The sequence below is a fragment of the Dendrobates tinctorius genome, unplaced genomic scaffold (genome assembly GCF_039654945.1).
Source record: "Dendrobates tinctorius isolate UK_male_01 unplaced genomic scaffold, ASM3965494v1 ptg000046l, whole genome shotgun sequence".
Classification (NCBI taxonomy): domain Eukaryota; kingdom Metazoa; phylum Chordata; class Amphibia; order Anura; family Dendrobatidae; genus Dendrobates; species Dendrobates tinctorius.
Window position 1 is genome coordinate 7,045,078 of NW_027361714.1, and position 288,358 is coordinate 7,333,435.

Below are 288,358 nucleotides of genomic sequence, written 5' to 3' on the forward strand. Positions count from 1 at the left end.
ATACACAGCTCAGAAACAGGATGTGCCAAAGAAGAGGACATTTTCATTCCAAGAATTCCACTCATTCCATCTGATTTGTTTTTTGATTTTTAACGCCTCCAGTTTCCAGTTCAACTGCTATTTGCAATGTACATTAACAATGCTCAGGGACAGTCCTTGAAAGTAGTAGGGATCGATTTGCAATCTCCATGCTTTTCTCATGGTCAACTTTACGTGGTCTGTTCAAGAGTTGGAACTGCCAATAATCTGTTCATCTTTGCACCGAAAGGAAAAACCAAAAATCTTGAATGAGTTGAAAATAAAATACGATCAGTACTTGGGTAATCGCTTAGTTAATTTGTGTTGCAAATCTGTAGTGTTGAATATATGATGTGAAATGTTTTTATGTGCAATATAATCATTATAATTTGTTATAACTAACCACAGTTGGTTACTATGCCCATGCAACGCCGGGCTCTTCAGCTAGTATATATATATATAATCATTATAATTTGTTATAACTAACCGTAGTTAGTTACTATGCCCGGGCAGCGCCGGACTCTTCAGCTAGTGCCTTATAAAAGGTGAAAAGTAACCTTCAAGTGTAATGTGTCACTTATGGAGGCAGCACGTGTCCTCTGCTTCCAAATGCTGCCGTCTATTGTATGCAGGGAAATCCACATGTGTTCACTGAGCCGTGCAGATTCACTGCGTCCAATACATTTTATTGATTTAATTTCTCTTGAGGAGGCAAACGTCTCTGCCAGAGAAATTAACATGCTGTGGTCATAAATACACAGTTCCTTATCGTGGGCATGCAACCTTAATGTTTTTACAACCTTCAAGAATTTATGCCGCCGATATATATATATATATATATATATATATACACAGTGGGGAAAAAAAGTATTTAGTCAGTCAGCAATAGTGCAAGTTCCACCACTTAAAAAGATGAGAGGCGTCTGTAATTTACATCATAGGTAAACCTCAACTATGGGAGACAAACTGAGAAAAAAAAATCCAGAAAATCACATTGTCTGTTTTTTCTTCATTTTATTTGCATATTATGGTGGAAAATAAGTATTTGGTCAGAAACAAGCAATCAAGATTTCTGGCTCTCACAGACCTGTAACTTCTTCTTTAAGAGTCTCCTCTTTCCTCCACTCATTACCTGTAGTAATGGCACCTGTTTAAACTTGTTATCAGTATAAAAAGACACCTGTGCACACCCTCAAACAGTCTGACTCCAAACTCCACTATAGTGAAGACCAAAGAGCTGTCAAAGGACACCAGAAACAAAATTGTAGCCCTGCACCAGGCTGGGAAGACTGAATCTGCAATAGCCAACCAGCTTGGAGTGAAGAAATCAACTGTGGGAGCAATAATTAGAAAATGGAAGACATACAAGACCACTGATAATCTACCTCGATCTGGTGCTCCACGCAAAATCCCACCCCGTGGGGTCAGAATGATCACAAGAACGGTGAGCAAAAATCCCAGAACCACGCGGGGGGACCTAGTGAATGAACTGCAGAGAGCTGGGACCAATGTAACAAGGCCTACCATAAGTAACACACTACGCCACCATGGACTCAGATCCTGCAGTTCCAGACGTGTCCCACTGCTTAAGCCTGTACATGTCCGGGCCCGTCTGAAGTTTGCTAGAGAGCATTTGGATGATCCAGAGGAGTTTTGGGAGAATGTCCTATGGTCTGATGAAACCAAACTGGAACTGTTTGGTAGAAACACAACTTGTCGTGTTTGGAGGAAAAAGAATACTGAGTTGCATCCATCAAACACCATACCTACTGTAAAGCATGGTGGTGGAAACATCATGCTTTGGGGCTGTTTCTCTGCAAAGGGGCCAAGACGACTGATCCGGGTACATGAAAGAATGAATGGGGCCATGTATCGTGAGATTTTGAGTGCAAACCTCCTTCCATCAGCAAGGGCATTGAAGATGAAACATGGCTGGGTCTTTCAACATGACAATGATCCAAAGCACACCGCCAGGGCAACGAAGAAGTGGCTTCGTAAGAAGCATTTCAAGGTCCTGGAGTGGCCTAGCCAGTCTCCAGATCTCAACCCTATAGAAAACCTTTGGAGGGAGTTGAAAGTCCGTGTTGCCAAGCGAAAAGCCAAAAACATCACTGCTCTAGAGGAAATCTGCATGGAGGAATGGGCCAACATACCAACAACAGTGTGTGGCAACCTTGTGAAGACTTACAGAAAACGTTTGACCTCTGTCATTGCCAACAAAGGATATATCACAAAGTATTGAGATGAAATTTTGTTTCTGACCAAATACTTATTTTCCACCATAATATGCACATAAAATGAAAAAAAAACAGACAATGTGATTTTCTGGATTTTTTTTTCTCAGTTTGTCTCCCATAGTTGAGGTCTACCTATGATGTAAATTACAGACGCCTCTCATCTTTTTAAGTGGTGGAACTTGCACTATTGCTGACTGACTAAATACTTTTTTTCCCCACTGTATATATATATAATGCTGGGAGCGTCACTCTGTCCGAAGCCTTTATAGACTGCGCAAGCGCAACGCGCCTGCACAGTCTGGCTCCACACTCCTCCCCCGGCCTCCGGCAGAAAAGGACAGAGCTGGAGCACAGGGAGGAAAGGTGAGTATAAATGTTTTTTATTTTATGTGTGCAGTGTAATAGGGGTGAGGGGGACCACACATATCAGGATAGGGGGTGAGGGGTAGCATGCATACCAAGATTGGGGGTGAGAGGACCATGCATACCAGGAAAGGGGGGTGAGAGGACAATGCATACCAGGATAGGGGGGGGGGGTGAGAGGACCATGCATATCAGGATTGGGGTTGAGATGACCATGCATACCAGGATAGGGGGTGAGAGGACCATGCATATCAAGAAAGGGGGGTGAGAGGACCATGCATATCAGGATTGGAGGTGAAAGGACCATGCATAACAGGATTGGGGGGAGAGGGGACCATGCATACCAGGTTTGGGGAGTGAGGGGACCATGCATACCAGGCTAGGGGGTGAGGGGGACCATACATATCAGGTTAGGGGGTGAGGGGTAGCATGCATACCAGGATTGAGGGTGAGAGGACCATGCATACCAGGAAAGGGGGGTGAGAGGACCATGCATATCAGGATAGGGGGGGTGAGGAGACCATGCATATCAGGATAGGGGGGGTGAGGAGACCATGCATACCAGGAAAGGGGGGTGAGAGGACCATGCATATCAGGATGGGGGGGGGTGAGGGGACCATGCATATCAGGACTGGAGGTGAAAGGACCATGCATACCAGGATAGGGGGGTGAGGGGAACATGCATACTAGGATAGGTGGGTGAGGGGACCATGCATACCAGGATTGGGGGGTGAGGGGACCATGCATACCAGGATTGGGGGGTGAGGGGACCATGTATACCAGGATTGGGGGTGAGGGGACCATGTATACCAGGATTGGGGGGTGAGGGGACCATGCATGCCAAGATTGGGGAGTGAGAGGACCATGCATATCAGGATAGGGGGGGTGAGGAGACCATGCATATCAGGATAGGGGGGTGTGACGGACTCAGCTCCGGCTGAGCCCATTTTTTGAGTGGACCCTCTGGGTCGTGGCACCCACCCACCGAGGGCGAGCTGACCTTGTGAGAATCCACCCCCTATACAGGGAGTGTCAGGGGCAAGACCAAGGGGGTGAGCCACCACGACTGCTGGGACCAGACGGCCGGCTCAGGGGACACTAGACGAGTGTCTGACGACAAGGACGAGCAGGAAGCAAGACGAGACTAGACGTAGGTGCAAGGTATCTTCATTAGAATAACACAAGATCACATACAGAGAAAACAAGCAAAACGTGCAAGGTGCGCGCGTGGGCACGCCAAGGTCCATAACATGGTACGTGCCAGATAGCACGCCTAGGCACAGGTAATGGCATAATGGCATCGGACTCCGGACTGCTGGCAAACCGACAGGGTCCAGGGATCAGGCTGCGGACATCAGGCCGTAGTCATCTGGTTCCGGACCTCTGGCAACGGTCGGCAGGTTCCGGGCATCCGGCAGGCAAACCAGGGTTCAGGCAAGGAGGCACGACAGATATCCAAGCAGGGTGCGTGTGTAGGGGACACGCCAAGGTTCGCAAACGAGACAGAGTGCGTGTAGAGACACGCCAAGACACAAGACAGAGTGCGTGTAGAGACACGCCAAGGCACAAGACAGAGTGCGTGTAGAGACACGCCAAGGCACAAGACAGAGTGCGTGTAGAGACACGCCAAGGCACAAGACAGAGTGCGTGTAGAGACACGCCAAGGCACAAGACAGAGTGCGTGTAGAGACACGCCAAGGCACAAGACAGAGTGCGTGTAGAGACACGCCAAGGCACAAGACAGAGTGCGTGTAGAGACACGCCAAGGCACAAGACAGAGTGCGTGTAGAGACACGCCAAGGCACAAGACAGAGTGCGTGTAGAGACACGCCAAGGCACAAGACAGAGTGCGTGTAGAGACACGCCAAGGCACAAGACAGAGTGCGTGTAGAGACACGCCAAGGCACAAGACAGAGTGCGTGTAGAGACACGCCAAGGCACAAGACAGAGTGCGTGTAGAGACACGCCAAGGCACAAGACAGAGTGCGTGTAGAGACACGCCAAGGCACAAGACAGAGTGCGTGTAGAGACACGCCAAGGCACAAGACAGAGTGCGTGTAGAGACACGCCAAGGCACAAGACAGAGTGCGTGTAGAGACACGCCAAGGCACAAGACAGAGTGCGTGTAGAGACACGCCAAGGCACAAGACAGAGTGCGTGTAGAGACACGCCAGGGTTCAGAGCAGGGCTGCGTGCTAGGAGCTACGCAGGGACGCACACCTCACTGGCCAATGCACACGGCTGTAATGCCAGCACGAGGCACGACTAAGGCACAGGAGGGGGCAAAGGAACCTTCGTGCTAGGAGCCACGCCAGGTTCAGGGCAGGGTGCGTGCTAGGAGCCACGCCAGGGTTCAAGGCAGGGTGCGTGCTGGGAGCCACGCCAGGGTTCAAGGCAGGGTGCGTGCTGGGAGCCACGCCAGGGTTCAAGGCAAGGACAAGGCAGGGAACAAGGCAAGGAATACAGGCAGAAACAGAGCCAGGTCAGAGAGAGGACAGAGTCTAGCAGCGGAGCGTAGGCAGAAGCCCAGAGCCGGGCCAAGGGAAGACCTTGGGACTAGACAAAGAAACGAGCACTAAGGAGAGGAGAAATGGTGCGTGTGCCAGGGAGCACTACAGAGCACCATAGGAGAGAGCGAGGCAGAGCAAGCAAAGACTGAGACCATAGGGAGGAACACAAAGCAAGGAATAGCAAGGCAGAGAACACAGGAAGGACTACAAGTCAAAGCATAGCTAAGGCGAGACATAGCAAAACAGACTAAGACAAAGAACAGCAGAAGGACTACAAGGCAAAGCAAGGCAAAGACAAACATGGCACGAGAGACAACACAAGACAAGAGGCGGAATACGAGCACGGAGCGTGTGCAGAGACGCACTACAGAGCAAAGTGCAAGGGCACAGAATAGAGGGAGCAACCCCACAGACCCAGAGCCTTGCAGGGAAGCAACACAATAATCAGGCCCTGAGCATAGGAAGAGGCGGCCTGATATAGGGCATAGCACCTCTTCCTCCAGGTCAGGACCAGGGGAGAACTTCCGGGATTCTAGACATGACGAGATGATAGCAGAACCAGACAGTGCAGGATCTTAGGAAACGTCACATGATCAGGGTTTCAGACATGACGAGATGATCACCGAACCAACCAGTGCAGGATCCTAGGAAGAACACATGATCCGGGATTCTAGACATGACGAGATGATTGCAGAACCAGACAGTGCAGGATCTTAAGAAACATCACATGATCAAGGACTCCAGACATGACGAGAAGATCACAGAAGGCAGAGCAGAAACGCAGGGATCCTGCAGCTCAGACATGAGGTGAGTCTGCACACAGCTCTAGCGAACATGCAGGACAGCAGACAAAACATGCGCATCGCTCCAGGAGTTCTTGAGACAAACAGACATGGCAGACGTGACAGTACCCCCCTCTTTAAGCCCCCTCTCACCGGGGCTGGAAAGAAGAAAAAAAAAAAAAAATTTTCTTCGGCAGAAACCAGAGTTTAGTACAAACCACTCCAACAATGTTGATCCGACATCTGAAACGGACACCTGCACCGGTCAAGACACAGGAGCCGCTAACGAGACATGAAGATCCAGTGGGGAGGACTGCGGTTAGACAAGCAAGTCTTCTTACTCTGGCTGCCATCATTTCCAAATGAGTCCAGAGGTCAAGGGCCAGGTCTGATTTACATCAGAAGAGTGGTCGGGGTACCGCCATATTCAGGAGAGTCCAGGAGACAGAGCAGATCAGAATCTATAACAGACGGGTCATCAGACGGGTAGCCGAGGTACCAGCGGAGTCCATGGCCTGATTAACTGTGACGGACTCAGCTCCTGCTGAGCCCATTTTTTGAGTGGACCCTCTGGGTCGTGGCACCCACCCACCGAGGGCGAGCTGACCTTGTGAGAATCCACCCCCTATACAGGGAGTGTCAGGGGCAAGACCAAGGGGGTGAGCCACCACGACTGCTGGGACCAGACGGCCGGCTCAGGGGACACTAGACGAGTGTCTGACGACAAGGACGAGCAGGAAGCAAGACGAGACTAGACGTAGGTGCAAGGTATCTTCATTAGAATAACACAAGATCACATACAGAGAAAACAAGCAAAACGTGCAAGGTGCGCGCGTGGGCACGCCAAGGTCCATAACATGGTACGTGCCAGATGGCACGCCTAGGCACAGGTAATGGCATAATGGCATCGGACTCTGGACTGCTGGCAAACCGACAGGGTCCAGGGATCAGGCTGCGGACGTCAGCTCCGGACATCAGGCCGTAGTCATCTGGTTCCGGACCTCTGGCAACGGTCGGCAGGTTCCGGGCATCCGGCAGGCAAACCAGGGTTCAGGCAAGGAGGCACGACAGATATCCAAGCAGGGTGCGTGTTTAGGGGACACGCCAAGGTTCGCAAACGAGACAGGGTGCGTGCGTGTAGAGACACGCCAAGGCACAAGACAGAGTGCGTGTAGAGACACGCCAAGGCACAAGACAGAGTGCGTGTAGAGACACGCCAAGGCACAAGACAGAGTGCGTGTAGAGACACGCCAAGGCACAAGACAGAGTGCGTGTAGAGACACGCCAAGGCACAAGACAGAGTGCGTGTAGAGACACGCCAAGGCACAAGACAGAGTGCGTGTAGAGACACGCCAAGGCACAAGACAGAGTGCGTGTAGAGACACGCCAAGGCACAAGACAGAGTGCGTGTAGAGACACGCCAAGGCACAAGACAGAGTGCGTGTAGAGACACGCCAAGGCACAAGACAGAGTGCGTGTAGAGACACGCCAAGGTTCAGAGCAGGGCTGCGTGCTAGGAGCTACGCAGGGACGCACACCTCACTGGCCAATGCACACGGCTGTAATGCCAGCACGAGGCACGACTAAGGCACAGGAGGGGGCAAAGGAACCTTCGTGCTAGGAGCCACGCCAGGTTCAGGGCAGGGTGCGTGCTAGGAGCCACGCCAGGGTTCAAGGCAAGGACAAGGCAGGGAACAAGGCAAGGAATACAGGCAGAAACAGAGCCAGGTCAGAGAGAGGACAGAGTCTAGCAGCGGAGCGTAGGCAGAAGCCCAGAGCCGGGCCAAGGGAAGACCTTGGGACTAGACAAAGAAACGAGCACTAAGGAGAGGAGAAATGGTGCGTGTGCCAGGGAGCACTACAGAGCACCATAGGAGAGAGCGAGGCAGAGCAAGCAAAGACTGAGACCATAGGGAGGAACACAAAGCAAGGAATAGCAAGGCAGAGAACACAGGGAGGACTACAAGTCAAAGCATAGCAAAAGCAAGACATAGCAAAACAGGCGAGGCAGAGAACACAGGAAGGACTACAAGTCAAAGCATAGCTAAGGCGAGACATAGCAAAACAGACTAAGACAAAGAACAGCAGAAGGACTACAAGGCAAAGCAAGGCAAAGACAAACATGGCACGAGAGACAACACAAGACAAGAGGCGGAATACGAGCACGGAGCGTGTGCAGAGACGCACTACAGAGCAAAGTGCAAGGGCACAGAATAGAGGGAGCAACCCCACAGACCCAGAGCCTTGCAGGGAAGCAACACAATAATCAGGCCCTGAGCATAGGAAGAGGCGGCCTGATATAGGGCATAGCACCTCCTCCTCCAGGTCAGGACCAGGGGAGAACTTCCGGGATTCTAGACATGACGAGATGATAGCAGAACCAGACAGTGCAGGATCCCAGGAAACGTCACACGATCAGGGTTTCAGACATGACGAGATGATCACCGAACCAACCAGTGCAGGATCCTAGGAAGAACACATGATCCGGGATTCTAGACATGACGAGATGATTGCAGAACCAGACAGTGCAGGATCTTAAGAAACATCACATGATCAAGGACTCCAGACATGACGAGAAGATCACAGAAGGCAGAGCAGAAACGCAGGGATCCTGCAGCTCAGACATGAGGTGAGTCTGCACACAGCTCTAGCGAACATGCAGGACAGCAGACAAAACATGCGCATGCACATCGCTCCAGGAGTTCTTGAGACAAACAGACATGGCAGACATGGCGGACGTGACAGGGGGTGAGGAGACCATGCATACCAGGAAAGGGGGGTGAGAGGACCATGCATATCAGGATTGGGGGGGTGAGGGGACCATGCATATCAGGATGGGGGGGTGAGGGGACCATGCATATCAGGACTGGAGGTGAAAGGACCATGCATAGTAGGATAGGTGGGTGAGGGGAACATGCATACCAGGATTGGGGGGTGAGGGGACCATGTATACCAGGATTGGGGGGTGAGGGGACCATGTATACCAGGATTGGGGGGTGAGGGGACCATGCATGCCAAGATTGGGGAGTGAGGGGACCATGCATACCAGGATAGGGGGGTGAGGGGGTACTGTACATCCTACGATAGGGATGAGGGGGGACCATGCATACCACGATTGGGGGGTGAGGGGACCATGCATACCAGGATTGGGGGGTGAGGGGACCATGCATACCAGGATTGGGGGTGAGGGGCAACTTGCATACCAGGATAGGGGGTGAGAGGATCATGCGTACCAGGATAGGGGGTTGAGAGGGCCATACATACCAGGATAGGGGGGGTGAGAGGACCATGCATATCAGGATTGGGGGTGAGGGGACCATGCATACCAGGATAGGGGGTGAGGGGAACATGCATATCAGGATGGGGGATGAGGGGACCATGCATATCAGAATTGGGAGGTAAGTGGTGCCATGTATACCAGGATTGGGGGTTGAGGGGGTACCATTCATCCTATGATAGGGATGAGGGGGGACCATGCCTACCAGGATTGGGGGGTGAGAGGATCAAGAATACCAGGATTGGGGGGTGAAGGGACCATGCATACCAGGATTGTGGGGTGAGGGGACCATGCATTTCAGGATAGGGATGAGGAGGTACCATGCATACCAGGATGAGGAGTGGGGTGCCATGAATACCAGGATTGGGGGGTGAGGGGACCATGCATATCAAGATGAGGAATGGGGTGCCATGCATACCAGGATTGGGGGGGTGAGGGGACCATACATACCAGAATAGGAATGAGGGGGCCATGCATAGCAGAATAGGGATGAAGGGGTACCATGCATACCAGGATATGGATGAGAGGGCCATGCATAGCAGGATAGGGTTGAAGGTGTACTATGCATACCAGGATAGGAGGCAGGCAGCACATGCCAGAATGGGAGACCATATGCCAAGAAAACGGGCGTAGAACGGGTTCATAGCTAGTACACACACACACATATATATATATACATATATATTGTAAGGTAGCGCTGTCATTTACTTAGGGGATTCTCGCTTGCAGCGAACAAAAACCAGTTCCGGCACGGATTTTCCATCAAATCATACAGTCCTTGTGGTTTATTCACGCCTCATAAACCACAGCAGCAACAGAAAGTTCACTTAATAGCATTACCAGCATAGCGTCCATTATAATGCTTCACTCTTATTATCAATGTCCAGTACACAGGCTCACTTAGCCTCACAATTATCTCACCCACGTCAGGGCTCCTCATGCGGCTGCAGCATTCCGCACACGTTCGTTCCCTCCAGGGAACTCTCAGGCACACATCGCCATTGCTCCCATCCACTTCACACGTGCTGTCTGGCAGGAAGTTCCATCTCTGCAGGACCTTCCACACTGGACCAACCAGGTCCCAGCATTCACCACATGTGACCTACCCTGGCCACATTATATGGTCTATAGGCCCACCCACCGTGTCACGTGACTATGACCTCATCACAGGTCCTTCACACCCTCACAGTCTTTTACTACAGGCGTTTTCAGACACACCCCTGGGTGGGTTTGTAGGTAAATGGCCCGCCCAACTCCCAAGTTACCTAGAGACTTCTCCCTTATACCTTGAAATAACACCTCAACAATACCATTGCTGATCAATACGCATAACTAAGTCTCCATCTCAAAGCCACCCCCTTTGAGATACACAACCATCCTTCAGGATTCTGCCACTCATCCTCTCCCTTGGAACCTCCACACAGCGCCCCCTAGCGAACATAGTGGTTACCACAATATATATATTTATAGATATATATATGGATATCTATATATATATAAAACTGAATGTATGTATGTGTGTATCACCAACGAATCATGAAGCATCTTTCATTTCACCAGAGCTGTTCAAAAGAAGCTGAGCTGTGATTGGTTGCTATGAGCAACAGTTTTCCTTGCACACAATCACTAAGCATCTCTCATTTCACCAGAACTGGTGAAAAGAAGCTGAGCTGTGATTGGTTGCTATGAGCAAGTTTTCCCACTAGACAACACCTCAGCAGACACTGACATGGTGGAAGAAATATAGCATCCCTGGGAACATAAGCTCCCAGCCATTGTCTGCCTCCCAGAAAAGAGTAGCGAGCACATGACAGAAATGAATCCACCCTCCCGTGCCTATATACCCATCACACATCCTCCATACCAAACCATCAAAGTGTGAAAAAATGGATCCGTTCCAGATTTGCAAAAAACTAATTGGACGGATCCGTCGCAGCAGCCAGTGTATGAAATTTAAAGGAACAGAACTCTGGAAAAGGGGAGAGAGAGAGACCCCAGTGTCTCTTAAAGGGATCAATGGTATGGAAGTTAGGGCAAATCCACACTGCGCTTTGGTACTGACCCCAGGCCTCTCTTAAAGGGATCCCTGGTATGGAAGTCAGGGCAATTGCCTTCAAATGCTCTGGTACTGACCCCAGGATCTCTTAAAGGGATCTCCTGTATGGAAGATAGGGCAAATCCCTCAACGCTCTGATTCTGACCCCAGAGTTCTATTAAAGGGATCATTGGTATGCAAGTAATGGCAAATCCACTCAGCGCTCTGGTTCTGATCCCAGTCCCCTCTTAAAGGAATCCCCGGTATGCAAGTAAGGGCAAATCCACTCTGCGCTTTGGTACTGACCCCAGGCCTCTCTTAAAGGGATCCCCGGTATGGAAGTTAGGACCGTTCCACTCAGTGCTCTGGTTCTGACCCCAGAATGACGGGATGATGTGGGATATTAGGGGTAGTAGTCCGGTGGCTATGGCAGATGGGATGATGTGGGATATTACAGGGAGTAGTCTGGTGGCTCTGGCTGACGGGATGATGTGGGATATTAGGGGTAGTAGTCCGGTGGCTATGGCTGATGGGATGATGTGGGATATTAGGGGGAATAGTCTGGTGGCTCTGGCTGACGGGATGATGTGGGATATTAGGGGGAGTAGTCTGGTGGCTATGGCTGACGGGATGATGTGGGATATTAGTGGCAGTTGTCCGGTGGCTCTGGCTGATGGGATGATGCGGGTTATTAGGGGTAGTAGTCCAGCGGCTGTGACGGGATGATGTGGGATATTAGTGGCAGTTGTCCGGTGGCTCTGGCTGACAGGATGATGTGGGATATTAGGGGTAGTAGTCCGGTGGCATTGACGGGATGATGTGGGATATTAGGGGTAGTAGTCCGGTAGCTCTGGCTGACAAGATGACGTGGGATATTATAGTGAATGTGGCTATGCGGAATGGGTGGGGCTCTACACTCAGCGTTAAATTCAAATTCAAAGAAGCTTTATTGGCAGGACTAAATACACATTAGTTTTGCCAAAGCAAGTGTACGAAAGAGAATGGGGATAGGGACTTTAGGGATGTTGGGTAGGGGTTGTAGGAAAGGTGGATGGGGCAGATCCAGGATGGGGCTATAGAAGTCCATGGCATAGGGAAGGTGGATGGGGGGATGGGGGCAGATCCAGGATGGGGCTATAGAAGTCCATGGCATAAGGGGGATGGGGGCAGATCCAGGGTGGGGCTATAGAAGTCCATGGCATAGGGAAGGTGGATGGGGCAGATCCAGGGTGGGGGCCATAGAAGTCCATGGCATATCATAGTTCTCTTTCTCGCAGTCTATGACATTTGCTCACATATTGCGCTGCTATCTCCACTGCTCCCTCTTCTTCCCCAGCAAGATATATGTTTTCTCTTCCTCCTTTATATATATATATATATATATATATATATATATATATATATATATAATCATTATAATTTGTTATAACTAACCGTAGTTAGTTACTATGCCTGGGCAGTGCCGGACTCTTCAGCTAGTATATATATATATAAAAGCAAAGCAAAATTCTTTGTTCAACTGTTGTCTATGCACAAGGGAAGCACACCACCCTGTACATATAACATTGTATCTCCTGATGGGGAAACGTCATACAGAGTACAGAAAAATATTAATTTTCTGCATAACTGGAATATTTTTTTTCCATAACTATCATAATTGTTTTACTAAATCTGTTGCTGATATAAATCTGTACCAGTTGTAGCTGATGTTTCTCTTACTATTTTCGTAGCAAAATATTTGTTCAACATCTTTGCAAAATCTTCATTTAAAGGGTCTTGTCTGATTATAAATTATTTTTATTAGGCATGAATTCATTAAACATAAGAAACGGGGATATACACACCTTCCAGCTTCCTTGCGAATCAAGCGCAGGCTGCTCTGGAGGTCTATACAATTAGGAAGTCATAAGTAGTGTTGAGCATACCATCCGATATCGTGAAGTATTGGATCGGATTGGTTCGGACCGATACCCAAAAAGTATCAGGTATCGCCTATTCCGATACCGGAAACCCATGCAAGTCAATGGGGCACAAATATCGGAATTAAAAAAAACCCTTTCTTTACTTGCACATCCAGTTCGGGAGGGGGGAAGAGTGTGGTCGGTGCGTGGGCGGACACTGTGCGTGTCTGTGTGTGCGGGCAGGGTCTGTACGGGCCTCTTGGGGTTCTGTGCGGGCCTGCCGGGGGTCTGTGCAGGCCTGCTGGGGGTCTGTACGGGCTGCCAGGGGTCTGTGCGGGCCTGCCGGGGGTTGTGTGTATGTGTGTGCAGGCATCGTCCGATGGGACTACAAGTCCCATCGGGCTATGCCTGCTACAATGACAGTGATTGACACATTAGCCAATGATGGGACAGTAGTAGTCCCATCATGCGGCTAATGTGTTGAATGTAAAAAAAAAAAGAAACATACATACTACATACATACTACTACATTCATACAACGTACATACATACTACATACTACATTCATACAACATACATACATACTACATACTACATATATACTACATTCATACAACATATATACATACTACATTCATACAACATACATACATACTACATACATACTACATATATACTACATACATACATGCTACATACATACTACATATATACTACATTCATACAACATACATACTACATACATACTACATATATACTGCATTCATACAACATACATACATCAAACATACTACATACAATACATTCATACATTCATACAATACATACATATAGACATACAGTACATACAACATAGAGTACATACTCACCATCACTTGTCACTTTGATCCCCGAAGCCAGTGTCATCTGTAAAAAGTATTAAAATAACAAACAAGCAATATACTCCCTGATCTGTAGAAATCCACGAGTGTCCCACGACGATCCCCCGTGGAGAACAGCAGCAACAGCTGATGCGACCACTCTCTAGGGGCCCCAGGAATACAATGACGGGAAGTAGGTATCCTTCCGCACTGTATTCCTCCGCCACTGTAAAAAAAATAGTCCCTAGTCTCACTTTTGGCATTGCTGTGTGAGAAAGTTCCAACGCAGCTTTTGCCATAAAGTGAGACCAGTGAACTATAGTAACCTCTCAGTGATGCACTGCAGGAGATCGTCGTGGGACACTCGTGGATTTCTGCAGATCAGGGAGTACATCGGTTGTTTGTTATTTTAATATTTTTTTACAGTGAGATGACACTGGCTTCGGGGATCAAAGTGACAAGTGATGGGTGAGTATGTACTCTATGTTATATGTACTGTATGTCTATATGTATGTATTGTATGAATGTATGAATGTATTGTATGTAGTATGTATGTAGTATGTATGCTGTATGAATGTAGTATATATGTAGCATGTATGTTGTATGAATATAGTATATATGAAGTATGTATGTAGTATGTATGTATGTTGTATGAATGTAGAATATATGTAGTATGTATGTATGTATGCTGTATGAATGTAGTATACATATAGTATGTATGTAGTATGTAGTATGTATGTATGTTGTATGAATGTAGTATATATGTAGTATGTATGTAGTATGTATGTTGTATGAATGTAGTATACAGTATATGTAGTATGTATGTAGTATGTATGTATTCTGTATGAATGTAGTAAATATGTAGTATGTATGTAGTATGTAGTATGTATGTATGTTGTATGAATGTAGTATGTATGTATGCTGTATGAATGTAGTATATATGTAGTATGTATGTAGTATGTATGTAAGTAGTATGTATGTTTTTTTTTTTTTAACATTCAACACATTAGCCGGATGATGGGACTACTACTGTCCTATCATTGGCTAATGTGTCAATCACTGTCATTGTAGCATGCATAGCCCGATGGGACTTGTAGTCCCATCGGACGATGCCTGCACACACACACAACCCTCGGCAGGCCCGCACAGACCCCCGGCAGCCCGCACAGACCCCCGGAAGGCCCGCACAGACCCCCGGCAGCCCGCACAGATCCCCGGCAGGCCCGCACAGATCCCCGGCAGGCCTGCACAGACCCCCGGCAGGCCCGCAGAGACCGCGCATCATGATGCACACAGACCGCGCATCATGATGACATAATTTCAGCAGCCAATCACAACCACAACACTGGCTCATTGCATTATGGGAACTTCCGATTCCGGTATTTGATGTTGTAAAAATATCGGTACTCGGTATCGGAATTCCGATACAGCGAATATCGGCCGATACCCGATATTTGCAGTATCGGTATGCTCAACACTAGTCATAAGATCTACAGGAAAAAAAGGTCTACAATTTGGAAGTCATAGTACGAATTACAGGCTGCAACAGTTAGGGCCCCGTCACACATAGCAATCTCGCTAGCAAGATCGCTGCTGAGTCACTAGTTTTGTGATGCAACAGCGATCTCACCAGCGAGATCGCTATGTGTGACAGCGATTAGCGACCGGCCCCCCTGCCGGTATCGGTGATCGTTAATGGAAAGCCCTGCATATTTTTGGGGTCGCTGGTCTCCCGCTGGTCAGCACGCCCCTTAGAAACCCGATGTGTACCTTAGTTACCAGCTCCCTGCATCAGCGCACTGGTAACTAAAGTACACAGCGACGTCGCGCGCTCGGTGTCGCTGTGCTGATCGCTGGTGAAGCTGTCTTTTTGACAGCTCACCAGCGATCATGTAGTGACTCACCAGTGATCCTGACACGTTGATATCGTTGTCGGGATCGCTGGTGAGTCGCTATGTGTGACGGGGCCCTTAGTTGAATAGAAAAGCGAGTCATCGGATGTTTCTCTGATGCCAGTTCCGCAACTGGTGAAGACCTCTGTGCTCGATCTGCGGTAGTGCTGAAAGATAAGTATGCCTCCATTTATTATTGTTATTCAATCCACATTTTTTAAAAATATATTTTACTGTGAGACAACCCCTTAAGAAGTGGGATACATATTTTAATGACTGAATTTCATCTTTTCACTCAGCTTCATTGCCACCAGTATCTACCCATACAATCCTTTTCAAATATTTCTGAAAGATTGAGTCTTTTCAAAAAGTTCACTGAAGTTGAGCATTGTACTAATAAGACCCTTATGTTGCAACAAGTTAGTTTGTGAACTGTCTTATCTCCTGAATAATCCATGATCAATTATGAGAGGTATTATTGAAAAGTGGAAACATTTAGGAACCTCAACAACTCAGACACAAACTGGCAGACCACGAAATTACAGAGCAAGTTTGCCATGTGCTGATGTGAGTAGTGCATAAGCGTCACACAAGCAAAGAAACCTCTAATCGAAGGAGATATTAGTGCCATATTTCCTATCATGATTTTATCTTTCTACAGATAGGAAACATGTCATGCACAGTGGGGAAGACTAAGTGCAACACAAAGGGATGAGGGGAAAGATCCTAGACACTAGGGAAAGGGTGAGTGGAGACCCCTAGGCAGCTCTGATGACACCCTACCTGCCCTACCATCCCTAAATTAGTTCCTCACCAATCACCGAGCAGGATCCCTAGAGCTGGGCACTGGATAGGGGGGGATGAGCACTGGTCAATCCCCACTGTAAACCATAGACAAAAAGGTAGACAGACAAAGGGAATGAACTTGAACAGACTCAGAGAGGTAACACCAAATGTTCTCAAACAGCTCCAGAGAGGAAGTTAACTGACTGCTATAACTCCAAGCCTTCACAAGTAAAAAAATGTGAATATCACTGGCAACAATCTGGAGCAGACTTGGGATTTATAAACCGCCAGGTACAGGTGTGTCAACTAGAGCTGGAGGGAGGTTGCTGCTGGGTCCAAGAGTGAGAATGATTAAGGAGGTGTCTGTAATGCCAAATGCAGAGACCTTCTTCAGCCAGATGCAGAGCGACAGCCTGTTGCATCTAACACACTCGTGACAAAACATGGCATCCCTCTGACCAATATTAATTTAGAGGTGCTGCAGCAATCGCCTGGTGATTTAAGACAATGCTTTACGTTTGCAATTTTGTCATGACGTTGAAAACATGTCTCTCGTATCTGTCATATCTATGCCATTCTTAAAAACCCAATATTCAAAATTTGCAAAGGAGGACAAAATAGATCAAAGTAATCTGCTTCTCTGTCTGGTCACGCTGAGACTAAAAGTGAGCTATCTCCATAGGCCATACATTTTCAGCCTTCCACAATTTTTTACCTAAGTACTAGTGATGACGAGCAAGTATACTCGTTACTCGAAATTTCCCGAGTATGCTCAGGTGATCTCCAAGTATTTGGATGTGCTTGGAGATTTCGTTTCTGTTGCCATAGCTGCATTATTTGCGGCTGCTAGACAGCCTGAATACATGTGGGGATTGCCTGTTTGTTAGGAAATCCCCACATGTTTTCAGGCTGCCTAGCAGCCGCAAATCATGCAGCTATGGCGACAGAAATTAAATCTCCGAGCACATCCAAATACTCGGAGATCACCCGAGCATTCTCGGGAAATCTCGAGTAACGAGTATACTCGCTCATCACTACTAATTACCTGTTCACAACAGGGAGGGGTCATCTAGAGTGTCTTAGCCTTGCTTGAATATTCACTATGAAATTATGAAATGGCTTATACATTTTATAATTACATCTATGACAAATTATAACTGACACATCAGTGTTAAGTGTCCTCTCAGTGCTCATCTTTTAATTCTCCTGAAGCCAATGTTGCAATAAAGCGGAGCTGTAAGAGCTGCAGCTGCTAACGTATTTGTTATTAGGAAAAGTTCATTTCTCTTGTTTTGTGTTAGTCTCATGTCTCACACTGGTAACTCCCCCTTTTATTTAAGGTAAGCTCAGGAGGCAGATTCTCACGTAGATCAGTGTCCGGCCCATAGTCCTGAACATCTCATTTACACATAATAAAAACATGGATTTCTCTGGAATAAGACATTGTATCGCAGATATTAAGGTATCATTTTATCCAGTTTCCTATGACTTACATGCTCATATGACCATGCTACCTTAGAAGGTTTGATCCCACTGACAGATTCCCTTTAAAGCGATGTTGTCAGCACTAGAGTTGAGCGACTTTTGGTTTTTTAGGGTCGCGTTTCGTTTCGTGAAACCCGACTTTTCCAAAAGTCGGGTCGAGCAAGATCGTCCGATTATAGGGAAAAGTCAGGGTCGTCCCGAAACACGAAACCCAATGTAAGTCAATGGGGAATAAAAGTCGGCAGTGAGAGGAGGACAGGAAACACACCTACAGTGCCCATTTGAATGCCAAAAGCATCAATTCTTCTTTCTTAAGCTTGTCAACCTTAATTAACTTCATAATACAAGTTACGCACTGAAAAATGGGGGTTATTTGGCTACAAACTGTGAGGGGGGAGGGCTGGCTCCAGGTTTTCATGTGCCCTGGGCGAAAGAGCGCCCCTTTAACACATACCACAACTCATCATGCTCCGATACGGCAGAGAAATAGCGGTATAGTACAATGAAAAATACCTCACTTTTTACATCTCATGACGAGGCCCATCTATTTCTCCATACAGAATCATTGGTCCCATATAATGTTTGAAACAGTATATGATGAGCTCCACATAATGCTACAGTATATGTTGGTCCCCATGGATGAAGCTCCACTGTCTTATGGGCCCAAATAATGCTCCAAACATAATGGGCCCCATTTCTAATGCTCTAGTGTATAATGGGCCCTGTAAATGCTGCTCCAGTGTCTGATGTCCACCTTTGGAATGTTCCATGGTATGGTGGGCCCCATCTATCATTCTCCAGAGTATAGTGCTCCCCAAAAATTGCTGTCCCAACATTGAAAACAATCAAATAAGTCTCCTCGCTAGGGAATCCCTGTACTTGTCTGGACAGGTGCTGTAGCTTGCTTAACAGCTCGCCAGCCGTTCTCACGCCCAGTATGGATTACACGTGATTGCACAAAGGTGAGAAAGGGTACCGTATCCCCAGATAACATGTATGGATAGCGTACACATTCAAAATATATGTCTCAGGAGGAAGGCTCAGACGGTGTTAGGCCCAGTATGGATTGCACGTGATTGCACAAAGGTTAGAAAGGGTACCGTATCCCCGGATAACATGTATGGATAGCGTACACATTCAAAATATATGTCTATACAGCATGAGGCAGGCTCAGACGGTGTTAGGCCCAGTATGGATTGCATGTGATTGCACAAAGGTTAGAAAGGGTACCGTATCCCTGGATAACATGTATGGATAGCGTACACATTCAAAATATATGTCTATACAGCATGAGGCAGGCTCAGACGGTGTTAGGCCCAGTATGGATTGCACGTGATTGCACAAAGGTTAGAAAGGGTACCGTATCCCTGGATAACATGTATGGATAGCGTACACATTCAAAATATATGTCTCAGGAGGCAGGCTCAGACGGTGTTAGGCCCAGTATGGATTGCACGTGATTGCACAAAGGTTAGAAAGGGTACCGTATCCCCGGATAACATGTATGGATAGCGTACACATTCAAAATATATGTCTATACAGCATGAGGCAGGCTCAGACGGTGTTAGGCCCAGTATGGATTGCACGTGATTGCACAAAGGTTAGAAAGGGTACCGTATCCCTGGATAACATGTATGGATAGTGTACACATTCAAAATATATGTCTATACAGCATGAGGCAGGCTCAGACGGTGTTAGGCCCAATATGGATTGCACGTGATTGCACAAAGGTTAGAAAGGGTACCGTATCCCTGGATAACATGTATGGATAGCGTACACATTCAAAATATATGTCTATACAGCATGAGGCAGGCTCAGACGGTGTTAGGCCCAGTATGGATTGCATGTGATTGCACAAAGGTTAGAAAGGGTACCGTATCCCTGGATAACATGTATGGATAGCGTACACATTCAAAATAAATGTCTCAGGAGGCAGGCTCAGACGGTGTTAGGCCCAGTATGGATTGCACGTGATTGCACAAAGGTTAGAAAGGGTACCGTATCCCCGGATAACATGTATGGATAGCGTACACATTCAAAATATATGTCTATACAGCATGAGGCAGGCTCAGACGGTGTTAGGCTCAGTATGGATTGCACGTGATTGCACAAAGGTTAGAAAGGGTACCGTATCCCTGGATAACATGTATGGATAGCGTACACATTCAAAATATATGTCTCAGGAGTCAGGCTCAGACGGTGTTAGGCCCAGTATGGATTGCACGTGATTGCACAAAGGTTAGAAAGGGTACCATATCCCCGGATAACATGTATGGATAGCGTACACATTCAAAATATATGTCTCAGGAGGCAGGCTCAGACGGTGTTAGGCCCAGTATGGATTGCACGTGATTGCACAAAGGTTAGAAAGGGTACCGTATCCCCGGATAACATGTATGGATAGCGTACACATTCAAAATATATGTCTATACAGCATGAGGCAGGCTCAGACGGTGTTAGGCTCAGTATGGATTGCACGTGATTGCACAAAGGTTAGAAAGGGTACCGTATCCCTGGATAACATGTATGGATAGCGTACACATTCAAAATATATGTCTATATAGCATGAGGCAGGCTCAGACGGTGTTAGGCCCAGTATGGATTGCACGTGATTGCACAAAGGTTAGAAAGGGTACCGTATCCCTGGATAACATGTATGGATAGCGTACACATTCAAAATATATGTCTCAGGAGGCAGGCTCAGACGGTGTTAGGCCCAGTATGGATTGCACGTGATTGCACAAAGGTTAGAAAGGGTACCGTATCCCCGGATAACATGTATGGATAGCGTACACATTCAAAATATATGTCTATACAGCATGAGGCAGGCTCAGACGGTGTTAGGCCCAGTATGGATTGCACGTGATTGCACAAAGGTTAGAAAGGGTACCGTATCCCTGGATAACATGTATGGATAGCGTACACATTCAAAATATATGTCTCAGGAGGCAGGCTCAGACGGTGTTAGGCCCAGTATGGATTGCACGTGATTGCACAAAGGTTAGAAAGGGTACCATATCCCCGGATAACATGTATGGATAGCGTACACATTCAAAATATATGTCTCAGGAGGCAGGCTCAGACGGTGTTAGGCCCAGTATGGATTGCACGTGATTGCACAAAGGTTAGAAAGGGTACCGTATCCCTGGATAACATGTATGGATAGCGTACACATTCAAAATATATGTCTCAGGAGGCAGGCTCAGATGGTGTTAGGCCCAGTATGGATTGCACGTGATTGCACAAAGGTTAGAAAGGGTACCGTATCCCTGGATAACATGTATGGATAGCGTACACATTCAAAATATATGTCTATACAGCATGAGGCAGGCTCAGACGGTGTTAGGCCCAGTATGGATTGCACGTGATTGCACAAAGGTTAGAAAGGGTACCGTATCCCTGGATAACATGTATGGATAGCGTACACATTCAAAATATATGTCTCAGGAGGCAGGCTCAGACGGTGTTAGGCCCAGTATGGATTGCACGTGATTGCACAAAGGTTAGAAAGGGTACCGTATCCCCGGATAACATGTATGGATAGCGTACACATTCAAAATATATGTCTATACAGCATGAGGCAGGCTCAGACGGTGTTAGGCCCAGTATGGATTGCATGTGATTGCACAAAGGTTAGAAAGGGTACCGCATCCCTGGATAACATGTATAGATAGCGAACACATTCAAAATATATGTCTCAGGAGGCAGGCTCAGACGGTGTTAGGCCCAGTATGGATTGCACGTGATTGCACAAAGGTTAGAAAGGGTACCGTATCCCCAGATAACATGTATGGATAGCGTACACATTCAAAATATATGTCTATACAGCATGAGGCAGGCTCAGACGGTGTTAGGCCCAGTATGGATTGCACGTGATTGCACAAAGGTTAGAAAGGGTACCGTATCCCTGGATAACATGTATGGATAGCGTACACATTCAAAATATATGTCTCAGGAGGCAGGCTCAGACGGTGTTAGGCCCAGTATGGATTGCACGTGATTGCACAAAGGTTAGAAAGGGTACCGTATCCCCGGATAACATGTATGGATAGCGTACACATTCAAAATATATGTCTATACAGCATGAGGCAGGCTCAGACGGTGTTAGGCCCAGTATGGATTGCACGTGATTGCACAAAGGTTAGAAAGGGTACCGTATCCCTGGATAACATGTATGGATAGCGTACACATTCAAAATATATGTCTATACAGCATGAGGCAGGCTCAGACGGTGTTAGGCCCAGTATGGATTGCATGTGATTGCACAAAGGTTAGAAAGGGTACCGTATCCCTGGATAACATGTATGGATATCCTAACACATTCAAAATATATGTCTCAGGAGGCAGGCTCAGACGGTGTTAGGCCCAGTATGGATTGCACGTGATTGCACAAAGGTTAGAAAGGGTACCGTATCCCCGGATAACATGTATGGATAGCGTACACATTCAAAATATATGTCTATACAGCATGAGGCAGGCTCAGACGGTGTTAGGCCCAGTATGGATTGCACGTGATTGCACAAAGGTTAGAAAGGGTACCGTATCCCTGGATAACATGTATGGATAGCGTACACATTCAAAATATATGTCTCAGGAGGCAGGCTCAGACAGTGTTAGGCCCAGTATGGATTGCACGTGATTGCACAAAGGTTAGAAAGGGTACCATATCCCCGGATAACATGTATGGATAGCGTACACATTCAAAATATATGTCTCAGGAGGCAGGCTCAGACGGTGTTAGGCCCAGTATGGATTGCACGTGATTGCACAAAGGTTAGAAAGGGTACCGTATCCCCGGATAACATGTACGGATAGCGTACACATTCAAAATATATGTCTATACAGCATGAGGCAGGCTCAGACGGTGTTAGGCTCAGTATGGATTGCACGTGATTGCACAAAGGTTAGAAAGGGTACCGTATACCTGGATAACATGTATGGATAGCGTACACATTCAAAATATATGTCTATACAGCATGAGGCAGGCTCAGACGGTGTTAGGCCCAGTATGGATTGCACGTGATTGCACAAAGGTTAGAAAGGGTACCGTATCCCTGGATAACATGTATGGATAGCGTACACATTCAAAATATATGTCTCAGGAGGCAGGCTCAGACGGTGTTAGGCCCAGTATGGATTGCACGTGATTGCACAAAGGTTAGAAAGGGTACCGTATCCCTGGATAACATGTATGGATAGCGTACACATTCAAAATATATGTCTATACAGCATGAGGCAGGCTCAGACGGTGTTAGGCCCAGTATGGATTGCACGTGATTGCACAAAGGTTAGAAAGGGTACCGTATCCCTGGATAACATGTATGGATAGCGTACACATTCAAAATATATGTCTCAGGAGGCAGGCTCAGACGGTGTTAGGCCCAGTATGGATTGCACGTGATTGCACAAAGGTTAGAAAGGGTACCATATCCCCGGATAACATGTATGGATAGCGTACACATTCAAAATATATGTCTCAGGAGGCATGCTCAGACGGTGTTAGGCCCAGTATGGATTGCACGTGATTGCACAAAGGTTAGAAAGGGTACCGTATCCCTGGATAACATGTATGGATAGCGTACACATTCAAAATATATGTCTCAGGAGGCAGGCTCAGACGGTGTTAGGCCCAGTATGGATTGCACGTGATTGCACAAAGGTTAGAAAGGGTACCGTATCCCTGGATAACATGTATGGATAGCGTACACATTCAAAATATATGTCTATACAGCATGAGGCAGGCTCAGACGGTGTTAGGCCCAGTATGGATTGCACGTGATTGCACAAAGGTTAGAAAGGGTACCGTATCCCTGGATAACATGTATGGATAGCGTACACATTCAAAATATATGTCTCAGGAGGCAGGCTCAGACGGTGTTAGGCCCAGTATGGATTGCACGTGATTGCACAAAGGTTAGAAAGGGTACCGTATCCCCGGATAACATGTATGGATAGCGTACACATTCAAAATATATGTCTATACAGCATGAGGCAGGCTCAGACCGGTGTTAGGCCCAGTATGGATTGCACGTGATTGCACAAAGGTTAGAAAGGGTACCATATCCCTGGATAACATGTATGGATAGCGTACACATTCAAAATATATGTCTCAGGAGGCAGGCTCAGACGGTGTTAGGCCCAGTATGGATTGCACATGATTGCACAAAGGTTAGAAAGGGTACCATATCCCCGGATAACATGTATGGATAGCGTACACATTCAAAATATATGTCTCAGGAGGCAGGCTCAGACGGTGTTAGGCCCAGTATGGATTGCATGTGATTGCACAAAGGTTAGAAAGGGTACCGTATCCCCGGATAACATGTATGGATAGCGTACACATTCAAAATATATGTGTATACAGCATGAGGCAGGCTCAGACGGTGTTAGGCTCAGTATGGATTGCACGTGATTGCACAAAGGTTAGAAAGGGTACCGTATCCCTGGATAACATGTATGGATAGCGTACACATTCAAAATATTTGTCTATACATCATGAGGCAGGCTCAGACGGTGTTAGGCCTAGTATGGATTGCACGTGATTGCACAAAGGTTAGAAAGGGTACCGTATCCCTGGATAACATGTATGGATAGCGTACACATTCAAAATATATGTCTCAGGAGGCAGGCTCAGATGGTGTTAGGCCCAGTATGGATTGCACGTGATTGCACAAAGGTTAGAAAGGGTACCGTATCCCCGGATAACATGTATGGATAGCGTACACATTCAAAATATATGTCTATACAGCATGAGGCAGGCTCAGACGGTGTTAGGCCCAGTATGGATTGCACGTGATTGCACAAAGGTTAGAAAGGGTACCGTATCCCTGGATAACATGTATGGATAGCGTACACATTCAAAATATATGTCTATACAGCATGAGGCAGGCTCAGACGGTGTTAGGCCCAGTATGGATTGCACATGATTGCACAAAGGTTAGAAAGGGTACCGTATCCCTGGATAACATGTATGGATAGCCTACACAGTCAAAATATATGTCTCAGGAGGCAGGCTCAGACGGTGTTAGGCCCAGTATGGATTGCACGTGATTGCACAAAGGTTAGAAAGGGTACCGTATCCCCAGATAACATGTATGGATAGCGTACACATTCAAAATATATGTCTATACAGCATGAGGCAGGCTCAGACGGTGTTAGGCCCAGTATGGATTGCACGTGATTGCACAAAGGTTAGAAAGGGTACCGTATCCCTGGATAACATGTATGGATAGCGTACACATTCAAAATATATGTCTATACAGCATGAGGCAGGCTTAGAAGGTGTTAGGCCCAGTATGGATTGCACGTGATTGCACAAAGGTTAGAAAGGGTACCGTATCCCTGGATAACATGTATTGATAGCGTACACATTCAAAATATATGTCTCAGGAGGCAGGCTCAGACGGTGTCAGGCACAGTATGGATTGCACGTGATTGCACAAAGGTTAGAAAGGGTACCGTATCCCTGGATAACATGTATGGATAGCGTACACATTCAAAATATATGTCTATACAGCATGAGGCAGGCTTAGAAGGTGTTAGGCCCAGTATGGATTGCACGTGATTGCACAAAGGTTAGAAAGGGTACCGTATCCCTGGATAAAATGTATTGATAGCGTACACATTCAAAATATATGTCTCAGGAGGCAGGCTCAGACGGTGTCAGGCACAGTATGGATTTGACGGCCCAGATTACACAGCGGAGGAGCAGGGAGAGGTAAAGATTGCAAATGCTGGGGCCCTGCCCAAGCAAGGGGGGACCACTCGTGGGCGTCGGTACTGCCACTGGGCCCCTCATAGTACAGCGGTGTGTCTGACGGCGGGTGTGCACCACCACCGTCAGAGACACTTGATTGCACTATGAGGGACCCTGTGCCAGTGCCCGCGCCCAAGAGTCGGCCTACCCACCTGTCCAGGGCAACGGCACTCGCACGGTGTCGTGCGGTAGGTGGTGACCCCGGCCATGGGGGGAGGCAGCACAGTTAGGGAGTTTTAGAAAGTGGCATATGTTGATGTTGGACATTCAGCTGATGCAAAAGGCGAAATAGGTGAAGTACCAGGAAGAGGTGGACCAAAGCAAGCCATTTTTCTGTCACCCTATGTGTCATCAGGGGAAGGTGGGACAAAATCCTTGGAAACCCATGCGTGGTTCATTTTAATGAAGGTTAGATCATCCACATTTTGGGTTGACAGACGGGTCCTTTTTTCTGTCAGGATTGATCCAGCTGCACTGAAGACTCTTTCCGATAGCACACTTGCAGCTGGGCAAGCGAGCTCCTGTAAGGCATATTGGGCCAATTCAGGCCAGGTGTCCAGTTTAGCGGCCCAATAGTCAAAGGGGAATGACCTGTGTGGGAGAACATCGATATGGGAGGAAAAGTAGTTTGTTACCATAGTTGACAACTGCTGTCTCCTGTCACTTTCCATCGATGCAGTATTACCAGTTGTGTGAGCGGTATTTGAAAAATCAGTCCACAACATTGTCATGAAACCCCTGTCTCCAACGCCACTTCTGCTGTGTGCACCACGAACACCTCTGCCAAGCTGCCCCTGGCCCGTACGGCTCGTGTGAGAACCATCACCGCTGCTGTGTGCTGGGAATGCCTCAAGCAACCGATTTACCAGAGTTGCTTGTTTATTAGCCAATATTAGGTCAAGGTTCTCCTGTGGCATGATGTTTTGTAATTTGCCTGGATCCAGGATGCTGGCCAACCAGTAGTCGTCATCGTTCATCATTTTGGCAATGCGGGGGTCCCTTTTTAGGATCCGCAAGGCATAATCTGACATGTGGGCCAATGTTCCCGGTGTCAATGATGCACTGCGAGCGCTGGGTGGAGGAGCACTTTCTGGCAAATCCACATCCCTCCAGTCACGCACAAACCCTGTACCAGACCTTGCCACGCCAACATTTTCACTTGCCCCACGAGATGCATCCTCCTCCCCTAAGTAATCATCCCCATCATCCTCCTCCTCCTCCTCTTCTTCCTCCACCTCGTCCAGGAGAGGTCCCTGAGCAGACAATGGCTGAATGTCATCAAGGATTCCCTCCTCCTCTTCCTCCTCATCAACATTGGCTGCAGACGCCTGCTCCTTAAGGTGCGTCAAAGTTTGCATGAGCAGACGCATAAGTGGGATGCTCATGCTTAGGATGGCGTCGTCTGCGCTTACCAGCCATGTGCATTCCTCAAAACACTGAAGGACTTTACAAAGGTCTTTCAGCTTCGACCACTGCACACCTGTCAACTCCATGTCTGCTCTCAAAGTGCCTGGCCGTGTATCCTCCCACAAATGCATTATGGCCTGCCTCTGCTCGCACAGCCGCTCCACCATGTGCAGGGTGGAGTTCCACCTTGTTGCAATGTCGATAATGAGGCGGTGGTTGGGAAGGTGGAGCAATCGCTGCAGCTTCTGAATACGAACGGAGTGTACAGGCGACCGGCGGATGTGCGCGCACAGTCTTCGCACCTTCTGGAGCAGGGCTGTTAACTCCGGATAATTTTTGAGGAAGCACTGCACCACCAGGTTCAAGGTGTGAGCCAAGCAAGGTATGTGGCTGAGTTTTGAAAGGGCTATGGCTGCCACAAAATTACAGCCGTTATCACTAACTACCTTGCCTGCCTCAAGATGTACACTGCCCAGCCATGACAGTTTGTCGCTTCAAGTACTCGGCCAGCACCTCGGCGGTGTGTCTGTCTGTCTGTCGGTGTGTCTGTCGCCCAAACACATCATCTGCAACACAGCCTGCTGACGCTTTCCACTAGCTGCTCGATAGGGGGACACATCGTGTACAACAGTGGCAGCTGCAGATGGAGTGCTCGTACGACTGCGCTCTGTGGACGAGCTTTCGCTTCTGGAGGAGGTGGAGGAGGAGGAGGGTCGAACGCCTACAGTCAACTGTTTCCTATACCGTGGGCTTGGCAGCACTGTCCCACCACCGCTGTCCCCTGTGGACCCTGCATCCACCACATTAACCCAGTGCGCAGTGATGGACACGTAACGGCCCTGGCCATGCCGACTGGACCATGCATCAGTTGTGAGGTGCACCTTTCCGCTCACTGACTGCTTGAGTGCATGGACAATGCGGTCTTTCACATGATGGTGGAGGGCTGGGATGGCTTTGCGAGAGAAGAAGTGGCGACTGGGTAGGTCATAGCGTGGTACTGCATAGGCCATGAGTTCGCGGAAAGCTGTGCTTTCCACCAACCGAAAGGGCATCATCTCAAACGAGATTAGTTTGGCAATGTGGGCGTTCAAACCCAGTGTACGCGGATGAGAGACTGAGTACTTTCTTGACCTACTCATAGTGTCTGGGAGGGTGAGCTGGACTTGAGAGCTGCATATGGTGGAAGTAGCGGTGGACAGGGCGGACTGAGAGAGGGTTGATGATGGTGATGGAGTTGGTGTTCTTTCTGTTGGCCTAGAATCAGTATTTCGTTGATATAACAGTGGGATTCCCTGACTGCTGTGGTCTTGCAACGACACCTCAACATTTGCTGCTGTGCTAACCGGTGGGCTTACAGTGGGGGAAACAATGTAGCGTTGCTGACTACCTTCGTTGTGATCAGTTGCACATGTGGCACTTGAGGTTTGGTGTTGTGTCCACGCTTGCAAGTGCATGCTGGTTAAATGTCTAAGCATGCAACTGGTATTCAAATTTTTCAGATTTTTCCCTCGGCTAAAGGTCTTTGCGCACTTCTTACAGATAACCTTGGCCTGATCATGAGGATTTTGTTCAAAAAAGTGCCACACTGCACTCTTCCTACTTTGGCAGACATTTTGCGGCCTAGCACGCTGTGATCTTTTGACCCTCTGGACAAGCTGTCCAGCAACTCTTTTGATGTTTGGAACCTGTCTTTGGAGTGCTCCGGGCCTGCCAGATAACAGCTGTTGCGATGTCGATGTCTGCTGTGGATGCTCCTCATCTGAGCTATTGGAAGCAGCACCCTCTTCCCCCAATGGATGCCAATCTGGGTCAACAACTGGGTCATCCATCACCTCCTCTTCTATGTCATGTGCACCTTCCTCTGTGTCACCGTGTATGGTGGTATAGTGTGCGGGAAGGGGCACCTGAGTCTCATCAGGGTCAGAATCTGGCTCTGTACACTGCGAGGACAATGTAGTGCTCTGAGTGAATGTACCAGCAGAATCATCCATCAGCGGCTGTGCATCAGTGCACTCCATGTCAGATTCATCTTGGCCTGGGTAATTCACCATTTGACTTGATAATCCAGGCATGGTATGTGAAAACAGCTCCATGGAGTAATCAGTAGTATGGCCTGCGTCATCCTTCAATCTTGGTTGGGGTGAAGGACACAAGGAAAGGTGTGGTTCATGAACATGAGCCTCCAATGACGACTCAGTGCTTTTACTTTTTACAACTGAAGAAGAGGAGGCGATAGAGCTGGAGGCTGAGTCAGCAATGTAAGACAAAACTTTTTCCTGATGCTCTGGCTTTAAAAGCGGTTTGCCAACTCCTAGAAAACTAAGCGTTCGAGGCCTTATGTAGCCAGACGATGACGCAGGGTCAGCACCTCCTGCATTCGGTCCTATTTTGCTCTTGCCACTACCATCAGATCCACCACCAACACCATCATTACCAGCTGCCAACCCCCGCCCAATTCCACGGCCTCTTCCACCAGCCTTCCTCATTTTTGGTAGAAATGTAGACAAAATCCAACAAACTATATAGTAATGTAAAACAAGGTACAAGGTGTCTATAGGGCAGGGGAGATTTTGAATTTCTGCACACACTTGTGGACAGTGGACACTTTTGGATTGTGTGAGACCCACTGATATCTGAGCGCTATGTGACAGGCTCGATGGCACTGCTGTGACAAAAGTGACTAGAGGATAAGGGAGATTTTGAATATCTGCACACACTTTTGGACACTGGACACTTTTGGATTGTGTGAGGCCCACTGATATCTGAGCGCTATGTGACAGGCTCGATGGCACAGCTGTGACAAAAGTGACTAGAGGATAAGGGAGATTTTGAATTTCTGCACACACTTGTGGACAGTGGACACTTTTGGATTGTGTGAGGCCCACTGATATCTGAGCGCTATGTGACAGGCTCGATGGCACTGCTGTGACAAAAGTGACTAGAGGATAAGGGAGATTTTGAATATCTGCACACACTTTTGGACACTGGACACTTTTGGATTGTGTGAGGCCCACTGATATCTGAGCGCTATGTGACAGGCTCGATGGCACAGCTGTGACAAAAGTGACTAGAGGATAAGGGAGATTTTGAATTTCTGCACACACTTGTGGACAGTGGACACTTTTGGATTGTGTGAGGCCCACTGATATCTGAGCGCTATGTGACAGGCTCGATGGCACTGCTGTGACAAAAGTGACTAGAGGATAAGGGAGATTTTGAATATCTGCACACACTTTTGGACACTGGACACTTTTGGATTGTGTGAGGCCCACTGATATCTGAGCGCTATGTGACAGGCTCGATGGCACAGCTGTGACAAAAGTGACTAGAGGATAAGGGAGATTTTGAATTTCTGCACACACTTGTGGACAGTGGACACTTTTGGATTGTGTGAGGCCCACTGATATCTGAGCGCTATGTGACAGGCTCGATGGCACTGCTGTGACAAAAGTGACTAGAGGATAAGGGAGATTTTGAATATCTGCACACACTTTTGGACACTGGACACTTTTGGATTGTGTGAGGCCCACTGATATCTGAGCGCTATGTGACAGGCTCGATGGCACTGCTGTGACAAAAGTGAATAGAGGATAAGGGAGATTTTGAATATCTGCACACACTTTTGGACACTGGACACTTTTGGATTGTGTGAGGCCCACTGATATCTGAGCGCTATGTGACAGGCTCGATGGCACAGCTGTGACCTAAGTGACTAGAAGATAAGGGAGATTTTGAATTTCTGCACACACTTGTGGACAGTGGACACTTTTGGATTGTGTGAGGCCCACTGATATCTGAGCGCTATGTGACAGGCTCGATGGCACTGCTGTGACAAAAGTGACTAGAGGATAAGGGAGATTTTGAATATCTGCACACACTTTTGGACACTGGACACTTTTGGATTGTGTGAGGCCCACTGATATCTGAGCACTATGTGACAGGCTCGATGGCACTGCTGTGACAAAAGTGACTAGAGGATAAGGGAGATTTTGAATTTCTGCACACACTTGTGGACAGTGGACACTTTTGGATTGTGTGAGGCCCACTGATATCTGAGCGCTATGTGACAGGCTCGATGGCACTGCTGTGACAAAAGTGACTAGAGGATAAGGGAGATTTTGAATATCTGCACACACTTTTGTACACTGAACACTTTTGGATTGTGTGAGGCCCACTGATATCTGAGCGCTATGTGACAGGCTCGTTGGCACAGCTGTGACAAAAGTGACTAGAGGATAAGGGAGATTTTGAATTTCTGCACACACTTGTGGACAGTGGACACTTTTGGATTGTGTGAGGCCCACTGATATCTGAGCGCTATGTGACAGGCTCGATGGCACTGCTGTGACAAAAGTGACTAGAGGATAAGGGAGATTTTGAATATCTGCACACACTTTTGGACACTGGACACTTTTGGATTGTGTGAGGCCCACTGATATCTGAGCGCTATGTGACAGGCTCGATGGCACTGCTGTGACAAAAGTGACTAGAGGATAAGGGAGATTTTGAATATCTGCACACACTTTTGGACACTGGACACTTTTGGATTGTGTGAGGCCCACTGATATCTGAGCGCTATGTGACAGGCTCGATGGCACTGCTGTGACAAAAGTGACTAGAGGATAAGGGAGATTTTGAATATCTGCACACACTTTTGGACACTGGACACTTGACACTTTTGGATTGTGTGAGGCCCACTGATATCTGAGCGCTATGTGACAGGCTCGATGGCACAGCTGTGACAAAAGTGACTAGAGGATAAGGGAGATTTTGAATTTCTGCACACACTTGTGGACAGTGGACACTTTTGGATTGTGTGAGGCCCACTGATATCTGAGCGCTATGTGACAGGCTCGATGGCACTGCTGTGACAAAAGTGACTAGAGGATAAGGGAGATTTTGAATATCTGCACACACTTTTGGACACTGGACACTTTTGGATTGTGTGAGGCCCACTGATATCTGAGCGCTATGTGACAGGCTCGATGGCACTGCTGTGACAAAAGTGACTAGAGGATAAGGGAGATTTTGAATAACTGCACACACTTTTGGACACTGGACACTTTTGGATTGTGTGAGGCCCACTGATATCTGAGCGCTATGTGACAGGCTCGATGGCACTGCTGTGACAAAAGTGACTAGAGGATAAGGGAGATTTTGAATATCTGCACACACTTTTGGACACTGGACACTTTTGGATTGTGTGAGGCCCACTAATATCTGAGCGCTATGTGACAGGCTCGATGGCACAGCTGTGACCTAAGTGACTAGAGGATAAGGGAGATTTTGAATTTCTGCACACACTTTTGGACAGTGGACACTTTTGGATTGTGTGAGGCCCACTGATATCTGAGCGCTATGTGACAGGCTCGATGGCACTGCTGTGACAAAAGAGACTAGAGGATAAGGGAGATTTTGAATATCTGCACACACTTTTGGACACTGGACACTTTTGGATTGTGTGAGGCCCACTGATATCTGAGCGCTATGTGACAGGCTCGATGGCACTGCTGTGACAAAAGTGACTAGAGGATAAGGGAGATTTTGAATCTCTGCACACACTTTTGGACACTTTTGGATTGTGTGAGGCCCAATGAATATCTGAGCGCTATGTGACAGGCTCGATGGCACAGCTGTGACAAAAGTGACTAGAGGATAAGGGAGATTTCATTGCTTTTAAAAAAGCAGTTTGCGGAGCAGTGGGTAAACAGCAGTGCCAGCCTGTCAGGAAGCCTTAGAAGGCAGCCCAACAACCAACACCACTGATACACCACTATATAGCCTCCCCTTGCACTGCACACACAGTGACTGGTGTGTTGTGCAGGCCAAATTGCTAGCAGCAGAAGCAGTTTTTTTTTCTTCTCAGCAGGACAAAAAAAAAAAATTGGGATTGCTTTTAAAAAAGCAGTTTGCGGAGCAGTGGGTAAACAGCAATGCCAGCCTGTCAGGAAGCCTTAAAAGGCAGCCCAACAACCAACACCACTGATACACCACTATATAGCCTCCCCTTGCACTGCACACACAGTGACTGGTGTGTTGTGCAGGCCAAATCGCTAGCAGCAGAAGCAGTTTTTTTGTCTTCTTCCCTGCCTAACGCTCTCCCTACAGAATCAGCAGCAACCTCTCCCTATACTAAGATCGGCAGAAGTAAGATGGCGGTCGGCGTGCACGCCCTTTTATACCCCCTGTGACGCCCACCAAAGCAAGCCAATCACTTGCATGCCCTTCTGAAAGATGGTGGTGACCCGTGCCTATGTCATCACGTTGCCCACAGTGTCCGTGGATCCTGATTGGCTGAAAAAGAGCGCAAAACAAACTTTTGAAACGCGACTTTGGCGCGTAAGTCGCCGACCTCGTGGCCGACCTCATCCTAGGGTCGGGTTTCGTTTCATGAAACCCGACTTTGCCAAAAGTCGGTGACTTTTGAATTTTCTCGACCCGTTTCGCTCAACTCTAGTCAGCATGATTTTATAATGTAAAGAAAGGGCTGTAATGGCGATGTAATACTGATTACATTGGTACATTTCGTGAAGAAATCCACTTTGTTGTTCTACTGGCCCTTCTGTCTGTCTCCAGTCTTTAAATTACAGTTCACTGTGGAGATTTCAAACAAAGGAGGAAGGTCACTGCAAGGCTGGAAGAAGGCAGTTGGAGGGGCAGAAAATTACAGACAGGGTATAGAATATTACGTGTACTGTGCACCATAATCTAATTAGCAGAAAACTTCAACTGTTGAATAAAGAAAACCGCAAAGTGGATTTCTTCACCAATGGTATCTATTTAATGTGTGACAGCACCATTACAGCCATGTATTTACTTTACATTGCAAAATCATGCTGAACGGTTCTCTGTAATACCAGCAAAAAAAAAAAAACCTATGCTCTTGGAGCATCATAATATGAATTTCCATGACTCTGCAGTCGATGGCGAGTGTTACGTCACCAAGCATAATGTCAAGTGTTGGAAAGTACTGTGTAAAACACATCACTGGACTCTGAGTACGTGTTCTGTAGAGTAAAAAAAATCACATTTCTCTAAATGGCACTTTGATGGACAAGTGTTTGTTTGGCAAATGTCAGGAGAAAGTAACCTGCCTGCTCTCATTGTGCCAACTGGAAAGTTTGGTGCAAGAGGGATTATTCTATGGGGTTGTTTTAAAGCATTGTCAGAGGCCTTGTGAAGAGAAGTTTTAATGCTTCAGCATACCATGAAAAACTGGAATGGCCCACACAGAGCCCCATGACCTTTAACACATCGGACATCTTTGGAATTAACTAGAGTGGAGATTGAAAACTTGTCAAACATCAGAGTCTGACCTCACAAATACTCTTGTGGATGAAAGAGCAAAAAATAAATTCAAAGACACACCTCAAAAACATGTAGAATGTCTTTCCTGAAGTATGGAAGATGTTATAGCTGCAAAGGGGCGACCAACTCCATAGTGTTACACACATGTTTGTGGAACCACTGTGCCACAGTCCAGAGAGAGCCTGGAGGGGCATAACTAAGCGACCACCTAGTTCTTCACTGAGCCACTGATGGTGTTGACACTAAGTAACACTGCAGGACAGACCTCGGAGCCGAAGCAGCTGACCCCCTAAGGGGTTTAGAGAAGCAATCATGAACTCAGAGAATCAGGACAGCCAGAAACTGGATAGCAGGAGGTTGGATACTGCATGGCTGGTAGACAGGATCGGAACTGGAACACAAGAACAGATGAGGCGGGTTACTGGAACACAGACTGGACAGGTGCAGGCTCACAGGAACTGGCTCAGACTGGATGGATCAAAGAGGTGGTAATGGTTACAGGCCAGGCAGGTCAGGATCAGGATTAGATATAGACAGGATGCGATCAGGAGTATGTTTACACAGGACAGACAGCATCAGGAACAGGGAGCATGAGTATAAGGACTTTACAACTTAGACGGATGTGTAAGACACAAAGGAGTAGAGCTGCTAAGGAACCTCTCTATAGGGGAAGATGCCTTAAAAAACTGAACTCACCCAGCTGGGGACATTTACAGAAGTGCACTGCCCTTTTAAGAAGCAGGAAGCATGTGCCCCCTAATCACACTCCCTGCAGGTCTGGGTGCCATGCGTAGGTTCTGGGAGGAAGCAAATGCTGCGGGGACCAGAGGAGCATGGGAGGGTAAGTGATCACGCCAGCATCCATGCAGAGAGAAGGAAGGGGACTTGTGCAGGGGCGCCGGCCTTGTCCTAACACTTAGTTATGCCTATGGATTTAGCATGGGGTGTTCAAAAGCTCTTATGTGTAATATGCACAGTAGCTGTTCCAATAACCTTTTCAATATTGTGTGCACTGAAGAGTAGCTATGTGTTCAGCACAGAGTGGACAAACACATTTGAATTTGTCTCTAACTTAGACAACTATTTTTACCACTAAGGAGATGCACACTAATTCTAGTAGGTATAGAGGGCACACAGCAGATGACAATGCTGTTATTAAATAAAATTCAATATACAAAGGCCAAGACCAATAATACCATCATGCAGTGAACACATAGTGGTGGACACGAGTTCAGAAAACTTTATTACAGTACAGTTATGTAATGACTTAGAGTTGATATCCTTTCTGATGGGAAATTTTCTCTTTTCCCATCTTTTCCATCAGCCCCAGACTGCCAAGAAGAATTCTTTCAGTTCCAGCTCATCTGAGTTTTCAAGGTAGATTTCACTACTCATACTTTTGGTTCCATACCCATGCCCCTTAAGTACCCAATTACTATTGTCCTGAGTGTCCCTAAAAAGAGGTAGTGCTCTTGAGTGTAACCTGAACAATTATGCTCCAATCGCCCACAAATAAGAATAATGATGAGTACCCTCCACAAAAAAAGTACTGCTCCATATCTTGACTAGTCCATCTTCTACCAGAGTTCAAGTGCAGGTGGAACAATACGTGACATCTTTGTGCCACCATTGTCGGGATTTGAGACTCACATAATGGAGAGTGGTAGAACAACAAGATCAATTGATCTACTGCAGGATTCAACGGTATTAATGCCCTTTCACTCCGATACAGTGGAGAGTGGCACTTGCTTTGGGTGGTCTTTACCATGCCACAGACACCCTTGAACATCTATGATACTAAGTATACATTATTGTTATTTTGTATTTTGAGTTTTGCCTAATGATATGCAATTGGAAATGTAGAACATCTGAAGAGATCAGCAAGGATGTGAATCTTAAGAGGTCACTAGTGTTTCAGTTAACGTCACCGGCAGGAAGCTTATAAATAGTAACAGAAAGTTGAGACTGATCTCATGACTTGGAGTTCCCCTTCACTATACATGCTACAATATTAAAATGTTTGTAGTGATGGAAGAAAATTACCCAAACTTTGACTGTGAAATTGTTTTTCTGCTATGTATAGCTTGTAGCAAATTCACTGTTTTTTTTTTTTTTGGTGCTGAAAAAAATTTGGTTGTAAATGTTATTGTCCACCCATAGGAGTCTAAAACATACTTAAACAACAAATCACATACTATTAACTTCCCTGTGGACACAAAAAAGTCATAATTAGGTCAGATGAGGATGTCAAGAATCCTTCTAAGGACCCCTACACATGTCTATGTTTGCAATACATGTGGAATCTGATATTTTCCTGGATGCCACATCCCATTATAACATGTGCTGCTGTGCATATGTTCATGTATGTCATCCCCTGAGGAAGAAGTAGTTCATGCTTTGAAACGCGTTGGGAATAAAAACATTGATCTTTTAATACATCGGTAATTGTACAATATGTTAAGCAGTGCACAAAGTCCAAAAAAGCTCCATAGGATCTAACATGTGCTGCTGTGCATATGTTCATGATTTTATATGGACATGTCAGTTTTTACCGGCAGAACAGATGAGAAAGACCAATGCTACTGTAGTCTGTGGGTCCATGTAAAACATGCACAACATCCATGTGCCATACATGTTTACAAATGCAAAGTATAGGAGAAACTTTGTAATTTTCTTTTCTTTTGCCATACTGGAAAAACACTGATTGCACTCTGATCGCACACTGCTCCAAAACACTGATCCAAAACACTGGTGATGACTCAGGTGCTGTTTTTTTTCCAGTACTGGTTTTATACGAACGTGTGAAGGGGGCCTAACATGCAGTCAAGCAAGTTGCAAGCAAATATAACTCTGGTAGTTCAACGAAGCCCAATTTCTGTGTCACAGTCAATTATGAACCACGATGCATAGAATGGCCACATGTCACCTGACCAAAACTTGAATGCCTCATATAGTATATAGCATGCTTATAAGGCTGATGAGTAGCTATAGTCAGGCCATGAACCATACAGTAGACCGTGTCACACAAATGTGTGAATGGAGCATTTCGTCTAAATTCACAACTCAGTGCTACTTAGCATGGATGGGCTATTACAGCAGATGACTTACTCTAGTGCCATAGGGAAACAGAAAAGCAACACTCCACGGGATCACAGATTTGTAGAAGAAAATATTACCCCAAAACTCTGTGGTAGCATACTGATGGAAAGGTAACAATTTGATGCACACAGCAGGAATCGTAGATCCCAACCATGTCGGTAGTCAATAATTGAATCTGGGAAGTTGAAGTAATAATGTGGAGAATGTTTTCTTGACACATCCTGGGCCTACTGATATTAGCGGAAGGAGGTTTTTGACAGTAGGGATTACCTAAGCATTGTGTGTGACCATGATCATCCCTTCATGGCAGCTGTTTACCTTATGGCAGAAGAACACTCTTAGCAGGACAGTGCACAAGGGACATATTGTCATAGATTGGTTCCAGAAACATAACAGTTTTCTCTGCTCTCCTGGCACAACTAGATGGGTGTCACTTATGAAGTGGTCATTTAGTGTATTTTTGATTTATATGTGCTTTAAAAATAAAATAAATTAACTGGATAGTATAGCATGAGATGTCACTTTAGCCACATTCCTGTAATGCATTGCTACAAATACAATGTTTATTATAAAAATTCTGTAGAACCGAAAATGTATCATACGAGTTAAAGGGCTGTTTTTGCATTTAAACAAGCTAAATTTTTGAAGGATAAACATTTTATGTAGTTTGTTGTTTTTCCATTTTAGGCACAAAAGGAAGTCAAAATATCTTAGACTTAAAGAGGGTGTCCACTATTTTTTCATTGATGACCTATCCTTAGGAGACAGATGTGCAGTACCCTGCAGCAGCCACTACAAGTAGACGGAGCAGCTCGGTAAGTGAGTATATCTGGTCGGTGGCCGCCGCCACCGATATCAGCTGATTGGCGGGGTGCCATGTGTCGGACCCCAGCCGATCAGACATTGAAGACTTATCTTAAGGATAGGCAATCAATGAAAAAGGAATGGACAACCTCTTTAAATTTGAGATGTTGCTTTTTATACAAGTTTTTGAGACTAAAGGATGAGTAGAGTATTGGTCTTTCCTTTTAACATCATTCTTTTAGAATCCACTTCTGGCTTCATCTTAAACACTGTATAGAAATGACCTATGAATTGGATGTACCATGTTTCCACTTCTGCCCTTTTCACTTTGACAGTCAAAAAGCTCCACGTGAGAAGCAATGCATAGACTACTCACATACACCTGACTGCTCTTGCTGCAGGAGATAGCTAGTTCACAAACTTAAGAATTGTGCTGCCGAGACTGCACAAGAAAGGCAGAAATACATGCTTCTTTGCTGCTTTCTAGAGATAACTGCAGATCCCCGAAGTGGAACCTGAATCTGTCAGATATTTACAGCATACCCCATTAAAGTCAAATGGTGAAAAATATATTCCCCTTTCATTTAATTTCAAAAGTGCTGGTGGCTTGTATCTTCTACATTTCAGTATTGAAAGTGTGGAGATAGCAGAGCATAGATAGATTTTCATCTATCAAAACTCACTTAAAAAGAATACTTTGTTGCACTGCCGAAAAGGGAGCCCCTCTTTGAAGCGTGTCTCTCTTCTTTGGCTAAATGAGTGGGGTGCAGGGTGGTTTTTTCTATAGACATCGCAACAGAACTTAAAAAAATCAAAGAAAAAAGTGATGAAGCCTTTACTTTGCTATAAATTTGGGACAATTGCCAAAATAGCAATCAGTCAATAAATTTCCCTGCATCATGTTGGTCCTATATGGAGCAATATCTGTCATCTGCGGTGAATGCCTTCACATGAATATGAATGTTTGGAGAAACAAAATTTAGAAGGACTTACAGTTTGGTAGGCACAGCACCGTATAGGGAACGTGCATCTGATTGCAGAGCCCCCATATATATATTAAGCTAGAAGGGAACTTTGGGCAGTGCTTCACCCCTCCCACTACTTCTCAGGTGATGCCATTTTCTAGGACGCCCACTGACCAACGGGGAGAAAGGGGAAGGGGCGTCCGGCCACACCCTCAGGGGTTAAATTCTTGTGCTAGGGCCTGAGTCTTCCTCTTCCTCCTCCGGCTGACCATTCAAAGTTTTGTCCTACCGTCCCACCCTTATAAATTCGCTAATATGCCGTGCGGCTATTGTATATAAAGTTTATTTAAAGAAAAAAATTTGTTGATGTTTTCATTACTTGCATGTTTTTTGTTGTATTCAATGTCACAGCGATAGTATGGAGGAGCAAAGGTTCGTAACCTCTCATCTGCTTGCTTGCCCACCGTGAGTCCATTGTGAACTTGTATTTGCCTCTCTCTGCTTAGAATTTAATAAACTGTGACCGACCTGTTCAACCCATCCAGGCCTGTTGCTGTTTTGTAATTATGGGATTGGTGGGAGGCGGGGAGGCACCGTTTACGTCATACGGGTCCCTGCAGTCTCAGGCTCCTTCATACGAATGGCGTCCTTCATCCTGTGATGGCATTCGCTATACTGTAGATGACAGATATTGTTCCATATAGGAGCAACATGATGCAGGAAAATTGGCCATCTATACAGTATGTTTGGGTTTTCTACTGTTTCATTGCAGTGGCACTTTACATGTATGTGGATCCCATATTAAATAATCATGTATTATCATCTACTATATACCACACAGAATTTGATAATAAAACCATCTTAGCACTAGCACTTTGCACTACTCATTTAATTTGTCACTCATTCTGCTGGTTAAGACCTGTTATGATCAACATATAGATAAAGTTACTATCTTAACATACCAATCTTCATGGACTTTATACTACTTATATTGTATTGTATCTGACTCACAGTCCCTCCTTCGGACATCCGATTACACCTTTCTGAGTGTGCGCCCCTTGTTTGTATCATACTGTTTTAACTTTTTACATTGTTCTGTTATCCTTTTGTTTAATAAAGTAGTAATTTTGATTCACTATTTCTGATGTACTGGAAGTTTTTTGGTCAAACTCGTTCTCTCTTTTCTCTTGGGGTTATTTACCAACTGTTCTGTTGTTTGACACATATAGTCCTGTCTCTTGGATTGTGTGGATAATATACTATTGATGCTAACAATATTATAAGTTTATCACACAACGGGACCTACCTTGTTTCACTTTCTCATAAAATCATATAAGCATGCCTCTGTGGGTATGTGTGAAATGATTTGCAAGAGCAACATCACCTTCTCCCCTTTGCAACTATTACAAATGCACATTGCTCTCTATACCTGAGAATCCGTAATGAAGCCGCGTGTACACATGCCCATGCTTTATCGTCGCTCTGTACATGCCTACGGAGAAAGCAGTGATGCCGAACTCTGATAGTCATTGGGGAATTCCACATTTACTGGTCGAAAATGTAAGGATGGTGTTACAGCCCAAATATGTCATCAATGAAACACACAAGCCATCAACGATAACTATATTTACATCAACGCTTTTGCTCCTGGGCATGCTTAGTGCACCAATGAATCTTGGGAGCGTACACCCATCTTAATTGCACAATCACAGAGAGGACGAACATCGTGTATGTGCGATATTTGCAAAGAACTGGCAGTGATGTTCCTTTTGCAAGACATATTGCTCAGGGGTACTTACATAATTAGAAGTAGGATTAGTCTGGGGTAACTCACATCCCCGACTCTTCAACAACTAATTTGCACAGAGCGAGAGCAGCTTCAAAGTTATTTTTATATTTATTCTGCAATCACTAAGTCAAAGGGGCTTGTTGGAATGTTTACGGGAGCTAGGACAGGCCAGAGAGGCCTGGCGCCTGCACACTGCATACTTTGCTCTGTCCTCTACAGGGCAGATAAGTACGCCTGTGCAGGAGTGCGATGCCGGGGAGCGATGAAGCAAAAGGAGGGCAGCATCACAAGAAGATGGGAGGCACCGGACCAAGACCTGCAACACCAATCGGACTGGACCGCATCGGACCGCCACCCGGGGTGAGTATAATAAAACTTATTTTTCTTATCTTTCAGGTCGGACCGGAGGCTTATCTACAGCATTATAGAATGCTGTAGATAAGCCCTGAAGGGAAGTGGCCGTATCTTATATCGGCCAAAACTGCTGACAGATTTGCTTTAAGCATGATAGTATACTACTCAATATTAATAATAAGCGGGATACCTTATATCAAGTATCGCATATATTGTTGAATTTTGAGCAAATTGCAAATTTTTGTCGCATTAAAAATAAAGGTTGCAAGAAATAAGTATCCGTCTCACACTTTTTTTTATAGACAGGAATGATCTATTTAGAATATGCAATTTTTTTGTGTGACTTTTATATAAAAATGTATTCATAAATATGTCATACTTCACTTTTTCTGCTCATTTTTAAGTTCTGGAGTAGGTAGTAAAAATAGATGACTTAAAAGATTGATAAATTTGGCTCACGCATTTAAGACAAGCAATTGTCGCAAACTACGCAAGATTTTGAGCTCCTACACAATAATAAATGTTCCCTAATGTATTTAGCAAAAGGGTGATTTTTTTTTGAGAGAGGAAGAATGGGTTCTTGTGTTTTCACTTTCCTAGAATCAGAATGCTGTTGAAGGTAAAAATCACCCAATGCTGCAATCAGTCACATGGCCTTAACCACCAGCCACATACACATGACATTAGAGATAAAATCTGTAGCAATGCATCATGCTGTCCTGTTTTTTATTTATTATTTTATTATTATTTTTTATTTCAGAACTCCTGTCACACAGTATGTTTGCCCTCACCGACCTTTCTCTTGCCTCCTGACCCAGCACATGTTGACCCTTTTTGGAGCCTCCTCATGCATGATAGCCCCACAAACCCCACATAGTAAGATGGTCTCCACAGCCCCCACCTGTATGATGTTCCCTTCATACAGTATGATGGTCTCCACAGCCCCCACCAGTATGATGGTTCCTTCACACATTATGATGGTTGAAACAGCCTCCTACACATTATAATGGTCCCTTCACATTGCCTCATACGGTATGATGCAGACCCCCATACAGTTTGATGGTCTTCCCACCCACAGCATGATGATACTCCCCTACAGCCCACCCACAGTTTTACAGTTACCACAGCCCACAAAAAAACAAAGCAAAAAAACTTCTACTTACCATATCCAAGACCCACCCCACCCCAGTCACTGCCACCTCTTCTGTCATGTCTTGAACCGTAAGTAGCCTGTATCCTGCTGGAGTACGTGACGAAGCACTGGGGAGACCGATACTGTTAACAGTGTCACAACTGATGTGGCTCAATGGCAGGACCAGACCACCAGGCATTTCCCCAATGGTCAGTCCACCACTGCTTCTTGAAGGTTTGGCGAACTGGCTGTGATTTTAACAACCGGTATAACCGAACCTGTAATAACCAATTGAATCCCAACCTTCGACTCACCTATGCAAGTCTGTGGGTGCAAGAATATATCAAATCCCATATGGATCATTCGCATTGAATCTGATTATCACAGATACATTGCCATTATTAACGTATTTGGTCTTGTATATTTTAAAAATGAAATGTCTAATTATTTTTCATAAATTAATAGTACATGTTAAAGTAAGAAACTTTGTAAGGCTGTGTGCCCACGATGCGATTTTTAAGCATTTTTGCCGCGATTTTCGGCGCGAAAACGTTTAAAAATCGTGTACAGAACGCACCCCATGCATTCCTATGGCATTCCGCACATGCTGTGCTAATGCTGCGCTTTTTTCCGCGGCGGAAACGCATAGCGGAAAAAATCGCAGCATGGTCATTCTTTTGTGCGGAATCGCAAAGAATTGCCACGATTCCGCACCCATAGGAATGCATGAGAATCGCTTACTTCCCGCATGTGGCTATGCCCACCATGCGGGAAGTTAAGCGTCTCATGTGCGGTTGGTACCCACGGTGTGGAGGAGAGGAGACTGTCCTCCAGGCCCTGGGTACCATACCCCTGTAAAAAAAAGAATAAAAAATAAAAAATCAGTGTATATTTACCTCCCGACGTCCCGCGCTGCATTCCCGGCCTAAGTGTTCCCAGTAATGCCTTGCGGCAAGATCCTGTGATGACGTAGTCTCGCGTGACTCTAGCGGTCTCACGAGATCGCTATAGCAATGCGAGACCAACGTTATCACAGGTCTCGCAAGGCATTACTGGGAACGCTGAGGCCCGGGAATAAAGCGCGGGACACCGGAAGGTAAATATACCCGATTTTTTAGTTTTTTATTATTTTTTACATTCTATCTTTTACTATAGATGGGCGGCCTCAATAGTAAAAAGCTGGTCACACTTGTCAAACACTATGTTTGACGAGTGTGACCAACCTGTCAATCACTTTCCAAGCGATGCTTCAAATTGCTTTGAAAGTGCTTGAGAAAATCGCGGCAAAATCGCGAACAGAATCGCGGTAAAATCGCTGTGAAAGAGCGCGGAAAAAAAACGCGCGATTTCTGGGAAGGAGTCCGGTTTTTAGTGTATGTTTTAATACGCAACGTGGGCACATAGCCTAATTCTGTTTCTTTTGCCTCCTGGACTGATCATTCATTTTCAAAATTCTCAATTCAAGGGTAAAATTTGTCCTTCAGTGTACAAGGATTTTCCATTACTGAGATGGAAGTTAGTGCTCATAAAGTTCTATGGAGAACTTCCTCACCATCTTTTAGACTGTAAGTCCGCAAGTCCCTCTGTATCAGTCTGTCATTGTAAGTTTGTTTACTGTAAGTGATATCTGTAATTTGTATGTAACCCCTTCTCATGTACAGCACCATGGAATCAATGGTGCTATATAAATAAATAAATAATAGCTGTAAGGGTACGTGCACACGCTGCGGATTGGGGTGCGGATTTGGCCGCGCAGATTTTGTATAATCCGCAGGTAAATCTGCAGGTCAAAAGACCTGCGGTTTTATCTGCGGATTAGCCTGCGGTTTTGCCCTGCGGTTATTCATTTCCACAATGGAGGAGATGGCAAACTGCAGCGGAATCCGCAGAAAGAATTGACATGTCAATTCTTTCTGCGGTTTACAAACCACAGGAAAACCGCGCGGAAAAATCCGCACCGTCTGCACTGCGGTTTTTAATATCCATAGGATATTATGGTACTGTACACTGCAGCAAAAACTGCTGATCCGCAGCGGCCAAATCCGCTGCGGAATCGCAGCAGAATCCGCAGCGTGTGCACACACCCTAACTGCCATTTCAGGAAAACTTGCAAGAGAATGTCTATGTCTGCCTCCAACTCCTCCTTTCCACAATGCATCGAATTTTTAAAGCACCACCTGTCATCTCCTTTCTCACAGGTGGGTAAATCTGTCTCAACTGAACACAGATTTTTTTTCCTGAAGAAGGAGCTTCACTTACCACCATCAGCAGCAAAGGACCTGCCCATCTAGTCATGTCATCTTAGGTCCATCCACAATATACCAGCCTGTAATAGCTTAAACACTTGACATACAGCAAATTATTAACCATCATTCGCATCACCCTTGCAAGGGCCTCATAGTTCTTGTAAAGAAGCAGCGCTTACTTCTCAGCAATATCTAAATAAAGACTACCGTAGAAGAAAAATGTTATTACATTTCTATTTTATTTGTTATGGCTTCTATCATTCTAGGGAGAACAGTGGCTGTTCCATATCAATTGAACAATCCCCCTTTGTTCTGGGACTATCTACTGAAGACTCTGAGCTGATTTTGCATGAATGTGTTCAGGTGACACAAGATTTCAAGACAAAAGAAAGATACCTTTTCCTCTTCAGTGATATGATCATAATTGCCAAACTGAAGTAAGATTTAAATCCTTAATTGCACTTATTTTTTATGGTGAAATTACTCATCTCAAGCCTTATCAAAATTTTAGAAAGCCTGAATACTATGGCCCTGATTTATCATTAGCGTCTTCTTGTCAAATTTTTTTTGTCTTCTTGTATTCATTGCTGTTTTTCTGTGTCAAATTCTTCAAAATGCTGCATATGGATCATGACTTTTGTCAAAAATGTTTTTTTTATTTTTGTTATGAACCTTTTTTTGCAACATTCTAGAGCAAAAAGATGCTTGTTTCGAAAAATAATGCAAAAATTGTACAAAAATTTTCTGGCATACAAACAAAAACAGTCACAAAACTAGACAAGAAACGTCGCAAAATCAATGGTGACTTGGCCTCTATATGTTATACTTGCGTAATACTGTATCTAGTAACTAGTGATGAGCGAGTATACTCGTTGCTCGGGTTTTTCCGAGCATGCTCGGGTATCCACCGAGTATTTTGGTGTGCTCGGAGATTTACATTTCGTCCTCTCAGCTGCATGATTTGCGACTGCTAGACATCTTGAATACATGTGTGGAATGCCTGTTTGTTAGGGAATTCCGACACGTATTCAGCCTGTCTACAAGTCGCAAATCATGCAGATGAGACGTCGAAAACTAAATCTCCGAGCACGCGAAAATGCTCGGAGGACACCCAAGCATGCTCGGAAAAACCCGAGCAACTAGTATACTCGCTCATCACTACTAGTAACTTTTTATAGTGGCTTAAGAGTTAAAATGTAACTTTCCTTCATATTACCCATAATGTATACTTTGAGAACTCTGCTTTCACTTTTTAACCCCTTAGTGAATGAGCCAATCTTGACTTTAATGACCAAGACAATTTTTTGAGCACTGTCACTTTATGAGGTAATAACTCTTAAACACTTCAATGGATTCAGTGGACCTCAATGATACTAAGACTGCTTTTTCATGACATATTGTACTTCATGATAATGGTAACATTTCTTCCATATGACTTGTGCTTATTTATGAAAAAACAGAGTTATGTCACACAAAATAGTTCATAAATAACATTTCCCACATGTCTACTTTACATCCGCACAATTTTGGAAACATAATTTTTTTTTGCTATGATGTTTTAAGGGTTAAAAGTTGACCAGCAATTTCTCATTTTTGCAACAAAATTTATAAAACCATTTTTTTAGGAACCACATCACATTTGAAGTGACCTTGAAGGGTCTATATGACAGAAAGTACCCCAAAATTACACCATTCTAAAAATGCACTCCCCAAGGTGCTCAAATCCACATTCAAGAAGTTTATTAACCCTTCAGGTATTTCATGAGAAATGAAGTAATGTGGAAAGAAAAAATTAACACTTAACTTTTTTCCCAAAACATTTAATTTAGACCCAAACTTTTTTATTTTTACAAGGTTAAGTTAAAATGGGCCCCCAAAATTTAATGTGCAATTTCTCCTAAGTACACAGATACCCCACATGTGGGGGAATACTACTATTTGGGCGCACAGCAGGGCTCAGATGGAAGGAGCACTGTTTGATGTTTTGAACACAAAAATGGCTGGAATCGATGGTGTTTGTTGACCCCCTGATGTACCTAAACAGTGGAAACTCCACACAAATTACCCCATTTTGGAAACCACATCCTTCAAGGATTTTATCCAGGGGTATAGTGAGCATTTTGAACCCACAGGTATGACTTAGAATTTGATAACATTAGGTCATCATATTGAATATGTCGTTATTAGTGTTGAGCGCAAGTGCTCGCTACTCCATTTTGCATCAGGCGCTCGGGTATAGAGATGAGCGACTTTGACTTTTTTAGGGTCGAGTTGGGTTTAATTAAACCCGACTTTCGCAAAAGTCGGGTCGAACGGAATCGGCCGACTATAGCGAAAAGTCGGAGGCCGACTGAGACACGAAACCCAATGCAAGTCAATGGGGAAGCTAAGTTGGCAGGGAGTGGAGGACAGTAAACACACCTACAGTGCCCATTTCAATGCCAAAAACATAAATTCTTATTACTGAAGCTTGTCAATCTTAATTTCCTTCATAATAATAGTTACGCATTGAAAACTGGGAGTTATTTGGCTAAAGTTGAGGGGGGGTTAGGGCTGGCTCCAGGTGTTCGTGTGCCCTGGGCCAAAGAGTGTCAGTGCACCCCTTTAACACATACCACAACTCATGATACTCCGATACAGCACAGAAATATAGGTATAGTACAATGACAAATACTTCACTGCTTACATGACTGATCTATTTTAAATTGTACAATAGCTCAAAAAAAGGACAGTATATTACTCCATACAGTATTATGGCCACCACATTGTGCGCCATACAGAATAATGAGCCACATATATTTCTCCATACAGAATTGGTCAAATATATTGTTCCATACAGTATATGATGAGCTCCACATAATGCTACAGTATATGATGGTCCCTATGGATGATGCTCCAGTGTGTTATGGGCCCAAAAAATGCTCCATATATAATGGGCCCCATTTCTAATGCTCCAGTGTATAATGTGCCCCATAGATGCTGCTCCAGTGTCTGATCTGCCCCATTTAAAATGCTCCAGTATATGATGGGCCCCATGGACGATGCTCCAGTGTCTTATGGGCTCAAATAATGCTCCACATATAATGGGCTCCATTTCTAATGCTCAAGTGTATAATTGGCCCTGTAAATGCTGCTCCAGTGTCTGATGTCCCCCATTTGGAATGCTCCAGTATATGATGGGCCTCATGGATGATGCTCCAGTGTATGATGGGCCCTAATAGTGCTCCATATATAATGGGCTCCATTTCTAATGCACCAGTGCATAATGGGCCCTGTAAATGCTGCTCCAGTGTCTGATGTCCCCCATTTGGAATGCTCCAGTATATGATGGGCCTTATGGATGATGCTCCAGTGTATGATGGGCCCTAATAATGCTCCATATATAATGGACTCCATTTCTAAAGCTCCAGTGTATAATGTGCCCCGTAAATGCTTCTCCAGTGTCTGATGTCCCCATTTGGAATGCTTCAGTATATGATTGGCCCCATTTTTAATGAACCCAGGCATGGTAATTGAAAAGAGCTCCATGGAGTAGTCTGAAGTGTGTTCTGCTGCATCCTTCACTTTTGGTGTGGGTGAAGGACACAAGGAAAGGGGTTGTTCCTGACCAGAAGCCTGCACTGACAACTCAGTGCTTGCATTTATTGAAACTTCAGAAGAGGTGGCGATAGAGCTGGAGGCTGTTTCAGCAATGTAAGCCAAAAACAGTTCCTGATTCTCCGGCTTTAAAAGCAGTCTACCTACTCCCAGAAAATGAAGCCTTACAGGACTTCCAGAGCTACACCATGACGCAGGCTCAACACCTCCTGCCTTAGCTGCTATTGTGTTTTTGGCACTACCAGCAGATGCACCACCACCACCATCAGTACCAGGTGGCCCCCCATGCCCATGTCCGCGTCCTCTTCCACCATACTTCCTCTATACAGCTCTATACAGTCAAGGGATAACAGTAAATCTCCGTATATATTTCATGAGTCATACACAGACGCTCACAGGCTCAGTATGTATTACCCAATAAAATAAAAAGTTGAAAAAGGGTACAGTATCACCAGATACAAGGTGTATATATGGTATAGTGTAAACATTCTGAATCTGCGTATACATTTCAGGAGGCAGACACAAGCGCTCTCAGGCCCAGTATGGATTACACAAGAATATGAAAAGCTGTAAATGGGTAATGTAACACAAGCGTACAGCTGTATACAGTGTTGGGGTAATCTTAAAGCTCCAAATATATTGCCGGAGTAACAGACAGACGTTCACTGGCTCATTATGGATTACATCAGAATCTAAAAAGCTAAAAGGTTACTGTATCAGAAGCGTACAGCTGTATACAGTGTTGGCCAAATTTGAAATCTCGGTATATATTTCCGGAGTCACCCTCAGACGCTCATTCAGTCTAGATTTGACCATAATAAAAAATGTTGTAAAAAAGTTACTGGATAACAAGATAGCAAGTATATATATTATAGGGTACAATTGAAATCTCCGTATACATAGTCCCGCAGTCACTCTCAGACGCTTAGTCAGTATGTATTTGACCGTAATACTAAATGTCGAACAAAGGTACTGTATAACAAGATACAAGCTGTATCGAGTATAGGGTAAAAATTGGTATCTCCGATTCACCGTATATATAGAAGCGTAAACCACACACGCTCACTCACTATGGATGATACCGTAATACAAAATTTTGAGCAAAGGTACTGTATCAGCACATAGCACGTGTATCAAGTCTAGGGGTAATTGTAAATTTCCGTCTATACTTCCGGAGTCAGACACAGACACTCACAGGCTCACTATGTATTAGAAACACATGTGACATGCACACATATGAAGCAGCTTCAATAGGGGTTACCTTGACGCGGTGGAGCAGCTTGGTATACATTTTTTTGCAAAAAAACATATCGACTAAATACCCTGTATTTGTTATCATCTTTTTATAAGCACTATAAGCACTTGCTGACTACTGGTATATGTTTTACTGCAGGATATTTCTACACAATTGTCATTCTGTTTGTGTTTCACTATGTATTACACCAGAATTTAAAAAGTAGAAAAAGGGAAAGGTAGTCGAAGCGTACAACAGTATACAGTGTTGTGGTACTTTTAAATCTTCGTATATATTTCAATCTCAGTAAGCCAGTCCAGACTCTCCGCTACTGGAAACTACATGGATACAAGTACAGACAGAAAGTCGAGTGTTAGCAGAAATTTGGGAATTACTCGTCGCGAGAAAACCTCCCGGTAGATGTTGCAGAGGCGATGCAGACCCTCAACTACTGTGTCTGTTGAGAACGCGAAAACGGTTCTTTGTGAAGAAAGGATTGCTTTATCGCGGTAGCGTGGATCACATCACCGTTACTCGTCTCCATCAAATTGTGATCACAGGGAGAGATGTAGACATGGTCCTCACTGCCTATCATGATGTGTCTGGTCATTTTGGAGTGCAAAAGACAGAAGCCACAGGCCGTAGGCAATTCTATTGGATTGGCATGAGAGGAGACATTGAAAAATGCTGGCAGGAATGTCACATGTCTGTGACTATCACAACTGTGAAAGGTGATCATAAAGCATCACTGCATCTGCTTGTAAGTTGACGTCCATTACAAATGGTAGCCATTGATCATCTGAAGGTAGAGGCCAGAAGGACAGGCCATAGCTACATCTTAACCATCATCGATCAATACAACAAATTTCTAGTGGCCGTCCCTGTGAAGGATTTAACTGCCCAGACTACACAGTAGTGGAGCAGGGAGAGGTAAGTATTGCAACTTGCAAGTGCTGTGGCCATGACCAAGCGGGGGGGCAGACTCGTGGTCGACGGTACTGGCACAGGCCCCCTAATAGCATGCTGGTGTGTCTGACGGCGAGTGGGCCCCCCCACCATCAAAGATACTGTATTGTACTATGAGGGGCCCTGTGCCAGTGCCGTCGGCCATCAGTGGGCCCATCCACCTGTTCAGATTAACAGCACTTGCCCGGGTGTGCCAGGTGTTGACCCCAGCCCTTGGGGGGGTGTGGGCAGCCCAGTTAGGGAGGTTTAAAAAATGGCATATGTTGATGTGTTGGCTGGACATTCAGCTGCTGCAAAGGGTCGAATTGGGCAAATCCAAGGAAGAGGAGGACAAAAACAAGGCAGTTTTCTGGCAACCTATGTGTTATCAGGGGAAGGTGGGACAAAATCCTTTGAAATGCATGCATGGTTCATTTTAATGAAGGTTAGATCATCAACATTTTGGGTCGACAGATGGGTCCTTTTTTCTGTCAGGATTGATCCAGCAGCACTGAAGACTCTTTCAGATAACACACTAGCAGCAGGGCAAGCGAGCTCCTGTAAGGCATATTGTGCCAATTCAGGCCAGGTGTCTAGTTTAGAGGCCCAATATTCAAAGGGGAATGACCTGTGAGGGAGAACATCGATGCAGTATTAGCAGTCGTGTGAGCGGTACTTGAGAAATCATTCCACAACATGGTCATTAAACCCCTGTCTCCAATGCCACTTCAGCTGTGTGCACCACGAACACCTCTTCCATTGTTCCCACTACGGCTTGTGGGAGAACCAGCACTGCTGCTGTGTGCTGGGAAAGCCTCAAGCAAATGGTTTACCAGAGTTGCTTGTTTGTTAGCCAATATTATCTCTAGGTTCTCCTGTGGCATGATGTTGTGTAATTTGCCTTTGTAGCGTGGATCAAGGATGCTGGCCAGCCAGTAGTTGTCATCCCTCATCATTTTTGCAATGCGGGGGTCCCTTTTTAAGTTCCACAAGGCAGAATCGCACATGTGGGCTAATGTTCCAGGTGTCAATGATGCACTGCCACTGCTGGGTGGAGGAGCACTTTCTGGCAAATCCACATCCCTACAGTCACGCACTAACACTGTACCTGACCTAGGAATGCCAACATTTTCTCTTGCCCCCTGAGAAGCATCCTCCTGCCCAAAATAATCATCCCCCTCATCCTCCTCCTCTTACTCTTCTTCCGCCACCTCGTCCAGGACAGTTCCCTGACCAGACAATGGCTGACTGTCATCAAGGCTTCCCTCCTCCTCCTCTACTGCAGATGCCTGATCCTTAATGTAAGTCAAACTTTGCATGAGCAGACGCATAAGTGGGATGCTCATGCTTATGATGGTGTCACCTGCGCTTACCGTGCTTGCCGTGTGCATTACTCAAAACACTGAAGGACTTTACAGAGGTCTTTCAGCTTTGACCACTGCACACCCGACAATTCCATGTCTTCCCTCAAACTGCCTGCCCGTGTATACTCCCACAAATGCATTACAGCCTCCCTCTGTTCGCACAGCCTCTCTACCATGTGCAGGGTGGCGTTCCACCTTGTTGCAATGTTTATGATTAGACGGTGCTTGGGGAGGTGGAGCAATTGCTGCAACTTCTGCATACGAATGGAGTGGACGTTTGAGTGATGGATGTGCGAGCACAGTCTTCGCACCTTATGGAGCAGGGATGTTAACTCTGGATAATTATTAAGGAAGCACTGCACCACCAGGTTCAAAGTGTGAGCCAGGCAAGGTATGTGTGTGAGTTTTGCACGGGCTATGGCTGCCACAAAATTACGACCGTTATCATTGACTACCTTGCCTGTCTCAAGATGTAGACTGTCCAGCCATGACTCAGTTTGTCGCTGCAAGTAGTCGGCCAGTACCTCAGCGGTGTGTCTGTTGTCGCCTAAAGACATCATCTTTAACACAGCCTGCTGACGCTTACCACTAGCTGTTCGATAGTGGGACACTTCGTGTGCAACACTGCCAGCTGCGGATGGAGTGCTCGTGCGACTGCACTCTGTGGATGAGCTTTCGCTGATGGAGGAGGAGGAGGGTCGAAAGCCTACAGCCAACTGTTTCCTATATCGTGGGCTAGGCAGCACTGTTCCACCGCCGCTGTCCCCTGTGGAGCCTGCATCCACCACATTAACCCAGTGCACAGTGATGGACGCGTAACGGCCCTGACCATGCCTACTGGTCCATGCATTTGCTGTGAGTTGCACCTTTCTACTCACTGACTGTTTTAGTGCATGGACAATGCGGTCTTTCACATGCCGGTGTAGGGCAGGGATGGCTTTTCGAGAAAATAAGTGCCGACTGGGTAGGTCACAGCGTGGGACAGCGTAGGCCATGAGCTCGTGGAAAGCTTCGCTTTCAACCAAACGGTAGGGCATCATCTCTAATGAGATTAGTTTGGCAATGTAGGTGTTCAAACACAGTGTACGCAGATGAGAGGATGAGTACTTTCTTGTCCTACTCAGAGTGTCTGATAGGGTGAGCTGGACTGGAGAGCTGCATAAGGGGGAACTAGTGGTGGAACGGATGGCGTTAAAGGGGGTTGGTGATGGTATTGGTGGTGATGGCCTAGATTCAGTGTTGTGTTGCAAAAACATTGTGATTCCCTGAGTGCTTCGGCCTTGCGACGACACCTCCACATTTAGTGTTGGTGGTGTGCTTATCAATGGCAGTGGTCTTACAGTGGGGAAGCGATGGAGCATTGCTGGCTACCTTCAGTCGGAGCAGGTGCACATGTGCTACCTGAGGTTTTGTAGTCCGTCCACACTTGCAAGTGCATATTGGTTAAATGTCTAAGCATGCAACTGGTATTCAAATTTCGAAGTTGTTTACCTCGGCTAAAGGTCCTTCCGCACTTCTTACAGGTAACCTTTGACTTATCAGTAGGATTTTGGACAAAGAAGTGCCACACTGCACTCTTCCTACTATGGTATACATTTTCTGGCCTTGCACGCTGTGCTAAGTTGACCGTCTGGCCAAGCTGTCCTGCAACTCTTTTAGTTTTTGTTCCACGTTTTTGGACAGCTACGGGCCTGCCAGATAACTGCTTCTGTGATGTCAATTCCTGCTGCGAATCCTTCTCCTTATCTGAACTATTGCCAGCGCCACCCTTCTCCCCCAATGGATCCCAACCCGGGTCAAGACCTGGGTCATCCATCACCTCCTCTTCAAAGTCATCTGCACCTTCCTCTTTACCTTCCTCTGTGTCACCGTGTAAGGTGGTATAGTATGCGGGAAGGGGCACCTGAGTTTCATCAGGGTCAGATTCTGGCTCAGTAGACTGCGAGGGCAATGTAGTGCTCTGGGTGAATGTACCAGCAGAATCATCTAGCAGTGGCTGTGCATCAGTGCTCTCCATGTCAGATTCATCTTGGACTGGGGAATTCAGGATTTGACTGGATAACCCAGGCATGGTATGTGAAAAGAGCTCCATAGAGTAATCTGAAGTGTTGGCTGCCGCATCCCTAACTTTTGGTGGGGGTGAAAGACACAAGGAAAGGTGTTTTTCCTGACCAGAACCCTGCACTGACGACTCCGTGCTTGCAGGTTTCGAACGTTCAGAAGAGGAGGCAATAGAGCTGGTGGCTGTTTCGGCAATGTACGCCAAAACCTGTTCCTGATGCTCCGGCTTTAAAAGCGGTTTTCCTACTCCAAGAAAAGGGAACCTTACAGGCCTTCTTGTGCCAGATGATGACGCAGGCTCAACACCTCCTGCCTTAGCTGCTATTGTGCTTTTGCCAGAACCAGCTGATGCACCACCACCATCAGTTACGGCTGCGCCCCCTGCCCACGTCCGCGGCCTCTTCCACCATACTTCCTCATGTTTGGGAAAATGTACCAAAAATACCAGCAGAGAGTTGGTACTGTATGAGTAGCGTCCAGCTGTGTAAGGTGTATTTACGGAGTGTCACACACACGCTGACTCTGTATAGATGTGACTGTAATGTGAACGGCAGATATACAATACTGTTTGAGAATCAGACAGCTCTATACGGTGTCTGTATGGAAAATTGTCAATCTCCATCTATTTTTATAGGGACTTACACATGCTGTATCTGTTTATTTTTGACCGTAATCATACAGCAGATATACGAAACTGTTTGAATAGCGGACAGCTCTCTAAGATGGAGGTCTGGAAAAATGGAAAATCTCCTCGGCTTGTTTTTCCAGAGTCACACCCAGATAGCTTCTATTTTTCTGTGATACCAGCCGATACACGGTAGTGTGTGAGGAGCGTACACCACTATACGGTGTCTGTTTGGAAAATTGTCAATCTCCGTTTATTTGTATACGGACTGACACATGCTGTCTCTGTCTAGTTTTGACCGTAATCAAACAGCAGATATACAACACTGTTTGAAAAGCGGACAGCTCTACAAGGTGTAGGTCTTGAAAAATGGAAAATCTCGGTTTGTTTTTCCAGAGTCACACACAGATAGCTTCTATTTGTCCGTGATACCAGCCGGTACACGGTAGTGTGTGAGGAGCGTACACAGCTATACGGTGTGTGAAAAAATGAACGCTCGGTAACTCACCAGAACAAAATAATAAAATTTGAAAAAAGCAGTTTGAACAGCATTGTGCACACAGCAACGCAGCTATCAGGTAGCCTTAAAAGGCAGCCTAATCACCACCAGCGCTGCTGCACAAAACAAAAATCCTCCCCTTTCACTGCACACTAACTGTACAGTGAAAAGCGCTATTAGCAGAAGCAATTTTTTTTTCTTCTTCCCTGCCTAACGCTCTCCCTATTCAGAATCAGCAGCAGCACCTCTCCCTATTCTAAGATCGGCAGAAGTAAGATGGCGGTCGGCGGTCACGGCCTTTTATACCCACTGTGACGCCACACAAAGCCAGCCAATCACTTCAATGCCCTTCTCTAAGATGGTGGTGGCCGCTGCCCATGTCATCGCGTTGCCCACAGTGTGCGTCCACCTTCATTGGCTGAAAAAAGGCACTGGAAGCATTATTTGAAATGCGACTTTGGCGCTCGGCGACCTCATGGCCGACCTCACGCTATGGTCGGGTTTCGATCGGCGAAACCCGACTTTAGCTAAAGACGGCGTTTTTTGAATTTGACTTACCTATTTCGCTCAACTCTACTCAGGTATGCACTAAATATTTCTGGTGCTCAAGTGACATGCTCAAGTTCCTGCCCCATATGTTTTGTGGCTGTTAGACACCAAAAAAAAAACATGCGGACATCTGCGATACTTCGTGTATACCAGATCACCCACTGCAAACTCGAGTAGCGAGCACTTGAACTTAACACTAGCCGTCATATCGTCATCATTTAAATTTTTTACTTTTGAAAAAAGAACAATTCTAACTCCAACCCTAACAAACAAAACACACCCCTAACCATAACACAACCCTTACCCCAACCCTAACCCTAACACAATCTTAGCATAGCCTTAACTCCAACCCTAAGCACTAACACACCCCTAACCCCAACCCTAACCCTAACACAACGCTAACCCCAACCGTAACTCTAACACAAACCTAACCCCAATCCTAACTGCAAAGAATAGAAAAAATTGCAATTGTAAATCAGACTTTTTTTGTGATTGCTGTTATTCAGTGAATGACGGCAATAACGTGACAGGGTGTTATAAAAACCGGCCCTGATCATGTTCTCCAGAGTCTCAGCTACTCCTCAGTAGCTGAGACCCCAGAGATTTTCAGACACTGGGGGGCGCTATACCGTTATGTGGAATTACAGCATTGTATCTTTATTAACCCGACAATTATTTTTAGCAAACCAAGAAGAATAGACTGTTATCTGTATGTTGGTTTTCTAATTTAAGCATTTCTTTCTGGCTGGTCATGAAAACAGGCTTTTGTTTGTGTAATAGCAATAGAAGTCCCAAATACATATTAGTAGACTAGAGCCATGGCATGGGATATCGTCCATCCCCAGACTAACTATACCCGCTCCAAAAATGCATGCAAGAAAAGGAGGGCAAGGAGCAATGATGAAATTTGATAAAATAAAAAACAATTTTATTAAACAATATATAAAGATTAAAAATTCCATATTATATCACATAGTAACAAGACAATGCCAATCCAATGCAGAGAAAGAAGTCCCTCCTTGTCACCCCAGAAAAAAACCCATATTACAGTCTATATCAAAATGACTAATAGAGAGGTAAGGATAAATGCCAGGTAAGCTCATGCAAAAATATAAAGTGATAACATGGCTGCAAGCTCCTCAAAGGATATTTATGTCAGTAAACTCCATTACAAGCGCCATAACAAACCATATAAATCAACAAAGCTTACCGGTGGGTGAGTGAGAAGGAGAGGAGCCGGATAGTGTACCTCAACGAGGGTTTTGCAGCAGCAAAGTGCCGCTTTATCAAGGGAAGGGAACCGGAGTACAAATAGGACCTTAAAATACCCCAGCGAACCCTGTTACAAGGTTGCGAAAGGACAGTTACAGTAGCGCTTTCGGCGCATGCGCATTGGGGCCGTCAGGTCCTGAAATGCAGAACAAAGCATCATGCACAGCGCTCACACACAGGGAGCCAAATCCCAAAGCGCACGCACTTGGCATAGAGTTCATGTCAGGTCAGCCGGGGACTCCGTGCAGACTCACTGACTACCACTGACGTCACTGAGGCTGCGCAGAGTCCCTGACTGACCGGAGGTGAACTTACAGCGTGGGAAAAAGTTCAGAAACTTTCCCACGCTTATAAGTTCATCCCCGATCAGCCGGGGCACCTGCGCAAACATGATTTCAATCATTCTGCAGTGGCTTACAGCGCTGCTGATAGCATTAGCACCAGTCCCTGTTGTAAACTAGTTTACCCCTTGTGATGGATTGCAGTGGGGGACCTGACTGAATGACGGAGAGGTATGGATATTGTTTCTTTTTTGTTTTTTTACAGGACAACAAGGGATTCTGTTGGATTAGCAGAATAATAAATTTGGTCAAAAACTTTGTGTGATTATTTAATTAAAACAATTTTTAATTAATGTGTGTGTCTTTTTTTTAACTGTTTACTACTACAGGATTAATAATGGATAGGTGTCTTATTGACACCTCTATTTTATTAACCTGGCTTAATGTCACCTTTCAATAGCAAGGTGACATTAACCCATTATTATTATTAACCCATGAGCCACCGCTAAAGGCAATGGGAATAGAGAGGCTATGTGCCAGAAAAGGCGTATCTTATAGATGCGCCTTTTCTGGGGGCAGATTTTTTTTAGCCAGGGGGGCAAAAACAGTGGTCTCTCTCTAGGCTATTAATATTTGCCTTCACTCACTGGCTTTCCCTCTCTGGCGGAGAAATTACCGCGGGAGCCCACACAATTTTTTCAACAAATTTACCCGTTAATTTAACACCTATATGTTCAAAATTTTACACACATACCCTAATCTAAATATTAGTCAAAAACATATAAGAGATGAAATGAAATGAAATGGTTTACTGTATATAAACCATGTGTCATTTCATGTTGGGTTTTGTAATGATTTTACAGAAGCCGGCAATTGATTTAGCGGCTATTATGTTATGTAGAACTCTATGAAATATAAATATATATATATGTGTCTCAATGTATGTATTCTATATGTCTATCTCTATTCTTTCGTTTGTGTTTTAACCTGTCATTGGGATCCATTATATGTCCATTTTGCAAGCCGGCGAGAAAATCTTGGCATTCGCATGCAATACGGATGTTGTACGGATGCTTACATGAGCAAAAATTGCATCCTAGCCTTGCCAACGGATGACATACGGATCACTGTTCAGGGAACATTTCTACATATTTTGACCGTAAAATACAGACCGTATTTTTATACATCATGTCTGACTCCAGTCTTAAAGGGATACTACAGGAAAGGGGCGAAGCTAAGGGATTCATTCTGGTCTCTCGGTGTCATGGTGTCCAGCAAAATGATCCACCTTGTTTCAATTTGTGCGAGAAGTTTTTTTATTGTCACCTCCTCTGATGCCCATGTGAAGGGCATCAATCCCCCTAACCTGAAGTTATTTTGCATCACAATTGTGGTGCAACTTAAAGTGACGGGGAATAGTTTTTAAATCAGTGATATAGGACACCATCTTGGCCGCACCAATGTCCCAAACAAGGTTCCGTACGCGTACTCTGAGTTCTCTAGTGGTGAGGCCAACTTATATCCTGGGGCACGAACATATAACATAGTAAATCACGTTAGTGGTGCTGCAGAATATGCTCTGTCTTATTTTGAATTCCTTAGATTCATCTGCGAAGATGAAACTGGAGCAGCACTGGACATTGGTGCAGCCAAAAAAGTGTTAGCATGGAAAAGAGCCCCAAAGAGGACCACTAGTACCGAAAGGATTGCTGGAGTATAGTGGCCCTAACCAATAGGTCATTAAGGTTTTTACATCTCTTGGGAGTCATTAGGGGAGAGTTACCCAAGGCGGCCATCAGGAAGGGCTCCATCCCAAGAACAGACCAATGTTTACTCAGAATGGCACACATGTTGTTCCATTCGTGATTATAGGTGAACTGAATTTGTCCATCACCACCCACATTATTACACTTTTTAACTGGATGTGAAATGTTGTCTGAGGTAGCGCTGTCATCTAAGTAGGTGTTACTCGCTCAGCAGCCACAAAACCAGATCTGGCACAGGTTTTCATAAAGCATAACACAGTCCATGCGGTTTATTCCTCCTTCATAAACCCATAGAAGCAACATAAACAGCATTACAGCATAGCGTCCATTATAGCTTCACTCTGGTTAAGCCTGTGGTCACACACAGGTTACTCAATGTCCATACTCAGGCTCTTCAGCCTCATCATTATCTCACCGACGTCAGGGTTTCCTCATGGCTGTTGCTCCACGCTGCAGACATCCACTCTCTCCTCTGGGACTCTCAGACGCTGGCAGCCATTACACACAACCACTCCACAGGCTGTTAGCCAGGAGATACTTCTCCTAGCGGGACCTTCCACACTGGACCAACCAGGTCCCAGCATTCACCCCTTGTGACTCAACCTGGCCACATTACATCATTCATAGCCACGCCCACTGGGTCACATGACTCTGACCTCATCACAGGTCCTTCAGGCATTTTCACTCTCTTTACAACAGTGCTTTAAACACACCCCCTGGGTGGGTTTGTAGGAAACCAGGCCTACCCATCTCTCTAGTTACCTGGAGACTTCTCCCTTACATGTAGAAACGACACCTCAGCAGTATCACTGCTGGTCAATACATGCATCAGTCTCCATCTCAAGGCCACCCACCTTGAGATACATAACGATCCTTCATGGTTCTGCCATTCATCCATTCTCCTAGGACATCCGCACAGCGCCCCCTAGCGGACACAGTGGTCATTACACCACAGTTGTTACGTGGGGTTTTTCTAGTAGGTCATACCCAGACTTGACATATCTGCGGCTATAACTGCGAGCCAAGAGTCAGTATTTCAAGTCCAGTGCCTGGGTTTCAAATTTGGCATCACAGGAGCAAATTTTTGCATCCTAAGGGCCCTGTCATGCATAGTGACTCACCAGCAATCCCGACAACGATATGAACTTGTCAGGATCGCTGGTGTGTCACCACATGATCGCTGGTAAGCTGCCAAACAGGCAGCTTCACCAGCGATCAGGACAGCGACACGCAGGTAACAAGCGATGCACGTCGCTTAGTTACCCGCAGTGTATGTTAAGATACCAGAGCGCTGTTGCAGGGAGCTGGTAACCAAGGTAAACATCGGGTTTCTAAGCGCCGCGCGGCGCTTAGAAACCCGATGTTTACCTTGGTTACCAGCTCCCTGCACCAGCGCGCTGGTATCTAATGTACACATCGGGTTTCTAAGTGCCGCACGGCGCTTAGAAACCCAATGTTTACCTTGGTTACCAACTCGCTGATCACTGGTCTCCCGCCTGCCACACGCAGCGATGTGTGCTGGCCAGCGGGAGACCAGCGATCAAAAAAATGTCCAGGTCATTCCAGCATGATCAGCGATACCGGGCAGGGGGGCCGGTCGCTGATAAGTGTCACACACAGTGATCTCGCTGGTGAAATTGCTGTTGCGTCACAAAACTTGTGACTCAGCAGCGATCTCACTAGCGAGATCACTGTGTGTGACGGGGGCTTAAGGAACTGTCCAACCGGGACAGCCCTAATAGAGGCTGGATCATGAGCTGAAGAGGCATGCAATAAAGAATTGACAGATGTAGGCTTCCTGAAGACGTCCGTCTGGATGCGTGGGCCAGTGTCAAACCTCCAGGCAGATGTCAAGGAAATTAACTGTCCTATCATTAAAGGTATATGTAAGGCTGATTTCACATTTGCGTATCTGTGCGCAGCATTTGATCCACAGAGATCTGCATGCGTCTTGTTTACCTATCTTTAACATGGTGTACGCAGAGACATGCGTTTTCGTCAGTTTGCATGCGTCTGCGTATGTATGCGTCGTTTTTTGGTGTGCGGTGGGGTTTGGCGAACGCAACATGTTGAATTTTTGAAGCGGCAAAAATCAGTAAAATATACGCAGTCATGTGCATGCGGATGAGTGCGTGAAAAAAACGCATGACTGTGTAAGGGAACGCATGCGTACGCAAGGACATGCTTACGCATATGCGTTCGGAACGCAAGCGTACTTCTAATGAGTTGGTCCTGGAAGTGATATCACCACCTGCTAATTGCCAGCTGTATAACAGGAAGTGTGGACACGGCAAGGACATAACTCTTTGGACTCTGGACGATAGCACAAGACTGGCTATGCAGGTATACAACCTTTGAAAATTTCTGTCTCTCACTGCAGTTTGTACTTTGTTCTAATTTTTTTTTCTGCTACATTTAGACATGTTGACTCTCCTGGTGCTGCAGTTGTCTCCTAGTGCAGCGGTTGTCTCCTGGTGCAGTGGTTGTCTCCTGGTGCAGTAGCTGTCTCCTGGTGCTGCGGTTGTCTCATGGTGCTGCTTTCTGTCCTGGTGAGGACAACGCTGTCTATGTAAGCATAGAAGCTTTGAAAATGTCTGTCTCTCTAAATGCTTTTTCTGTTACTTGTAGACTGGTCGACTCTCCTGGTGCTGCGGTTGTCTCCTGGTGCAGTGGCTGTCTCCTGGTGCTGCTGGGTCGCCCTCCCAGGGCTGTGGGGTACTCGGTACCGGGCCCATCTCTCAGATGGAAATGTCACAGCAGTGGTGACCCGGTCCGTGGCCCTGGGCGCCCATGTAAAAGGGGTTGAGTTGGGAATAAAGTTTATAAGTGAATGATTTGTGACGCCACCTGTGGTGTTCGGCAAGGGAGGTGTTAAGCCGATGCTGCATGCAGATCCTCTGGGACTGATGGTGTAGTGCAGCTATGATGTTGTAGCCCTCCACAGGCAGGGCTGTAGTCCCAGGGCAGTGTAGATAAAGGGATAGGAAGAAGGTGCAGTGTTTGGCACAGAGATGTAGCAGTGCTGAGGATGTTGCAGGAAGGAGGCAAGGACACAATAGGGTGCAGTTTCTTTACCTTTACTTGGCAAACGCAGTCCAGGGTCCTGATTACAGATGGTACAGGAGCAGGCTAGCCTGGAAGCAACTCAGGGATCTCTCTATCAGATGGGTTGTGTAGTCTCCTTCCTAGCGCTGGCTTGAGGTACATCCAGTACAGTGTTACACTGAAGTTCCTCCTTCTTATCTTCTCTTAGAACACCTCGTATGGCAGACAGCTGTAGCCCTCTGTCTCTCTTGGCTCACCAGTCGCTGTTGTGCCTCCGAGTCTTAGGTGGGAATAGAGCATTTACAGCTTCCTATTCCTCTGGTTTCTGTTGCAGGACCTTCAGTATCCATACAACCGTGAAGACCAGGCTCCAGATCATGCGCTATCACTAGGAGGTAGCTCTCCATCTTCAGCTCAACCTCCAGCTTCTCTCCACACGTCTACACTCGTTGCCCTCCTCACACTAACTGCTCACTCCCCTTCCTGGCCCTCAGAGAGCACTCCTCCCCCAATTCTGGTTCAGAGCTCCCTCTGCTGGCCTGGAGTGAGAACTGTGTTGCATGACATGGTTAACTGCTAGAGAGACCCTTCTTTGCTTCCAAGCCTGGCATCACCCTCCCTGGAGGAAGGCAATGCCACTGTGGCGGCCATACCCCTGGGGGCGACACACTTCGGTTGTCTCCTGGTGCTGCTTTCTGTCCTGGTGAGGACAACACTGTCTATGTAAGTACAGAAGCTTTGAAAATGTCTGTCTCTCTCAATGCTTTTTCTGTTCCTTGTAGACTGGTCGACTCTCCTGGTGCTGCGGTTGTCTCCTGGTGCTGCGGTTGTCTCCTGGTGCTGCCGTCTGTCCCTGGCCTGTGCTTACTGCTGTGGTCTTGTACTACTGCCTGTAATGTAAGTATTGGTGTCCTCAAGTGAAGAAATGACTGCTTCCCAGGGTGGACATGACAACAATTATGTAATCACATTTGCTATACTGATTGGTATGTAGTGACTGGCAATACTACAGAGGTGCTAAATCATGTAATTTCTTTACAGGTACCTTCCAGTGATGAAGAGCAGGAGCAGTCAAGTGGAAATGAAGCTTCCCGGGATTGTTGGGCCCATGTATTTCAGGAGGAAAGACAGGGTGTAAGTAGTCTTTTCATCAGAGTTGTAATACAATTTTTCAGTTTTACTTAAAATTCTTTTTTCTATTTGATCTATAGGTTCCACAACGGGAAGAAGCCAAACTGGATATTGACAATGACCAACTAATCAACCTTGTGCAAGAGCAAGTACAGTTATGGGACACCTGTGACCGTCAGCACTCCGACAATGTGGTGATTCGACAACTCTGGGAAGAACTGGCAACATCGCTGCTGGCTGATTGGGACTGTGCCACGCCACGTGCCAGAAATGATTTTGGTAAGTATTGCAATGAGGTCTGATGCAGCAGTGAACCTGTTAATATATGTGCATTGTTTTCCAATTAATTTTTTCATTTTTTTCCCCCTTCACAGTGAAGAGAATCAAAATCCATTGGCGTTCGATGAAGGATCACTTTAACAAGGACATGAGAGAGGAGATTCAGGTTCGAAGTGGTGCTGCTCAAAGGTTAAGGAAATACTAATACCACTGCAACCTTGCTTTTCTGAGGCCTGCGCTTGCTCAGCGAACATAAGTATATATATACTGTGTATATATATATATATATATATATATATATATATAAATCCAACAATGTAGACCAGCTCACTCCTGTGAACCACCTGGAACCTCAGCTGACCTGGTTAACTCCGTTGTGCCCGGATCTGGATGTAGGAGTCCATCCATACAAATGTGAACAACGACAAAGCAAAGTCCAGCAATAACGTGAGCAATCCAGGATGCTGTTAAAAAATGTTTTCTTTTTATTCATAAATCCATTAAAATGCAACGGTAAAAGCAGTTCAAAACAGCAATAACGCAGGAAAGTAGTGCAGATAGGACTACGCGTTTCAGCGGTAAAACCCGCCTTCTTCACGGTCCACGATACTGCAGTGAAAGTTCAAGCAGACAGGACCTGCGACACTGAAAGTAGTAAGGAGTACAAGGACCTACGATCATGTGACTGCAGGGGGCGGGGCTTAGCATCCTACTGCTGCAGATGATGTAATATACTTACTGCAGAGATACTGTAGTAGAGGAGAGGGAAACGCTGGTCAGACAAGCAGAGGTCATACACGAAGAGGGCGGTGCGGTACCAGAGGGACGAGCTGAGAATAGTCAAGTCACAGGCAGAGAGAGTCATACACAGAGAGGGTAGCGCAGTGCAAGAGGGACAGGCAGAACTCGTAACAGGGACGGAACCGGATCAAAACCAAACAAGCAACAAGTTAACAGGCACAAGGCACACGTACGCAAGAGGTCAACTAACTCAGCCGAGGGCAGGAGTATAACTGACACTGGACCTAGATTGAGTGGCCACTAAATAGCTGCCCTCTGCCAGAGAGAGGCAGAAACAATTAACCCCTGTCTTACCAGGACGGGCCAAAGACAAAACCCCATCCTGGATCATGACAAGTGGTCCTCTTTGGGGCTTTTTCCATGCGGTCACTGTCTTGCCTGCGCCAATGTCAAGCGCTGCTCTAGTTTCGTCTATATAGATGGATCTAAGGAATTCAAAATAAGACAGTGTATATCCTACGGCACCACTAATGTGATTTACTATGCTACATGTTTGTGCCCGATATACGCTGGTCTTACCACTAGAAAACTCAAAGTACGCATACAGGAGCATGTGCGGGACATTGGTGCGGCCAAGATGGTGTCCAATATCTCTTATTTAAAAACAATTCCCCATCACTTTAAGTTGCACCACAATTGTGATGCAAAATTACTTCGGGTTAGGGGGATTGACAATAAAAAACTCCTTGCACAAATTGAAACAAGGTGGATCGCTTTGTTGGACACCATGACACTGAGGGGCCTGAATGAATCCCTTAGGTTCACCCCTTTCCTGTAGTATCCCTTTAATTTAGCGTTCCATGGTGTTTCATCTTCTTGGTCCCATGAGGACCATTCTGTCGCGGTCCGGTCCGGCGCCTCCCATCTTGTAGCAATGACGTCCTCTTTTTTGCTTCCCGTCGCGGCTCCAGCGCAGGTGCACTGCTCTGCCTTGTTGAGGGCAGAGCAGAGTACTGCAGTGAGCAGATGCCGGACCAGGCTAGAGAGTTCCGGTGCCTGCACAATGCAGTACTTTACGCTGCCCTCAGCAGGGCACATAAAGGTCACCTGCGCCGGAGCCGGGAAGCAAAGAAGAGGACGTCATCGCTGCAAGATGGGAGGTTAGAGAGGTCCGGCGCCTGCACACTGCAGTACTCTGCTCTGCCCTCAAAAGGGCAGAGCAGTGCGCTTGCACAGGAGCCGCGATGGGAAGCAAAGAAGAGGACATCATCATTAGAAGATGGGAGGCGTCGGACCGGACCGCGAAACCCATCGGACCCGGACCGGACCCAGACCGCCCCTGGGTGAGTATAATATAACTTGTTTTTCTTCTATTTCAGGTTACATTGGGGGCTTATCTATAGCATTACAGAATGCTGTAGATAAGCCCCTGATGGCAGTGCCGGCAGCCGATACTCGAAAAAATAGGTGACAGATTCCCTTTAACATGATTGAGTGCAACCATTTTCCTATTTTGATATGCAAGTTGTTTTTGGTGTGCACCTGTTCAGACTAGTTCTTGGTGTTTCAGTCAGTTTTCTTGTTATTTATATGCTTAGCTTTCTGAAGGAGCACTCCGCCCTTCAGTATGTGGTGATTTTAATTACATCTAATCACATTTAGGTCCGACCGACCCATTTATGTAGACTTTGCTGGGAGAGATGTCCACATTCACCCATGCATGCAGATATTAGCCTTAGGTAAGTGTTCACACTGGACAGGGAGGTCAGGGACCCATCTGATTCAAGAGATTACCTTGCTGCTGGTGGATGGGCTCACATTATTTGACCAAATTTTGTGCGAAGCATCTCATGTGTATTTTTCCTAAATTTCTAAAGCCATTTTGCTATTCACATTTCACGTGTTTCACATTGACATGCTTTAACATGATTTAGTGCGCCTGTTCAGTCTAGCTCTTGGTGTTTCAGTCAGTTTTCTTGTTATTTATATGCTTAGCTTTCTGAAGGACCACTCCGCCCTTCAGTATGTGGTGATTTTAATTACATCTAATCACATTTAGGTCTGACCGACCCATATATGTAGGCTTTGCTGAGAGAGGTGTCCACATTCACCCATGCATGCAGATATTAGCCTTAGGTAAGTGTTCACACTGGGCAGGGAGGTCAGGGACCCATCTGATTCATGAGATTACCTTGCTGCTGGTGGATGGGCTCACATTATTTGACCAAATTTTGTGCGAAGCATCTCATGTGTATTTTTCCTAAATTTCTAAAGCCATTTTGATATACACATTTCACGTGTTTCACATTGACATGCTTTAACATGATTTAGTGCACCTGTTCAGACTAGCTCTTGGTGTTTCAGTCAATTTTCTTGTTATTTATATGCTTAGCTTTCTGAAGGACCACTCCGCCCTTCACCACGTGGTGATTTTAATTACATCTAATCACATTTAGGTCCGACCGACCCATATAAATGTAGGCTTTGCTGAGAGAGGTGTCCACATTCACCCATGCATGCAGATATTAGCCTTAGGTAAGTGTTCATGTGGCGCCCCTGAGGCTCAGTTGCCACAGAGGTACTGCACCTTCTCCTAAGGTGTAGTACCCCACCATCTAGGTAAGGTGGGAACTCCTTGCCACACTCCAACACCTGCATTCCACACACAGGATAGTTCAGCAGAGGACCAGATTGCAGCTCAATGCTTAGTGGGTAGCAGAGCACCTTTCGTGGATCCTTGCTTCATAACACGAGATGTGCTGGGAGGTGGGTGGAGTTAGTATAAAAGAAGGGGAAAGATAGGAGTTCAGGGGAGTCTTAGGTCAGTCTGACAGGAGGTCAGTCGGGAAGGAAGCCACTCAGTGAGGAGTGGGGGATCCCTGGAAGAAGGGATGAGGAAGGAGTGCTGCAGCTGCCTTAGTGACCTGAGCCAGCTGGCACGGGAAAGGAAAGAGAAGGAGAGACGTAGAACTGTAACCTGCATTTCCATAAGAGAGAGAAAGAACGAAGAGGAGAGAGAACAGAGAGGAGGAGTGGGTTGGATAGCAACCCTGCCTATAGGTTCACAGCGCAAGGCCGGGGACCGGTCCCCAAGGTTGTATGGACACTTATGGTTCTGCAGCAGACACCGGTGGAGTAGTTGGCTGTAAATGCACTACTCCCATCAAAGACTTGGGACACAACAGCAAACGAATAGAGAGCCAGGATTCAGGAGAAGGGAGTCCCCGAAGCAGGCTACAGCTGTCTGTCATACAAGTTGAGTTGTTAGGAACATCTGACAGGAGGAACTTCAGGGAACCACGGTACTGGAGTTCTTCACACTAAAAGGCGCAATAGAGGAGTCGTTCAGGAAGGCACATGTTGGCGTGGTGCTGGCAGGGAGAGTCCTATCTCGCCTGGAGGTTGGCTGGGCCTCTGCCCCGGAGGACACGGTACTGAAGCGGGCATCTGTGTGCACTGCGAACTGTGAGTTAAGCTTTGAAACTGCAAGCCCTGGTGTCCTTTATTCATTCCCGCATCAGCACCGCTACATCTGGGTATCCCCGTCTACACCATCCTGGGCCTCTCCTCATCCATTGCACCTACACTGCCCTGGGACTACAACTCCACCTGTGGGGAGCTACACCATCTTTGCTGCATCACACTATCAGTCCCAGTGGATCTGCAAGCAGCGTTGGCTTACCATCTTACTTGCCAAACACCACGGGTGGCGTCACGAACTATCCATATAAACTACATTTCAAACATCAACCACCATTGATATCGGGCGCCCAGGGCCATGGACCAGGTCGCCGCTGCTGTGACACCTCATCCCCCCTGACACCGGCCAGGTACCAAGTACCCCACAGCCCTGGGAGGAAGATCCATTGACAATGGACAGGGAGGTCAGAGACACATCCGATTCATAAGATTACATTGACGCTGGTGGATGGGCTCACATTATTTCAGACTAGTTCTTGGTGTTTCAGTCAGTTTTCTTGTTATGTAATACTATATCTAATTTTGAAATTGCACTCCCTGTTAAGCCTCACACCTAAACTGCACCGCTTTTTTTTTCTACTTTTGCTGGTATTTTTTTGTGAAAAGGATAACAATTCTAGTGTAAGTAGCTTGTTACTTGACCTATCAGGTGTAATAGGAGTTCTGTTATCTTCGCTTCTAACCCATTCATTTGCCTCCAGATGAGGGGGAAGAAGGGGGGCATCACTAGCTTCATCTTCCTTTGACACCAAATTACCTTGTCCTTGCCTTGTCCTTGCCTGTTAGGCGTCAGGTTTCTGTGTCTGCTCTGCAGGAATCCAGAGCCTCACATTCTGCGGTCTCCTGCTGTCTATCTACTGCAGAGGAGATTACTTTGCAGCAGACCGCTCCAGAGCCTAAGTCCCTCTGTGCTCCTACTGGGCATGCTCACGAGACGGTCTCCCATTGGAGATCGGGAATCATGTGCCCAGGTCCTGTTCCAGATCTCATTGGTCCATCTCAGAGATCTGGAAGGTCCCGCACAGCTATAAAAAGCGCGTATGACCGTTCAGCCATGCACTAATATAGACTATACTGCTATGTGTGAATGGTGACGGATGTATGATTCTGGTGACTGACTTATTATGAAACCCCTTCCCTCTGATATTACGCATGTGGTTAGGGTATTAGTTCAGTAGTCTGCGCCAGTCTGTGGCAAGCCTTAGGCCACTGTGCACACCGCACCTCTGCGCTAGCGTCCGACGTAGAGCCTGCTTTGTAGCTGTGTTGTCCAGCGGCAGTGTCCTGCGCCGTGCTACAGTTGCAGCCCTTCTTGGCGTTCGCAGTAGCGACGCCGCACATACGGTAGGTCTAGACGGACGCAGCCCCTGTCTTAGTTCCTGCTCCTGTGACCTTATACTGTGTGTGCATTTACCTGAGGCCTGTGACTCTAATAGGCTCAGCCTTTTTGTATGTTTTTGTGGCGGCGCCTCTGTGTGTGAACAGAGCCCGCTCTGTGCACTTCGGGTGAAGTTGAACCCGTGGGCATTATATCGCCATATTGCTTGTCTGCCATTACTCAGCAGCGGCTGTAACACCTACTACACGGTGGACCCCGAGCTGCGAACGCACTTTTTTATTATTTTTATTTAGTGCGTTCCGCCATTCCTAACATTGCCTTGGTCCATGGGTTGCAGTGTCAACTATTAAAGACCTGTAAGAATTGGGGACCTTGTCTGAAATTTTGCTAAGGAACCAGGGATGGACTGGAACAATAATTCAGTCTGGGCTTTTGATATTGTTAATAGTGTTGCAGTTTATTGCAACCCATAGCCATACCAGCCATCTGGCATTTGCCAGATTTGCCCCAAGGTTCAAGTTACACTACTTGTGATCTCCGCTATGCAGTCTAGTGTGGAGGTCAGGTTGTTAGTCTTGCAATTCTTTTTTCTTGCAATTTATTTTGTCATTAGAAGCTGTTGTGTAAAAGAAAGATGAATAACCTTTATGATGAAAAGATAATGACTGCTAAGTTCCTTATTGTAACTGACAGATTTTGTAATAGCTGTTTAAGGGAAACCAATACTAACTGAAAATCGAAACTAGCAGAGTAAAACAGAACCATCAGGCTGTGTTGAGTCAATTACCTTTAACATCTTATCCATTACACCAAAGTTACCGTCTGTTACTCTCTTCTGACTAAGTACTCTGTTTACTGTATATTTAGATCTGCTACCACTTCTATAACCATCACTAAAGGGGATTTCCCAGGAACACAGTTAATCTTAAAGTTGATTGTAATCAATTTATCTTGGAATAATAATTTCCACAATTGGATGCAAATAAAAAAAATGTTCCTGTGCTGAGATAGTCTTATAAATGTGCCCCTGTTGTTTACTGTGTAATGGCTGTGTCTTACCGTACAGGAACATGGTCTGAACATAACATTGTTAAATTTAGACAGTTTTGATATCGGGGTTATTTTTTTCCCCTAAATGTATATGACTAGGAAATGGATGGATAGTAGCATTCAAGGACAAAGATTGACTGACCCACTTACCAAAGTTGTGCCATTGTTATATATCTGTATGTCATAACAATGCTGTTATGGAGTATCGTACCGCATACAGCCAGCAAAGTACTATTACTAATTAGTATTATGTCCTCATAGTTAGCCATGCAACAAAATTGTGTGACTAATAGGTGACTAATATACAGTAACTTTTTTCTTCTTACCCCTAATCCATGGTCCATTGATTTGATTGAATGTCCATTCTTCAGAAAAATGCATATTACATTAACCCCTTTACCTCCAAGGGTGGTTTACACGTTAATGACCGGGACAATTTTTACAATTCTGACCACTGTCCCTTTATGAGACAAGTGAACAACGTGACTCACGGCTTGAAAAGAAACGGACGAGACAGGCTAAATGTAAGGCAGCTGAGACATCAGAGCAACGGGAATGTTGTCTTCACAAGAATCAGATAAGGCAGGCTAAAGCAAGGAATATGGAAACATCTGAACAAAAGGATGAATGCTGTGAAAATGACCGCATACAACATATGCAACGTGTGCAAAGATGTAGGCAGGCTGATTTGAGTTTTGGAAGCATTTCACTACAACCCATTTCAAGACTATAGGTCACATCAGAAAGTCATAATTGGCAAAATGGACATAATATGCAAACATTGTTAAGCATAGAAGTTTAACTTGGAATCGTCTGGTATGTGCTGCTCAAATGGCAAAGTCAGTTTTCCACCTTTAGATCTACCTTCTGATCCACTTCTTTCATACATGACAGGAACAACTCCCGAGTCCAAGCATTTTCTGAAAAATATTAGGAGATACAATTCATCTTTCCAGATGACATCCTTTGGTACGACAGCTGTACTCCAGGAAGCAGGATTTATGCCAGCTTTTAAAGTCAAGGGCCAAATATATCACAAAACCAGTTCAATGCTTCCTGTAGCACATGAAGATCCAAAGTATTTACTAATGTATTTTTTCGGAGACGAACAAATGCAAGCTGATAATGTTGTGAAACTATACTTGCAGAATCACATAGATTATATGATGCTCTGTAATATCCGATAATATTTTGGAATGGCCAAGATGGCTATCACTTTAATCTAACACATGGGAAAGCTAAGGTATTACAAACTTGCAAAGTAATTGTTTTGGATGAATGTACCTTGGCGCACAAGAAAGCGGTCGATGCCCTTGCTCGCACCTTGAAAGATCTGCAGGGGAACTGATCGTTTAATGGGGGGGAATTGTTGTAATTTTTGCAGGTGACTTCTGCCAGATATTACCTGTTCTTAAGGGAGCAACACCAGCGGATGAGCTGAATGCCTGTCTAAAATCTTCTTTTCTGTGGATACATGTTCAGAAGCAAACTCTTACTGCTAATATGGGGGTTCATTTGATGGGAAATACAACTGTGGACAAATTTACACAGCTACTATGCCTTGGAAATGACAGGCTCCCTACTGAATCCATTACTGGTCTCAATTCCTTTCCAGAAGAGTTTTGTGAAATGACATCTTTGGTAATGGAACTTATTGACCAAATTTTCCCTGATATTTGTAACAATTTTACCAACCATCAGTGGCTTTGTGAACGTGTAATCCTAGTGCCTAAAAATGATAGTGTCAGCTCCATAAATCTAATAATTCAGTGAAGGCTGCCTGGTCTAGCGACCACATATATGCCCATTGATTCAGTCATGGAGAGTGAACAAGCCGTAATGCATCCATTGGAGTTCCTGAATTCTTTGGAGCCTCCTGGAATGCCACCGCATAAGCTCACCTTAAAAATAGGAGCCACAATAATTTTGCTTCGGAACCTTGACCCACCAAAAATGTGTAACGGCACAAGATTCAAGATTATGCATTAAGAGTCTCATGCCCAATGTTATTGAAGCCACTATTCTTATGGGAAACTCTAAGGGAGAAAATGTTTTCATTCAGCATATTCCTTTGCTACCAAACGACAAGCCCTTCATTTTTAAGCATCTGCAGTTCCCAATCCAGCTTGCATTTGCTATGACAATAAACAAAGCACAAGGTAAATCACTTAAAGTAGCTGGCATTAATTTGGAGAGCCCGTGTTTTTCACATGGACAGTTATACGTTGCTTGCTCTACAGTGGGTAACCCTAAAAATCTTTTCATATATGCACCTGAAATTAAAACCAGAAACATTGCTTACCAAAAAGCAGTACAATGGAAAGCTGTTTAACTGTAAACCAATTTTACTCTTTTGTCCATGAACTACTTATAGGTTACACTGGAGGGAGGGGGGAAGGGTTGCACTATGTTGTTAATTGGGTTTTTTATGTTTGTGTAAGGTGCATACATTTTCATTTTTGATTAAAAAATAGTTAAAAAATAGTTGTAATAGTTTATACTACATAATATGTATTGAATATGTAAAATCAATAAAAATGTTGAAATAAAAAAAAAAAGTTGTTCACATCAATGTTTCGACAAATTAGTAAAATGCCAAAATAATAAAAATTTAATGTGGAACAAACAATTTTTACTGTAGCACTCTGAAAGTGTCAATTTCAGGGTGACACTGAAAATTTTACTTTAGCTACCATAACCAAAAATTTAACATATTTTCCACTAGCAAAGCCGTGGGTATTCTACTAGTATAGAGTTGAGCGAAACGGGTCGGTCATATTCAAAAGTCGCCGACTTTCGCTGAAGTCGGGTTTCATGAAACGAAACCCGACCATAGCGTGAGGTCGGCCACGAGGTTGGCGACCAGAGCACCAAAGTCACGTTTCAAAAGATGTTTCCAGCGCCCTTTTTCAGCCAATGCTGGAGGACGCACACTGTGGGCAACGTGATGACATAGGCATCAGTCACCACCATCTTTGACAAGGGCATGCAAGTGATTGGCTGGCTTTGTGTGGCGTCACAGGGGCTATAAAAGGGCGTGAACGCTGACCGCCATCTTACTTATGCCGATCCTAGCATAGGGAGAGCTGCTGCTGATTCTGTAGGGAGAGCGTTAGGCAGGGAAGAAGAACCAAGAAAACTGCTTCTGCTGTTAGCGATTTCCACCTACAACACAACACTTTGTGTGCAGTGACAGGGGAGGCTCTATTTTTGTGCATCAGCTCTGTTGGTTATTAGGCTGCCATATAAGGCTCCCTGATAGCTGCATTGCTGTTTGCATGCTGCTGTACAAACTGCTTTTTTAAAAGCAAAAATACTTTTCTTCCTCTTTTCTGCAGTTACCAAGCGTTCATTTTTCCACCCTTTTGTGTGTGCACTGTGCAGCTGTCCTGCTTATTAGGCTGCCTGCGTCCATACTTGGACTGAGCGCATCATTGTCTGCGTCCTTAAATCTCTAGTGAGATCTAATTTCTCACCAATCCTATAGACACCCTCCACCTTGTCATACACCATCCAATTTCAGTCTGTTACATTGAGGTGTAATCTCTACTGGGCCAGAGACAATAGTTCTGCGTCCTCAAATCTATAGTGAGATTCAAAATCTCACCAATCCTATAGACACCCTCCACCTTGTCATACACCATCCAATTTCAGTCTGTTACATTGAGGTGTAATCTCTACTGGGCCAGAGGCAATAGTTCAGCATCCTCAAATCTATAGTGAGATTCAAATTCTCACCAATCCTATAGACTCCCTACACCCTGTCATACACCATCCAATTTCAGCCCGTTACATTGAGGTGTAATCTCTCCTGGGCCAGAGACAATAGTTCTGCATCCTCAAATCTATAGTGAGATTCAAAATCTCACCAATCCTATAGACACCCTCCACCTTGTCATATACCATCCAATTTCAGCCTGTTACATTGAGGTGTAATCTCTACTGGGCCAGAGACAATAGTTCTGCATCCTTAAATCTATAGTGAGATTCAAAATCTCACCAATCCTATAGACACCCTCCACCTTGTCATATACCATCCAATTTCAGCCTGTTACATTGAGGTGTAATCTCTACTGGGCCAGAGACAATACTTCAGCATCCTCAAATCTATAGCGAGATTCAAATTCTCAACAATCCTTAAGACACCCTCCACCTTGTCATACACCATCCAATTTCAGCCTGTTACATTGAGGTGTAATCTCTACTGGGCCAGAGACAATAGTTCAGCATCCTCAAATCTCTAGTGAGATCCAAATTCTCACCAATCCTATAGACACCCTACACCTTGTCATACACCATCCAATTTCAGCCTGTTACATTGAGGTGTAATCTCTCCTGGGCCAGAGACAATAGTTCTGCGTCCTCAAATCTATAGTGAGATTCAAAATCTCACCAATCCTATAGACACCCTCCACCTTGTCATACACCATCCAATTTCAACCAGTTACATTGAGGTGTAATCTCTACTGGGCCAGAGACAATAGTTCAGCGTCCTCAAATCTATAGTGAGATCCAAATTCTCACCAATAGTAGATACACCTTCTACCTTCTTTTACAGTACCATATAGCTGGTGGTATTTTGGGTACGTTTTCACAAAAATGAGCAAGTATGGTGGAAGACGCCATGGAAGTGGGCGGGGGTTGCCAGCTGGTCCCGATGGTGGTGGTGGTAGTGTTGCATCTGTTGGTAGTGGCAAAAGCACAATAGCTCCTAAGGCAGGAGGTGTTGAGCCTGCGTCATCGTCTGGCTCCACAAGGCCTCGAAGTCTGTCTTTTCTGGGAGTAGGTAAACCACTTTTAAAGCCGGAGCTTCAGCAACAAGTTTTGGCTTACATTGCTGACACAGCCTCCAGCTCTCTCGCCTCCTCTTCTGAAGTTTCAAAAAATAAAAGCACTGAGTCGTCATTGGAGGCTCCTGGTCAGGAACGACACCTTTTCTTGTGTCCTTCACCCCTACCAAAATTGAAGTATGTGGCAGGCCACACTACCGATTACTCCATGGAGCTCTTTTCACATACCATGCCTGGGTTAGCAAGTCAAATCATGAATTCCCCAGTCCAAGATGAATCTGACATGGAGTGCACTGATGCACAGCCACTGCTAGATTTTTCTGCTGGTACATTCACTCAGAGCACTAAATTTTCCTCGCAGTGTACTGAGGCAGAATCAGACCCTGATGAAACTCAGGTGCCCCTTCCCGCATACTATACCACCTTACACGGTGACACAGAGGAAGGTGCACATGAAATTGAAGAGGAGGTGATGGATGACTCATTTGTTGACCCAGATTGGCATCCATTGGGGAAGAGGGTGCCGCTGCCAATAGCTCAGAAGAGGAGGAGGAGGTTCCGCAGCAGGCAATGACATCGCAACAGCTGTTATCTGGCAGGACCGTAGCAGTCCAAAAACTTGTTGCAAAAACCAAAAGAGTTGCAGGACAGCTTGGCCAGACGGTCAAATTAGCACAGCGTGCATGGTCTCAAAATGTCTTCCATAGTAGGAAGAGTGCAGTGTGGCACTTTTTTAAACAAAATCCTAATGATCAGGCAAAAGTTATCTGTAAGAAATGCGCAAAGACCTTTAGTCGAGGGAAAAATCTGAGAAATTTGAACACCAGTTGCATGCTTAGACTTTTAACCACCATGCACTTGCAAGCGTGGACGGACTACCAAACCTCACGTACCACATGTGCATCTGCTCCGAATGAAGGTAGACAGCAATGCTACATCACTTCCCTCACTGTAAGCCCACCGGTTAGCACACCACCAGCAGCAAATGTCAAAGTGTCTTCGCAAGGGCAAAGCAGTCATGGAATCACAATGTTATTGCTACAAAAGACTGAACCTAGGCCATCAGCAACACCACCAACACCATCACCAACCCCCTCTCAGTCCGCCATGTCCACCGCTAGTTCCACCATATGCAGCTCTCAAGTCCAGCTCACCCTACCAGACACTCTGAGTAGGACAAGAAAGTACTCATCCTCTCATCCGCATACACTGGCTTTGAACGCCCACATTGCCAAACTAATCTCGTTAGAGATGATGCCCTACCGGTTGGTTGAAAGCAAAGCTTTCCGCGAGCTCATGGCCTATGCAGTACCACGCTATGACCTACCCAGTCAGCACTTCTTTTCGTGAAAAGCCATCCCAGCCCTCCACGTGCATGTGAAGGACCGCATTGTCCATGCACTCAAGCAATCAGTGAGTGGAAAGGTGCACCTCACAACAGATGCATGGTCCAGTAGGCATGGCCAGGGCCGTTACGTGTCCATCACTGCGCACTGGGTTAATGTGGTGGATGCAGGGTCCACAGGGGACAGCGGTGGTGGGACAGTGCTGCCTAGCCCACGGTATAGGAAACAGTTGGCTGTAGGCGTTCGACCCTCCTCCTCCTCCAGAAGCGAAAGCTCGTCCACAGAGCGCCGTCGCACGAGCACTCCATCCGCAGCTGCCAGTGTTGCACATGAGGTGTCCCACTATTGAACAGCTAGTGGTAAGCGTCAGCAGGCTGTGTTGAAGATGATATCTTTGGGCGACAACAGACACACTGCGGAGGTACTGGCCGACTACTTGCAGCGACAAACTGAGTCATGGCGGGGCAGTCTACATCTTGAGGCAGGCAAGGTAGTTAGTGATAACGGCCAGAGTTTTGTGGCAGCCATAGCCCTTTCAAAACTCTGACACATACCTTGCCTGGATCACACCTTGAACCTGGTGGTGCAGTGCTTCCTCAATAATTATCCGGAGTTAACACCCCTGCTCCATAAGGTGTGAAGACTGTGCTCGCATATCCGCCGGTCGCCCGTACACTCCAGTCGTATACAGAAGCTGCAGCGATTGCTCCACCTTCCCAAGCACCGCCTAATTATCGACGTTGTAACAAGGTGGAACTCCTCCCTGCACATGGTTCAGAGGCTGTGCGAACAGAGGCAGGCTGTAATTCATTTGTGGGAGGATACACGGGCAGGCAGTTTGCAGGCAGACATGGAGTTGTCTGGTGTGCAGTGGTCGAAGCTGAAAGACCTCTGTAAAGTCCTTTAGTGTTTTGAGGAATGCACATGGCTGGGAAGCGTAGACGACGCCATCATAAGCATGAGCATCCCACTTATGAGTCTGCTCATGCAAACTTTGACGCACATTAAGGAGCAGGCGTCTGCAGCCAAGGAGGAAGAGGAGGAGGGAAGCCTTGATGACAGTCAGCCATTGTCTGCTCAGGAAAGTCTCATGGACGAGGTGGAGGAAGAAGAGGAAGAGGAGGAGGAGGATGATTATTTTGGGGAGGAGGATGCTTCTCAGGGGGCAAGAAAAAATGTTGGCGTGGCAAGGTCAGGTACAGGGTTTGTGCGTTATTGGAGGGATGTGGATTTGCCAGAAAGTGCTCCTCCACCCAGCACTCGCAGTGCATCGACACCTGGAACATTGGCCCACATGTCTGATTATGCCTTGCTGATCCTAAAAAGGGACCCCCACATTGCCAAAATAATGACGACTACTGGTTGGCCAGCATCCTGGATCCACGCTATAAAGGCAAATTCCAAAACATCATGCCACAGGAGAACCTAGAGCTAATATTGGCTAACAAACAAGCAACTCTGGTAAACCGTTTGTTTGAGGCATTCCCAGCACACAGCGGCGGTGATGTTTTTCCAACGAGCCGCAGGGGGCAACATGGAAGAGGTGTTCGTGGTGCACACAGCCTAAGTGGCGTTGGACACAGGGGTTTCATGACCATGTTGTGGACAGATTTTTCAAGTACCGCTCACACGACTGGTAATACTGCATTGATCGAAAGTGACAGGAGACAGCAGTTGTCAACTATGGTAACAAACTATTTCTCCTCCCATATCGATGTTCTCCCTCACCGGTCATTGCCCTTTGACTATTGGGCCAGTAAACTTGACACCTGGCCTGAATTGGCACAATATGCCTTACAGGAGCTCGCTTGCCCTGCTGCTAGTGTCTTATCTGAACAAGTCTTCAGTGCTGCTGGATCAATCACTATAGATTTGAGGACGCTGAACTATTGTCTCTGGCCCAGGAGAGATTACACCTCAATGTAACAGACTGATAATGAGTTATGTATTGTAATCATGGAGTGGCCCAGAATACAGGACGATTTTCCCTCCTCACTAGTTTCACTTTCCATAGATCACTGTTCAGCGTGTGTCTGGGGGAGGAGCAGCTGGGTGGTCTGCTCTCTGCAGTGAGGCTGCTAGAGGGGGAGGATTTGTTACTGTGTGATGAGAGCTTCTTACTTAAAATCATCAATTTTAAGTTTATGCTTAGAACATACAACACTGCCCTTCACCTCTCCAAACAAGCCTATTTCAACACCCTCATCACCTCACTGTCCAATAACCCGAAACGTCTCTTTGACGCTTTTCATTCTCTACTCAATCCAAGAGTACAGGCCTCTTTACTCTTGGTATTTGTTATAATCTACTGTAAGTTATTATTGTTATGCTGTAATGTCTATTGTCTGTACAAATCCCCTCTGAAATGTAAAGTGCTGTGGAATGTGTCGGCGCTATAAAAATAAAATGTATTATTATTATTATTCATGTGGACGGGGAGGGTCTGTAGCTATGGCGGGTGGGGTTGTTGCTATAGAGGGCATGTTTGGAGTAGAGTAGGAGGTTACGACCAGTTCTCATTTCAATGCCATAACACACCCCCTTGGACGTTCTCTTCAGAATATCTAGAAAACCATGCAAACTAGTGACAGAAAGTAAATTACTTATTGTCATAATTCTGCAGCCCAGATATGAACTGAGATTATGTGAAAAGCCCAGACAACCCCTTTAATAATAACATTTCCCGCATGTCTACTTTACATCAGCACAATTTTGGAACCAAAATTTTTTTTTTTAGGAAGTTATAAGGGGTAAAAGTTGACCAGCGATTTCTCATTTTTACAACACTAAATGTGATGTGGTCCCTAAAAAAAAAATGAAGTCACTTTGAGGGGTCTATATGATAGAAAATACCCAAAATACACCATTCTAAAAACTGCACCCCTGAAGGTGCTCAAAACCACATTCAAGAAGTTTGTTAACCCTTCAGGTGCTTCACAGGAATTTTTGGAATGTTTAAAAAAATGAACATTTAACTTTTTTTTCACAAAAAATTTACTTCAGATCCAATTTGTTTTATTTTACCAAGGGTAAAAGGAGAAATTGGACCCCAAAAGTTGTTGTGCAATTTGTCTTCAGTACGCTGATACCCCATATATGCAGGTAAACCACTGTTTGGACGCATGGCAGAGCTCAGAAGGGAAGGAGCACTATTTGACTTTTCAATGCAAAATTTCTGGACTTGAGATCAGATGCATGTCGCGCCTGGAGAACCCCTGATGTGTCTAAACAGGGGAGACCCCCAATTCTAAGTCCAGCCCTAACCCCAACAAACCCCTAACTCTAATCCCAACCCTAACCACAAACCTAACCCTAAAACACCCCTAACCCTAATCCCAAACACTAACCCTAATCCCAACCTTAACCCTACTCCCAACCCTAACGTTAATCCCAACCCCAACTTTAATTCCAACCCTAACCCTAATCCCAAACCTACCCCTAACTTTAGCCCCAACCCTTGCCCTAACTTTAGCCCCAACCCTTTTTATTTTATTATTTTTACCTAACTAAGGGGGTGATGAAGGAGGGTTAGATTTACTATTTATAGTGGGTTTTTATAGCGGGTTTTTATGTTTGGCAGCTGTCAAACACTAAAAGACGCTTTTTATTGCAAAAAATAGTTTTTGCATCACCACATTTTGAGAGCTATAATTTTTCCATATTTTGGCCCACAGAGTCAAGTGAGGTCTTGTTTCTTGCGGGATGAGTTGATGTTTTTATTGGTACCATTTTCGGGCACATGACTTATTTTGATCGCTTTTTTATTCCAATTTTTGGGAGGCAGAATGAACAAAAACCAGCAATTCATGAATTTATTTTTTAGAGGAGGGGCGTTTATATCGTTCCGCGTGTGATAAAATTGATTAAGCAGTTTTATCCTTCAGGTTAATATGATTACAGCGATACCTCAAATATTTTTTTTAATGTTTTTGCGCTTTTATACAATAAAAACTATTTTCTATGAAAAATAATTATTTTTGCATCGCTTTATTCTGAGAGCTATAACTTTTTTATTTTTTTGCTGATGATGCTGTATGGGGGCTTGTTTTTTGCGTGACAAGATGATGTTTTGAGCGAAACCATTTTTATTTACATCCGTCTTTTTATCGCGTTTTATTGTACTTTTTGTTCAGCGGTATGATAATAAAGCATTGTTTTTTGCCTCGTTTTTGTATTTTTTTTATGGTGTTCATTGAAGGGGTTAACTAGTGGGATAGTTTTATAAAGCAGGTCATTACGGATGCGGCGATAACAAATATGTTTACTTTTCTTGATTTTTATTTACATAAATGTATTTCTTGATTTTTCTTATTATTTCTTATTATTTTTTTTAAATATTTTTACAATTATTTAAAAACATTTTTTTATTTAATTCTTACTTTTACACTTTGTCCCACTATGAGACACTTATTTTATGTAGGCTGATCGCTTCTATAGCATGCAGACCAGAATGCTATAAAAGCTGTCAGTGCTGCATGCATTTTACACTGACCTGTGAGACCTGTGAGACTTCCTGACATACACTGCACGTGACAGGACGTCTCTCAGGCCTGGAGACCCGGTTGTCATCATTATTATTACCGTCAGGAGATGGGTACAAAAAAGTCTAAGGCATTACATATACCATGAAACAATGTGAAGCCAGTCATCAAAAAATGGTTTAAATTTAGTTCAACAGTGACATTACCTAGAACTGGACAGAATTTTATGAAACATGGGGTGTTTCTAGTTTCCTGTAGGGTAGTGTTGCAAGACAGAAGCAAGTGGAAAAACATGTTATGGTCTGATAAGACCAAGGTTGAACTCCATGATGAAAAGATAGGAAGAAAATTTGTTCAGGAGGCTGTCTAGAGACCAACAGCAACATTAAAGGAGCTGCAGGAATTTCTGACAAGTACTGGTAGTGTACCTCAATTGACAACAATCTCCCATATATTCCTTTTGTATGTCCTGTGGGGTAGGATTGGAAGATGAAAGCAGGTGGGAAAACATGTTATGGTCTGATAATAAATCTACTCTGCAGCCATCTCTTTGCCATTTGTATGCCAAAAAACATTTCTACAATGCAGCCATGTCTTTGCCATTTTTAGTCCAAAAAGTAATTCTACTCTGCATTTGTATCTTTGCCATTTGTGGGCCAAAAAATATTTAACTTGTAGCAGAGGGTATCTGTTGAGAATGATCACCGGTACACAGGAGAACTTCACTGAGCAAGTTATCTTGGGTAAACAGCATTTACTTCTTATGGGTAAACATGAGATAAGAATTCAGAAGCACACAGCCATGCTGCTGGCATAACACAGTCAAAAGCGAAAGTAAAACTAAACAACAAGAAGAAAGCTTCCCTCCCCACAATACAGCAAACATAACTTCACACTATCGCCATCTGCTGTCAGGCTAGTGTAAAGTCCTCCTTTACATAAACAATAAGTCCATTTCTGTTGCATATGCCAACCGGACTTATGCAGTCAAACACAACTTTTTTATTTGTCTCTGGTGTTTGTCAGCATTCAACGCCTTCGTGAAGATGTCTGCTGTCATTTCTTCAGCAGGACAATATTCTAACTTCAAGACTCCTTGTTCCTGATGATCTCTCAAGAAATGATACTTCACATCAATATGCTTGGTTCTTGGATTGACTATTTCCATCTGAGCAAGAACAAGACATCCTTGATTGTCCTCTTTCAATTTTGTCGGTTCCAACTGTGGTTGTCCTAAGTCTGTCAACAATTGTCTTAACCACAGAACTTCTTGACTTGCATGTGCTGCGGCAACATACTCTGCTTCTGCTGAAGACCATGTCACAATTGCCTGTTTCTTACTTGTCCAACTTATTGATCCACCTGAGAGGAAAAAAATATGTCCACTGGTAGATCTTCTGTCAGTTGGATCTCCAGCCCAATCTGCATCAACATATCCTGTTAAAATGCAATTATCACTTGTGGGTAGTTTGAGCTTAAAGGGCATGTCACACTAAGAGATATCGCTAGCAATATCGCTATAACTAGTGATGTTATAGCAATATTGCTAGTGATATCGCTATGTCTGATACTTACCTACGACCGGCTCCCCCGCTGGTTATCGCTGATCGCGCGAGAACAGGCTGGACTGTTTCTCGTCGTCTGCTTCCTGCGGCGCTTCCTGCTGTGACGACGAGTGACGCGTGGAGCCGGGCGGGAGGACGCAGGATCGCCTGGTGTGATAGGTAAGTAGCGACCCCCGTCCCCAGCGATGTCGCTAGTGAGATCTGCCTGTGTGGCAGCTCACTAGCGGCCACTTAGCGATGTACCAGCGATCCTGACCGCGTCATATCGCTGGTCGGGATCGCTGGTACATCGCTAAGTGTGACAGTACCCTTACATTGCTGGTTCCTTTCAAATAACGCATTACTCTCTTTACAGCATTCCAGTCAGCTTTAATTGGTTTTGACACCTTTCTACTCAGGATTTCTACTGCTGCTGCAATGTCTGGCCTTGTAACAGTCGCTAGATACAGTAGTTTTCCTATTGCTGTTCTGTACTCTTCGTTATTTGGTAACATATTTTTCTCACTATTCATCTCTTTAAGATAATTAGTTTCCATTGGAGACTTTACTGTGTTTGCATCCTTCAATCCAAATTTTCTGTTATGTCTTGAATCATGTGATTTTGCTTCAGTAGGAAACTTCCGTCTTCTTCTCTTTCTATCTGTATTCCTAGGTACGGTTTCACATTTCCCAAGTCTTTGGTTTCGAAATATCGCTTCAGGAATTTTAGAATGTTTTCTTTATCCCTTTCCTGTTCATGACAAATCAAAATGTCGTCTACACATATGAGTACATAAATCCATCTATTCATCAGCCTTTTTGTGTACAAGCATGAATCAGCTTTGCTTCTTTGAAAATTTTCATTAGTAAGCACTTCCGTGATTTTGTCATTCCACGCTTTAGCTGCTTGCTTTAAACCATATATGCTTTTCTGTAGTTTGCAAACTTTGTTTGGGTCTCTTTCATCTTTGAATCCTGGTGGTTGTTCCATGTAAATGTCTTCTGTTAAATCTCCATTCAAAAATGCTGTCTTTACATCCAGATATCAGTTCCATCTGTTTCATTGCTGCAACTGTAAGTAAAGTTCTTTGTTATGAATGGGTCACCGAGGAGAAAAAAACAAAACAAGCCAAGTCACAGAAAACCAGAGAGGTTGGTAGCTATGCAGATTGCAGATCCCTGATCCTAACCACACAACTAGCAGCAGCCGTGGAGCGTACCTACAATGGTCCTAGATGCTTCGTCACAGCCGGAGGACTAAATAAGCCTAAAGCAAGAAAAGGGGAAAACTAACTGCCCCAGAGCAGACCCCAAAGGAAAGACAGCCCCACACATGTATTGACGGTGAAACAAGATGAAAGCACAAACACAGGCAGGAAAATAGGCTGAGCAAACGATGGGGCCCAAACTACCTAGAAAGGCTAGGAAAGGAAAGACACTGTCTGCAACCTGCAAAAAACCCTACAAAAATAAAGTCCAACACTTCTGATAGCAAAATTAACCGTGAAGTCACTAGACTTCTCCCACTATATCAGCACTCTGAAATATTCTGAGACAGAGCAAAAAGAGGCCAATCTAATAAGGGACAAAAAGCAAATTGGCAAATGCAGATAAATAAGAGTGGAAATTTAGCGCAGCTGGCCGACTACACAAAAAACTGAATAGACCAACAAAATCAAGTGTGAACATTAGCAGAAAAACTTAGCTTTAGATGACTGGAACAGAGCTGAAAACAAAGACTTGACAAGCCAGAAGGAATCACCAGCACCAGACCAGGGCGTCGGCTGTCTTAAACCCAGTCTGAGATTCCTGAGGTCCAATTGTCATCCTCATTATCAGGTGGTAGATCACTACTGATTAAATCAGCCTCACTACCTCCAGTTACCACTAGAGGGAGCCTGGAAGGAGAACTCACAACTGGTGGACCGAAAAATGAACTCACAACAGTTCTTATTGTAGCATGTTTGACAACTGGAGCAAATGTCTCATCATAGTCTTCTCCATATTTTTGAGAAAACCCTTTAGCTACGAGTCTTGCTCAGAATCTTTCAGGTGTGCCATCTGTTTGGTATGTTACTTTAAAAATCCATTTACATCCTATGGCTTTTCCTCCTTCTGGTAAATCTGTCAGTGTCCATGTATTTGAGTTATGCATGGATTTCATTTCTGTTTCTGTTGCTTTTATCCATTTATTAGCTTCTTCTTTAGTGAGTTTAGATATGTCTTCCCAAGAGGTGGGTTCATAAATTTTACTTGTGCTTGTCTTGTATGAGAGACGTTGTGGTGGTTTACCTTTGTTTTCTCTCATTGAACGTCTTGGTTCTGTGTCTGTAGTTGTATTTCTTCATTTTCAATTTCAACTACTTTCTCATCAGATACTTCTTCAGCTATGTCACTGCTGTTTTTCTCATTTTTTGAGTCAATTGAAATCATAGTGTCTTCATTTAGATATTTAGATCCTCAATGAATGTCACACTGTTACTCACCGTGAATCTGTCTGTTTTGGGATCTAGGATTCTGTATCCCTTGCAATTTTCACTATATCCAACAAATATTCCCTCCATGGATCTGTTTTGAAGTTTGGAACATTTCTCTGTTGGAATGAATACAAAAACTTTACATCCAAAAACTTTTAAATGATTGACACTTGGTTTCATATCTTGCCACAGTTCATATGGAGTTTTCTTCAGTTTTTTGGAAAAAAGTCTGTTCTGTAGATATGTAGCTGTCATTGCTGCCTCACCCCAATATTTCTCTGGTAGTTTGGAATCTGTCAGCATACATCTCATCATTTCTGTCAGAGTTCAGTTTTTCCTTTCTGCTACTCCATTTTGTTCAGGTGTGTACGGAACAGTCTTTTGATGTTCTATACCATTTTGTCTATTTTGTGACCTGTAAATTCACCTCAATTATCACTTCTGATGACAATTGGCTTCCTTTGAAATTTGTTACTTAACCTTGTTACATAGTCTACAAGTTTATCTATCAAAGACTTCACTTTTGTTTTTAATTGAGTATGTGACTGTGTATCTTGAGTAGTCATCTATGAAAGTCACCATGTATCTATTTCCTCCTGATGTAGTCACTTGCATGGGTCCACATACGTCAGTATGCACCAAATCAAGTGGTCTTTTGCTTTTCATCTCACTTTCTTTTGGAATAGATATTCTTGTGGCTTTAGATTTTATACAACATTCACATCTTACGGTAATTGAGCAATCTGATATCTTTAGATCTTTAGTCAATTCTTTTCTTTGTAGTTCCCTTATACTGTCAGGGTGTCTGTGTCCTAGATGTCTATGCCACACGTGAATACAGTTCTTGTGATCATGTGTACATACCTTCATCTTTTCCTTTGTTGTGTCAAGATGATATAATTGTTCATCTGCCTTGACATTGGTTATTACCTTGTTTCCTACAGTGAGTCCATTGGCTGTTAAACGCTTCACATATAACAATCCGCCTTCCAATTTTAAAACATACAACACATTCTGTACAAGTATCTTTGATTTCTGTCTGAACTTGTTTGAACAGTTTAGCATACCTTGGCCTATACCTTCTGCGGTTATTTTGCTTCCATCTGCAAGAAAAATGGCTTCTTTCTTATCTAAATCAAGATCAGTGAAGAAATTCTTGTCACTTGTCATATGACTCGTTGTTCCACAATCAATAAACCAACCAAGTGTTGATTTCTTGTTTGTTACTTTAAATGTGCCATTCCAATTAGTCTCACATGAATCGGAAATTGTGTTTTTCACTTTCTGTGTATGCTCTTTATGTTGTAATTTTTGTTGTTCTGCTTTCCATATGGTACAGTTCTTCTTTAAGTGACCTTTTTTCTTGCATCTGAGACATTTTCTTGTCTCTTTATTATAGGGTTTTTTAAATGCTGTAGCTTTAAGAGCATTTCCACTGTCCTTTTCAGTAGAAGAATCATTTGTCTGTTCTTTTCTTCTCTGATATTCATCTATTAGTCTGGTTTTCACAAAATCTAATGTGATGTCTTTTCCAGGCCTTGTCTCTAGTGCATTTATTAAAGCTGTATACGAATCTGGTAAACTGCACAATAATATTGCTGCTACATGACTTTCTTTAATGTCTTCACCAATAGACCTTAGCTGTGATATTAATTCCATCATTGAGAATATGTGCTTCTGCATATCGTCATTTGCACTCAATTTCATACTGTAAAGCTTTCTTAATAGAAATAACTTGTGATTTAAACTGGGTATTTCATGTAATTTTCTTAATGCGTTCCACATTCCTTTCGCTGTTTCTTCATTTCTTATGTGTATTAATTGAGCATCATCCACTAATAAGCTAATGATGGCTCTAGCTTCTCTATTCTTTTTATCCCATGTCTGATTATCTTCATCAGGTCTATCTGTAATGATTACTTCCCATAAATCATGGAGATAACAACATCTCTACTTTGAATTTCCATAACTGATAATTTTCACTGTTCAGCTTAGCTACTGTGAGTTTCAGCTCAGTGCTGCACATCATTTTTATATAATCTTACTTGTTTTATGAAGATATTCTTCTTTCTTCTTGAGAATTCCTGTATATCCTGTGTGTGGTGATTCTCTGTAATTATCTCCAGTGTGTGGTCATCCAGCTCCTGGAACATAAATTCCTTTGTCCCCCTGTACCTGGATTTTTTTTTTCAATCTCTGTTCACTGGGTTTTATCTTCTTCTGTTAACAGAGCTTATCTGCTTCTCTGTGTCTGAGGTTATGGCTTGTAGTTATCTTCTGGGTGTCTCTGTCCTGGGTGCCTGGGTGTCTGGGCATCTGTGTCCTGGGTGTCTCTGTTCTGGTTGTCTGGGCCCATAATCCGGAAGCAGAGTGTATCTTTTGAGAATGATCACCAGTACACAGGAGAACTTCACTGAGCAAGTCATCTTGAGTAAACAGCATTTACTTCCTATGGGTAAACATGAAATAAGAATTCAGAAGCACACAGCCGTGCTGCTGGCATAACACAGTCAAAAGCGAAAGTAAAACTAAACAACAAGAAGAAAGCTTCCCTCCCCACAATACAGCAAACATAACTTCACACTATCGCCATCTGCTGTCAGGCTAGTGTAAAGTCCTCCTTTACATAAACAATAAGTCCATTTCTGTTGCGTATGCCAACATTCCTTTACCGCTTTGTCTGTACGAGTAGTTTGCCTGAAAAATAAATGTATTCTGCAGCTGTCTCTTTGCCATTTGTAGGCCAAACAAATAATTTTACTGTTCCGCTGTGTCTATGAGTAGTGTGACTAAAAAATAAATCTACTGTGCAGCTTTCTCTTTGCTATTTGTAGTTCAAAAACTAATTCTACTCTGCAGCCGTGACTTTGCCATTTTTGGTTTTAAAAAATAATTTTACTCTATCGCTATTGGTTTTAAAAAATGATTTTACTCTATCGCTGTGTCTATACGAGTAGTTTGTCTAGAAAATAAATCTACTCTGCAGCCGTCTCTTTAGATATGTGGGAAAAAAATAATTTCACTGTACCGCTGTATGTATACAAGTAGTTTGCCTAAAAAGTAATCTATTCTGCAGCTGTCCCTTTGCCATTTGTAGGCCAAACAAATAATTTTACTGAACCTCTGTGTCTCTATGAGTAGTGTGCCTAAAAAGTAAATCTACTCTGCAGCCGTCTCTTTGCCATCTGTGGGCCAAAAAAATAGTTTTACTGGACTGCTGTGTCTGTATGAGTAGTGTGTATAAAAAATAAATCTACTCTGCTGCCCTTTCTATGCGAGTAGAGTGCCAAAAAACCACTTCCAAAAATAAGGAGAGCATTAAATAGGAGACATGCCCATAGTGGTGCTGTTGTAGCTGCTACAGGGAGAAGATGTGGTCATTCTGTGCCTGTCACATGTCCAAATAAAACTCCTTCCTCTGGTGCACGTAGGCAACAGAATGTTCTGCATCATTTCATAGGCTCGAGTACTGCTGCATGAATGATGAGTCCAAAAGATGTTGAAAAGGTGTTAGATTGGATGGCTGAGAATGTTTCCAGTTCCTTCGCATTATCTTCCACCGAGTCCACTGCAGAAAATACAGAGTTGGCACCTGAGGACCAAGGTAATGTGACTTCCACCTTGAAATTCAGCCAAGCAGTCTGAGCCCCAAGTCATGCAGCAGTCTCTTATGCTTTTTGATGACTTCTCTGGCTGGGGTTCCATGGCCCATCCACCTGGCCCAGAAGTGGAAGACATAGTGCACTGATGTCTAACCACTTGTTAGGTTGGAAGATGAGTACGTGGAAGGGCTAGTGCACTCGGTCAGTGGACCACCGCAGCATATCTCAGAGGATTTCTGCAATGTGCAAACCAGCAGGAGGGCAGGGGTGAAGAGTGAGTGGAAGATGATGCAGGGGATGATGAGGTTCTACACCCCACATGACGCACACAGTTCAGAGATAGAAAAGGTGGCCAAAAGAAGGAGCAGGATGCAAAGGCACAGCAGGCGGCTCTTAGCCAGTACTTCGGCTGCTTCTGCCCACCGAACCGCTGAAATCAGAACACCAAAGTTAGCTCAAAAGAGCTCCCTGGTGTGGCATTTCTTCAATTAATGTGCTGATGACAAGCGAAAGGTTGGTTTGCACGCTGTGCTGCCAGAGCCTGAAGATGGTCATAAATGTTCTTAATGTGGTGCCCCTGAGGCTCAGTCGCCACAGAGGTACTGCACCTTCTCCTAAGGTGTAGTACACCACCATCCTGGCAAGTTGGGTACTCCTCTCCGCACTCCAACACCTGCATCCCACACACAGGATAGTTCAGAACTGATCACATTGCGGCTCATGCTTAGAGGGTAGCAGAGCACCTCTGGTGATTCCTTGCTTCATAACACGAGATGTGCTGGGAGGTGGGTGGAGTTGAGATTCATATAAAAGAGTGGGAAAGTTTAGATTTGAGTTTTCAGGCTAGTCTGACAGAAGGTCAGCGGAGTTGGAAGCCACTCAGTGAGGAGTGGGGATCCCTGGAAGAAGGGATGGAGGAAGGAGTGCTGCAGCTGCCTCAGTGACCTGAGCCAGCTGGCATGGGAAAGTAAGAAAGGTGGAGAGACGTAGGACTGCAACCTAAGCTTCCATAAGAGAGAGAAGGAACACTGCAGAATGAAGGAGTAGGAGAACAGAGAGGAGGAATGGGTTGGATAGGAACCCTGCCTATAGGTAGGTTCTCAGTGCAAGGCCGGGGCCCGGTCCTCGAGGTTGTATGGACGCTTATGGTTCTGCAGCAGACACCGGTGGAGTAGTTGGCTGTAAATGCACTACTCCCATCAAAGACTTGGGACACAACAGCAACCGAATAGAGAGCCGGGATTCAGGAGAAGGGAGTCCCCGAAGCAGGCTACAGCTGTCTGTCATACAAGTAGAGTTGTTAGGAACATCTGACAGGAGGAACTTTAGGGAACCACGGTACTGGAGTTCTTCACACTAAAAGGCGCAATAGAGGAGTCGTTCAGGAAGGCACATGTTGGCGGAGTGTTGGAGAGGAGAGCCCTGACTTGCCCGGGAGGTTGATTGAGTCTGTACCCCGGAGGACACGGCACGGAGGCAGGCACCAGGGCGCACCACGAACTGTGAGTAAAGCTTTGAAACTGCAAGCTCTGGTGTCCTCCATTCATTCATCACTAACACCTTCAGCACCGCTACATCTGGGTACCAGCATCCACACCGTCCTGCACCTATCCTCATCCATAGCGCCTACACTGCCCTGGGACTACAGCTCCACCTGTGGGGAGCTACACCAACTTTGCTGCATCACACCATCAGTCCCAGTGGATCTGCAAGCATCGTTGGCTTAACATCTTACTTGCCAAACACCACGGGTGGCGTCACAAACTTTCCATATAAACTACATTACAAACATCTTCCGCCATTGATATTGGGCGCCCAGGGCCACGGACCAGGTCACCGCTGCTGTGACACATCTCCCCCTGACACTGGCCCGGTACCGAGTACCCCACAGCCCTGGGTGAAGCCTGGGACGGGGCGACCCATTAACCTGAGCACCACCTGTATGATGAGGCATCCGAATTCCAAGCATTAGGTTGCAGTGAAGTACACACTTTAAAAAACATGACAGATCTGAGCGTCCTCCTGCTCCATCTTCTGCTGCGGTCTCGGCCTCTTCCTCTTGCTCACGATTTACAGGGCCACCTGCCTCCCCGCAAATCAACGAGCATCTCCACACCATCCCAGGGAAGTGTTCAGCTTTCCATTCCCCAAACTCTCGAGATAAAGAGGAGATACCCCCTACCCACCCACGAGCCATGGTCCTGAATGACAGCATTTCCAAATTACTGGCCCTTCAAATGCTGCTATTCCAGCTAGTGGAGATTGATAGTTTAAAAAAAATGATGGCGGTGGCTGCCACGCAGTATGTTCTTCACTGCCACCACTACATTTCCAGGAGTGTCATCTCTGCCCTGCATACACATGTTGCTGAGAAAATAAGGTGTGCACTGCGCAATGCCATCAGTGTCAAGGGCCACATAAACAATGATATATTGACCAAAAAGCACCATCAGGATTGTTAGAGCTGGGGTACAGGGCAGTCTAGCCCATGTCCTACCACCAATGAGGATTGCTGGTCTTTTCTCTGTCCAGGTTGCCTCCTCCTCCTGCTCCACTTCCTCTATCAAATCCCCTTCCAGTCACATTAAGACCTGCACCATCAACTTCAGCACAGCCAGGGTTAAACAACAGCAGACTGTTGTAAAACTCCTCTGTTTGGGGGACAAATCTCACAATGTGCAGGAGCTGTGGACGGGGATCAAACAGCAGACAGATGAATGGTTGGGTCGGTGAACATTAAGCCTGGCCTGGTGGTGTGTGATAACGGGTGAAATCTTGTTGTTGCTTTGGGCATAGCCGGTTTGATGCATATCCCTTGCCTGGAGCATGTGCTGAACTTGGTTGGGCAGAGCTTCCTGAAAAACTGCCAACATATTTCAGAGCTACTTCTGAAAGTGTGTATGCACTTTCGTTGTTCTCACGCTGCTGCTGCATGCCTGTCTGCACTGCAGCGACACTTCTACCTTCCCACTCACTGCCTCATATGTGGTGTACCAACAAGTTGGAACTCCACCTTGCATATGCTGGAGAGACTGTGTGAGCAGCAGGAGGCAATAGTGGAACTTTAGCTGCAGCATGCATGGCTGAGTTGCTCTAGGGAACAACACCACTTGACCACCAATGAGTGGGCCTCCATGCGGGAAGTGTATGCTGCTTTGAATATTCCACCAATATGGCCAGCACTAATGATGCAATCCTATATTCCTGCTAGAAAAAAAATTCAGGTCTTGATGGATGAGGTGGTGGCACGTGAGGAAGAGGGGCAGGAGGAGCAGGGCCAGTTCACATGGTTATCTGGCCTGTTGTCGACACATGGCTTGGAGGGTGGGTTACTGTCCCAACAGTGGCCAAGGTACCCACCTGTACAGCCAGAGGACAGTTAGGAAGGATGATGATGAGGAGGATTAACAACTCGTTCACAGCAGGGTGGCACTCAGAGCAGCTCACAGGCATCTCTGGAGCCTAACTGGGGGATACAGAATACCCAGAGGATATACCATTCACCGAGGACAGCTTGTTGCCTCTGGGCAGCCGGGCACAAATGAGCTAACACATGTTGAAGTGCCTGCGCAATGACCGCTGAGCTGCTCGTACAAGCAGGAAGTTCCTGCTCACTCAGTGTGTGTGTGTGTGTGTGTGTGTGTGTATGCATGTGTGTGTGTGTGTGACTGGAGCACATTTTTCTTACACTTTCACTTTGAAAGCTAACAGACAAGATAGTAAGATCTTCCTAAACTATAAGAAATACCAAGTTGTAAGCTGAGTTATCTTTGTTCCTGAACAAATATATATTCACTGTTCAATGGCTGGACTAATCCTTTGCCGACAGTTTTATTGTTCTTTGTGAGCAGCTCATCCACCCGTAAGGGGCAAGAAGGAAGTAAGCTGAAAATCCAGGGAAATAGCTACACCACACACAGGAGTATAGAAGCTGTTTTACTAAAACCAGAAGTGCAAAGACACTGATTACTGTTGCCTATGTGTTACAGGCTGTGATGCTATGACTGTGACATTTAGACAGTAAGAATACACAAAGTGATCAAGCAAGCTACTGCAGGAAAATGTTGCCATTGAGAGGGGTAGTGATAGACATAAAAATTATCACAGGGTTACCGCAACAGAGAGGAGCCAGAAGACCGCAACGTCAGATTGCTCTTACTCCTGCGCTGAAAAGAAGCACTTCACATTCTTTTAAATTGTGTTAATTTATTTTGGCAGAACAGGGGTTAATCGGCCATGTTGGTAGTTCTGAGAGTCTGTGCTCTCAGCTGAGCTCAGTGAGCCACTCTTCTCCCCTATATAATCTGGGTCCTGATTCATAACCATGTCAGAGCTAGCGTATGCTGCTTGGCTTGGAGAAGAGGTGTTTATATGGAAAGAGCTTGGAGGAATTATCTGTGACTGTTGCGTGGGTTTGTAAGTGTGATAATTCCCTTCCCTCTTCTAATTTTGGTTTTGTCCCATCCTCCACTCCCCGGTGCATTCCTGTGTTATATGTGAGTGAATATGCTTGGTGTTTTCAGTTACCCCTTGTTCATGTTGCCTTGTTCGTAGGGTTGGTGTACTGCAGTGCACAACAGCACCCCCCTTCCCTGGGTGGGGGAAGAGAACAGACAGAGGGCTGATTCAGGAGATAAGGCAAGGATAGCGGCCCCAGCATCTTCACCTTCAAAAGTCTACTGGGAAATAGAGCGAGCTAAGGCACCCCCTAGTGTTAGGGAAAGGGAAGAAGCCCCTGGTCCCAGGTCACCCAACAGCTGAGTCATGGCAAAAATGTTAACGGATTTGCTGAGATAGTAAGACAAAGACTGTTGAAGAGTGATGAAGGTGCTGCTGAGGAAAGTACCAGCAGATTGTTACAAATGTTATTAAATTGTCACCAGTATCATTGAATTGTCAAAAATTTCAACCTATTGTTGAAAGATCCTCCTGTTTTCCAGTCAACTTGTTACCTCATGTAAGACTTTGTAGCTATCAAATTGGGTGCCTGAAGTAAGACTGTATAAAACAATCATCTATGCACGTCTGCATCTTTTTGCCATTCCTGAGTGGAAACCAATTGTGCCCCCAAGAGCTAACACATTTTAGTTATGGAATAAAAGTTATGTTTTAACATTTTCCCATTGGTGCTTGAGCCCAGTCCTCATAGACCTTTCCATTTCTGACCTAGAAACCAGCCTTGTATGTTCCTACACTCCTTGCACCACATGAGACCAAACAAGCTCTACCAGAGTTCCTATGTGAATATAAGTTGTTTTCACACTGAATTGATCTCCCAGGAAAGAGAGCTGATTACCTTAATTTTCCTTCCCTACATCCTAATTATACTTAAAGGAGGACAAAATCATAAATCTCATGTTATAAGCGCCTCCCTCCTTACTGAATCCTTTTACGAGTGAAGTGCATACTTTAATGAATAGATTTTGTTTCAGATGTTTCTGCTGCTGTCACAGAAATCCATGCACAAGCTGTGGAAACAATCCAATTCAGATGTATGAAATGAATTTTCAGTAACAGAAGTTTCAGCAACTAATCTGCTGTTGTATGACTTTTAATTTGCATTTTATGGCATGAAATAAGTATGTGATACAATAGAAAAAAAGAACTTAATATTTGTCACTGTCATAGGTCGACTCACTCATCTGCTCACAGAGGTAGACACAGGAACGTTTCTTCTGGTCTATTTAAATCATGGCATAAACCAGTTCGGGGTTCAACAAAATAAACGTGGACTTTCTGGCAAAACTGGGAAACAAAAACATAACGTATGTCTTAGTCTTTAGGACTGCAAAAATCCACCCGTTCTGGGTACAATCAACAGAGTCCAGCAAAGTTGCACATAAACACTTCTCTGGAGCTCTCCTGCCTTCAGACCCATAGACAAAGAACAAAACTCATCAGCTCCAAATTTAACTTGCCAAACCACACCATTGGGGTGGAGATATCATGAGTAGCAGTTGCGGACTGGGTCTGAAATTCAGCCTATGTTGTGAAATCACACAGGCCCATGCTGTCCCCGTCCCCAAGCACTATATAGGATAATTTGCTAATATTACCCAAGATAGAGGAAAGCAAGATTTGCTAAAAAGTCAATGTCTGAGAAGAGAAGAAATCGGCATCGCTGCACCATCACAATGCATGAATAATCCTGCTTTGCTATTAAATCACACACTGTCAAAGTGCCATAATGCCCAAAAGAATGGGTGCTCAATCCAAAGAAAAAACATATCCAATGTCCATGAGATTGAGAAAAGAAGGATGGCGCTCACCGTTCTAAAATCCAAATCTTTATTCCAACATTAAAAACTTTGGCAGGGGAGTAATGTGTCAGGTGCAGACGAGGGCCGTTTCGCTCTGCCGCGCTTCTACGGGTCCTATTGACGGAGGGCAGAGAGGAAGCACCTATACCCGCATCCAGGTCAGTTAACCACCCTCTGGCTGATGTCATAATTGTCGAATATCAAACAACACGCCCACCCATTAGAGTGATATACAAAAATTCCACTTAAAAACAAATAAACAAAATTGTACATACAAAATAATACAAAACTGTACAAAGACATTCAGAGGAACACTGACATATCGATCCTATCATTTAAACCTAATGGACCCGTTGTATTTGTACGCAGTATCCATCTAGCCTCTCTTCTCAGTAGAAGCCTGCGCAAATTACCTCTCTGTCTAGGTAGATTAACCCTTTCTAGGCCTGCAAAATGAAGAGTCTCTGCATTACCTCCATGGCATTCCCTAACGTGGTTAATAAGACAAGGAACCCCTTTACCTGACATGATGGAGTTAAAATGTTCCCTAAACCTGACATATAACGGGCGAATAGTTTTACCAATATAAAAAAAGCCGCAAGGGCAATACAAGATGTACACCACAAACGATGTTTTATAGGAAATAAAATCACGAACCCGGTGATAAATTGGACCAATTTTTAAGGAATTCCCTGTTAGTTTGAAAGGGCAGATTGTACAATGGCCACATTTAAAATTACCTCTTGGGATCCCAGCTTGCATCCAATTATCTTGTTCCCCCTTACCCGGTTATGTACCAATAAATCCCTAAGGTTAGTACTGTAACGACAAGAGAAAAGGGGACCTCTACCAACCATCTCCAATAAATCCTTATCTTTCTCTAGATTATGCCAATTCTTTCTGACAACGGACCAGATGTATTTATCCATGGGGCCAAATTTAGAAGAATAGTCAAATATTTTATTTTTCCTAGAGCAATTGTTATTAGATACAAAAGTATCTTCCAAGTGTTCTTCAGCTCTCAACAGTGCTGTATCTAATACAGAATTTGGCTATCCCCTATTTTTGAATCTCTTATAATGTACAGATCTTGAGCCTGTCTCTCAAAGCCCTTTGTGTCACTGTTTATCCTTTTTATCATTGAGAATTGGCTATAAAGGAAAGGATATATTGAGGATGAGCACTATTATAGTGCAACAGAGAATTGGTAGAGGAGGGTTTACGGAAAACCTCTGTATGGATCACCCCTTGGTCTATCCATAGTTTAACATCCAAAAATTGCAAAGTGGATTCACCAAAATCTCATGTTCATGGCGTTCAATGAGCCCAGGTATTCGATAAACTGTGAAAAAGCTAACCGGGTGCCATCCCACACCACAAAGATGTCATCCACATAGCGAATTAATAATTTTATGTGTTTCAGAAATGGATTATTAATTGAATAAACGTACTTCTCCTCAAAAACAGCCAAAAACAAATTTGCCAGAGTGCAAGCTACCGGCGTCCCCATCGAGACAACTTCCGTTTGTATTTACTATTTATCACCAAATTTAAACATATTATGTTCCAAAATAAGCATTAAACCCTCACAAATGAAATCCACAGTTCCAATGTCCTTTTCAGTACTACATAAAATCTGTCTAATTGATTCAACACCAATACCATGCGGAATTCTGGTGTATAAGCTCTCTATATCAATAGAGGCTAAAGAAAAATTATCCTGCCACACAAAACCTTTTACGATATTTAGACCCATAGAAGCGTGGCTGTGCGAAATGGCCGTCGTCTGCATCTGACACATTGCTCCCCTGCTGAAGTTTTTAATGTTGGAATAAAGATTTGGATTTTGGAACGCTGAGTGCCATCCTTCTTTTTTCGTGCACATGGACACAAGATTTACTAAAAGACCAATATTTCTAATGATTCCCGTGGCCTGCTGGAGTCAGCAACTTTGTGCTCTGTCACAACTCTTAACAGTATGGGTGTCTTGAGAGCACCGATTCTGTTAACAAGGTATCAGACAAGGCAGCCCACAACCAGAAAGGCCCTTCTGGCATTTGCCAGAATTGCCAAATGGCCAGTCCGGCCCTGGCGAGTAGCCATTCCACCCATCTCATACAACTACTCACAAAAAGACCCAACCCTGTCATGGCTGATTAACCCCTCTCAGCACAATAGAATGGTGGAGAGAAACTTCTGGGTTTTCACATCACGGAAGATAGCAATCTTCGTGATACATATCTACCCTCACATACAATGCCAGTCACCCTGTCACAGTACATAAATCTTCGTTTAGAATTACAAATCAGTACATAAATCTTTGATTCCTGTAGTTCTTGACCAAGTTTGCACACATTGTACCAGGGATTTTGGCCCACTCCTCCACACAGATCTCCAGATGTTTCAGGTTTTGGGGCTGTTGCTGGGCAACATTGAGTTTCAGCTCCGTCCAAAGATTTTCTATTATGTTTAAGTCTAGAGACTGGCAAAGCCACTCCAGGACCTTGAAATGCTTGTTATGGGTCATTACTTAGTAGTCCATTCTGCATGTTTTGGGTCATTGTTATACTGGAAGACCCAGCCACGACCCATATTCAATGCACGTACTGAGGGAAGGAGGTTGTTGGCCAAAATCTAATGATACATGACCCCATCCTCCTCCCTTTAACCCCTTTCCGACATGCATTTCCGCAAACTGTAGTACTAGTACGGGGCACCAATTGCGCAGCCTCACGCTGAATGCCATGGTGATCGGGTGCAGGTGTCAGCTGTATGTGACAACTGACATCCCGCAGCAACTCCCACGATTGGTGCTAGCACCGATCTCGGACATTTAACCCCTCTGATGCCACTGTCAGTAGTGACAGCGGCATAGAGAAGCATTGCGCACTGGGTTATGTTCGCCGTTTTTTCTGTATTCATAGTGATTGATTAGGCTGCTGTGCACACACAGCAGCCCAGCCCTGTCCCAGAGCTCTAATTAATTGTGCACCTGTATCTGGACCTGCTTTGCTGTGATTGCTGGTAGGGAGAGTGTGGAGGTTAAAACTGAGATGTCTGTCTAGACCTGGTTGGCCTTTATCTGCGCTCCCCTTTCCTTGCTTCATGGGAGTGATTCAGAAACGTTTCAGGTACAGTGTGCATTTGATATGGTCTTGCTTTTAATTCATTTAGGAGGCCTTAATGGCACAGCGAATATAAAAAACGTTGAGTAGGACTGCCCCATATGAGATTGCCTTGGCGTGGCGGGGCATCTCAAATGATTGATCAATTTTTTGCTAAATATCTCATTTTGAAATACAGTTTGAAATTAATATGTGCATATGCACTTTATGTATTGCGTTCTGACTACAAGCAGCGCTGGCTTCTCTCCTTTTTTTACATCACATGAATGTGTCGGATGAAATATGAAAAAATTATAGCTCTCAAAATATGTTGATGCAAAAACTAGTTTTCACAATAAAAAGGGTCTTTTGGTGTGTGACAGCAGCCAAACATAAAAATCTGATATAAATCTAGTATTGCTGTAATCGCACCGATCTGAAGAAAAAAGTCGCCTAATCACTTATACCGCACAAGGAGTAGAGTAAAAAAACAAATAAAACCAATTCTTCACATGCTGTTGATTTTTTCATTCTGCCTCCCAAAGATCGCAGTAAGGCTCGGTGCACATTTATCCTGTGCTCTGTATTGAGCACTTACATCAGGATTTCTGTGTAAATATCTGAAATACGTGATTTAGACAGAACCTCTGGCGGAAGGTTCCCAATAAAGAGGTAGATGGAGGCACTGTGTTCCGGCAGTGTCCGTCTTTTTAGGATTGCATAGAAGTACCGACGGCCACAGTTTTGTGAACGTCTGAAAAGGAGACCACGGAACAGAAGCCAAACGGAGTCCAGAGTAAATCTGCTGCCTCATTATAGTGAACAGATCCCTCGGGGGTTTCATCTGTCATGTCACTCGGAGATTTAGATGGAAACCCCAAAGTAAATGCTCAACGTAGAGAACCGGATAAATGTGATCCCAAACAGTATGTAAAATGTTCCCAATAAAAGCTTCAACTCAACCCAGAAAAAAGCAAGTCCCTACTCAGGTTCGTCATCTGTTATCGAAAATATAGGGGGCTTCCACGTTACTGGTAGCACAAAGGCTCTGGAAAATTGAAATGGCTTCCAGCTTCCCAAAAGAAATTCAGCATATTCCCCGCTCCCAAATCCAAATACCCCCACTGTACAGCCACATATTGGGTATTTCTACATTCAGCAGAAATTATAGGACAAATTTTGGTGCCATTTTTACTCATTTCCCATTGTGAAAATGTAAAGCTTGGGGCTAACACAATCTTGGTGGTAAAAATGTAAATTATTTTTTCTTCACTACCCAATAGTTTAAAAGTCTGTGACACATCTGTGGTGTCAATATAATCACTACACCCCTAGATAAATTCATGGAGATGTTTAATTGATAAAAAAGGGTCACTTCTGCTGTTCTGGCACCTCAGGGGCTCAGCCAATGTAACATGGGACCCTAAAACAAGTGCAGCAAAATCTGCACTGTAAGCAAAATGGTGCTACTTCCCTTCTGAGCTTTGTACTGTATCTCAAAAGTAGTTTTTGACCACATATGGGCCATCTGTGAACTCAGGAGAAATTGCACAGAAAACTTTGGGGTCCTTTTTCTCTTTCTTGCCCTTGTAAAAGTACAAAATTTGCAGCTAAAAAGATTTTTATGGGAAAAAATGTGATTATTTTTGTTTTCACAGCTTAACGTTATAAAATTCTGTGATGCATCTGAGGGTTCAAGGTGCTCAATACACATCTAGATAAGGTCCCAAAGGGGTCTAGTTTCCAAAGTGATTTCACTTGTGGGGGGGTTTCCACTGTTTAGGCACATCAGGGGCTCTCCAAACGCGACATGGCATCTGCTTATTATTCCAGTAAATTTTACATTCAAAAAGTCAAATGGCGCTCCTTCCCTTCCAAGCCCTGTCGTGTGCCAAAACAGTAGTGTCACTCCACGTATGGGGTATTGGTATACTCAGGAGAAATTGCACAACAAATTGTATGGAGCAATTTCTCCTGTTACACTTATAAAAATGCAAAATTTGGAGCTAAAAAAGATTTATTTTGGAAAAATGTGATTTTTTTTATTTCCACGGCTCTACGTTATAAACTTCTGTGAAGCACCTGTGGGTTCAAGGTGCTTAATACACATCTAGATAAGTGACATAAGGGGTCTAGTTTCCAAACTAGTGTCACTAGTTGGGGGTTTCCACTGTTTAGGCACATCAGGGGCTCTCCAAAAGCGACATGGTATCAGCTAATTATTCCAGCATATTTTACATTCAAAAAGTCAAATGGCACTCCATTCCTTCCAAGCCCTGCCGTGCACCCAAACAGTAATTTTCCTCCACATATTGGGTATCTTCACACTCAGGAACTCAGGAGAAATTGCCCAACAAATTTTATGGAGCAATTTATCTTGTTACTCTTATGAAAATGCAAAATTTAGAGCTAAAAAAGATTTATCTGGGAAAAATGTGATTTCTTTTATTTTCACAGCTTAATGTTATAAACTTCTATGAAGCACCTGGGAGGTCAAGGTGCTCAATACACATCTAGATAAGTTCCATAAGGGATCTAGTTTTCAAAATGGTATCACTTGTTGGGGGTTCCCACTGTTTAGGCACATCAGGGTTTCTCCAAATGCAACATGGTGACTGCTAATTTTACATTCAAAAAGTGAAATGGCCATCTTTCCCTTCTGAGCTCTGCCGTATGCCCAAACAGTAGATTTCCCCCACATATGGGGTATCAGCATAGTCAGGAGAAATTGCACAGCAAAATGTATGGTCCATTTTCTCCTGTTACTCTTGCAGAAGTAAAAAAAAAAAGGTCTAAAGGAAAGTTTTTGTGAAAGAAAAGTAAATGTTTATTTTTTGTTCTACATTCCGAAAGTTTCTGAGAAGCACCTGAAGGGTTAATACACTTTTGAATGTGGTTTTGAGTACCTTGAGGGGTGCAGTTTTAAGAATGGTGTCATTTTGGGGTATTTTCTGTCATATAGGCCCCTCAAAGTCACTTCAAATGTCATGGTTCCTAAAAAAATGGTTTTGCAAATTTTGTTGTAAAAATGAGAAATTAATGGTCAACTTTTAACCCTTATAACTTCCAAACAAAAAAATTATGTGTCCAAAACTGGGCTGATGTAAAGTAAACACGTGTGAAATGTTATATATTAACTATTTTGTGCGATATGGCTCATGTAAAGTAGACATGTGGGAAATGTTATATATTAACTATTTTGTGCAATATGACTCTCTGATTTAAGGACATAAAAATAAGAGTTTTGAAAATTGCAAAATGTTGTAAATTTTCGCCAAATTTCCATTTTTTTAACAAATAAACGAATATGTCATATTAAAGAAATTTTACCACTACCATAAAGTACAATATGTCACGAGAAAACATTCTCAGAATCACTGGGATCTATTGAAGAGTTCTAGAGTTATGATCTCATAAAGTGACACTTGTCAGAATTATAAAAATTGGCCTGGTCAGGAAGGTGAAAACAGGCTTTGGCGTGAAAGGGTTAATATGGTGCAGTCATCCTGTCCTCTTTGCAGAAAAGCACTCTCAAAGTAGGTTGTTTCCCCCACCATGCTTTACGGTTGGGACGGTGTTCTTGGGGTTGTTCACATCTTTCTTCTTCTTCTTCCTCCAAACATGGTGAGTGGAGTTGATGCTAAAAAGTTCTATTTTGGTCTCATCTGACCATATGACATTCTCCCGTGCCTCCTCTGGATCTTACAGATAGTCACTGGGGAAGTTCAAATGGGCATGTGTAGGCATGAGCAGGGAGACCATGTGTTCCCTGCAGAATTTTAAACCATGACGGCATAGTGTGTTAATACCGGTAATGTTTGAGACTGTGGTCCCAACTCTCTTCAGGTCATTGACCAGGTCCTGTCATGTAGTTCTGGACTGATTCCTGACCTTTCTCAGAATCAAGCTTACACCACGAGGCAAGCTCTTTCATGGAGCACCAGACCAAGGAAGATTGACAGTCATCTTGTATTTCTTCCATTTCCCAATAATTGTGCCAAGAGTTGCTGCCTTCTCACTAAGCTATTTATCTAATGTCATGTAGCCCATCCCAGCCTTTGTGCAGGACTACAATTGTCCTTAGATAGCTCTTTGATCTTGGCCATGGTGGAGAGGTTGGAGTGTGATTGAGTGTGTGGACAGGCGTCTTTTATACAGGTAACAAGTTCTAACAGGTGCAATTAATACAGGTAATGAGTGCAGAGTAGGAGAGTTTCTTAAAGAAAAACTAACAGGTCTTTGAGAGCCAAAATTCTTGCTGTTGGTAGGTGACCAATTACTTATCTCATGCAATAAAATGCAATTTAATTATTTAGCAATCATTCAATGTGATTTTCTGTTTTTTTCTTTTTAGATTTTGTCTCTCACAGTTGAAGTGTACATATGATACAAATTACAAACCTTACCATTCCTTGTAGATAGGAAAACTTGCAAGATCAGCAGTGTATCAAATACTTATTTTACTCACTGTATTTATTCTTGCAGTACAAACAGTAATAAATTCAATTTATCACCTTGAATAATGTCAATCAAATCTTTATTATTAGATAAAGAGTAAATGTCAGAGATCGAGCTTTCACCCACCACACTCAGTGTATGATAGTTGACTTTCTCACTTTCCTCCTACTTATACCGGGCACAGTGGGTGGTCTGCTCCAGAGTCACAGTGGCCAATGATTATTCACACTTCACTATTAAAATGACAGTGTGGAAAGTACAGTGTGAGTTAAGTAACCTTAATACTACTTGAAAAAAATAAATCATTTTATGTGACTAATGTAGCTGTTGTCAAATGAGACATTACTGTACAGTGAAGCCATTTACCAAAATATGACTGATGGAATGTGAAAATTAATACATAAAAAAGCTTGAACTGAACAGATTAGTAATGCTCAATGCATAGGAACTGGGACTAGTATCTACTGTAAATCTTTATGACTGATTGTTATCTTTCTTGTCAGCTGTACATTCCTCCCTTAATGTCTTCAAGCCGTGGCCATTTTCTTCATTTTGTTGTTTTCTCTCCTTATTTCAAAGGTAATAACTTTTTTTCACTTTTCTGCGAATATAGCAGTAGGAGGGCTTGTTTTTCGTGGCACGAGTTGCACTTTTGAATAACACCATTCATTCTACCACAAAGTGTACTGGAAAATGGGAAAAAAAATCCAAGTGTGCTAAAATTGCAAAAAAAAAAATTAATTTCACAATTGTTTTTTGACATTTTTATTTACCATGGTTACTATATGGTAAAACAGACCTGGCAATATGATTCTCCCAGTCAGGACAAGTACGCAGATACCAAACATATATTTTTTTGTCTAATTTAAGTGGTGAAAAAAGCATTTTTGCTTTTGTAGCAATTTTCCAAGACCTAACATTTTTAGTTTATGAGATATGATGCTGTGTGAGGGCTTATTTTTGCAGCCTGAGCTGACGTTTTTACTGATACGATTTTGGAGTAGACACAATATTTTAATTGCCTCTTATTGCATTTTATTGCAATGTTGTAACTTTAAAAAAACATAATTCTGATGTGTTGTTTTTTTTTCTGTTACGCCTTTTACCAATCAAATAATTTATTTTATATTTTAATAGATTGGACTAATTGTTTTATTTTTAAGTGGGCAAAAAAGGGGGTGATTTGAAGTTTTGTGTTTTTTTTTTTTAAATTTTAAAAACTTTTAATTTATAATTCCTAATTTTTACTGGATTTAATAGTCCCGTTGTGCGACTTGAAGCTGAAAGCATCGGATTGTTTGAGAAATTCATGATCTCCATCGTTGTCATGGACAAGCCTACTTGATTTTTTTACTGATGTTGAAACTTCAAGGTTATCATGCACAATTGTCTACCATCAGATATGTCCAACCAAGGTCTCTATACATGAAGGAGACCTATGTACCTGTATAGTAACCAAGGAATAGCAACCATCTAGAGGGAGTATGTAAAAACATTACAGGCGCAATATCACAAATTAAAATTGTATCCTGATTATTCCAGTACCCAACTCACTGACCACAAAATACGTGTGTGAGAAACATACAATTTATGTAAATACTACATTGTGTACCTAAAAATCTACCATAAATGAATGCAATGCATAGAATAAATCCTTCTCAACACTGCATATTATAACCAGATTTTCTTTTCTTCAGGTCAGGCACCAGCTTTAGACTAAAACACAAAGTGAATCTCTCTCAGATGAAAGTGTTGTCATGTGATGAAGATGAGGAAGATATATGTGCATTCCATATTTCATCAAAGAACGCCCTAATATTTATATGGCCTTACAATGGCTGTATTGCATCATTCCGGTAGGTTGGACTAAGACAATTGAATTTCATAAAAATTATGAGCTTCAAGTATGCTTCCACTGAGTTGAGTAAAACGTTGAGAAAAAGTCTTTTGCTGCTCAGGTCTAGCTTCCAGTCTGGTCCTCCATGACAGCCAGATCAAGGCAATCTTCCCTTCTGTGCTTGGCATCTGAGGTACAGGCATCTCGGGCATCTGTTCTACTTAGCAGACTCTTCGACGTCCTGACACTAGGTTTCAGGTGACATTTTCACGATGTTAAGGAGCATGGTAAACCAAGAAGTGGTAAGGATGCTGGGCTCAGAAGTGGAGACTGCCCTGGTCGGGCTGCTACAGAGGTCCGTCATCCACTCCAGATAGTGAGAATCTTTTTGCTCAACTCTAATGCCTGTCAGTTGTCACCATGGTCATAATCTATTCTCTGAATTTAACAGAACAAGTTCTAGAAATTTTAGAGAAAAAATATTTAGTGTTGAGTAAACATTGTAATTTAATGTTTTACAAGATTACCTGTTAAATATTGAATTATTGTCAATTAAATACTAATTTAATATCAGGTAGTGAGGTCAATTTAATGGTGGTGTGATTTTGGATAATAATTCTGAAGCTTGTTAGGGTGTACTCACATTAAAAACTGAGCGTTTTGGAAGTTGTAAATTCAAGCGTCATTTTACAGTATGAAGGCAGTTATAATTTATGCTACATTGCTTTGTTAATCCTGAACTCATCCTAAATTTCTTCGGATGTACGCAGCGTCCAACCTGCAGCGTTTACTGACCATGGGAACATACTCTTAAGGTTCAGGTCTAAGTGAGCCTTAAGGTCCACACATCTATTTATGTATTTTATGTGTTGCACTCCAGGAGCCTTGTTTTTTTTTCCCATTTCTCAACGTAGCTGAATGAGGTCTTGTTTAATGCTGCATGAGATGTATTTGGCAGAGCCAACATTTTAGGCCACTTAAGGCCCCATCACACTAAGCGATCTTGCTAGCGAGATCGCTGATTTTGTGACACATCAGCGATCTCGCCAGTGAGATCGCTGTGTGTGACAGGGATCAGCAACCGGTCCCCCTGCCAGTTATCACTGATCGTGCTCGAGCGGCCTGAGCCGTTTTTCAATCGCTGGTCTCTCGCTGCCCAGCGCGCATCGCTGCGTGTGGCAGCGAGAGACCAGCGATCAGCGACGCTGGTTGCTAATGTAATGTACGCCAGTTTCCAAGGTAAACAGCGGGTATCCAGGAGTTGCGCAGCTCCTGGATACCCGACGTTTACATTAGAAACCAGTGTCCAGCTGTAGGGAGGAGGACCCACACAGAGTGTCCGGGCCGGAACCAAGGGGACCGCCATCTGAGTTCCTAAGAAAATAGTACCCGGGGGACAGAGGAGGAGAGTGGACTGCTGAGAGTGACAGGACAAAAAGGGGAGGGGCGAGTATAAAAGGTGCAGGGAGCGTGCAGAAAAGGCAATTGGTAATACGTTAGACACGTAGCAGGAGAGGAGGAGGCGTGAGAGAGCGGGAAGGACACTGACAGTTCAGAGAAAAGACAAGCAGCAGAGGGTAGACACGCAGTGGCCCTCAGGAAAGAGGCGCCGAGCTTACCGACAGGGGACTGTCTCTTCACCCCAATCCCGGGTTACGATCTGCCCCCGGTAATCCTTGGCCGTTACCGCTGAGCTCGAGCCCTCCGCGGCCTGTCCGCTCCCCCTCCCGGCTGCTGCCATTCCCCTTCAGCCCGCTGCCACTCGCGGATGCTGCCGATTCACGTCAGCCCGTGGTTGCGGCCTGTCTATCACCACACACAGCCGCCTTCATCCCGCTGCAGTCGGCAGTTGGGGCCTGTTCCTCGTCAACAGAGACACTCTGCACACAGCCCCAGGCTGTGCGCACAGCCAGTAAACCGCCACTCTTGAGCACTGTGACACAACCCAGCTTGGGAACAGGAGTCTCATTGAACTCGCTAAAAAGCGCAACCCCGCTGTTACAACAGGGGGTTACTCCATCTCAGGACTCCATCAGGGCCTGTTGTGCCCCAACTCCTCCTGGGCGCTGGGGCGCCCGAAGACTTCTCCAAATCTTCAAAAGCTGGGCCCAGCGACTGCTAGGCCAAGGCAGCCTCATCAAAGACACCACATCAGCCTCATCAAAGATGCCAGAACAGCCTTATAAAAGAAACGCCAAAGCAACTTCATCAACAACGCAGCTTCCACCGAGGCGCCGAGGGACGTCAGGACGGATAAGTGACATTATAGAGTATGAGGACCCGCAGACGGCCATACCATGGCCCCATAGTAACTGGCCTCGACCGGGTTAGTCGTGTTCATTTCAAATAGTGTTTGGTTGTACTGAGTCCCTGCAAGGACAACTGTTGTTACCCTTTTTTTTGGTTGGAAAGTATAGCCCTAGCGGCTTTAAATTATAAAAAGTTTGCTTTTCAAAATTCAACCAGTCTCGCGTCTCGTCACTGCATCCTGCGAACCTGCTGTTACCTACACAGCGTCGCTGGTCCAGATCGCTGGGGCTGTCTATGTGACAGCTCACCAGCGATCAGCCTAACGATGTCCCAACGATCCCATCATGTCGGATCGTTGGTGGGATCGCTGGGACATCGTTTAGTGTGACGGGGCCTATACAACCTAATTCCTATCTTTTGTTGACTCTATGGGAAGAAATTCTACTATTGTTTTTTTACATTTTAAATTTAACGCTTTTCATTTGCTTCAGAAATGTTACGGTTATTCTGTGAGTTTGCATGATTATAGTGATACCAAAGTTATGAAAATTTACTTTTTTTTTTTTAGTTTTGTACAAGTTAAAAACATTTACGTCAACTGAGCTACATGAGGGCTTATTTTTTGCAAGACGAGCAATATTTTTCACTGGTACCATTTGTCGGAATTCGGTATCTGGCTTGTTGATCAGTTTTTATTCCATCTATTGCAGAAGGGATGAATACAACTAGCAATTCTTCCACTGTTTTTTTAAATTTTATAAAGATACAGCTTTATAGTATGGCATGGTACATTTAGGCTATGTTCAAGTGTTGCGTTTTGCTGAGTTTTTTTTAATGCAAATTTTAAGCTGTGTTTTACAGTACCAGTAAAAGCTATGAGATTTGAGAAATCGTATGCACACATTGTTTTTTTTTCCTGACTGAATTGGAAAACTGCTACTTTTTTAAAACTGCAGCATGTCACTTCTTTCAGCATTTTCTCAGCATTTTTCACCCATAGAAAGTAATGAGTAACTGCAGAAAACTCAGAAAGTTGCATCATGTTTTTTTGGGCACTAAACGTTATTAGCATGCACAAGAGACGAATATGTGCCTGATTTAAAACGCAGCAAATATGCAGCAAAAAACGGAGCAAAACCCTGCTTTTTGTAAGCAGCTTTTGCCTGGAGAAAAAAAAACATAGAAAGAATGCAATGTGTGAACACACACTGAGGCATCTTTCACACGTCAGTTTATTTCCGGCACCGCAAAACCCGGTACCGGAGATGTCCGTGTGTGTACTGCATGTGGCACATGTGTGCCGCATCAGTACCACACGGACAGCCGCCGGGGAAGAAGCATTACAGTAAGCGTTGTTCCCTTGTGGCTGGTGCTGACGCTGGCTGTCATCATTCTCCCCTGCTCTGCCAGCGAGCAGGGGAGAATGATGACAGCTGGCTTCAGCACCTGCCACCGGGGAACAGTGCTTATTGTAGCGTTTCTTCCCTGGTGCCGATGCGTGTCACATGGAGGACATCAATGTGTGTTCTCCGTGTGCACGTGTGCAGGACGTTTTGCCTTCCGTGCTGACAGCAAAAAATGGAACAAGCTCTGTTTTTATTGGTACAATTTTTGGTCCATAAGACTTTTTGATAATTTTTTATTATATGTGAGGTGGGATGACTAAAATGGCAATTTTGGTGGGGTTTTTTTGTATTTTTTTTTGCGCAGTGTTTACCCGGCAAGATAGATAATGATATATTTTTTATGGTGCTAGTCATTTTTTTTCTACAATTTTTTTAACACTTTTTAATGTTTTTTTTTTACATTAGTAAGTAATCCCACAAGGGTCTATATAGCAATAGTCTATTACTCAACTGGTATAGAATAAATCTCATATTATTTAATAGAAGAACATAATACAAATTATGTCACGTACAGAAAAGACAATGGGTGATTATGCAAATAATAAAGTTATCATTTATGTCGAAACCTACACTGTAAAGAGGGATCAGGCAGAAGTCAATAGGATCATAGGGTCGTATAGATGTCAGTACCTAGGGACATTCAGGATCCTCTTCATCTATAGAGCTGAATAACTGTGATATCTCGATTTCTGACTGCCCCTACCCCTTTGGATCAACTAGGCTAGTCTAACCCCCTGTTCAACATTCCAGATATGTATCTGGAAATTCACTTTCTGACATATGGTGGATGTTGGGGGGCTATTCTATGATAGGAGTGTTGTCCAACTATTTCCGGCCACCTCTGCCTTAAATTGTATACATTACACATATTGCATCTTTTTAGATATGTGAGCCACAATGTCCTCTTATTGATATCCATATTTTAAGAGTAGGTTTCGACATAGGTGATAACTTTGGCATTTTCATAATCACCCATTGTCTTTTCTGTGCGCATCGTCAAGCTGTATTTTAATATTACTCTGATATTAAGGGCTCACTAAGAGTATGTGCACACGCTGCGGATTCCGCTGCGGTTCCGCAGCGGTTTTGGCCGCTGCGGACCCGCAGCAGTTTTAGCTGCGGTGTACAGTACCATTCAAATGAATGGTAAACAAAAACCTCTGTGTAGACGGTGCGGAAAAATCCGTGCGGATTTCCTGCGGTTTTGAAACCGCAGAAAGAATTGACATGTCAATTCTTTCTGCGGAATCCGCAGCGGGTTCCTATCTCCACCATTGTGGAGATGGTGAATCCGCAGGACCAAACCGCAGGCTAAACCGCAGATAATCCGCAGGTCTTTTGACCTGCGGTTTTATCTGTGGTTTTTGCAAAATCCGTGCGGATTAATCCGCAGCGGATTCCGCAGCGTCTGCACACACCCTTACACTGGCACATAACTCGGAAGAGTGCAATCTGATAAAAACCCGAATTGCTCTCGGACCAATGTTATTCACTGAGGCCGTGCAGATCTGCTTATTTTTTTTTTCAGCTGCATTCGACATGAGAAAAAAAATTGGCTTCATGCTCCGATTTCACTCCAAAATTGGACACTGGGAAAAAAATTGAATTCCATATGAACCATCAGTACGGCATCCGATTTTTATGGATACGTTACAATTCTGTAAGATGGAAGCTGTAAGTGGTCCTGTAAAAGATTAATAAATGCTGAGTAAAAAAAACAGATAGCATGCGGATATCACACAGATGACAAGTGAAGACAAAATCTTGATAAAGACCTACAGGAGGTTGAAACATTGTATGTTCTACAAAGCGGAATAAAGTTCCTTTAAAATTTCCACACCTGGATTGGACGTTGTTCTCATTTAGCCTGACAAGTGAGGACAAAACTGTCCCACTCTCCTGGATGAGAATGGGACCGCTTATTTATACTAAAGTGTGAGTGAACCATAATGCTCTGGCTAATCCCAAAAGGGGACTCAAACATGAGATCATTTGATCACCTAGATAATACACTGCACTACTTATGTAGTGCAGTGCATTATCCAGCCTGTCAGTGTTATACCGACAGGCAGCTTAGTAGATCATGTCTCTGCCTCGAAATATGATCTATAGCAGAACGGAAGCCATTGTTAGGGGCCCACCATAGAGAGCTGTCAGCCAAACAGTGGTTCAGCCAATAATTCAGCTGGCCGCTATTTTATCGACTGTTCTATATGGAGAGTCTTCTATATGGAGTTTGTCTTCTTCGGCCAAGAAGACGCTTCTGTGAACTCTGTGAGAGAGCCCCTGACAGATTCCTTTAGACGTGTCAGATCAATATCTCCACAAAAACACCTGCTGATATATTGACGGGAGGCTCTCACACATTAACAGATATCGTCGGGTTCTGCCAATGTTAATTTGATGTGTGTGTCTGAGGGCCTCTAAGCTTCCAGTTGTCATAGCAACTATCAGCTCCTTGAGAGCGCGCTGTGGGGAGAAGATGGAGTGACAGATTGAGCTTTTCTGTCAGTCTATCTCCTTACATGCTATGGTCGCTATATTGTCCGTGGCATTTCAGGAGTTAATTGAGCCACTGCAAAGCACTGTGTCTGTGCTAGTAAATGCGATTAGTCAGAGGGAGGACAGGGAGCACAATCATGCCTGGGGGGATCTCCTGCATCTTCCACTGTAAAAAGGCAGCGCTATGATGATATGTGCTTTAATCAGGTTTATATGTTAAAGGGTTTTTTTCTTTACTTTTTATGTTCCATTTTCTGTATGATGAATATTCAGTATTCTCGTTATCATAATAATAGGATTACCATGAAAGGTAAACCTGGCCATACACATAAAATAACTTTCATCTGAATAGTCATTTGGCAAACAGCCATCTCTTCTGATTCCTTCATACACATAAGCGCTTGGCTGAATATTCATGTATTTTTAAGGAGAGAAATCAAAAGTTGCTGGCAGACTTTTCTGTCAGCAGCTTATCTTCCTTGAAAAGAAAAGGACACTGAATATCTAACAGCCCAATCTTCTCTTCCCCAACATCATCTGTCAGGGAAAATTTGTGAGGTCCCTAATCATGTCAGATATTTGGCCAGAATATTCGATCGACTTTCATCTGATGTGTGTGTGGCCCTTCATAAGCGCAGTAAACCTGTCTAAACATATTATTATGCTGTGTACCCAAGTAAGCGTTTTTTTCACGTTTAAGCGTTTTTACTGGCAAAAATGCTTAAAAACGCTTACAAGAAGCATTCCATTCATTTTCATGAATTCCGCACTTTTTGTGCACATTGATGCATTTTTTCAGCATCGCAGTAAAAAAACGCAGCATGCTCATTCATTTCACGGAAAAATCCGCATTTCTAACTATATTCTATGAGACTGGGGACGCTCAGGAAAAAAAACGCATAAAAAAACAGAAAAATCGCACGGAAAATGCGCGGAAAAAAACACGCGTTTCCTGGAAAGGAGTCCGGTTTTTAGTTAGGAAATTTCTGCATGCGTGGCTACATAGCCTTAAACAATGCTTGTTTTCAGATGTAGATCATATGGTGTAAACAGGCTCTTATAGGAAAGCAAGGTCTTATGAATGACTTTTATCACATGTCCTCACGTGCTTATTAGAATTGTACCAACTGTACGATGAATCATTAAAAGAAATATTACATATAATGCATATATTTTCACTACTTCTCCTCGTCTGATTCACTTTGAAGTCACATTGTGTCATCTTCCTTCTAACCAACGGTTATATATGTTTCATAACAGTATTTCTCAACCAGAAAATCATCTAAGAAGTAACTGCATGTCTGTATCATTCCAATATATCTGTAAAATCTGTATATATACTGTGTACATATATACTGTACATACAGTGCCTCTTTCAGATGACTACTGAAAATGCGCATAAAGATACTAATGCACAGAAATGTCTCTTATAATTATGTCACAGACCCATGCTGATATATCAATGTCTATTGTACCCACTGTAATTGTACTCATGAAGGCAAGAAAAACCCTAATGTCTGCCATACGCATTAAATGGCTGTAGGCAGAAAGATTGTTTGCCCGATCATTTTACTGGCAGCTATCTTGTCCAAGTCTGCTTTCCCCAGGAATGCTCATTCTGCTAAGTGCTCCACACATGACAGCGTGTCCAACACAGGCTCTGATCAATGATAAGGTCATTACCACTGGTCAGAGAGCTGAAGTTCCCAGCATGAGACAGCTGCTATGACTGGAGGTAAATAGGTTACCTCCAGTCACAGGTGTCAGCTGGTGAGAGTACTACTCCCATCAGCCTACGTCTGCTGTAGATGATAACAGCTAGAGTAGATGCCACTGATGGGAGTATTCATCATCTGGTGCCATTGCTATAAATAAATTAAAAAAACTGATTTGGAGTTTCTTCTATTTTTGATAACTGTTCTGATGAGAACACCAATGAGAGCATTGTTGGGGTCGGGGTCCGTTAAAACAACATCATTCAAGGAGAGTCCTTGGTTTCGTGATCTGGAGTCCAGGTTTTTTGGGGTGGTAGACACCGAATATTGGGAGCTACCAGCATTCCTCCCTCTCTTTCAGAGGTGTAGCTATCTCCACGTGGCCATTTTCGAATATTTTGCAAATAAAAGAAGTGTTTTTTTTCATGTCCAGCTTCCTTAACCCCTTTCTGACATACTGTATGACGTACTATCCCGTCCATGTGCCCTGGGACTTAATTCCCAAGGATGGGATAGTACGTCATAGCGATTAGCGGCGCTGATCGCGGCCGGGTGTCAGCTGATTATCACAGCTGACGCCCGGCACTATGAGTCAGTGGCAGGCACGGACTGCCCCGGCACATTAACCCCTGGCACACTGCGATGAAACCTGATCGCAGTTTACTGGAGGCATGACGAAGCCTGCTGCAGCGCCTGTCACATCGCTGATCTGACACAGCGCTGTGTGATGTGTCAGATCAGCGATCTGACATATGACAGTGATGTCCCCCCTGGGACAATGTAATAAAGTAAAAAAAAAAAAAGTGTAAAAATGATTTATAAAAAATCGCTAAATAAAAAAAAAATATTCCCTAATAAATTCATTTTTTGGAAATAAAAAAGCAAACAAACAATAAAAGTACACATATTTGGTATTGACGCATCCGTAACGACCAGCCCTATAAAAGTGTCCCACTAATTAACCCCTTTATTGAACCCCTTAAAAAATAAAAATAAAAAACAAAGCAAAAAATAATGCTTTATCATCATACCGCCGAATAAAAACTGCAATAACGCGCGATCAAAAAGACGGATATAAATAACCATGGTACCGCTGAAAACGTCATCTTATCCCGCAAAAAATGAGCCATCACACAGCATTATCAGCAAAAAAATAAAAAAGTTATAGCTCGCAGAATAAAGCAATGCAAAAATAATTATTTTTTTATATAAAATTGTTTTCATTGCATAAAAGCGCCAAAACATATAAAAAGACAAAAATGAGGTATCACTGTAATTGTACTGACCCGAAGAATAAAACCGCTTTATCAATTTTAGCGGGCGCGGAACAGTGTAAACGCACCCCCCAAAAAGAAATTCATGAAATGCTGGTTTTTGTTCATTCTGCGTCCCAAAAATCGGAATAAAAAGCGATCAAAAAATGTCACGTGCCCGAAAATGGTACCAATAAAAACGTCAACGTAAAAAAAAAAGACCTCACATGACTCGGTGGGTCAAAATATGGAAAAATTATAGCTCTCAAAATGTGGTGACGCAAAAACTATTTTTATAATAAAAAGGGTCCTTTAGCGTGTGACAGCTGCCAAATATAAAAACCGCCATAAATAGTAAATCAACCCCCCCCTTTATCACCCCCTTAGTTAGGGAAAAATAATAAAATTTTTAAAAAATGTATTTCCATTTTCCCATTAGGGTTAGGGCTGAGATTAGGGTTAGGGGTGTGTTGGGGTTAGGGTTGGAGTTAGAATTGGGGGGTTTCCACTGTTTAGGCACATCAGGTTCTCTCCAAATGCAACATGGCATCTGATCTCAATTTCAGCCAATTCTGCGTTGAAAAAGTCAAACGGTGCTCCTTCCCTTCCAAGCTCTGCCATGCGCCCAAACAGTGGTTTACCGCCATATATGGGGTATCAGCCTACTCAGAACAAATTGTACAACAACTCTTGGGGTCCAATTTCTCCTGTTACCCTTGGGAAAATAAAAAAAATGGGGGCAAAAATATCATTTTTGTGGAAAAAAAATGATTTTTTTATGGCTCTATGTTATAAACTTCTGTGAAGCGAAGCACTTGGGGGTTCAAAGTGCTCACCACACATCTAAATAAGTTCCATGGGTGGTATAGTTTCCAAAATGGTGGTCACTTGTGGGGGATTTCCACTGTTTAGGTACATCAGGGGCTCTCTAAATGCAACATAGTGCCCGATCTCAATTCCAGCCAATTTTGCATTGAAAAGTCAAACGATGCTCCTTCCCTTCCAAGCACTGTCATGCACCCGAACAGTGGTTTACCTGCATATAAAGGGTATCAGCATACTCAGGACAAATTGTACAACAAAGTTTCAGGTCCAATTTTTGGGGGTTTCAACAGATTAGGTACATTAAAGTCTACATTCGAAAATGTCACTACTTCCCTTCCGAGCCCTGACATGTGCCCATACAATAGTTTTCTCCCACATATGGGATATCAGCGTACTCAGGACAAATTGGACAACAACTTTTTGGGGTCCAATTTCTCCTGTTACCCTTGAGAAAAAAAAATTGGGGACTAAAAGTTCATGTTTGTGGAAAAAATATGATTTTTTTATTTTCACGCCCGGGCATTATAAACTTCTTTGAAGCACTTGGGGGTTCAAAGTGCTCACCACACATCTAGATAAGTTCCTTGGGGGGTCTAGTTTCCAAAATGGTGTAATTTGTGGGGGTTTCCACTGTTTTGGCACATCAGGGGCTTTCCAAAGGCGACATGGCGTCTGATCTCAATTCCAGCCCAAAAAGCCAAATGGTGCTGCTTCCCTTCCGAGCTCTGCCATGCGCCCAAATAGTGGTTTACCCCCACATGTGAGGTAGCAGCGCACTCAGGACAAATTGCACAATAACATTTGGGGTCCTGTTACCCTTGGGAAAATAAAAATTGGGGGTTAAAAGATCATTTTTGTGGAAAAAAATATGATTTCTTAATTTTACGGCTGTACGTTATAAACTTCTGTGAAGCCCTTGGGGGTTCAAAGTGCTCACCACATATCTAGATAAGTTCCTTTCAGGGTCTAGTTTCCAAAATGGGGTCACTTGTGGGGGGTTTCCACTGTTTAGGCACATCAGGAGCTCTCCAAACGTGACACAGCGTCCAATCTGAATTCCAGCCAATTTTGCAGTGAAAAAGTCAAACGGTGCTCCTTCCCCTTGTGAGCTCTGCCATGTGCCGAAACAGTGGTTCCCCCCACATATCAGGTATCGGCATACTCAGGACAAATTGCACAATAACTTTTGCAGTCCAATTTCTCCTGTTACCCTTGGTAAAATAAAAAAATTGAACCTGAAGTAATTTTTTTTGTGAAAAAAAGTTAAATGTTCATTTTTTTCTAAATATTCAAAAAATTCCTGTGAAGCACCTGAAGGGTTAAGAAACTTCTAGAATGTGGTTTTGAGCACCTTAAGGGGTGCAGTTTTTAGAATGGTATCACTTTTGGGTATTTTCTATCATATGGACCCCTCAAAGTGACTTCAAATGTGATGTGGTCCCAAAAAATAAAATGGTATTGTAAACATGACAAATCGCTGGTCAACTTTTAACCCTTATAACTTCCTAACAAAAAAAAATTTGGTTCCCAAATTGTGCTGATGTACAGTAAACATGTGGGAAATGTTACAATATTAAGTTTTTTGTGTGCCATATCTCTGTGATTTAAGGGCATAAAAATTCAAAGTTGGAAAATTGTTAAATTTTCAACATTTTTGCCAAATTTCCGTTTTTTCACAAATAAACGCAAGTAATATGAATGAAATTTTACCACTATCATGAAGTACAATATGTCACGAGAAAACAATGTCAGAATCACCAGGATCCATGGAAGCGTTCCAGAGTTATTACCTCATAAAGGGACAGTGGTCAGAATTGTAAAAATTGGCCTGGCCATGAACGTGCAAACCACCCTTGGGGGTAAAGGAGTTAAGAAGCTGCGATTTAGGAAGGCAAGGTGCTTTAATTCCGGTTCTCTGTTGTTATGTAGATGGGGTCTCAGTGGCTTGAACAATAACGGGGCCACCCAGCTATTGATTTTATCCTTGTGAAATCCATGATCCATTTGATACCCAGGAAGGTCTCACTTCGATAGAATGGGCTAATTTATAATCTTTAATCCTTTAGAAGACAGCACACCCTAGACAATCATTGTCTCTGTCGCACAAGTAATCCATGGCATATTTGTCTTCCCTGATGTTCGAGTGTGCCAAGTTGACAAGCTTCTACTTTACAAGAAATTTGTTGGGACAGGGTAGAAAAGAGGATCGATGCCCGCTCTCTAACATGTTCTTGTAGAAAGAGTTCATCCCAGGTCTAGCTTCTGAGCATAGGGTGAGTTATGAAGATTTATCTGTTTCCTCACTTTGTGGACTCTGATGATGTCTCTCCCAGGCAAAAGGACCAACTTGGCTTGAGGATTGAGTGCGGGAATGAGATGCTCTTTGCTTCTCAAATGAGCGGCAAGAAAAAGAAGTGTGTACAGTGGGGCAAAAAAGTATTTAGTCAGTCAGCAATAGTGCAAGTTCCACCACTTAAAAAGATGAGAGGCGTCTGTAATTTACATCATAGGTAGACCTCAACTATGGGAGACAAACTGAGAACAAAAAATCCAGAAAATCACATTGTCTGTTTTTTTTTCCTTTTATTTGCATATTATGGTGGAAAATAAGTATTTGGTCAGAAACAAGCAATCAAGATTTCTGGCTCTCACAGACCTGTAACTTCTTCTTTAAGAGTCTCCTCTTTCCTCCACTCATTACCTGTAGTAATGGCACCTGTTTAAACTTGTTATCAGTATAAAAAGACACCTGTGCACACCCTCAAACAGTCTGACTCCAAACTCCACTATGGTGAAGACCAAAGAGCTGTCAAAGGACACCAGAAACAAAATTGTAGCCCTGCACCAGGCTGGGAAGACTGAATCTGCAATAGCCAACCAGCTTGGAGTGGAGAAATCAACTGTGGGAGCAATAATTAGAAAATGGAAGACATACAAGACCACTGATAATCTCCCTCGATCTGGTGCTCCACGCAAAATCCCACCCCGTGGGGTCAGAATGATCACAAGAACGGTGAGCAAAAATCCCAGAACCACGCGGGGGGACCTAGTGAATGAACTGCAGAGAGCTGGGACCAATGTAACAAGGCCTACCATAAGTAACACACTACGCCACCATGGACTCAGATCTTGCAGTGCCAGACGTGTCCCACTGCTTAAGCCTGTACATGTCCGGGCCCGTCTGAAGTTTGCTAGAGAGCATTTGGATGATCCAGAGGAGTTTTGGGAGAATGTCCTATGGTCTGATGAAACCAAACTGGAACTGTTTGGTAGAAACACAACTTGTCGTGTTTGGAGGAAAAAGAATACTGAGTTGCATCCATCAAACACCATACCTACTGTAAAGCATGGTGGTGGAAACATCATGCTTTGGGGCTGTTTCTCTGCAAAGGGGCCAGGACGACTGATCCGGGTACATGAAAGAATGAATGGGGCCATGTATCGTGAGATTTTGAGTGCAAACCTCCTTCCATCAGCAAGGGCATTGATGATGAAACGTGGCTGGGTCTTTCAACATGACAATGATCCAAAGCACACCGCGAGGGCAATGAAGGAGTGGCTTCGTAAGAAGCATTTCAAGGTCCTGGAGTGGCCTAGCCAGTCTCCAGATCTCAACCCTATAGAAAACCTTTGGAGGGAGTTGAAAGTCCGTGTTGCCAAGCGAAAAGCCAAAAACATCACTGCTCTAGAGGAGATCTGCATGGAGGAATGGGCGAACATACCAACAACAGTGTGTGGCAACCTTGTGAAGACTTACAGAAAACGTTTGACCTCTGTCAGTGCCAACAAAGGATATATCACAAAGTATTGAGATGAAATTTTGTTTCTGACCAAATACTTATTTTCCACCATAATATGCAAATAAAAGGAAAAAAAAACAGACAATGTGATTTTCTGGATTTTTTTTTGTCAGTTTGTCTCCCATAGTTGAGGTCTACCTATGATGTAAATTACAGATGCCTCTCATCTTTTTAAGTGGTGGAACTTGCACTATTGCTGACTGACTAAATAATTTTTTGCCCCACTGTATGTAATAATCAGGATCACCAATTATAAAGGTATAATAAATTTTATTGATGAATAATCAGACAATATGATAAAAAAAGCAATTAAAATGCCAAAAAAGGCTGAAATTAACCAACAAAAAATACATATAAGGACTGGTAATCCGCCTCTAATGTGCTCGCTAAGAAAAAATCCATGGCAATAAATAAGTTATCACAGAAAAATGGGACTACAATGCCCTATAAGGTAACCTTCAACGTGAAGCGTGATATGTTCACAGACACAGGTCCATGTTTGAAATAGCATTGAATAGCGTATATTACGCATGCGCCCCTGGGCACCATAATCACAGCAAACTCTATATAGAAAACAAGAGGAGTTCACAGTGCATAAGAAAAAACAAATAGATATGACTGCACAAGTGCAAGGAATACATCTACTGCGCCTGCTTGAGAAGAAAAGCCGATGTGATATGTGCGCGGGCATGTGAAAACATTATGTAGGATGTCAACTACGCCTGCACATTGAGGTGACAAAATGCAAATACATGATTGTGGCCATGAAAAACAGTAGCTGGTGAAGATTTATAGGGAAGTGTGTAAATATGTTAAGGAGGAAATTACTTATGGTGGAAGACTGTAAAAAATTAAAAATACCCATTTATCATGGTTGAAATCTATCATTATATTATTAAGAATAAAATAGCACAAGTTTCTGGTTCCATACGCAGCGCATGTCAGGAAGTCTCTGAGGTCAGTGTGCACAGAGTGCAGCGCTGACATCTTATATGGCATGCAGATCTGCATGCCATATAAGTGATCAGCCTGCACGAAATGAGTGTCCCATAGTGGGATAAACTGTAAAAAGTAAGAATTAAATAAAAAAATAAATAAAATATTTGTAAAAATATTTAAAAAAATAATTAAAAATAATAATAAAAAATACTTGTATTTAAAAAAAATCTAAACAATAAAAGTACACATATTTGGTATTGCCACGTCCGTAATGACCTGACCTATAAAACTGTCCCACTAGTTAACCAATGTAGTGAACACCATTAAAAAAGGCAAAAAAACAATGCATTATCATCCTGCCGAACAAAAAGTGGAATAACATGTGATCAAAAGACGGATATAAATAAACGTGGTACCGCTGAAAACGTCATCTTGTCCCACTATAAACAAGCCACCATATAGCTCCATCACTGGAAAACTAAAAAAGTTATAGCTCTCAGAATAAAGCGATGCAAAAATAATTATTTTTTATATGAAATAGTTTTTATTGTATAAAAGCGACAGAACATAAAAAATGATATAAATGAGGTATCACTGTCATCGTACTGACCTGAAAAATAAAACTGCTTTATCAATTTTACCACATGCGGAACGGTTTTTATGCCCCTCCAAAAGAAATTCATGAATTGCTGGTTTTTGTTCATTCTGCCTCTCAAAAGTCGGAATAAAAAGCGATCAAAAAATGTAATGTGCCTGAAAATGGTACCAATAAAAACGTTAACTCGTCCCACAAAAAACAAGACCTCACATGACTCTGTGGGCCAAAATATGGAAAAATTATAGCTCTCAAAATGTGGTGATGCAAAAATGATTTTTTGCAATAAAATGCGTCTTTTAGTGTGTGACAGCTGCCAAACAAAAAACCCACTATAAAACCCACTATAAATAGTAAATCAAACCCCTCTTTATCACCCCTTAGGGAAAAATAATAAAATAAAAAAAAATATATTTTTTCCATTTTCCCATTAGGGTTAGGGCTGGGATTAGAGTTAGGTTTAGGTTTAAGGTTATGGTTGGGGTTAAAGTTATGGTTAAGGTTGGGGTTAAAGATAGGGTTAGGGTTGGGGTTAAAGTTAGGGTTAGGGCTGGGGCTAAAATTAGGCTTAGGGTTGGGGCTAAAGTTAGGACTACGGTTACGGTTGGGATTAGAGTTAGGGTTGGGATTAGGGTTAGGTTTGTGTTAGGGTTTGGTTTGTGGTTAGGGTTATTGTAGGGGTTGGGATTAGGGTTAGGGGTGTGTTAGGGTTTGGTTTGAAGTTAGGGTTATTGTAGGGGTTGGGATTAGGGTTAGGGGTGTGTTGGGGTTAGGGTTGGAGTTAGAATTGAGAGGGTTTCCACTGTTTAGGCACATGAGGGGTTCTCCAAACGTGACATGGCATTTGATTTAAATTCCAGCCAATTCTGTGTTGAAAAAGTCCAATGGTGTTCCTTCCCTTCCGAGCTCTGCCATGCGCCAAAACAGTGGTTTACCCCCACATGTGGGGTATCAGCCTACTCAGGACAAATTGCACAACAACTTTTGGGGTCCAATTTCTCCAGTTGCCCTTGGGAAAATAAAATATTGGGAGCGAAAAGATCATTTTTGTGAAAAAATATGATTTTTTATTTTTATGGCTCTACATTATAAACTTCTGTGAAGCACTTGGGGGTTCAAACTGCTCACCACACATCTAGATAAGTTCCGTAGGGGCTCTACTTTCCAAAATGGTGACACTTGTGAGAGGTTTCCACTGTTTAGGCACATTAGTGGCTCTCCAAACACGACATGGCATCCGATCTCAATTCCAGCCAATTTTGCATTGAAAAGTCAAACCGCGCTCCTTCCCTTCCGAGCTCTGCCATGCGCTCAAACAGTGGTTTACCTGCATATATGGGATATCAGCGTACTCGGGACAAATTGTACAACAACTTTTAGGGTCCAATTTCTCCTGTTACCCTTGTTAAAATAAAACAAATTGGATCTGAAGTAAATTTTTTGTGAAAAAAGTTAAATGTTATTTTTTTAAACATTCCAAAAATTCCTGTGAAGCACCTGAAGGGTTAATAAACTTCTTGAATGTGGTTTTCAGCACCTTGAGGGATGCAGTTTTCAGAATGGTATCACTTTTGGGTATTTTCTATCACATAGACTCCTCAAAGTGATTTCAAATGTGATGTGGTCCCTAAAAAAATGATGTTGTAAAAATGAGAAATGACTAGTCAACTATTAACCCTCATAACTCCCTAATAGTGTTGAGCGATACCTTCAGATATCGGGAAATATCGGATTGGATCGGACCGATACCCCAAAAATATCGGGTATCGCCAATTCCGATACCGGAAACCCATGCAAGTCAATGGGGCACAAATATCGGAATGAAAATAAACCCTTTCTTTACTTGCACATCCAGTTCGGGAGGGGGAAAGAGTGTGGGCGGTGTGTGGGCGGAGACTATGCATGTGTGTGCGGGCGGGGTCTGCACGGGCCTCTCAGGGGTCTGTGCGGGCCTGCCGGGGGTCTGTGCGGGCCTGCCGGGGGTCTGTGCGGGTCTGCTGGGGGTCTGTGTGGGCCTGCCGGGAGTTGTGTGTGTGTGCAGGCATCGTCCGATGGGACTACAAGTCCCATCAGGCTATGCCTGCTACAATGACAGTGATTGACACATTAGCCAATGATGGGACAGTAGTAGTCCCATCATCCAACTAAAACATACATACTACATACATACTACATATATACAACATTCATACAACATACATACATACTACATAATTCATATATACTACATTCATACAACATACATACATACTACATACATACTTCATATAGACTACATTCATACAACATACATACATACTACATATATACTACATTCATACAACATACATACATACTACATACATGCTACATATATACTACATTCATACAACATACATACATACTACATACATACTACATATATACTACATTAATACAACATGCATACATACTACATACTTACTACATATATACTACATTCATACAACATACATACATAGTACATAATACATACATACTACATACAACATACATAAAACATGCTACAGACATACAACATACATACATACTACATACAATACATTCATAGATTCATACAATGCATACATAAAGACATACAGTACATATAACATAGAGTACATACTCACCATCATTTGTCACTTTGATCCCCGAAGCCAGTGTTATCTGTAAAAAAATATTAAAATAACAAACAACCGATATACTCCCTGATCCGCAGAAATCCATGAATGTCCCACGATGATCTCCCGTGGAGAACAGCAGCAACAGCTGATGCGACCGCTCTCTAGAGGCACCAGGAATACAATGACGGGAGGTAGGTATCCTTCCGCACTGTATTCCTCCACCACTGTAAAAAAATAGTCCGTAGTCTCACTTTTGGCATTACTGTGTGAGAAAGTTCCCACGCAGCTTTTGCCATAAAGTGAGACCAGTGAACTATAGTAACATCTCAGTGATACACTGCAGGAGATCGTCGTGGGACACTCGTGGATTTCTGCGGATCAGGGAGTATATTGGCTGTTTGTTATTTTAATATTTTTTACAGTGAGATGACACTGGCTTTGGGGGTCAAAATGACAAGTGATGGTGAGTATACACTCTATGTTATATGTACTGTATGTCTATATGTATGTATTGTATGAATGTATTGTAAGTAGTATGTATGTAGTATGTATGTTGTATGAATGTAGTATATATGTAGTATGTATGTAGTATGTATGTTGTATGAATGTATTGTATGTAGTATGTATGTAGTATGTATGTTGTATGCATGTTGTATGTATGTAGCATGTTGTATGTATGTAGTAAGTATGTAGTATGTATGTATGTATGTATGTTGTATGAATGTAGTATGTATGTATGTTGTATGAATGTAGTATATATGTAGTATGTATATAGTATGTATGTATGTATGTTGTATGAACGTAATATATATGTAGTATGTATGTATTATGTAGTATGTATGTATGCTGTATGAATGTAGTATATATGTAGTATGTATGTTGTATGAATATAGTATGTATGTAGTATGTATGTATGTTGTATAAATGTTGTATATATGTAGTATGCATGTAGTATGTATGTTTTTTGCTTTTTTTTACATTCAACACATTAGCCGGATGATGGGACTACTACTGTCCCATCATTGGCTAATGTGTCAATCACTGTCATTGTAGCAGGCATAGCCCGTACAGACCTCCGGCAGCCCGCACAGACCCCCGGCAGGCTTGCACAGACCGCGCATCATGATGACATCATTTCAGCAGCCAATCACAGCCATGCCATTAGTTAACATGGCTAACACAACTGTCTCATTGCATTATAGGAACTTCCGATTCCGGTATTCGATATTGTAAAAATATCGGAACTCAGTGTCGGAACTCCGATACAGCGAATACTGGCCGATACCCGATATTTGCAGTATCGGAATGCTCAACACTACTCCCTAACAAAAAAAAAATTGGGTTCCAAAATTGCGCTGATGAAAAGTAGACATGTGGGAAAAGTTACTGATTAAGTATTTTGTGTGCCATATGGAGCACCCCCAGGGCTGTGGGATTACTCGGTACCGGGCCGGTGTCTTAAAGGGATAGGTCGCGGTGGCAGTGACCCGGTCCGTGGCCCTGGGTGTCTATGTAAAATAGGTGGATTGAATAAAGTTTATGTTCGTGACGCCACCTGTGGTAACTTGTCAGAAGGAGGACCAGCACTGCAGTGCAGATCCTCTGGGACAGATGGTATGATGCAGCAGAGTTAGTAAAGCTCTCCACAGGCAGAGCTGCAGTCCCAGGGCAGTAGTAGTAGATATTAAGGTAGATGATGTAGTGTTTAGACACAGAGATGTAGCCCTGCTGAAGGGGTTGCAGGAAGGATTCAAAGAACACAACAGAGTGCAATTTCTTTCTCCTTTTACTGTGCTTCGTTGGTACAGTCCAGGGTTCAGATCACAGATGGTACAGGAGTTGGTCGGGCCTGGAAGCAACTTTGGAATCTCTCTTTACAGATGGGTTGTGTAGTCTCCTTTCTAGCGCTAATCTGAAGTACTTGCAGTTATGAATCACACTCAAGTTCTTCTTGTTTGCTCTTACTTAGAACTCCACTCGCATGGCAGGCAGCTGTAGCCCTCTCTCTCTCTTGCTCACACACGTTGCTGCTGTATCGTCGAGTCTCAGTTGGGAACAGAGAATTTACAGCCTCTTGTTCCTCCGGTTTCTGCTGTGGGACCTTTAGTATCCACACAGCCTCGGACACCGGAGTGCAGTCAATGCGCTTCAGCTTAGAGAAGGGCTCTGCTCTAGCCCTAATCCCCAGTCTCTCTCCTCCTCACATTCTATTCTTATCTATCTTCCTTCTGAACAACTGATCCTTCTTTCTTTCTCTTTCCTTGCCAGCAGCTCCAGCTCACAGGAGGCTGCTGCAAACACATCCTTTCCCTCCTTCCCCCAGTGGGGGAATTGTCTTTCTCCCCCTCTATGGGGATTCTGATCTAACTTCCTGTCAGCTTTCCCCTCTTAATGCAATCTAAGCTCCACCCACCACCAGCACCTTTCATGAACCAAAGCAGCTGCCTTAAAGGGTGCTCTGCTGTTCTATGGTGTCTATGCTGGATGTAGGTCAGGTGCTACCATCTTACCTGGGTAGTGGGATACTACCCCTCAGGCGGAGGTGCAGTACCTCTGTGGCGACTGAACCCTTAGGGGCGCCACATACCCCTCCCGTTAACCACAGCACGTCCGCGGGCTGTAAACAAATGAGAAAGACAAGTTGTTACTGGAACATACAAATTTTGCTTTTGAGACTAACAGTGGTAATAACTATTATAAAACACCTTCTCTTAAGGAGAGGTAGTATTGCTTGAACGTTACTGAACGTAATTTTATCTTATGCTAATATTCTATCTAATGACTATACATTCCTATCCTATTACATGCTGTAGGTAGCAACCATTGCTAAAGATAACTACCAGTTTAAAGTGCTATTCACTCTTCAAATTCTATTTATTCTACATTCACAGTTTCAAAAATTCTTTAGTGACAACCGCCAAACTAAGGTTCGTCGCTACTATAAACATTCTTGGTCCTATAAGAACCAAGGAGCAGGGGCACCACGGTATTGAAATGACAAAGTGGGATCCAACCCCAGCTTATTCAGGAATGACTATAACACACACAAAAGAGGAAAGAAAATAAGCTATGAAATGGGGGATCACCACAAATGATTGGCATTTAGAGAAACAATTTTTATTGACATGTAAAGACCACAAACAACTGTAAAAGCATTTAAAAAGTCACACATGTGACATGACAACAACAATCAGATGGCTCATAATAGAGCCTACACCCTGTAGTAACATTCCACAATGGTCGGTGACCAAATACCTGCCCATATGAGCAGCATACCAGCTAGTGACTGAATAAATTACACTAGATACCCCCAAAGGAGGGGAAAATTGTGTAAATGCAGATAAGGTAAAGTGGCGACCCCTAAACCTAATGAGGAGGGAGAAACCACAAACAGATTTTTACAAGTCAAAAAAATGAAACATATTATGACATCTGCAAATGAATAGTAAATGGGACTAGGTCACCAAAGCCAATAGTACCTATGATAAAAATCATGGATAGATATAATAAACCAGCAGCACACAGACTGAGATATATAGCAACAATCACCCATGCATTGCAGCCTGGAGTGCTGGCATCAGTCGGCAGGACCAATGTGCAGTGAGAACAGGGCGGGAAAGTGCAACTGATGCCAGCACTCCAGGCTGCAATGCATGGGTGATTGTTGCTATATATCTCAGTCTGTGTGCTGCTGGTTTATTATATCTATCCATGATTTTTATCATAGGTACTATTGGCTTTGGTGACCTAGTCCCATTTACTATTCATTTGCAGATGTCATAATATGTTTCATTTTTTTGACTTGTAAAAATCTGTTTGTGGTTTCTCCCTCCTCATTAGGTTTAGGGGTCGCCACTTTACCTTATCTGCATTTACACAATTTTCCCCTCCTTTGGGGGTTTCTAGTGTAATTTATTCAGTCACTAGCTGGTATGCTATTCATATGGGCAGGTATTTGGTCACCGACCATTGTGGAATGTTACTACAGAGTGTAGGCTCTATTATGAGCCATCTGATTGTTGTTGTCATGTCACATGTGTGACTTTTTAAATGCTTTTACAGTTGTTTGTGGTCTTTACATGTCAATGAAAATTGTTTCTCTAAATGCCAATCATTTGTGGTGATCCCCCATTTCATAGCTTATTTTCTTTCCTCTTTTGTGTGTGTTATAAACATTCTTGGTCCCTAATTAACCATTTCTATTCATATCTTATCAAAATGTGCTTTAAGGTTCTCTATCATGTTGCATTACACATCAAATGGTAGTTGTTACTACAAATTTATCAATACTATAAGACATCCTATACTTAGCATACTTTACAATCATAATAACACTTTTATTTGTACAAAAACTGCAATAATCAATGAGAAATGACAGATACTATCCCAGCCGAGGTATCTTCAAATGTCCATGTTCTTTGTGGAGGACCCGCTCAAAACCACCAATGGTGGTCCTGGGTGGCCTGCAGGACATTCTGGTCTTGCCGCCTAGACCCTGTCTTCGGCCACACCCAACGGGTTTTTCTACAGGTCTACTGTAATGATGAGTTGATGGAAATTGAAAATGACTTAATGTTCTTAAAAAGCTCAAGTAAAACCAAGAAGAAGCACCTGAAAAGGCGCTGAACTATATACAAATAGAGTGTCCGGATCACTCAGCATTAATGATTTCCACAGTTTGTATGTAATTAGAGAAAACTGAAGAAACTGGAAAAACTTGATTAAATACCCTCCTGGGTAAACTTATGTACATGGAGTTGCTGGAAAAGTCAGTTCAGTTTTCCTGATTAGCATTGCTTCCTACTGATCTGAAGCATCTGGTTTTGGTCGCTTCCAGGGCAAAACTTGGGTAGTCTTCTTTATGGGACAAAGGAGACTGGCATTATCCGTCATTATTTGTTGAAGTGCATCAGTTAATTGAGCTGCAGTAAAGGTTGCTGACCTTGATACTACACTAACAGTTGGTTGTGAGGTTGCAGCCTGTATTGGGGTTACTGCTGTTGCCCCCTGCTGCTCGGATGAGCCATTTTGTTGTTCCAGGATTGATCCTTGCTTTGGTGCCCCCTGGTGGGCAGATGAGATTGATGGTTTTGTTGTAGATTCTGGTATTGGTTCCAGTGTTGATTCTTGTGCCCCCTGCTGGGCAATTAATTTGGCGGCAATCCTGCAAACATGGAGGGCATACTATCCTCTGTCACCAAGATGGCAGGTGAACGAGACATATTCCCGCTCAAACAGGTCGCGCTCCGGGTGTCCATGGACTAGATGGGCTTCCACATCCCGCCTGTTCACAAACAAATCAGGGCTCCTCCTGGAGTCCTGAATAAATCCAAACCCCCAGTCATTATCAAACTGGAGGACCAGACCCCACCCCATTGGGTTGCGGTGTTCCAGCTGCCCCCTCCTGACCTGCTTCTTATGAAAGAGGTCCCGCTCCGCCAGGGCCTGCTTCTGCCCTTGACGCTCCCTCTCATCCTGCTAAAACTTAAGGATCTGCTTGCTGCAGAACTCCTCCATGGACAAGGGGAACTCTCGGGCTTCAGCTCCTTGTATTGTCTTCCTGAGGACCGCTGGCTTGCTACACGTGGTGGTAAGTGACTGCAAGATGGGAGCAGGTTCCAGTACACCCCCCGGGCGCCATCCTCCGGTCCCAGGCTACGTCTAGTATGGCCTGACCGGATTTCGGGGTTGGTGGCATTCCGATGGGGCCTAGCAGGGCCTCCCATGTTCCAGGGGCGGCGGACATTCCTGCTCCTTCAGGGCCGCGGTGATCCTCATCTTCAGCCTCCGGTGACGGGGAGACTGGCGGGGCAGCAGGTACCGGTGTTGGTGGTACTGGGGAAGTGCAGGTGGGTACTGGTGGTGAGGGTACCTGAGGAATGACTGTAGGTACCGGTGGTGCAGGTACCAAGATGGCGGACTCCTCCTGGACAGCCTGGCATTGTCGCTCCAGCAGAGCCTGTTTCTCCTGTAGTTTCCTGTGCAGCTCCTCCACTTCTTTCTCCAGCTGCGACAGGTTGTGGTCTGCTGAGGGGCTGGAGCCTGATTCCATGGAGCTGGGAGAAGCTGACAACTCTCCACCGCACTCCACAGGCCTCCTGCTGCTCTCCATCATGGCCTCCTGGTACTGTGTCTTCTTCTTGGCTCCTTTTCCCGCCGTGGATCTTCTCTCCACCCCCAAGGGGGGCGCTTTTTACCTTTGCCGCCATACCAGGCTGAGATCTGGACCCCTCTCTGGGTCAGCCATGATGCAGTAGCATAGAAGTACAGGCAGGGGAGGTTCATGTTGTTTCGCGCCCTTTCTTGGGTGCCTGTTGTGAATTCGCTTTCTGGCCTACCTCTGGTTACTAGTGAAGGTAGTGGAGCTGGTTACATTAACAGAGGGGTCGCGAGTTCTCTTTCTGGGTTCCCTCTGGTGGTTATTGGAGGTAATGGAGCTGATCTGATTAACAGAGGCTTGCAACCTGATAATGAGGAGGACGATTGGAGATCTGGAGTTTCTGACTGGATTTAAGACAACCGACTCCCTCTATCCCTGCTGGTCATTTTTCTTGCCTCCTGGGGTCTTAGTTTCCAGCTCAGTCCCTGCATGCTCAGCTAAGTGTTCTTTTGCTATTGTTCATATTTGATCTGATTTTGTCTCTTTCAGTTTTGTGTGGTCAGCCAGCTCTGGCTGGGGCTGTGCTGAATCTCCATCCATATGTTACTGCTTGTGCCAGTTTGTTTTTTTCCCTTATAAGATTGGTCTCTTTTTGCTCTGCTTTCATAATATATCAGAGGGCTGATATAGTGGGAGAAGTCGTGCGACTTCAGTATTTTTCTATCAGACGTGTTGGACATTTTTTGCAGGGTTTTTTGCGTGATTGCAGACAGTGTCTTTCCTTTCCTGTCCTGTCTAGTTAGTGTGGGCCCCATCGTTTGCTCAGTCTATTTTCCTACCTGCGTTTGTGTTTTCATCTTGTCTCACCGACAATATATGTTTGGGGGCTATCTATTCCTTTGGGGTCTGCTCCAGGGCAGTTTAGATTTCCCCTTTCTTGCTTTAGGCTTATTTAGCTCTCCGGCTGTGCCGAGGCATCTAGGATCATCGTAGGTACGCTCCACGGCTACTGCTAGTTGTGTGGATAGGATCAGGGGTCTGCAATCCGCTTAGTTACCAACCTCTCTGGTTTTCTGTGGCTTAGCTTGGTCTTGCTCTCCTCGGTGACCAAATCACAACAGAATCACCAGCCTAAACCGCAGATTCTAGGGTACTCAAAAGCATGAGAGAATTGTAAAAAAAAGTGTCAGAATTTTTTTTATATAGATATTTTTTCCTCTTTTTCTCGGGGGCCATAGGAGGATTTTTTTTTCTTTAATGGAGATTAAGCAATTGTCTGATCGTGTTGAGCAGCTCGCTGCTGAAGTGTGTGGAATTTCTGCCTATCTCGCTCAATCATCTGCTGTTGAACCAAAAATCCCTACTCCTGATGTGTTTTCTCGGGATCGGTTTAAATTTTTGAATTTTAAGAATAATTGTAAACTATTTCTTGCCTTGAAGCCTAACTCATCGGGGAGCTCTGTGCAGCAGGTCAAAATTGTCATCTCCTTGCTGCGAGGCGATCCCCAGGATTGGGCTTTTTCTCTGACACCTGGAGATCCTATTCTGACTAATGTGGACGCATTTTTTCAAGCCTTGGGGTTGTTGTATGATGAACCTAATGCTATTGATCAAGCTGAGAAAACCTTGTTGGCATTGAACCAGGGTCAGGATTCTGTAGAGATATACTGTCAAAAATTCCGAAAGTGGGCGTTCCTTACTAAATGGAGTGACGATGCCCTAGCAGCTCTCTTTCGGAAGGGTTTGGCAGAAACCATAAAAGATGTTATGGTGGGATTTCCTGTTCCCTCTGGTCTTGACGATTCTATGTCATTAGCCATTCAAGTTGATCGGCATTTACGTGAACGTACAACTACACGAGAGGCGTTGCCGCCTTTTGAACTAACGTCTGAACCCATGCAATGTGATAGGGTTTTGTCTAGGGCGCAACATCAGGAGTTTAGAAGGCATAATAAGCTGTGTTTTTTCTGTGGAGACGCCTTTCATACTATTTCTGACTGCCCTAAATGAGAAAAACGTTTTGCTCACACATGTGCCGTGGGCAGTGTACAGCCTAAGTTCCTTTTGGCAATTACCCTGATCTGCTCCTTGTCTACATTTTCCGCTAAGGCTTTTGTAGATTCAGGAGCAGCTTTGAATTTGATGGATTTAGACTTTGCTAAACGTTGTGGTTTTCCCATGATACTCCTGCGGACTCCTATCCCTTTGAGGGGTATTAATGCTACTCCTTTGGCAGAGAATAAACCCCAGTTTTGGACCCAGGTGACAATGCGGGTCGCCCCGGACCACAAAGAAAATTGTAAATTTTTGGTGTTGCACAATTTGCATGATACTATTGTTCTGGGTTTTCCCTGGTTGCAAACTCTTAATCCTGTTTTGGATTGGAAATCTGTGTCTGTGGAGAGTTGGGGTTGTCAGTGTGTTCTTAGTGACACTCCTGTTTTCTCCACCTCTCCCCAGTCTCATGATATTCCTGATTATTTGGCTGATTTTTCTGATGTATTTAGTAAGAGTAAGTCTGCGTCTTTGCCTCCTCATAGGAGTTATGACTGTGCAATTGAGTTAATGCCCGGGTGTAAATTTCCCAAGGGTCGGCTTTTCAACTTATCGGTACCCGAACATGATGCTATGCGATCTTAAATCAAGGAGTCGTTGGAGAAGGGTCATATTAGACCATCCTCTTCACCTTTAGGTGCTGGGGTTTTTTTGTGGCCAAGGAAGATGGTTCATTAAGGCCTTGTATTGACGATCGTTCCCTTAATAAAATCACTGTTAAAGATCAGTACCCGTTACCCCTGATTTCTGATTCATTTTCCAGAGTTAAAAGTGCCTGCTGGTTTACCAAGCTTGACCTCAGGGGGGCATATAATCTTATTAGCATCAAGCACGGGGATGAATGGAAGACGGCATTTAATACCCCGGAAGGACATTTTGAGTACCTGGTGATGCCTTTTGGGCTCACCAATGCCCCTTCTGTCTTCCAATCTTTTATGAATGATATTTTACGGGACTTTGTGGATAAGTTTTTGATCATTTATCTGGATGATATTTTGATCTTATCCAGTGATTGGGATTCTCATGTGGAACATGTTTGGACTGTGTTCCGGATTCTGAGGGAAAATTCCCTGTATGTTAAGGGATTGAAATGCCCCTTTAGTGTACAGAGGATTTCATTTTTGGGATTCATTTTGTCCCTTTCTGCTATTGAAATGGACCCGGCCAAGTTACAGGCCATTTATGATTGGGTTCAGCCCACTTCTTCTGAAGGCTCTCCAGAAGTTTTTGGGTTTTGTTAATTTCTATCGTAAATTTATAGGTAATTTTTCTGGTATTGTCAAACCACTGACTGATCTGACCAAGAAGGGTGCTGATGTGCTGAATTGGTCTCCAGAGGCTGTCTCGGCATTTCAGGAGCTTAAGTGGAGATTCACTTCTGCTCCGGTTTTACAGCAACTTGATGTCTCACTTCCATTTCAGGTGGAGGTAGATACTTCTGAAAACTCAAGATAAAAAGCGGACGGCACCGCTGTTACCATGTAACTTCAAATGATGTGCGGCATGCAGAAGCCCAACAGCTGGGAATCTTGGGTGCCAGACCTGGAAACAGTCAATCCTGGGAATCCATGCAAAGAGAAAAGGTCGCACTCATCGAGATGGAAATTTCACTGATTTATTGACATATCATGAACATGTCAAGTCGGGGGAGTGACATAAGGAGTGCAAAGAAGGCTGACAACGGCCGTTCCGCGCTGCTCGAGCGCTTCAACGGGCCCGTTGAAGCGCTCGAGCAGCGCGAAACGGCCGTTGTCAGCCTTCTTTGCACTCCTTATGTCACTCCCCCGACTTGACATGTTCATGATATGTCAATAAATCAGTGAAATTTCCATCTCGATGAGTGCGACCTTTTCTCTTTGCGTAGATACTTCTGAGATTGGTGCAGGAGCCGTTTTGTCCCAAAAAGATCTGGTGACTTCTTCTAAAATGAATCCCTGTGCCTTCTTTTCTCGAAAATTCTCCCGATCTGAATGTAACTATGATGTGGGGAATCGGGAATTGTTGGCCATGAAATGGGCATTTGAAGAGTGGAGACATTGGTTGAAGGGAGCTAGACATCAAGTTGTGGTCCTCACCGACCACAAGAATTTGATTTATCTGGAGTCGGTCAAACGCTTGAATCCTAGACAGGCTAGGTGGGCCTTGTTTTTCACACGTTTTAATTTTGTGGTCTCTTTTCTTCCGGGCACTAAGAATGTTAAGGCGGACGCCCTTTCTAGGAGTTTCTTTGCGGATTCTCTTATTGTGACCGAGCCTACTACCTTTCTAATTGAGGGGGTAGTCCTTTCCGCCATCTCACCTGATTTGAGACGTGCCCTGGAGGAATTTCAGGAGGACAAACCTGAACGTTGCCCTTTGGGAAAGTTGTATGTCCCTGACCAGTGGAGGAAGAGAGTAATGTCTGAAATTCATTGCTCCGCATTGGCTGGTCATCCAGGTATTTTTGGTACCAGAGATTTGGTGAGTCGGTCTTTTTGGTGGCCTGCCTTATCTCACGATGTCAGGATTTTTGTGCAGTCCTGTGGGACTTGTTCTCGGTCCAAACCCTGTTCTCATTCTAGTGGGTTGTTGATGCCCCTGCCGGTGCCCAAGAGGCCATAGACCCATGTCTCAATAGATGTTATTTCCGATCTTCCTATCTCTCAGAGAATGACTGTTATCTGGATGATTTGTGATAGATTTTCTAAGATGATCCATCTTGTAGTTGGTGCCCTTGTTTTTACAACAGGTGGTTTGGTTGCACGGGATTCCTGTGAACATTGTGTCGGACAGAGGAGTCCAGTTTGTTTCCATATTTTGGAGAGCTTTTTGTTCCCAACTGGGAATTCAGTTGTTTTTCTCCTCTGCCTTTCATCCTCAGACCAATGGGCAGACTGAGAGAACAAACCAGACTTTGGAGTCCTATTTGAGATGTTTTATTTCTGCTGATGAGGATGACTGGGTCTCATTTTTGCCCTTGGCCGAATTCGCGCTTAACAATAGAGCTAGTTCTGCCAATTTCATGTCGCCCTTTTTCTGGAACTTTGGGTTTCATCCTCGATTTTCTTCAGGGCAAGTGGAATCTTTGACCTGCCCAAGTGTGGACACTGTGGTAGAGAGAATGCAGCAGATTTGGGACCAAGTGGTGGATAAGTTGTCCCTCTCTCAGAAAAAGCCAACGGTTTTCCAACAGGCATAGGACCATTGGTCCCCGGTTTAAAGTGGGTGATATGGTTAGGTTGTCGTCAAAGAATATTCCTATGAAGGTTGCATCTCCAAAGCTCAAGCCAAGATTCATTGGACCTTATAAGATTTTGGAGATTCTTAATCCTGTTTCTTTTCAATTGGCTCTTCCAGTTATGTTTAAGATCCATAATGTGTTTCATAAATCTCTGTTGAAGAGGTTTGTGGAGCCAGTAGTTCCTATGGCGGTGCCTCCTGACCCTGTATTGGTTAAAGGAAATGTGAAATATGAGGTAGAGAAAATATTGGATTCTCGTTTGGCTAGACGGAGACTCCAGTAGTGGGTCAAATGGAAGGGTTATGGCCAGGAGGATAATTCTTGGGTCTCTGCTACAGTCATGCCGATAGATTGGTTCGTGCTTTTCAACGGGCCCATCCTGATCGGCCTGGTGGCGTGGATGAGGGTTCGGTGACCCCTCCTCAAGGGGGGGTACTGTTATGAATTTGCCTTCTGGCCTACCTCTGGTTACTAGTGAAGGTAGTGGAGCTGGTTACATTGACAGAGGGGTCGCGAGTTCTCTTTCTGGGCTCTCTCTGGTGGTTATTGGAGGTAATGGAGCTGATCTGATTAACAGAGGCTTGCCACCTGATAATGAGGAGGACGATTGGAGATCTGGAATTTCTGACTGGATTTAAGACAGCCGACTCCCTCCATCCCTGCTGGTCATTTTTCCTGCCTCCTGACGTCTTAGTTTCCAGCTCAGTCCCTGCATGCTCAGCTAAGTGTTCTTTTGCTATTGTTCACACTTGATCTGGTTTTGTCTATTTCAGTTTTGTGTGGTCAGCCAGCTCCGGCTGGGGCTGTGCTGAATCTCCATCCATATGTTACTGCTTGTGCCAGTTTGTTTTTGTCCCTTATTAGATTGGTTTCTTTTTGCTCTGCTTTCATAATATACCAGAGGGCTGATATAATGGGCGAAGTCGTGCGACTTCAGTATTTTTCTATCAGACGTGTTGGACATTTTTTGCAGGGTTTTTTGCGTGATTGCAGACAGTTTCTTTCCTTTCCTGTCCTGTCTAGTTAGTGTGGGCCCCATCTTTTGCTCAGTCTATTTTCCTACCTGCGTTTGTGTTTTCATCTTGTCTCACCGACAATATATGTTTGGGGGCTATCTATTCCTTTGGGGTCTGCTCCAGGGCAGTTTAGATTTCCCCTTTCTTGCTTTAGGCTTATTTAGCTCTCCGATTGTGCCGATGCGTCTAGGATCATCGTAGGTACGCTCCACGGCTACTGTTTTTAATTGTGTGGATAGGATCAGGGGTCTGCAATCCGCTTAGTTACCAACCTCTCTGGTTTTCTGTGGCTTAGCTTGGTCTTCCTCTCCTCGGTGACCCAATCACAACAGGTGCCACCCACGAAGGTACACCTTACTTCACCGCCATGGCGGCCATCTTTACAGTCAAAATCACAGTTCAATTCACCATTCAATAAATCTGTTTCTTTGCACATTTTAGATTTCTCATTGCTCAAATCAGTCAATTCTTCGGCACACAGGACCCGGTGGCACCGGGCTTCATAATCCTGTTCGTGATACCAAAATGAAGCACCCCCAGGGCTGTGGGATTACTCGGTACCGGGCCGGTGTCTTAAAGGGATAGGTCGCGGTGGCAGTGACCTGGTCCGTGGCCCTGGGTGTCTATGTAAAATAGGTGGATTGAATAAAGTTTATGGGTAGATAGTTCGTGACGCCACCTGTGGTATCTGGCCAGAAGGGGGACCAGCGCTGCAGTGCAGATCCTCTGGGACAGATGGTATGATGCAGCAGAGTTAGTAAAGCTCTCCACAGGCAGAGCTGTAGTCCCAGGGCAATAGTAGTAGATGTTAAGGTAGATGATGTAGTGTTTAGACACAGAGATGTAGCCCTGCTGAAGGGGTTGCAGGAAGGATTCAAAGAACACGACAGAGTGCAGTTTCTTTTACCTTTTACTGTGCTTTGTAGGTACAGTCCAGGGTTCAGATCACAGATGGTACAGAAGTTGGTCGGCCTGGAAGCAACTAGGAAATCTCTCTATACAGATGGGTTGTGTAGTCTCCTTTCTAGCGCTAATCTGAAGTACTTGCAGCTATGAATCACACTCAAGTTCTTCTTGTTTGCTCTTACTTAGAACTCCACTCGCATGGCAGGCAGCTGTAGCCCTCTCTCTCTGGCTCACATACATTGCTGCTGTGTCGTCGAATCTCAGTTGGGAACAGAGCATTTACAGCCTCTTGTTCCTCTGGTTTCTGGTGTGGGACCTTTAGTATTCACACAGCCTCGGACGCCGGGGTCCGGTCAATGCGCTTCAGCTTAGAGAAGGGCTCCGCTATAGCCCTAATCCTCAGTCTCTCTCCTCCTAACGTTCCATTCTTATCTATCTCCCTACTGAGCAACTGATCCTTCTTTCTTTCTCTTTCCTTGCCAGCAGCTCCAGCTCACAGGAGGCTGCTGCAAACACGTCCGTTCCCTCCTTCCCCCAGTGGGGGAACTGTCTTCCTCCCCCTCTATGGGGATTCTGACCTAACTTCCTGTCAGCTTTCCCCTCTTAGTGCAATCTAAGCTCTTCCCACCACCCAGCACCCTTCATGAACCAAAGCAGCGGCTCTGCTGTTATATGGTGTCTGTGCTGGATGTAGGTGCTGGAGTCTGGTCAGGTGCTACCATCTTACCTAGGGATACTACACCTCAGGAGGTGGTGCAGTACCTCTGTGGTGACTGAACCCTCAGGGGCGCCACACATATCTTTGTGATTTAAGCGTATGAAAATTCAAAGTTAGAAAATTGCAAAATTTTTGAAATTTTGGTCAAATTTCCGTTTTTTTTTTCACAAATAAACACAAGTCATATCAAAGAAATTTTACCACTATCATGAAGTACAATATGTCACGAGAAGACAATGTCAGAATCACTGGGATCCATGGAAACATTCCAGAGTTATTACCTCATAAAGGGACAGTGGTCAGAATTGTAAAGATTGGCCTGGTCATTAACATGCAAACCACCCTTGGGGGTAAAGGTGTTAATATCTCTGACTAGAGATGAGCGACTTTTCCTTTTTTCGGGTCGAGTCGGGTTTCATGAAACCCGACTTTCTAAAAAGTCGGGTCGAACGAAATTGGCCGACTATAGGGAAAAGTTGGGGTCCGACTGAAACACGAAACCCAATGCAAGTCAATGGGGAAGCAAAGTCTGCAGGGAGTGGAGGACAGTAAACACATCTACAGTGCCCATTTCAATGCCAACAACTAGAGTTGAGCGAAACGGGTCGGTCAATTTCAAAAGTCGCCGACTTTCGCAAAAGTCGGGTTTCATAAAATGAAACCCGGCCATAGCGTGAGGTCGGCCACGAGGTCGGCGACCATGGCACCAAAGTCACGTTTGAAATGATGCTTCAGCGCCCTTTTTCAGCCAATGATGGAGGACACACACTGTGGGCAACGCGATGACATAGGCAGCGGTCACCACCATCTTTGAGAAGGGCATGCAAGTGATTGGCTTGCTTTGTGTGGCGTCATAGGGGCTATAAAAGGACATGCACGCCGACCGCCATCTTACTTCTGCTGATCTCAGAATAGGGAGAGCTGCTGCTGATGATGATTCTGTAGGGAGAGCGTTAGGCAGGGAAGAAGATACAAAAAACTGCTTCTGCTGCTAGCGATTTTGCCTGTACAGCACACTAGTTAGTGTGCAGTGCTAGGGAAGGCTATATTTTGGTGCATCAGCTCTGTTGGTTATTAGGCTGCCTTATAAGGCTCCCTGATAGCTGCATTGCTGTTTTCACACTGCTGGGTAAACGGCTTTTTTAAAAGCAAAAATCCTTTTCATCCTCTTTTTTGCCCAGTTACCAAGCGTTCATTTTTCCACACTTTTGTGTGCAGCAGTCCTGCTTATTAGGCTGCCTGCTGCCATACTTGGGACTGAGAGCATCATTATCAGCTTGCTAAAATCTCTAGGGAGATTCAAATTCTCCCCAGTCCTATATAGACATTTTATACACCATCCAATTTCAGCCTGTTATATTGAGGTGTAATCTACACTGGGCCTGAGATAATAGTTCAGTGTCCTCAAGTCTGTAGGGAGATTCAAATTCTCCCCAGTCCTATATAGATATTTTATACACCATCCAATTTCAGCCTGTTATATTGAGGTGTAACCTACACTGGGCCTGAGATAATAGTTCAGTGTCCTCAAGTCTGTAGGGAGATTCAAATTCTCCCCAGTCCTATATAGACATTTTATACACCATCCAATTTCAGCCTGTTATATTGAGGTGTAATCTACACTGGGCCTGAGATAATAGTTCAGTGTGGTCAAGTCTGTAGGGAGATTCAAATTCTTCCAAATACTATATACACCTTGTACCTTGTTTTACAGTACCATATTGCCGGTGGTATTTTGGGTACATTTTTCCCAAAAATGAGGAAGTGTGTTGGAAGAGGCCGCGGAAGTGGGCGGGGGTTGCCAGCTGGAAATGATGGTGTTGGTGGTGGTGGTGGATCTGCTGGTCGTGGCAAAAGCACAATAGCAACTAATGCAGGAGGTGTTGAGCCTGCGTCATCATCTGGCTCCACAAGGCCTCGAAGGCTCCCTTTTCTGGGAGTAGGTAAACCGCTTTTAAAGCCGGAGCTTCAGGAACAAGTTTTGGCTTACATTGCTGACACAGCCTCCAGCTCTATCGCCTCCTCTTCTGAACTTTCAAAAAATAGAAGCATTGAGTCGTCATTGGAGGCTCATGGTCAGGAATCACACCTTTCCTTGTGTCCTTCACCCCTACCAAAAGTAAAGGATGTGGCAGGCCACACCACACTACAGATTGCTCCATGGAGCTCTTTTCACATACCATGCCTGGGTTATCAAGTCAAATCGTGAATTACCCAGTCCAAGAAGAATCTGACATGGAGTGCACTGATGCACAGTCACTGCTAGATTTATCTGCTGGTACATTCACTCAGAGCACTACATTGTCCTCGCAGTGTACTGAGGCAGAATCTGATCCTGATGAAACTCAGGTGCCCCTTCCTGCATACCATACCACCATACACGGTGACACAGAGGAAGGTGCACATGACATTGAAGAGGAGGTGATGGATGACCCAGTTGTTGACCCAGATTAGCATCCATTGGGGGGAAGAGGGTGCCGCTGCCAATAGCTCAGAAGAGGAGGAGGAGCATCCGCAGCAGGCATCGACATCGCAATAGCTGTTATCTAGCAGGCTCGGGGCAGTCTAAAAATGGGTTACAAAAACCAAAAGAGTTGCAGGACAGCTAGGCCAGACGGTCAAATTAGCACTGCGTGCAAGGCCTCAAAATATCTTCCATAGTAGGAAGAGTGCAGAATGGCACTTTTTTTGAACAAAATCCTAATGATCAGGCAAAGGTTATCTGTAAGAAGTGCGCAAAGACCTTTAGCCGAGGGAAAAATCTGAGAAATTTGAATACCAGTTGCATGCTAAGACATTTAACCACCATGCACTTGCAAGCGTGGACGGACTACCAAACCTCAAGTACCACATGTGCAACTGCTCCCAATGGAGGTAGTCAGCAATGCTACATCGTTTCCCACACTGTAAGCCCACCGGTTAGCACACCACCAGCAGCAAATGTTGAGATGTCATCGCAAGGCCAAAGCAGTCAGGGAATCACAATGTTATTGCTGCGAAAGACTGAATCTAGGCCATCAGAAAGAACACCAACTCCATCACCATCATCAACCCTCCCTCAGTCCGCCATGTCCACCGCTAGTTCCACCATATTGGCAACACGAATCCCATAAATATAAGGTGATGAGAAGACAAGGGACAACCCAGCTCCAACACCCTAAGCGCAAGCTTAAAACATGATATTAGTACAAGGAGAAGCATGAGAGAACGCAGTAAGTTTCTTATAGAAAAATACAAATTTTTATTAAATATATAGCAACAGTACAAAGCGGATAGCAAAAGATGTGCTCATGAACAATGATGGACAATATGTCCCATGAACCAACCTCACACATCCCCCCCAGATGGAATACCCAGTGAGCAACAGCCACGGAACAAAGATCATATCTCAGATCAAGCTGCCACACCAGCATCTATAAGGTAAATCGCACTAATAGCGGTAACAAAGTGTTATATGACCGATGCCTGCTATAGGTCAAAGAGCCACAGGCACAAAACCATGGAGCAACTTACCAGGGAGGGGAGGAGGAGGGGGTTCAGCAGTGAGGCCTCCGACGCACGTTTCGTGACGTCCCCCGCCGCTTTATCAAGGAGGACGATCTCCTCCTTGATAAAGCGGCGGGGGACGTCGCGAAACGCGCGTCGGAGGCTCCATGGTTTTGTGCCATTGTCCATGTACTCAAGCAATCAGTGAGTGGAAAGGTGCACCTCACAACAGATGCATGGTCCAGTAGGCATGGCCAGGGCCATTACGTGTCCATCACTGCGCACTGGGTTAATGTGGTTGACGCAGGCTCCACAGGGGACAGCGGCGGTGGACAGTGCTGCCTAGCCCACGGTATAGGAAACAGTTGGGTGTAGGTGTTCGACCCTCCTCCTCCTCCAGAAGCGAAAGCTCGTCCACTGAGCGCAGTCGCTTGAGCACTCCATCCGCAGCTGCCAGTGTTGCACACTCGGTGTCCCACTATCGAACAGCTAGTGGTAAGTGTCAGCAGGCTGTGTTGAAGATGATGTGTTTGGGCGACAGACACACCGCGGAGGTATTGGCCGACTACTTGCAGCGACAAACTGAGTCATGGCTGGGCAGTCGACATCTTGAGGCTGGCAAGGTAGTTAGTGATAACGGCCGGAGTTTTGTGGCAGCCATAGCCCTTTTAAAACTCCGACACATACCTTGCCTGGCTCACACCTTGAACCTGGTGGTGCAGTGCTTCCTCAATAATTATCCGGGGTTAACAGGCCTGCTCCAGAAGGCCCGACGACTGTGCTCGCACATCCGCTAGTCGCCCGTAGACTCCAGTCGTATGCAGAAGCTGCAGCGATTGCTCCAACTTCCCAAGCACCGCCTAATTATCGACTTTGCAACAAGGTGGAACTCCACCCTGCACATAGTTGAGAGGCTGTGCGAACAGAGGCAGGCTGTAATGCATTTGTGGGAGGATACACGGCCAGGCACTTTGATGGCAGACATGGAGTTGTCGGGTGTGCAGTGGTCGAAGCTGAAAGACCTCTATAAAGTCCTTCAGTGTTTTGAGGAATGCACACGACTGGTAAGCGCAGACTACGCCATCATAAGCATGAGCATCCCACTTATGCATCTGCTCATGCAAACATTGACGCACATTAAGGAGCTGGCGTCTGCAGCCGAGGAAGATGAGGAAGAGGAGGAGGGAAGCCTTGATGACAGTCAGCCATTGTCTGCTCCGGGACCTCTCCTGGACGAGGTGGAGGAAGAAGAGGAAGAGGAGGATGATGATGGGGATGATGATTTAGGGGAGGAGGATGCTTCTCGTGGGGCAAGAGAAAATGTTGGCGTGGCAAGGTCTGGTAGAGGGTTTGTGCGTGACTGGAGGGATGTGGATATGCCAGAAATGCTCCTCCACCCAGCACTTGCAGTGCATCATGGACACCTGGAACATTGGCCCACATGTCAGATTATGCCTTGCAGATCCTAAAAAGGGACCCCCGCATTGCCAAAATGATGAACGTTGACGACTACTGGTTGGCCAGCATCCTGGATCCACGCTATAAAGGCAAATTCCAAAACATCATGCCACAGGAGAACCTTGACCTAATATTGGCTAACAAACAAGCAACTCTGGTAAACCATTTGTTTGAGGCATTCCCAGCACACAGCAGCGGTGATGGTTCTCTAACGAGCAATAGGGGGCAACATGGAAGAGGTGTTCATGGTGCACACATCAGAAGTGGCGTTAGAGACAGGCGTTTCATGACCATGTTGTGGACTGATTTTTCAAGTCCCGCTCACACGACTGGTAATACTGCATCGATTGAAAGTGACAGGAGACAGCAGTTGTCAACTATGGTTACAAACTACTTCTCATCCCATATCGATGTTCTCGCTCACAGGTCATTCCCCTTTGATTATTAGGCCTCTAAACTGGACGCCTGGCCTGAATTGGCACAATATGCCTTACAGGAGCTCGCTTGCCCTGCTGCTAGTGTGCTATCGGAAAGAGTCTTCAGTGCTGCTGGCTCAATCCTGACAGAAAAAAGGACCCGTCTGTCGACCCAAAATGTTGATGATCTAACCTTCATTAAAATGAACCATGCATGGGTTTCAAAGGATTTTGTCCCACCTTCCCCTGATGACACATAGGTTGCCAGAAAAATGGCTCGCTTTTGTCCTCCTCTTCCTCGGACTTCTCCAATTCGTCCATTTGCAGCTGCTGAATGTCCAACATCAACATATGCCATTTTTAAACCTCCCTAACTGGTCTGCCTCCCCCCCATGGCCGGGGTCACCACCTAGCGCACGCAACCGTGCGAGTGCCACTGCCCTGGACAGGTGGGTGGGCCGACTCTTGGGCGCCGGCACTGGCACAGGGTCCCTCATAGTGCAATCAAGTGTCTCTGAAGGTGGGGGTGCACACCCGCCGTCAGACACACCGGCGTACTATGAGGGGCCCAGTGCTAGTACCGACGCCCACGAGCGGCCCCCCTGCTTGGGCAGGGCCCCAGCATTTACAATATTTACCTCTCCCTGCTCCTTCGCTGTGTAGTCTGGGCTGTCAAATCCTTCCCTGGGACTGCCACTACTAATTTGGTGAACTGATAGATGATGGTTAAGACGTATCTATGCCCTGTCCTGCTGGCCGGGCTCTAGCTTCAGATGATCAATGGCTTCCATTTGTTATTGACGTCGACTCACAATGAGATGCAGTGGTGGTTTATCATCAGCTTTCACAATTTTCCTACTCACAGACGTGTGACATTCCTGCCCACATTTTTAAATGTGCCTTCTCATGCCAATCCAATAGAATCGCCTACAGCCTGTGGCTTCAGTCTTTTGCACTCCAAAGTTGCCTGACAGATCATGATAGGCAGTGAGGACCATGTCTACATCTCTCCCTGTGATCAAAATTTGATGGAGATGAGTAACGGTGATGGGATCAACGGTACTGCGATACAGCAACCCTTTCTTCACAAAGAACTGTTTTCACTGTCTCCACACAGAAAGTAATTGAGGGTCAGCATCACCTCTGAGAATTCTCCCGGGAGTTTTTCAGTGATTAGTAATTCCTAAATTTCTGCAATCACTCGACTTTGTCTGTACTTTTATCCATCTCGATTCCTCTTGCGGAGAGTCTGGACTGTCTTACTGAGACAGAAATATATATGAAGATTTAAAAATACCCCAACAGTGCATACTGGTGTACGCTTCAAAAACATTTCCTTTTTTCTACTTTTTAGATTGTTGTCTAATCCATACTGAGGCTGTGAGTGTCTTTGTCGGACTCCAGAAATAAATGAGGAGATTTTAAATGTTTAAACTATGCTATATATACCTGTTATCCGGTGATACTGTACCCTTTCTCAACTTTCTGCAATCTTGTCGAATCCATACTGTGCCTGAGACCATCTGAGTCTGCCTCCTGATTACAGATGAGTAGTGTTTGAGTGGAACTGTTGGCCAAGTTCAAATTCTAGCTGTTTTGGGCGGTGTTAGATCCGTTCGTCGAACTACAACACTTTGATTAAAATTTGGCTGTTCGAGTTTCCGCTCGAGAACGTTTCGTTTAACAAAAGCGTATCTTTTTTTCAATTAAAAATGGTTTTCAATGATAATAGACAGTTTTAGGGCATTGTAGCGGTGTCTGGTAGCCAGCGGTGTAGTACACCTGTGAAGGAGCTACACCGTGTGAATTTCTAATAATTTTTTACCGCATATTTTCCTGAAAATCCTTTTCGGCCTAGTAACTGTGTCTGCTACTCAGAAGAGGAGCCCCCCTGCGAACCGAGCTATGCCGCCTGTTTATGAAAGAACCAGTTTTTGACTGCATTTACACCACTTAATACTTTGGGCCTAGTAACTGTGTATGCTACTCAGCAGAGTTGGCCACCCGTGAACCAAGCTATGCCGCCTGTTTATGTAAGAACTGTGTGCTACTCAGCAGAGGAGCCCAGCTGCTAAGCAAGCTACAGCACCTGTGGTTTGGACACTTAATTTTTTCACATTTTTTCTGGAATGCCGTTTAGGCCTAATTCCGGAATTACGGTTGACCTGCACTTACTGGGAAATGCTTGTTCGTGGGGAAGAATTGTAATCCCAGATCCCCATCACTAACAGGGTTCAGAGTGTTATCCGCACCTGTAAGCGATACACACTGGTCCTTTCATTGTAGCATGCGTGCAGCCCCGGACATTTAAGGGCATGACAGACCTGTTATTAGCCGATCTCGCGTGCCAGAGCCTCGCGTGTCCCTCTAGTAAGCTGGACACGGACCGCGGGGGCATGCCTGAGTCTCGTTCGTTAATGGAATTAAGCTTGCATCTGTGCAGCTTTTTTGTGGATGGCATGGTTGAGGTTGCCCGTGTTGAGTACAATTAAGCCGCAGGCCCCACTCCTGGTGGTGCCCTTCTGGACATTCCTTTAAGGTTCAGCTTTGCAACCATACTGCCCCCGGAAACCACTTTTCCTGACAGTGACATTCTGGTCAAAGAACGCGATGACATCACCTCTGTACGCCCTCTGCCTAAACAGTCCAAGTGCAGAGAGATGGAAGATGGGGACGACGAGGAGTCCAGAGTACAGGGATTCCCTAGCGAGGAGACTTATTTAATTGTTTTAAAGGTTGGGAGCAATTTTTGGGGAGCGCGATACTCTGGAGAATGATATCTGGGGCCCACCATACACTGGAGCATTCCAAAGGTGGACATCAGTCACTGGAGCAGCATTTACAGGGCCCATTATACACTGGAGCATTAGAAATGGGGCCCATTATATATGGAGCATTATTTGGGCCCATAAGACACTATCCATGGTGAGCAACATATACTGTAGCATTATGTGGAGCTCATCATATACTGTATCGAACATTATATGGGACCAATGATTCTGTATGGAGAAATATATGGGCCTCATTACTCTGTATGGCGCACTATGTGGTGGCCATAATACTGTATGGAGGAATATACTGTCTGCTTTTGGAGCTATTGGAGAATTTAAAATGGATATCAGTCATGTGATGTAAGAATTGAAGTATTTTTCATTGTACTGTACATCTATTTCTCTGCCGTATCAAAGGATCATGAATTGTGTCATGTGTTAAAGGAGCCCAGTGACACTCTTTGGCCCTAGGCCCACGAAAATCTGGAGCCAGCACTACCCTCCCACAACTTTAGCCAAATAACCCCCAGTTTTCAATGCCTAACTATTATTATAAAGTAAATTAAGGTTGACAAGCTTAAGGAATAAGAATTGATGTTTTTGGCATTAAAATGGGCATTCTAGGTGTGTTTCCTGTCCTCCACTCCCTGCCGACTTTTCTTCCCCATTGACTTGCATTGGGTTTCGTGTTTCAGTCGGCCTTCGACTTTTCACGATAATCGGCCGATTTCGTTCGACCCGACTTTTCGACCCAAAAAAAGGCAAAGTCGCTCATCTCTACCAACGACATCAATTCTTATTACTTAAGCTTGTCAATAGGGATGAGCTTTCCGATATTGAAATATCGGAAATCGGCCCGATATTTGCGATATCGGAATTCCGATTTCCGATTCCGATATTTTTTTCACAACAGAAATCGGAAATCCCATAATCCTTCAGCCTCTGAGCGCTCCGTGGAGCCAATCAGGACCTGAATAATTGCTGATAACATTGTGTAACACCCCTAAGCTTGGTAGGAGGCGTCCAAACTTGTTAGCTAGGGGTTGAGCTGCGATTGGCTGGCTGGATGGTGTGATCAGGCAGTATAAAAGGCTGCGCCTGCCATTTTAGCCTCACTCTACTGTGAAAGCAGATAGGGATAGGTTGCTGTTGGAGATAGGGAGAGATCTCGGATCTAATAGCGATACAAATTGTTTTTCAGCAACTGTAGCAGCCCCTGTGTGTTACAGAAGCAGTCTTTTTCCTCACTGACCCCGCTCAGTTTCATTTTTTGTGCTGTGCAGGCTCTCAGTGAGGTGCTTAGTGAGACAGTGCAGAGCACATTCACTGCAGCTGCTGCAGCTCCTCTTGCTGCAGCACTGTGTGGTGTGTGTCTCACTGCCTTTTCTTTTCATCCCTTAAATCCCCTTCCCCTATTTTTTCCTAAAAGTTAAACACTATATAGGGATTGTGCTGTGAGGGACCCAAACAACCTCTGTGGCTTGTGCCACCCAGCACCTGGCCCAGTCCCGGAGAATCCTTTTTTTTGGTATCACAGCAGTGTCATTTACTGCGCTGTGACATCCGACCGTAACGTGTACACCAATACCACAAACACACGTTACTCTTTGTGTAGGCCACACTAGATTCAAATAAAGTGTAGCAGACACACCATCATCATACAGTGCCATTAGTGTTTCTTATACCTGTTTGTAGTCCTACAGGAATAAGCACACTTATTCCTAATAATTACTTTCTTGCCGTTCTGAATCCATCGATAGAGATGAAGAAGGCAGGGAGTAAGGGATGTCCCCGTGGCGGTCGCGGAAGAGGTGCATCAGCAGCTAGACATGGTGCACATCCAGAGCAAGCAGCAGGCCCAAGTCACTCAGCACCTACTTTCACCCGGCTGCAGTCATTTATTCGCAGCTTGTTAGGAGCGCAGGGCCATAGGCTGATAAGAGAGGATCTAGTCGAAACCGTTGTTGGTTGGATGGCAGCTGAGGAATCCACCTCAATGAGCACAGCATCCTCCCAAGACCTCTCCACCACATCGGGTCAGGCCACTGAAGAGCAGCACCCATCTGCTTCTTCACCGCCCACTAAATTGCCCAGACATTCAGAGGGCCAGGAGCCAACCTTAATCCTCTTCTCAGAATCTGTTGGCTTGGAATATGTGTACCATCCAGACAGCACTCCTGCAGCTGAAGAAGAGGTAGTGTGCACAGATGCGCAACCACTGTGTCCGTCTGAGGAAGAAGTGGAGGGTGGACCAGTGCCCACAGTGACCAGACCCCAGTCAGCTGATGATGATGAAACTCAGCTGCCGTTTCTGCTGACCAAAGTGTATTGGATGACGAGGTCCTTGACCCATCATGGCATGCTGAGGGGCAGCAAGCAAGTGGGGATAGCTCAGAGGAAGAGCTTGCAGGTGTGGCGCAGCGTGGCCGTCCACGTGGGATAGGAAGAAGGAAAAATTGGTTGTCAGCTCCCTCAACTTCAGCACCCATTAGGAGCAGGGCTCTTTTAAAGAACACAAGGGGTGCGCCTAAGAGTTGTGGTGCATGGACCTTTTTCGACCAAGTTGCAGATGACGTTACAGTAGTCAGATGCAAGCTTTGTCGACAAACTGTGCGGAGAGGGAAGAACGTCAGCAACCTTAATACCACCAATATGTTGACGCATGTCAGGAAGAGGCACCCTGTGGAGTGGCAGCATCACACCCAAGATGATTCGCCACCTGCAGCTGGTTCCCCACCTTCCACCTCTTCAGCCACAGCGGCCACCTCTTACTCCAGTTCGCAAACAGCTGCTCCCGCTTCCTCACCAGAATGCCAGGATGCATCTGCAGGCAGTGTTGTCCGGCGGCACACTGTCTGTACTTTGTCAGCATCAGCATCGCAATCGCTGGCATCCTCACACTCGCAATTCAGTGTGCAGCCAGCTGTCACACAGGTGTGGGAGAAAAGGCACCCTTACTCGGCAAACCACCCACGAGCACAGGGCATGAATTCTCGCATTGCCAAACTGCTTGCAGTGGAAATGCTACCTTTCTGGCTGGTGAGCAAGCCAGCCTTTATCGATATGTTGGGGTTTGCAATCCCACAATACAGCGTTCCCAGCCACTTCTACTTCAGCAGGCATGCCGTCCCCGCCCTGCAACAGCATGTGGAGCGTAAAATTAAGCATGCGCTACAAAATGCAGTTAGTAGCAAGGTACACCTGACCACCGACGCGTGGACCAGTCAGCATGGCCAGGGATGCTACATTTCCATCACCGCCTATTGGGTAAATGTAGTTGAGCCTGGAACTGAAGTAGACAGTGCAAGTGCGCGGGTCCTGCCAACTCCACGGATTTCAGGCCTCTCCGCCATACAAATTGACTCCTCCTCACACTCCTCGTCAGACTCGCCTGCACCCAGACGTACCACAACAATGGATTTCAGCACTGCATCGGCCAAACATCAACAGGCCGTGTTGAAATTGGTTTATCTGGGTGATGTTAGCCACACCGCAACTGAGCTGTGGAACACACTCTAGGAGCAGAGCGACATGTGGCTTGCGCAGCTCAACCTCCAGCCAGGTATGGTGGTGTGTGACAACGGCCGAAACCTAGTCACAGCTCTGGGCCTAGGTGGTCTGACTCATATTCCATGCCTTGCCCATGTCCTAAACTTGGTGATGCAGAGTTTCCTTAGGAACTATCCTGACCTTGAGGAGCTGCTGCACAAAGTCAGATACGAGTGCTCTCATTTGCGGCATTCAAGCATGGCTGCATCGCGCCATTCAGCCATGCAGCGCAGATTGCGCCTGCCCGAGCACCGCATCATTGTTGACCTCCCCGCCAGGTGGAATTCGACTTTGCATATGCTGCGGAGGTTGTGTGAGCAGCAACCTGCAATTATGGAGTTGCAGCTGCAGCAGGCGCAAAGTAGGCGACACACATCTCAGCCCTCCCACTTTACAACCACAGAGTGGGCATCCATGAAGGACATATGGACCATTTTGAAGTGCTTCGAGGACTCCACTCTGATGGTGAGTGCGGATGCTGCCCTACTCAGCCTGACTATTCCCCTTATATGCCTTATAGAATCATCACTTGAAGGACTAAGGGATGAGGTTTCTCTGGAGGAGGAGGAGTATGATGAGACACTTGGACCAACCAGGCAATCTTCATCGGCCCGGTTGATACAAAGCTCTGTGGGTGCCTCACAAAGGTCCAGGCAGGACACAGCAAGCGAGGAGGATGAGGAGGACTATGAGGATGAGCCAGAGGAGGAAAGTACACAGCGCTCTACTAGTAGTCATCAGATAGAGCGTGGATGGGGTGATGCAGAGCAGCCAGAGCACATTCCTCCAGCTGGTGACAGCGATGCATGGCCAGTTGGCAGCCTTCAGCACATGAGTGACTTCATGCTGCAGTGTCTGTGAAATGACCCACACGTGTCTCGTATTCTCCACACAAATGACTACTGGGTGGCCACCCTCTTAGATCCACGTTACCAGGACAGCCTTCAAAGCCTAATTACACCGTTGAACCAGGCACGTTAAATGCAGGAGTACCAAGATGCACTGGTTAATTCACTCATGTACTCTTTTCCACCGCATAGCAGTGATGCGCGTGCACTAGCAGGCACCTCAGTGCGTCCTGGGCCCAGCGGAATCCGTTCAGAAGCCGGTAGCAGAAGCAGTACATCTGCTACTGACAGGTTCAGTATACCCAACCTGTTCCAATGGTTTCTGAACCCGCCAACAGTTCGGGCACCATCAGCACAGACAGTGCAACGCACTAGGAGGCAACGTTACCTTGACATGGTGGCACAATACCTCTCCACCCCTGTCAGTGTGCTTCAGGATGGATCTGCCCCCTTCAAGTTTTGGGTGTCCAAGTTGGATTCATGGCCCGAGCTTAGCCAGTATGCCTTGGAGGTCCTGGCTTGTCCTGGTGCCAGTGTGATTTCTGAACGTGTTTCTTTAGTGCAGCTGGCAATGTACTAACAGACCAACATACAAGACAATACACTGCAAATGTGGACCGGCTTACATTCCTAACAATGAACCAGGCCTGGATTTCTGGTGACTTTTGCTGCCCTGGGGACCGGGGCTCAAGGCTGGTCTCGACAGTGCCAGTAGGCCCTCCTTCTCCCCTGCTGCGACTGCGGAGTAAAGAAGACTGTGTCAGGGTTGCGGGGGCAAATGTGGCTCTTGCACCTTCTGCTGAGAAGACATTACTGTGGTAGAAGACCCAAGACAGGAAGACAGATGCAGAAGACCCAAGACAGGAAGACAGATGCAGAAGACCAAGACAAGAAGACAGATGGAGATATCCCCGGACTCCTGTCTTTTTGCTCTTGAACTTGCATCTTTGTGGGGTTTTTTTGGGCTTCTCGGCAGTGCTTTTGGCTTATGTCACTACTACATTGTGGTATCCGGGCTACAGTAATGTCAGCTGTTGCCCAGTACCGCCACTGGCACTTTTACCTTCTGCTGCTTATCTGGGTTCCAGTAACGTCAGCTGGTTCTCAGTAGAGTCAATGGCTTAGGTCCCTTCTTTGTGGTATCTGAGTTCCAGTAATGTCTGCTGGTTCTTGGTAGTGCATTCTGGCACAGGTTACCTCCTGCTTAGTTATCGGCCTCCGGTAACGTCAACTGGTGCCCGATAATTCCATTGGCTCTTATGCTGATTTCTGCTGACTATACGGGTTCAAGACTCACCAGCTGGTTCTCTCAAGTTCCTGTGCCTACTGTTACTTCTGCGTATTTCCTCTGGGTTTGGGACATTTTGCGACCAGCCAATAGCAGGGTAACCATAGTCAGAGGTTTAGGAAGCAGTAGGAGCAGATGTACATGAACCAAAAGCAGAATATCAATATGCAGAATTGCTGAATAACAGTAATATAATCAGCAGAAGAAGACTAAGCATGGTTTAAAGGGAGTGTATCCGTTCCTCAACGTGGTGCTCCTGGAAACTCCCTGCAAAGCAAGGTGAGCTGAACGCGGACACATGTCAGTCAAAGGGCATATTGACACCACCACCGGCAGTTTTAATTTAATAATGTAAAATCACTAACCCTAACCCTAACTATCCCTAACCCCTAATCCTTACCCTACTAACCATAAACCCTAACCCTACCCCAACTAATCCTAACCCAAAGAAAAAACATTGCTGTTAAGAAGATGTTTTCCTGCTACAGCTTTCGCTCTGTGCATTTTTCTAGCGATTTTTTTTGCTCCTCTGCCTCTGCATACTCCTTCCCCATTATCCTGAGGTGTTTCCCCTCCATTTTATCCATTATATAGCACTGTAGGGGTCATTTTGTAATTCCGATTTTTTTCTCCCATTGACTTGCATTGATATTGGAAATCGGAAATTCCGATATCCGATATTTTTTCAATATCGGAAATCGGAATACTTTATAATAATAGTTACGCAATGAAAACTGGGGGTTATTTGGCTAAAGTTGTGGGGGGGTAGGACTGGCGCAAGGTTTTCGTGTGCCCTGGGCCAAAGAGTGTCAGTGCGCCCTTTTAACACATACCACAATTCCTAATGCTCTGATACAGCACAGAAATATAGGTATAGTACAATGAAAAATACTGCTTACATGACATGACTGATATCTATTTTAAATTCTACAATAGCTCAAAAAACGGACAGTGTATTACTCCATACGGTATTATGGCCACCACCTAGTGCGCCATACAGAATAATGAGCCCCATATATTTCTCCATACAGAATAATTTGTCCCATATAATGTTCCATACAGTATATAATGAGCTCCACATAATGCTACAGTCTATGTTGGTCCCCATGGATGATGCTCCATTGTCTTATGGGCCCAAATAATGCTCCATAGAGTCCATATATAATGGGCCCCATTTCTAAAGCTCGAGTGTCTGATAAGATAAGATAAGATAATCCTTTAAGCGTCCCACCATGGGGAAATTCAGAGCATTACAGCAGCAAGGCAGGAACAAGTACAGATACAGATGCATAAAGGCATTACATTGACAGTAGGTAGGTACATATACGAAAAAAAAAAAAAAAAAAAGCTATAACCGGACTATCACAACTTTGGATCTATCAGTTCACTGTTTGGGTCGTTCTCCGTTTTGGACAGTGCTGGTTATACAGCCTAACTGCAGCAGGAAGGAAGGACTTTCGATAGCGCTCCCTCTCACATTTAGGATGAAGTAGCCGGTCACTGACAGTACTGCACATCTTTGTCACGGTCTCATGCATGGGATGGGAATCATCCCCATCTGATGTCCCCCATTTGTAATGCTCCAGTATATGTTGGTCCCCATGGACGATGCTCCAGTGTGTTATGGGCCCAAATAATGTTCCATATATAATGGGCCCCATTTCTAATGCTCCAGTATATGATGGGACAAATGGATGATGCTCCAGTGTATGATGGGCCCCATATATCATTCTCCAGTGTATATTGCTCATATTGCTCCCCAAAAAATGCTCCCAACATTTAAAACAATTAAATACCTCTCCTCGCTGGGCACTGCTCTACTCTGGACTCCTCAGCATTGCCATTTTAATGCTCTCTGCACTTGTACTGTTTCGGTAGAAGGCATACAGACATGATGTCACCGCGCTCTGTAACCTGAATGTCACTGTCAGGAAAGGCGGAAGACGTCACGGCGGTGGAGCGGGGAGAGGTAAGTATTGCAAGTGCTGTGGCCCTGAGCAAGCATGGGGGGCCCACTCGTGGGCGACGGCACTGGCACAGGGCCCCTCATAGTACGACAATATGTCTGATGGCGAGTGGGCCCTCCCACCGGCAGAGACACTTTTGCGTACTATGAGGGGCCCTGTGCCACTGCCGTCGTCCACGAGAAGGACGCCCCCACCTGCTCAGGGAACCGGCACTTTCCTCTGCACCTTCCTCTGTGTCACCGTGTAAGGTGGTATAGTATGCGGGAAGGGGCACCTGAGTTTCATCAGTGTCACATTCTGGCTCTGTAGACTGCGAGGAGAATGTAGTGCTGTGGGTCAATGTACTCTACCAGCAGAATCATCTAGCAGTGGCTGTGCATCAGTGCACTCCATCTCCAATTCATGTTGGACTGTGGAATTCAGAATTTCACTTGATAACACAGGCATAGCCAGTGAAAAGAGCTCCATGGAGTAATCTGAAGTGTGGGCTGCCGCATCCTTCACTTTTAACAAGGAAAGGGGTGGTTCCTGACCAGAAGCCTGCACTGACGACTCAGTGCTTGCATTTTTTTAAACTTCAGAAGAGGAGGCGATAGAGCTGGAGGCTTTTTCGGCAATGTAAGGTAAAACCAGTTCCTGATGCTCCGTCTTTAAAAGCAGTTTACCTACTCTCAGAAAAGGGAGCCTTAAAGGCCTTCTTGTGCCAGCTGATGACGCAGGCTCAACACCTCCTGCCTTAGCTGCTATTGTGCTTTTGGCAATACCAGCAGATGCACCACCATCAGTACCAGCTGGCCTCCCCACACCCAAGTCCGCGGCCTCTTCCACCATACGTATTAATTTTTGTGAAAATGGACTAAAAATACCAGCAGATATATGGTACTGTTTCAGAAGCGGACAGCTCTATATAGTCTAGGGATAATTGTAGATCTCCGTATATATTTCATGAGTCAGACACAGATGGTCACAGGCTCAGTATGGATTACACAATAATATAAAAATTTACAAAAGGGTACAGCATCACTAGATACAAGGTATATATAGTATAGTTTAAACATACTGAATCTCCGTATACATTTCAGGAGGCAAACACAGACGCTCTCAGGCCCAGTATGGATCCGACAACAATACAGAAAGTAGAGAAAGGGTTCTATGGCGCCCCTGAGGGTATGGTCATCACAGAGGTACTGCATCACCACTCAGAACTCCTAACCCTGCACTCAACACACACACGTTAGTCAGTGCATTCTGTGTGTACCCGGCGGGAGGATGGCCTCATCCCAGGCTGACTAGGAAAGGGTGTTTGGGGTTAGTGTGAAAGGTAGGTACAGTGGGAGGAGCTTAGGTAGTGGAGTGATTGTGGGCATCCAATCAGAGAGAGCAAGCTGACAGTTGTTGGGTGGAGCTAGTCTGAGGTAAATGGATCTTTCTAGAGAGTTGTCAGTCTGTGACAGGACAGAGTAAGAGCAGGATTGCTGTGAGAGGGCTGTGGGTCAGAGAAGAGAGAAAAATCTTGTCCAAGCTCCTAGACTGGAAGGAAGGGGTCCTTGGGGCACGGGAAGTGCAATAAGCCACCTGTGAAGCCCGTTTCTGGAGAAAGAAAGACCAGGCCTTGTTGGGGAAGGTGGCTCCTGAAGGTAGTGGAGAAATACAGGGCTCAGCTAGAAAGACGGAGGCTGAGGTAACTTTAAGTGCCTCAGTCGCAGCCGCATTCAATACTCAAAAAGGCAGCAGTTGGAATAAAGGACCCAGGAGCCTGACCCACATCACCCGGTGTGATCCGTGGCTGCCGGCTTGAGACACTGTTTGCAAAGGCCCACAGCAGGAAGGAAGGGAGAGATCAGTGCAGAGACAAGGCCTAGAAAGGATACACAAAAAGGAGTCTTGAACAGGTGTTCCTGATCTACCTTTGAGTTTGCCTGACCCCTCCCTTGGATGACACAGTACCAACCGGGTCATCCTGTGCACAAAACTTTGGAGGAAAAACTTAGAAACTGCACCCAACTGCATCCTTGGTGGCTTTTACAACTCGCCTGCTACACACGCTACACTCACCATCACCGTCAACGGCTCACAAACACCATCTCAACTGCCCTGGGATACAGCTCTGCCCGTGGAGAGCTTCATCATCTTGTCTGCTTTAACATTGGCACAGAGGATCTGCATTGCAGCGTCGGCTACCCTAGCCGAGTACCACGGGTGGCGTCACGATCCCCCTTTTCCAAATTAATTATCATACCAACTTCCCCCTCATCTGAACTGTCATCTTCTTTATTGGACACCCAGGGCCACGGACCGGGTCCCAATCACCACAGTGACATACTTCCTCCTTAACAGAGCCTGAAAGGCCCGGTACTGAGTAACCCCCAGCCCTTCATGGCGTTTCATTTTAACACCATATATCAGGGATATATTGTATAGTTTCAACATTATAAATCTACAGTACATATATATTTGAGAAGGCAGACACAGACACTGTCATGGCCAGTATGGATTCAACAGCAGACTAAAAAGTAGAAAAAGGGTACAGTATCACCAGATCCAAGGTATATATAGTATAGTTTCAACATTCAAAATCTCCGTATTTATTTCAGGAGGTAGACACAGACGCTCTGATGCCCAGTATGGATTACACAACAATATAAAAAGCAGTAAAAGGGAATAGATCCCAAGCATACTGCTGTATACAGTGTTGGGGTCATTGGCGATCTACATATATATATTTCAAGAGTAACACACAGCCTCTCACAGGCTCAGTATGGATCACACCATAATATAGAAAGAAGATCCGCAAGAAATAACACACATGTGTGCCAATGTTCCAGGTGTCAATGGTGCACTTTGAGTGGTGGGTGGAGGATGAATTTTGGGCACAAAGGGTACTGGATCAACAGATACAAGGTATATATAGTCTACTTAAAATATCAAAAAATTTCCCTATGTATTTCAGGAGGCAGATACATATGCTCACACGCTCAGTATGGATTTTACAATAATGTAACAAGTTGAAAAAGGATACAGTATGACCAGATACAAGGTATATATAGTATAGTTTAAACATTCTAAATCTCCGTAGACATTTCATGAGGCAGACACAGATGCTCTCAGTCCCAGTATGCATTAGCCAAGAATATAAAAAGTCTAAAAAGGTTACTGTATCACTAGATACAAGGTACATATAGTACTGTTTAAACATTATAAATCTCCTTATTTTTTGCAGGAGGCAGACACAGATGCTCTCAGGGTCAGTATGGATTACACAATATAAAAAGCAGTAAAAGGGTAATGGATCAGAAGCGTACAGCTGCATACAGTGTTGGGGTAATTGTAAATCTCAGTAGATATTTCCAGAGTCAGAAACAGACTCTCACTGGCCCAGTATGGATTAGACCACTATATAAAAAGCAGTAAATGGGTAAGGTATCACAAGCGTACAGCTGTATACAGTGTTGGGTTAATCTTAAATCTACAAATATATTTCTGGAGTTACAGACAGACGTTCACAGGCTCAGCATGGATTACACAAGAATATAAAAACTTGCAAAAGGGTAATGTTTTACAATCGGTCAGCTGCATACAGTGTTGGTGTCATTTTTAATCTCCTTATATTTTACCAGAGTAAGACACAAACTCTCACAGGCTCAGTATGGATTACACTCGAATATAAAAATGAGAAAAAGGGAAATGTATTCAAAACATACAACAGTGTACAGTGTTGGAGTACTTTGAAACCTTCGTTTATATTTCAGTGTCAGTCTGCCAGTATAGACTCTCCGCTAGAGGAAGGTAGATGGATAAAAGTACAGATGTAAAGTTGAGTGATTTTAGATGTTTTTGAATTTGTAATCATGGAAAAACCTCCCGGGAGAATTCGCAGAGGTGATGCTGACCCTCAATAACTTTAACTGTGGATACAGCTAAAACGCAAATTAGTGAAGAAAGGGTTGCTGTATCGCAGTTGCGTCGATCCCATCACCGTAACTCATCTCTATCAAATTGTGATCACAGGGAGAGCTGTAGACATGGTCCTCACTGCTTATCATGATCTGTCTGGTCACTTTGGAGTGCAAAACACACAAGCCATAGGCCGTAGGGGATTCTATTGGATTGCCATGAGAGGAAACATTGAAAAATGGTGGCAGGAATGTCACAAGTCTGTGACTATGAAAAATGTGAAAGGTGATCATAAAGCACCATTGCATCCGATTGGGAGTTGACGTCCATTACAAATGATAGCCATTGGTAATCTGAAGGTAGAGGCCAGCAGGACAGGACATAGCTACATCTTAACCATCATCGATCAGTACACCAAATTTGTAGTGGCCATCCCTGTGACAGATTTAACTGGGCAGACTGCACAGTGGTGGAGCAGGGAGAGGTAAGTATTGCAAGTGCTGTGTCCCTGAGCAAACAGGGGGGACCCACTCGTGGGCGCCGGTACTGGCACAGAGCCCCTCAAAGTACACCATTGTGTCTGATGGCGAGTGGGCCCCCCCACCGTCAGAGACACTTTATTGTACTATGAGAGGCCCTGTGCCAGTGTCGTCGCCCAAGGGTTGGGCCACACACCTGTTCAGGGCAACAGCACTTGCCCGGGTGCGGCAGATGTTGACCCCGGGCCTGTGGTGGGGGGGCAGCCCATTTCGGGTGGTTTAAAAAATGGCATATGTTGCTGTGTAGGCTGGACTTTCAGCTGCTGCAAATAGAGGAATTGGAGAAGTCAGATGAAGAATAGGACAAAAGTATGCCTTTTTTCTGGCAACCTATGTGTTATCAGGGGAGGGTGGGACAAAATATTTTGAAACCCATGCATGGTTCATTTTAATGAAGGTTAGATCATCAACATTTTGGGTCGACAGACGGGTCTTTTTTTATGTCAGGATTGATCCAGCAGCACTGAAGACTCTTTCAGCTAGCACACTACCAGCAGGGCAAGCGAGCTCCTGTAAGGCATATTGTGCCAATTCAGGCCATGTGTCCAGTTTTGAGGCCCAATAATCAAAGGGGAATGACCTGTGAGGGAGAACCTCGATATGGGAGGAGAAGTAGTTTGTAACCATAGTTGACAACTGCTGTCTCCTGTCACTTGCTATCGATTCTGTATTAGCTGTCGTGTGCGCGGGACTTGAGAAATCAGACCACAACATGGTCAGGAAACCCCTATCTTCTTAGATTTTTCCCTCAGCTAAAGGTCCTTCGGCACTTCTTACAGATAACCTTTGCGTCATCAGTAGGATTTTGCTCAAAAAAGTACCACACTGCACTCTTCCTACTATGGTACAAATTTTCAGGGCTTGCACGCTGTGCTAATTTGACCGTCTGGCCAAGCTGTCCTGCAACTCTTTTAGTTTTCTTGCCAAGTTTTTTGACAGCTACGGGCCTGCCGGATAACCGCTGCTGCGAGGACGATGCCTGCTGCGGATCCTTCTCCTGTTCTGATCTATTGTCACCAGCACCCTCTTCCCCCAATGGATGCGAATCCGGGTCAACAACTGGGTCATCCATGACCTTGTCTTCAATGTCATCTGCACCTCCCTCTGTGTCACCGTGTAAGGTGGTATAGTATGTGGGAAGGGGCACCTGAGTTTCATCAGGGTCTGATTCGGGCTCAGTAGACTGCGAGGGCAATGTAGTGCTGTGGGTGAATGTACCAGCAGATTTGTCTAGCAGTGGCTGTGCATCAGTGCACTCCATGTCAGATTCATCTTGGACTAGGGAATTCAGGATTTGACTTGATAACCCAGGAATGGTGTGTGAAAAGAGCTCCATGGAGTAATCTGAAGTGTGTGCTGCAGCATCCTTCACTTTTGGTGTGGGTGAAGGACACAGCGAAAGGTGTTGTTCCTGACCAGAGGCCTGCACTGATGACTCTGTGCTTGCTGTTTTTGTAACTTCAGAAGAGAAGGCAATAGAGCTGGAGGCTGTTTCGGCAATTTAAGCCAAAACCTTTTCCTGATGCTCCGGCTTTAAAAGCAGCTTACCTACTCCCAGAAAAGGGAACCTTAAAATCCTTCTTGTGCCAGCTGATGACGCAGGCTCAGCACCTCCTGCCTTAGCTGCTATTGTGCTTTTTCCAGAACCAGCCGATGCACCACCACCACCACCTTCAGAACCACCCCCCGTCCACGTCTGCCGCCTCTTCCACCAGACTTCCTCATGTTTGGGAAAATGTACCAAAAATACCAGCAGAGAAATGGTACTGTATGAGTAGCATACAGCTGTGTAAGGTGTATGTAAGAAGTGAAATCTCCGTATATATTTTGTGAGTCACAGAAGCTCACCCAGTATGCATTTCACTGTAATCCAACAAGCAGATATACGGTACTGTATCAGAGGTGTACAGCTGTATATGTTGTTGGTGAAACTGTCAATCTAAATATATGTATTTACGGAATGTCACACACACGCTGACTCTGTAGATGTGACCGTAATAAGAACACCAGATATCCGATACTGTTTGAGAATCGGACAGCTCAATACGGTATATAAAGAAATGGAAATGTCCGTATATGTATTTATGGAGTGTCACACACACGCTGACTCTGTGTAGATGTGACAGTAATAAGAACACCAGATATCCGATACTATTTGACAATCGAACTGCTCAATACGGTGTATAAAGAAATGGAGATGTTCGTATATGTATTTATGGAGTTTCACACACACACGCTGACTCTGTGTAGATGTGACAGTAATAAGAACACCAGATATCCGATACTGTTTGACAATCGGACTGCTTAATACGGTGTATAAAGAAATGGAAATGTCCGTATATGTATTTATGGACTGTCACACACACGCTGACTCTGTGTAGATGTGACAGTAATAAGAACACCAGATATCCGATACTGTTTGACAATCGGACTGCTCAATACGGTGTAAAAAGAAATGGAAATGTCTGTATATGTATTTATGGAGTGTCAGAAACACACGCTGACTCTGTGTAGATGTGACAGTAATAAGAACACCAGATATCTGATACTGTTTGATAATCGGACTGCTCAATAGGGTGTATAAAGAAATGGAAATATACGTATGTGTATTTATGGAGTGTCACACACACGCTGACTCTGTGTAGATGTGACAGTAATAAGAACACCAGATATCCGATACTGTTTGACAATTGGACACCTCAATGCGGTGTATGTATGGAAAAATGTTAATCTCTGTGTATTTTTTTACGGAGTCACACACATATAGCATGTATTTGTCCGTGATACCAGCCGGTACACGGTAGTGTGTGAGGAGCGTACACCTCTATACGGTGTGTGAAAAAATTTACGCTCAGTATCTACTGTGCAGAAAAAAAGGAATAAAAGGATTTTTGCTTTTAAAAAAGCAGTCTGCACAGCAGCGTGCAAACAGCAATGCAGCTATCAAGGAGCCTTATAAGGCAGCCTAATCACCAACAGAACTGCTGCACAAAAAAAGTGTGAAAAAATCAACGCTTGCTAACTGTGCAGAGAAAAGGAAAAAAAATATTTTTGCTTTTAAAAAAGCACTCTGCACAGCAGTGTGCAAACAGCAATGCAGCTATCAGGGAGCCTTATAAGGCAGCCTAATAACCAACAGAGCTGCTGCACACAAATATAGCCTCCCCTGTCACTGCACACTATACAGTTTGTGTTTTACAGTGACATTCGCTATCAGCACAAGCAATTTTTTTTTACTTTTTCCCTACCTAAACACTCTCCCTATTGAGAATGATCAGCAGCAACCTCTCCCTATGCTAAGATCGGCAGAAGTAAGATGGCGGTCGGCGGTCACGGCCTTTTATAGGCACTGTGACGCCACACAAAGCCAGCCAATCACTTGCATGCCCTCTAACATGGTGGGGGCCGCTGCCGACGTATTCGTGTTGCCCACAGTGTGCGTTCTTCATGATTGGCTGAAAATAGGCGCTGGAAGGATTGTGGGAAACGCGACTTTGGTGCTCAAGTCGGCGACCTCATGGCCGACCTCACGCTATGGTCGGGTTTCGATCGGCGAAACCCGGCTTTAGCAAAAGTTGGCGGATTATGAATTTGGCCGACCCGTTTCGCTCAACTCTATCTCTGACGTGTTTTTCGTGTTCTGCTGCATCATTTCCTACCCACTTGACTAACACTGGCAGAGATGTCTAGGCCACCAGTGATGTTTCTGAAGAAAGCTCTCCAAGCTCTGTAATTTTGGGACAGTGGTTAAACTTTAAGAGACCTTTGGTGAGTAACTCATAGTGAGTAAAGAACTTTGAGAAAACCTGGTAACTCTTGATCTCTGAGAGGGTGATCTGGGTGCCCATCACTGTGGTGTTTTCTCGGTGAGCTATTGTTGTCATAAAAAACTTTATCGAAGCAATAGTCATCATCGGCATCTTCTTTCTTGAAAGTGGTCGTTGTGTAGTAGGGATATACAGGCTTTGGTGCAGGTTGCACAGATGGTAGTAGGTAGACAGAATTACCTTCATGTTTAACATGGGGTGATTGGTGGTTGAGAGTCTATGACTGAATGGCAGCATTTTGTCATCCATGAGCGACAGGGTTTGGTCTCGCTCTTTGAACTGAATGAAGGTAGTCATCTAGCAGGGAATGCTGTAGCACATAATCTGAAGTGCGTTGCAAGATATCATAATGACAAAGCTTGAGTCTGAGTCTTAAGCCCCCATCACACACACAGTGATCTCGCTAGCGAGATCGCTGCTGAGTCACAAATTTTGTGACACAACAGCGATCTCACCAGTGACATCGCTGTGTGTGACATCAATCAGTGACCGACCCCCCTGCCGGGTATCGCTGATTGTTCTTGAAAGCTCTGGACTTTTTTGGGTCGTTGGTCTCCTGCTGGCCAGCACGCATCGTTGCATGTGGCAGGCGGGAGAGCAACGACCAGCGAGCTCCCAGCTCGTATCCAAGGTAAACAGTGGGTTTCTAAGCACCGCGCAACGCTTAGAAACCCTCTGTGTACCCTAGTTAGTTACCAGCGCGCTGGTGTAGGGAGCTGGTAACCAAGGTAAAAACCGGGTTTCTAAGTGCCACGCGGCGCTTAGAAACCCGCTGTTTACCTTGGTTACCAGTTCCCTGTATCAGCGCGCTGGTAACTAAGGTACACAGCGACGCGCCCGCCCGTCGTCACTGGTGCTGATCGCTGGTGAAGCTGCCTGTTTGGCAGCTCACCAGCGATCCTGACAAGTTCATATCGTTGTCGGGATCGCTGGTGAGTCGCTATGTGTGACGGGGCCCTTATGCTGGAATTTTCACTAGTGTAGTGTGCTGCTTTTTCTAAAGCCCATGACTCGGCTTTTGCTGCTGCGGTTTCCTTGTCCACGGTGAGTTTTGCAAGAACTGCATCTAGATGCGCTATTTCCTTCTTTAATTTCAACTCCTTTTCAGCTAAGGCAGCTATCACTTTGGCAACTTCTGCCTTCCTAATGGGGAGTATGTAGTGCTACTTGCAGTCTTCTTAGAAGCTATTGATCTTACTTGGGAGCGTGTTGCGTATTCTTCAGAACATCTATTTGACATCATGTCTGTATGCGGCTTGACTGCTCTCTGATAGAAGCCAGTGCCTGGGCTTCAACCTCGTTCTATAGCAGTCGCTTTACTGTTATGACGTCCTCACTTTGTTCAGGGAGAATGAGCTGAAAGACAGGTAAACTCTTTCCTATCGATGCACTATTGATAGACGCAGGAAGTCCTTTACAGCTTTTATTGATAGGATCAGTGTAAAACTACAATAAGAATGAAGGTAATCAGTACAAAGCATACAACATATCTGAGGTACATAGCATTACGTATGGTACAGGACTCACACAAAGTAATCACATAACATGACGAATGGTGGAGATAACTATATAGGCAGAGGAGACTGTTCAATAAGACATCATGAAGAACAGAGCAGCTGCAACAGACAACATGATGAGCACTAACAAGGGACTGTGCTATGTTAAAGGGAATCTGTCACCCCATTTTTCGATGATGAGCTGCTGGCACTGACATCAGGGGCTTATCTGCAGCATTCTGTAATGCTGTAGATAAGCCCCCGATGTAACCTGAAAGAGAAGAAAAACGAGTTATATTATACTCACCGGGGGTCGGTCCGGTCTTGGTCCGATGGGTGTTGCAATCCGGCGCCTCCCATCTTCTAACGGTGACGTCCTCTTCTTTGCTGCCTGTCGTGGCTCCGGCGCATGCGCACTGCTCTGCCCTGTGAGGGCAGAGAAGAATACTGCAGTGCGCAGGCGCCGGACCTCTCCCAGTGCCTGCGCACTGCAGGACTCTGCTCTGCCCTCAACAGGGCAGAGCAGTGAACCTGCGCCGGAGCCACGACAGGCAGCAAAGAAGAGGACGTCACCGTTAGAAGATGGAAGGCGCCGGACCAGAGCGCGACACCCATCGGACCACAACTAAACCCGGACCTCCCCTGGGTGAGTATAATATAACTCGTTTTTCTTCTCTTTCAGGTTACATCGGGGGCTTATCTACAGCATTACAGAATGCTGTAGATAAGCCCCTGATGTCGGTGCCGGCAGCTCATAGTCAAAAAATGGGGTGACAAATTCCCTTTAAGATAAGAAAGTAGAAAATCTACAGAAAGACAATCACCCTGTCAGTTTACAAGGGGCCAAGATGGTTGCTACAAAAATGAAGGGGTGAGGCTAGTGAAGAGGCTGATGGGAAGCTACGGAAGCCTAAGGAGTAGAGTTGAGCGATACCGTCCGATACTTCAAAGTATCGTATCGGATGGTATCGGCCGATCTTTAAAAAAAGTATCGGTATCGCCGATTCCGATACCGGAAGTCCCATTCAAGTCTATGGGACTTCCGGTATCGGAATAAGAAAAACCCTTTCCTGCCCTTGTACAGCCTCTCTGGGGTCTGTACGGGCCTTTCGGGGGGCTGTGCCGGCCTGCCAGGGGGTCTGTGCAGGCTCCGGTGGTCTGTGCCGGCCTGCCGGTGGTCTGTGCAGGCTCCGGGGGGCTGTGCCGGCCTGCCGGGGGGCTGTGCCGGCTCCGGGGGGCTGTGCCGGCCTGCCGAGGGGCTGTGCCGGCCTGCCGGGGGGCTGTGCCGGCCTGCCGGTGGTCTGTGCAGGCTCCGGGGGTCTGTGCAGGCATCGTCCGATGGGACTACAAGTCCCATCGGGCGATGCCTGCTACCATGACAGTGATTGACACATTAGCCAATGATGGGACAGTAGTAGTCCCATCATCCGGCTAATGTGTTAAATGTAAAAAAAAAAAAAAAAAAAATTACATGCTACATACATACAACATGCATACTACATACATGCTACATTCATACTACATACTACATACATGCTACATTCATACTACATAAATACTACATGCAACATACATACTACATATATACTACATGCATGCTACATACATACTGCATGCTACATACATACCACATATATACTACATACATACTACATGCATGCTACATGCATGCTACATGCTACATACATAACACATATATACTACATGCATGCTACATACATACTACATGCTACATACTACATGCGTGCTACATACATACTACATACTACATATATACTACATGCATGCTACATACATACTACATGCTACATACATACTACATATATACTACATGCATGCTACATACATACTACATGCTACATACTACATGCATGCTACATACATACTACATGCTACATACATACTACATATATACTACATGCATGCTACATACATACTACATGCTACATACATACTACATATATACTACATGCATGCTACATACTACATGCTACATACATACTACATATATACTACATTCATACTACATACTACATATATACTACATACATACTACATACATACTACATGCATGCTACATACATACTACATGCATGCTACATACATACTACATACATACTACATGCATACCACATATATACTACATACATACAATACATTCATACAATACATACATAGACATACAGTACATATAACATAGAGTAACATACTTACCAATACTTGTCACATTGTTCCCCGAAGCCATTGTCTTTTCCGGGATAAATATTAACATAACAAACCACAAAAATACTCACCCACGATCCGAAGCAGTCCACGAGTGTGTCCCACGACGATCTTGGGTAGAGAACTGCAGCATCAGATGATGCTGCCGTTCTCTACGGGCTGCAGGAATCCAATGACGGAAGGTAGGTATCCTTCCGCACTGTATTCCTCCGCCACTTAAAAAAAAAAAAGTCCCTAGTCTCACTTTATGCCATTGCTGTGTGGGAATTTCCCACACAGCAATGGCATAAAGTGAGACTAGGGACTTTTTTTTTTTAAGTGGCGGAGGAATACAGTGCGGAAGGATACCTACCTTCCGTCATTGGATTCCTGCAGCCCGTAGAGAACGGCAGCATCATCTGATGCTGCAGTTCTCTACCCAAGATCGTCGTGGGACACACTCGTGGACTGCTTCGGATCGTGGGTGAGTATTTTTGTGGTTTGTTATGTTAATATTTATCCCGGAAAAGACAATGGCTTCGGGGAACAATGTGACAAGTATTGGTAAGTATGTTACTCTATGTTATATGTACTGTATGTCTATGTATGTATTGTATGAATGTATTGTATGTATGTAGTATATATGTGGTATGTATGTAGCATGTAGTATGTATGTGGTATGTATGTAGCATGCATGTAGTATGTATGTAGCATGCATGTAGTATGTATGTAGCATGCATGTAGTATGTATGTAGCATGCATGTAGTATGTATGTAGTATGTATGTAGCATGCAGTATGTATGTAGCATGTATGTAGTATGTATGTAGTATATATGTAGTATGTATGTAGCATGTAGTATGTATGTAGCATGCATGTAGTATATATGTAGTATGTATGTAGCATGCATGTAGTATGTATGTAGTATGTATGTAGTATGTATGTAGCATGCAGTATGTATGTAGCATGTATGTAGTATGTATGTAGTATGTAGTATGTATGTAGCATGCATGTAGTATGTATGTAGTATGTATGTAGCATGCAGTATGTATGTAGCATGTATGTAGTATGTATGTAGTATATATGTAGTATGTATGTAGCATGCATGTAGTATGTATGTAGCATGCATGTAGTATGTATGTAGTATTTTTTTTTTTTTTTTTTTTAACATTTAACACATTAGCCGGATGATGGGACTACTACTGTCCCATCATTGGCTAATGTGTCAATCACTGTCATGGTAGCAGGCATCGCCCGATGGGACTTGTAGTCCCATCGGACGATGCTTGCACAGACCCCCGGACATCAGCACAGCCCCCCGGCAGGCCGGCACAGCCCCCCGGCAGGCCGGTACAGACCCCCACAGGGTGCACAGACCACCGGCAGGCCGGCACAGCCCCCCGGCAGGCCGGTACAGACCCCGGGCAGTCCACACAGCCCCCCGGCAGGCCGGCACAGCCCCCCGGCAGGCCGGCAGAGACCCCCGGAAGGCCCGAAATGACGGCGCATCATGATGCGCACACACCGCGCATCATGATGACGTCAGGCCGTCAATCAACTGAACTTCCGATTCCGATGCCGAATTCCGATATTGAAAAAATATCGGAAGTCGGTATCGGAATTCCGATACAGCAAGTATCGGCCGATACCCGATACTTGCGGTATCGGAATGCTCAACACTACTAAGGAGTAAAAGTTAGACTGCACAGGAAACAGTCATAAATAAACAGGTCGCAATGAGAAAACATGTCAACATATGGCGCTGTTGGTTAAACTATCAGAAGACACTAAATTAAATGATGTTACAAAAGGCATAATCAAGTTGGTTATATGCATTTATGTGCAGGCATGATACATGTCACAAAAAAACAATAACGTGTGCCATAAAATAAAATGGAAGTACTGTAAATTATGGCAGAACTTTAGAAAACTGACATGGAATGCACATCCAAAAATCATACAATGATCTTATGCTGCTAGGCAAAAATGTGCAAAACTGAATATGAGGTTCTTAGTTTAACATTCTGATCAGACTGCCACGACAGGGTCAACCACTCAGTAGGTCCCTAGAGTAAAAGGTGCGGTGCTGTGTGCAAACCACCATCACAGTGAGAGTGCACCAGCAGAGTGAGCGACCTGGTGCCTTACAGCACCTATGCTGCAAGAGTCAACATGACTCCAGGCCACAGCACCCTACAGGCACACCACATCAACAATGGCCGCGACACAGCACCAACTCCAGATGAATAGATCAGAATGTGAACTGAGAGCAAAAATAGGCAAAATAGGAGTACTGGTCCAAGAAAAGCAAAAAAAAAAAGGGGACAGTAATGCTAAATGCCAGAACTGTGGAAAAAATCAGACTGTAAGAAGCCTACTGCCACAACCATTGTAAATGTGAAAAGTAAAGTGGCAATTCTAATGAAAGTGGCAAGTGGAAGTAATTACTTAAGTGAGCAGTCTGAAGGACATGCTTACCACAAGTGAAATTAAAACATGCGTCTTTCAATGATATATCATACGGCAAGGAAAGAAACCTCTGTATGTAAGCACAAAAGTGAAACATGTTCACGAACAGCAGCCAGCTATTACCCACAGCAAGGGAAGGAAAACCTGTGGTCATACCCTTGGTCATAGATCATGGTAACATTTTCCTCTAGAAATTGACAAATACCTAAATGTGACGAGTCGACCATACATTTTATAAAAATGCAATAACCTAAGGATATATGATTAGTTGTAAATCAGCAGAAAGGAATGGCGATAATAAAACCTTCTTATGAAACTGAACAGATGATGCTTGTTAAAGGGAATCTGTCTTCATATTTTTACTGCTTCATCTGAGAGCATATAACACTACAATCAGTTTACTAAAGGTAGATAACTCAATATAAATCAGATAATACAAACAAACCCCCATAAGTCAATATAGGACAAAGAGGGAAAAGAGTATTTTATACCAAAAATAATTGTTATTTCAATTAGAATACATAATTAATAAAAATAACAGAATAAAATCTGCCGAAGCAGGAGCAAAGGGGAATCCACAATAAAATGTGAAACCCCAGTACATAAATTCTACAAACTGCTTCAAATTGAATAATGAGTTCGAAAAATAGTAAAAGTGGTATACTGCAATATATAGATCGCCATAAAGAATTAAGGCTAAATTGTGCCTGGCGATATATGAATTAACCACAATACATAATAGTCCTACCATATAATGGTGCAGCAAAGGCTCAATGGATATAGTAAAAGAAAGTGCTAAAATAGTGCCAATAGTATAAAAAGCCAAAGTCATGCACCACAATAATCAAGTGAAAGATATAAATGAACTGACTGGCAATTTGAAATGACAGGACCCCTGCCTGCTGATGAAGAGACCCGAGTAGTCTCAAAAGCTTGCATTTTGCTACCATCTTTTCAGTTAGCCATTAAAAGGTATCAACCACTGAGGACTCTCAGTTCTAAATATTTTTCTGTCTAAATTATATAAATTTATTTGCGTTTTGCAGTGAGAAATAAGTATTTGATCCCTCTGGCAAACAAGACTTAATACTTGGTGGCAGAACCCTTGTTGGCAAGCACAGCAGTCAGACATTTTTTGTAGTTGATGATGAGGTTTGCGCACATGTCAGGAGGAATATTGGTCCACTTCTCTTTGCAGATCATCTCTAAATCATTAAGATTTTGAGGCTGTCGCTTGGCTTCAACTCCTTCCATAAGTTTTCTATGGGATTAAGGTCTGGAGACTGGCTAGGCCACTCCATGACCTTAATATGCTTTTTTTTTGAGCCACTCCTTTGTTGCTCTGTCTATATGTTTTGGGTCATTGTCTTGCTAGAAGACCCAGCCATGACCCATTTTTAATGTCCTGGCGGAGGTAAGAAGTTTGTCACTCAGGATTTTGCGGTACATGCATCCATTCTTCCTCCCATTGATGCGGTGAAGTAGTCCTGTGCCCTTAGCAGAGAAACACCTCCAAAACATAATATTTCCACCTGCATTCTTGACAGTGGGGACGGTGCTCTTTGGGTCATCGGCAGTTTTCTTCCCCCAAACAAGGTGAGTTGAGTTAATGCCAAAAAGCTCAATTTTTGTCTCATCTGACTGCAGCATCTTCTCCCAATCTCTCACAGAATCATCCAGGTGTTCATTGGCAAACTTCAGACGGACTTGCCCATGTGCCTTCTTGAGCAAGAGGACCTTGCGTGCACTGCAGGATTTTAAACCTTTATGGCGTAATGGTTTTCTTGGTGACTGTGGTTCCAACTGCCTTGAGATCTTAACAAGTTCTCTCCATGCAGTTTTAGGCTGATCTCTCACCTTCCTCATGATCAAAGATACCCTACGAGGTGAGATTTTGCATGGTGTCCAAGATCGATGTCTATTGACAATCATTTTGTATTTCTTCCATTTTCTTACAATTGTACCAACAGTTGTCTCCTTCTCACCCAGCGTCTTAGTTATGGTTTTGTAGCCCATTCCAGCTTTGTGCAGGTCTTTGATCTTGTCCCTAGCTCTTTGTTCTATCCCATATTGTAGAAGTTAAAAGTCTGACTGATTAATTGAGTCTGTGGACAGGAGTCTTCTATAAAGGTGACTAATAAGACAGCTGTCTTTAATGCAGGTAGTGAGTTGATTAGAAGAGTCTAAAGGTACTGTCACACTTAGCGATGCACCAGCGATCCCAACCAGCGATATGACGCTGTCAGGATCGCTGGTGCATCGCTAAGTGGTCGCTAGTGAGCTGCCACACAGGCAGATCTCACCAGCGACATCGCTGGGGACGGGGGTAGCTACTTACATGTCACACTAGGCGATCCTGTGTCCTCCCGCCCGGCTCCACGCTCGTCGCTCGTCTCTCCACAGGAAGCACCGCAGGAAGAAGACGACGAGAAACAGTCCTTTACGTTCTCGACGATCAGCGATAAGCAGCGGGGGAGCCGGTCGGAGGTAAGTATCACACACAGCGATAACGCTAGCAATATCGCTATAACGTCACAAGTTATAGCGATATTGCTAGAGATGTCGCTTAGTGTGACAGGCCCTTAACGGGTCTGTAGGTGCCAGAACTCTTAATGGTTGGTAAGGGATCAAATACTTATTTCTCATTGCAAAATGCAAAGAAAATATATATAATATAGACAGTGTGATTTTCGGGATTTTATTTTTGATATTCTATCTCTCTGTTAAAAGTAACCTACCTTTTAAATTATAGACTGTTCATGTCTTTGTCGGTGGGCAAACTGACAAAATCATCAAGGGCTGGAATACATATATATATATATATATATATATATACAGTATATATTGTCAGGAAACTAGGAATTATTTCCTATTGTCCTAGGTACACATACAGCGCTGCCAGCTACTCCTCCCCCCCATTGGTTTATGTAAGACTAAGCTTCACATGCATCTCACATGGCTGCAACCCCCCTTTCCTTTTCCCTCTGTGAAATTCTACTTTTTCTCCCTCCCTCTCACCTTTAGAATTTCCACTCACCCCCTCTCTTCAGGTAAATGGTGTTTGTGTAATGTGAAATCATGGTCTGCCAGCTCTAGCAAGAAATGAAGTTTCCTAACGCAAATTTCTTTGTTCTTATCCCAGACTACTCAAAGTCAAATTTAATAACTCCCAGTAATCCTTGAAATGTGAAAATTGGATTCCCAGGAGCTTGGCACGTAGGGCTACGTATGGCCATGTTGTGTGGACTTTAGGGCTATCAGAAATCAGGGAAATGAGTTTCTGCCCCCAGTAACATGCAGACATGCCATGTTTGGTCTAAAGAATGGTAAATTCGCAGGGGAAAATATAATGCCCATAAGCGTCGCCCTGTGAGCTTCCCAGCCAAAGGTATGGAAAAAGGAGTTTTTGAAAATTTTTTTCAAAAGAGGTGTACCTCCTTGAACACAGCCCACTGTGAGGTCAGCAAGGGAGGAGTTTCTAGGTTTGCGGGCAAAGCATAAAACAGAAACGCACATTTTGGGAAGTGTTCAGATGCCAGAGAGACAGCCAAGAACACCCTGCTGTGCTGCAGAACCATTTCTTTGGAAGTATCTCCCCTTTATCAACACGTCATACCTGTGACTGAAATAGAGTAAGTTTCATACTGTGGCTGAAATACAGTAAGTTTCATATGTTCATCCCTTTTATTTTCTGCCTGTTGTACATATTGTATTTTGTCTCCTTTTTGTAATATCTTTTGTATTTTTGTAAACATTGCCAATATTTTCTGGAGTAAATTTATAAATTTACTAGTTTTGTTCTTTTTGCCCTATTATCGAACCGACAAGTACTCCGCGCAAAATCCCGCTACCTTGGGTAGGTTTCTGACCCGATATAGGCTTTGGCAATGCATCTTGCTTGTATCCAACGAGGAACTGGTGGCAGCGTAGCATCCTGGTGTTATTGGGGAACCCTGGCAGGGATGGATCGGAGGTTTATGTGTGTATTCCTGGCCTGGGACTGGTGATATAAGGCCCTTTTACATTTAGCGATGCACCAGCGATCCAACCAGCGATCCGACCCGGTCAGGATCGCTGGTCCATCGCTAAATGATCGCTAGTGAGCTTTCATACAGAAAGATCTCACAGCGATGCAGCGCACGATACTCACCTTTCACACACAGCGATCCTGGCGTCCTCCCGCCCGCCTCCACGCGTCGCTCGTCGTCACAGCAGGAAGTCTCAGCAGGAAGCGCCCGACGAGAAATGGAGCCGGACATTCTCGCGCGATCAGCGATGAGCAGCGGGGGAGCCGGTCGCTGGTAAGTATCACACATAGCGATATCGCTAGCAATATCGCTATAACGTCACAAAACCAGTGACGTTTTAGCGATATTGCTAGCAATATCGCTTAGTGTAAAACCCCCTATACATACCACCCTCACTGCAGAGTGCCCGATAAACAGTACATGACAAGGCAGCCTTTCCGGCGACTATTTATCCTAGGTGCAATTCCCTGACTGACTTGAAGGTAAGGGGGCACCAGACAGCTGCAAGTTCCAACTGGAACCGAAACAAAAAGGGGTTACCCTGAGATTGATACTATGTGTAATATACGTAGTAATGCAGTATATATGTGTGTATTATATACGTGTTTGTAATTCTGCAAGTTGATATTGACATGCCAAATCTAAAAGGTGTGTAATATGCGCTCTGTTAGGAATTCACTCTGCTTGTCAGATTAAGCAGTCATCACGTGATAGCACACATGCGATTTGCGGGCTTGTGATTACGTGCTGACTAATATCTTTTCCTGCTTCTCTCATTGTTCTATTTTTCAGTTGAGAGAAACAGGAAAAGATGTCAGTTGTCACATGATCACAAGTCTGCAAATTGCATGTGAGCCATCACGTAATGACCATTCAAAGTGGCAAGCATATATTACTTAGAATCCAGCATGTCCATGTCAACCTTCAGAAATACAGGCACAGGGGTCTCCTGTCAGTCCAGGAGAGCTTAACAGGGAAAGGCTGCTGGGGATTGGCCTCTTGAGCTAGTAATCCTGGTTACATTGTCCCCAGTCATTTCTTGTATGTTTTCTCTGAAACGTGGCAGTGTAGCTGGTCAACCCTTGCTAAGAATTGAATGACTCAGTGACTTTAAGAGACAATGCTCTGCTCTGATTTGTGGGCATTTTGACTAGTCCTATCTCCCCCTGCAGCTTGTTGTGTGTTGGTTTTGGACAAGAATTTGGAAGGGTGTTGGGTCAGGAAGCAGAGAAGAAAGCATTATGTCTGTGAGAGATAGGACTATTTTTTTGTGTCCTAACAATGAGAGACTGATAAATGAACTGACAGCTTCAAAGGAGAAGATAGTGCCTGGTTACTTCAGGATCGATCACCAGGGCCATGTCAGAAGGAAATAGTGGCATCGAACAGCCAGGTAGCTCCCCTGAGGTACCTGTAGCCTGAGAGAGAAAAGAACAGTGTAGTACCAGCAATCTCTCAACATTGAAGTTGGAACGAGACTTGCCAGGATCCGGAAGAAGAGGGATCAATTAACCTGAAGAAAAAGCTCAACACAACAAACTCGACTCATCTACATCAGGACCAGTGCCAGAAGACTGGAGAAGAGCAAATGTTGTTCCTATCTTCAAAAAGGGGAAGAAGGTGGACCCAGGCAACTATAGGCCGGTGAGTCTGACTTCTATACCAGGAAAGATCTTTGAACAAATTATTAAACAACATGTATGTCAATACCTGGATAAGAATGAAGTGATTAAACAGAGTCAGCATGGGTTTGTAACTAATAAGTCATGTCAGACTAACTTAATTTCCTTCTATGACGGTATCACTGATTGGGTGGATCAAGGAAATGCTGTAGATATAGTATATCTTGACTTCAGCAAAGCATTTGACAAAGTCTCTCATACAATACTTATTGAAAAAATGACTAAGTATGGAATGGACAAGGCAACTGTTAGGTGGATTCATAACTGGCTTAGTGATCGGACCCAAAGAGTGGTCGTAAATGGCTGCACATCCAGTTGGAAGAATGTCTCAAGTGGGGTACCACAGGGCTCTGTCCTGGGCCCTGTATTGTTCAACATCTTTATCAATGATTTAGATGAAGGAATTGAGGGTAAACTGATTAAATTTGCTGATGACACAAAGCTAGGAGGGATAGCTAATACTAGAGAAGAGAGAGAGAGGATTCAAAAAGATTTAAATAAACTGGAGAAGTGGGCAGCAACTAACAGAATGGTTTTTAACAGGGAGAAATGCAAAGTACTACATCTGGGCAATAAAAATGAAAAAAGCATATATAGAATGGGAGGAATAGGGCTAAGTGACAGCACATGTGAAAAAGACTTGGGTATACTAATAGATCACAGACTGAATATGAGTCAACAGTGTGATGCAGCAGCAAAAAAGGCAAATGCAATTCTAGGATGTATTAACAGAAGCATACAGTCTAGATCACGTGAAGTCATTATTTCCCTCTACTCCTCTTTGGTCAGACCTCATCTGGAATATTGTGTCCAGTTTTGGGCACCACATTTTAAAAAAGACATCAACAAACTGGAGCAAGTTCAGAAAAGAGCGACCAGAATGGTGACCGGTCTGCAAACCCTGTCTTATGAGGAAAGGTTGCAGGATTTGGGAATGTTTAGTTTGCAAAAGAGAAGACTGAGAGGAGACTTAATAGCTGTCTACAAATATCTAAAGGGCTGTCACATTGTAGAAGGATCAACTTTATTCTCATTTGCACAAGGAAAGACTAGAAGCAATGGGATGAAACTGAATGGGAGGAGACACAGATTAGATATTAGAAAAAACTTTTTGACAGTTAGAGTGATCAATGAGTGGAACAGGCTGCCACGAGAAGTGGTGAGTTCTCCTTCAATGGAAGTCTTCAAACAGAGGCTGGACAGACATCTGACTGGGATGATTTAGCGAATCCTGCTTTGAGCAGGGGGTTGGACCAGATGGCCCAGGAGGTCCCTTCCAACTCTACGATTCTATGATTCTATGATTCTAAGTAGCAGCTACCAGACTTTCGTCTAAATCTGCAGAACTGTGAGTGAGACACCGTTGTTTATCTGTGTTAGGGTGTAGAGCAGATTTATTTAGCTAGGACACTGTAGCAACGCTGCCGATCATCAGAAGCCAGGAAGTAAGTTAGAAGAAAGTAGTTCTTTGGAACTTGTTTATACTGTTTGTTGAACTTTGCATTGCCATAGCTGGAGCACAGCTTGTGTGACTGTCTCCACCTATTTCTCCTTGTATCTGTTTTCATTACAATAACTGTCAGTCTTATTTTCTGGCATATAATCTTCTGGTTTTCAATAAAGCCGGTATTTTGTTTCAGCCTCCCAGTCTACTTTACTGTATTTGAGTCTTGCTCGGTGGTGTCATTCAGTGACCGCTACAGCAGCATCAGAGTAAAGCCTACATGACTGCAATAATGGAGCCAATGTCTGACTCCTGCTGCCCAGGGGTCATGCTGTAGGAATCAGCTATCAGGTTTCTTATCATGTGGCAAAATAACATTGAAAGCCTCATGCATCACATGGCGTCTCTGCTCTCTGCAGATGACATGTAATGGTTTAATGTGCAAATAAAAGTTGTTCTATTAATTTAATGCTACGATAGCCACTGAGGTGTATTTTGATGCTCTGCAGCAGCTGAGGGATATTATGAGGGAGATTCTGCAAGAGTTGAGAATTATTGTGAGGTTTTTCAGCAGCTGAGGCAGGGACAACTGCATTGGGGCCCCAGAGGTGGAGGAGGGCCCTTGAAGGCAGGTGCGTACTGCCCATAGCTGCAGACCATGCAGATGTTATGGGACCATTCAGTCAAGATTACGGGCGGGAGTGAGAGGGGTCCAGTGTCATGCAGCATCGGGTCCCTCTCACTCCTCTGAGGATACTCAGAGCCAGAGAGAGCAGCGCACAAAATACAGGGATCCTCAATAGTAAAAAGTTGGTCACACTAGTCAAACACTATATTTGATGAGTGTGACCAACCTGTCAATCAGTTCTCCAAACGATGCTACAGATCGCTTGGTAAATGCTAGCATTTTGCAAGCTAATTACGTTTGCGAATCGCTAGTTTTTCCGTGGGAAAATCGCGGGAATTTAAAATGCAATTTTCCCGTGGAAAGGAATTCCGGAATTCTCGCGGTAACTTCTGCGAGAATTCAGCTACGTATGAACCCAGCCTAAAAGCTATTGATACCATCCACCTTTCATGTCTCCCCTTTTACCTTATACTGTAGATTGTAAGCTTCCGAGCAGGACCCTCATTCTTATTGGTATCTGTTTTGATCTATTACGTTTATTGCTATGCTATGCTGTAATGTCTATTGTCTGTAGAAGTCCCCTCTATAATATAAAGTGCTGCGGAATATGTTGGCGCAATAGAAATAAAATGATTATTATTATTATTGGGCTCTGACTATTCCAGCAGGAATCACGAGGATGCACATTTAATAATAATAATAATAATAATAATAATAATAATCTTTATTTTTATATAGTGCTAACATATTCCGCAGCGCTTTACAGTTTACACACATTTTCATCACTGTCCCCGATGGGGCTCACAATCTATATTCCCTATCAGTATGTCTTTGGAGTGTGGGAGGAAACCGGAGTGCCCGGAGGAAACCCACGCAAACACGGGGAGAACATACAAACTCCTTGCAGATGTTATCCTTGGTGGGATTCGAACCCAAGACTCCAGCGCTACAACGCTAACCACTGAGCCACTGTGCTGCCCTACACTTGCCCATTACACTTGCTGTAATGTTGTTATGGGTGTGTCAGGTGTGGCAGACAGTCATCCTGGATCCGGCTGTAGAAGGTCTTCGTGTTTAGCTCAAGCACCTTCTTGATTTTTGCATCTCTGTTATGAAGCGATATCCTTCTCCCTCTAGGGAGAATAGTTACCTCCATGTTCTGCTGCTAAACTATCCAAGTCTTGAGAAGGGACATATCAGACCTTCATCTTCGCCCATGTTGGCAGGGTTCTTTTTCATGAAAAGGAAAGATAGCGGCCTCCATCCCTGTTTAGATTTCCGGGAATTGACTCTAATTACTATCCGAGATCCATAATCTCTTCCAGATTTATTCAAGCAGGTGGTGGGAGCTAAGGTTTTCTCCAAGTTGGATTTAAGGGGGGCCTATAACCTGATAAGAATCAGGGACGGGGATGAATGGAAAACGGGGCTCAATACTCCTGACGGATGTTTCGATAGTCTGGTAATGCCTTTTGGTCTGACCAATGCACCAGCGGTGTTCCAACATTTCATTAATGAAATTTTCAATCATTTGGTGGGCAGGTTTGTGGTGGTCTATCTGGATGATATTTTGATTTGTTCACCTGATTTGAAGACACATCGGGGGCATGTGAGACCGGTGCTTTAGATATTAAAAGATAACAAAGTAAAGGTTACGGCTGTACTCGACTGGGACCATCCCGACAATCTGAAGTCATTGTAGGGGAGTGGGTCCAGGAAAGAAGACCAACGGTGTGTCTGGGCCGGAACTAGGAGGGCTGTCACCCGTGTTCCCGGGGGGGCACGATTTCAGGCCAAGGATGGCTGGTGACCAGGCGGGTCATCTATGACTATATGATGAGGAGCACATGAAAACAAGGGAAACTTGGCGGGAAGAGACTCTGCACGTAGGTGGGAGGACCAAAGCAGGCCTCCCCCTTTGGCAGTGAGTCAGCACATTGGACAGAGGAGTGTGGGCACTCGACCTGTTAGGACGCTCGACTGATACTGCACGACCAGAGTAGAGACCGCTCCCAGACCCACTGCAGAACGCGGCCCTCGGCGCGCCCTCAGGCCCGGCACTTCCCATGCATTAGACAGCACCTCCCCATGGGCATGCTGCCTGCCGTCACTGGGCCCAGCCTCCCTGGGAACCGCGGGCTCACCTGTGCTGCTCCTCACTGCGGCTGCAGCTCCTTCCTCGGGATCCACGGGCTCACCCGTGCCGCCCCACACTGCGGCTGCGGCTCCTTCCCTGGGATCCGCGGCCTCAGCAGTGCCGCTCCTGACCACGGCTGCGGCTTCCACTCTGAGAATCGTGGGCTCCTCCGCTCTGCTCTTCCTCCCAGAGGCTTCGACCCCAGGAGAGCTACACGGGACCTGCATACGCCCTGCACCACCTGAGCGGAAGGACTTCCAGACCCTCTGGCAATGCTTTCTCAGCTGGACACGACGACTACAGTACCACTGGAACAGTTCCCATACACCAACTCTGCAGGACGTGACTTTCCATTGTTCATACCTCAGTACCCATGGCCGCATAACGGTCACCTCCCACCCTGTGTTAGATATCCCATGTGGAGATTGTGTATTTGTATTTTGCCTCCCTGTGTGGAGAATTCGTTGTCAGCTTTACCTTATATATTCATATAAAACTTGAGTTTAACCCTTGCTCTGCCTCCTGCTCGTCGCTGCATCCCGCGTACCTGCAAGTTACCACATTTTGGCGTAGTCAGCAGGATGCAGCCTACCAGTGTGGAGGCAGCAGACCAAGGGGCCGGGAGTGGCCCACGGTCTAGCATATCATTGGGGGCTATGTTAAATAACTTGCCAAAGTTTATGGGCAGCCACACCATGCTCTGGATCTGGACAGAGCGGACGCGGGGGTTGATGAGGATGCACCTGATGACCCTGACTTGGAGGCCGAAGTGGCTATTATGGCATTGGACGGGGAAGCCCGGGACTCAGTAATGTTACGACCCCCGGGCAACGGAACACCTTTGCCAGGGTGTTGCAGATTCTGGAGGAAACCCATGGGGACCCCACTGACGTAGGGGAACTGAGGACCCGGTTGGTCAGTCGCATGCAGAAAGAGGGGGAGACGGTGACTCAATATATGAATGTGTTGCAGGAACTGTATACAACCATTGAAAGGAAAAATGGGGCCGGCTAGAGCCGAGTAAAGAAGTAATAGTCCATTGCGGCCCTTGCCTCAGCCAGTTCCCACGATCCTCCACCTGCTCTGACTGCGGAGAGCTAGGAAACTTCACCCGAGAGTGCCCACTGCATGGGAGGAACCCGCCAGCTGTTAAACTAAAGAGCTCCGAGCTGGGGGGACACCTCTTGGAGTCAGAACCCACGAAAAGGAGTGGTGGAAGTCTCGTAGATCTAGTGGCAAAGTGCCCGGTAATCTGGGAGGAGTTTGAGGGCCATGCTGTGCACTGTCTGGTGGACATGGGGTCGCAAGTTACAACCATGCCCAAGGCCTACTATCAACGGCACATCACCGAGGCCACAAGGCCCCAGTGGAGACCCGTCATCAAGTTGCTGGTCGCCAACCAGTTACCGATCCCTGTCGCTGGGGTAGCATGGATGCAGATCTGTATGTGTGGCAAAGAGCTGGGGCACCGAGGAGTGGTCCTGACCCAAAAGGAGGCGGGCGGCGGATACGCCGTCACCCTGGGCTGAACGTGCAAAAGGACTTTGGCAGCCTCCTTCTCAGCGAACCTGCCCAAGAGACTTTGAAACAATGGAGCACCCAGACCCCCCAAGGGAGGGTCTTCCAACATTTGGTGCGAGGGGCGCAAGTCCAGGAGTCCTGGCCACCATGAGGCAGGGGACAGTACTCCTACGCTGTGTCAATCTGGACGACCGAGATATCATCGTGAGACCCCGCTGCGAGATGGCCAAATTGGTGAAGCCGCTGGAGGTGGTGCCACCACCCTCGACGCTGCAGCTAGGAATATGCCCAGGGGAACCCTGGGCAGTGACTGCAAACTTAACTCAGGCCTCAGGGCTCCGACCTGAACAAGAAGGTGAGCCATCTTGGAACAAATGCGGGCAGAGCTCTCTTGCCTAGGACAATCCCGGGTACAACAAGTGGAGGCTCTTCTAGGCCAATGTAAGGAAGTGTTCGCTCGCCACGAAGATGACTTTGGCTGCACCACAGCCATTACTCACGGAATCCCCACTGAAGGGACGGCCCCCATCAGAGAGCACTACAGGCAGATTCCCCCGCAACTGTATCAGGAGGTGAAGAACTTACTGGGCCAAATGCTGCAAAAGGGGGTCATCTGGCAAAGTCAAAGCCCCTGGGCCGCTCCCATCATGCTGGTACAGAAAAAAAATGGTGCGTTGCGGTTTTGTGTGGACTATCGAAAGCTCAATGCCTGTACCGTCAAGGACTCCTACCCCCTCCCTCGAATCGAAGAATCCTTGTCCGCTTTAGGAAATGCAAAGTACTTTTCCACCCTGGACCTGGCCAGTGGATATTGGCAGGTACCCATGTCAGAACAGGACCGGGCGAAAATGGCTTTCATCTTGCCCATCGGCCTATTTGATTTCAATCGGATGCCCTTCAGCCTGGCCAATGCCCCGGGGACCTTCCAACACTTAATGGAGTGATGCTTGGGCGACCTGAACTTTGAGGCCACCCTGATCTACCTAAACGACATCATCATATATGCCGCCTTTGAGGACCACCTGTACCACTATGACTATAGGACGAGGAGCACATGAAAACAAAGGAAACTTGGCGGGAAGAGAGTCTGCACGTAGGTGGCAGGAGCGGCAGTGAGTCAGCACATTGGACTCAGGAGCGTGGGCACCCGACCTGTCAGGACGCTTGACCGATACTGCACGACCAGAGCAGAGACTGCTCCCAGACTCACTGCAGAACGCGGCCCTCGGCACGCCCTCAGGCCCGGCACTTCCCATGCATTGGACAGCATCTCTCCGCGGGCATCCCGCGGGCATCATCGGGCCCAGCCTCCCCGAGATCCGTGGCATCCCGCGCACCTGCTAGTTGCCACATCTTTACAGCATTTTCTGTTTTTCACTAACTTTTACCGGAAGTTTATTCAAAATTATTCGGTAATGGTGAAACCCCTTACTGACATGACTAGGAAGGGGTCTGATTTTTCTGAATGGTCGGACGCTGCTCTGCAGGCTTTTTCCTCCTTAAAAAGTTGTTTTTACACTGCGCCTATACTAAGTCAACCGGATGTTTCTCAACCTTCCGTCTACCCTCTCTGTCTTCGTGTTTAGCTCAAGCACCTTCTTGATTTTTGCATGTCTGTTATGGATTGATTTCCTTCTCTCTCTAGGACCCAGGGCCGGCGTTATGGGCAGGCAGACCAGGGGCCCCCAACCAGTGGCACATCACACAGCCAGCTATGGGGCCCCTGTGAGGCAGGGGGGCCCGCCTGCCCCCAGCGCCGACTCCCGCCGTCGCTGCACTGAAGGTGGCAGTGATGGAGGAGAGAGTGTCAGCTAACGCTCCCTCTCCCATCATTCCCCACTCTGCCTCTGACATAGCGGGGGCGCGATGATGTCATCGCGCTTTCACTGTGTGCCAGACAGAGCAGGAGGAGACATGAGCAGCCTGCAGCGCAGGCACGAGGAGAAGGTGAGGAGTGTTGTTTTTTTTTAAAATCAGTGTGAGTACTGGACTGTGGGGCCACTCTGGGGGGACTATATACCATGCTTGACTGTATCATACCATGCTGGGGGGACTATATACCATGCTGGCCTGTATCATACCATGCTGGGGGGACTATATACCATGCTGGCCTGTATCATACCATGCTGGGGGGGCTATATACCATGCTGGGCCATATTATACCATTCTGGGGGGCTATATACCATGCTGGGCTGTATTACACCATTCTGGGGGGGCTATATACCATGCTGGGCTGTATTACACCATTCTGGGGGTGCTATATACCATGCTGGGCTGTATCATACCATGCTGGGGAGCTATATACCATTCTGGGGGGCTATATACCATACTGGGCTGTATCATACCATGCTGGGGAGGGCTATATACCATGCTGGGCTGTATCATACCATGCTGGTGGGGCTATACACCATGCTGGGCTGTATTATACCATGCTGGAGAGGTTATATACCATGCTGGGCTGTATTATACCATGCTGGGGGGCTATATACCATGCTGGGCTGTATTATACCATGCTGGGGGGGCTATATACCATGCTGGGCCGAATTATACCATTCTGGGGGGCTATACACCATGCTAGGCTGTATTATACCATTCTAGAGGGGCTATACACCATGCTGGGCTGTATTATACCGTGCTGGGCTGTATTATACCATTCTAGGGGGGGCTATATACCATGCTGGGCTGAATTATACCATTCTGGGGGGGCTATATACGATGCTGGGCTGTATTATACCATTCTGGGGGGGGCTATATACCATGCTGGGCTGAATTATACCATGCTGGCCTGTATTACACCATTCTGGGGGGGGTTATATTCCATGCTGGGCTGTATTACACCATTGTGGGGGCGCTATTTACCATGCTGGGCTGTATTATACCATGCTGGGCTGTAATACACAATGCTGGGGGGCTATATACCATGCTGGGCTGTATTACACCATTCTGGGGTGGCTATATACCATGCTGGGCTGTATCATACCATGCTGGGGGGGCTATATACCATGCTGGGCTGTATTATACCATGCAGGGAGGCTATATACCATTCTGGGGGGGCTATATACCATGCTGGGCTGTATTATACCATGCTGGGGGGGCTATATACCATGCTGGGCTGTATCATACCATGCTGGGGGGGCTATATACCATGCTGGGCTGTATTATACTATGCTGGGGGGGCTATATACCATGCTGGGCTGTATCATACCATACTGGTGGGGCTATATACCATGCTGGGCTGTATTATACTATGCTGGGGGGGGGCTATACACCATGCTGGGCTGTATTATACCATTCTAGAGGGGCTATACACCATGCTGGGCTGTATTATACCGTGCTGGGCTGTATTATACCATTCTAGGGGGGCTATATACCATGCTGGGCTGAATTATACCATTCTGGGGGGGCTATATACGATGCTGGGCTGTATTATACCATTCTGGGGGGGGCTATATACCATGCTGGGCTGAATTATACCATGCTGGCCTGTATTACACCATTCTGGGGGGGTTATATTCCATGCTGGGCTGTATTACACCATAATGGGGGCGCTATATACCATGCTGGGCTGTATTATACCATGCTGGGCTGTATTACACCATGCTGGGGGGCTATATACCATGCTGGGCTGTATTACACCATTCTGGGGTGGCTATATACCATGCTGGGCTGTATCATACCATGCTGGGGGGGCTATATACCATGCTGGGCTGTATTATACCATGCAGGGAGGCTATATACCATTCTGGGGGGGCTATATACCATGCTGGACTGTATTATACCATTCTGTTGGGGGCTATATACCATGCTGGGCTGTATTATACCATTCTGGGAGGCTATATACCATGCTGGGCTGTATCATACCATGCTGGGGGGGCTATATACCATGCTGGGCTGTATTATACTATGCTGGGGGGGCTATATACCATGCCGGGCTGTATCATACCATACTGGTGGGGCTATATACCATCCTGGGCTGTATTATACCATGGTGGAGGGGCTATATACCATGCTGGGCTGTATCATACCATGCTGGGGGGCTATATACCATGCTGGGCTGTATTATACCATGCTGGAGGGGCTAAATACCATGCTGGGCTGTATCATACCATGCTGCTGGGGCTATATACCATGCTGGGCTGTATTATACCATGCTGGGGGGGCTATATACCATGCTGGGCTGTATTATACCATGCTGGGGGGGCTATATACCATGCTGGGCTGTATTATACCATGCTGGGGGCGCTATATACCATGCTGGGCTGTATTATACCATGCTGCGGGGCTATATACCATGCTGGGCTGTATTATACCATGCTGGGGGGCGATATACCATGCTGGGCCGAATTATACCATTCTGGGGGCCTATATACCATGCTGGGCTGTATTATACCATTCTGGGGGGCTATATACCATGCTGGGCTGTATTATACCGTGCTGGGCTGTATTATACCATTTTGGGGGGCTATATACCATGATTGGCTGTATTATACCATTCTGGGGGACTATATACCATGCTGGGCTGTATTATTCCATGCTGGCCTGTATTACACCATTCTGGGGGGGCTATATTCCATGCTGGGCTGTATTACACCATTGTGGGGGGGCTATATACCATGCTGGGCTGTATTATACCATGCTGGGGGGGCTATATACCATGCTGGGCTGTATTACACCATTCTGGGGGGGCTATATACCATGCTGGGCTGTATCATACCATCCTGGGTGGGCTGTATACCATGCTGGGCTGTATTATACTATGCTGGGGGGGGCTATATACCATGCTGGGCTGTATCATACCATACTGGTGGGGCTATATACCATCCTGGGCTGTATTATACCATGGTGGAGGGGCTATATACCATGCTGGGCTGTATCATACCATGCTGGTGGGGGTATATACCATGCTGGGCTGTATTATACCATGCTGGGGGGGCTATATACCGTGCTGGGCTGTATTATACCATGCTGGGGGGGCTACATACCATGCTGGGCTGTATTATACCTTGCTGGGGGAGCGATATACCATGCTGGGCTGAATTATACCATTCTGGGGGGCTATATACCATGCTGGACTGTATTATACCATTCTGGGGGGGGCTATACACCATGCTGGGCTGTATTATACCGTCCTGGGCTGTATTATACCATTCTGGGGGGGCTATATACCATGCTGGACTGTATTATACCATTCTGTTGGGGGCTATATACCATGCTGGGCTGTATTATACCATTCTGGGAGGCTATATACCATGCTGGGCTGTATTTACCGTGCTGGGCTGTATTATACCATTTTGGGGGGCTATATACCATGCTTGGCTGTATTATACCATTCTCGGGGGGCTATATACTATGCTGGGCTGTATTATACCATGCTAGCCTGTATTTCACCATTCAGGGGAGGGCTATATTCCATGCTGGGCTTTATTACACCTTTCTGGGGGGGCTATATACCATGCTGGGCTGTATTACACCATGCTGGGGGGCTATATACCATGCTGGGTTGTATTACACCATTCTGGGGGGGCTATATACCATGCTGGGCTGTATCATACCATGCTGGGGGGGCTATATACCATGCTGGGCTGTATTATACCATGCTGGGGGGGCTATATACCATGCTGGGCTGTATCATACCATACTGGTGGGGCTATATACCATCCTGGGCTGTATTATACCATGGTGGAGGGGCTATATACCATGCTGGGCTGTATCATACCATGCTGGTGGGGCTATATACCATGCTGGGCTGTATTATACCATGCTGGCCTGTATTACACCATTCTGGGGGGGCTATATTCCATGCTGGGCTGTATTACACCATTGTGGGGGGGCTATATACCATGCTGGGCTGTATTATACCATGCTGGGGGGGCTATATACCATGCTGGGCTGTATTATACCATGCTGGGGGGCGATATACCATGCTGGGCCGAATTATACCATTCTGGGGGGCTATATACCATGCTGGACTGTATTATACCATTCTGGGGGGGGCTATACACCATGCTGGGCTGTATTATACCGTGCTGGGCTGTATTATACCATTCTGGGGGGGCTATATACCATGCAGGACTGTATTATACCATTCTGTGGGGGCTATATACCATGCTGGGCTGTATTATACCATTCTGGGGGCTATATACCATGCTGGGCTGCATTTACCGTGCTGGGTTGTATTATACCATTTTTGGGGGCCATATACCATGCTTGGCTGTATTATACCATTCTCGGGGGGCTATATACTGTGCTGGGCTGTATAATACCATGCTAGCCTGTATTTCACCATTCTGGGGAGGGCTATATTCCATGCTGGGCTTTATTACACCATTCTGGGGGGCTATATACCATGCTGGGCTGTATTACACCATGCTGGGGGGCTATATACCATGCTGGGCTGTATTATACCATTCTGGGGGGCTATATACCATGCTGGGCTGTATCATACCATGCTGGGGGGCTATATACCATGCTGGGCTGTATTATACCATGCTGGGGGGCTATATACCATTCTGGGGGGGTCTATATACCATGCTGGGCTGTATCATACCATGCTGGGGGGGCTATATACCATACTGGGCTGTATCATACCATGCTGGTGGGGCTATATACCATGCTGGGCTGTATTATACCATGCTGGGGGGCTATATACCATGCTGAGCTGTATTATACCGTGCTGGGGGACTATATACCATGCTGCGCTGTATTATACCATGTTGGGGGGCTATATACCATGCTGGGCTGTATTTTTCCATACTGGGCTTTATTATTGCATTCTGGGGTGCTATATACCATGCTGGGCTGTATTATACCATGCTGGGCTGTATTATACAGTACCATTCTGGCGGGCTATATACCATGCTGGGCTGTATTATACCATGCTGGGCTGTATTATACCATGGCGGGCTGTATACCATGCTTGGCTGTATTATACAGCCCAGCATAGTAACAGAATACTATCTTCTCTTGTATTGACTGCTTTACATAGTTTTGTATCATCTGCAAATATCGATATTTTACTGTGCAAACCTTCTACCAGATCGTTAATAAATATGTTGAAGAGAAAAAGTCCCAACACCAACCCCTGCGGTACCCCACTGGTCACAGCGACCCAGTTAGAGAATATGCCATTTATAACCACCCTCTGCTTTCTATCACTAAGGCTGGTTTCACACTTGCTTTTTTTTGCAGCGCGTTTTTCCCGCAAAAAAACGCATTGAAAAAACGCATACAAATGCATACAAACGCTGCGTTTTTTTCAAGCATTTTTATGCGCATGCAGGAAAAAAACGCAGCGTTTTTGTGCGTTTGTATGCGTTTTTTGTGCGTTTGCGTTTTTTTACAGATTTTTGAAAAACCCCCCAAAAAAGAAAAAAAAAACATTCAACAACACACAAGACTAGAGTTGAGCGATACCGTCCGATACTTCAAAGTATCGGATCGGAATGGATCGGCCGATCTTAAAAAAAAGTATCGGTATCGCCGATTCCGATACCGGAAGTCCCATTCAAGTCTATGGGACTTCCGGTATCGGAATAAGAAAAATCCTGTTTTTCCCTTGTACAGCCTCTCTGGGGTCTGTACGGGCCTTTCGGGGGGCTGTGCCAGCCTGCCGGGGGGTCTGTGCAGGCTCCGGTGGTCTGTGCCGGCCTGCCGGGGGGCTGTGCCGGCCTGCCAGGGGGGCTGTGCAGGCTCCGGTGGGCTGTGCCGGCCTGCCGGGGGGCTGTGCCGGCCTGCCGGGGGGCTGTGCAGGCTCCGGGGGGCTGTGCCGGCCTGCCGGGGGGCTGTGCAGGCTCCGGGGGGCTGTGCCGGCCTGCCGGGGGGCTGTGCAGGCTTCGGGGGTCTGTGCAGGCATCGTCCGATGGGACTACAAGTCCCATCGGGCGATGCCTGCTACCATGACAGTGATTGACACATTAGCCAATGATGGGACAGTAGTAGTCCCATCATCCGGCTAATGTGTTGAATGTAAAAAAAAAAAAAAAAAATTCCATGCTACATACATACAACATGCATACTACATACATGCTACATTCATACTACATACTACATACATGCTACATTCATACTACATATATACTACATGCAACATACATACTACATACATACTACATGCAACATACATACTACATATATACTACATGCATGCAACATGCATACTACATATATACTACATGCATGCTACATACATACTACATACATACTACATATATGCTACATACATACTACATGCTACATACTGTACATACTACATATATACTACATGCATGCTACATACATACTACATACATACTACATACATACTACATGCTACATACATACTACATATATACTACATGCATGCTACATACATACTGCATGCTACATGCATGCTACATACATACTACATACATGCTACATTCATACTACATATATACTACATGCAACATACATACTACATACATACTACATGCAACATACATACTACATATATACTACATGCATGCAACATGCATACTACATATATACTACATGCATACTACATATATGCTACATACATACTACATATATACTACATGCATGCTACATACATACTACATACATACTACATATATGCTACATACATACTACATGCTACATACATACTACATATATACTACATGCATGCTACATACATACTACATGCTACATACATACTACATATATACTACATGCATGCTACATACATACTGCATGCTACATGCATGCTACATACATACTACATACATACTACATGCTACATACATACCACATATATACTACATACATACTACATACAATACATTCATACAATACATACATAGACATACAGTACATATAACATAGAGTAACATACTTACCAATACTTGTCACATTGTTCCCCGAAGCCATTGTCTTTTACGGAATAAATATTAACATAACAAACCACAAAAATACTCACCCACGATCCGAAGCAGTCCACGAGTGTGTCCCACGACGATCTTGGGTAGAGAACCGCAGCATCAGCTGTTGCTGCCGTTCTCTACGGGCTGCAGGAATCCAATGACGGAAGGTAGGTATCCTTCCGCACTGTATTCCTCCGCCACTTAAAAAAAAAAAAAAAAGTCCCTAGTCTCACTTTATGCCATTGCTGTGTGGGAAATTCCCACGCAGCAATGGCATAAAGTGAGACTAGGGACTTTTTTTTTTTTTAAGTGGCGGAGGAATACAGTGCGGAAGGATACCTACCTTCCGTCATTGGATTCCTGCAGCCTGTAGAGAACGGCAGCAACAGCTGATGCTGCGGTTCTCTACCCAAGATCGTCGTGGGACACACTCGTGGACTGCTTCGGATCGTGGGTGAGTATTTTTGTGGTTTGTTATGTTAATATTTATTCCGTAAAAGACAATGGCTTCGGGGAACAATGTGACAAGTATTGGTAAGTATGTTACTCTATGTTATATGTACTGTATGTCTATGTATGTATTGTATGAATGTATTGTATGTAGTATGTATGTAGTATATATGTGGTATGTATGTAGCATGTAGTATGTATGTAGTATGTATGTAGCATGCATGTAGCATGCAGTATGTATGTAGCATGCATGTAGTATATATGTAGTATGTATGTAGCATGTAGTATGTATGTAGCATGCATGTAGTATATATGTAGTATGTATGTAGCATGTAGTATGTATGTAGCATGCATGTAGTATATATGTAGTATGTATGTAGCATGTAGTATGTATGTAGCATGCATGTAGTATGTATGTAGTATGTATGTAGTATATATGTAGTATGTATGTAGCATGTAGTATGTATGTAGCATGCATGTAGTATATATGTAGTATGTATGTAGCATGTAGTATGTATGTAGCATGCATGTAGTATATATGTAGTATGTATGTAGCATGTAGTATGTATGTAGCATGCATGTAGTATGTATGTAGTATGTATGTAGTATATATGTAGTATGTATGTAGCATGTAGTATGTATGTAGCATGCATGTAGTATATATGTAGTATGTATGTAGCATGTAGTATGTATGTAGCATGCATGTAGTATGTATGTAGTATGTATGTAGCATGTAGTATGTATGTAGCATGCATGTAGTATATATGTAGTATGTATGTAGTATGTATGTAGTATATATGTGGTATGTATGTAGTATGTATGTAGTATGTATGTAGTATGTATGTAGCATGTAGTATGTATGTAGCATGCATGTAGTATGTATGTAGTATTTTTTTTTTTTTTAACATTTAACACATTAGCCGGATGATGGGACTACTACTGTCCCATCATTGGCTAATGTGTCAATCACTGTCATGGTAGCAGGCATCGCCAGATGGGACTTGTAGTCCCATCGGACGATGCTTGCACAGACCCCCGGACATCAGCACAGCCCCCCGGCAGGCCGGCACAGCCCCCCGGCAGGCCGGTACAGACCCCCACAGGGTGCACAGACCACCGGCAGGCCGGCACAGCCCCCCGGCAGGCCGGTACAGACCCCCACAGGGTGCACAGACCACCGGCAGGCCGGCACAGCCCCCCGGCAGGCCGGTACAGACCCCGGGCAGTCCACACAGCCCCCCGGCAGGCCGGCACAGCCCCCCGGCAGGCCGGCAGAGACCCCCGGAAGGCCCGAAATGACGGCGCATCATGATGCGCACACACCGCGCATCATGATGACGTCAGGCTGTCAATCAACTTTGAACTTCCGATTCCGATGCCGACTTCCGATATTGAAAAAATATCGGAAGTCGGTATCGGAATTCCGATACAGCAAGTATCGGCCGATACCCGATACTTGCGGTATCGGAATGCTCAACACTACACAAGACCAATGGGACTTCATTGTGGGTGTGGTATGTTAATATATAGACCCTGTCTACAGTATTCTTCACATTTGCTTGATTCTTCTCGTGACCATGGATCTGCGCTGGAAGAGTTTTCACTTCAACTTGGATTTGGACATCGCGATGGCTCAGGCGTATGCAGTTGCTTGCCATGAACAAAGGAAGAGAGAGAGGCAGCGAAGACGGCAGCGGCGGCGTATGTGGATACATCCGATTGTTGAACGCCGGGAGAGCCGTGGGGCATACCACACCCTCTACAGCGAGCTCCAGGCAAACCCGGAGAAATTTACAGATTATATCCGGATGTCCCAAGAAAGTTTCAGGGATTTGCTTGCTCGTGTCCAACAATCCATCCGGAGACAGGACACACAGCTCCGTCGTGCGATTCCTCCTGAGGAACGGCTACTGGTGACATTACGGTATGTAATATTTAAAAACCAAGGGGTGCGGTCTGATGGGTTTTTTTTTAATTTTAGTATTCAAAACCTTGGGTAATTAGTTTTCGTGAATGTACTAATATTTTATTTTATAGTTTTTTAAAATAATATACAACCGGAGGTTGTATGGCAACCAATTTAATTTCCCTATGCCACGGCCTCTTCCTCACACCGAAGCTCTGCCACTGCCCTTTGTAATGGTTGGCGATGAGGCTTTTCAAATGTGCGGAAACTTACTGAAACCCTACTCCAGCCGGGACTTGGACCACACCAAAAAAATATTTAATTACAGGCTGACAAGGGCCAGAAGAACTGTCGAGTGTGCTTTTGGGATTCTTGTCTCCAGATGGCGAATTTTGGGCACGGCCATTAATCTTAAACTTGAAACAGTCGATGAGGTGGTGAAGGCCTGTGTGGTTCTACATAACTTTGTGATGGCTAAAGAGCACCCGACCTTTGAACTGGACGATGATGCTCCTAACCCATTGCCTGAATTCACTCAGCACACTCTCAGGTCATCCGTTGAAGTTAGCCAAATGAGGGACCAATTTGCGGCCTACTTTATTTCTGATGTAGGACGGGTGCACTGGCAAGATGAAATGGTGTAATGTTTTTGTTTGTTTATGGTAATAAAAATCCTTATTTGATACCATTACTGAGTGCACTATATTTTTTAAGCTCAAATTAAATAAAAAACTTCCCATGTATAACTGAATTTTTTGATGTTCACACACCTGGGCAGGTAAATACACATATGAGTTAAAATGCAGCATTGCTAGTCTGCGTGAAATATATTGGAACGAGCAAAGCTGCAGGCCATGAATCAGGAAACCAATTTTTTTCAAGAGAAAATTGTCCAACTAGTTGAAAAAAAAGTATGTGATTTTTTCAAAACCCAACCCTCAAAACCCAACCCCAATGAAAGTCAATGGGGAATACAAGTCAGCATTGAGTGGATGAATGTAATCAGCTCAATTCCAACTTGTAGTGTAGAAATAGACAAGTTTCTAGAGTTATTACACTAGGCCTTGGAATGACTATACTTGGCCGTGGTATTTCAAATATGAGTATAGTAGGCCTTGGGCCTACTAGTATAGTCATATGTGAAATACCACGGCCTAGTATAGTCATACCAAGGCCTACTGTAATAACTCGATTTTTACCAACTAGGAGCTTGTTTCACGAAAAACAAACTGGTGAAACTTGACAAGTTTCAACAGTTTGTTTTTCATGAAACCAGATTCTAGTTGGTAAAACTAGAGTTATTACACTAGGCCTTGGAATGACTATACTAGGCCGTGGTATTTCAAATATGAGTATAGTAGGCCTTGGGCCTACTAGTATAGTCATATGTGAAATACCACGGCCTAGTATAGTCATACCAAGGCCTACTGTAATAACGCGATTTTTACCAACTAGGAGCTTGTTTCACGAAAAACAAACTGGTGAAACTTGACAAGTTTCAACAGTTTGTTTTTCATGAAACCAGATTCTAGTTGGTAAAACTAGAGTTATTACACTAGGCCTTGGAATGACTATACTAGACCGTGGTATTTCAAATATGAATATAGTAGGCCTTGGGCCTACTAGTATAGTCATATGTGAAATACCACGGCCTAGTATAGTCATACCAAGGCCTACTGTAATAACTCGATTTTTACCAACTAGCATCTTGTTTCACAAAAAACAAACTGGTGAAACTTTTTAAGAAAGAAACTTATTTTCTAGACAAGTTTCAACAGTTTGTTTTTCATGAAACCAGATCCAAGTTGGTAAAACTCGAGTTATTACACTAGGCCTTGGTATGACTATACTAGTCCGTGTTATTTCACATATGACTATACTAGGCCTTGGGTTGGTTTTTAACATGTATTTACCCATCAGTGTGTGTGAGCGGCGCAAACAACATTAATGAAACTTTGTAATGGTGAACCACAAATGTAAATTTATTTTTAATCACAAAAATAAACCAAAAAATTATTTTTTCCGGCGTTTGGGGGCAGATGGTTTCAATTTGGGGGTGTGCAGGGAATATGCAACACTTGCAGTTGAAGACGGTGTTTGAGGGGAAGGGGCAACAAAACTTGTGGGGGAAGGTAGTCCAGTTAAGGGAATTAAACTAGGAACACTTGGAGGAGAGGAAATCTGTTCAGGCACATTTATTGTAATGGCATGTCGCCGTAGGCTTGTGTGCCTGGACCGACTTTGGCCCAATGCCCGCCTTGATTGATATCGCCTTGAACTTGGGGCAAATATTGAGTGTAGGTCCCCCGTCTGCTGGGGTGGCTGCTGCTGCTGAGGTGGCTGCTGCTGCTGAGGTGGCTGCTGCTGCTGCTGAGGTGGCTGCTGCTGCTGCTGCTGCTGAGGTGGCTGCTGCTGAGGTGGCTGCTGCTGAGGTGGCTGCTGCTGCTGCTCTTGGTTGGCAGTGCTCGTCCTTGCAGGAGGACTGGTGGCGGCAGTGATGGTCCAGGTTTGCGGAGTGGTGGTGGCAGGGCTACTACATGTTGTTGTAGCGGCAGGGCTGTTCCATGTTTGCCTAGTGGTGGCTGAGCTCCACGCATGCATGGGAGTGGCAGTGGTGCTCCAGACAGGAGCAGCGCTTGCCATGGTGGTGTCGGTGAAGTGACCAGCTGCACTCAGACTTGTGGTGGTGTAACGGTGGGTGTCCTGGCTTTGAATAGAGGTGTCCGTGCAGTGGTATGCAGCACAAGTCGGTAGTGAGGTGAAGCGAGTCAATGGTGGCACAGGTGGAAATGACACCACTGACTGCTGACCGTACCGATTATGCTGCATAGCCTGCAAGAAAGCATTGTTGCAGGCCTGCAGCACATTCAGCTGTTGCTCAGGACTAAGGTGTTCCGCCATGCCCTTTTCAATCTTACTAAAAAAATGGTGTGCTGGTCTGTTGAGGTCGGCCTCCAGACGGTCAAGGCGCTGTTCTACAGAATTGAAGTGGTGTTCAAAGTGGTTAAAACCACGTTCCATGAGTGCAAAACCGCTTTCAACTCTGTCGGACAGCGACTTGAGGCTGGAATTAAAGGCCTCGCTCAAATGCATAAACTCGGGCAAGACATTCCTGTCCAAGGCCCTCTGCCGCTGGCGGGTAGTGCCCGCATAACCAGTGGCAGAGACCTGGGACAGGGGAACACCTGATGACCCAGCTTCCTGGTCACCAGCTGTGTGTGTGGCTGACCTGCAAGGTGCTTCCTGGCTGTCGGATGGCTGGGACGGGTCAGAGGACGTCCGAGGAAGGACCGCTCCAGGGCCAGGTTGCAGGGTGCTGCTCCAGGTGCTGTGGAAGAAAGGAAAATCATTACTACCATGCCTTTACAAGAAGCATCAGCTGTGGATTAGAAAAACACAGATTAATAAAAATAAAAACCCAAAATTTATAATACTTACGATCTCGTGGCAAGGACCGGTCTTAGGAACTGCAACGCGTGATAGTGACGGTATCTAGTTCTGGTCCTTGACGCAGATCCACTGCGAACCTGGCCCTCAGCACGAACATCACTGTTGAAGCGGTCCTTGATCGAACGCCAACGTGTTCGGACTTTGTCCATTGTTGGGAAAAAAAAAACAGTGCCGTCAAGGACAACAGTCACTGCGGCACAATATAGCAATACAATACTCAAAGCAGTCACTGTAGAGCCCGATGACACTGTTGGGTTTCCTGCTAGAATATACCTAGCACAAAACCCAACAGTGCCGTCAAGGACAACAGTCACTGCGGCACAATATAGCAATACAATACTCAAAGCAGTCACTGTAGAGCCCGATGACACTGTTGGGTTTCCTGCTAGAATATACCTAGCACGAAACCCAACAGTGCCGTCAAGGACAACAGTCACTGCGGCACAATGCAGAGCAGGGAAATACTCACTAAACGCCTTTTTGGAGGATGCTGTGGCGCTGTCCCAGCCATCCATCAACGCTGCGGCCACCTCATTCCATAGCCGCCGGGTCACCACATTGTCCTTGTACAGCCGGTCACAGCTGTCCCACAACGGCGCACGCTCCTGGACCAGGCTGATGAGCTGCTCATTATCCAGGTAGACGTCTTCATCCCGTTGTGGAACCTAGACAAAACACATTCATTAGAATAATCAAATTTAAATTGAATAAAAAGTTACAAAAAAAAGAAACATAAAAAAGAGTAAAAATAGAAGATAAAAAATAAAGAACATTACAAATCATTTGATACATACATTCCGTATCACCACCGGGACTTGGCTTCGCTGCTCCTGCTCTTCGCCCTCAGAAGTCCCGTCCGCAGAAGATGATGATGATGATGTCTTAAAAAAGTTGAAAAAAACGTAAGAGATTTGGAGTAGCAGCAGATATACTTACCAGATGCACGAAAATAATCACCTCACGGTCTGCTTGCGCCAATTCCTGCCGCGATGGGGAATATTCGGATTCTGAAGACATACTGCATGTAAAAATAATAAAAATCATTAGTACATACATAATTTAAAAGGACAGGCATATAATGTAATATACTCACATTCTTGCGCTGATAAGATGGGTTCCTTGGTGACTGTCTGCTCTCCAATCTGTCAGTGTAGTAGTGGCAGAGTTTTGGCAGGCACCTCCTTTATATAGACTTTTTTTTTTTTACTTTATAAGTTTATAACTAGTACAACAAGTGGACACCACCAAAAAAACGCATACATGCGCATGCCAGTGCGCACGTATGCGTATCCATAGGCTATAATGGCCATTTTTAGCGCAAAACGTGCGCATACGTGCGCATGCGCTTTTTTGCAGGACCAAAAAATGCAACATGTAGCGTCTGTAAAATACAAATGCACACCCCAAAAAACCGCAGCGCATGAAAATCGCATACGTGCGCATGCCAGCGCGCAGGTATGCGCACCCATGTTAAATATAGGGGAAAAAACGCATGCGCACGTATGCGTTTTTTTCAAGCGCAAAAAAACGCAAATGTGAAACCAGCCTAAGCCAGTTATTTACCCATTTACACACATTTTCCCTCAGACCCAGCATTCTCATTTTGTGTACCAACCTCTTGTGTGGCACGGTATCAAACGCTTTGGAAAAATGAAGATATACCACATCCAATGACTCACCTTGGTCCAGTCTATAGCTTACCTCTTCATAAAAACTGATTAGATTGGTTTGACAGGAGCGATTCCTCATAAACCCATGCTGCTATGGCGTTAAACAGTTATTCTCATTGAGATAATCCAGAATAACATCCCTCAGAAACCCTTCAAACATTTTACCAACAATAGAGGTTAGACTTACTGGCCTATAATTTCCAGGTTCACTTTTAGAGCCCTTTTTGAATATTGGTACCACATTTGCTATGCGCCAGTCCTGTGGAACCGACCCCGTCGCTATAGAGTCTCTAAATATATGAAATAATGGCTTGTCTATTACATTACTTAGTTCTCTTAGTACTCGTGGGTGTATGCCATCCGGACCCGGAGATTTATCTATTTTAATCTGATTTAGCCGGTTTTGCACCTCTTCTTGGGTTAGATTGGTGACCCTTAATATAGGGTTTTCTTTGTCTCTCGGCATTTCACCTAGCATTTCATTTTCCACTGTGAATACCGTGGAGAAGAAGGTGTTTAATATATTAGCTTTTTCCTCATCATCTATAACCATACTTTCCTCACAATTTTTTAATGGGCCTACACTTTCACTTTTGATTATTTTACTATTGATATAGTTGAAGAACAGCTTGGGATTAGTTTTACTCTCCTTAGCAATATGCTTCTCTGTTTCCTTTTTGGCAGCTTTAATTATTTTTTTTAGATAAAGAATTTTTCTCCTTATAGTTTTTTAGAGCTTCAGCGGTGCCATCCTGCTTTAGTAGTTTAAATGCTTTCTTTTTACTGTTAATTGCCCCTCTTACTTCTTTGTTTAGCCAGATTGGGTTTTTCCTTGTCCTTTTATTCCCACAAGGTATAAACCGCTTACAGTGCCTATTAAGGATGTTCTTAAACATTTCCCATTTATTTTCTGTATTCTTATTTCTGAGGACCTTGTCCCAGTCAACCAGATTAAGGGCATCTCTAAGCTGGTCAAACTTTGCCTTCCTAAAGTTCAGTATTTTTGTGACTCCCTGACATGTCCCCCTAGCGAAAGACAAGTGAAACTGTACAATATTGTGGTCGCTATTTCCAAGATGCCAAACAACCTGTAGATTTGTTAGTCTGTCAGGTCTGTTAGATAGTATTAGGTCTAAAAGTGCTGCTCCTCTGGTTGGATTCTGGACCAATTGTGAAGGATAATTATTCTTGGCTATTAGCAGAAACCTGTTGCCTTTATGGGTTTCGCAGATCTCTGTTTCCCAGTTAATATCCGGGTAGTTAAAGTCCCCCATAACAAGGACCTCATTATGGGTTGCAGCTTCATCTATCTGCCTTAGTAGTAAACTTTCCATGATTTCTGTTATATTTTGGGGTTTGTAACAGACCCCTAAAGAGAATTTTGTTACTATTTTTCCCTCCATGTATTTCGACCCATATGGACTCGACATCCTCATTCTCTTCACTAATATCTTCCCTTAAAGTGGACTTTAGACAAGACTTTACATAAAGACAAACCCCTCCTCCTCTCCGATTTTTACGATCCTTTCTAAACAGACTGTAACCCTGTAAGTTAACTGTCCAGTCATAGCTTTCATCTAACCATGTCTCGGTTATTCCCACTATGTCATAGTAAACTGTAGATATTTCTGCTTCTAGTTCTTCCGTCTTGTTTGCCAGGCATCTGGCGTTTGCGAGCATGCATTTTAGAGAATTTTGCTTTGTTCCAATCTCCTCCCTGTTGATTGTTTTAGAAATGTTCTCCCTTCTGAGTATGTTGTCTTAGATCTTCATTGCCACACCTCATATCATTCATCAGTATAATATCTGGTTTCGTGTTAATGTCTAACGTTTTTCTTCCCATCCCCTCTTCTTCTAGTTTAATGCTCTAGGCCTGTATACCATGGTGGGCTGTATTATACCATGGTGGGCTGTATTATACCATGCTGTGCTGTATACCATGGTGGGCTGGGCTGTATACCATGGTGGGCTGGGCTGTATACCATGGTGGCCTTGGCTGTATACCATGTGGTGCTGGGCTATATACCATGTGGTGCTGGGCTATATACTATGTGGCTGTGTTATATACCATGGGGGGTACATTTTACATTATATTCTATAGGGGGAGGCTGTGTTATATAATATGGGGGGCTACATTATATTCTATAGGGAGGTGGGCTGTATTATATTCTATTTGAGGCTACATTATATTCTATGGGAGCTGTATTATATTTATTATATTCGATGGGGGCTGCATTTTACTATATGAGGAGGGCTACATTGTATTCTATGGAGGGGCTACATTATACTATATAAGGAGCTGAATTATATCCTATGAGGGGGTTGCCATATATTCTATGGAGGGGCTGCATTATACGATATGGGGGGTGGGGCTGCATTATATTCTATGGCGGGTTACATTATATTCTGTGGAGTGGCTGCATTATACTCTGGGGTAGCTGTATTATTCTCTAAGGGGGGCTGCATTATACTATAAGAGGGGGGCTGCATTATATTCTATGGGGGTTACATTATATTGTATGGCTGGGCTGCATCATACTCTGTGGGGTGGCTGCATTATGCTCTATTGGGTGGCTGCATTATACTATATGTGGGCTACATTATACTGTATCGAGGACTATGGGGAATACATTATATGAAGAACTATGGGGTGCATTATGCTATGGGAAGTGAATTGTACTACATGGGTGACTATGGCGGTGCATTATACTATATGGAGAACTATGAGGAGTGTATTATACCATATGGGGGACTGAGCAGTGTATTTTAATATATGGAGGGCTATGAGGAGTGTATTATACTATATGGAGGACTTAGGAGCGTATTATACTATATGGAGGACTATGGGGAGTGTATTATACTATATGGAGGACTGAGGAGTGTATTATACCATATGGAGGACTATGGGGCAGATTATATTATATGGAGGACTATGGGGTGTAAACTGTAGATGTGCTGCTGATAGCATGATACTGTATGGTGATCTGTTAGGGTGAGTGCACATGTTGCGGATTAGTTTGCTGCTTTTTCTGCAGAGAATCCATATCTCTTGGCAGAAACCGCAGAGTAAAACACATGCATTTTTCCTGCGGATTCCTAGCATGTGTACAGCGGATTTGATGCAGGTTCTAGTGCGGTTTGGCAGTGTGGATGAGAGAGAGATTGATTTGTCTGTCCCGAAACGTACACTGCAGCTGCGGTTCCGCAAAAAAGAAGTAACATGCTGCGGAAAATAAACTGCAGCAAATCTGCGCGGAATTTTCCACAGCATGTGCACGGCGGATTTGGTTTTCCATAGGTTCATATGGTACTGTAAACCGCATGGAAACTGCTGCGGATCCGTAGGACCAAATCCGCTGCGGATCCGCAGCAAAAACCGCAACATGTGCACACACCCTTAGTGATCCATTAGTGATCGTTCTGTCCCCATTAGAGTTGAGCGAAACGGGTCGAAAAAATTCAAAAGTCGGCGACTTTCGCCAAAGTCGGGTTTCAAGAAACGAAACCCGACCTTAGCGTGAGGTTGGCCACGAGGTCGGCGACTTTAGCGCCAAAGTCGCATTTCAAAAGATGCTTTAGCGCCCTTTTTGCAGTCAATCAGGAAGAACGGACACTGTGGGCAACGTGATGACATAGGCAGCGGTCACCACCATCTTGGAGAAGGGCATGCAAGTGATTGGCTTGCTTTGTGGGGCGTCACAGGGGGTATAAAAGGGCGTGCACGCCGACCGCCATGTTACTCATGCTGATCTCAGAATAGGAAGAGCTGCTGCTGCTGCTGATTCTGTAGGGAGAGCGTTAGGAAGGCAAAAAGAAAAAAAAAACTGCTTCTGCTGATAGCGCTTTTCACTGTAGTTACTGTGCAGTGAAAGGTGAAGATTTTTGCTTTTGTGCAGCAGCGCTGATGGTGATTAGCCTGCCTTTTAAGGCTAGCTGCATTGCTGTGTGCACACTGGTGTTCAAACTGCTTTTTTAAAAGCAATCCAAATTTTATTGTTTTGTCCTGGTGAGGTACTGAGCGTTCATTTTTTCACACACCGTACAGCGGTGTACGCTCCTCACACAGTACCGTGTAACGGCTGTTATCACGGCCAAATTGAAGCTATCTAAGTGTGTGACTCTGTAAGGAAAAGCCGAGGAGTTTGTCCGTTCTTACATACCTACACCTTATAGTTTTGTCAGTTTTTCGAACAGTTTAGTATATTTGCTGTTTGATTACATTCAAAACTAGAGAGACAGCGTGTGTCAGTCTGTATACACAAACACGGAGCTTGACAATTTTACATACACCGTACAGCGGTGTATGTGTACGCTCCTCTCACAGTACCGCATAACGGGTGTTATCACGGCCAAATTGAAGCTACCTAAGTGTGTGACTCTGTAAGGAAAAGCCGAGGAGTTTGTCTGTTCTTACAGACCTACACTCTAGGGAGATTCCAATTCTGCCCAATTATATATACACCGTGTAGTTTGTCATACACTAGGCAATTTCTGCCTGTCTTATTGCGGTGTAATATACACAGGGCCTGACAGAATCCAACTGTGTCCTTAAGTCTAGAGAGATTCCAATTCTCCCCAGTCCTCTATACACCTTTCTTACATCATCCAGAATCTGCCTGTTACATTGCAGTGTAATATAAACAGGGCCTGACAGAATCCAACTGTGTCCTGAAGTCTAGAGAGATTCCAATTCTCCCCAGTCCTTTATACACCTTTCTTACACCATCCAGAATCTGCCTGTCACATTGCGGTGTAATATAAACAGGGCCTGACAGAATCCAACTGTGTCCTGAAGTCTAGAGAGATTACAATTCTCCCAAGTCCTCTATAAACCTTTCTTACACCATCCAGAATCTGCCTGTCACATTGCGGTGTAATATAAACAGGGCCTGACAGAATCCAACTGTGTCCTGAAGTCTAGAGAGATTCCAATTCTCCCCAGTCCTCTATACACCTTTCTTACACCATCCAGAATCTGCCTGTCACATTGCGGTGTAATATAAACAGGGACTGACAGAATCCAACTGTGTCCTGAAGTCTAGAGAGATTCCAATTCTCCCCAGTCCTCTATACACCTTTCTTACACCATCCAGAATCTGCCTGTCACATTGCGGTGTAATATAATATAAATAGGGCCTGACAGAATCCAACTGTGTCCTGAAGTCTAGAGAGATTCAAATTCTCCCCAGTCCTCTATACACCTTTCTTACACCATCCAGAATCTGCCTGTCACATTGCGGTGTAATATAAACAGGGCCTGACAGAATCCAACTGTGTCCTGAAGTCTAGAGATATTCAAATTCTCCCCACTACTATATACACCTTGTACCTTGTTTTACAATACCATATATTTGGTGGTTTTTTGGGTACATTTTCCCCAAAAATGAGGAAGTGTGGTGGAAGAGTCCGTGGAAGTGGGTGGGGGTTGGCAGCTGGTAATGATGGTGTTGGTGTTGGTGGTGGATTTGCTGGTAGTGGCAAAAGCACAATAGCACTTAATGCAGGAGGTGTTGAGCCTGCGCCACCGTCTGGCTCCACAAGGCCTCGAAGGCTCCCTTTTCTGGGAGTAGGTAAACCGCTTTTAAAGCCGGAGCTTCAAGAACAAGTTTTGGCTTACATTGCTGTCTCAGCCTCCTGCTCTATCGCCTCCTCTTCTGAAGTTTTAAAAAATAAAAGCACTGCATCATCATTGGGGGCTCATGGTCATGAACCACACCTTTCCTTGTGTCCTTCACCCCAACCAAAATTGAAGGATGCGGCAGGCCACACTTCAGATTACTCCATGGAGCTGTTTTCACATACCATGCCTGGGTTATCAAGTCAAATCGTGAATTACCCAGGCCAAGATGAATCTGACGTGGGGTGCACTGATGCACAGCCACTGATAGATGATTCTGCTGGTACATTCACTCAGAGCACTACATAGTCCTCGCAGTGTACTGAGGCAGAATCTGACCCTGATGAAACTCAGGTGCCCCTTCCCGCATACTATACCACCATACATGGTGACACAGAGGAAGGTGCACATGACATTGAAGAGGAGGTGATGGATGACCCAGTTGTTGACCCAGATTGGCATCCATTGGGGGAAGAGGGTGCCGCTGCCAATAGCTCAGAAGAGGAGGAGGAGCATCCGTAGTGGGCATCGACATCACAACAGCTGTTATCTGGGAGGCCCGGAGCAGTCCAAAAACAGGTTACAAAAACCAAAAGAGTTGCAGGACACCTTGGCCAGACGGTCAAAATAGCACAGCGTGCAAGACCTCAAAATGTCTTCCATAGTAGGAAGCACTCTGGCACTTTTTTGAACAAAATCCTAATGATCAGGCAAAGTCAGGGGTGGGATTCAGCGGGTTCTCCCCGGTTCGGTGGAACCAGTTGTTAAAAAAGCAGCCGGTTCCCCGAACCGGGGAGATTCAGAGCTGCGATCCGGTTCTGAGGACTATACAGGGGCCGGAGCTGCAGCCAGCACAGTGCGGGGATCGCCGTGTCACATCCACAGGGAGCACAGAGCTCACCTCCAGCCCAGCCCAGGAAGCAAGAACCCGGAACTACCGCTACCGTATTTCACCAAGGAGAAGCGCCCCCGTCCTGCAGCAAGTGCCCAGAGATCTGTGAGGACGCTGTGGTGCTGTGAGGATGCGGTCAGGTGCAGGCGCTCAGGTACACGGAACACACTGAGTCTGGGGAGGGACAGTGGAGTCTCGGGGACAGAGAGGTCTGGAGGGGACAGAGAGGAATCTGCAGGGGACAGAGATGTCTGGAGGGGACAGTGGAGTCTGAGGGAGATAGGAGTCCGGAGGGGACAGTGGAGTCTGGGGGGATAGAGAGAAGTCTGGAGGGGACAGAAGGGACAGAGGACTAGAGGGGTCAGATGAGTCCAGAGGGGACTGAGGAGTCTGAGGGAGAGAAAGGAGTCCAGAGAGGACAAGAGGGGACAGAGGAGTCTGAGGTGGACAGAAGGGACAGAAGACCTGTGCAGCACTGTGCTGGCTTTTGGGGACCTGTGCTGCCTATTGGGGACGTGTGCTGCCTATAGGGAACAATGCTGTCTATTGGGGACCTGTGCCTGCCTATTGGGGACCTGTGCCTGCCTATTGGGGACCTGTGCTGCCTATTGGGGACCTGTGCCTGCCTATTGGGGACCTGTGCTGCCTATTTGGAAACAATGCTGCCTATTAGGGACCTGTGCCTGCCTATTGGGGACCTGTGCTGCCTATTGTGGACCTGTGCTGTGTATTGGGGACCTGTGCTGTCTATTCGGGACCTGTGCTGTCTATTGGGGACCTGTGCTATGTATTGGGGACCTGTGCTGTCTATTGGGGACCTGTGCTGTCTATTTGGGAACAATGCTGTCTATTGGGGACCTGTGCTATCTATTGAGGACCTGTGCTGTCTATTAGGGACGTGTGCTGCCTATAAGGAACAATGCTGCCTATTGGGGACCTGTGCCTGCCTATTGGGGACCTGTGCTGCCTATTTGGGAACAATGCTGCCTATTAGGGACCTGTGCCTGCCTATTGGGGACCTGTGCTGTCTATTGGGGACCTGTGCTGTCTATTGGGGACCTGTGCTGTGTATTGGGGACCTGTGTTGTCTATTGAGGATCTGTGCTGTCTATTGGGGACCTGTGCTGCCTATTTGGAAACAATGCTGTCTATTGGGGACCTGTGCTATGTTTTGGGGACCTGTGCTGTCTATTGGGGACCTGTGCTGTGTATTGGGGACCTGTGCTGTCTATTGGGGACCTGTGCTGTCTATTGAGGACCTGTGCTGTCTATTGGGGACCTGTGCCTACCAATTGGGGACCTGTGCTGTCTATTTGGAAACAATGCTGCCTATTAGGGACCTGTGCTGTGTATTGGGGACCTGTGCTGTGTATTGGGGACCTGTGCTGCCTATTAGGGAACAATGCTGCCTTTTGGGGACCTGTGCTGCCTATTGGGGACCTGTGCCTGCCTATTGGGGAACAATGCTGCCTATTGTGGACCTGTGCTGTCTATTGGGGACCTGTGCTGCTTATAGGGAACAGTGCTGCCTTTTGGGAGACCTGTGCTGCCTATTGGGGATCCGTGCTGCCTATAGTGAACAATGCTGCCTATTGTGGACCTGTGCTGCCTATTGGGGATCCGTGCTGCCTATAGTGAACAATGCTTTCTATTGTGGACCTGTGCTGCCTATAGGGAACAGCTCCTTGACTGCGCCCCTACTTGTATATGTTTGAAGAAAAGGTGTGTGGCTTAATAATGGGTGTGTCTTAAAATGGGTGTGTCTTAAAATGGGTGTGGTTTTCCTACAAGCAAACACAAAACCTGTTGTTAAAAATTGGAATCCCACCACTGGGCAAAGTTTATCTGTAAGAAGTGCGCAAAGACCTTTAGCCGAGGGAAAAATCTGAGAAATTTGAATACCAGTTGCATGCTAAGACATTTAACCACCATGCACTTGCAAGCGTGGACGGACTACCAAACCTCACGTACCATATGTGCAACTGCTCCCAAAGAAGGTAGTCAGCAACACTACATTGCTTCCCCCACTGTAAGCCCACCGGTTAGCACACCACCAGCAGCAAATGTTGAGTTGTCGTCGCAAGGGCAAATCAGTCAGGGAATCACACTGTTATTGCAACGAAAGACTGAATCTAGGCCATCAGAAAGAACACCAACTCCATCACCATCATCAACCCTCTCTCAGTCCGCCATGTCCATCGCTTCTTCCACCATATGCAGCTCTCAAGTCCAGCTCACCCTACCAGAGACTATGAGTAGGACAAGAAAGTACTCATCCTCTCATCCGCCTACACTGGGTTTGAACGCCCACATTGCCAAACTAATCTCGTTAGAGATGATGCCCAATCGGTTGGTTGAAAGCGCAGCTTTCCGCGAACTAATGGCCTACACAGTACCATGCTATGACCTACCCAGTCGCCACTTCTTTTCTCGCATAGCCATCCCAGCCCTCCACCTGCATGTGAAAGACCGCGTTGTCCATGCACTCAAGCAATCAGTGAGTGGAAAGGTGCACCTCACAACTGATGCATGGTCCAGTAGGCATGGCCAGGGCCATTACGTGTCCATCACTGCGCACTTGATTAATGTGGTGGATGCAGGCTCCACAGGGGACAGCGGTGGTGGGACAGTGCTGCCTAGCCCACGGTATAGGAAACAGTTGGCTGTAGGCGTTCGGCCCTCCTCCTCCTCCAGAAGCGAAAGCTCGTCCACAGAATGCAGTTGCACGAGCACTCCATCCGCAGCTGCCAGTGTTGCAGACGAGGTGTCCCCCCTATCGATCAGCTAGTGGAAAGCGTCAGCAGGCTGTGTTGAAGATGATGTGTTTGGGCGACAGACACGCCGCGGAGGTACTGGCTGACTACTTTCAGCGACAAACTGAGACATGGCTGGGCAGTCTATATCTTGAGGCAGGCAAGGTAGTTAGTGATAATGGCAGCCATAGCCCTTTCAAAACTCAGACACATACATTGCTTGGCTCACACCTTGAACCTGGTGGTGCAGTGCTTCCTCAATAATTATCCGGAGTTAACAGGCCTGCTCCAGAAGGTCCGAAGACTGTGCTCGCACATCCGCCGGTCGCCAGTACACTTCAGTCGTATGCAGAAGCTGCAGCAATTGCTCCACCTTCCCAAGCACCACCTAATTGTCGACGTTGCAACAAGGTGGAACTCCACCCTGCACATGGTTGAGCGGCTGTGCGAACAGAGACAGGCCGTAATGCATTTGTGGGAGGATACACGAGCAGGAACTTTGAGAGCAGACATGGATTTGACAGGTGTGCAGTGGTCGAAGCTGAAAGACCTCTGTAAAGTCCTTCAGTGTTTTGAGGAATGCACACGGCTGGTAAGCGCAGACGACACCATCATAAGCATGAGCATCCCACTTATGCGTCTGCTCATGCAAACTTTGACGCACATTAAGGAGCAGGCGTCTGCAGCCGAGGTTGATGATGGGAAAGAAGAGGAGGGAAGCCTTGATGACAGTCAGCCATTGTCTGCTCCGGGAACTCTCCTGGATGAGGTGGAGGAAGAGGAGGAGGATGATGATGGGGATGATTATTTAGGGGAGGAGGATGCTTCTCGTGGGGCAAGAGAAAATGTTGGCGTGGCAAGGTCTGGTACAGGGTTTGTGCGTGACTGGACTGATGTGGATTTGCCAGAAAGTGCTCCTCCACCCAGCTCTCGCAGTGCATCATTGACACCGGGAATATTGGTCCACATGTCAGATTATGCCTTGCAGATCCTAAAAAGGGACCCCCGCATTGCCAAAATGATGAACGTTGACGACTACTGGTTGGCCAGCATCCTGGATCCACACTATAAGGGCAAATTCCAAAACATCATGCCACACAAGAACCTTGACCTAATATTGGCTAACAAACAAGCAACTCTGGTAAACCGGTTGGTTGAGGCATTCCCAGCACACAGCAGCGGTGATGGTTCTCACACGAGCCGTAGGGGCCGGGGGCAACTTGGAAGAGGTGTTGGTGGTGCACACATCAGAAGTGGCATTGGAAACAGGGGTTTCATGACCATGTTGTGGACTGATTTCTCAAGTCCCGCTCACACGACTGGTAATACTGCATCGATTGAAAGTGACAGCAGTTGTCAACTATGGTTACAAACTACTTCTCGTCTCATATTGATGTTCTCCCTCACAGGTCATTCCCATTTGACCATTGGGCTGCTAAACTGGACACCTGGCCTGAATTGGCACAATATGCCTTACAGGAGCTCACTTGCCCAGCTGCAAGTGTGCTATCGGAAAGAGTCTTCAGTGCTGCTTGATTAATCCTGACAGAAAAAAGGACCCGTCTCCTGACCCAAAATGTGAATGATCTAACCTTCATTAAAATGAACCATGATTGCGATTCCAAGGATTTTGTCACACCTTACCCTGATGACACATAGGTTGCCAGAAAAATGGCTTTCTTTGGTCGTCCTCTTCCTGGGACTTGACCAATTTCGCCTTTAGCAGCAGGTGAATGTCCCACATCAACATATGCCATTTTGTAAACCTCTCTAACTCGGTTGCCTCCTCCCCCCATGGCCGGGGTCACCACCTAGTGCACGCAACCGTGTGAGTGCTGTTGCCCTGGACAGGTGGGTGGGCCGACTCTTGCGCACGGGCACTGGCACAGGGTCCCTCATAGTGCAATCAAGTGTCTCTGACGGTGGGGGTGCACACCCGCCATCAGACACACCGCCGTACTATGAGGGGCCCAGTGCCAGTACCGACGCCCACGAGTGGGCCCCCTTTGCTTGGGCAGGGCCCCAGCATTTGCAATGTTTACCTCTCCCTGCTCCTCCGCTGTGTAGTCTGGGCTGTCAAATCCTTCACTGGGACTGCCACTACAAATTTGGTGAGCTGATAGATGATGGTTAAGACGTAGCTATGCCCTGACCCGCTGGCTGGGCCCTAGCTTCAGATGATCAATGGCTTCCATTTCTTATGGACGTCGACTCACAATGAGATGCAGTGGTGGTTTCTCATCAGCTTTCACAGTTTTCCTACCCACAGACGTGTGACATTCCAGTGCACATTTTTAAATGTGCCCTCTCATGCCAATCCAATTGAATCGCCTACAGCCTGTGGCTTCTGTGTTTTGCACTCCAAAGTTACGTGACAGATCATGATAGGCAGTGAGCACCATGTTTACATCTCTCCCTGTGATCAAAATTGGATGGTATGAGTAACGGCGATGAGATCAACGGTACTGCGATACAGCAACACTTTCTTCACAAAGAAAGGTTTTCGCTGTCTCCACACACTAATTAATTGAGGGTCAGCATCGACTCTGAGAATTGTGACGGAAGTTTTTCCCGTGAATAGTAATTCCTAGATTTCTGCAATCACTAGACTTTGTCAGTAATTGTATGCATCTCATTTCCTATTGCGGAGAGTTTGGACTGTCTTACTGAGACAGAAATATATATGAAGATTAAAAAATACCACCAAAAGTGTATACTGGTGTATGCTTCAAATACATTTCCTTTTTTCCACTTTGTAGATTGTTGTCTAATCCATACTGAGAACACGAAGATTTTAAATGTTTAAACTGTGCTATATATACCTGCTATCCAGTGATAATGTAACCTTTCTCAACTTTGTACAATCTGGTCAAATCCATACTGGGCCTGAGACCATCTGAGCCTGCCTCCTGATATATAGACATAGGTTTTTAATGTGTAAACTATGCTACATATATACGTGTTATCCGGTGAAACTGTACCCTTTATCAACTTTCTAGAATCTTGTCGAATCCATACTGGGCCTGAGAACGGCTGCCGAGCTGTTAAGCAAGCTACAGCACCTGTGGTTTGGACACGTAATTTTTTGCATTTTTTCAGGAATGCCAGTTAGGCCTAATTCAGAAATTGCGGTTGACCTGCACTTACTGGGAAATCATCGTTCGCGGGGAATAATTGGAATCGCAGATCCCCATCACTAATAGTGTTCAGCGGGTTATCTGCACCTGTAAGCAACAAAAGCTGGTCCTTTCAGTGTAGCACGCATGCAGCCCCGGACATGTAAGGCCATGATAGACCTGTTATTGCTCGATCTCGCGTGCCAGAGCCTCGCGTATCCCTCTAGTAAGCTTGACGCGTACCGCGGGGGCATGCCGGAGTCTCGTTCATTAATGGAATAAAGCTGACAAATCGCTAGCACAACTACAAACGGACATACCACACCACACACAGAATCGACAAAACTTTCAATGTGTGCATCTTTTCTTGAGGTGGCATGGTTGTGGTTTCCCGGGCGGAGTCCAATTAAGCCGCAGGCTTCACTCCTGGTGGTGCTCTTTTGGACATTCCTTTAAGGTTCAGCTTTGCAATCATACTGCCCCCGGAAAGCAAACACTTTGCCTTCATGGACGCTGTTTGGAGGTTCGTGGGAATAATGCCGCCCGATCGCCAGTTGGCATAATTTATTGGTGGGAAGTCCGACGGTATATGATAGTGTTCGATTTCAGAATTTTTTTGTTTGGTTGGTATTTTACATTTTTATTCCAGCCTTTCTTGACTTCATAAGGGCATGACAAGCCTATATCTGTGTCTCCTCCACCTCCTCCTTTTACTCCTCCATCTCTTTTCTAAATGTAGTTGCCCTTTTCCATATGTTAATTTTTGTCTTCTGAGCATTTTTTCGGCTTTGGGACACCTTTAAGGTGTTTTGTAATTGTTTTCTATGTGTTTGTATGTGTTTGTGTTTGCCTGCCATTGTTTTCAATGTGGTTCGACGAACATTCGACGAACTTGCCTCCTGTGCGACGAACCAAAACACTAGCGGGGTGGCTCAACACTACTCCTGATATATAGACGTACATTGTCTACGCTTAAACTATGCTATATATACCTGCTATCTGATGATACTGTACACTTTGTCTACTTTTTATATTCTTGTCTAATCCATACTGAGCCTGTGAGCGTCACTGTGTGACTGATGGAATATATATGAAGATTGACAATTATCCTTTGACTGAATAGAGCTGTACGCCTCTGATACAGTGCCATATATCTGATGTTATTTTGTGTCTATTTTGTGCTAAATTTTGAAGTTTGGTGGAAGAGGCCGCCGACGTGGGCGTGGGGGGGCCAGCTGGTGCTGATGGTGGTGGTGCATCTGCTGGTAGTGGCAAAAGCACAATAGCAGCTAAGGCAGGAGCTGTTGAGCCTGCATCATGGTCTGGCTCTGGAACGCCTGGAAGGCTACCTTTTCTGGAAGTAGGTTAACCGCTTTTAAAGCCGGAGCATGAGGAACTGGTTTTGGCTTACATTGCCGAAACAGACTCCAGCAAATATGCCCTCCTCTTCTGAAGTTTCAAAAAATGCAAGCACTGAGTGGTCAAGTGCTGGCTCCTGGTCAGGAAGAACCCCTTTCCTTGTGTCCTGCACCCCCACCCAAAGTGAATGATGCAGCAGGCCACACTTCACATTAGTCCATGTAGCTCTTTCTATCTTACCGTGCCTGGGTTATCAAGTCAAATCGTGAATACCCCAGTCCAAGATGAATCTGACATGGAGTGTGGGTGGCCAGCCAGGGCAGTGGGGTTAATCGGTACCGGGCCGGTGTCTCACAGGGATGTGTCATGGTGGTGGTGACCCATTCCGTGGCCCTGGGCGTCCATGCAAAGGGGTGAATTACGTTTATAGGTGAATGATATGTGACGCCACCTGTGGTTTCTGATTAGATTGACCAGTGCTACAATGTCACTTCTCTGGGACAGATGTTGTGGTGTAGCTAAGATGTAGAAGCCCTGCACAGGTAGGGCCATAGTCGCAGGGCAGATGAAAGAGTTGGTAGATGGTGTGCAGTGCAGGATGTAGCAGAGCTGTGTGCCAGGTGCAGGAGAAAGATGACAGACACAGTCGTGCAGTTCCTTTACCTGTACTTGGTAAGTGCCGTCCAGGAAACAGAGTACAGATGGAGAAGGAGTTGGTCAGCCTGGAAGCCAATTTGGAATTCTCTCTCTGCAGATAGGTAGTGTGGCCTCCGTTCTAGCGCTTATCTGAGGTACTCGCAGTGCTGAGTTCAATGCAGTTCCCCCTGTTGACTCTCTTTTGGAACTTTCTCGTATGGCAGGCAGCCGTAGCCTTTTCCTTCTGGCTCCCACACGTCGCTGCTGGGGCCTCCGAGCCTTAGTTGGGTACAGAGTATTTACAACTGCTACTTCCTCCTGTTTCGGCTGCAGGAATGTCAGTGTCCCTACAAACTCGGAGACCGGAATCCGGACCATGCGCTACAGCTAGGAGTGAGCCTTAACTCTGCTCATCCTCCAGCTCCCCTTCTCACGTCCACACACTTCCCCTTCCCTTCACAGACTGTCCTAACTTACCTCCTCCTGACCACAGAGAGCAGCTCCTCAGCAGTCAGGTTCAGAGGTCTCCCTGCTGGCCTGGAGTGGGAAATGTGTTGTGTGTTGGTTTAACTGCTAGAGAGATCCTTCGTTGCTCCCAAGCATGACATCACACTCCCTAGGAGGAAGGTAATGCCACTGTGGCGACCGTACTCCTGGGGGTGCCACAAGTGCACTGATACCCAGCCACTGCTAGATGATTCTGCTGGTACATTGACCCAGACCACTACATTCCCCTCGCACTCTACACAGCCAGAATCTGACACTGATGAAACTCAGGTTACCCTTCCTATATACTGTACTACCTCACATGGTGACAAAGAGGAAGGTGCAGATGAAAGTGCCAGTTCGGCCCACCCGCCATCAGACACACCACTGTACTATGAGGGGCCCTGTGCCAGTGCCGTCGACAACGAGTGGGCCCCCCCTGCTTGCTCAGGATCACAGCACTTGCAAAGATGAAATACTTACCTCTCCCTGCTCCACCGCCATGACGTCTTCCGCGTTTCCTGACAGTGATATTCTGATCAGAGAGTGCAATGACATCATGTCTGCGCCCAAACTAGTACAGGGATTCCCTAGCGAGGAGACTTATTTGAGGAGACTTATTTAATTGTTTTCAATGTTGGGACAGCAATTTTTGGGGAGCACTATACTCTGGAGAATGATATATGGGGCCCACCATACACTGGAGCATTCCAAAGGTGGACATCAGACACTGGAGCAGCATTTACAGGGCCCATTATACACTAGATCATTAGAAATGGGGCCCATTATATATGGAGCATTATTTGGGCCCATAAGACAGTGCAGCTTCATCCATGGGGACCAACATATACTGTAGCATTATGTGGAGCTCATGATATACTGTTTCAAACATTATATGGGACCAATGATTCTGTATGGAGAAATATATGGGCCTCATTACTCTGTATAGCGCACTATGCGGTGGCCATAATACTGTATGGAGTAATATACTGTCCGTTTTTGGAGCTATTGGAGAATTTAAAATGGATATCAGTCATGAGATGTAAAAAGTGAAGTATTTTTCATTGTACTTTACCACTATTTCTCTGCTGTATCGGAGCATCATGAGTTGTGCTATGTGTTAAAGGGGCGCTCTTTGGCCCAGGGCACATGAAAACCTTGAGCCAGCCCTACCTCCCCACAAATTTAGCCAAATAACCCACATTTTTCAGTGCGTAACTAGTATTATGAAGTAAATTAAGGTTGAAATGCTTCAGTAATAAGAATTGATGTTTTTGGCATTCAAAAGGGCACTGTAGGTGTGTTTCCTGTCCTCCACTTCCTGCCGACTTTGCTTCCCCATTGACTTGCATTGGGATTCGTGTTTCAGTCGACCTTCGACTTTTCACAAAAATCGGCCGATTTGTTCGACCCGACTTTTCGACCCGAAAAAAGGCAAAGTCGCTCATCTCTAGTCCCCATCATTCTTTCTCATTTAGAGGCCTGAACTCAGTGCATGTAACTAATGTAACTACAATCGAAATGCTTCTGTGATGTGCAATATGTTAGCATTTGGGGCCCCATTTTAAACTTTGCTTAGGGCCCCACTTTGCCTAAAACCGGCCCTGCTAGAACCCAATAGTTACCTCCATCTTCTGCTGCTAGACATACCCCTGTGCTAAAGGTTTAAATACATTCAATTGCTGAAACATGGTGTGGGTGTTGCCTCATGCTTGTTGGAAGTTCTAGCATTCAGTTAGTGTCTTCCCTGAGGACCCTTAGAGGATTGCTAGCATGATATCTCCGTTGTCTTCTCAATCTAAGTGTTTCTCCATCCATCTACCCTCTCTGTCTTTAGTTTTAGTGGGGACTGACTAGTGTTTACCCTGTCCCATCCCTATGTAGCGCCTATCGCTAGGGTCAGGAAGTGACATTAACACCAACCGTACACTTTTTTTAAAAGAAAAAAGAACTGTCAGTTGTTTGCTTTGTGTGTGTTTTCAGTGTTTTTTTTTCCCGGGTTCATGGATCCCGTTTCTGTGCTGGCAGAGCAGCTGCAGAGGTGTTCCAGCATTTCATTAATAATATTTTCAATCATTTGGTGGGCAGGTTTGTGGTGGTCTATCTGGATGATATTTTGATTTGTTCACCTGATTTGAAGATACATCAGGGGCTTGTGAGACAGGTGCTTTAGATATTAAAAGATAACAAGCCTTATGCCAAACCAGAGAAATGTGTTTTCGCCGTTCAGGAGGTCCATGTGCCCTCTCTGTCGTTAGTTTTAGTGGGGACTGACTATTGCTCACCTTGACCCCTCCCTACGTAGGACCTACGCTAGGATCAGACAGGGATTAGGTTCCTGCTCGGTGAATTGCTTGCCACAATTCTGTCTCTGAGCTCCTTGGCCAGTTCCATTGACCTCATGATTTCCATTTGGTCTGACATGCACTGTTAGCTGTGAGGTCTTATATAGACAGGTGTGTGCCTTTACAAATCACCTCCTATCAGTTTAATTAAACACAGCTGGACTCCAATGAAGGAGTAGAACCATCTCAAGGAGGATCACAAGGAAATAGACAGTATGTGACTTAAATATGAGTGTCTGAGCAAAGGGTCTAAATACTTATGACCATGTGATATTTCAGTTTTTCTTTTTAATAAATTTTCAAAAATTTCTACATTTCTGTTTTAAAGGGGTTTGAATACTTTCCGTACCCACTGTATATACAGGTGCATCTCACAAAATTAGAATATTATTAAAAATTTAATTTATTTCAGTTCTTCAATACAAAATGTGAAACTTATAAATTAGATAGAGTCATTACAGACTTATGTATTTCAAGTGTTTATTTCTGCTAATGGTGATGATTATAGCTTACAGCGAAAGAAAACCCAAAAGTCATTATCTCAGTATATTAGAATACTTTATAACAGCTTCTTGAAAAATGATTTTAAAATCCAAAATGTTGACCTACTGAAATGTACAGTATATTCAGTAAATGCACTCAATAATTGGTCGGGGCTCCATTACTGCATCAATGTGGAGTGGCATGAAGGAGATTAGTCTGTGGCACTGCTGAGGTGTTGTGGAAGCCCAAGTTGCTTTGATAGCAGCCTTCAGCTCATCTGTTGGGTCTGGTGTCCCTCATCTTCCTCTTTACAATTCCCCATAGATTCTCTATGGGGTTAAGGTCAGGCGAGTCTGCTGGTCAATCAAGCACAGTGATACTGTTGTTTTTAAACCAGGAATTGGTACTTTTTTCAGTGTGGACAGGTGCCAAGTCCTGCTGGAGAAGGAAATTTTCATCTACAATAAGCTTGTCGGCAGCAGGAAGCATGAAGTGCTCTAAAATTTCCTGATAGACGCCTGCGCTGACATTTGTCTTGATAAAACACAGTGGACCTACACCAGCAGATGACATGGCTCTTGAAACATTCATTGATTGTGGATACTTCACTTAGGTGAAGTGAGTTTATTGGCCATGAACTCGCAAAAAGGTGAGGAGTATTGTTGTTTCTTTTTTTTACCTCTTTTGCAGATGATGAGGGCATCAGGGGAATGAGCAACTATGACAACTATGGTTTAATTAAGAATATTAAAGGAGTATGTGCCTTTATTTCAATTAAAAGACTTTTTTCTGGGTTTCTGAGTTTTCTTACAATGTGACTATGGGGCTAGTAATGGAGACGTCTAAATGACACCTCTCCATTACTAACCTGGGGGCTTGATGTCACCTGACAATAAAAAGGTGACATCAACCCCCCCAACTATCACCCTACTTGCCACTGCTATAGGACAAGTGGGAAGAGCAAGGCTAAGTGCCAGAATTGGCGAATCCTACAGATGCTCCTTTTCTGGGGTGGCTGAGAGCTGATGTTTTTTGACTGGGGGAGCCAGTATTAATGGCCTCTTCCTAGGCCATTAATATCAGCCCGCAGCTGTCTGCATCGCCTTTGCTGGTTATTAATTTTAGGGGGACCTTACATCATTTTTTTGGGGGGTCCCCCATTTTAATAAAGGCTAATTATACAGCTGTGAGCTGATATTAATAGCTTGGGAAGCTCCATGGTATTACACCCTTCCCAGGCTATAAACATTGGCCCCAAGTTGTCGGCTTTCCCGCTCCTGGTTATGAAAATTGAAAAAGAAAAAGAAAAATAATATTTTATTAATTAATTACATGTACAGTAATTTGCACACACACTGTGCTAATTGTTTTTGTCACAGACATCTACATAGCTACCTATCCTACAGGGTGGGCCATGTACTGTATATGGATACACCTAAATAAAATGGGAATGGTTTGTGATATCAACTTCCTGTTTGTGGAACATTAGTATATGGGAGGGGAAAAACCTTTTAAGATGGGTGGTGACCATGGTGGCCATTTTGAAGTTGGCCATTTTGGATCCAACTTTATTTTTTCCAATGGGAAGAGGGTCATGTGACACATTAAACTTATTGAGAATTTCACAAGAAAAAAATTGGAGTGCTTGGTTTTAGCATAACTTTATTCTTTTATGAGTTATTTACAAGTTTTTCTTTGCTTACAGCCATTGACATGTCACAGAGGTTAACACGTGAGGAGCGGATAGAAATTGTGTTGATGTCTGGTGAACGCAGTACCTGGGTCATTGTAGCAGGTTTCAATGCAAGACACCCTATGCAAGAAAACTGTCTCCATTCCCATTTTATTTAGGTGTATTCATATAAATGGCCCACCCAAAAAATTTGCCTCATCACTGAACATAATGTTCTGTGTAAACTGAGGGTCCTGTTTCAATTTTTGTTTTGCCCATTCTGTAAATTCAGCTCGCCTATCTGGGTCATCCTCGCTGAGATGCTGCAGCAGTTGGATTTTGTAAGGGTACCATTTGTGAGTAGCTAATATCCGCCGAAGGGATGTTCGACTTCAGTTTCAGCTTGTAAGGGCTCATACTCACTTGCGAGAGACTCGCACGATTCTCGTGCGAGTCTCTCGCATGAAAACCTGGCACTGCCGCAAGCACTCGGACTGGAGCATGCGGCTATATGCGGCTATATGTATTTCTATGTATTTCTATGCAGTCCGAGTACCGGTGGCACAGCCAGGTTTTCATGCGAGAGACTCGCACGAGAATCGTGTGAGTCTCTTGCAAGTAAGAATAAGCCCTAAGAATGAATTTTGGATGTAAGTATGCATGTTGGTCAATAAGAACTGTTTAGCTTTTATGTTTTTTGACTTCACCCCTTGAAATGATGTTTTGTCATTTGTGATTTTAGCTGTTGACATTTTTGTTCCCACTACCATTGACGACATTCACTACAGAATTAATGTTATTATTAATCGTTATTATATCCAATGGTAATAAAGATTTTTAATGGTAGGATTTAATGCTGTGGGTGTACGCTGTGCTTTGTTTGTGGTAGCAGATTGTAGGCCGTGATGTCATGGGTGCTTATACCTGCCTACGGTCATGGTTTCCATTAGTAGAATTACCTCGGAGCAGTAGTCCCCTGTTTGAGAGAAGAGGAAACAGGCGTGTTTTGTAAAACAGTGACTTTTGCAGAGCAACCCATGATGATGCTTCTTCCTGTCTCCGTGACTCTTGTGAATTTCCACCTGCCCCCTACACAAAATAGGAAAGCGTGGAGAACACTTTAGTCCTCTGTACACGCTTGGCTACTTGGCGCAGGATGGTCGTGAGCCTTGTCTCTTCTTTCTTACAGTTCCAGTGAAGTGAAGGAACTCTGGCTGGACACACTTGTGTGGTAAGTGGAATATATGATGTATGAAAATATGGAAAGTCTTGAAGAGGGTAATATATATATATATATACATTAATATGGCAAACATCTACATCAAAGCTTTGTCCAAATGACAGATTTCCAAGCAGACAAGCTATTAACATTATGATTATTATTAGTGATTTTTATTTATACTGTAGTTTACATGTCACCTACCTAGTCTATGGTGCTGTATGCATAGACAACAAGTTATCCCTAAGTACAGTACATCTAGTCATATTATTAACCCCTTCCTTATATTTAAATACATCCACCTTCCATATCTCATACTTATCTATGTTAGTTGTCGCTTATGGTGAGAAAATACCAGTATCTGCTGTGGATTACTATAACTACACACGGCTTGCGGTGTATAACGTGTGTTCACGCTCAGTGTCCAGAATATATGACGTCTATCAGTCTGTGCGGCTTCACGTGGACCTGTATATTACAGATACGTAATGATGGCTATTTAGAATGATTGTTTCTGTAGTGGTTCTATGTGACTTGTATTACTCTGACTATAGATCTGGGTGTTATGGCTGCACGAGTTCTCGTCTCTGATAAGCAGCTGGAACAGAACACAGTGTGCCCTGTCTAACGCGCCAAACTTTGTTTTGTAGATCTGTTATTCTGATTGTGGTTGTCACCATGGGAGTTGCTTTGCGGTTGAAATAATTCACAACAGCTCTGATCACCTGCAGCCATTCAAGCGACACCATGTAGAAAACATGTTTTTTTTTAGATTATAATTAATATTCTAAATGAAGATAGTAAAAAAAGGAGAGCAGCACAGCAACAACAAATCCTTCCATGAGGTTGACTAATGAACGTGATAGATGAAAGCAGGACTCCAACAGGTTCTCAAAAATTAGTGATGGAGTCACCCACTGTAGCAGGTGTCCGATATACAGGAGAATCAATCACTTGTTTTGACGCTGCTTTCATCTATCATGTTGGTGGTAAGATGTATTGTACTCTCTAATGAGCCCCAGAAAGTGCCTGGAAAAATGAACAAGCTTATGTATACGTATGTAATGCACAGTATAACGGTGGTTTGTAGAAAAAGCAGGGTGCAAAAATGTAATAATGTCCCAGATGCCATTTTTTTTTACAAGTGTGAGAAAAATGGTCCCAGTTTCATCAGTGATTTTGTTTGTAGGTTTAGCAAATTTTCAGTAGAGATTGGTTTGAGTATCATCAGTTTTTCTCAGATGGAAAAAGAAAAAAAGGTTTCTCCACCTTCTCCTATCTAACAGTCCGTAAAAAATGTACAGCACACAGATGGCATCCAAGTTTTTTTTTCACTGCTCCATACACTTGCATTGCCGATTTTGATCTGACATTTCGATCACGATCAGACAAGATTTTTACGTGGGCCACTCGGTCTGATACAAAAAGATCAGACATGTGAATAACCCAACACACTATACTAGGTAGAAGTTTGATCTGTGAAAATCACTTTAAAATCTGAATGGGGCCTTAGTAAATGTGTTTTTATTTTATTATGACAAAACTTATAAACTGTTATAAGATTAAACTTTCGCAAAAAATGTAGTACCAACTATAACCATCAGGTGGCAGAAGATGAAGAATTTTCAATGAACACATTGCACCATGTATTTCATATATAGGAAACATTTACCATACTATGGGTAGAAGAGTGTTTGCTCTTTTCAGTTTGCAGTTCTCTTTTTTCATAATCCATGGTAAACATTTTATATTTTGTGATTGTTTTGCATATAATGTAAAGACGCAGGTTAGCGGTCTCCTCTAGTGAACAGTCCCTGTAACAGCTAACCACATGATTTCTGCTCACAGGCAGATAAGAGAAGTCGGTGGCATTGAGGGTACGGCCGCCCCTGGTCCAGGATTACTAATGAAGGTTCTAACCGGCTGCAATGCTGTGAGTATATGGCTTCTTTCCATATCTGACATTTATGTACAGTTCACACACAGACATCATCCTTACATAATCCCTATTTTATTTCCATTGTAGTCTAAGGCTCTTGTTGCCAACAACATGGATTCCCGAATTGAATGTCACACAGAGGTGAGTCATTGACATATGTTATGTATGTGTTGTGAATGGAGGAAGCAACCATTAATACTTCGTCTTGTAAGTGAAAGAGGCAATAACGTCTCATTTATTCATAGAGGTGTGCTAAAAAGCCATCAGACAGTCAAGAACATAGAGCGGCACTGCAGATTAGATTATCCACTGGAGAGCGGGATTAGGATTATAATATGCACAGGATTGTTCGCTCAGGACAAAGCACTCATCTCAGTATCAGTTTCTAAGAGTTACTTGATTAACCATAATAAAAAAAATGTAAGGGATGTATCACTCACATGTAAATAACGTTCTGTCAAACAATAAAACTTCCTGACATTCTGGGAGGATAAACTCTTCCCACTTTTTAAGGCTAGTTTCACACTTGCGTTAGGAGGCACAGCACATGGCCGCCATGCAGCTCCGCCCCCTGCCTTGCCCCCTCCGGTCAGCTCCTCCTATGGGCGTATGACCCTGCATGCGACCTGCGTACCCTATCTTTAGCATTGGGTACACAGGCCATGCGCTGGTATGCTTTTGGCGGTACATGCGCCCTTTTGACGGTGCGCCGACATGCGCCAAACGCACTGTGTTGCATTTTGGTGCGCTCGGCACACCGTCAAAAGGGCGCATGCGCCGCCAAAAGCATACCAGCGCACAGCCTGCATACCCAATGCTAAAGATAGGGTACACAAGTCGCATGCAGTGTCATGCGCCCATAAGAGGAGCTGACCGGAGGGGAAGGGGGCGGAGCTGCACAGCGGCCGTGCCCTGCGCCTCCTAACGCAAGTGTGAAACTAGCCTAAGATCTCCGCTTTCTGGTTGCTAAAAATCCTTGTCTAGTTTATTAAAAGAAATAGTTCAGTCTTCGGATGCAAATTTATTGACAGCAAACAGAAATGTTGAACTGATACCCAACGGCTAATGCTTGATAATAATAATATTATAATACGCTTCTAATATCCTGCACACTGTAAAAAGAAACTGAAAGCATTCCTCTTGTTTTATGGGAATGAAAGACAAAGGGTAAATTAAAATGATGCCAGATTTTATGTATTATGGGCTGTTTGACCTTACTATATAGCTATTATTAGTTAGTATTAAGCCGTCTGTTCTTTTATTACTTTTTAACATGTTTTCCAGTCTTTACTTTAAAAGCCTAAATGAAAGTGAACCTGTCAAATTGAACATTCAGTTCAATCTGCAGGTAGCAGAGTATAAAGCAGTAGCAGACGGATGTGTTGGGAATAGTGGTCGCTCATTTTTTGTTGAAGAGTCCAGTAATTGCTTCTATCCAGTGATTTACAGAAATCTATGTATTCACCCTTACACAGGGAAGACTGTCAATCACTGATTAGGATTGTTTTCCCATAAAAAAAGATAAAAAAAAATTATCCACCCATCCATCCACCCATACACCCACCCAACCATCCATCCATCCAAGCTTCTGCTGCCCATAGATCTGTATATGTAATGTACCAGTTCCCTTTAGTTGTCTGAACAGTATTTTCTCCTATCTTATATTTTCTTCTTTCTCTTTCCAGGCAGATGCCAAGAAATTCCAATTATTGGCAGACATGATGAGTGAGGAGGGCATCTGCCATGTCATTGGTGAGTAAAATCAGCCCTTGCTGTATTAATTCATGCTGAATATAATTAAATTATTTATTACAACAATCCAACAACTGTACAATAAACTATACATGTGCAAAAGAAAGTTTATGCAAAATAAGCAGTTAAAGAAAATGATAATGATTGGCACATTGTCAGAGTAGGTAGGGTACCCAGCGTTTGAAAATCATAGAATTGGATTTCCTGGTGTAATAAGTTTAAGCAGAATATTTCTTCTGTGGATTCATTGGTGTCTTTTCTCTCTTGGACTGTCCAGAAAGCAACAAGAAAAGGAAAGCCGTCATCTCCTGGCCCTTCATTTTCAGACGCAGTTCTACACTCTCAGAGTCTTCAAGTCCACCAGAACTGACCATGCCTTTATTTGACCAGCCCTTGTCCATTATCTGCGAGGAAGACATCCTTCCTAAAGCAATATTTGTAAGTAGCAATTCAAGGGGTTGTATGAAATAGCACGACTCTTGTGTGTAAGCTGTGTCTGGTAATACAAACCTCCTGACAAAGTAGTTGCTTCATATGTAGAAATCTAATGTGCCCCCCCATTTAAAAAATGTAGATTTTAAATTTGATGTTTTGGTGATACTCATTTATATATAGATACTAGCTGAAGAGCCCGGTGTTGCCCAGGCATAGTAACTAACTGTGGCTAGTTCTAACAAATTATAATGATTATCCTCCATCCCATAGTCCCGTGCCCATATACCCATCACACATCCTCCATCCCATAGTCCAGTGCCCATATACCCATCACACATCCTCCATCCCATAGTCCAATGCCCATATACCCATAATACATATCCTCTATCCCATAGTCCCATGCCCATATACCCATCACACATCCTCCATCCCATAGTACTCTGCCCATATACCCATCATACATATCTCCAATCCCATAGTCCCATGCCCATATACCCATCATACATATCCTCCATCCCATAGTCCAGTGCCCATATACCCATCACACATCCTCCATCCCATAGTCCCATGCCCATATACCCATCATACATATCCTCCATCCCATAGTCCAGTGCCCATATACCCATCACACATCCTCCATCCCATAGTCCCATGCCCATATACCCATTATACACATCCTCCATCCCATAGTCCCATGCCCATATACCCATCAAACATATCCTCCATCCCATAGTCCAGTGCCCACATATACCCATCACACATCCTCCATCCCATAGTCCCATGCCCATATACCCATCATACACATCCTCCATCCCATAGTCCAGTGCCCATATGCCCATCATACATATCCTCCATCGCATAATCCAGTGCCCATATACCCATCACACATCCTCCACACATAGTCCCATGCCCATATACCCATTATACACATCCTCCATCCCATAGTCCAGTGCCCATATACTCATCGTACAGAGGGCAAATGGATGATTGGGGCAATTATACACAAGTCTATACATGCAAATAAATAACTTTTTCTATGATTTCCCTTTAGGAAATATTAACTATCCTGAGAGTGCAAGGTCCACAGACGGAGGGCATTTTTCGCAAAGCAGCCAATGAAAGAGCTCGCAAGGAACTCAAAGACAACCTGAACTATGGAAGAGACTTGGACTTGGAAAAAAAATCTGTGCACCTTCTCGCTGTAGTGTTTAAGGTAGACCTGACTGGTCTTCACGTTACCATTTCTTCCTTTGTGAAGCCTAAAATTATTGCTAATGCTTCCTGTAGAAAAATCTAGTTATGTCATCTTGTAAGAATCATTGTCCATTAGGGAGCATGGTCCTAAATTATCTAAACACCTTGGCTAAAGCAGAGTAGTTTGTTGAGATGCCACCATTGTACCTAGCACCTCCGAGACCTCATGCCCTTGCTATACAGAACCACTAGTCTCTATAGAAGTAAATGTCAGCTATTTCAGTATCCTGCTTTGTTCATGATAAATCTATTTGCCTATTTTTGTTATTTTTTTTAGCTAAAATAATATTCTCTTGTTATCAGGATTTCTTAAGAGGCATCCCCAACCAGCTCCTGTCATCAGATCTGTACAACAAATGGATAAGTGCATTGGAGAAGGTGAATTTGGAAGAGAAAGTTGAGGAGATGAAATGGTGAGCGAGAGTAATCTTTGTTAGCCACAATATTTGCCTAGCGTATTGGAGCCACACTTACAGTATGGCCTGATTCATCATCATTGGCATTTTTCATTTAAGTCAATTTTCTTTTTTTGTCTTGTATTCACTGACATTTCTTGTGCCGGACTCTTCGAAATGTCGACTCCGATTTCATTTTGAGCAAAATAAAAAATGCTCTTGATTTTTATCTTCAACCCCTTATCAGATTTTTACAACAAAAGTCGCATGATCCTCTTCATGTGGAAAAATGTGTTGAAAAATTTCTGAAGTAGATAAAATCAGTCCATAAGGGATCCCCCATCCACTGGATTATATCTCCTCAAATAATTGGCGAATTTTTAAAAAGTCGCAATTAATAAATCAGCCGAAAACATTTGGACCCTCAAAACCCTGTCCCCATAATGAATAAGATAAAAAAAGAAACTCAAAAAATCCATATATATATAAAGCTGAGTGTATGTATGCGTGTGTGTGTATGTATCAAGCCGTGCCCACTCCACATAGCCACACTCACTCCACACGCAAAGCATCAGTGCGCGGCAGGCGCAGACCACATCTAACCAGAATACTACCCCTAATATCCCACATGAACCCGTCAGAGCCACCGGACTACTACCCCTAATTTCCCACATCATCCATCCCGGGCTCACCGCCCCCCGAGCACATCCCGGGCTCACCGAGCACATCTCAGGCTCACCGCCCACCGAGCTTATCCCAGGCTCATTGCCCCCCAAGACACCTTAGAATTCACCTCACCTGACAGCTCCAGAGTCTGCTCCTGACACCGCGGCCTTCTATGTGCAGAACCGAGCATCAGGGGTGGGAGCTGCCACGCTGAAATACTTTGTGCTGCGAGGTCACTGTGCCTCCACTGTGTACAGATGGGAGGGAACCTGCGAGACGTACAAGTATATACTATATACAGGAGGAGATGACATACAGGTATACACTATATACAGGAGGAGATGACATGTAGGTATATAATATATACAGGAGGAGATGACACACAGGTATATTCTATATATAGGGGAGATGACACACAGGTATATACTATATACAGGGGAGATGACATACAGGTATATACTATATACAGGGGAGATGACTTACAGGTATATACTATATACAGGAGGAGCTGACTTACAGATATATACTATATACAGGAGGAGATGACATATAGGTATATATTATATACAGGAAGAGATGACATATAGGTATATATTATATACAGAAGGACATGACACACAGGTGTACACTATATACAAGAAGAGATGACGTACACCTACAATTTATGTGCAATATAATCATTATAATTTTCTATAAACATGAACATGTCTATTTGTAGCTTTTCCCTTATTATACAATAAACAGAGGCCAAAAATGTGATGTGAACCCTGTCCTATGCTTTTTACCATTGTTTCAGCAAGCTCACACTGGAAATACCAGACGGTTTGAAATTGAAAGGGAGTTTTTGATGAAAATTTTTGAATTTAGTTCCTCTTTCATAAGGAAGTTTTCTTTAGTTTCACGTTTGCTGTGGAAGTTTTCAGAATGGCTGAACTAAGATTGCGCAAATGCTGAATTCTTTCTTTTTCTCTTTTTTTGCAGGACTGCAGAGAAATTACCAAAACCAAATCTTATTTTGCTGCGACACTTGATCTGTGTCCTCCATCATATTAGTAAAGCTTCAGACATAAACAAGATGGACTCCAGAAACCTAGCTGTCTGCATTGCGCCAACCATGCTTATCCCTCGGGTTGATAAGAACCTTCCCTTAGAAACTCAAATGGAGCTAAATGAGAAGGTAAAAGAACACTACAATGAATGTATAAAGTATAGTAGACTAGAAAAGGAGTGGCACCACTGCTTAGATCAGCAGGACCTGTGATAGTGACTTTATATAGCGCCAACATGACTGCCGCTTACAGCACAAAATCAAATGCATAAAAAAGCTATTGTTGTATTTCAATCTGCAGCTTTAGTCAGTTCCCAGCTATTTAATCCTGAACCAGAGTTACTGTTTATACCTGGGATAGTTATATGACTCTTCCAAGCTTCTCGTTCCTGTTCTGCTTCTTAATTTGCTCAGTGCCTACAGATTCAGAGCCCAATTGCTTATTCTAGCTTTTTCGACAACTTACCCTCCACCTCATCCAAGAGCTTGGGGTATGTGTACAAGAGGCTGTGCTGCACTAAACACCATGAGGACAGTTTTAATCACCAAACAACTTCTTTACCGTTTAAGCTTACTTTTATATGCCTTTATTTTAATAGGTCACAGCTGTGGTTGAGTTCTTAATAGATCACTGCTTTGAAGTGTTTGGTGAAAACATATCACAGTTAATCAGCACTTTCGAAGAGAATTCCCTAGAAAACATTCATAGTCCAGGTGGGTAAATAGGGCAATCAAATTATACAGATGTAACGTACAGAGTTGAGCAAAAAAAAAATTGCATTGTCCTGGTCTAGCCTACATTTTGGTAGTCTGCGGCAGCTGGACCAGGAAAACTAGAACTTTTTCTGCTGGTGCTTGAATGCTGGCATCCCAGTCCCCGCAATATAATGGTTCATACACACCAAACATGTAAAGGTTCATTTTTATTTAAGTGGTGAAAAAAAATTCCAAAGTTTGCTAAAAAAAATTGTGCCATTTTTCGGTACCCATAGGGTCTCCACTTTCCATGATCATAGATTGGGTGAGGGCTTATTTTTTGTGTACTGAGCTGATGTTTTTAATGATACCATTTAGGTGCAGATAAGATATTTTGATCACCCGTCATTGCATTTCAATGCAATGTTGCAGCAATTAAAGAAACGTAATTCTGCCATTTTGACTTTGTTTCTCACTTAGCGATCCGGTAATTTTTTTTTTTATATTGATAGATCAGGTGATTGTGAATGCAGCGATACCAAATATATGTATTTTTGATCTTCTTTTCATTGTTTTATTTTGAATGAAGCAAAAGGGGGGTGATTTGAACTTTTTATATTTTTTAATTCTTTAAATATTTTTAAAAACATTTGTTTTACACTTTACATGCTTCAATAGTCTCCATGGGAGACTAGAAGCTGCAGTTATCCGACTGGCTCTGCTACATACAGGCGATAATGAGATCGTCTGTATGTAGCAGAAATGCTCACTTGCTATGAGTGCCAACCACGGGGCAGTGCTCATAGCAATATGGCTTTGACAACCATAGAGGTCTGCTGGAGGCATTTAGTTGTCATACCAACCCACTGGTGATTCGCGATCACATGATGGGGTCACAGATGAGTGGGATTTCCGGTGCCCTTGCCAGAAGCGCGAGTTAAATGCCACTGTCAGAGATTGACAGTGGCATTTAACTAGTTAACAGCAGTGGGTGGATCGCAATTTCACCCATGGCTGTTGCAGGGCACATGTCAGCTGTGCATATCAGCTGACATGTGCCCGGAAAGGTGTGGGCTCAGCGCCGGAGCCTGTACCAAACAGGGGGAGTCTGACATCGGTGTACTATTATGCCCAATATCAGAAAGGGGTTAAGAGGTGGACACACGCCCTAAGCGCTTTGACTGGAGACCTGTGTGCGATGCCAAGGTTCTGGGACACTGGAGAAAGAGCAGAGGAAATAGCTGGGTGGTCGAGGTGGTGGGCATGTTGGCATCCCTGCCGGGAGAAGGGGTAGGAACCATGCAGGGACACCAACTTTACAATTGGTGAGTTTGATCCATGACTCTGATCAAAAATAGACATGACTTCATGATTTTGTGTGGACCATTTGGTCCACAAAAATACAAAGACATGTGAACAACCGCATAAACTGTAATAGGTACGGGTTCTATCCACACAGATAGAACTCACATGAGAAAAACTGACATACAGTATTACTTAGTGGTAAGGAATTAAAATTGTGCGTATACTGTATGAAAACTAAGAAAACACATTTTGTCTTTTTGCAGAATTGTCTCTTCATCAGAATGACTCAGCCTATGACAGCCCTGGCCCGGAACAAGCTAGCACTTTCACTCGACACCACTGTGGACTGCAAATACACAGCAAAAGTGAAAATAAGGAGGTCAAAATACACCATGATATGCCTCTTTCAGTTTTGCCTATATGCCACTTTAAAAATGAACTCAGCAGCATGGACAGAAGATCATCTGAGCCATTCATTTATCCTTCAGAGAATGATATGTCAGTGACAGAAAGGAAGCTAACCAGAAGTCATGATGATGTTACCATCAGGAAACAATGGCTGCATTGTAATGATAAGATGCCCACTATTTCCCCTGAGAAATACTGTGATCGAGCTTTATATAAGAGGAATATGCCAAAGGGTCTGACAATTGATAGCAACTGTGACCCAAATACCATTGATGACTCTTTGATCAAAGCATGCTCAAGCTGTTCCCTTGACAGCTCTTGCTCAGACTGCTCTGTATTTACAAGCTCTCCACTTGTATCTCCCTTACACTCAAAGAAAAATGATTTGCTGAGGCACAAATCTTTATCCATAAAGTGCAATGCCGTAAATGATATGTTTAAACCAGGGCGAGAAATCAAGAAACACTCAAATTCTTTTTGCTATGTAAATCACAAAAAATTGATAACCAAAACACAAAGCTGGGGCCCTGGCGGAGATAATGCTGAAGGATTACAACAAAATGGATTCAGCAAGAGTTTTCGATATAGGAGCCAAGTGGATTGTAATGATTCCCAGGTCACAAAATTCCGACAACCACACGTCGTAAGAAAAAAATCTCCTTCTGCTCGGAAAATATCTGTAGATGAAGTGTTCAGGATGGTAGACCAAAGAAATCCTGGAAAACCTCCCTCATACGAAGAAGCTGTCTATAAAAGTGTAACCTCTTACAGTCATAGCATGACTGTCCAAACCATGAGAGACAGTGTGTCAAATAATGGCTGCCTAACACCAGACATTACTAATGGACATTCAACAGATTCCATCAACATGGAGAACCCTGCTCATAAAGACAATAGACCAAGATCTGTTAACGACCTAAAAACTCAAAGTGCTTGTGAACCAATTCAGCCAATTTCTCAGCCTGAGAGGGTAAAATCAGGACTTGTCAGAACCAAGTCGGAATCCAGACAGAAGAGCAAGCACGAAAGTATAAGTCGAAGGTGCAGTCAGCCCATCTTTGAGATTTATGATCAGATACAATATGCTAAGGAGTCCTATGTTTAGTCTGTCTAATTGGTATAATTGGTATGTTGTCAATACTGTAAATTAACACGTACTGTAAAAAAAATCATGGTTTTTGTATTTCTGTGTGGGGTGCCTGTTATGTTTACTACTTAAATTGGTGGCAGAAATTTGTTTTTAAAAAAATTACTGATTTCTTGTTTGGCAACATTGTGAAAAGAAATGTTGGACAAGCGGTAATTTATTTAGTGTTCATTTTAGAACTAGTACGGCTAGACAGATGTAAAACTCTTCTCTTCATTCCCTTTTGTACAATGTTCTCAAGCTAAAATGTCATGATGATATTTATATGTTTGTTTGTCCATGTTTACTATACCTTATCATATTCACAATGCCACATTAGATTTTAATGTGCCTTTTTAGATAGAAGTCAAACGATGGTTTGATGTATTGACACTACATTAAAGCACTTTTTTACTGTTCTCTGAATTTTCTGGTATTGTCGTTTTAACTAATTGTATTAAATGGTGAATTACACAGCACCTTTTGAGACCTTCCACTTAAAGAGGACCTTTCACCAGTTTTAGCATGTTGAACTGGCCACATCAGAGAATAGTGGCTATAGAGATGAGTAAAACATAGTTTTTATCTTTCAATTTTTCATCTCTGCGGAGATTTTAGCTTGTAAAGTTCAAGTTGTAATTTATGATAAGTTCAAGAAATGAGATTCTTCTTTGGGGGTGTGTATTTCTTCCACTGCATGAGGATGACCAATCATAATCAGGAGGCATCATGCAAAGGAAAAATTAACACACCGTCAGAAAGTGAGAAGAACATGCCTTCTCCTGTGGAATGTAAAAATAGACAGCACTTCTCTCCGTCCCGATCTCTGCAGCTACTGGATAGAAAGCAAAAGCAATGAACTGGAATGTAGGTTGGCATGAATAGGGTTACTGTGAGGTGGTGGGATACTGCATGCACACCATCTTACATTCCAGTTTATTGCTTTTGCTTTCGGTTTCAGTCTCTGCACATTGTGCAGATAGAGGCATCCATTTTCTTTGAGCTGGAAATTATGTTAAAAAAGCTCCCCACTGCTGGGTGTCCATTAGTTCAGGGCTCGGTCCTGCTCATCCCTTGTTCTCACAAATGTCATTAGACACATGGTAAGATTTTAATGCTAGATATTAGGACAGCCCGTATAGGGTCACCAGGGCATTGTGGGATGGCTTTTGTTTTTTTGATAAAAAATGTTAACCAAGTCCCCTATATTATTTTCTTTCACTGTTGCTATGTATTTATTTACTGCAGAGTAGTTGCTAATTTTGTTTTTCTCTTGAGCTACTGGATAGAGTAGAGCAGAGTTGAGTGTCATTACAAGCTTTTTTTGCGATTTTAGTGAATCAAAAGAGTTCAAACACATGTGGAAACGCAAATTTCAGGAAATTTTTAACATTACATGTTCCTTATATTATATACTAACTAAGACAGAACAGTGTATCAATAAAGAATATGCTCCTTTGGGAAGTTTATTATGCAAATTGCCTCTTTCAAGAGGAAGAAGACTTGATCATCTCTCCTAAGTCATATTGCAAGCCTGGTTAAAGGGTTGATAATGACTTGTAGGATTGCTAGATTGCTAGATTCAAGTCCTCCTCACCTCTAAAGAGGCAATTTGCATATTAAATTTCCCAGAGGAGCATTGCACGGCGAATAAGTCTCCTTATATTGGCATGCCAGAGCCGGTATGTCACTCTCCACAAGGCGAAACGTTACCCCTTGGACCTAAGTCCAGAGCCTTTCACCTAGCCAAATCAGTTCTCATACTTTGCACTAACAAGTAGAGATGAGCGACTTTACCTTTTTTAGGGTCGAGTCAGGTTTCATGAAACCCGACATTCGCAAAAGTCGGGTCGAACAAAATCGGCCGACTATAGGTAAAAGTCGGAGGCCGACTGAACACGAAACCCAATGCAAGTCAAAGGGGAAGCAAAGTCGGCAGGGAGTGGAGGACAGTAAACACACCTACAGTGCCCATTTCAATGCCAAAAACATCAATTACTGAAGCTTGTCAACCTTAATTTACTTCATAATAATAGTTACGCATTGAAAACTGGTGGTTATTTGGCTAAAGTTGTGGGGTGGGAAGGGCTGGCTCCTGGTTTTCGTGTGCCCTGAGCCATAGAGTGTCAGTGCGCCCCTTTAACACATACCACAACTCATGATGGTCCGATACAGCTCAGAAATATAGGTATAGTACAATGGCAAATACTTCACTGCTTACATGACATGACTGATCTATTTTAAATTGTACAATAGCTCAAAAAAAGGACAGCATATTACTCCATTCAGTATTATGGCCACCACATTGTGCGCCATACAGAATAATCAGCCCCATATATTTCTCCATACAGAATAATTGGTCACATATAATGTTCCATACAGTATATGATGAGCTCCACATAATGCTACAGTATATGATGGTCCCCAAGGATGATGCTCCAGTGTATTATGGGACCAAATAATGCTCTATATATAATGGGCTCCATTTCTAATGCTCCAGTGTATAATGGGCCCCCTAAATGCTGCTCCAGTGTCTGATGTCCCCAACCTGGAATGCTCCAGTATATGATGGGCCTCATGAATGATGCTCCAGCGTATGATGGGCCCTAATAATGCTCCATGTATAATGGGCCCCATTTCTAATGCTCCAGTGTATAATGTGCCTCATAGATGCTGCTCCAGTGTCTGATCTGCCCCTTTTATAATGCTCCAGTATATGATGGGCCTCATGGATGATGCTCCAGTGTATGATGGGCCCAAATAATGCTCCATATATAATGGGCTCCACTTCTAATGCTCCAGTGTATAATGGGCCCGGTAAATGCTGCTCCAGTGTCTGATGTCCCCCATTTGGAATGCTCCAGTATATGATGGGCCTCATGGATGATGCTCCAGTGTATGATCGGCCCTAATAATGCTCCATATATAATGGGCTCCATTTCTAATGCTCCAGTGTATAATGTGCCCCATAGATGCTGCTCCAGTGTCTGATCTGCCCCATTTATAAAGCTCCAGTATATGATGTGCCTCATGGATAATGCTCCAGTGTATGATGGGCCCAAATAATGCTCCATATATAATGGGCTCTATTTCTAATGCTCCAGTGTATAATGAGCCCCGTAAATGCTGCTCCAGTGTCTGATGTCCCCCATTTGGAATGCTCCAGTATATGATGGGCCCCATTTTTTATGAACCCAGGCATGGTATGTGAAAAGAGCTCCATGGAGTAATCTGAAGTGTTATGAGTTCATTTTCCCCTTCACCACTGAGGTCTGATGAACTCCCTCTTCTGGTGAAGGAAGGTAGTGAGGCTGATTACCAAGCACCTGAGCTGGGAGAGGATGACTGGGCGACGGGGATCTCTGACTGGATATAAGGCAGCCGACGCCCTTCCTCCTCGCTGGTGATTTCTCTGTGGAATTCTAGGAGACCAGTCTGATTCCTGCTCCTCAAAAGCTAAGTTTTCTGCTTTGCCTTTTTGCATTTGTGTTTTGGTTTTAGTTTGCCTTGCTTTTCTGGATTCTGCCATTCCCTGCTGGGGTGAGCTGAATTCCTTTTTTGTCAGTTGCTCTGTCTTCAGAAAATATCTGAGTACTGACATAGTCTTTTTGAAGCCTAGCGTCTTCAGGGCCTTTTTCCCTGTCAGTCTGTTGGCTCTTATTTTCATAGGGTTTTTCGCAGATTGCAGACAGCAGCTTTCCTATCCTGTCCTGTCTAGTTAGCTTGGGCCCCATCCTTTGCTCAGTCTATCTTTCTATCTGTGTTAGTGTTTTTTCTTTTTGCTTCACCGTCATTATATGTTGGGGGCTGCCTATTGCTTTGGGGTCTGCTCTGGGGCAGTTTAGGCTTCCCTTTCTGTCTTTAGGCTAGGCAGTTCTCCGGCTGTGATCGAAGGGTCTAGGGCATCGTAGGAACCCCCCACGGCTACTGCTAGTTGTTGTTGATAGGTTCAGGGGTCTGCAATCCGATAGCTGCCAACTTCTCTGGTTTTCTGGACTTAGCTAGCATTTCTGTTTTTGCCTCCTACGGTGACTCATTCATAACAGAATCACCAGCCATACCGCAGATCCTAGGGTACTCAATAGCAGGAAAAAATTTAAAAAAAAAAAAGTGTGTATATTTTTTCCTCTATATCTCTGAGGCCGTAGGGGGAATTTTTTTTTTCTCTCAATGGAGATAAAGCAATTGTCTGATCGTGTGGAGCAGCTCGCTGCGGAAGTGCAGGGAATTTCCGCCTACCTTGCTCATTCACATGCTGCTGAACCAAAGATTCCTACTCCTGATGTGTTTTTTGGGGATCGGTCTAAATTTTTGAATTTCAAAAATAATTGTAAATTATTTTTTGCCTTGAGGCCTAACTCATCAGGGAGCTCCGCGCAGCAGGTTAAAATTGTCATCTCTTTGCTGCGTGGCGATCCCCAGGATTGGGAGTTTTCTTTGAAACCAGATGATCCTAGTCTGACTAATGTGAACGCATTTTTTCAAGCCTTGGGGTTGTTGTATGATGAACCTAATGCTATTGATCAGGCTGAAAAGACCCTGTTGGCATTGAGCCAGGGTCGAGATTCTGCAGAATTGTACTGTCAAAAATTCCGAAAGTGGGCGGTCCTTACTGCCTGGAATGATAATGCCTTGGCAGCTCTCTTTCGGAAGGGTTTGTCAGAAGCCGTAAAAGATACTATGGTGGGATTTCCTGTTCCCTCTGGTCTGGACGATTCTATGTCATTAGCCATTCAGGTTGATGGGCGTTTACGTGAACGCAGGACTGCATGAGAGGTGTTGCCACCTGTTGAACAAGTGTCTGAACCTATGCAATGTGATAGAGTTTTGTCCAGGGAGCAACGTCCGGAGTTCAGAAAGCGTAATAAGCTGTGTTTTTTTTGTGGAGATGCCTCGCATATTATTTCTGTTTGTCCTAAACGAGAGAAACGTTTTGCACACACGTTTTCTGTGGGTGGTGTTCAACCTAAGTTTCTTCTGGCAATTACTCTGATCTGCTCCCTGTCCACATTTTCCGCCAAGGCTTTTGTGGATTCGGGAGCAGCGCTAAACCTAATGGACTTGGATTTTGCTAAACGTTGTGGATTTCCTATGACACCTCTGCGGATGCCTATCCCTTTGAGGGGGATTGATGCTACTCCATTGGCAAAAAATAAACCTCAGTTTTGGACCCAGGTGGTAATGCGGGTCGCCCCAAACCATCAAGAAAATTGCAGATTTTTGGTGTTGCGTAATTTGCATGATACCATTGTTATGGGGTTTCCCTGGTTGCAAATCCATAATCGGGTTTTGGATTGGAAATCTGTGTCTGTGGTGAGTTGGGGTTGTCGGTGTGCCCTTAGTGAGGCTCCGGTTTTTTCCACCTCTCCTCAGTCGCATGATGTTCCTGACTATTTGGCGGACTTTTATGATGTATTTAGTGAGAATGAGTCTGCGTCTTTGCCTCCTCATAGGAGTTATGACTGTGGAATTGAACTGAGCCCGGGGAGTAAATTTCCCAAGGGTCGGCTCTTCAATTTATCTGTACCCGAGCACGAGGACTTGCTCCCGGTCTAAACCTTGTTCTCGCTCTAGTGGGTTGTTGATGCCTTTTCCGGTCCCCAGGAGGCCATGGACCCATTTTTCAATGGATTTCATCTCTGATATGCCTGTCTCTCAGAGAATGACTGTTATTTGGGTGATTTGTGATAGGTTCTCTAAGATGGTTCATCTTGTACCACTCCCTAAGTTGCCATCTTCTTCTGAGTTGGTGCCCCTGCTTTTGCAACAGGTGGTTCGCTTGCACGGGATTCCTGAGAACATTGTATCTGACAGAGGAGATCAGTTTGTGTCTAGATTTTGGAGGACGTTCTGTTACAAGCTGGGAATTCAGTTGTCCTTCTCCTCTGCATTTCACCCTCAGACGGAGAGAACAAACCAGACCTTGGAGTCGTATTTGAGATGTTTTATTTCCGCTGATCAGGATGATTGGGTTTCATTTTTGCCCTTGGCCAAATTTGCTTTAAATAATAGAGCTAGTTCTGCCACTTTTATGTCACCTTTTTTTTGTAACTTTGGGTTTCATCCTCGATTTTCTTCAGGGCAGGTGGAGCCTTCTGCCTGCCCAGGTGTTGACATTGTGGTGGAGAGAATGCACCAGATCTGGGACCAAGTGGTGGATAAGTTATCTCTCTCCCAGGAAAAGGCCCAGCGGTTTTCCAACCGACATAGGACCGTTGGTCCCCAGTTTAAGGTGGGTGATATGGTTTGGTTATCATCAAAAAATATCGCTATGAAGGTAGCTTCTCCTAAGTTTAAGCCTAGATTTATTGGGCCTTACAAGATTTTGGAGATCATTAATCCGGTCTCTTTTTGGTTGGCTCTTCCTGTCACATTTAAAATCCATAATGTGTTCCATAAGTCCTTGTTGAAGAGGTTTGTTGAACCAGTAGTTCCTGGGGTGGCACCTCCGGACCCTGTATTGGCTGAAGGTAACATGGAATATGAGGTAGAGAAGATACTGGATTCCCGTCTGGCTAGACGAAGACTCAAGTATTTGGTTAAGTGGAAGGGTTATGGTCAGGAGGATAATTCCTGGGTCTCTGCCTCTGATATTCATGCCAAAAGATTGGTGCATGCCTTTCATCGGGCTCACCCTGATTGCCCTGGTGGCTTGGATGAGGGTTCGGTGACCCCTCCTCAAGGGGGAGGTACTGTTATGAGTTCATTTTCCCCTTCACCATTGAGGTCTGATGAACTCCCTCTTCCGGTGAAGGAAGGTAGTGAGGCTGATTACCAAGCACCTGAACTGGGAGAGGATGACTGGGCGACGGGGATCTCTGACTGGATATAAGGCAGCCGACGCCCTTCCTCCTCGCTGGTGATTTCTCTGTGGAATTCTAGGAGACCAGTCTGATTCCTGCTCCTCAAAAGCTAAGTTTTCTGCTTTGCCTTTTTGCATTTGTGTTTTGGTTTTAGTTTGCCTTGCTTTTCTGGATTCTGCCATTCCCTGCTGGGGTGAGCTGAATTCCTTTTTTGTCAGTTGCTCTGTCTTCAGAAAATACCTGAGTACTGACATAGTCTTTTTGAAGCCTAGCGTCTTCAGGGCCTTTTTCCCTGTCAGTCTGTTGGCTCTTATTTTCATAGGGTTTTTCGCAGATTGCAGACAGCAGCTTTCCTATCCTGTCCTGTCTAGTTAGCTTGGGCCCCATCATTTGCTCGGTCTATCTTTCTATCTGTGTTAGTGTTTTTTCTTCTTGCTTCACCGTCATTATATGTTGGGGGCTGCCTATTGCTTTGGGGTCTGCTCTGGGGCAGTTTAGGTTTCCCTTTCTGTCTTTAGGCTAGGCAGTTCTCCGGCTGTGATCGAGGGGTCTAGGGCATCGTAGGAACCCCCCATGGCTACTGCTAGTTGTTGTTGATAGGTTCAGGGGTCTGCAATCCGATAGCTGCCAACTTCTCTGGTTTTCTGGACTTAGCTAGCATTTCTGTTTTTGCCTCCTACGGTGACTCATTCATAACACTGAAGTGTGTGCTGCCATATCCTTCACTTTTGGTGTGGGTGAAGGACACAAGGAAAGGGGTTGCTCCTGACTAGAAGCATGCACTGACGACTCAGTGCTTGCATTTTTTGAAACTTCAGAAGAGGAGGCGATAGAGCTGTTTCAGCAATGTAAGCCAAAAACAGTTCCTGATGCTCAGGCTTTAAAAGTAGTCTACCTACTCCCAGAAAAGGGAGCCTTACAGGCCTTCCAGAGCTACACCATGATGCAGGCTCAACACCTCCTGCCTTAGCTGCTATTGTGTTTTTGGCACTACCAGCAGATGCACCACCACCACCACCATCAGTACCAGGTGGCCCCCCACACCCACATCCGCATCTTCTTCCACCATACTTCCTCATGTTTTGGAAAATGGACCCAAAATACCAGCAGATATATGGTACTGTATCAGAAGTGTACAGCTCTATACAGTCTAGGGATAACAGTAAATCTCCGTATATATTTCATGAGTCATACACAGATGCTCACAGGCTGCGTATGGATTACACAATAAAATAAAAGTTGAAAAAGGGTACAGTATCACCAGATACAAGGTATATATAGTATAGTGTAAATATTCTGAATCTCCGTATATATTTCAGGAGGCAGACACAAATGCTCTCAGGCCCAGTATGGATTACACAAGAATATGAAAAGCTGTAAATGGGCAATGTAACACAAGCGTACAGCTGTATACAGTGTTGGGGTAATCTTAAAGCTCCAAATATATTTCCGGAGTAACAGACAGACGTTCACAGGCTCATTATGATTTACACCAGAATCTAAATAGCAAAAAAAGGTTACTGTATCAGAAGCGCACAGCTGTATACAGTGTTGGCCAAATTTGAAATCTCGGTATATATTTCCGGAGTCACCCTCAGACGCTCACTCAGTCTGGGTTTGACCATAATAAAAAATGTTGTAAAAAAGGTACTGGATAACAAGATAGCAAGTATATATATTATAGGGTACAATTGAAATCTCCATATTCATAGTCCCTTAGTCACTCTCAGACGCTAGCTCAGTATGGATTTGACCGTAATACTAAATGTCGAACAAAGGTACTGTATAACAAGACACAAGCTGTATCGAGTATAGGGTAAAAGTTGGTATCTCCGATTCACCGTATATATAGAAGGCGTAAACTACACACGCTCACTCACTATGGATGATACCGTAATAAAAAATTTTGAACAAAGGTACTGTATCAGCACATAGCAGGTGTATCCAGTCTAGAGGTAATTGTAAATTTCCGTCTATACTTCCAGAGTCAGACACAGACACTCACAGGCTCACTATTATTACACCAGAATTTAAAACGTCAAAAAAGGGAAAGGTATTCGAGACGTACAACAGTATACAGTGTTGTGGTACTTTTAAATCTTCGTATATATTTCAATCTCAGTAAGCCAGTCCAGACTCTCCGCTACTGGAAACTACATGGATACAAGTACAGACGGAAAGTCGAGTGTTAGCAGAAATTTGGGAATTACTCATCGTGGGAAAACCTCCCGGTTGATGTTGCAGAGGCGATGCAGACCCTCAATTACTGTGTGTGTGGAGACAGCGATATTGGTTCTTTGTGAAGAAAGGATTGCTTTATCGCAGTAGCGTGGATCACATACCCATTACTCGTCTCCATCAAATTGTGATCACAGGGAGAGATGTAGACATGGTCCTCACTGCCTATCATGATGGGTCTGGTCATTTTGGAGTGCAAAAGGCAGAAGCCACAGGCCGTAGGCGATTCTATTGGATTGGCATGAGAGGAGACATTGAAAAATGGTGGCAGGAATGTCACACATCTGTGACTATCACAACTGTGAAAGGTGATCATAAAGCACCACTGCATCTGCTTGTAAGCTAACGTCCATTACAAATGGTAGCCACTGATCATCTGAAGGTAGAGGCCAGCAGGACAGGCCATAGCTACATCTTAACCATCATCAATCAATATAACGAATTACTAGTGCCTGTCCCTGTGAAGGATTTAACTGCCCAGACTACACAGCTGTGGAGCAGGGAGAGGTAAGTATTGCAACTTGCAAGTGCTGTGGCAATGACCAAGCAGGGGGGGCACACTCGTGGGCGAAGGTACTGGCACAGGGCTCCTCATAGTACGCTGGTGTGTCTGATGGCGAGTGGGCCACCCCACCATCAGAGACACTGTATTGTACTATGAGGGGCCCTGTGCCAGTGGGCCAATCCACCTGTTCAGAGCAACGGCACTTGCCCGGGTGCGCCAGGTGTTGACCCCAGCCCTTGGGGGGGTGGGCAGCCCAGTTAGGGAGGTTTAAAAAATGGCATATGTTGATGTGTTGGCTGGGCATTCAGCTGCTGCAAATGGCGGAATTGGGCAAGTCCAAGGAAGAGGAGGACAACAGCGAGGCAGTTTTCTGGCAACCTATGTGTCATCAGGGGAAGGTGGGACAAATTCCTTTGAAACCCATGCATGGTTCATTTTAATGAAGATTAGATCATCAACATTTTGGGTCGACAGACGGGTCCTTTTTTCTGTCAGGATTGATCCAGCAGCACTGAAGACTCTTTCAGATAACACACTAGCAGCAGGGCAAGCGAGCTCCTATAAGGCATAGTGTGCCAATTCAGGCCAGGTGTCCAGTTTAGAGGCCCAATAGTCAAAGGGGAATGACCTATGAGGGAGAACATCGATATGGGAGGAGAAGTAGTTTGTAACCATAGTTGACAACTACTGTCTCCTGTCACTTGTAATCGATGCTGTATTAGCAGTCAAGTGAGCGGTACTTGAGAAATCATTCCACAACATGGTCATTAAACCCCTGTCTCCAACGCCACTTCAGTTGTGTGCACCACGAACACCTCTTCCATCGTGCCCACTACGGCTCGTGCGAGAACCAGCACCGCTGCTGTGTGCTGGGAAAGCCTCAAACAAATGGTTTACCAGAGTTGCTTGTATGTTAGCCAATATTATCTCTAGCTTCTCCTGTGGCATGATGTTGTGTAATTTGCCTTTGTAGCGTGGATCAAGGATGCTGGCCAGCCAGTAGTCGCCATCCTTCATCATTTTAGCAATGCGGGGGTCCCTTTTTAGGATCCGCAAGGCATAATCGCACATGTGGGCCAATGTTCCGGGTGTCAATAATGCACTGCCACTGCTGGGTGGAGGAGCACTTTTTGGCAAATCCACATCCCTACAGTCACGCCCAAACACTGTACCTGACCTTGGAACGCCAACATTTTCTCTTGCCCCCTGAGAAGCATCCTCCTGCCCAAAATAATCTTCCCCCTCCTCCTCCTCCTCTTCTTCCTCCACCTCTTCCAGGACAGTTCCCTGACCAGACAATGGCTGACTGTCAGCAAGGCTTCCCTCCTTCTCCTCCTGTTCCTCCTCTGCTGCAGACGCCAGATCCTTAATGTGCATCAAACTTTGCATGAGCAGATGCATAAGTGGGATGCTCATGGTTATGATGGCGTCGTCTGAGCTTACCAGCTGTGTGCATTCCTCAAAACACTGAAGGACTTTACAGAGGTCTTTCAGCTTTGACCACTGCACACCCGACAATTCCATGTCTTCCCTCAAACTGCCTGCCCTATATCCTCCCACAAATGCATTACAGCCTGCCTCTGTTCACACAGCCTCTCAACCATGTGCAGGGTGGAGTTCCACCTTTTTGCAACGTCTATGATTAGGAGGTGCTTGGGGAGGAGGAGCAATCGCCTCTGCTTATGCATACGAGTGGAGTGGATGCTTGAGTGACGGATGTGCGAGCACAGTCTTCACACCTTATGGAGCAGGGATGTTCACTCTGGATAATTATTAAGGAAGCACTGCACCACCAGGTTCAAAGTGTGAGCCAGGCAAGGTATGTGTGTGAGTTTTGCACAGGCTATGGCTGCCACAAAATTACGGCCGTTATCACTGACTACCTTGCCTGCTCTAGATGTAGACTGCCCAGCCATGACTCAGTTTGTCGCTGTAAGTAGTCGGCCAGTACCTCTGCGATGAATCTGTTGTCGGCCAAATACATCATCTTTAACACAGCCTGCTGACGCTTACCACTAGCTGTTCGATAGAGGGACACCTCGTGTGCAACACTGCCAGCTGCGGATGGAGTGCTCGTGCGACTGCGCTCTGTGGACGAGCTTTTGCTTATGGAGGAGTAGGAGGGTCGAAAGCCTACTGCCAACTGTTTCCTATACCGTGGGCTAAGCAGCACTGTTCCACCGCCACTGTCCCCTGTGGAGCCTGCATCCACCACATTAACCCAGTGCGCAGTGATGGACACATAACGGCCCTGGCCATGCCTACTGGACCATGCATCTGTTGTGAGGTGCACCTTTCCACTCACTGATTGCTTGAGTGCATGGACAACGCGGTCTTTCACATGCAGGTGGAGGGCTGGGATGGCTTTTTGAGAAAAGAAGTGCCGACTGGGTAGGTCATAGCGGGAGACTGCGTAGGCCATGAGCTCGTGGAAAGCTTCACTTTCAACCAAACGGTAGGGCATCATCTCTAATGAGATTAGTTTGGCAATGTTAAAACCCAGTGTACGCGGATGAGAGGATGAGTACTTTCTTGTTCTACTCAGAGTGTCTGGTAGGGTGAGCAAGACTGGAGAGCTGCATGTGGGTGAAGTAGCGGTGGACCGGACGGAGTGAGAGGGGGTTGGTGATGGTATTGGTGGTGATGGCCTAGATTCAGTGTTGTGTTGCAAAACCATTGTGATTCCCTGAAAGCTTTGGCCTTGCGACGACACCTCAACATTTAGTGCTGGTGGTGTGTTTAACGGTGGCGGTGGTATTACAGTGGGGGAAGCGATGGAGCGTTGCTGGCTACCTTCAGTTGGAGCTGGTGCACATGTGCTACCTGAGGTTTTGTAGTCTGTCCACACTTGCAAGTGCATGTTGGTTAAATGCCTAAGCATACAACTGGTATTCAAATTTCTGAGTTGTTTACCTCAGATAAAGGTCCTTCCGCACTTCTTACAGGTAACCTTTGCCTCATCAGTAGGATTTTGGACAAAGAAGTGCCACACTGCACTCTTCCTACTATGGTTTACATTTTCTGGCCTTGCACGCTGTGCTAAGTTGACTGTCTGGCCAAGCTGTCCTGCAACTCTTTTAGTTTTTGGTCCACGTTTTTGGACAGCTACGGGCCTGCAGGATAGCCGCTGCTGCGATGTCAATGCCTGCTGCGGATCCTTCTCCTTATCTGAACTATTGCAAGCGCCACCCTCCTCCCCCAATGGATGCCAATCCAGGTCAAGAACTGGGTCATCCATCACCTCCTCTTTAAAGTCATCTGCACACCGTGTAAGGTGGTATAGTATGCGGGAAGGGGCACCTGAGTTTCATCAGGGTCAGATTCTGGCTCAGTAGACTGCGAGGGCAATGTAGTGCTCTGGGTCAATGTACCAGTAGAATCATCTAGCAGTGGCTGTGCATCAGTGCACTCCATGTCAGATTCATCTTGGACTGGGGAATTCAGGATTTGACTGGATAACCCAGGCATGGTATGTGAAAAGAGCTCCATAGAGTAATCTGAAGTGTGGGCTGCTGCATCCTTAACTTTTGGTGGAAGTGAAGGACACAAGGAAAGGTGTTTTTCCTGACCAGAACCCTGCACTGACGACTCCGTGCTTGCAGGTTTCGAACGTTCAGAAGAGGAGGCAATACAGCTGGTGGCTGTTTCGGCAATGTATGCTAAAACCTGTTCCTGATGCTCCGGCTTTAAAAGCGGTTTTCCTACTCCAAGAAAAGGGAACCTTACAGGCCTTCTTGGGCCAGACGATGACGCAGGCTCAACACCTCCTGCCTTAGCTGCTATTGTGCTTTTGCCAGAACCAGCCGATGCACCACCACCATCAGTACCAGCTGCGCCCCCCTGCCCCGTCCGCGGCCTCTTCCACCATACTTCCTCATGTTTGGGAAAATGTACCAAAAATACCAGCAGAGAGATGGTACTGTATGAAGAACGTCGAGCTGTGTAAGGTGTATTAAAAAGATTAAATCTACGTATATATTTTGTTAGTCACTGATGCTCTCCCAGTATGTATTTGACGGCAACCCAACAAGCAGATATACGGAACTGTAGCAGAAGTGTACAGCTGTATACATTTTTTGTGTAACTAACAATCTCCATATATGTATTTACGGAGTGTCACACACGCACCCTTACTCTGTATAGATGTGACTGTAATGCGAACGGCAGATATACAATACTGTTTGAGAATTGGACAGCTCTATACGGTGTCTGTAAGGAAAATTGTCAATCTCTGTCTATTTTTATACGGAGTGACTCACGCTGTCTCTGTATAGTTTTGACAGTTATCAAACAGCAGATATACGAAACTGTTTGAAAAGCGGACAGCTCTATAAGGCGTAGGTCTGGAAAAATGGAAAATCTCCTCGGTTTGTTTTTCCAGAGTCACACCCAGATAGCTTGTATTTGTCCGTGATACCAGCCGGTACACGGTAGTGTGTGAGGAGCGTACACCACTATACGGTGTCTGTATGGAAAATTGTCAATCTCCGTCTATTTTTATACGGAGTGACACTCGCTGTCTCTGTATAGTTTTGACCATTATCAAACAGCAGATATACGAAACTGTTTGAAAAGCGGACAGCTCTATAAGGTGTAGGTCTGGAAAAATGGAAAATCTCCTCGGTTTGTTTTTCCAGAGTCACACCCAGATAGCTTGTATTTGTCTGTGATACCAGCCGGTACACGGTTGTGTGTGAGGAGCGTACACCGCTATACGGTGTGTGAAAAAATGAACGCTCGGTAACTCACCAGAACAAAATAATAAAAGTTGAAAAAAGCAGTTTGAACAGCAGTGTGCACACAGCAATGCAGCTATCAGGTAGCCTTAAAAGGCAGCCTAATTACCACCAGTGCTGCTGCACACAACAAAAATCCTCCCCTTTCACTGCACACTAACTGTACAGTGAAAAGCGCTATCAGCAGAAGCAATTTTTTTTCTTCTTCCCTGCCTAACGCTCTCCCTTATTCAAAATCAGCAGCAGCACCTCTCACTATTCTAAGATCAGCAGAAGTAAGATGGCGATCGGCGGTCATGGCCTTTTATAGCCAGTGTGACGCCACACAAAGCCAGCCGATCACTTCAATGCCCTTCTCTAAGATGTTGGTGGCCGCTGCCCATGTCATCGTGGTGCCCACAGTGTGCGTCCTCCATCATTGGCTGAGAAAAGGCGCTGGAAGCATTATTTGAAACGCGACTTTGGCGCTCGGCTCTGTGACCTCATGGCCGACCTCACGCTATGGTGGGGTTTCGATCGGTGAAACCCGACTTTAGCTAAAGTCGGTGACTTTTGAATTTGACCGACCCGTTTCGCTCAACTCTACTGACAAGAGCCAATAGCCTGAAACACAGTGTCTGCAAATTGAGATTCTGATGTGACTTTTATTCTAAGTTATATTATAAGACTCCTTAACCCCTTCCCAACCTATGACGCCTACATAGGCATCATGAAAAGTTGTGCCATTACGACATGTGACGCCAATGTAGGAGTTATGGTGGAAATTGCGTTCCTGTGGGTCGGGTGACCAAGGTCACTGAAAGGTCACCCGACCTGCAGGTACGTGGGGACTTGCACTTCACTCCAGGGGGTGGCTTTGCCCCCCAGAGGCTACGATCACTTTGATTGGCTGTTGGAAGTGAAACAGCCAATCAGGGCGATTGTAATATTTCACCAATGAAACTTGGTAAAATATTACAATCCAGCCATGGCCATGGCTGGAGACCATGATATGCCCCCCCACGACTGACGGGGCGATCTGCTCCCGCCACCAACTGACAATGGTGATCTACTGCCGCCATCAGTATTTGCTCCTCTCCCCTCTTCCCCTCTCTGCTCCCCCCGGATTCCAATTCCCCCCTGCCTTTTGGTACCGCCGGAGTCCTGGTGTCTCTCTGTCTTCCTCCATGGCACCGCCATCTTCCAAAATGGCGAATGCATGCACAGTGCGCCCGCTGAATCTGCCAGCGGGCAGATTCATTCATTCCAGGTACATTTTGATCAATGTGATATACCCTATCACGGTGATCAAAATAAAAAAAATTAGTAAATAAACTATATAAACCCCCTTTATCACCCCCTTAGGTAGAGAAAAATATTGAAATAAAGAAAATATATTTATTTTTTTTTTTCCATTAAGGTTAGGGTTAGAATTAGGGTTTGGGTTAGGGTTGGAATTAGGGTTAGGGTTGGAATTAGGGATAAGGTTGGGTTTAGGGTTAAGATTAGGGTTAGGGGTGTGGTTAGGATTATTGCTAGGGTTGTTATTAGGGTTAGGGGTGTACTGAGGTTAGGGTTGTGGTTAGGCTTATGGTTAGGGTTGGGATTAGGGTTAGGGATGTGTTGGGATTAGGGTTGTGGTTAGGGTAAGGGGTGTGTTGGGGTTAGGGTTGGAGTTAGAATTGAGGGGTTTCCACTGTTTAGGCACATCAGGGGCTCCCCAAATGCGACATGGCGCCACCATTGATTCCATCCAATTTTGCGTTCAAAACGTCAAGCGGTGCTCCCTGCCTTTCAAGCCCCATGTACCTAAACAGTGGTTTAACCCAAAATATGGGGTATCAGCGTACTCAGGAAAATTGCACAATGACTTTGGTGGTCTAATTTCTTCTTTTACCCTTGGGAAAATAAAATAAAAAATTGTGGGCTTAAAAATGATTTTTTTATTTACACAGCTATGCATTATAAACTTCTGTGAAGCACTCGGGGGTTAAAAGTGCTCAACACACATCTAGATAAGTTCCTTGGGGGTCTAGTTTCCAAAATGTGGTCACTTGTGGGTGGTTTCTACAGTTTAGGCACATCAGGGGACCTGCAAATATAACATGACGCCCGCAGACCATTCCATCAAGTCTGCATTTCAAAACGCCACTATTTCCCTTCCGAGTCCCGACGTGTGCCCAAACAGTGGTTCCCTCCCACATATGGGGCACCAGCATACTCAGGACAAACTGGACAACAACTTTTGGGGTCAAATTTCTTCTGTTACCCTTGTGAAAATAAAAAAATGAGGGCTAAAAAAAAATCATTTTATAAGGAAAAAAATGATTTTTTATTTTCACGGCTCTGCGTTATAAACTTCTGTGAAGCTCTTGGAGGTTCAAAGTACTCACCACACATTTAGATAAGTTCCTTGGGGGGTCTAGTTTCCAAAGTGGGGTCACTTGTGGGGGAGCTCCAATGTTTAGGCAAACAGGGGCTCTCCATACGCGATATGGTGTCCGTTAACGATTTTAGCTAATTTTCTATTCAAAAAGTCAAATGGCGTTCCTTCCCTTCCGAGCCCTGCCGTGCGCCCAAACAGTGGTTTATGACCATATATGAGGTATCGGTGTACTCAGAAGAAATTGCTGAACAAATTTAAGGATCCATTTTATCTTGTTGCCCAAAAGAAAATGAAAAAATGGAGGCTAAAAGAAAATTTTTGTGGAACAAAAGGACTTTTTCACATTTACAGATCAATTTGTGAAGCACCTGGGGGTTCAAAGTGCTCATTATTCATCTAGTTAAGTTCCTTGTGGGGTCTAGTTTCCAAAATGGGGTCACTTATGGGGGAGTGCCAAAGTTTAGGCACACAGAGGCTCTCTAAATGCAACATGGTGTCCGCCAGCGATTGGAGCAAATTTTCCATTCAAAAAGTCAAATGGCGCTCCCTCCCTTCCGAGACCTGCCGTGCACCCAAAGAGTGGTTTCCCCCACATATGGGGTTTCAGCATACTCAGGACAAATTGGACAACAACTTTTGGGGTCCACTTTCTCCTTTTACCCTTGGGAAAAAAAATTGTTGCTAAAAGATAATTTTTGTTACTAAAAAGTTAAATGTTCATTTTTTCCTTCCATGTTGCTTCTGCTGCTGTGAAACACCTGAAGGGTTAATAAACTTCTTGGATGTGGTTTTGATCAGCTTGAGGGGTGCAGTTTTTAGAATGGTTTCACTTTGGGGTATTTTCAGCAATATAGACCCCTCAAACTAACTTCAAATGTGAGGTGGTCCCTAAAAAAATGGTTTTGTAAATTTTGTTGTAAAAATGAGAAATCGCAGGTCAACTTTTAACCCTTATAACTTCCTAACAAAAAAAAATTGTTTCCAACATTGTGCTGATGTAAAGTAGACATGTGGATAATGTTATTTATTAACTATTTTGTGTTACATAACTCTGTGGTTTAACAGAATAAAAATTCAAAATTTGAAAATTTCAAAATTTTCAACATTTTTGCCAAATTTCCAATTTTTTTCACAAATAAACGCAAAAATTTTTTACCTAGATTTATTACTAACATGAAGCCAAATATGTCGAGAAGCACCATTCTCAGAATCGCTAGGATCCATTGAAGCGTTCCTGAGTTATTACCTCATAAAGGGAGACTGGTCAGAATTGCAAAAATGGCCAGGTCATTAAGGTCAAAATAGGCTGGGTCATGAAGGGGTTAAAGGGTCGATAGTGACTTGTAGGATTGCAGCTTCCAACATGTGGCACTAAAGAGTTTAAGTCCTCTTACTTTTTGATGAGGCAATTTCCATGGATAAATGTGACGCTAGTCACTACTCACGGACAGGCCGTGAGGCAGAAGAGTCAGATGTTTCTGTGTCATTTCTGAGAGAGTACATAGATAACTAAGGGAAAAGACAAAGGCGTAAGTCAGATCACAATCCAAGGTCAATAAAAAGAGATAGCGGATCAAAAGCCAAAGGACAAGACAAACGAGTAGTCAGAACACGGTCCAAAGAGTCAGGCAGCAGAAGATCAGAATTCAGAGTAAAAGAATCAGGCTAACACTCACCAAGAAGCACAAACTACATCTGACAGGGATCAGGGGCAGACAGCCCAGTTAAGTAGCTATGCGATTACCAGAACACTGAACACCTGCAGAAAGTCCTGCAAATCGCAGTCACAGATTGGACAACCAAGCTGTCAATCAAGACACAGACAGCTCAGCAAGACAGTTTCCATAGAACAGCATAGCAATCATTCACTGAGCAGAGCAATCGTGACAATAAATATACAAAGGGAGAGATGTCACAATTCCTAACTTGACTGTGGGAAGGAACATCATCTGACTCTAATCGACTTTCAATCTTTCGAACTTCACAATTGCTAGAGTTAGGGTATGTGCACATGCTGCAGATTGGGGTGCGGATTTGGCTGCGCGGATTTTGTAAAATCCGCAGGTAAATCTGCAGGTCACCACAATGGAAGAGATGGCAAACTGCAGCGGAATCCGCAGAAAGAATTGACATGTCAATTATTTCTGCTGTTTAGAAACCGCAGGAAAATGCGCGGAAAAATCCGCACCATCTGCACTGTGGTTTTTAATATCCATAGGATATTATGGTACTGTACACCGCAGCAAAAACTGCTGCGGATCCGCAGCGACCAAATCCGCTGCGGAACCGCAGCAGAATCCGCAGCGTGTGCACACACCCTTAAAGTGGCAAATACCTTAGAAAGTGAGGGGATCTGTCCCTAGGGAACTTTACTCTTTCCCCATTCACACAAAACACATATTCCAACTACATTCCAAAAATATGCTTTTGGTTTGAACGCATACAGATACTTTAGCTAAAATAGCATGGATTATACTGAGCCATAAAGCACATGCAAATCATTGACCCATGTGCAATTGGAGTTAACTACTGGCCATAAATGCATTAACACCTTCACATGAACACAATTGCTGTGGACTGTCCTCAGTATGTCCCTACAGTTAGTTTCCCACTTACACCTAAAGTGTCTATATGCAAAGGTAAAAGACAGGATTTGTCTTATGTCCTTATCCCCCCCCCCCCCCCCGTCTCCGGCTGAGTTCATAGTGATCAGCCTGACAACTGTGCAGTCGGGCAGCCTGTCTTTTGGCCCTCCTGCAAATCAGAAAGAGTCCAATATACATTATTATTTATTTTACTCATTTATATAGCACCATTAATTCCACAGCACTTTACAGTGCTCACAATCTAAATTCCCTATCAGTTTGTCTTTTGAATGTGGGAGGAAACTGGAGTATCCAGAGGAAACCCACGCAAACACGGGGAGAACATACAAACTCCTTGCAGATGTTGTCCTTGGTGGAATTTGTACCTAGGACCCCAGCGCTGCAAGGCTGAGGACAACGAAAGGAAGGGGTAGCTTTGGGACTTTATTACAGTCTCCTTCTCATGGATGAAGTTGGGCAGGAGATGTTTCAACTCAGAACCCAACGCAAGAGGGATCTTCTGGAGTCTCTCAGGGATATGTGGGTGAAGGTCAAGTGTCTTCTCTCAGGAGTGATAGGTGTTCTTCCTTTTTGCTCTACTACATCGATACCTAAACTGGGATTAAGGGAACAACACCTTCCTGGGAATTCTCCCGGTGCAGATAATCAACATACTCAAAGTCCCCTTGGTAAACCAACACTGATGTTAGAATTCCAAGTCCTTACTACCCTAATACTGGATAACCTCCCTTATTTTATGCTTCCCTGTCCTGTCAAACTCACTCATTCTTTATGCTGTTTCTTTCCTGAGGTGCCCAGTAAATTCTTATTGCATATATTATTAAAACTTTTCTGCCACCAGTCTGAGCCTCATAGGTCTAGCAATATATTTAAATTAAAAAAAGGAGACCAGGATCAGCGCCGTTTTCTGTTGCCACAATTGAATCAAGGACGGTATCTTTTTCATTGCTTCAATGAGCATCTATTTCAAAATAAAAAAATTATGAAAACACTAGTTTATACAACACGTTTCAGCTGCTTACAGCCTTCATCAGGTGTATAATAGAAAATATACTTATCCAACTTTATATCCTCCACCACCAGGAAGTGGGAGGAATGGAAAGAAGAGGGCGGAAGGAGGAAGGGGGAAAGGGCAGGGAAGGAAAAGGTTTATACACGTGCAAATTTAACCCTTTTTACTGCCTTAACCACTGGCAGCATGAATTAGGCACTGGCTGTAGAATTGCAGATTTCTACTCTGAAACTCTATACCATTTCCGAACATAATTTGTCTGGGACAATAGGGAGAAACCTGACAAGACCAATGGGGTTCCCAGCTGGGAAGCCATGCGGCTAGCAAAAAACACATCTGGCTGCAATGATGTAACCAGGCTCCGTTTCGTGCTGCACTTGGTTTGAGCAGAATGAATCTAATTTCAGGTTACCATTAAAAAGTAGAAAATAGTTGCAATTCCAATAGGGGGTGCGGTAACATAAAAACTAAAGAAACATCTCTAGAGAGAAGTGTTTAATTATGTTCTCATCAAGACATTCGTTTTTTTAAGTACATATTCTATACTTATTTTTCACAGAGAGAACACTTACCCATTGCAGTCATTTTTACTGTTCACATGTCAATGTTTTTCACATATTCCAGCCACATGCAATACTTGTGTTTTCCATTTTTAACATTGTAATGGGCAGGAAGAGCATTGGTATTTTTATTTTTTTTGCTGATGAGAAAATCGCTGATGCAAATTTGGATACATTGAAAAAACATTGATAAAAATCTCATCCAGCAAAGGAATGAACACCAAGCTGTTTTTTTCAAGCAAAAAAAAAATGAATTGCTGAATGAGGCCTTAAAGATGCGCCAAATTTATCAAACATCTTGCCACACTTTGATTTTTCACAATTAGCAGCCTCTAAAATCAAAAAGTCCACTAATGATAAATCCCCTCCTTCGGGTTTTGTCATTTCTCTTTTATCTCTCTGGAGAATATACAATCAGTCCTCGTCTAGAATGTCTTAGGGCACGTTCCCACGATCTGGAGTTGTTGCGGGTTTCACGCTGTGTACTTATGCAGCATCAAACCTGCAGCCGCCAGATGTTACAGCATAGTGGATGGGATTTCATGAAGTGGGTGAAAACACTAAGGGGCTTCAGTAACGGTAAAATAATTGTGCATGTACTGCAATGCATATCAAATGTCTTAACAAGTTGGGAGGAATGCCTCTCTGTGACTACGCTCTATGTGTTGTAATAGGACTTTTGCTAAGGGTCCCGTGATTTCTGTGTACGCCCCTGCTCAGGGTCATTATTAAAAGGAAGCACGCTGTGGATCATTATCATTATTTTGGAAATCACAGGACTCATTAATATTATAAGAAAGCACAGGGGGTGTATTATTATAATGAGGTACAGGAGAATTATTATTATAAAACTAGATTAAGGCCCGATGCTACCGCATCGGGAGGATAGTGATGTAGCGTTGACCATGTGTTGTGCGGCACTGTGAGCAGCACACCTTGAGAAGGAGATGTGGTGAACAGCCATCCCGCCTATCTCTTTAGCTGTTCACAAAAACCCAGCCCTATTAAAAGAGGAAATAACATATCTCAGCAGCAAATATGATGCTGGACCTTGACATCCGGGTTCATATCACCAAATGAAAGAATTTTGATGATACACATCTCCCCTCTTATACTTAATGTGTGTTACAGTAATATTGAGAATTATATGTAAATGTATCACACCTATGTTTTTATGTGGATAGGATATTTACATAGTGAGCCTCAAGAGGGACAGTATTACTGATGTATGTAAAGTGCTTGTTTTTGACGTAGTGCTAAAGCTGCTTTCCTTTCACTGGCATTGGCATACTTTTTGGTTTGACTTATGTTGGCACAGGTAAAGGAGTCTATTTGGCAGTTATCTGGCAGTGAAGAAGGCGTCCTGGAGTATTGTAGTGTAAACAGATACTTATAGTACTTATAGTCTTCTTATAGAAGAAGGGTACAGCAAAACAGGGCATATAAATGGCGTGAGATAAATGACTTATTAACTGGTGTAATTATGCAAAGACTTAAACTGGGGTCCTCCTGTAGTTATGCTTAACGTTTGAAGAAACTGGTGTCCTCCTAGTCGAGGCAAAATTGGCCCTGTAATTGCCCAGCAGTAGTTATGAAGTGGTAGAGGCAAATTGGCCCTGTAATTAGACACTGGCAGTGAACAGGCAGAGGAGCAAAGGCAACACATCCGCACAGCAAGTCGGCGTGAGGTAAATGACGAAATTCCGCGGGATCCAAGTGGCGACGGTGATATCTCGCAAGATTTCGCAGACGCCATTTTGAGTATCGCGGGATTTCGCCAATCCAAGATGGCGTCGCCGCAAGAACATGTCGCCAGCGTGGACAATGTCTGGATCCAGGATAGCGCCGGCGGAAGAAGATGTCGGGGATCGTGCCGATGCCGACGGTAATCGTGGAGCAGCGGCGATGACGGCGTGAGTATGTGAGACGGAGTGAGAGAAAGGGTCGTATGTGGAGTGAAAGAGGGGGGGACGTGAGTGGAGATGGTGAAAGGTGAGAGGAGTGTGTGTTGAGGAGGTGTGTGTATTGAGGAGGAGTGTGTGTTGAGGGCTAATGGGTCGCCCTCCCAGGGCTGTGGGTTACTCGGTACCGGGCTGGTGTCAGGGGAATGTGTCACAGCAGCGGTGACCCGGTCCGTGGCCCTGGGCACCCAATATCAATGGCGGTGGTGTTAAAGGTGTTAGAGTTTATTGGTATAGTTCGTGATGCCACCCGTGGTATTTGGCAAGTGAGGTGTTAGCCAACGCTGTGCACAGATCCTCTGGGACTGATGGTGTGGTGCAGCAGAGATGGTATAGCTCCCCACAGGTGGAGCTGTAGTCCCAGGGCAGTGTAGGTGCAATGGATGAGGAGAGGGACAGGATGGTGTGGATGTTGTTACCCAGGTATAGCGATGCGGGAATAACTGGAGGACACCAGAGTATGCGGTTCCAAAGCTTTACTCACTGCAGTTCACACCACTGCCTGCCTCCATACTGTGCTCTCCAGGTCAGGGCTCCAGCCAACCTCCAGGCAAGACAGGACTCTCCCTCCCACACTCCGCCAATATGTACCTTCACTGAACGACTCCTCAAATGCGCCTTTAGGTGCGAGGCACTCCAGTATTTAGTTACCCTGGAATGCCTCTCTCTAGGTGTTCCTAGTCTCTACTAGTATGACAGACAGCTGTAGCCTGCTTCGGGGACTCCTCTCCTGAGTCCCGGCTCTCTATCCGTTTCGCTGTTGTGTCCCAAGTCTATGGTGGGAGTAAGGCGTTAGTGGCTCACTACTCCTCCGGTGTCTGTTGCCGGATATAAAGATCCAATCAACCTCGGGGACCGGGCCCCGGCCTTTGCGCTGAGAACCTATAGGCAGGGTTCCTATCCAACCCACTCCTCCTCTCTGTTCTCCTTCTCCTTCATTCCAATCTGTTTTATCTCTCTCTTATAGTCTTCAGTCTATGTCTCTTTCTCCTTCTCTTCCGTCCCTGAGAAGCCCGTTCCACTAAGACCAGTCCTCAGCCTCTTCTGCCTGACTGCCTTCCTCCGCCTTGAGCTCCTCTCAGGCTGACCCGCTGTCAGCCTGCTCTCTCTCTCTCTCTCTCTCTCAGACCCTCATCTGACTGACCTCTTCTGGGTCTCTCCCAGACTGACCTCAAATCCTACATTTTCCCTCACTTTTATATCATCTAACTCCGCCCGCCTCCCAGCACATCTTGTGTTACGAAGCAGGGTTCCACGAGGGGTGCTCTGCTAACCCCCAGCCTGTAGCTGTTAGGTGGCCCCACTGAACTATCCTGTGTGTGGAATGCAGGAGTGGAGCGTGGTCAGGAGTTCCCACCTTACCTGGATGGTGGGGCACTACACCTTAGGAGAAGGTGCAGTACCTCTGTGGCGACTGAAGCCTCAGGGGCACCACATTAACATGGCAAGAGGTGTGTGGTGACGGCTGACATGGTGAGAAAGGTGTGTGTTAGGAAGGTATATGGTGTCGGGGAGTGTGCGGGGGGCAGAAGAGGCACAGTGCTACCGCCAAAGGCAGCTTCTGTCTGGATGTGACGTCACCAAGTTACAACCGGACAGAAGCTGCATTACAACTGGACGGAAGCTGCTTAGCGCATTTATTATTAGAGATATTCAAGGGGAATTATTATTGTAAGGTGGTTCAGCAGGACACAAATTCTATAGGATGCTGTATAACTGTAAGAAGCACGGGAGTATTATCACTATGAGGCAGTACATAAAGAACATTATTACTATAAGGGCCACTGTTACTGTGTGGGGCACAACAGGATGGTACTGCTACTGTGCAGAGCACAGACTCAGACATACATTACTGTCTAAGGCATTGGTTATAGCCCTATATGGTTTGTGTTGGAGTGGTGATATGTCAGGAGGGTCATGGAAAATTAAGAAGTGAAAGATGTCTGTGTGTTACATTTTGCAGGGATGAGTTATGGATGGAGAAAGAGGTTGTGGTGGTCTGGGCCGAATGGAGAAGACAATGGAAAATAAATGACTGCGATCAACGAGAATGTTACTGGTGCGTATCTGTACAGTATACACATATATGGTCTGTAGTGTAAAATTGATATCATTAAAAGGTCACTGTATGGTGGTATTATTAGCCCTAGTACAGAGATTTTAGCTAGTGATCAGTATAGCGGCATATTATTATTATTTATTATTATAGCGCCATTTATATTCACTACTGATATTTAGTTATGGTCTGGTGGTATATGTGTTTTAGGCTACATTCCTACAATGAGTATTTTATTTTCTGCAGCATTTCTGAACCTAATAACTAAATTTCCTTAGGTTACTTGCATTTTTTTACATGTGTTTTTATCAATGTGGTTTTTGTTTCTTGTTGGTTTTTGGTTATGTTTTTGAATAAAGTTGCTTTGGTTTTGATTCTTCATGATATTTGACTTTAACACAAAACTTTATTGATACAGTCATGTGTGGATTACATGTGCTTTTAGTTTGCGTCCACATATGTGCATTTTTTGCTTGCGGATTTCCTCATCTGATGCATTTCCAAGAGGAGAATCCACACCAAATAGTCAGCATACCCGCAAGAGAAAATGATATCACGGTTTTCACACACGCACTACAGATGAGTTTACTCAGCATAAAAGAAAGCACAATGGGCATCATATTTCTATAAATCCCATCCATACTGCTGGATGGAACACAAAAGCCGCCTCATTTTGTGTGCTACAAAAATACCCAGAATCAAAAACTCACCAAAAATTCATATTAGGAACTTATATTGCAATATTATTAAATATTATATAGCAGGAATATTGGAAAAATAAGTCTTCTAGTCAATCTTGATTTCCTCTATACAAGGTAATTATTAACCTCTTCCTTACATTTGACGTACTATTCCATCCATGTGATCTGGGACTTAAGTTCCATGGACGGAAGAGTACGTCACACGCGATCAGTGGCGCTCACGGGGGGAGCGCCGCTGATTGCGGCCGGGTGTCAGCTTATTATCACAGCTGACACCCGAAACTATGTGCCAGGGGCGGTCATGGACCTCCCCCGGCACATTAACCCCCAGAACACTGCAATCAAACATGATCACAGTGTACCGGGGGCATAGGGAAACATCGGGCAGGGAGGGGGCTCCCTCCATGCTTCCTTGAGCCCCTCAGAACAGCGTGATGTGATCGAGCTGTTCCAAGGGCCTCCTCCCAAGCGGGCAAAGCACCAGAATTGGAACATATAATGGATGCGCCTTTTCTGTGTGGCTTCAGGCTGCTATTTTTAAGCTGAGGAGAGCCAAATATCAATGGGCCTTCCCAGCCTGAGAATACCAGCCCCCGGTTGTCTGCTTTAGATTAGCTGGTTATCAAAAATGGGGGGGACCCCACGTCATTTTTCTAATTATTTATTTAAATAATTTTTAAAAAATGGTGTGGGGCGCCCTCTATTTTCATAACCAGCCAAGACAAACCGGACAGCTGAGGGCTACAGCTGTCTGTTTTACCTATGTTTGTTGTCAAAAATAGAGGGGCCCATGTCTTTTTTCCTTTTATATGGTTCACCGGCCAATCACAGCCATGCCAATAATGATATGGCTGTGATGGGACCGGAAGTGCCCACACAGGAAAAGTTTGTTGATTGGCTCCACTGCAGCCTTTCAAGAAGCTTTGTTTGGGCTACCAAATCCAAACAGTAACAGGGACTCTGTGAGAAGTCCTTGTTTGGGGTCCGTGCACAGACACTGGGTGTCCAGTACGACCCTGAATTGTTGCTGTTCGGGTTCGCCCACCCTTACTCATGAACATGGCAGATCCTAGAGGAGATGTTTTTACAGCTGCCCCTAAAGTCAATTCATGTGCCACTGTATGATGTTTTGTGCATCACTATATTGAAATACTACCTCCAATGTAAATGTAATTTCTTTTTTTTCTTCATATGAATGAAACCTCTGTATGGCTTTGTATTGCTGCCTATTATTTCTACTATAGTTCAACCTTTGTGGAATATTAAAACTGATTTTATTAAACATTTTTTTATCATATAGTTTGACGAAATATTAATAATTCATTGTATTCTAAATTAGTGGAACAAAATGTTCTGTCTGCAAGAGGAAGGAAAACCACAGTGATGACAAAATGTGGCTGTTACTATTTAGAACCCAAAGTTTTCCTTTATTTTAACGTAAATGTTATTTAATACATTATGCACTGTATTCACTTTGCGTTGTCTTCCAGATCTATAGAGTACTAGTTGATTATATGAGGTGTGTGACAGGCAGTAGCACAGAGTGGGTTGTCAAAGTCAGGCAAGGTGAGTATTTTGCACTCAGAAGAGTAAAAGGAGAATCCAAGTCAATGGATGAAAATTACTCAATTTTATTAACAGATTGTTAAAATATCTTCACATTCATCTGTAGTCCATAAAATAGAATATCAAAACAGCAATGCCTTTTCTGGTGTCCTCTGCACATCCTTATCTTGATCAGAAACAAAATAGGATAGAGGAGGGGAGCTCCTGGTGTGATACCCAGTGGTCATAACCACGTTTGCAGAGCCTGCGGTGCTTATCGTGCACCATTTGCCATCCCCGATTCCGAGTTCGGAGGTTAGCCGGTGACATGGAACGTCACATGATGCTGATGTCACCGCAGGTCCTCTGTATTTCAGGTCCTCTGTCTTTCAGGTCCTGCAGGATGGTTGATAGTCTGCTGGGTCCGTGCTGCACCAAGCCGCTCACCAAAAAGGGTGTAAAATGCAAGGAAGGAAAAGTACGGCTGATTAGGTTGCTCAAACCAAGACAGACACTTGTTTTAGATGGAAAAGAAACTTATTTACTTGATCATTATCGCCTTCATTTTCTATCTAAAATAAGTGTCTGTCTTGGTCTGAGTGCCCTAATCAGCCGTACTTTTCCTTCCTTTTATCTTGATCGGAGGCATAGCTAGCGGTTCAGCTCATTTGTCAAAACTTCTGAGTGGGCCCCTAACCAGGTAACTATGTTGACAACTATGTTGGTATAACCTAATTTTGGGGTATTGGGGAACTTCAGCAGATGACCATGTTGTTACTGAAAATAAATCTACAAAGATCAATCAGTATACCGCTCTGCCACATGGTGACCATGTAGTGGTAGATATTTGCAATAAAGACACATTGGACTTCTCGCATTTCCACTACCATCCCCTAACTATTCCCCCAATAAACTTCTCATCCTGCTGATACCCCAATGTTGAGCAACAGTTGACTCCACTGTGCCCCTTACAAAGTATAATGCCTCATTTGTGCCCTCTAGATGGTAAAAAAATGGGGTCTCATACAGAGCAAAGGCATTTTTTACCCCAACAGAAAGACTCTGAAAGAACAGATCAGACTACAGAGTGCAGGGTCATTCAACTTAGTATGCATGGACCACCTATGGAACTTGGATCAGTATTCCTCCGCTTGCCGGTCTCACTGTTGAAGCTGATATAGTTTATCTTTAGCCAGGGAGACGTGGTCGGGGTCATCATATATATGATCAAGAGTCAGAAAAAATTCCTAAACCATCCGGAGCGACTGTGAGTATGGTACGGGCCAGTGTTAATGTCATGCAATTCCTAAGGACTGTGGGTGCTAACCAGGTTCCTAACACTAGGGGTGCCCTGGTGTGTCCCTGTCCCCAGATTACTCCCAAAGGTGGAGACACCGGGTTCACGTGCCTTAGTAAACCCCTAAGCTGACTCTTAATTGTCCCCTTTCCCCTCCCATGGAGGGTAGAAGCTAAATTGTATAGGAAGGTACTAACCAGACAAAGAGGTGGAAGACAGACATGATTAAATGAAAATAACAATCATACAAAATACACTCACCAAACAACAGAGTGCATGTTAATGACCAGGCTAATTTTTACAATCTGACCACTGTCGCTTTATAAAGTAATAACTCTGGAACGCTTCCATGGATCCCAGTGATTCTGACAGTTTTATCGTGACATATTGTACTTCATGATAGTGGTAAAATTTCTTCAATATGACTTGCGCTTACCGTATATATTCGAATATAAGCCGATATTTTCAGCCCATTTTTTTGTAATGAGCTGTATCATGTGACCGCTGAAGGCAGGAAGGGAGATCACGGAGAAGCTGGGGGCTGCAGAGACCGTGCCAGGATGGGTAAGTATAGTGATACTCACCTGTCCGGGGTCCATCGCTGCTTGCTGCTGTCTGTCACATCATCTGTCAGTGACGTTCAGACAGCAGAGGGCACGGTGATGTGGTTAGTGCGCGCAGCACCCCCTGCAGTCTGAACGGCACTGACAGATGACATGCCAGACAGCAGCAAGCAGCAATGGACCGGGGGACAGGTGAATATCTAAGGTGCCAGCAGTGACACCGGCACCTGGCCCCAGTGACGGAGAGGTGAGTATGCCATTTTTTTATCTTTAAATGCAGCAGCGGCAGCTCATGGGGGCATAATCAATAGAGCATTTTATGGGGGCAGCATATAGGGGTATAATCTATGGAGCATCTTATGGGGGCAGCATATAGGGGCATAATCTATGGAGCATCTTATAGGGGCAACATATAAGAGCATAATCTATGGAGCATCTTATGGGGGCAGCATATGGGGGCATAATCTATGGAGCATCTTATGGGGGCAGCATATAGGGGTATAATCTATGGAGCATCTTATAGGGGCATAATATGGAGCATCTTACGGGGGCAGCAAATAGGGGCATAATCTATGGAGCATCTTATAGGGGCAGCATATAGGGGCATAATCTATGGAGCATCTTATGGGGCAGCATATAGGGGCATAATCTATGGAGCATCTTATGGGGGCAGCATATGGGGGCAGAATATAGGGGCATAATCTATGGAGCATTCTTATAGGGGCAGCATATAGGGGCATAATCTATGGACCATCTTATGGGGCAGCATATGGGGGCATAATCTATGGAGCATCTTATGGAGGCAGCATATAGGGGTATAATCTATGGAGCATCTTATAGGGGCAGCATATGGGGGAATAATCTGTGGAGCATCTTATAGGGGCAGCATATGGGGCCTATTCTATGGAGCATCTTATGGGGGCAGCATATGGGGCCTATTCTATGGAGCATCTTATGGGGAATAATCTATGGAACATCTTATGGGGCCATAACCTTTATGGAGCATCATATGGGGCATATGATTCTATGGAGCATCTTATGGGGCTGTATGGAGCATTATGTGGGGCTCCTGATTCAATATGGACATTCAAAAACATTTAACCTACTGATGTCTCAATTGAGTTTACTTTTATTGGTATCTATTTTTATTTTTTTAAATTTACCATTAGCTGCTGCATTTTCCACCCTAGGCTTATAGTCGAGTCAATAAGTTTTCCCAGTATTTTGTGGCAAAATTAGGGGGGTCAGCTTATAGTCGAGTATATTACGGTATTTGTGAAAAAAAAACAGAAATTTGATGAAAATTTTGCAATTTTCCAAATTTTAATTTTCATGCCCTTAAAACAGAGAAATATGTCAAAATAGTTAATAAATAACATTTCCCACATGCCGACTTTATATCAGCACAATTTTGGAACCAACTTTTTTTGTTAGGAAGTTATAAGGGTTAAAATTTGACCAGCGATTTCTCATTTTTACAACACCATTTTTTTAGGGGCCACATCACATTTGAAGTCACTTTGAGGGGTCTATATGATAGAAAATACCCAAAAGTATCACCATTCCAAAAACTTCACCCCTGAAGGTGCTCAAAACCACATTCAAGAAGTTTATTAACCTTTCAGGTGCTTCACAGGAATTTTCGGAATGTTTAAAAAAAATTAACATTTATCTTTTTTTCACAAAAAATTTATTTCACATCCAATTTGTTTTATTTTTACCGAGGGTAACAGGAAAAATTGGACCTCAAACTTTGCTGTACAATTTGTCCTGAGTATGCTGATACCCCATATATGCAGGTAAACCACTGTTCGGGTGCATGACAGAGCTTGGAAGGGAAGGAGCATCGTTTGACTTTTCGATGCAAAATTGGCTGGAATTGAGATTGGGCGCTACGTTGCATTTAGAAAGTCCCTGATGTACCTAAACAGTGGAAATCCCCCACAAATGACACCATTTTGGAAAGTAAACCCCCTAAGGAACTTATCTAGATATGTGGTGAGCACTTTGAACCCCCAAGTGCTTCACAGAAGTTTATAATGTAGAACCATAAAATAAAAAATCTTATTTTTTCCACGAAAATGATTTTTTTGCCCCCAATTTTTTATTTTCCCAAGGGTAACAGGAGAAATTGGACCCTAAAAGTTGTTCAATTTGTCCTGAGTATGCTGATACCCCATATGTGGGGGTAAACCACTGTTTGGGCGCATGGCAGAGCTCAGAAGGGAAGGAGCACCATTTAACTTGTTCAATGCACAATTGGCTGGAATTGAGATCAGACACATGTCGTGTTTGGAGAGCTCCTGATGTGCCTAAACAGTGGACACCCCCCAATTCTAATTCCAGCCCTAACCCCCAACACACCCTTAACCCTAATCCCAACCCTAACTATAACCCTAACCACAAACCTAACCCTAACACACCCCTAACCCTCATCCCAACCCTAACCCTAAATCCAACCCTAACCCTAATCCCAACCCTAACCCTAATCCCAACCCTAGCCCTAACTTTAGCCCCAACCCTAACTTTAGCCCCAACCCTAACCATAACTTTAGCCCCAAACCTAAACCCAGCCCTGACCCTAATCCTAACTCTAACCCTAACCCTAATGGGAAAATGAAAATAAATACTTTTTTTATTTTATTATTTTTCCCTAACTAAGGGGGTGATAAAGGGGGTTTGATTTACTATTTATAGCTGGTTTTTATAGCGGGATTTTATGTTTGGCAGCTGTCACACACTAAAAGATGCTTTTTATTGCAAAAAATTAGTTTTTGCATCACCACGTTTTGAGAGCTATAATTTTTCCATATTTTGGCCCACAGACTTTCAGCCCATTATTCTTCAAGTGCTTCCTTATTGTGCATCTTGAAACAGCCACAGGGCCACAGTTTTCAGAGAGTACAATATTTCAGCTGATGTTATTTGTGGGTTTTTCTTTGCATCCCAAACATTTTTCCTGGCATTTCTCACAGGTCACAGGTGAGGATGTTACCTTTAGTAGCCATTAGTGATGAGTGAACGTGCTCGCCACTACTCGGTACTCATCCGAGTATCACTGTGCTCAGTGTACTCGTCGAGCACCAAGTATTTCCGGGATTACTCGGCGGGAACTCGGGTCTCCACCCCGCATTTTGGGTGGAATTTAGAGACCCAATCACTGTGCAGGGATTGTCTGCCAGGCCATGAAACGCCGCAGCCATCTTTGTTGTGGTCGTGCAGTGATTGGCTGGCCTCACAGCATCATCAGGGGTATAAAGGATCGAACGTCGCCCTGCTCAGTGCATTCAGCTCTGGATTGAGAGAGTGTAGGGAGAGCGGCTGCATTGATAGGGTCAGAATTGGGCATTTCTTAGTTAGTGTGGGGTCTACCATCCTAAATACTCACATCCAGCTAAGCCAACAGTCCTTCCAAGGACTAGTTTCGAAGCATATAGGTTCCAGTGTTAGGCAGACAGGGGCATGTACATCGCTGTATACACATCAGTGCAAGGCCTGCAGGCACTGTATGTGTGTATATACTGTAGAGCATTGCATATAGTATATCTATGCGTGCTGAAATTTTGGCCAGTTTAAGGCTTTTTTCTCTTTTTTGCCTGGCTGTCAGTTTTTGTTAAATAAAGTAGCATTTAGGCCAAAAAAAACATGCAGGCCACACATTTTTTGGTGTGGTTTCTCAGTGCAGCTTATATCTGTGCGTGCTGAAAATTTGGCCAGTTTACGGCTTTTTTCTCTTTTTTGCCTGGCTGTCAGTTTTGGTTAAATAAAGCAATATTTAGGCCAAAGATAAACCATACAGGCCACACATTTTTTGGTGTGGTATCTCCATGCCAGCTCATATCTGTGCTTGGTGAAATTTTAGCCAGTTTATGGCTTTTTCTCTTTTTTGTATGGCTGTCAGTTTTGGTTAAAAAAGCATTATTTAGGCCCCCCAAAAAACATACAGGCCACACATTTTTTGGTGCAGTATCTCCATGCCAGCTCATATCTGTGCGTGGTGAAATTTTGGCCAGTTTACAGCTTTTTTTCTCCTTTTTTGCATGGCTGTCAGTTTTGGTTAAATAAAGCAGTATTTAGGCCAAAATAAAAACCATACAGGCCACACATTTTTTGGTGTGGTTTCTCCGTGCAACTTATATCTGTGTGTGCTGAAAATTTGGCCAGTTTACGGCTTTTTTCTCTTTTTGCCTGGCTATCAGTTTTTGTTAAATAAAGCGATATTTAGGCCAAAAATAAACCATACAGGCCACACATTTTTTGGTGTGGTATCTCCATGCCAGCTCAGATCTGTGCTTGGTGAAATTTTGGCCAGTTTACGGCTTTTTTCTCTTTTTTTGTATGGCTGTCAGTTTTGGTTAAAAAAGCAGTAGTTAGGCCCCCCCAAAAAACATACAGGCCACACATTTTTTGGTGTGGTTTCTCCGTGCCAGCTCCTATGTTTGCATGCTGAAATTTTGGCCAGTTTACAGCATTTTTTCTGTTTTTTGACTGACTGTCAGTTTTGGTTAAATAAAGCAGTATCTAGGTAAAAAAAAACCATACAGGCCACACATTTTTCGGTGTGGTCTCTCCGTGCCAGCTCTTATCTGTGCGTGCTGAAATTTTGGCCAGTTTACAGCTTTTTTCTTTTTTTTGCCTGGATGTCAGTTTTGGTTAAATAAAGCAGTATTTAGGCCCGCACCAAACCACTATTGAATCCAGAGCAGTGTGAAACGGTTTTTGGTTGGATAGCGGATAATGCTTCCAGTCACTTCCAGCCACCACCACCTCCATGTCTTCCACACGGTCAAGTCTGAGTAGCCGTGAGTGTGGACCGGATATTACTCACCCTGATCGTCCTTCCTCCCACCATGCCGAGGGCCCTGAGACAACTGATACCACACTCGTACACTCCCAAGAGCTGTTCAGTTATCTATTTGGAGAGTTGTGCCTCTCAACTGCTCCACTTGAAGCGAGGCAAGATGATATTCCATTTAGTGATGCACAAATCTTTGAGCAGCCATAGTCACCTGAGGTAGATGATGATAAGACACAATTGACGGAAAGTCAGGAGGAGGAGCAGGGTGCGGATGAGGAAGACGAAGTGGTGGATGACATAGTGACTGACCCAACCTGGCAGGAGGACATGCAGAGTGAGGACAGCAGCACACATGGGGAAGGAGGCATGTCACCCCAACAGGCAGGAAGAAGCAGTGTGGTGGCCGCAGACAGAAGACGTGCATCCCCGTAACACCAACAGGATGGAAGTTGCCATTCCTTCTGTTAGATCTTCCCGAGTTTGGTTATTTTTCAAAGACTCTGCTGATAACCACAAACAGGCCATTTGCAGAACTTACCATGCCCGCATCAGCAGGGGTAACAAAACCACCAGCCTGACCACCACCAGCATGATTAGGCACATGGCAGCAAAGCACCCGACTTTGTGAGCCGAACCCCAGGCTCCAAGAACATTGTCTGCAGGTGACAACACTGCTTCTTCCACTGTTTTGCGTCCAAGCGAATCCCCAGTTCACCGTGCCTGTGAAGATGCCTCGGGCCCTGCACCTGTTGTTGCCCACAGTCAGCCAGCACCATAATCAAGCCCGTCCACGTCCTTGTCCCAGCCCAGCCTTCCGTTGTGAAGAGTTTCCTGTCATTGGAACGCAAGCGGAAATACCCAGCCAATGCCCCACAGGCCACAGTACTTAATTCACACATTTCTCGTCTGCTTGTGTGGTAATGGCAGGTACACAGGATGCAGTGACGAGACGCGAGATGAATTGAACTTTAGGTAGTAACTTTTATAGATTGATGCCGGTAGGGCTATCCTAAGCAACCAAACAAAATAACAGAAATCGTCCCCGCAGGGACCCAATACAAGCGAACACTGGTAATGAAAACACGACTACTCCGACAACGGCCGGTCACTATAGGTCCGCGGTATGGCTGACTACGGGTCCTTAGTTATATTATGTCACTTATCCGTCCTGACGTCCCTCGGCGTCCTGGACGATGGTGCTTCGGCGTCGCTGCTGCTGGGCCCAGCTGCTGAGGATCTGGCGCAGTCTTCGGGCATTCCGGCACCCAGGTGAAGCAGAGGCACAACAGGCCCTAGAAGAGTTCTTTGGTGGTGTCCCCCGGCAGAGGCAGCGGAGTACCGCCTGGGAGTGGGAGAGACTAAGCTGCAGCCCCCGAACCGGGGCGGGCAGCGGCGGTGCTGAGTGGCGGTTGGTAGGCCACCCTTGCCACGGACTGGAGCGGGGTGGTGGCGGCTGCGGGCAGCAATGGACAAGCCACAGCTGTGGTCGGGAGTGGAGCGGTAACGGCTGTGGGCAGCAGCGGGCAGGCCACAGCCGCGAGCTGGAGTGAGTCGGCAACGGCCGCGGGTGACCACGGGCAGGCCGCAGTCGCGGGCTGGAGTGAGGCAGCAATGGCCGCGAGTGGCTGCGGGCAGGCTGCAGCCACGGGCTGGAGTGGGGCGGTGACGGCCGCGGGCTGGAGTGAAGCGGTGGTCTTCTGTTGGTCGGCTCGGTGACATCTCCCTGCAGTAGGCTGTGAGTCTCCCGCCTGTCGCTGCCCTCCTCTCTGGTTACTGCTCGTGGTTCTGGCTCCCTGGCGCTCCCACGGTCTCCTGATCCTTCTCTCCCGTTCTGCTTACTCACTCTGACTGGCGTCCTCCGCCCCTTTTATATAGGCTCCTCCCCCAACCATCCTGTCAGTCTCAGCGGTCCATCTCCTAACTCTGCTCCCTGAAAACAGACCCCCTAGGAACCTAGATGACGGTCCCGTTGGTTCCAGCCCGGTCATTTGGCGGGGGCCCTTCCTCCTACACTCCCCCATCCTGTACACTCGCTAGTCCTCGAGCGAGGGAGCTTAGTAGGCTCGGGTTAGCCTTTGGAGATGAAAGATCTCGTTACCATACGAACTGGTCCTGTTCGTAACGTTCGGGGGCTTTGCCAGCTGTTGACCGCTCGGAACGTGTTATGTTATGAATGAGTCACTGAAGGAGGAAAAAACAAAAATACAAGCTAAGTCCAGAAAACCGGAGAGGTTGGTAGCTATCGGATTGCAGACCCCTGATCCTATTCACACAACTAACAGTAGCCGTGGGGGGTTCCTACGGTGCCCTAGACCCCTCGTTCACAGCCGGAGAACTAAATTAGCCTAAAGAAAGAAAGGGGAAATCTAAACTGCCCCAGAGCAGACCCCAAAGCAATAGACAGCCCCCAACATGTATTGTCGGTGAAAAGCAGATGAAAACACAAACACAGACAGAAAGACGGTTTGAGCAAACGATGGGGCCCAACTAACTAGGAAAGGACAGAAAAGATGCTGGCTGCAATCCGCAAAAATTCTGCCAAAATAATGTCCAACACGTCTGATAGAGAAAAGGCCCTGAAGTCACTAGACTTCAAAATCACTATATCAGCACTCAGGTATATTCTGAAGACTGAGCAAAAGATCAACTTGACCAGAGACAAAAATGGAGCTCAGCCTGTACCAACAAGGGCAGGCAGAACACAAACACTAAGTAAACAGACAATATCTCATGGAAAAATAAGAGCTCAGAGCAGAAAGGATCACCAGCACCCCTGTAGGGCGTCGGCTGCCTTATATCCATTCAGTGATTCCGGGTGTCCAATCAGGCTCCACCTGTTCAGATGACAGGTTCTTCCCAACCCAATCAATTTCACTACCTCTCTTCACCAGCAGAGGGAGTTCATCAGACATCAACGGTGAAGGGGAAAATGAACTCACAACAGTCTTAGTTCGACTGTGGTGGAGCTTTCTGGGGTGGATTAAGGTGGTGGGATGGTCGATTCTGGCAGGCTGACTTGGCCTACTGAGATGTCATTTCTTGGAGGGCCCGCGGGTACTGCTGGGAAATCTTCTTCGTTATCCAGGTCCCAGACCGTTGGCAGTGGTACCTGAGGAGTAGGCTCGGGTTGCATGGAGTCGGTGTATGTACAGGGCCGTAACATATTATGGTGCACAGTGCGAGTGGGAAGTGTCCCATCTTTTTCGTATTGTATTTCGTACACAGGCCAGTCGGAGCTTATTCGGCGCAATACTCGGTAAAGACTTTCTTCCCACCGAGGTTCTAACTTGTTCTGGGGGCGCTGGTCTAGTACGAGTACTCGATCTCCAGCCTGGAGGTCGGTGGGTTGAGGCAGAGTTCCTCCTGGGTGTTCTAGGTCCTGGAGTTTTGTATGGATGATTCGGTGGAGGGTTTGTAGCCGGTGTCGGTGGTTGCGGACCCATGATGACACCCCGGCCCAGGGTAGGGGTTCTTCCAGGTTCAATTCTACCTCTGTGATCCCTTTGCCTTCTCGCCCAAATAGCAGTGAGTAGGGGGTATAGCCGGTAACCCGGTGCACTTGGTTGTTATAGACCCACACTAGTTCAGGGACATACTCAGGCCAGAGAGCCTTCCAGTCACTCTCCAGGGTATGCAACATTTGAATTAGCGTCCGATTAAATCGTTCACAGGCCCCGCTTCCCTGCGGGTGGTATGGCGTGGTCCGGGATTTATTGATACCATAGAGACAATGTAACTCCTCCATGACTTTCCCCAGGAAGCACGCTCCCTGGTCTGAATGTATCCGTTGAGGGCAGCTGTACACTTGGATAAAGTTTTTACAGATTGCATAAGCGGCCGACTCCGCAGTTTGATCTCGGGTGGGGGTTACCACGGCAAATTTGGTGAAATGATCCACCATGACGAGACAATGTTCATAACCCTGGTATGCGGGACCAATGGTCAAATAGTCCACAGTCAAAAGCTCGAGGGGTGCTGATGTCACTATTGTTTGCACAGGGGCCCGTTGTGCAGGCGGTTTAGCTAGCTCGCATAGGTGGCAGGCCCAGCAAGTTTCGTCCACAGCAGCATGCAAGCGCGGATGGTAAACTATCTGCTGTAACCATTGCAAGGTCTTTTGAGTTCCGAAGTGAGCGCCCTTTTCGTGGGCTTCCCGAGCCAGTTCACTAAGTTGGGCTCCGGGCACGACTCCCTGCCAAGTTGTTGCAGACGTCGCCCGTGATACTGTCTTATGATACAATAGTCCTTTTTTGATGACTAATTTCTCCCATTGGCGTAACATCAGCAACATATCCTGAGTCAAGGTCTGTCTCTGAGAGTCGGTGGGTAGTCTGCCGGTGGTTACCTATCGGCGTAGGAGCCCAATTTCTTCATCCTCTTGCTGCTGTTGGATCCATCGATCACGGGATTGTTCTAGCATACCTCTCAGGGGTCCTAGATGGGATTCTTCCTGTGTGGCAGCCGTGAGCACAGCGGCGGTGAGTGCGAACGGTATCTCTTCCCCTTCCAATTCGTCATCCCGACTTTTTCCCGGGGTTGTATGCCGAATCCTGGAGAGCGCGTCAGCGTGTACATTTTCTGCTCCTCTTTTATAGATGATCTTATAGTTGAACTTGGCCATCCAGGCCACCCATCGCTGCTCCAGGGCCCCGAGTTTGGCATTTTCCAAATGGGCCAGCGGGTTGTTGTCGGTCCGCACCACCACTTCGGAGCCCGTCAGGTACTCTGCGAACCGCTCCGTCATGGCCCACAGTACCGTGAGGAGCTCGAGCTTAAAGGAGCTGTAATTGTCAGGGTTACGCTTGGAGTCATGAAGCGATCGACTACCATAAGTGATCACTCTCTCCCGGCCGTCTTGAACTTGTAACAATACAGCCCCTAGCCCGTGGAGGCTCCCATCGGGGTGCAGTATGAACGGTTGCGAGAAATCCGCATAAGCTAACACCGGGGCACCCGAGAGTGCAACCTTAAGGTCTTGGAAAGCTTCCTCTTGCGGTTGTGCCACTGGATTTTCCGCCCATTCGCCCCGGCAGGAGCTCCCTTTAGCAGGTCCTGCAGGGCTCGGGCTCAGCGTGCAAAATTCTTTACGAAACGACGGTAGTATCCGGCCAACCCCAGGAAAGCCTGCACATCTTTTATCGTCTCAGGGTAGGCCATCCCTGGATGGCGGCAACCTTTTCCAGGGACAGTCTAACGCCCTCGGCCAAGGCGATATGTCCCAGATATTCGATCTGAGTACGAAACAGGTGGCATTTCTGGGGTTTTACCTTCAACTCGTACTTACGCAGCCGGCTGAGCACCAGCCCCAACCGCCGCAGGTGGTCTTCAAACGTGGCAGCATTAGATGATGATATCGTCCAGGTCAGGGGTCATCGGATGCATTTGGAAGAGCCCTCGCATTCGAGCTCCACAGCATGGTGTTGGAGCCAGAAAACCTAGGCAGGTTGCTTAGCATAGCCCCCAAAGAAATGCTGGACCGGGGGCCCTCATTATTTGCGGAATCTACGGCCCCGCTCTGGGGCACCATTGTCCGCGCTCAGAGACTGTATTCAGCCGACTATGCCAAATGTGGTAATGGCAGGTACGCGGGATGCAGTGACGAGACACGAGACGGATTGAACTTTAGGTAGTAACATTTATAGATTGATGCCGGTAGGGCTATCCTAAGCAACCAAACAAAATAACAGAAATCGTCCTCGCAGGGACCCAATACAAGCGAACACTGATAATGAGAACACGACTACTCCGGCAACGGCCGGTCACTATAGGGCCGCGGTATGGCCGACTACGGGTCCTTAGTTATATTATGTCACTTATCCGTCCTGACAACCCTCGGCGTCCTGGACGATGGTGCTCCGGCGTCACAGCTGCTGGGCCCAGCTGCTGAGGATCTGGCGTAGTCTTCAGCCGTTCTGGCACCTGGGCGAAGCAGGGGCACAACAGGCCCTAGAAGAGTTCTTTGGCGGAGTGTCCCCCGGCAGAGGCAGTGGAGTACTGCCCGGGAGTGGGAGAGTCAAAGCCGCAGCACCCGAACCGGGGCAGGCAGCGGCGTTGCTGAGTGGCGGTTGGTAGGCCACCGGCGCAGCCACCGGCGCAGCCAGCGGCTGTGGGTCGCCCTCCCAGGGCTGTGGGGTACTCAGTACCGGGCCGGTGTCAGGGGAATGTGTCACAGCAGCGGTGACCCGGTCCGTGGCCCTGGATGCCCAATATCAATGGCGGTGGTGTTAAAGGTGTTAGAGTTTATTGGTATAGTTCGTGACGCCACCCGTGGTATTTGGCAAGTGAGGTGTTAGCCAACGCTGTGCACAGATCCTCTGGGACTGATGGTGTGGTGCAGCAGAGATGGTATAGCTCCCCACAGGTGGAGCTGTAGTCCCAGGGCAGTGTAGGTGCAATGGATGAGGAGAGACACAGGATGGTGTGGATGTTGTTAACCAGGTATAGCGATGCGGGAATAACTGGAGGACACCAGAGTATGCGGTTCCAAAGCTTTACTCACTGCAGTTCACACCACTGCCTGCCTCCGTACTGTGTTCTCCAGGTCAGGGCTCCAGCCAACCTCCAGGCAGGACAGGACTCTCCCTTCCACACTCCACCAATATGTACCTTCACTGAACGACTCCTCAAATGCGCCTTTAGGTGCGAAGCACTCCAGTACTTAGTTACCCTGGAATGCCTCTCTCTAGATATTCCTAGTCTTTACTTGTATGACAGACAGCTGTAGCCTGCTTCGGGGACTCCTCTCCTGAGTCCCGGCTCTCTATCCGTTTCGCTGTTGTGTCCCAAGTCTATGGTGGGAGTAAGGCGTTAGCGGCTCACTACTCCTCCGGTGTCTGTTGCCGGATATAAAGATCCAATCAACCTCGGGGACCGGGCCCCGGCCTTTGCGCTGAGAACCTATAGGCAGGGTTCCTATCCAACCTACTCCTCCTCTCTGTTCTCCTTCTCCTTCGTTCCGATCTGTTCTATCTATCTCTTATGGAATCTGTAGTCTTCAGTCTATGTCTCTTTCTCCTTCTCTTCCTTTGCTGAGAAGCTCGTTCCACTAAGACCAGTCCTCAGCCTCTCCTGTCTGACTGCCTTCCTCCGCCTTGAGCTCCTCTCAGGCTTACCTGCTGTCAGCCTGCTCTCTTCTCTGGGTCTCTCCCCAGACTGACCCCTTCTGGGTCTCTCCCAGACTCCTCTCTGGGTCTCTCCCAGACTGAACTGAAATCCTACACTTTCCCTCACTTTTATATCATCTAACTCCACCCACCTCCCAGCACATCTTGTGTTATGATGCAGGGTTCCACAAGGGGTGCTCTGCTAACCCCCAGCCTGTAGTTGTTAGGTGGCCCCACTGAACTATCCTGTGTGTGGAATGCAGGAGTGGAGCGTGGTCAGGAGTTCCCACCTTACCTGGATGGTGGGGCACTACACCTTAGGAGAAGGTGCAGTACCTCTGTGGCGACTGAAGCCTCAGGGGCACCACAGCTGCACTAGGGAGCCTGTGGCGGGTGACGGCCCGGCCCTTGCCACGGACTGGAGCGGGGCGGTGACGGCTGCGGGCGGCAATGGACAAGCCACAGCTGTGGTCGGGAGTGGAGCGGTAACAGCTGTGGGCAGCTGTGGGCAGGCCGCAGCCGCGAGCTGGAGTGAGGCGGCAACGGCCGCGGATGACCGCAGGCAGGCCGCAGTCACGGTCTGGAGTGAGACGGCAACGGCCGCGGGTGGCTGCGGGCAGGCCGCAGCCGTGAGCTGGAGTGAGGCGGCAACAGCCATGGAAGGCTGCGGGCAGGCCGTCGCCGCGAGCTGGAGTGGGGCGGCGACGGCCATGGGCTGGAGTGAAGCGGTGGTCTTCTGTCGGTCGGCTCGGCGGCGTCTCAATACACTTTTAGTCCCACGCTACAAGGAAAACTTTCAATCTCTTATTCCAGAGGCAGAGAGGTGTACAAAAATTGTAATGTACCAGAGGGCCCTTGTAGCAGAATTACTTAAAAAATTCCCATGTGAGAACGCTAGCAGCAGAAGTCAGAGTTTGTTGTACAGCCAAGGAGTCCAAGCGAGAGAGACAGAAGTACAATCCAGCTCAGGCAGAGGAACAATGGGAAAGTTCTGGGACAGTTTCTTCAGACCCTCCCATTGTTCCACCACAGAGGCAAGGGGTGGGGTCACAAGAAGTGCAATGTTTGGGAAGATGGTGAGGGAGTACCTTGCAAATCATACAAACGTCCTCCAGGATTCCTCTGTGCCTTTTAATTATTGGGTATCCAAGCTGGATACATGGCATGAACTGGCTCTCTACGCCTTGGAGGTCTTGGCCTGCCCTGCTGCTGGCGTTCTGTCAGAGCAGGTTTTTAGTGCCGCTGATGGAATTATAACAGAAAAACGCATCCGCCTGTCAACTCACAATGCTGACAGGCTGACACTTATAAAAATGAACAAGGGCTGGATAGGGCAAGACTTCTGTACACCACCGAATGAAAACATTGAAACATAACCTCAAATTATTTTTTTTGTTGGTTGGGGAGGTGTATTCTCATGCACCTCTTCACACTCACACATGGTTATCCTCTTCCTGATTGGGTCTGTTTGGTGTTATCCTCCTCCTTATCTTCATCCTCATCATTCACAACCAGTAGAACACCAGGCTGAATGTCTTCCCTGATGCAAAAGTCACTATATTTTTATTTATATCCCTGTCTCTGAGCTGTTGCTAGGGACAACATATCTTGTTGGACACATTCTGGCTTCATATCTATGAGCCTGTGTTCGCCCCTCCCTTTTGTTATTTTCTTTCATAGGTGGATTCACATTTTTTATTTATTTGTTTGATTTCAGTATGATTTATCATTATGTCTCCTCATTCTCCACCACTTGATGACCAGGGTTAACGTGTTCTGTGCTGCTACAGGCAGTCCAACTTTTGGCAAGGGTGTCTATAATGCCCATAGTATAGTTTTAAAAAATGTACCCCCCATGGGGAAATGTTTGTCAGCCCATGCACTGCGTGTATGGGCGTTACAAGTCTAGGAGACCCCCTCCTTAACATTGGTTCTAGTTTGTAATGAGGCCTTCATCAATGTCTCCTCATTCTCTGCCACTAGATGACCAGGGTTAACGTGTTCTGTGCTGCTACAGGCAGTCCAATTTTTGGCAAGAGAGTCCATGATGCCCATAGTATACTTTTAAAAAATGTTCCTCCCATGGAGAAACATTTGTCAGCCCATGCACTGCGTGTATATATGGGGCGCATTATACTGTTTTGAGCATTATATGAGGCTTATTATACTGTTTGGAGCATTATATGGGGCTCATTATACTGTATGGAGCAATATATGGGGATCATTATTCTGTATGGACCATTATATGGGACTCATTATTCCGTATGGAGCAATAAGTGGGGCTCATATTGTATGGAGCAATCTATTGGGTTCATTATTCTGTATGAAGCAATAGATGAGGCATGTTATTCTGTATAAAGTGTTATGTGGTGCCAATAATACTGTATGGAGGATTATACTGTCTGATTTATGACCTATTGTAGAAATTACAATAGTTATCACTCATGTAATGTAAGAAGTGAAATCTTTGGCATTGTATACCTATACTTCTCTGCTGTATCTGTGCATTATGAATTGTGGAATGTGTTAAAGGGGCCACTGAGACTTTCACCCGGGGCCCACAAAAACCTTGAGCCGGCCCTGTATGCACTGCACAGTACCATTTCTCCTGTCCTGTTGTCGAAGAGGCGACATTGGAATTTGGGAGGATCAATATTGGTTTAGTATTTTCAATATTACTATGGCCAAATAAAATTAAAATATTGGAAAGGCTCTTTAATTGCATTATCCCAAGTAATCTGCTCTCCTCTGGACAGGGGATAACTTTCCAATTCCTGGAGATCCGACTGCTGGGACCCCTACGATCCTGAATATCGGAACTCTGTAGAGCACCATGTAAATGCAGCTGTGGTCTATCATACACACTGTGGCACCATTCACATGTGACTCCTCAAGTATCTCCCTTTAGGAGAGTGAGCGGCATGACAAATTAAAGCAAAATTCACTGATCGAGGTGAGGAGTGTTATATTTTGTGGGCTGGTGGGTTTGTATGGCAGGGCTGCATTTTTGTCTCAGTCCAGCTCTTATTTGAACCCAGGACTCCAGCGCAGCAAGGCTGCAGTGCTAACCACTGAGCCACCGTGCTTAAGAGAATAATGTCAAAGAACAATCAAAAATCAATACTTGTACAAATGCAACCACAAAAAAGTAGGTAAAGACACAAGGATACAGAAAGGCATAAGGACAATATTAGTACGTAGTAAATGGTTATAGAATCTAATTGACAATTGTTCCCATTCTGTTGAGCTTACACTCAGCTAGATCCAAGCACAATATGTAATCATGTCAATATGCCACCAGATGGCAGTAAAGTGCAGAGAAAGTTTCAATAGCATGCTCAAATCACTGAGAGAAGGCACATACAGTATATGCATATTCCAAGGATCTAAATTTCTACATGATGGTAAAGGAATGGTCACAAGGGATAAATGCATGGTTTCCCATGTGAAGAGCTGTCCTAATGTCCATCCGTAGCCCAGACGCACGTTTCACATGAGCTTCCTCAGGGGGCAGAGTGGAGTCATGTGTGTTGTTGTTATTATTATTATACATTTATATAGCGCCATTTATTCCATGGAGCTTCACATGTGAAGAGGGGAAATATAGACAAGTACAATAAACATGTGCAAGATAAGGGACACACAAGTACAGAAGGAGAGAGGACCCTGCCCGCGAGGGCTCACAGTCTACAGGGATGGGTGAGGATACCCTAGGCGAGGGTAGAGCTTGTTGTGTGGTGATTCAGTAGACTGAGGATCATTGCTGGCTGTAGGCTTGTCGGAACAGGTGGGTCTTCAGGTTCTTCTTAAAGGTTTCCGTTGTTGGTGAGAATCTGATGTTTTGCGGCAGAAAGTTCCAGAGTAGGGGGGAAGCACGGGAGAAGTCTTGTATGTGGTTGTGGGAAGAAGAGATAAGAGGGGAGTTGTGAAGGAGATCTTGAGAGGATTGAAGGTTGCGGATGGCTTTGCATGTCATGGTTAGGGTTTTGAACTGGAGCCTCTGGGCAATTGGAAGCCAGTGAAGGGCCTAGCATAGGGGGGAGGCTGGGGAATAGCGGGGAGACAGGTGGATTAGTCAGGCAGCAGAGTATAGAATAGACTGGAGTGGTGCCAGAGTGCTGGAGGGGAGGCCAGAGAGTAGAAGGTTGCAGTAGTCGAGACGGGAGATGATAAGGGCGTGCACTAGTGTTTTTGTGGTTTCATGGTTGAGGAATGCGCGGATCTGGGAAATATTTTTGAGTTTCAGGCGGCAGGAGGAGGCAAGGGCTTGGATCAGTGGTTTGAAAGAGAGGGCAGAGTCGAGGATCACCCCAAGGCACCGAGCGTGCGGGACTGGGGAAAGCGAGCAGCCATTGACATTGATGGATAGGTTTGGTGGAGGGGTAGAGTGAGATGGGGGAAAGATGATGAATTCTGTTTTGTCCATGTTCAGTTTGAGAAAGCAAGCAGAGAAGAAAGCTAAAATAGCAGACAGATATTGTGGGATTTTGGTCAGTAAGGAGGTGAGGTCAGGTCCAGATAGGTAGATCTGCGTGTCATCAGCGTAGAGGCGATACTGAAAACCGTGGGATTCTATGAGCTGTCCTAGGCCGAAGGTGTAGATGGAGAAGAGTAGGGGGTCCTAGGACTGAGCCTTGAGGAATACCGACAGACAGGGGGCGAGGTGAGGAGGTGGGGTGTGAGAGGGAGAGACTAAATGTTCAGTCTGTTAGGTATGATGAGATCCAGGATATGGCCAAGTCTGTGATGCCAAGAGATGAGAGAATCTGTAGCAGGAGGGAATGGTCCATGGTGTCGAAAGCAGAAGACAGGTCCCGGAGAAGTTGGACAGAGTAGTGTCGCTTGCTCTTGGCAGTTAGTACGTTGTTAGTGACTTTACTTAGGGCAGTTTGAGTTGAGTGATGCAGTCGGAAGCCAGATTGTAACTGGTCAAAGAGGGAACAGGAGGACATGTGGGAGGACAGTTCAACATTTACAGTACATGCTGTTCCAGTCCTTTGAGGCGTAAGGGAGAAGAGATATCCGGCAATAGTTAGACACAGAGGATGGGTTGAGAGAGGGCTTTTTGAGGATGGGCATGTTTGAAGGATGAGGGAAAGACACCATTTGTAAGTGAAATGTTGAAGAGGTGTGTTAGAGTTGGGATGAAGACTGTGGCAAAGTTAGAGATGAGGTGGGATGGGAGCGGGTTAAGCATGCAAGTCGTGAAGTGTGATCTTGACAGGAGGATGGAGAGCTGATCTTCTGTCATGGTGGAGAAGCTGGTTTTGGAAAACATGACTGAGCGACTAAGAGAGGCATTGGGGGCTGCGGGCCAAAGCTTTCCCTGATTGTATCGAGCTTAAAGAAGGAGGCAGTCTTCAGCAGAAATGAGAGGAGAGGTAGGAGGTGGTGTGGGACGGAGTAGAGAATTGAAAGTGTTGAAGAGCTGTTTAGGGCTGTGAGACAGGGAGGATATGAGAGATCTTGTATGCATTGAAGTGCTTGGTAGAATGGGTTCTCTTCCATCTCCGTTCAGCGGCCCTGGAAACCCGTCTCAGTTCTTAGGTCAGGCTGGTCAGCCAGGGCTGCCTGTTGATTGTACGAGTTTTGCTCTGCGTAAGGGGGGCGGCCGAATCAAGTGTTGCTGTTATTGTGGTGTTATAAAAAGTGGCAGCAGCATCTGTGTCATGAAGGGAAGCTATGTCTGTAAGAGGTAGAAGGGACTCAGAGAGTGATTGTACATTGAGGTGTTTGGGATTCCTGCGAGGGTGAGCGAGTTTGTGGAGTGGGGGTTGCACAGTAGGAGAGGAGAGGGAAGAGAATGTCAGTAGGTTGTGGTCAGACAGGGGGAGGGGGTGAGAGTTAGTGAGATTAGTGAGGGAACAGAGATGGGTGAAGATAAGGTCCAGCGTGTGACCATCTTTGTGAGTGGCCGCAGAGTGGCCACAGAGGACCATTGAGTGAGGCCGAGGGAAGCTGTGAGTGATAGAAGTTTAGAGGCAGCCAGGGTGGAAGTGTCAATGGGGATGTTGAAATCACCCATGATGATGGTGGCGATGTCAGCAGAGAGGAAATGGAGTAGCCAGGTAGTGAAGTGGTCGAGAAAGGTGGAGATGGCTAGTTCTGGGGTGCTGTAGATGACAGCCAGTTGGAGGTTTGAGGGGGAATAGATGCGGACGGAGTGCACCTCAAATGAGGGAAGAGTAGCGGAGGGTGGAAGTTGAATGCGGGTAAAGGAGCTGGTATCAGACAGGAGCAAGCCAACTCCTCCACCACGTTTGTTGCTGCGGTGAGGAGCATGAGAGAGATGGAATCCGCCATAGGAAAGCGCAGCTGGAGAGCCTGCCTGTATTGCGTTGTTACTGACGGTAAGCAGCTTAGCAACTGTGGCATACCGAGGTATTGTTGCTTCCTCTTCCCCACAATTCAAGAGGCGTACAGGTACTCTCCCTTTGTGGACATCAACTACCCCTCTGGCTGTCAGGTCAGAGGGCCGGCTATCAGAGTACACTGGTTCTACCAATGCTTGGTAAACTTTTCCTCTGTGGCCGATGGCTGCCCGACACCAAATTAACATTTCACATCTGGGGGGGTATCGCAATGGGGAAAGAATCATTCACTCTGACGCTGCCAATTTCTCCGCCAGACAGTTCTACCTGCTGTCTTTGCATCAGGGCCTTGATCTACTTCTGCAGGACTCATTGTTCACTGGAACCAGCAGTCTCGGCTACCTGTTGCAACAAAACAATAACCTCGGCAAGACAATTTTCAATTACATTAGTACCTAGGCTCATCACTGGGTTACATTCTTGTCGATCAATGTCTACAACTATCAGACCTTGAGATTTTAACTCTACTCGCCCCACTTTAATAGTAATCTCTTTACATCCTACTTGCGGCAAAGACTGACCATTGCTGGCAATTACTGTAGTTCATCACTTGGGCCATGGGTAAGTTCGGAGTCAGCCCAATACCGCTTATAAAGGATATATGGCATAGTTGTCACCTGAGAGCCAGTGTCCAGCAAAGCGTTCATGGGGATGCTGTTAATCACCACTGGGAAGACCGGTCGCCCTCCAACATACTTGGCTCGCCAGTTCTTTGGGCCTTGTGGTCCTACTCCTGGGGGTTTGCCCTCTGCCCCAGGGGTTGCTCGCTTAAATAACAGAATCTTGCGATGTGGCCTGCCTTGTGGCAGTGACGACAGATGGGACGTCCGTCCTGGTCATAGCGATCGTTGTTTCTCCCTCAGAGTGGCGGGATCCTTTTCTTCCGTAGCCACGGGACATCCTCTGGACTGGAGACCAACTGGATCTTTTCCTTTGAGGACACCTGCATGGACTGTACAGTTTTGGCAAGTGCAGCCATACTTTTGGTCAGCTCTTGGACCTGAAGGCGCAGTTCTGTAGATGAATCATTTTCCAGAGTCTGTGCATAAGCCCCCACAGGGCTGGGAGGGAAAGATGCTGCTTCTTGGTGGTATATGACCGCTGGGCGCCTAGGAGGCGCTGGATAGCTGACATTTGGTTCATGCAGCACCCGGATAGCCCTGTCTTTGAAGTCTGCAAAGTCTAGGTCAGGGTTTTGTAGGGCTATGATGCGCAGCTGTGCTCTGTGGGTACTGGATAGGAGTCCCTCAATAAATTGCTCCTTTGACAGTCTGTCTCCATCTTTCATACTGTCTGGGTCAATCTGCTTTATGGCTCGCAGCGCCTCCTGCAGGTTAAGAGCATAGTCCCGTATACTGTTCTGCGCTCTATGCTTACACCCAAAGAATCTCATTTTTATTTCAGCTGCATTGCGGGTGTCAAAGGTGCTTCTAGCTTAGCCAGGATCTTTTTAACAGTCTCTTTATCAGTGTCCTGCCAGGCTTTTACTTCCCTTTGTGCTGCACCAGTTAGCTGCCCAATAAGGATGTTCACTTTCTGGCTTTCAAACAGAGGATACACCTCAAACAAACTGCACAGTCTCTCTTTAAATTCACTCAGGGTATGTGACTCCCCTGAGTACTGCGGTAACCAGGCTGCTCCCGGTATATAAGGCATGAACAGCGGCATTATGGGGACTGCTGTGATGGGCGCTTGTTCCTGCTGCACTCTGGAAGCAGCGCTGGCCGCTGGATTCTGCGGTGCCATTGGGGCCGCAGCTGCACTGGCCACTGCATCTTGCGGCGCTGTGGGGGGTGCGGTGGCGTTCACCGCTGCATCTTCTCTTGCCTCTGACAGTCTCCTCCCCCCTAGTTAACGTTGGCCAGGCCCTGGGTTGCGCTGGCTTACCGGTTGCCGCTACGCAGGCTGGATGATCGGGGGACGCCGGGACTGCAGGCCTCTGCTTCTCACTTCCTGCGCACTGGTCTCTTCCCGCGCAGCACTTCACTTTTTCGCGCTCTCCGGCTGGATCCACCCACGATGGCCCACCCCTTTGGCTTCCCGCGCGTGCCAAGTGGCGGGGTAATGGCGGCAATGGCGCAATAGGCCTATGGCACACACACAATCTCTGGCACACAGGACCAAGGGACACCGGGCTTCTTAAATACTGTTCGTGATGCCAAAATTGGATCGCCCGCCAGGGCAGTGGGGTACTCGGTACCGGTCCAGTATCTCAGAGGGAAGTGTCACAGTAGCGGTGACCCGGTCCGTAGCCCTGGGCATCCATGTAAAAGGGGTTAAGCGTGGCTGATTAAAGTTTTTAAGTGGATGATACCTGAGCCCACCTGTGATGCTCGGCAATGAAGGGGTTAAGCCAACGCTGCAGGTAGATCCACTGGGACAGATGGTATAAAGCAGCAAGATGTAAGAGCTCCCCACAGGTGGAGCTGTAGTCCCAGGGCAGTAATAATAGGTGTTGAGGAAGAGGGTGCAGTGTTAGGCACAGAGATGTAGCAGTCCTGAAAGGGATGCAGGAAGAAGGCAATGACACAACAGGGTGCAGTTTCCTTTACCTTTACTTTGCTTTGCAAGTGCAGTCCAGGATCCAGATTACAGATGGAACAGGAGTTGGCCAGCCTGGAAGCAACTCAGGCATCTCTCTATGCAGATGGGTTGTGTAGTCTCCTTTCTAGCGCTTATCTGAGGTACATGCAGTACTGAGTTACACTGAAGTTCCTCTTGCTTGCTCTCTTTTAGAACCCCCTCGTATGGCAGACAGCTGTAGCCTCCTGGCTCACACGTTTCTGTTGTGCCTCCGAGTCTTATGTGGGAACAGAGCATTTACAGCTTCCTATTCCTCCGGTTTGCACAACACAAAGAAGGATTTTTCCAGCATCTCCAGGAGATAAAATAATAATTGCTTTATTAAGAATATAAAATCTTCTTACCATCAGGTAAAAACGACATAAAGAGGCGTATGGAGGGGAGCAATTTCCTACGCGTTTCACCCTAAGAGGGCTTAACCATGGAATGCCATAAAGCAATTATTATTTTATCTCCTGGAGACGCTGGAAAAATCCTTCTTTATGTTGTGCATGCACTATACACCCGGGTCAGGGTGTTTCCGTGCGTCAGAGGTGTGATAAGGAGTGAAGAGGGGTGAGCTGAATACTTCTTGTTTGTGCATTCCTCCGGTTTCTGCTGCAGGAACATCAGTATCCATACAACCTCGGAGACCGGACTCCAGAACATGCGCTATGCTAGAAGTGAACCTGAAGTCTGCTCAATCCTCCAGCTCTTCTTCTCCCATCCACACACTTCACGCTCCTTACACGAACTGACTAACTTCCCCTTCCTGGTCCCCAGAGAGCAGCCCTTCCCCCAGTTTTGGTTCAGAGCTCCCTCTGCTGACCTGGAGTGGGAACTGTGCTGTGTGTGGTATTTAACTGACAGAGAGACCCTTTATTGCTTCCAAGCATGACATCACACTCCTAGGGAGGAAGGTAATGCCACTGTGGCGACCATACTCCTGGGGGCGCCACAAGAGGGATGAGGTACTTCCAGTATGCAAGCAGAAGGAAAATGGTGGACTGGAGGGAAAATGGGCTGAGCTAACCATAATCCATTGCAAACTTACCCATGATACATTGGGAATTTGGAGGGAAGCAAAAACGAAACCAAAAACAGAATAACACTGCAGTTATTACTTTGTACACTAGATGGAGCCAAAACAATGAAAATTAAATCTATGGCAAACTGAGCATTATCGATATTCTGAGCAAATTACTGCATATATTTTATCAAAATAGATAGTCAAGAGTCATTAATTATGTCAGAGACAGAACACAGGATACAACTTCATTGGAGCTCCAGACTGGTGACGTTCTTGTCTCCAAATGCACAGAGAGACAAAATTACTCAGTGGCTTTAACTTGCCGACTCAGACCCTTGAGGTGGAGATATGGTGAGTAACAGTCCCTTTTGCAACTACTCACAAAAAAACAAAAACAACCCTATCTTAGCTGATTAACTCCTATCAGCACATAACATTCTGGAGAGAAATTTCAGGGTTTCACCTCACAGAAGACAGCAATCTTCGTGATACATATCTCCCCTCACATTGCCAGTGACCCTGTCACAGCGGTCATTGCGCGAGCCCAGCAGCATGTATTGGCTCATGTCCCCTGCTTCCCAGAGGCAATCACAATCTGTCCTCAGTGGGAAGTGTATTGTCTGGGTCTTCTGTATCCCTCAGCCACACTCCAGTGATGCCCATGAACTGCATTGAGTGCTACCCTCCCGTGAACACGGTTCATCCTCTTTCTCCTCCTTATCCTCCAAAACTGTCCTCTGGCTGTACAGTTGGGTATCTGGCCATTGTGGATACAGGAACCCACCTTCCAAGCCATGTGTGTACTACCGGTCTTATAATGGTGTGAATGATCCTGGTTCCTTCTTTTCTTCCTCCTCTGCCACCACCCCATCCATCATCACCTGAAGAGTTTTTTCAAGCAGCCATAAAAGTGCAATAGTAACACTGATAATGACATCATCAGTCTGGCCATGATGGTAGAGTACTCAAAGCAACATAACACACACGTCTGGCATGGAGACCCACTCATTGGTCGTGAAGTGGTGTTGTTCTGTGGCGCCCCCAGGAGTATGGTCGCCACAGTGGCATTACCTTCCTCCTAGGGAGTGTGATGTCATGCTTGGAAGCAATGAAGGGTCTCTCTGTCAGTTAATCACAACACAGTTCTCATTCCAGGCCAGCAGAGGGAGCTCTGAACCAAAACTGGGGGAAGAGCTACTCTCTGGGGGCCAGGAAGGGGAAATTAGGAGTTTGTGTGAGGAGGGCAACGTGTGTGGACATGGAGGAGAGGAGCTGGAAGATTGAGCAGAGTTGAATGCTCACTTCTAGCTATAGCGAATGATCTGGAGCCCGGTCTCCAAGGTTGTATGGATACTGATGTTCCTGCATTAGAAACCGGAGGAATAGGAAGCTGTAAATGCTCTGTTCCCATATAAGACTCAGAGGCACAACAGCAACGGGTGAGCCAGAAGAAGAAGAAGGCTACAGCTGTCTGCCATACGAGGGAGTTCTAAATGAGAACAAGCAAGTGTAACTTCAGTGTAATACAGTACTGCAAGTACCTAAGATAAGTGCTAGAAAGGAGACTACACAACCCATCTGATAGAGAGATTCCTAAGTTGCTTCCAGGCCAGCCAGCCTCTGTTCCATCTGTAATCTGGAATTCTGAACTGCATTTACCAAGCAAAGTAAAGGTAAAAGAAACTGCACCCTATTGTGTCCTTGCCTTCTTCCTGCAAACTCTCCAGCACTGCTACATCTCTGTGCCAGACACTACACCCTCTTCCTCAACACCTATCCTCGTCATCTACTCTGCCCTGGGACTGCAGCCCTACCTGTGGAGGGCTACAACATCATTGCTGCACCACACCATCTGTCCCAGAGGATCTGTTTGCAGCGTCAGCTTAACCCCTTTATTGCCAAGCACCACAGGTGGCGTCCCGTATCATCCACTCAAAAACTTTAACCAGCCACGCATTAACCCCTTTTTTACACGGACACCAAGGGCCACGGACCAGGTCACCGTCACTGTGACACTTCCCTCTGAGATACCGGCCCAGTACCGAGTACCTCACTGCCCTGGCGGCGATCCAGTTCCACAGAGCGACTCACGTGTGCGAGCTGCAGCTGAAACCCCACTATTGCCTGCTGCTGCTTGCTGAGTCTTTCCAGCATATACAAGGTGAAGATCCACCTTGTGGGTATATCGTATATGAGGTAGTGAGCGGGAAAGAAGAAGTGACACTGCAGTGCAGACAGTTGAGCAGCAGCTGTGCGAGAACATTGAAAGCGAACACAGACGGCCCACTCTTTCAACAGCAGCTCTGACATGTGGGTAATTTTATGTACGTGCGCCAGGCAAGGGATGTGCGTCAAACTGGCTAGGCACAGAGCTGCTACAAGATTTTCCCCATTATCACATACCATGCCGGGCTTAAGGTTCAGCGTCACTAGCCACTCATTGGTCTGTTGTTTGATCCCTGTCCACAGCTCATGCTCAGTGTGGGATTTTTTCCCCCAAACAGATGAGTTTCAAAAGAGCCTGCTGTTATTTCCCCTGTCTGTGCTGAAGTTGGTGGTGCAGGTGTTATGTTGACCGGATGAAGAGGCGGTGGAGGAAGTGGAGTAGGATTAGGAGGCAACCTGGGCAGAAAAACATCCAGCAATCCTCATTGGTGATAGGACATGCGCCAGAACGCCTTCCACCTTTAGCCCAGACACCACTACATTTACACAGTGGGCAGTTAGGGATATATAATTTCCCTTCCCGTGCTTAATGGTCCATGTATCGGCAGTTATGTGGACCTTGCCACTAGGTCATTCTTACACCTGGTCTCCGTCCTGGCGCTGCGCCCAGGTCTGTCGCTGTTACACCTGGCCCCCGTCCTGGCGCTGCATCCAGGCCTGCCGCTGCTTTCCGTTCTGGGCACTCACCTCGAGACTCTCAGGCTGCTGCTCAGCGTTCTATCCTCCCTCCTGCCTCCTCCTGCTGGTCCCTTGTGAGGAGATCTGTAGCTAAGACTATTAGGGCACGCCCGCCCACTCTCTTGCCTTCTTAAAGGGGCGGCGCGCATTATTCAAAAATACAATTAACCAATGGCAGCTCACTGGCTGCTATTTCCGGCCTCTCCTCCATAGGGAGAGTGCCGGAGCAATGAGTATCTATCATTGCTACATCCGGTTCTCATGCTAACCTGTCTGCGCTGCATCTGCAGTCTGTGCATTGTCTAATGCTCTCTGTTTCCACAGCATATCAGTATCCTGTGTTACCTAGTTATATCAGAAACCAACTTGGCCTAAGCCATCCCGTTCCGCCTACAGCCATCCGAGTCCAAGGACTGTGTGAAGGTCACTGGAACCGACTCCTTAACAACTAACCGGATCCAGGAACCAGCGCATTACGGACTCTGCTGTAACTTTTGCTATCCCTTTTGGTCCCGCTGGGACAGCTGCCACGTGTTCGGGGTCTAACTGGAGGTAGCACCTGTGTCCTCCGGGTATTCCATTCTGGCCCTGCCTGAGGGGCTTTACTACGGGTGCCCGGGGCTCACTAGTCACTCCGCCTTCGGAGCCCCCTGGACCGTGGTCCCGAGGTTCCACTTAAAAAATAAAAATGAATGTGAACTTCACCATCTCTGCCTCTGCTTCCATTCGTTACAGATTGCTCTGGCCATGGAATCCGCTGGACCCCAGAGGCCTCCGACGTTGGAGTTGTGCCAAGAGGTGACCCGTTTAAGAAATCAACAGGATAAGATCACGACGTATCTACGTAACCTGTCCACCCGCATGGATTCCCTGCAGAACCCGGCTGCTCCTGATTCATCTAGCAACACCCAGGTACCTGCTGTCATGGCAAGCAAGGGCCCCCACCTGGCGGCTCCTACCCGCTTCCATGGTGATCCCACTCAGTGTTGGGGTTTTCTCAATCAGTGTACCCTGCACTTCGAAATCTTGGGGCATATGTTTACTTCTGACCGTGCCAAAGTGGGCTTCATTATGTCACATCTAGCAGGAGAGGCTCTCGCCTGGTTGAATCCATTATGGGAAAGAGGAGAACCGCTGGTTAATGATCTTCAATAGAGTTGAGCGAAACAGGTTAAAAAAATTTAAAAGTCGCCGACTTTCGCCAAATTCGGGTTTCATGAAACGAAACCCGACCTTAGCGTGAGGTCGGCCACGAGGTCGGCCACTTTAGCGCCAAAGTCGCGTTTCAAAAGATGCTTTAGTGCCCTTTTTCAGCCAATCAGGAAGAACGGACACTGTGGGCAACGTGATGACATAGGCAGTGGTCACCACCATCTTGGAGAAGGGCATGCAAGTGATTGGCTTGCTTTGTGGGGCGTCAGAGGGGGTATAAAAGGACGTGCACGCAGACCGCCATGTTACTCATGCTGATCTCAGAATAGGGAGAGCTGCTGCTGATGATGATGATTCTGTAGGGAGAGTGTTAGGAAGGCAAAAAGAAAAAAAAACTGTTTCTGCTGATAGCGCTTTTCACTGTAGTTACTGTGCAGTGAAAGGTGAAGATTTTTGCTTTTGTGCAGCAGCGCTGGTGGTGATTAGCCTGCCTTTTAAGGCTAGCTGCATTGCTGTGTGCACACTGGTGTTCAAACTGCTTTTTTAGAAGCAATCCAAATTTTATTGTTTTGTCCTGGTGAGGTACTGAGCATTCATTTTTTCACACACCGTGCAGCGGTGTACGCTCCTCACACAGTACCGTGTAATGGCTGTTATCATGGCCAAATTGAAGCTAAGTGTGTGACTCTGTAAGGAAAAGCCGAGGAGTTTGTCCGTTCTTACAGACCTACACCTTATAGTTTTGTCCGTTTTTCAAACAGTTTAGCATATCTGCGGTTTGATTACATTCAAAACTAGAGAGAGACAGCGTGTGTCAGTCCATATCTAAAAACACGGAACTTGACAATTTTACATACACCGTACAGCGGTGTACATGTACGCTCCTCTCACAGTACCATGTAACGGCTGTTATCACGGCCAAATTGAAGCTATCTGAGTGTGTGACTCTGTAAGGAAAAGCCGAGGAGTTTGTTCGTTCTTACAGACCTACAATCTAAGGAGATTCCAATTCTGCCCAATTCTATATACACCTTGTAGTTTGTCATACACTAGGAAATTTCTGCCTGTCACATTGCGGTGTAATATACACAGGGCCTGACAGAATCCAACTGTGTCCTGTAGTCTAGAGAGATTCCAATTCTTCCCAGTCCTCTATACACCTTTCTTACACCATCCAGAATCTGCCTGTCACATTGCGGTGTAATATAAACAGGGCCTGACAGAATCCAACTGTGTCCTGAAGTCTAGAGAGATTCCAATTCTCCCCAGTCCTCTATACACCTTTCTTACACCATTGTTATGAATGGGTCACAGAGGAGAAAAAAGCAGAACAAGCTAAGTCACAGAAAACCAGAGAGGTTGGTAACTATGCAGATTGCAGATCCCTGATCTTACCACAACAACTAGCAGTAGCCGTGGAGCATGCCTACGATGCTCCTAGACGCCTCGTCACGGCCGGAGGACTAAATAAGCCTAAAGCAAGAAAAGGGAAAACTAACTGCCCCAGAGCAGACCCCAAAGGAATAGATAGCCCCCACACATGTATTGACGGTGAAACAAGATGAAGGCACAAACACAGGCAGGAAAATAGGCTGAGCAAATGACGGGGCACAAACTAACTAGACAGGAAAGGAAAGGAAAGACACTGTCTGCAACCTGCAAAAAACCCTACAAAAATCATGTCAACACTTCTGATAGCAAAATTAACCCTGAAGTCACCAGACTTCTCCCACTATATCAGCTGTTGTGAGTTCATTTCCCCCTTCACCGTCGATGTCTGATGAACTCCCTCTTCTGGTGAAGGAAGGTAGTGAGGCTGATTACCAAACACCTGATCTGGTAGATGATGACTGGGTAACAGGAAATTCTGACTGGATATAAGGCAGCCGACGCCCTTCTGAGTCGCTGGTGATTTCTCTGCTGGATTCTTGGAGACCAGTCTGATTCCTGATTCCCAAAGATAAGTTTTTGCTCTGCTTTTGAACTTATCAGTTTTGTTTTGTTTACCTTGTTTTTTGGAGTTCAGCCATCCCCGGTCGGGGGTGTGCTGAGTTCCATTTTTGTATCTGATCAGTTTGTCTCTTTGCTCTGTCTTCAGAATTTACCTGAGTGCTGATATAGTCTTTTTGAAGTCCTAGCGACTTCAGGGCCTGTTTTTCCTATCAGACGGTTGGGACATTTTTTGGTAGGGTTTTTTATGGATTGCAGGCAGCAGCTTTTCTATCCTGTCCTTTTTAGTTAGCTTGGGCCCCATCGTTTGCTCAACCTATCTTTCTATCTGTGTTAGTGTTTTCATCTTGCTTCACCGTCATTATTTGTTGGGGGCTGCCTATTGCTTTGGGGTCTGCTCTGGGGCAGTTTAGATTTCCCCTTTCTTTCTTTAGGCCTATTTAGTTCTCTGGCTGTGATCGAGGGGTCTAGGGCATCGTTGGAACCCCCCACGGCTACTGTTAGTTGTTGTGGATAGGATCAGGGGTCTGCAATCCGATAGCTACCAACCTCTCCGGTTTTCTGGACTTAGCTTCTATTTTTGTTTTTTTCTCCTTCGGTTACTCATTCATAACAGAATCACCAGCCATACCGCAGATCCTAGGGTACTCAATAGCAGGAAAGAATTGTAAAAAAAAAAAGAGAGTTTGTCAGAATTTTTTTTTTTGTGTATATTTTTTCCTCTATGTCTCTGAGGCCATAGGGGGAATTCTTTTTTCTTTCTCAATGGAGATGAAGCAATTGTCTGATCATGTGGAGCAGCTCACTGCTGAAGTGCGGAGAATATCCGCCTATCTTGCTCATTCACATGCTGCTGAGCCAAAGATCCCTACTCCTGATGTGTTTTTTGGGGATCGGTCTAAATTTTTGAATTTTAAGAATAATTGTAAATTATTTTTTGCCTTGAAGCCTAACTCGTCGGGGAGCTCCACGCAGCAGGTTAAAATTGTCATCTCTTTGCTGCGCGGCGATCCCCAGGATTGGGCGTTTTCTTTGAAACCTGATGATCCTTTTCTTACTAATGTGAACGCATTTTTTCAAGCTTGGGGTTGTTGTATGATGAACCTAATGCTATTGATCAGGCTGAAAAGATACTATGGTGGGATTTCCTGCTCCCTCTGGTCTTGACGATTCTATGTCATTAGCCATTCATGTTGATCGGCGTTTGCATGAATGCAAAACCGCATGAGAGGTGTTGCCACCTGTTGAATAAATGTCTGAACCTATGCAATGTGATAGAGTTTTGTCTAGGGCGCAACGTCAGGAGTTCAGAAGGCGTAATAAGCTGTGCTTCTTCTGTGGTGATGCCTCGCATATTATTTCTGTCTGACCTAAACGAGAGAAACTGTTGTGAGTTCATTTTTCCCTTCACCATGGAGGTCTGATGAACTCCCTCCTCTAGTGAAGGAAGGTAGTGAGACTGATTGCCAAACACCAGGGCAGCTAGATGATGACTGGGTGGCTGGAATTGAGGACTGGATATAAGGCTGCCGACGCCCTTCTTCCTGGCTGGTGATTTTCCTGCTGGATTCTTGGAGACCAGTCTGATTCCTGCATCTCAAAGCTAAGTTTTTCTGCTCTGCTTTGTACTCTTCAGTTTTGTTTTTGTTTTGCCTTGTTTTTTGGGAGTTCTGCCATCCCCGGCCGGGGGTGAGCTGAATTTCATTTTTGTCTCTGATCTGTTGATATTTTGCTCTGTCTTCAGAATATACCTGAGTGCTGATATAGTCTTTTGAAGCCTAGCGACTTCAGGGCCTGTTTTTCCTATCAGTCGGTTGGCTCATTTTGATAGGGTTTTTGCGGATGGCAGACAGTAGCTATCCTATCCTGTCCTATGTAGTTAGCTTGGGCCCCATCATTTCCTCAACCTATCTTTCTATCTGTGTTAGTGTTTTCATCTTGCTTCACCGTCATTATATGTTGGGGGCTGCCTATTGCTTTGGGGTCTGCTCTGGGGCAATTTAGTTTTTCCCCTTTCTGTCTTTAGGCTATATAGTTCTCCGGCTGTGATCGAGGGGTCTAGGGCACCGTAGGAACCCCCCACGGCTACTGCTAGTTGTTGTGGATAGGTTCAGGGGTCTGCAATCCGATAGCTGCCAACCTCTCTGGTTTTTCTGGACTTAGCTGGTAAGCTGGTATTTTGTTTTTTCCTCCTTCGGTGACTCATCATAACAAGAAACGTTTTGCACATACATTTGCTGTGGGTGGTGTTCAACCTAAGTTTCTTCTGGCAATTACTCTGATCTGCTCCCTGTCCACATTTTCCGCTAAGGCTTTTGTGGATTCGGGAGCAGCTCTGAACCTGATGGACTTGGATTTTGCTAAACATTGTGGATTTCCTATGACACCTCTGCGGACGCCTATCCCTTTGAGGGGTATTGATGCTACTCCTTTGGTGAAGAATAATCCTCAGTTTTGGACCCAGGTGGTAATGCGGGTCGCCCCAGATCATCAAGAGAATTGCAGATTTTTGGTGTTGCATAATTTGCATGATACCATTGTTATGGGGTTTCCCTGGTTGCAAATCCATAATCGGGTTTTGGATTGGAAATCTGTGTCTGTGGTGAGTTGGGGTGTCGGTGTGCCCTTAGTGATGCTCCTGCTTTCTCCACCTCTCCCCAGTCGCATGATGTTCCTGACTATTTGCCTGATTATTATGATGTATTTAGTGAGAATGAGTCTGCGTCTTTGCCTCCTCATAGGAGTTATGACGGTGCAATTGAGCTGAGCCCTGGGTGTAAATTTCCCAAGGGTCGACTTTTCAATTTATCTGTACCCGAGCACGAGGCTATGCGATCCTATATTAAGGAGTCGTTGGAGAAGGGTCATATTAGACCATCCTCTTCACCCTTAGGTGCTGGGGGTTTTTTTGTGGCTAAGAAAGATGGGTCATTAAGGCCTTGTATTGACTATCGTTCCATCAACAAAATTACGGTTAAATATCAGTATCCGTTACCCCTGATTTCTGATCTATTCTCTACAGTTAAAGGTGCTTGCTGGTTTACAAAGCTTGACCTCAGGGGGACGTATAATCTTATTCGCATTAAGCATGGGGATGAATGGAAGACGGCGTTTAATACTCCGGAGGGACATTTTGAGTACCTGGTGAAGCCTTTTGGGCTCACTAATGCCCCTTCTGTCTTCCAGTGCTTCATGAATGATATTTTCCGAGACTTGGTGGATAAATTTTTGATCATCTATCTGGATGATATTTTGATCTTTTCCAAGGATTGGGACTCTCATGTGGAACATGTTCGGACTGTGTTCCGGATTTTGAGGGAGAATTCCCTGTATGTCAAGGGATCAAAATGCCTTTTTGGGGTACAGAGGATTTCATTTTTGGGATTTATTTTGTCTCCGTCAACTATTGAAATGGACCCGGCCAAGGTACAGGCCATTTATGATTGGGTTCAGCCCACTTCTTTGAAGTTCCTCCAGAAATTTTTGGGTTTTGCTAATTTTTATCGTAAATTTATAGCTAATTTTTCTGGTATTGGCAAACCATTGACTGATTTGACTAAGAAGGGTGCTGATCTGCTGAATTGGTCTCCGGAGGCTGTTTCTTCCTTTCAGGAGCTGAAGCGAAGGTTCACTTCTGCTCCGGTTTTGCGGCAACCTGATGTCTCACTCCCGTTTCAGGTAGAGGTGGACGCTTCTGAGATTGGTGCAGGAGCTGTTTTGTCCCAAAAAGATCCTGTAACATCTAAAATGAATCCCTGTGCTTTCTTTTCCCGAAAGTTCTCCCCATCTGAACGTAACTATGATGTGGGGAATCGGGAACTGTTAGCCATGAAATGGGCATTTGAGGAGTGGAGACATTGGTTGGAGGGAGTTAAACATCAAGTCGTGGTCCTTACTGACCACAAGAATTTGATTTACCTGGAGTCGGCCAAACGCTTGAATCCTTGACAGGCTAGGTGGGCCTTGTTTTTCACACGTTTTGATTTTGTGGTCTCTTTTCTTCCGGGCACTAAGAATGCCAAGGCAAACGCCCTCTCTAGGAGTTTCTTTGCTGATTCTCCTGTTGTGACCAAGCCTGCTACCATCTTAGGTGAGGGGGTAGTTCTTTCTGCCATCTCGTCCGATTTGAGACGTGCTCTGGAAGAGTTTCGGGAGGACAAACCTGAGCGTTGTCCCATTGGAAAATTGTATGTTCCTGACCAGTGGAGGAAGAGAGTGATGTCTGAAGTTCATTGCTCTGCATTGGCTGGTCATCCAGGTATTTTTGGTACTAGAGATTTGGTGAGTCGGTCTTTTTGGTGGCCCGCCTTGTCTCGTGATGTCAGGAATTTTGTGCAGTCCTGTGGGACTTGCTCTCGGTCTAAACCTTGTTCTCGCTCTAGTGGGTTGTTGATGCCTTTGCCGGTGCCCAGGAGGCCATGGACCCATATTTCAATGGATTTTATCTCTGATATGCCTGTCTCTCAGAGAATGACTGTTATTTGGGTGATTTGTGATAGATTCTCTAAGATGGTCCATCTTGTACCACTCCCTAAGTTGCCATCTTCCTCAGAGTTGGTGCCCTTGTTTTTGCAATAGGTGGTTCACTTGCACGGGATTCCTGAGAACATTGTATCTGACAGAGGAGTTCAGCTTGTGTCTAGATTTTGGAGGACTTTCTGTTCCAAGCTGGGAATTCAGTTGTCCTTCTCCTCTGTGTTTCACCCTCAGACCAATGGGCAGACGGAGAGAACAAACCAGACTTTGGAGTCGTATTTGAGATGTTTTATTTCTGCTGATTAGGATGATTGGGTTTCATTTTTGCCCTTGGCCGAATTTGCTTTAAATAATAGAGCTAGTTCTGCCACTTTGATGTCACTTTTTTTTGTAACTTTGGGTTTCATCCTCGATTCTCTTCAGGGCAGGTGGAGCCTTCTGCCTGCCCAGGTGTTGACACTGAGGTGGAGAGAATGCACCAGATCTTGGACCAAGTGGTGGATAAGTTGTCTCTCTCCCAGGAAAAGGCCCAGCGGTTTTCCAACCGGCATAGGACCATTGGTCCCCAGTTTAAGGTGGGTGATATGGTTTGTTTGTCATCAAAGAATATCGCTATGAAGGTGGCTTCTCCAAAGTTTAAACCTAGATTTATTGGACCTTACAAGATTTTGGAGATTCTTAATCCAGTCTCTTTTCGATTGGCTCTTCCTGTTACATTTAATATCCATAACGTGTTTCATAAGTCTCTGTTAAAGAGGTTTGTTGAGCCAGTAGTTCCTGTGGTGGCACCTCCTGACCCGGTATTGGTTGAAGGTAATGTGGAATATGAGGTTGAGAAGATACTGGATTCTCCCCTGGCTAGACGGAGACTCCAGTATTTGGTTAAATGGAAGGGTTATGGCCAGGAGGATAATTCTTGGGTCCCTGAATCCGATATTCATGCTGAAAGATTGGTTCGTGCCTTTCATTGGGCCCATCCTGATCACCCTGGTGGCGTGGATGAGGGTTCGGTGACTCCTCCTCAAGGGGGAGGTACTGTTGTGAGTTCATTTTCCCCTTCACCGTCGATGTCTGATGAACTCCCTCTTCTGGTGAAGGAAGGTAGTGAGGCTGATTACCAAACACCTGATCTGGTAGATGATGACTGGGTAACAGGAAATTCTGACTGGATATAAGGCAGCCGACTCCCTTCTGAGTCGCTGGTGATTTCTCTGCTGGATTCTTGGAGACCAGTCTGATTCCTGCTTCCCAAAGATAAGTTTTTGCTCTGCTTTTGAACTTATTAGTTTTGTTTTGATTACCTTGCTTTTTGGAATTCAGCCATCCCCGGTCGGGGGTGTGCTGAGTTCCATTTTTGTATCTGATCAGTTTGTCT

At 45.2% G+C, this 288,358-nt stretch overlaps 2 protein-coding genes across 2 annotated transcripts; one reads left to right on the forward strand and one right to left on the reverse strand.

Annotated features, from left to right (window-relative positions):
- The first annotated feature begins 8,453 nt into the window (after window positions 1–8,453).
- On the forward strand, window positions 8,454–226,115 carry TAGAP (T cell activation RhoGTPase activating protein). The gene is made up of 13 exons (XM_073575686.1): window positions 8,454–8,539; window positions 45,273–45,443; window positions 104,024–104,182; window positions 214,636–214,677; window positions 216,514–216,598; window positions 216,692–216,745; window positions 218,290–218,356; window positions 218,634–218,794; window positions 219,843–220,004; window positions 220,349–220,458; window positions 222,088–222,283; window positions 222,754–222,868; window positions 224,419–226,115. Exons 1-13 carry the CDS (start codon window positions 8,460–8,462, stop codon window positions 225,666–225,668), a joined length of 2,652 nt encoding a protein of 883 aa, XP_073431787.1. The 5' UTR covers window positions 8,454–8,459; the 3' UTR covers window positions 225,669–226,115.
- On the reverse strand, window positions 178,729–192,819 carry LOC141089590 (uncharacterized). The gene is made up of 3 exons (XM_073576104.1): window positions 192,406–192,819; window positions 191,330–192,295; window positions 178,729–178,768 (listed from the first exon to the last, which is right to left on the reverse strand). Exons 1-3 carry the CDS (start codon window positions 192,564–192,566, stop codon window positions 178,729–178,731), a joined length of 1,167 nt encoding a protein of 388 aa, XP_073432205.1. The 5' UTR covers window positions 192,567–192,819.
- Window positions 226,116–288,358: the final 62,243 nt, after the last annotated feature.

Coding starts and splice junctions, on each gene's coding strand:
- TAGAP (XM_073575686.1), top strand. CDS start 8,460: ATGATCAAGGACTCCAGACATGACGAGAAGATCACAGAAGGCAGAGCA. Junction 216,599..216,691: donor TTCTAACCGGCTGCAATGCT/GTGAGTATATGG, acceptor TTTCCATTGTAG/TCTAAGGCTCTTGTTGCCAA. Junction 218,795..219,842: donor TCCTTCCTAAAGCAATATTT/GTAAGTAGCAAT, acceptor ATTTCCCTTTAG/GAAATATTAACTATCCTGAG.
- LOC141089590 (XM_073576104.1), bottom strand. CDS start 192,566: ATGGACAAAGTCCGAACACGTTGGCGTTCGATCAAGGACCGCTTCAAC. Junction 192,296..192,405: donor CCGGTCCTTGCCACGAGATC/GTAAGTATTATA, acceptor TTTCTTCCACAG/CACCTGGAGCAGCACCCTGC. Junction 178,769..191,329: donor CAGCCACCTCAGCAGCAGCA/GCAGCCACCTCA, acceptor CTCGTCCTATAG/TCATAGTGGTACAGGTGGTC.